The 269163-nt window shown below is 42.0% G+C and overlaps 2 protein-coding genes and 3 pseudogenes across 7 annotated transcripts; 2 read left to right on the forward strand and 3 right to left on the reverse strand.

Annotated features, from left to right (window-relative positions):
• Window positions 1-2750: 2750 nt before the first annotated feature.
• On the reverse strand, window positions 2751-4473 carry LOC147885339 (putative L-type lectin-domain containing receptor kinase S.7; annotated as a pseudogene).
• Window positions 4474-16453: 11980 nt separating this feature from the next.
• On the reverse strand, window positions 16454-213577 carry LOC147885340 (deoxyhypusine hydroxylase-B-like). 5 transcript variants are annotated; one of them, XM_087396491.1, is made up of 9 exons: window positions 83654-83888; window positions 83410-83471; window positions 83095-83303; window positions 69004-69140; window positions 67687-67904; window positions 67450-67588; window positions 45736-45862; window positions 38881-38999; window positions 16461-16843 (listed from the first exon to the last, which is right to left on the reverse strand). In XM_087396491.1, exons 3-9 carry the CDS (start codon window positions 83264-83266, stop codon window positions 16811-16813), a joined length of 945 nt encoding a protein of 314 aa, XP_087252617.1. In that variant the 5' UTR covers window positions 83267-83303; window positions 83410-83471; window positions 83654-83888; the 3' UTR covers window positions 16461-16810. The 5 variants fall into 5 exon arrangements, with proteins under 5 accessions (XP_087252621.1, XP_087252620.1, XP_087252619.1 ...); XM_087396495.1 differs by lacking the exon at window positions 38881-38999 and having other exon boundaries at window positions 16454-16843; window positions 83654-83890; XM_087396494.1 differs by lacking the exons at window positions 83410-83471; window positions 83654-83888 and adding an exon at window positions 213546-213577 and having other exon boundaries at window positions 16460-16843.
• On the reverse strand, window positions 61791-64078 carry LOC147885341 (uncharacterized; annotated as a pseudogene).
• Window positions 188200-190533, forward strand: LOC147885342 (putative L-type lectin-domain containing receptor kinase S.7). 2 transcript variants are annotated; one of them, XM_087396341.1, is made up of 2 exons: window positions 188200-188487; window positions 188857-190533. In XM_087396341.1, the coding sequence occupies exons 1-2, from the start codon at window positions 188279-188281 to the stop codon at window positions 190352-190354; spliced, it is 1707 nt and encodes a 568-aa protein (XP_087252467.1). In that variant the 5' UTR covers window positions 188200-188278; the 3' UTR covers window positions 190355-190533. The 2 variants fall into 2 exon arrangements, with proteins under 2 accessions (XP_087252467.1, XP_087252466.1); XM_087396340.1 differs by having other exon boundaries at window positions 188200-190533.
• Window positions 213578-229000: 15423 nt separating the features above from the next.
• Window positions 229001-231326, forward strand: LOC147885343 (putative L-type lectin-domain containing receptor kinase S.7; annotated as a pseudogene).
• The last annotated feature ends 37837 nt before the right edge of the window (window positions 231327-269163 follow it).

Here is a 269163-nt window from a genome sequence, read left to right on the forward strand (position 1 = left end):
TGATTTGAATACAAAAAGCACAACTCGATGGCAGACCCATAGCCATGAGGGATGTTAAGAATTAACCAATTCTAGACTTGCTCCTGAAATTAGATATTAGTTATTAAGAGCTTGAAAACGTTAGAATTTCTTCACATTATTTGCAAAAAAGGTATTTGCAATGGTCTGACAATTGGGTCCTCTGGCCTTGTTTGTAACCAAGGAGAGTAATTGGGTAGCCTTGCTAGATGCATTAAAAAAACTACACAATTCTCAATAAGGTTCTAATGTGGATGGTATCCTAGTGCATCAGCTGTCAGTGATGATCTTGTCACCTCTGTGCACTCTATTACAATCATGGTATAAAGGGACTAAGAAAGCTCTTAAAGGTAGATAGGATATTTTTTGGGCAAGTCAAGGACTACTACTTTGCAATTAACTTTCAAAATTGAGGAAATGAACATGACCATGCTTTGCTATGGATTGGAAGAGCTCCTGTGTTTGGCATAGAAACAAACTAAGCAATAACAAATTTTATTCATGAATACATTTCTTGTGAAGGCACACTACTTTCTAAGCCATTGCAAATAGCATAGCACCATAAACATACTTGCACGTGTTAGAAAGCATTACGTAGATTTCAATTCCCCTTGCCTCGAATGGATGAACAGCTACTTTGGAGCCACTACTAGTGAAGGCTAAAAAAAGTAAAGCCACCTTGACAAATGTATACCTAGAGCTAAATGATTTGACTTGCAGTCTAGCATAAAGCTTGCAAGATTTCTTAGGCTCATGCCAAAAGCCAAAGTTCCCATTACAAATTATGGGCGTCTCAAACAAGATAGCAGAGATCACCTGAAAAGTGGGTTCTTCATAAACAACAATCGATGAGGCTTTAACTACCTGGCGACCCTCTTTTGCAAGCTGCAGCATCCATATTATAGAGAACAAAGACTTTCCAATCTCGGTAGTACCAAGGATAATGAACCTTGTATAGCCATTCTTCATCTCATCTGCAATAAGCCCCAAAAAGTCATCATATACAATCCGATTCCAAATCAATCCTCGTGTCGAAAAACTATTCAATGTCCATCGCTGCATGATCGCAAAAGAGATAAATCAAGCTTCTCTTCAATGAAGTTCTCTGATTAGAGGAAGCTTGATTGATTGATCAAAGATTCAAGGAACTTTAACCGAGAAGCTTGATTGATTGATCAAAGAAGGTTTGAATAATTGAGTGAAATGCAGACATACGACATAATTTCTTTAATACAAAAAACTAATTGCAATAGTGTGGATTTTGATTGGGCAGTTCTGTGTTTATGCATTGAGATTAGACAAGGTGAGGGCATACTGCGCTCTATGTGATCTATAAGACATTGAGTTAGAGAAGCACTTCGCTTTCAAATACCTGTGTACTATGAGATCCAAGGTCACCACCACTATCTTTTCAAGATAGATTTGGACCCCTCTCTAGCCTCTTGGTTCACCGGCCCCGCCTTGAGCAGGGAGAATCATCATGAGTAGGGAGGATCACCGTGATAGAGAGGAATGCCTTTCTCACAATGTGGAATTCGATGTTGATCCTGTCTGCTTCTCTTTCATTGTCATCAAAGGGGATGCATCTTGGCATTACGAGGAAACAACCTTGAATGTTTTGGTAACCCACGTTCCCTCACGAACCTCCTACAACATAACGCTTAGATCGCAAGAAATGTTTTAAGATTCGCCAGTTAAATCTTCAGATCTATGAGCTCATTGGGTGTGACCTCTGTTCTTTAGGTGGACGGCCCTGGTGATCATCTCGAGTTGCTGAATACGCCTGTAGACAAGCATGAATTTGTAGCGCACACATGAGGCCTGTATAGATTCTGCTTCAAAAATAGGTTGCCATATCATGAAACTGTCGATTTTGACATCCACGTTGGCCATATGACACCGTTTCCTCCAATTTAGAATATTGTTTCTACCTTGCTTGAGAGGCATTTATAGAAGAATTTGAGCTGTCTTTCGATTGCAAAGCAATTCGACCCTCTAATGACACACATCGCTAGGCTAGAAGGTGCCATTTATACCATGCAATTTGAGCAAGACTGGCTGCAAGCGCAGATTGATCATCAAGCCTTCACCGGCCCCGCCTTGAGAAGAGAGGATCACCGTGAAGTCAGAAACGAATCTGGAAGACAGAGCACTTCTGCCAACCTTTCACTGACTGCGAGTGAAGGACCTACTACTGAAGGTGGTGACTCGGAGTTCTTCCTAGATGTGATTCAGTAGAGTACCCCACAGTCCTGCATGCAACATGCTAAAACAGCTTGCATCTCTCGCCACATGTAGAGGACTTCCCTCGTGGATCTGCGTCGCCTTTCGGTGGAGAGTTGGTTCCAAAAACGGAACCCTTCTTTGAATGAAGGGCCCAAGGCAAGGCGCATGTATTTTTGGACGAAGAAGTTATCGGCTTCCTTAAAGATGATCTGGAGAAAAGAAAAGAAGCTCGCAAAGGAGACTATGAAGTCGCACGAAAGTTAGGGCATGTGCTTGAGCTCCCGCTTGGAGTGGTTAAAGATTATTGGGTTCGACTGGACTCCAGAGCATTGTATCTCTTCTTCCCCTTCAAGGTCCCGTCCAGATGGGAATTCGAGAGCTGGTTCAAAACAATCTGGGTTTTAAGTGACGCTCCATTGTTTCAGCGCTTGGGCGATGGGTTCTTTTTGGTGGAGATGGAGTTTGAAGTTGCCGAGAGAACGAGATCCTTTCGAGGTAACTGATTCTCAGAGGCAAAGTGGGCTTGGCTGTCCTGTGGACTCCCAAGTTAAGCGCAATTCCACAAGCCCGGAGGTTGAATCTAGTTTCACAAACGATGAAGAACGTCCTAAGGCAGAGCGATCAGACCAGTCGGTAGAAGAGGAAGAACCTTGCACTGTAGAGATGGTGGACGTGTGCGTGAAAGCCCCAGAACGAGAAGTGCCTATTGCAGACGAAGATACTGGATTTGTATAAGAAAAACTGGGGCGAGTCGTGGCTATTGGTAAGATCCTTGATTCGGTCAGTACCTCGTGTACTACTCGCATTCTAGGTCGAGCTTCAGGCATCGGATGGCAGCATAAAAGTCCTACATGGAATACAGATCTCCACCTGCATTCTTGCATCGTATCTGTGGCTATGGCTTCCTGCATCTTTGGAATATCTATGGCGTCCAGTAACCTGTTGCTCTGATGGAGCCGCCATACCCATTCCAAAAGATTCATCTCCTGAGGTTGTGGATCATAATCGAGTATCCGTCGCCCGCACACGTACCGGGCACTCGACCTCAAGGTCGCGCACGATTTCGTCGAACGAATGATGCCACCTCTAGTGCTAGAATTCCGAAACTGTAGACATCTGCTCGATGTGTGGCTTTTCCGGTGAAGAAAACCTCCGGAGCAACATACCCCGGCGTCCCTGCAACCGTCATCGTGACAATTTGTCGTGGGCGATGAAGCGTGCCAGCCCGAAATCGCCCAACAGTGACTCCAGATCTGCGTTCAGTAATACGTTAGCTGCTTTCACGTCCCTGTGTAGCACGCACTCCCCCAACCCTTCGTGCAAATAGTCCAGCGCAGCCGCTACCCCCAAGAGGATGTTCAACCTCGTGTTGCTTGACAGATCCATGGCGCCTTCTTTGTGGCCGAAGATATGCCTGTCTAGGCTGCCGTTGGGCATATAATCATGCACCAGCAGCGCTTTACCCCTCTTATAGCACCATCCTCGCAGCCGTAGCAAATTGCGATGGCTGATGCTGCTGATGATTCTGATCTCGGCAGGGAAGGCAGGATCTTTTCCAAAGTCGTCCTTCAATCTCTTCACTGCCACGGTGGATCTGTCGGAGCCGAGCAACGTACCTTTGTAAACATCGCTGAATGCGCCGGAACCCAGCAGGCGGTCTTTAATAAACCCATGAGTGGCTCTGCGTAATTCTCGGTAGGAATAGCGAGGAACAGAAGAATCAATGTCGGGCTCGTTACTTCGACTGCGCCGTTTGACCTTGCGATACCAAATTATTATGTAGACCATCATGATGCAAGCAGCCACGGAAAATATGCCAACACTAAGAACCACCCCCAATTTCCAGCCGCAAAAAACGCACGAATTCGATGACGTAGAGAAACTCCAAGCGTAGAGAACGTGCCATTCCCTATATCCATCCCGATCTGTGGCCGCCGAGATGCCAACATACATATACTTCTCAAAAACTGCGCACAGATTACATGTCTTCGACAGAAGTGATGACGCGGGACGCTCTTGTGAGGTGGAGTACTTGGTCATCCAAACCTGGATGAAGCTAGCGGAGGCGTCGTAATTGATCCAAGCCGTGAAAGTGCTGTTGTTATACAAGTAAAGCGGATCAGACCATCGATTTGTGTCGGCAACAGCTATGGAAACCAAGCTATTGACATCGATTCCGATATGGCTAGCGCTTGAATCATTGAGATTGGGAGAGATATGGGTATCCATAAGGAATTAAAGGTTAATATACAAAATGGTGTTTTATACTTAAAAAGTTTCATAAGCTCCTAATATGCAACATGAAACATGGGCATTTGGGTTGAGTGATTTATGTTTTGGGACCTACAATTCCACTAGCTTTCAGCATAAGTTTGACTACCTAGTGATACTAACCATAGTTTTTCATCTTTCTAATTTGTCTGTTAAGGTCGATACTTCTTAGAAGATGATGGAAAAACTATTATACTCTACTACTCAAATGTATTAAGAGTCCTTGTCCATAAGTATGAGAACTTGGTGGCATGCAAAGTATTCCACACTACTAAAATCTATCATGCTAGGTGTGATTGTGGCTTGGCAAATAATAACGATAATTCTAGTAATTATAATAACAATAATTCAAGGTTTATTTTTGCAAGTTGAGGCACCCTTATTAAGCTCATTTGCCTTTCAAGAGAATTGAAAGAAAAATTAGGGCCTTCTATAGAAGGCCAGTTTTAACATTTGCCCTTCTCACAAAAAGATAGGCTTCTAGAGAAGTGTAACTTTTTGGGAATTTTTTTTGTAATATGAATATTGCTTATACTATATTAATATGCCCAATAACACAAGATGATAGGATCCTAGGAGATATGAACATCCTAAAGACTAAGTCACTAGTGACCATTGAAGTCTAACTTCTAAAGACCAAAGGTATGGGGTTCACCTTGGGAAATGTATGTATACCATGAGAGTTCAAAATGAGGGATATTTTTATTCTTCAAACTTATAAAAATATATTTACAAGAGGGATAACTTTATGCACTATTTTAAAATTAACAAGTAGGGTGCATTTATTGCCGAAATCCTACGTCTTCAAAACACCCACATAAGCCAAACTTTTGATCAAATAGAGAAGGGGTACCTAGTAAATCTTAATTTCTACATTAGCACCAAAGACATTGAACTCTTGGTTTTCAAGTTGTTGATGTCATGTAATTCTAACCATGTCAAGGGTGACACTTGGATGTTATTTTCCTTAGAAACTTTGCCCAAAATTCTTTGACTCTTCTTGGGCATCTAAGTGAGAGAAAAAATTGAGCACCAACATCATTTTGGGCCTATTATACTATGTTTGCATCAATAGAAGATGAAAAAGTACAACTAGTACACTAGGCATGTTTGAAAGACCTCTTGATGAAAGATTCAAGCCTACTCATTTCTTGCCTACAAATCCAAAGCCGTAAAGATACCTTATATTGCAAGATAGAGAGAATGAGAGAAGTTGCATGCATAAAGCACTATAGAGGCAAGAAAATGTTGCATATCACTACAAGAAGAAACTCCAAAAATGGCAAATGTAGGGTTTATGGATCCCTTGCAAGATTTTCTTTTCACAAGCTCTCATTTGAGTTTCCCCCTCGCCCATTCCTCACATAAACCCTCACTTCTGTCATTCTTTAAGTTCTTCGCCCATGATTACCAAAGCACCTAATTTAATAAAATTTTCAATGCTATGCACGTGTCACACACGATAATATGCTTTTTGCCAAATGCACATATACAAAAATTAAGTGAGGTGAGGAGAATGAGACAATATATAAAATAGTTTTGCCAATATGTAAGAAATTTGGATGATACAATGATGGTTGATCTCATCCTCAATGAGATCAATCGTTGCCAAGCAGCTCAATCATAACAAAGAAATGATGTACTATTGTTGAGCTTTAGCCTCCTATTCATATGTGTATTCTTTTTAATCTTGTATTTCTATAAAGAAATTTTTGCATTGTTGGATCTGGTTTTTTCCTTTTATACAATCTCCATATGATGATTGCATCTTGCCTTGTCATGCATTTAATGTGATTAATAACTTTCACATTAATAATTCTTGATTGTCCATATGTCATTGATTTGTTGATGTTTGTAATGATACTTGGCCTCTTCCTTTAATTGTTATACTTGTTACAATAATGATTGTAACAAATACTTTGTTTTGTGTTCTTTTTCATATGTTTGTATCTTTGGTGAACATTGCACTACCCATATGATGATATTCTTAACATGTTCCTTCTGTGTGATTTGATCTGAAGTTCCTTTACTTGAACAACATCCTTGGTTGTTTGGCATTGTTCTTGAACTATGGCAATGATATAGATTCTCCTAGGTGATGATTAGATATATTTCATTCGATCCCCATGGGACTTAATTGTTTAACAAACAACAATTGGGACACTCAATTTATTTAATGTTCCATGCAATAAAGTATAAGGATAATGATTCAATAATTCAAGGACTAGTGCTTTTGTCAAGGTCTCAGCTTCAATTTTGAATATGCCACCACAGTTAAATAACGTACATTATTGACACTTCAGGTTGGCAAGAAAGGTCTCGCCAAAGCTCGCCATCTGCCAAAGGACGTGAAAGTTCTCCCTCCCCTTCTCTTAGCTTGAGAGGTGAAAGTACGAAGCATTAGGAGGAGAAAAAGAAATAGAGGGGTACGATGAAAATGTTATAAAAGAAAGTGGTTCGACCCTCAGGAATGGCCATATCATTTTCTGTAAACAAATTTCCAATGGGCTTTAAATCCCTATGTACATGCTATGTCAATCACATTTTTGAAAAAAAACTTGCTCTCAAAGATCATATTTACCCTTCTTTCTTTTGAACATAAAGGTTTTTAAAAACTATGAGTTTTGTATTTTTGAGAGAACATGAGCATTGTGTATGGTAAGTACTACCCGATAGGAATAATAGTGTACCATAAGTATGGTACATTGTGTATGGTAAGTACTACCCAATAGGAATAATAGCGTACCATAAGTACTACCTAATAGGGAATGATACTTGACAATTTGAGGCAAGAGTATTAAAGATTTTGTAACACATATCATGGTTAGTCAGAAAATAATCACTTAGAGTTGCACACATCCAAAGCACCAATTGTTGAGATCACCATCAATAACAACAAGCGTACCAGTAGCAATAAAAGCTACAATAGAGTACATACATGTAGTGTGACGAGAGTGTGATGTCAATCTTGTGATAGTGACTATTATGTGGCATATGTATTTTACAAGGCTAAAAATATCTTGGGATACCTAGGGGTCGTGTGATGGTTGTGAATCCCTTTTCGGCTGGAAATGGGCCACATGCATTACAAATAGTAGAAATTCTAATATAGGGTCACCCTTTGAACTATAGGGCTAAGTTAAATGTTTTCTTTAAAATATGTCTACCCTTAGCCATTTTATGCTTTTATTTGGAGATTTCCATAGTTGCAAATTTTTCCATAGTACGTATTTTGGCTCACAAAATATGGGTGATTATTTTTCCTACTTAATCATGGAGTTTTTGAAGTAGAATGTTAGTTTGTCATCTCTCGTTTGTAACATAGAAAAAATTTATTGAGTCATGTGGATTTCTTTGGATATGTGTTTATTTTCATGATTGATACCTTTATGCCTGTAGAGTTTCCTCACATTTCATTGAGCTATATGGTTTTCTTTGCATATGTGTTTCTTTTCATGATTGATACCTTTATGCTTGTAGCGTTTCCTCACATTTCATGGAGACACAAGGAATATCGAAAGCACGGGAACTATGGAGTTGTCACTGTATTATGAGGCTTGCATGACGTAAGATCGGAAGTCAAGAAGAAATCCATAATAGTGAAGATGATGGCAAGAGACTGACATGTAAGAGAACCTCATGGCAAGGATGTTTGCATCTAATTGATGTTCATACCAAGGAGGTGCTATGAGGCCTCAACTCAATGCATGCTATTTTGTTTCAATGTCTTGTTGTTATCACATTCTTTGCCATTTTGTCATTCTAAAATTGATATTGGACCTTTTTGAGAGGAAAATATGTATGGGAAGTCAATTCATTTTGGAAAAATTCTATATGAGAAAGTTTTTGACTTTTCAATAGGCTACATACATTGCACTTTTCATGGCTCAATTGCTTAGATAAGGAAATAATGGTCAAAAGATCATGGAAAAATAGGCTTTTTCTTTTGGAGTTCTGTTTTGAATTTTAAATTATAGATTTGAAAACCAAAATGGAAAATTTTGGAAGATTGAGATGGACAAAAGTTATATAGAGTCAAGAGATGGTTTGAAGTCATTTTATGAATTATTTCCACATTTTGCGCCATTTGGGAGGTGTGAGTCCATAAAGCAAACTGATTTTGGAAGATTGAGATGGACAAAAGCTAGATAGAGTTGAGAGACAATTCAAAGTCATCTTATGGATTATTTCCACATTTTGTGCCATTTGCGAGATACAAGTCCCTAAAGTGGACTGATTTTCTCGTGGCTTTTTTTTTTGCACACTTGCTAAATCAAGACCATGGGTCTATTTTGAAAAAACTAGTCTAGATTGGGAAAAGTGGATTCAAACTTGAGTCTTTGAGGAGAATAGCTTCCTCTACATAGATTCTTGAGAAAAATCATGAGTGGATTTTGAGGCAAATTGAAAGAGATTTAGATTGAAGAGCCTGATTGAAATTGAGATTATGATTCTAGATGAAAATTTTGAGATTGAGATTGACACTAAGATTCACTAGATAAATTTGAGATTGAGATTGAGATAGCAAAGGTAAAGCACAAGGGAGGCGGGGTAGTACTTCTCTCTTCCTAGGGGAAGTGTTTGCCTTATAAAGAAATATTTTTAGAATCAATTCTTTTCCAAATTTTAGACTTTTATTTTATGTGAAATCTCAAATTGTGTGATTGGGTGCCATGGTAGTGAGGCCCATGGCACGGAGAATGCAATGGCACAATCAAGAACACTATGTGCCATGGTAGTCAAGTCCATGGTAAAGAGAATGATGTTATAGTAAAGCCCATAACAACAAAAATTTTAATGAAGTCGAGTCCACCATCGCAAGTAGGTGCAGGGCGCAGAAGCCCATGGTATGAAAAAAGCCATGGTCTTGAGGCCCATGGCCAAGAGAATGCATCCTATGACAAGGAGGACACCATATTTAGAGAAGCCTATTGTAAGGAGAATGCCAAGAAATGAATTCCATGGCAACATGGTAGAGAGGCCCATGACAAGGGGTGGGCATGACCATGAAGGCCATTGTAGTAGAATGCCACCAAGTCCTTGGCAAGGAGATGCCACCATGGCCATCAAACAAAAATCATATGGACAAGGAACAAACGTGAAGGATAATTATGAGAAAGAATATGTGATTACAGTAGGAGAATTGCAAACTGCCGACGCAAATTTAGGAGACAAAGGATAGCTCAATGCTAAATTCAAGGAGGTATAATCATAAACTATGTTATTCAATGCAAAATATGTAGTGGAGTACAAGAAGGCTAACATGAAACGCTAAATCATTGACCTCTATCTACACTAACAACAAAGTTTAGCATAGTCCATAATAGTACGAATCATTTGAATTAAAATGTTATTTACAAGGAGCACAAGTTTGCCACATCAACCTAATGATCCTATTGCAAAAGTAATGGAAGATGTCAAGTTAGCCCACTCAATCAGAATCTTCTGGCATTGAGGTGCACTTTTCAGAGCCTCTTGTTGGTCTCTTGATAAGCCAATACAGGTGTTGCATTAAATTAGCCCAAAAATACTTTGTGAGGTCAATATTTACATAGTAGTGTAAAGCTTAAGGGCCAAGAAAATCAGGGTGAGTAAATGAACATCCCAAAAGAAATAAAGAAACATCCTATGCTTTCTATTCCATTAGGTTTGGGATAAACCATTAGGGATTGCAATATTATTATTAGCACTTAGTAATTAGTTGTTGTTCAACCGATACTTTTTACATAAGCTAAAATTTGCCTTTATAAAAAAAACCATACTTTCAAGCTGAATTATTAAACTCCTTAGCAACAGGTCCAACCATATGTTTGAATGTCACATAGTAGTTTTAGTATTGATAAAAGAAGTATCAGTGCTACCACTTTGTATAAGACACTCATATGTGAATGAAAGCAATTCTATGAGCCACTACTTCCAATCATTGAATATATTATATTTTCATTAAACTTTCCATGTGTAGATAAAAAGTTTATGGAATTATTAGCTTTCATAGGGTTACATTCTAAAAATGCAACTCATTCAATCTCTAGAACAGGATGAATTAAAAAACTAATCTCGACTAAAATACTTCCCTATGTAAGGGTATAACAATTCAAACTTAAACTTAATACCTCCCATTTATGTGAATGATTAATAGCAAAACTTATGTCAAGAAGAAACTACTCTAAGTAGGTGCAACAGACTCTAAGTCAGTTCCTAGCAAGTGTGTTAGTGTGTTAGTGTATTATGATCCTTGGTACACCAAAGTACTTTGATATTAAATAGGAGATATCTATGTATAAGTATCACAAAACTAGAAAAAGAAAAACCAGCAACAAGTCACTAAGCCATGCATTTTCTCTATGTAACATCCTATTATGAAGGCAATCATGATAAATACACTAGGTAGTAAAGGAAGAAATCCAAAAACTGATTAATGTAGCATTCATCTACGAGATTGAACATACAAACAAGGTATAGTCTATAGTGAGCATAACCAAGAAGAATGCCAAAATTAGAGTTGTGAGCATCTTAATCAAGAAGAATGCCAAAATTAGAGTTTGTGTGGATCTTAAGAAATTAAACACTACTGCTCATCGTGATCACTACCCACTCCCCTTTACAAACCATGTTCTGGAAAGAGTGGCTAGAAAGGAAGCATATAGCTTCCTTGATAGATTTTCTCACTACAACCAGGTATTCATTACTTTTCTTGATGATTTGTCTGTTGGGATGAGCATCTTTGATACCTTAGGTTGGTTTTTACAAGGTGTGAGTATACGTATAGGATATAGCTTAACCCCCTCAATTGCCAATTCTGGGTGAAACATGGAGTGATTCTTCCTCTCACGAGTCCGAAGTGCATACAATTCTTTATAGGGCATATGGGCTATTACAGGAGATTTATACTTTTACAGCAACATTGCTAGCCCTTTGTACAAGCGCATTCATCTAGACAGAAGAATGCCAGACTGCCTTTAACACTCAAAATTGCACGAGTAACCTCACAACTTGGACTACTTGATCTATTTGGCAAATCGCCAACTTAATGACACAAAAATGAACTATACAACCACAGAAAGAGAAGGACTTGCGATGGTTTACATTGTTAAGACAATCTTCATCAACGAGAGATGAGGTCACCTGGAACTGCTTCCTAGACCTAGTGGTAGCAGCACCCATGTGACCCTGGTCTCCTTGTCGGTCTACAGAGTTCACTAGAGATGAAAGATCAACCTATTGCTCGTGCCCTTTGGCTTGTGGTGATTGCCTATCTAGAAAAGTGCAAGAAAAAAACTTAAAAGAGACTCCACAATCAACTAGGACAATAGAGGCAACATGTTAAACCCCATCGTGTAAATTAAGGAAAAATGCAATATCATGGGTACAGATTTAAAGAAAGACATGTGAACCTTTGGCTCTAGGTCTATCGCTAGTAACCTATCATCTCGAACTTCTACCACTTGGAGCATAGATGTCAAAATCATCCTATTGAGATATAGTAGAGAGTTGTCGCTTTTCTTTTGAGGTGTTTTGGGTAGAGTTCGAAAATACGACAAGTATCTTAGCACCCCAAAATCCCAATCCTCGTGGAAGTCCTAGAAATCGGATCAAGAGAAAAATGAAAATTTTGTATTTTTCCACATTGTCAAACCCCAAAGGAAACATGGTGGGGATCCCACTAAGGCCCTGCAATGCAATTTCACACAAATTGCAGAACAAGCAAGCAAACAACCGAGGAATCAAAATGAATGGAGCAATACCTTTTGCAGTGCTTTCTGAAGACAAGGAGAATGCACACAAAAGCAAGAGGGACGAAATAAATCTAGCCAAAACAAAGACAAACAAACGATCGAAAGGAAAAATTCTCCGCTTACGATGCAAAAAGACGGAGAATGATAATATTCAAGCAAAATCAATTGATGGATGAAGTGACGAGAAATATTACGGATTGATTGAAGGAATGTTGCATCGAGAAGGTCGACGGAGATCAAGAGATCCAATGATGGATGGAAACCTTAACCACATAGACCCAAATCAAAACAAAAACTAAGAACTAAGCTGATCTCTAACCCTTCCTCTTTCATCTTCTCGACGGTTTCTAGGCCCGTTTGTGCATTGTGAGTTGTCAAAACCATGGTATAAGTCCCTCCTTGCAAGCATCTCCATAGTGGCAAAGGCGTTTCCTTTGTTGTTCATGTTACTACAGCAACCGTGTCTTTAGTCCACCACCTGATTTGCAAACTACTTCAGGAAGCAACTAGAGGAAAAAGTGCCTTACTCTCGAAGATGCTTTTGTTGTTGATCAATGGTTATGAGCCTCCGAATATACATATTATGTTGCTTTGAGCCACGAGGATTATTACTATAGAGATCTATGATTCGATCGTAGCCTTAGCTTCGATGTGGAGAATGTGGAGAATGTCGTTTGTATTTTGAACACCAAATTCAAAGCGACGGAATGGTAAAAACTCTAGAGTCCACGCCATCGTTATCTATCGATCAACAATTTAATCCAATTGTTCATTCCTCTCCTTGCACATACGTACACGGGCTTTCTTCCTTTCTTATCACCATTTACCGACAATCCGAATTGAGGAGATTTAGATAGATGAGCATTCAAAGGAATATCTTGACTATGAGTCTATTCCAGAACTAAGTGTTTAATTTTTAGCTTTTCCTTCGTCTCTCTTGTCCTTCTTTCTCTCAATATTGCAGCACTTCCAAATTTGTGCCTCATTTCCCTCGATCAAGCTTCCTCTTCTTCTGCTCTTTGATTTAGGCTATTGTTGCATCGCATACTGCTTCCGTTAAATATAAGAATCAAGGAGTTCAGACAAAAGGTTATGTAGGAAACTTGCTACTAATAGGTGCGCTATGAGACTAATGAAAATCATTCATAAGGCTTACCCAAGCTCCAAAATAGGAAAGAAGAAAACAAAATTAGATACACACCATGGAAAAGAGGACGGAAAGCTCACTTTGTGTGTGTGTGTGTAAAAGACAAGACTACCCCTTTTGCATAATGAAGCGACAAAAGAGTAAGTGAAAAGGATAGAAAGAGAACATTATGAAATTAAGGAAGAGCTTGAGTATGTAGGTAAAGCACCCACAAAATTGCATAAAAAGTATATAAGAGCTTTTATAAGAAATGACAATAATGTTTTAGCAAAAACCATTTTTGCAAAAGAATGGGAGCTTGGTGAAGTCCTAATAAGCATCTCTTTTATTGAAGAGGAGAGTCTGCATACCTGTCACCATCCAACCAAAAAAACGGTAAGAACCAACTTTAGCTTTAGTTAAGAAGATAGGTGTCATAAATACTCCTCCCTTGTTATCGGGATCACAATAAAAACTTAACGCTTAACCTCGGACTAATAAAGGAGGTGAGAAAAGATCGATGTGAAGTTTTTAATAAATAACCATTAGGAAAAATACAAGGAGTTAATGCAAAAAGGAGTTCCATGTGACCATTTTTCTACTAATTAAAGAGCACTTTTAAAAAATTCAATGCGTAGCACATGAAAAATTTAAAGGAAAATTAAGAGGATGAATTACTTGAGAAAGGTTAGGGTTAAAACTAACGGTAGATTATAAAGGAATCCTAGAAAAAAACTAGGGGATAGAGACGATTAGAGGTAAAATAAAGGTAATCTTTAAAGGAATTTTTTAAAATTAATAAAAAAAGAAAGAGGAGCGAGGTAATATATAAAGGATTTTAAGAAATTAATGAAAAAAAGAAACAGGGGAAAGGGAAAGAGACAATATATAAAGGGTTTTAAGATATTAATGAAAAAAAAGGAACCGAGAAGTGTGGGGCAAGTGACTTCAATGCATGGAGAGCTAAGAGAGAGAGAGAGAGAGAGAGAGAGAGAGAGAGGAGGGGGTTTAATACATGAAGAAAGAAGGACTAATAAATGAAGAGAAAGGAGAAGGGGGACTTGGAAGTCCATCTAATGAAAGGCAGAGTACGTTGATGGCAACGCCCGGATCATCCAAAACCATAGGTATGGTGCGCATACGCACCCGTATGGTGGTGCCGACTTGCAATCAACCTTTCAGAGGCAACATAGTACTAGATAGTAGACTCACAAGGCAATGAGTGCAACATTTGACCAGTGCAACATGTGTGTGTGTGTGTGTGACTCTCTGTGTGTGTGTGTGTGTGTGTGTGTGTGAGAGAGAGAGAGAGAGAGAGAGGATTTCAAGGGACTAAAATAGCAAGAGAAACTTGGACCAATCATAAAAAGACAACAAATAAACCTGAAAAATTACCAAATTTTCCCTTTGCTAATGAAACGATCACTCTACTAAAGCCTACCCCCAAAAATAGAAAGTTTCTCTAGAGGAAAGTTGCTGTATAGGAAAAACTCCTATAGGAAAGTCCTTGGATAGGAAAAATGCTATATAGGAAAAGCTCCTACATTGAAAACACCACTAATCACCCACCTAACCCTCGACCAACCCTAGGGGTTCCACTAACTAGTCAAACTTGACCAATAGCAAAGAAATCCTCATTTTCCCAACCCAAGCCCAAAAACTCCACCCTTTCCTAAGACCCTTGCAAGCCAAAAAAGAAAAATCCCTTGAGAGTTAGGGGCTAGAGGGCTATCCCATAGCACTACTTAGGCAACATTGAGAGAATCAAAAACCACATTAGAAAGCATCCTCCCAAAAGATGAACATCTATCAAATGCGTTGAAAGGTCTGGAAGGAAGGAGCCAGCAACCAGTCTCTAGCCTAACTCTTAGAAGCATGGGAACCATGAATGTCTGCAAAGAGGGTGGTTGTACTCTCTCCTACACCAATCTTGAGCTATTTCAACTCATCTTCAAAGAATTACATATTCTCATGGCTGGCGGCAGAGTGCAAGTATGACTGACCAAATATGAAGCGGTCGCTCGCCAATCTAGAGATGAGAGTAGGAAGTTCCTTTCATGCTGCAAATACTCGAGAGAGGCTAAAGGACCAAGATGAGGTGAGAGGGATGAAGAGAGGGATAAAGGACCAAGATAAGGCAGGAGGGATAGAGGGGGGGTTGGAAAGGAAAGGAGATCGTACAGCCAAGGCAGGCAAGTGGAGGAGGAAGAGGCCGTACAGCTTCCACAGAATGCCATATAGGTCCTACAGAGGAAATGGTGGGCCAGTTGAGAAGGGAGTTGGGTGTGAGGATGAGAGGAGGGGATGATGCTGTATAGAGGGGGGTGGCGCAAGATGGAGAGAGACAGAGTTATACAGGATAGTACAGCCTGCCATACAGCCCTGTATGGGAATAGAGAGGTGGAAGGACGCACGGTAGGTAGAGGACATCAGGGCAGTGTATAGTGAGTGGAAGGAGTCTCCAAGGAAGCCAGTGCCTGTTTGAGTTCACAAGCCTGCAATATTGACATCAAGTTGAGTATTCCCAATTCTCATGGGGTTTGGGTTACGTTCCATTTATAAACAAGTGATTAGCAGCTCAAATAAGGTGTGAGAATTCATTTCTATCAGGGGGAAGAAAGAAGTCGCCTAAAAACGTGGGAAAAGAAATAAACTCTATTAATACCGGATACCAGTCTGCAATATCTTACAAAAATGCAAAGACAATTATCTTGGAGGAAAATCAAGGCCATCATCCAGTGGAGCACAAATAAATCTCCCAATTTAAAACTTCTGGAGGCCTCAACTTCATGAGGTACAGGATCGCCACATTAGCTCACTCTTCAAATTGTCTCCAAAATCTTCACAACAGCACGTATATTTGAAAAGGGACAAGCTGCAATTTAAAATTAGGACAACAAGAGGGCCCATAGAAAAAACTGGCAAGTTAAGAAAAACGAGCATCAAATTGAATATTGAAAATTGCCAGCTCCCATAAACAAGATTATATTCGTGGATATGCCAACCATGAGAATTTCAGCTATTTGCATCCTTGTTCTTGCTTTTAAGAGATTCCTGTATTCTCAATAAACCTTTGTAAGACTAGAATAAGTCCAATCATACAAATTTAGAATTTTTGTTGTTCTAAAGATCAAAAATCTACAAAGAGATTTTCTCAATACCATGATCTGTAGATCTTCAATGTATAAACCATTCATTAGTTTTAGTTTTATGTGCTTCCAGACACAACACAAAGTCCATGATGTACCTTTCTGAATCAATAGAGATTTTACAGTCTGTCGATGTTTTCAAATGAGGTACTACTACAGAGTATATTAAACAGTCATCAAGATATCAAAATTATAACTGATAGGCATGAAAAACACGTAATAAACAATGGTTGCAGAATGTTGATGCCTTAGCATCCTGTGCTTCTCTGCCAGCAGCCTTGATGCTAAAATGCACTTGGGGACTCAAGGTACAGATACTGCAAAACATGAAGACAACCACAATTTAGTTCAGGGTCAGACACACCAGGAAGATAAAGGCCACATCACACATGCATATACTCATTAGACCCTGCTTTATCTGCCATACACACTGACCACTGCCTATTCGACAGTTGGTCAGGATCAGACGGAATATAATCTTGAAGAAAGAGAGGAGTAATATCACACGTGCATATCCTCATTAGAACCTGCTTTATGTCCCTAACACACTGACCAATGCATATTCATCCTTTTTCTCTTGCAATTTTCTAGGGCCCTATCTGAGTCTTCTCTATAATAAAGGCCAGATTTTGCTAGATTGTTTGGACCTACAGAGGGCTAAAAACGATTAGAGAGGAGGGAACTCTCTAGATCCACCTCCCACTCATTGTATAGAATATTTTGATGGGATGCCTCTACTCAAGTTCAAGCTTGCAAACAGCCAAGCACTGACAACCTTGCTCTAGGAACCTTGACAGAGCATGATGATACTACATCTGTACTCGTGGGGTTCTAGAGTACACTCATGAACGGTGATTTTACAGTAGATGCACATGACTAGCAGCATGCAACATATACATTGAGCAACCAGACAAATCCAGCCCACCAGAGCTTGTCCATGGGTGCCTTCAATTAGACAGACCCACCAATGGCATTGTCACTAATGACATTAGTGTTGGATAAATAGGGTCAACGCCCCACCTGTTAGCCCCTACATGAGTGCAAAGGGGCTTGATACCTGTAGCAATATGGGTAATTATTGTGCCACTGAGCATGTGAAGAGGGAGCGGGGAAGACTGCCCCGTGGGCAGTCTTCGGTTAAGTTTAGGGCAGCCAATGAGGCCACCCTGGTCAAAAGACTGGCTGACAGTATGCACAGTGTGCAGGCTGGATGTGGGGCTGTAGCTAAGTATCTATTGGGCTGGGTAAGGATAGCAGCACAAGGCTCTGCAGAGATGGAACTGTGAGGCAGTTCGAGTCTGCTAGTGAGAGGATCAGTAAGCTTACTCCTGGAGAGTTTGAATCAGCCACCTGGAGACTGATCTAGCTTCCTGAGTTGCTGTTCTGTCTTACCTAATGATTTGTTCCACATCATCTTGAATATTGGGCTGATCATTGACCTGATCTAACGCATCCACATGCTTCTGTTCATGCTGCATTTGCTGATTTTCCACTGGCTGTTCTGGACTGCTAACCACTGTCAGTGGGAGCAAACCATCAAACACATCATGTGAACCTATGTGTAGCTGTTTTTCAAAGTAAATTATGGATTGATCTGAGCTTTCACATCCTACTAACAGAGGCGGTAACTTTAAAATGCACTTGACAGATTTATCTGTTGGAGATAAGTGCACACTAAGTGTACTATTTCCTAGTCTACAATAGTCTAAGTCTAAGTCTAAGTCTAAGTCTAGTCTTTATGTCTTGAGTATGTGCCATGTGGCACTTCTACAATTATCCCATAAGCACTCTTGCTTTATGTTTTGTACTTTGGCCCATATATTCAATGGGTCACATCACTGTAATCTATCAGTCTAGCTTGTGTCTTGTCTACACTCTTCTCAAGGTATTTCTTGTCTTTTAGTCTTGTCATTTCATTTCTAGTTTCTAGTTCTAGTTCTTTCTTCCATATTCCAACATGGTATCAGAGCATGTAGATCCCCTCTCCTCTCCTCTCACTCTGCTGCAGCCATAGCTTCGTCTTCTCCTTTCAGCTTACCTCTCTCTCCGCCTGCTGCCCCTGTTGGCCGTTACATCTGGACCGTGCCCCCTTCTACACATCTGCCTCTTCATCTCAGCCTCAGGCCGCTGTCCATGCTGCACCTGTCTGCCCCGCCAATGCTGCGCACACCTCTCCATTCTCTGCGCCTTTTTGCTGGAGCTGCTCCTGTTTACTCCAGATCTGGCGACCCTGCTGCATGTACGCCTGCTCCAAATCTCTGCGCCAGATCTGCGCAGCTCAGCCACAGATCTGAGCGCCAGATCTGCGCAACATCTGCTGTCACCGACAGATCTGCGCAGTCTAGCACCCGCTCCTACTATCCGTACAACGTCATCCGTACACCGCCATCCGTATGCCGCCGTACGCCGCCAGCTGTCCGTACAGTCCGTACGACTGTACGGAATCCGTACAGACCGACTTCTCCAACTTCTCCGTACCTGCACAGGCTGACTTCTCCAGCTCCATCTTCACTGAGATCTGCATCATTTTACACCTCTACCTCTGCCCGGGATTAAGGAATAGACACTGTCCTTGCACCCATTGTGGCAAAACTAATCATACGGAGAAGTACTGTTTCAAGGCTCATCCATGCACCATTTGTGGCCGTGATAATCACCGGGAGAGGGACTGCTACTCCAAAACCTCTACATCAGCTCCTGTATCTACCTCAGCCCATGTTGCTGCAACATCTCCATCAGCTGATCCTGCTCTTCCTTCCTCACATGATGAGAAGTGGGCTTTCTGATTACTTTTATGTCTTGTGTACCACCTTGACCACCGATGATGTAGGTCAAGGGGTTCTAGTGTCTTGGTCTTTCTATTTGTCTACAGTCAGTCTTCTGTCTATCTAGTCTTGTCTGTCTGTCTATTTGTCTATCAATCTGACTGTGTTTTAGATCCATCTTGTCCCTACCCTTGTGGACCCATACGAGGATATCACTTGAGGAGGGGTGTCTCTGGATTTTTTGTCTGTCATGTCTTCTATCTTGTCTCTCAGTCTATCAGTCTTTATGTCTGTCTTCTAGTCTTGTCTTTCTGTCTTACTCCTAGTGTCCACTTAAGGAGGGTGTTGGAGATAAGTGCACACTAAGTGTACTATTTCCTAGTCTACAATAGTCTAAGTCTAAGTCTAGTCTTTATGTCTTGAGTATGTGCCATGTGGCACTTCTATAATTATCCCATAAGCACTCTTGCTTTATGTCTTGTACTTTGGCCCATATATTCAATGGGTCACATCATTGTAATCTATCAGTCTAGCTTGTGTCTTGTCTACACTCTTCTCAAGGTATTTCTTGTCTTTCAGTCTTGTCATTTCATTTCTAGTTTCTAGTTCTAGTTCTTTCTTCCATATTCCAACATTATCATCCAATTTGCCTCTCATCTGCTGAGGCACATGTGCAAAGACTAAGCATCCAAACACCCTAAAGTAGTCCAATTTGGGTTTCCTGTCATACCATGCCTCAAAAATGAGTAATGGTCTTTGAAGCTTTCGTGGGGCATCTGTTCAGAACGTGTGCAGCACACATGATTGCCTCCATTCAAAACTTCTGTGGCAACAACTTTGATTTGATCATGCACCTGGCCAACTCCATCAGAGACCTATTCTTTCTCTTAGCAACACCACTTTACTGAGGTGTATATGGTATTGTGCACTGATGCTTAATGCCTTTCTCATTCAAGTAAGCTTTGAAGCATCAGACATATATTCCCCCCCCTTTATCTGTACGGAGGGTTTGCACTTTGCAACTATTTCACTTTCAACCCTTGCAAAATTTGTTGATAACACATGAATACCTCAGATTTTGCTTTCAAGCAATACACCCAAACAAATCTGGAGTAATCATTAAAAAAGGTCCCAAAATAAAGATCCCTACCAAGTGATAGTGTCCTCATGGGATCACACACATCACTGTGAATGAGCTGTAGGTTCCTATCAGCTTTGACTGATCTATCCTTGGGGAAAGCATTCCGATGCATTTTTCCAAAAATACATCCCTTACATGTTTGGGAGGTGATTCTAGCAAAGGCATATTTAGTACCATTTTTTCTCCCTCATAGCTATAAACTTGCATGGTTTACATGCCCAAATCTAGCATGCCATAACTCTGCCTCTTTCAAAGCAGAAGTAGAGATGGTTGCCAAACAACTATTATGCTTGTTGCTGTCAAATCTGTCTAGCCGGTATAACCCCTAGTACAAGTGCCAATACCATATTATAATCCATTTCATGGTCCATGACTATACACCTGTCATCGTCAAAAGTGACAGGCATAATCTCGTTTACATAAAGAGGGAACTGAAAGAAGTACATCTAGAAGACACAAGGTTCATCAACTAATGATGGCATTATATCCTCTAATGGGATAAGAAGAATTGTTGGCACTTGCTTTTGGATTAATGACCAGGACACTCTAGATTAGGGAGCTGATTTTGGTTTCACGTGGATTCAGAGGGGTGGTTTCGTAAGATAGTTGGCTGCCATGTCAGTGTGGGCATCTCTCCTTTGTAACAATTTGCACTTGGGTTGAAGAGTATCATGAGAAAACTCCTCTTTTGGAGCTCAGCCAAACTTAACTTTGCTTCTAGGATGGTGGTGGTCAACTAGGTATTGCTGGCCACAGCATGGTTTGTTTCCTCTTGTTGGTGCCATTCTAGTGATTGTATCACTCAGCTCAAAAGGCCGATATGGGCCTTTCTTTGAGTGGACTAGATGGTTCAGCAGATACCAGAGCAAGGGTGGCTTGGGAGACTTTGATCCTCCCCACGCGGGAAGGAGGCCTCAATACCATAGATCCAAACTTGCAGAGCACAACCGTAATATGCAAGGTGGTGGTCAAAGGACTTTTGCCAGGACGGGAACCTTGTAGAGCAGATCCTTATTCGCAAGGTGGTGTTCAAAGGATTTTACCCAAGATAAGAACCTAATGCATACAGCTCTACACTCCTTCCACAAGTGGAGATTGGATGGATAGTACCAGGAGGATCTTTACCTCAGCCATCTCAGGGCTCCCTCCCCCCTTTTATGGCTGCTATAATAAAATCTTGAGCCAACTTCAGGAGTACTCTTAGGAGAGTTCCCTTCCTCTCGGTAAGAGATTGATAGGCAGCTTGTCATGTGGAATGATAGTATACTAGATGAACATGGCAAACCACTTGGTACTTCTCAATATATGTAGTGGTCTAGATGGGAGAGAAGGAATGCTTCCCTATGGATTCTTGGAAGGTTTTCAAAAACCTTACACATAATTGGAACTCCAATTAGTAAGTCACCTCAGAGGAAGTGAAAGGAGAATTCAGCAGGTCGATGCAGCCATACTCTTGAATTGGGTTCTAGCAAGTGGCAAGCCTCTCTCTTGTTTCAAGTACTTGGTCACGCGAACCGCCTCCTAGACTCTTGTTAGGCTCCATTGCGCTTAGGAAAATCACTCTTTCTAGTACCTGCAACAATTAATTAAAGCGCACCACCATGATACCCATTAATTGTTAGTGCTTTGAATGCAAATAACACATTGTGGACTAATTCTAGTCACGGTGGGCGTCCCACTGAACACATGTGCACACATAACAAATATAAAAATATATATTTATTCTCTGGTTGACCGAAGTCAGCACTCTTGATTATTATTAAGAGGCTTTGACCAAGGGTTGAGGCGCCTTAATTATAGTCAAGTCTCTCCAACCGAAGTTGGCACATCTTGGTTAACCGTAGTTAACCCTCTTAGCGCATGCCAAGTCTCGTTGACCGAAGTCAACAGTTTGACCGTAGTCAACTCTGTGGTTCTCCGGTTAATCGCAGTTAACCCTCTTGGTAATAAACCAAGTCTCCCGACCGAAACCAGATTTACTTGACCAGAGTCAAGTATCTTTGAACGTAGTCAATTCTTTGACCATAATTAACACATATAAAAACTCTTTAATTATGGTCAGATAAATGGTCAACTGTACTTTGACTTAGGATATTTACATTATGGTGACAGTCTTTGTCCTTCTAGACGACATTCTGACATTCTCAAAGAATCCAGCGCAGCATGTGAAGCACGTTCAGCAAGTTCTTCAACTTATGAAGGACAACCAGTCGTACATCAACACTAAGAAAAGAAGTTTATTCTTGGAAGAGGTGCATTACTTGGGATACATCATCAATCTGACAAGTGTTCGCCTGGACCCAGCGAAGGTGAAAGATATAGTGGAGTGGGAGCTGCCTACCATAGCTCAAGAGGTTCGGATGTTTATGGGCATTTGCGAGGCATACAATCAAGGACTTCTTTAAGACAACACTTCCCATCACTGACCTTTTACAGGGAGTAAAAGCCAGAAAGCAGCCTATCACCTTTACTCTAGCAGCTCTTTTAGCTTTCGACCAGCTGAAGGAGATAGTCACCACAGCACCATGCCTAGCATTGGCACAATGGGATCAACCCTTCGATGTACGGACCAATGCCAACGATTAAGCATGGAGCAATGGTCACCCAATCGCATTCGAGGGATGCAAGTTCATTCCAATAGAGACCAAATACTCAGTCTATGACAAGGAGTTATGTGTAGTTATCCATGCCCTCAAGACATGGAAACATTTTCTCTATGGTCAGGATTTCACAGTCTGCACAGATCATCAAGCCTTGCGATGGCTTCAGATCATGCCCTTTGCTCAGTGGTCCATTCGCCAAACCAAATGGAGCCAGACTTTTTAGCAGTTTGGCGGCATGATCAAGTATCAACCAGGATCAGAGAATGTTGTGGCGGATGCTCTTAGTAGACGAGGAATGGTCACCTCTATTTCCATAGTACAGGAGACCTCTATAGCAGATATGCACAACCAGTACCATTCAGATTCACATTTTCAAACGCCTTGGTACAAAGTCATGTTGGACGCACGCCCATGCAACTGTGCTATGCGTGACACGTGGTGGCTCTTCAAAGGATGCCTTTGTGTGTTGCCCCCATAACGTGCTACCATCCTGTATGACATGCACTTCTCTAGCAGGTGGACACAGAGCAGTTGCATGCATTCTAGAGAGCAAATTTTTCTGGCCTTATTTACACAATGGTGTTCATTAGTGTGTATCTCAATTGCCACATGTGCCAGCAAGTGAAGGTATCCCACGAGAAGCTACCAAGATTACTCCAACCCCTGATATGCCTTTTGAGCAGCTCAGCTACGGACCTTCCACCAGCTATTGATACCAGGAACACCATGTGCCTGACCATTATGGACAAGTTTAGCAAGTTTGTCATGCTTATTCCATACAAGGATGCATAGGACACAGCTCGTCTTTTTCTCAGATGGTGGGATGTGTAGCATGCCCCATATCATTGTACCCAACAAGGATTCTAAATTCACAAGTCCTTTTTTGAGAGCCCTATACAACAACTTTGATACCAAACTCAGTTTCTCCAGCAGTTTTCATCTGCAATCACATGGCAAGACACAAGTCTATGACCAGTCATCATTGAAGTGCGATGTTGCAGATGCTTAGTCCCGCTAGGAACAGTGTTTACCCCTAGTTCAAGGGATCTTGAACAACACCCATTCTTTCAGTGTGGGTCGGACTCCCTATGAAGCAACCCTCAGCACGAAATTCAAGTCCCTTTTCACCAAGACAACCGAGAAGGTAGACGAGGCCGATAGTATCATAGAGACCTATGGGCAGATCATGGAGTCAATAAAGGACAGCATTGCCAAAGCCCATGAGACCTACCGAACGCAAGCCAACAAGCACAAGCGTGATGTGAGTTACAAGGAAGGGCAATGGGTCTATCTTCGGATCATGAAAAAGCGTCTCAAGCAGATCGGAAGGAAGTGCTTGAAGCTTTCTCATCGGAGTTTTGGACCCTTTCCAATCATCAAGGTTGTGAATGATGTGGCCATGAAGTTGCAGTTATCTTCAACATGGACCATGCTCATGTGTCATGGCTCAAACCATATGTGGGTCCAGCACTTAGCACAGTACTAGACGTGGAGCAGCCTGAAATTGTTGATGAGACCAAGGTTGTTGAACCTAAGCAGATTTTACTTCATCGGTTCAAAACAGGGACAGGTAATCGACAACGCTTGTATGCAGTCAAGTTCAAGCATAGGAGCTCCCACGAAGCACGAGATTATCCAGACCTCCTTGCAGCGTACAAGACAGCCTTTTTCTTACCCTAGTCCGAGTTTCAACAGAAGGGGATGTCACGGGCATCCACAAGGCCGTGGCCATGCTGGACTGCCACTAAGACAGCCAGTGCAGCCCTTGCCACACAAGCAGCCACGTCAGCAGGCTGCCACACATTTAGCAGACAGTTGTAGGCAGTGCAGGAGCAGTTGCAGGCATGCAGGAGCTGACACGTGGCAACAATGACATCAGCACAGATGCAGCAGTCAGCGCTGACTGCCACATCAGCCTTACAAGGTCAGTGCAGCAGAGCAGGGGTCGATCCAGGCAGTCGGCGACCCAAGGGAGCCTATAAAAGCTTGATCCCTCAGTTCTCATCCACCTTTGGGCCTTCAGTGCTCAGCTCAACAGCCAGGACTCCCAGCAGCAGACCAGCAAGGTTCGCAGGGATCATCCAGTGAATATTCGCCTCATCTCTACAGTTCTAGTTCCATTGCAGTTTTGTAGTGAGGGTTTCATCCCTTCATACAGTTGTATTCAGCCCTTTGGGCATTCATTGATAGTTATATATTCCCTCTTCGGAGGCCCTCTATTCGCTCCCTCTGATTCTCTCACTCACATCTACAGCATACTTGTGTATGGAGTTCTTCCTTCTCACAGTTCAGTTAGTAGTGAGCAGGAGAGAGTGTGAATTAGTCTATCTCCTGATACAGTTTGCCTGCATTTTCTGATTTTTTATTTGATAACTGAGCTGAATCATTCCTAGATTGATAATGATGAGCATAAAGTTTTCCCCTGCCTTTGGCAATAAGGGCTTGATCAACTCCACATGAGCCAATTGCCATGTTTTTTTGTGACCACTCTTCATGCAACAATTCCTAGAATGTGAGCGGGTTGGGATTACCCCTCATAGACAGGTTGAGTGACTTTAGCAAAGAGTTCAAAGTGATGGAAATGACCTGATTGTCTGGAATCACTTCATCAATATTGAGTAGGTGCTGACAAAGTTACTGGATCTTTGTTTAAGAGTTCTGATATCAAATCACCTTCATGCATCTTAATGCCATCAAGTTGTCTCTTGCATGGTTATAAGACATGTTAAGAGACAGCATGTTAGACACGCTTCAAACTCAGGTGTCTAAAGCATCTTAAAGATAAGATACTTAAGACACATCATTTTATTTATAATTATAATTATTTAATTTAAAAATCCATATAAAAGTATACAAGTATATAGCTTTGGACTTTGGTTACAACTTACTAGCATAGCTAACTGCTGCTAGTACACTTAGCATTGTAGCTAAGAGTCAAGACTCAAGACTTAAAAGTTAAGAGTCTAGTTTTGCTAGTTAGCGACTAGCGTGGTGTCGGGTTTGGAGGGGACTAGCACTAAGGCGCGCCATGCATGTACGAAAGATGGCATCGTCAGCTCAAAGTCCAATTTCCAAAGTGTTTTATTGCAAAAGTGTCTAAAGGTGTCTTCTAGGAGAGTAGATGTCTAAATTGTCTAAAGTGTCTTAACATTAGATACCCATCTCTTGAAACGATACCCTAGCCTCGTTTTTGTCTTGGAACATGCTCTCTAGAGTGTCCCATGCTTACATGGCGGTTTTAGATGACCTCTTCCCCCAACACAACACTCACAGACACAGCTGAGCATCTCTGGTGCTCCTAAGTGTTGTGCCTAGACAATTTGAGCTTGTTGTCCACCACCTCATCCAACATCTCCTTGAGGTGTCTTCTGAACATCAACTCGATGAGTGCTATTCCCTTTGACATAACTCCACAAGCACATTCTTGACCATTAAGATCCACAAAGAGTAGTTGGAAACACCCAACCTACCAACTTGGGCAAAAACCCCAAATGCATCCCCTTCTTGCTGAACCATTATGTTCAGAAAATGCTTGCAAGCTGTCCTAAAACTTTGACTCACACCAAGTCCAGAGATCCAAAAAATGGCCTTGAGTCTCTACACTAGACTCAAAAAGGGGCAAACCCAAAAATTGCAATGCGAACTAAGCACAATACAACACATGCACAAGTGTGTTGCCTCACTAGGCTTGCAAATATGCAAATTTTATAGCAAGCAGTACGAGAAGCAATACAATGAATCTATATGGACAGATTCACATGGAAGATGACGTAAATTTGCAACAACTACATAGATGCTAGTTCAAAACGAGCAACAGCTTTGGTAGCAATATCTCGTACGACATTGTCCAGAGCAGGCTACGTGCTAGGTAACAAGCATCAATGAAGGGGGGATTGTGAGCTGAAAGTAGCAAAATTTTTTGTAGGTGGCACGCATGCCATGAATATGAACGGAGTGCCAAGGAATGGCTCTCAAATGACGAATAGAGGGAGATGCTTTGAGCTCGAATAGGGGGCTACGGCTCCTCGTCTTTTGTATTATCTCCCAAACCTGAGCGAATAGAGCAAGTCAACGCCCGCTTGTAATCCGGCGGGTCGAAGTTCTAAATGGTATAATGGATGTTGGTGTCCAATCCTCGAATGAATTGTTTCATCTTGGCGCTCTCCGTCACACCCAACTGCTGCGCCAGCGTGATGACCTTGTTACTGTATGTCAACACAGGCAAACCATTCTGAGAGAGACGAGAAAACTCATCCTCCAAGTTAAGCATATATTGGGGTGGGAGAAAATGAGCTTTGAGGTCGGCCACAAACATTGCCCAAACGAAATTCGTCTTAAACGTTGTTGGGTCAGTATGCTTACTAGCCCAATATTGCCACCAAGTCACCGCCTCACCCGTAAGATGAGGTGCTGCGAGGTGGACTTTGTCTTGCTCATCTTAAATCCACGCTAACGGAAAATGACAAAACATGTATGCCTCAGGATCTATGGAGCACTCTAAGGTGGATGGAACCTATGTGGAGACGTGATGAAGAGAGTGCTCATGACATGTACCTCAAGTCAATTAGGTTCCAAGATAGATTAGCTTGGACTCATAAAGAGAATCTTGAGATAGTGCAAAGTGCTTGATTGATATTACTTCAAATGAACCTCCCTTTTATAGGTGAGGGTACTTACATCCATTTGCTTGCTCACATGTGAGATATCTCCTCCATGCCATGTGGCAGCTTACCCTTTACTCATACCTTTGCTCTACATGGGCTCATGGCGCCACAACTCTCAACACCTCCCCTTGGTGCCATGATCCTTTGGCTACTGCAAGGTGGTCAAATGTGAGTTACAAGATCAAATCCTCCCCTAGGTGCTTTCATATAGCTACTCTCAGGTGGTCAAGTTTGATTTACAAAATATAGGCAAGGTTGGCAAGGTTTTTGTTTCTCAATACATTCCATTGATGTCACCTTTTGGCTCATGGCTTGATGACGATGCTGTGTAGTTGACCTGCTTGTTCTTCAATCTGCAATCTTCTTCCTTGTGTAGCTTCATGCATGATGCTTTGTTCTTCCATGTGCCTTGATGCTTTATGTGTGGATGCCATGCTTCGTGCTATGGTCATCTCATACACTTGCGCTTTTGGCATGCTTATGACAATGATGTGTGCATTCATGCTTTGATTTGTCATTTGTTGCAAAGGTCTTACCAATTGATTTCTTTCAATATTGGCAGTGTCTAATTGCATACAATGATTCTGACTTGACAGGCACGTAGAGCTAAAAAAGACGATCACTTTTTCTTTTTGGAGCATGTCCAAATTCTTCCTGGATTTCAAGTTACGGCTTCTCGAAGTTTCTGTGAAGAAGAGGGCCTTTAATGATGTGGCACAGGGATTCACATGCAGAATTCAAACTGTGCTTAGCAAGGGCTACTGTGTGCTTAGGTGGCACTATGCCACGCGGCAATTTCTGAACTTCAGTTAATTAACCCACGTCTAAGCAAACTTAATCATTGTTAATAAAAATCTAACCATAGTGAATTTTTACCACAATTACTCAACCACACCTTATCTGCCATGTGGCCTAAGGTTATAAAATCTTTGGCTTCTGATAGCTACTCAGAGACGGAGTCACGAACGGAACGGCGACGGAGCACAGACGTTGGAGGTGTCTTCATCGAAGCGTTTTGGAGTCGGGCTATGGAGAAGCCTACTGGCTATGAGAACAGATGCTCTAAGGCGACCGTGAGGTATTCAAGACCATCTATGCCGCTAAGAGCCACTAGTAGAGGAGCCTTCGTCACTTGCTCCGTCTTCAAGAATTCGTTGGAGGCACACAGCTTTGGAGCTGGCCCGTGGGTTTTGTAGAGCTGCTCGTTGCAGTGTTGGAGCGCTGGTCGGGTCATTGCAGAGGAGCGTCGGTAAGCTGATTCCGTCGGCTGAGCATTGAAGGAGAAGGTTGTCCGATGTGGTCTTGGCTATTGCTTGCAGGGGCTTTGGAGTGCAAGAGTCGCAGCTCGTCTCGGCCTGCTTGCATCAACCTCGTCGTCACGTAGAGTCTTCTGTAGAATCGGCCGTGAGGAGCTTCGACTGCTAGAGAGACGCAGCAGGATAGGAGTCGGCCGTCTCTGAGTTTGTTGGAATGGAGGAGTCGCCTGCTGTGTGGATGTCGAGCCCGGGGCTCTGTGTGCTCCTTCGATGGGCCTATGCTAAGTCCTCACAGCTTCTGAGGACTGCTAAGAAGACTGGGGCTCACAAGAGGTTGCTGGCTGTCAAGAGCCGCTCTTGCTGCTTCATAGTTGTAGTTGGCGGTGCTCGATCAGGTTGCAAAAGCTGCGGGCGCCAACATAGGAGATTGATTCGCAGATGAAAGGCGCATTGTGTAGCTACTGGCTCTATGGCTGCTTGCTGTGAGCATGGAACTTTGAGGAATCGGCTCTGACTCCGTCGCTACACAAAGCTTGGCGAGGAGCTTGGTGAGGATTTTCTTTCCTCATGGAAGCCCAGCAAATTGGCCACAATAGGATTGGATTTTGATAATGAACCAGCCCCAAAAAATCACAAGACGTCCTTCTCTCTCTCTCATAAATCTTTCAAGAGAAGAATGTTATCTCTCACAAACACTCAAGAAGAGTCCCTCAATGAACGGAAATGCATGACGGAAATTTCTTTCAAAGAACTCTCAATCCAAACTAAAACTAATCTAGGAGAAAAAAACATGTGCTCCTAAGGCAAGCCTACAACTAATCTAGGAGACTTGACCTAAGCTCTGATACCATGACAAAACATGTGTGCCTTAGGATCTATGGAGCACTCTAAGGTGGATGGAACCTATGTGGAGACATGATGAAGAGAGTGCTCATGACATGTACCTCAAGTCAATTAGGTTCCAAGATAAATTAGCTTGGACTCATAAAGAGAATCTTGAGATAGTGCAAAGTGCTTGATTGATATTACTTCAAATGAACCTCCCTTTTATAGGTGAGGGTACTTAGATTATGTCTTTTCTCTCGAACCCAAATGAATGGTTGCATCAATAACTAGGGCCACTCCCACCCTTACTTCAGCGTGCATCTGGTGGCTCGTCTTCACCTATCAAGCCTTTAGGACTAGCTTGAGCTAGTAGAGGAGTAAGCTATGACTGTGTGGAGCTTCTTGCTGGATGGACACCTACACAACCCAACAAGTGCTACAGCAGAGAAATGATTCTTGTTGAAGTCACATGGTGAGAGGGAGAGAAAGTGAGAAGTGGGACTGTTAGAATGATAAAGACGTCTGAGGCAATAGCTGAAAGTGATTGATGTTGATAGCAAGTACAAGAGCCTCTTTTATAGGCTAGAGGTAAACTTATCTTCGCCATGCACAAACCTCACTGACGATGTCAGTGAGAGAATCTCACTGAGATCATAGATGATGTCAACACACAAATCAAGTCAAATCCCCAAAGGTCACTTCACCCTTCAAGATCACGAGACAAACTACAAGCCTTTTCACACTATCACTAGAACTAGAATCTTGTTCACGCTGCATACAAAACCTAATAACTAATCGCCAACTCCACTGCAATACTGCAACGAAAAGGCCTAGTAACAAACACCTCATATGTCACAATTATCCCCTCAATCAGCTTGCGACTAATCGCTGATGTCACCCCCTGACTTGGGTACAATATGTCTCAAGAGCCTTTTAAACAACCAAGGCTCGCACAAAAAAGACAAATACAATCATATCTTAAAGGGACTACGCACACAAGAGAACCTTTATTAACACTAACACATAAGAATTTTTATTCATTTTATGCAAAGCACCTACTCACACAAAGAAAACATAAATATGTAGAGAGAGAAATCTCCCAAGTTGGGAGTTGGTCCCTGCACAGTTGTTGCACACGTGTGCACACTACTGCTCTTTTGTGAAGTTGTCAATGAAGCCCTTGGCAAGAATGTCTTGGGAACATAATGTTGATGTAGCTCATGGGAATAGCGTTGTATATAGCAATTAGTCTATGACTCTCAAACTGCAAGTTTGGAGTCTTCAATGTTGGTTTGAAAAAGTCAAATTGGGTAAGAAACCCCAATTTGTGGGCTATAGCAGCTTCAGTTTGTTGTTGGAGGCTTCGATATGACCAATTTTTCCCTATTTGGCCAAACCCCCAAAATTAGGAGTATACAAAACGGTGTCAATAAAAAGGGGCAGAATGGCTTTATAGGATACGTTAGCCCTTACGTTGTATTAGAGCCTCCAAGCTGCATGGGAGCTAGGAAGTAAACAGACAGCAATCACAACAACCAAGCATCAAGGAAAATAAGGAGAAGCGCCAAGAACCAAACCGAATCGCAGATATGCATTATGCTTAGCGTCCGACTGGAGTAAGGGTTTGCTATAGCACAACAACAAAAACATTGTAAGCGGCCATAAAGTAGAGTAGAATGTCATAGACAATGGACTATGGTGATCTTCGAATTGCCACCTGAACAATATTGACAATATGAACACTTGCAACAATATTTCACTATCAATGCAATGCCTTTGATTGGGAGCAAGTACATCAACACAAGGCACCATCTAGTATCGAGGCAACCTGAAAAGGCTCACCCATAGTGTTACACTATTTCTCTCTTGCTCGCTCTGATGCTCCTGGCTGACACTGAATCTGTGCGCTATTCTGTTCGCACTCACGGGCGATGGCAATATTACAATCCTCCCAGCCACTCTCAAGGACTTCATACGTATTTTTTTCTTCATGTTTATCCTTGAGACCCACATCTCCCTAGATAGTTCCTGGCCACATGTCTGCATTTTTGGCCCTTACTTAGATGCATCCTATTTCACCCCTTTCTTGGAGTTCCTTTAAAACAAATTGCCCCTTGGCAATTTTCACATTTAGATGCACCTAGGCCCAAGCCCTATTAGAACTATCTAGTCAATGCCATTACGCCCTCACCTAGGACCTTGGCAGTTACTTCTCTTGACCATTTAATTACGCACATTAATTATTACAAAAGTTGGTCATCTAAGAGAAAATGCCCACCGATCTATCCGAGGTCATGCTATCTCGACTAGAGCATAACATTCCTTCCCTCTTCAAGCATCAGCGTCCTCGATGATGAAATCTGGGAATGCTCTCCGCAACTGGTATACAGATTCCCAGGTGGCTTCCGATAGAGGCTGACCATGCCATGCAACCAACACCGTGGGTATCTTCCGATTTCGTATTTGCATTGTTCCTCGGTCCAGGATCCTTGTTGGTTTGCGCCTTGCAATATCCTCTATCTCCTGAAACAAAACCACACCTTCGATTAGTGAGTCACCTGTATGTAAAAATTTCTTTAAGCGCGAAACATGAAAAACCGGGTGCACCTTACACCCCGGTGGCAATTCTAATTTATAGGCTACACTGCCTATTCTCTTTAGAATTAACCACAGCCCACAGTATCGAGGTGATAACTTAGCACACTCTCCTGAAGTCAACGACTTCAAGTGCGAAGGAATTCTGAGAAAAACTTTTTCTCCTTCTTCAAATACTCTTATAGACCGATTTTCATCCGCATACACCTTGGCTCTATCCATAGCCTGACGGATATTAGCTCTCGCAAGTGCTAGCATCTCCCGCATTTGAACTACAAAGTTCGCGGCACTAGGCACTTTCTGAGGTACTCCAACTATAGTCGGATTGGCTGGTCTATAACCATAGTTCAGCTCAAACGGACTGAACCCAGTAGACGAATGTTTCCTATCATTGTAGGCAAACTCCAACAATGGCAACCACTTGTCCCATGTATGTTGCCTCAATGACACATATGCCCTCAGCATATCCTCTAAAGTCTGGTTGACTCTCTCCGTCTGACCATCCGTCTCAGGATGATCCCCACTACTCATTCCCAACTCAGTCCTTAGTGTCTCAAATACCGCTGTCCAAAAGTGACCGGTAAACCTGACATCTCTGTCTGACACTATGGATCTAGGCAATCCATGCAGACGAAATATATGTCTAATAAACAACTCCGCTACTTGCGGTGCACTAATAGACTCTCTAGTCGGAATGAAGTGAGCCATCTTGGTTAGACGATCAACCACCACAAGGATAGAATTATACCCTCCTTGTGTTACAGGTAGCCCTACAATAAAATCCATGGAAATGCTCTCCCACTTACTAAGTGGTATTTCCAAGGGCTGTAAAAGTCCGGGTGGCTTCACCCGCTCGGCCTTACTTACCTGACACGAGAAACACCGTGTCACATATTCATGAATATGCTTTTTCATCTTTGGCCAAAAGAAATCTCACTTCACGAGATCATATGTCTTCTCGACTCCTGGGTGTCCCGCACACGGGCTATCATGGCACTGTCGAATGACTCTCTGCCTGAGATCATTCTGACCAGGTACTACAACCTTGCCATTTCTAACTAGCATACCATCCCTTATAGTATATCTTGCATAAGTTTAGCCTTTTCTGGATGCCAGGTCATCCTTTTCACTTTCCCCGGGTTTTAACATATGAGCCTTAGGCCATAAGCTCTGGACAAACTCGTCCACCTTCTGAGTTTCTCTGATCTCGGTCATTAGAGCACTCTCTAATACCGTGAAACTCAGGTTGTGCATAATGCGAGACAACGCATCAGCTACCTTATTGTCTTTTCCTCTTCGGTACCGAATCGTTAAATTAAACTCCTGCATGAGCTCTGCCCACCTAGCTTGGCGGCCCCTCAAGTCAGGTTGTTTACAAAAATGTTTCAGAGTATCATGATCTACATCCACATAAAACTCTGAACCATACAGATAATGCCTCCATGTTTTCAAAGCATGGATAACAGCATACAACTCCAATTCATGAGTTGGCCAATTCCTTTGAGAGGGAGAAAGCTTCTTGCTTTCAAAGGCTACTGGCCTTCCCTCTTGAAGGAGAACTGCTCCTACCGCAATGCCACTTGCATCGGTTTCTAGGAACAACGGTTTCTGGGGATCAACTATTTTTAACACCGGTCCTGAGACCACAGCTTGTTTTATGGTGTTAAAACTTTCCTGTTGATTCTGTCCCCAAATAAAAGGTACTTTATCTGAGGTCAGATCAGTCAATGGCGATACTATTCCGGAATATCCTTTGATATGCCTTCTATAAAACTGGACAAATCCCAAGAATGATCGCAACGCGGTCAGACTCTGAGGGATTGGCCAAGTTAGTATCGCAGCCACTTTCTTCGGATCCATTTCTACCCCCTGTGGAGTAATTATGAACCCCAAATACTCAAGCCTAACCATACACAGTATAGTTTTCTTTTTATTCACGTAAAGACTGGCTTTCCTCAAAGTACTGAACACTATCCTTAAGTGTTCACAATGCTCAGTAATACTTTTACTGAATATCAAGATATCGTCAATAAAATGTACTACGAACTTTCCGATATACGGGCGTAGTAAATCGTTCATAAGCATGACGAAGGTCGCTGGAGCATTGGTAAGTCCGAAGGGCATTACCAAAAACTCATAATGACCAAACCTGCTCCTGAAAGCTCGGCTCTAATCCGGATTTGATGGTAGCCGCACTTAAGATCTATCTTGCTGAAAATCACGGCTCCATGTAATGCATCTAGCAAATCATCAATCCGAGCCATCGGATACCTGTGCTTAACAGTGATATTATTCAATGCTCTGTAATCTATACAGAGGCGAAACGTATCATCCTTTTTCCTCTTTAATATCACTGGCGAAGCAAAAGGTGAGAAACTTGGTTGAATCTGCCCCAACTTGAGGTATTCTTCCAGTTGCCTACGCACCTCTGCTTCTTCAGTAAAACTCATTCTATAGGGAGGTCTATTTACAGGTTCTGCCCCCGGGATCAGTTCAATCTTATGCTGAACTTTCCGCTCTGGAGGTAACCCATAAGGTAGTTCATCCCTAAAGCATTCAGAGAACTCCTCTGTTATAAGATTAGCCAGCTTGGCCATCTCACCACTTTGTGTAACATCAGTGCTAGCCGACGACTCATCCACCGACTCTACCGATGCGGTGCAAAGGTACAAAGACTCTACTTGAGCCTTTTTGATTTCCATCACGGAAACCAACGGTCCCTGAGGTATATCTTTTTCACCTCGCAAGACATAAAGCACATCATTCATCTTGAATTGATATACGTGCTTTTTCCAATCAATGGCTGGATTCTTCCTAGAATGCCACGCCATTCCCAGGGCTATATCTGCATGAGCAAGCTTGGTCATTTCAAAATCAAGCTTCTCAGCATAGTCCTGAATCCGAAGCTCCAACTGGGTAACCCTTTGGTCCCATACTTCAGTTGAACTTCCATCTGCCATCCTGACTGTATACGCATAGTCAGATGGACTTGTCTTTAATTTCAGCCTCTTCACGAGCTTGGAGTTAATCACATTGTGAGTTGACGCTGAGTCAAACAACACAATGACATCATGACTGGCCACTTGCCCTTTCATTTTGATTAACTCTGTATCGTTGAAGACTGTATACCCCGTTGCTGCGGGCTTAGATAGGATGTTATCAGGTGCACTCGTCACTAACTTAGCAACAGATACACATAACAAACAAGGTACTAACCTCTAAGAAGGTCCCGCCAGTTGCATCTGCATATGCTCCGCACTGGGACTCTCCTGCATTTCTACGTCGCATTCAGATATTATCATACTAGCCGTGCGACGATCTTTATTCAGTGGACAATCCTTCCACTGATGTCGCTGAAGGCAGCCGAAGCACAATCCTTCTTTTCTAGCTTTCTCTTTTTGTTCAGGGGTCAGCGAGGACTTTGACCAAGCCCGGGCTGCCATTGGAGTCATTTTCCTTTTCACCCCAACGGTGGTACTTGTCTTTACTGGTCCCTCAACCGGCTTCACCTGCTTGGTTTGGCCACTTGGCTGCGAGACACTTGTCTTTGAAACCCATTTCCTCGGAAATCCCCCTTTCCTCGGGTGCTCATACTGAGTCCCTGCCTGCACGAATCCACCAGATCTGCCTCTGGCATCCTCATAGTTCAGGGCTACTGCTATAGATTCATCTAGTGTAGTCACATATTTAGCCCGAACTTCCATCTTGATCTTGTCGTTCAGTCCATAGATATAATCTTTTAACTGAACCGACATAGGGAGAGGGTCTGTTATCTTCATAACACATTCCCTGAATTTGTCAGTGTACTCTGCCACTGACAAGCTCCTCTAACGAAGATTTCTATAAGCATCCCAAGCTCGGGATTCTTCATCAGGTGGAAGAAAGTGTTTCTTGAATTCAGCTTTGAACCCTTCCCAGGTGGTTGAAGCAACTTGATCCTTCTGTTGCTTTATCCACCATCTGTCCGCTGCCTCAATAAACAGGTATGTGGCCTCGCGGATTTTCTTTAGATCGGATTTAATCTCACAAATGGCGAAGGCTTCTTCCCACTTGTGCAACCAAACCTCGATCACATCAGAGCTGCGCTCGGTCATCCGACCAGCGTACTTCTCCGGTCTATAATTAGCGATATTAGGTACTTTGACCCTTGCGCGCTCTAAGGAATGTACACTGGGCTCTGGCTCTGCTAGAGCTTTGCCCTTATCAATCCTAGACGGTCTAGCCGACAAGGCTTGCACCATCTCTCTAATCTCATTTTGACCAGCATTCGCCTGAAGTTGCTGGTTCATAATCTGCTGTAAAGCATCCTCTAATATTGAAATCCTACCAACCAATGTAGGTGCTGCCTGATGTGACATTGGTTGTGTTGACTGTACTCTAGACTCGCTAGGATTTTTTCTTGAAGTTTGTCCTTCTGCTTCCATAGGTTCACAGTGGAAGAGGGGTTTTTTTTTTTTGTTTTTTGTTTTGTTTTTTTTTTTTTTGGATGGATTTCCCCCTTTTCTTATACACAGAAATAAATAGATGATAGCCTCTGCTGTAACAGACAACTTCGACTGAAAACTCAGATTTTGATTTTTTAAAAAAAGAGAAGGACTGCTCCCTGGAATCTCAACCACACTATCACAGTTCCTGCGTTCCGCTCGTCGAAGGCCTATGTCTCCAATTATGCTTTATTCTGGCCCTTCGCAAGCGGCCTTTAATTTTCCCACAGCCACAGCGTCTGGTTTTGCACCACTTCTGTGTGTCTGGTTTTGCGACTACGGAAGGTCCTGCTACCCAATTATCCTAATTCGTCGCAGATTATGTTCGTCGCTCAATCACGTCTCTGATCTCCTTCGACGCTGGTCTATTCTAGAAGCTGCGCCTGGTTCTTTCCCATCGCTCCAAACTGCTGCTCTCCGTCGTCACGGCGACCCTCTAGGTCCAACCACCATTTGAGAAGTCCCGACTGACCGGCAAACCACCACGCTGCGAGATCGCCAATTCGTAAACCCCCTACGTTCCTGCGCTCCACTACGCTCAGACTTCTCGATATCAATCGTCACCTGCTATGATCGACGACGTGCCTTCCCACTAGAATTCTGCTGTTCGTCCGTAGCTTCCGTCAAAGCTCACGAACCTCTTCCTGTTCCTTGCGCTCTGATACCAAGTGTTACACTATTTCTCTCTTGCTCGCTCTGATGCTCCTGGCTGACACTAAATCTGTGCGCTATTCTGTTCGCACTCACGGGCGATGGCAATATTACAATCCTCCCAGCCACTCTCAAGGACTTCATACGTATTTTTTTCTTCATGTTTATCCTTGAGACCCACATCTCCCTAGATAGTTCCTGGCCACATGTCTGCATTTTTGGCCCTTACTTAGATGCATCCTATTTCACCCCTTTCTTGGAGTTCCTTTAAAACAAATTGCCCCTTGGCAATTTTCACATTTAGATGCACCTAGGCCCAAGCCCTATTAGAACTATCTAGTCAATGCCATTACGCCCTCACCTAGGACCTTGGCAGTTACTTCTCTTGACCATTTAATTACGCACATTAATTATTACAAAAGTTGGTCATCTAAGAGAAAATGCCCACCGATCTATCCGAGGTCATGCTATCTCGACTAGAGCATAACACCTAGCAAACCAACAGGAGCGCATTTCCCAAAACCAAAATCGAAATACCATTCATGTAGGCGGCTTCCCGTCTCAATACTTGCAAAGGGCAAGCAAGGAGGATGGGAGTATCTATAAGGAGGGAGCAAGAAAAGGGAGGGGGAGGCAAGAGGGGAGCAAGGGTGCTCAAGCTCTCAACAATGCCAACGCAAGCGTAAACCTCAGGTAAGGAGACATTGTATGCGGGAGACTTGAACTTGGGATGAAAAACCAGAATTCAATAATATTTTTCTTTTCATGCATAGTTGAACCAACCCTCAACAATGGCGAATGGCATTGGCATAAGGTTACCCTTCTTATTCAATTCCACTAGGAGAAGCATCCACAACTAGATTCAATGACTACATAGTACAAATGGGATGACATTGCATGCCGAGCATTAAAAGAAAATCCATATCCCTACTTCTTTCAGAATTCTAAGTGAATACTTTCCCAACATACCTATATACCTACACCCATATGACAATATAACTTCTCAATATCCTTTTTTCTCCCAGTCAAATCTTCGTTAAGAAACTATGAAGAAAAGAAACTAGAAACCATCATGGCATTACATGGGGAGTTATTCCTATTATTTCCACTTCCATGCGAAGGATATTGAAGAGAAATCTCCACTTTCCTTTCAATCCATAATTATAAGACCTTAAAATTGCAGTAGTTTCATTGTTGTCTAAAAATATGTGATAAAAACAAGTTAGAGAAAGAATTTACGCCAAAGTCGCTTCTATATTAAATATTATAGAGCATGCAACTAAATGATAGGTCATACATTGGTTCTATGAGCAACAATTTCTAATTAAACTTGTCTTTTCAAAGGTCATGGTGTGAACTCCAGCACGTACCTCGAATGATTTTCCATTTCGTTCATATTCAAGCATGCTCAAAGCTACCTCACAACTTTGAGCCACAATGGGCTCTGCATCTCTTTCGAACTCGCTTAAAAGTTCCATGCTTTTGCCATCTACAACACAACAGTACATTACCTTAAAAACTTGCACCTTAAAGTGCCTCTCTCTCTCTCTCTCTCTCTACATGGCTATCTACATGGCTTGCTAGGCACAGTATCCAAACGGATAGGCTTCCCCCCTTTCAGTACAACATGGATGGACCTCCTGAGTTGATCCTGCAAGATGAGATCAACCGTATCATGCAATTAGACCTCCTCAAGGTTCACATATCCCGGACTTGGGGGGAGGACCAAGAGCTCCCCACCACGACCCAGTTTTATCGCGACCACTTCCTGAGAGTATCAGAGGAGGAATTCATTATCAGACCCCAGTATCACGAGGATAGAGGAGTCTCCCATGCACTGAGGATTGCCATTGGTCAGATGCGGGTTTCGTCCCACCAGCCGAGGATTGAGGCAGGGAGAACAACAGGTATACCCAGAGAGCAGCAAGTCTACACGCTATGTACGCAGGGGGCAGTTGAGACAGAGGAGCATTTTCTTTGTGTTTGCCCAACCTACTACGAGGTTCGAGGACGCTACCACTATCTCTACCTAGAGGGGAGTGGCTTTGGTCCTTTGTCACGACTGATCCATTTCCATGACCAAGTCTGTATCGGGCTTTTATCTGATGGAGATGCGGCGACACAGGGAGACGCTTCTACGACAGATCACAGAGCAGCCAAGATGGTCAGACCACTACAGGACATAGAGGGTGACCGTGCACAGCGACACGTCACAAACTTCTATACATTTGAGTCAGCCCCAGGACACAGTGCAGTGGAGGAGGAGAAGCTAGCCGATATGAGAGCAATCTGGATGAGCAGTCGGCACAGTACCACAGACAGAGGAGCGCAGAGGCCACATGTGCGACAGAGAGCCCCCAGAGTACACTCTATTGAGGTCCGACCTATCACAGCTTTTCTCAAGGAAGACCGACAAAGACGAGTAGTCACCCTAGACATAGCCCAGAAAGAAAGAAAGAATGAAAGTTTATTAAAGTCTTTGGAAGACCGATGAGTCTATGAGACTGTGAAAATCCTGATACAACAAGCTGTGATAGTGGAGCTACTAAACGATCGTCCATACCAATGCAAAATGCAAAAATGCAGAATGGCAGTACTAAGTCCTAAGTACAACATAGTCATGTCGATGGTCAACTATATATCAATCTCAGCATCGTCATCAATATCATCATCCTCATCGGCAACAACAAGATATCAGGATGGATGAGGCAATGGAGGCATGAAGTCGGCAATAGAGTGATGTCGGCCACTCAAAGGTGCCGTCCTGGCACGTCTCCTAGTCGTAGCTCTGTGTCCAACCAAGGCTACTGTGACCCCCGTGGGTCGGGCTCCGACTCTAAACAAGGAGGAGATGTCCCCAAGTGTGATCTGTGTGTCGTGAGCTGTCGTGTCACAAGCTTTGGGTCACGATCATGTCGAGGCCTCGTCTCGTGGGGGTCCATGTGATCTAGCTGAAAGAACTCCGTGATAGAGCTCTGAGAGGGATCAGCTGAGGAAGAAGTCTGCTCCTATCTCCGTGCTCGGAGTATCCTCTCGCAGTGTCTAAGTGCCTCATGAATGAAACCTGCCAAACACTGCTGGTCTAGGTAGGAGAGAAAACAGGCCAAAATCCCATAACTATCCCTGAAAGGCAATGGAAACGCCCTGAAGATGAAATGCTCCTCTGTCTCAACCTCATGCATGTCACACAGTGTGCATATGCGCCTCTCCCTAGGTAGTCGCTCTACTCTGCCCCTCTCGATGCGAAGTCTGTGTGAAGAGACCCAAAACTGCCCAAGAGAGATCCTCAGCGAGGGGTAGGTGAATCTGCGTGTATCCAGGTGCGTCAATGAAACCCTCCGCTGTGATATGTCAGAAGTGATCTCTGTAGAAGCTAAGCTTCGTTGGGATTAACTCGGCTAACCTAGTTGACCTCGTGTGATAGGAGGGGAGAAAACGGAGCATCCATGCTGTACTAGAAGGGAGGTAGTCTATCCATGTGGAGCACTAGTCGCTCAAACCATCTCTCTGTACGTGCATACCAGCACCTCTCGCCTCCTCCTGCTGCAAGCGCCATAGAAGAGGATAGAGCTATCCATGGTAGCCTGCTACGCCCCGAGGTATAATCCCCATATTTCCTAACTCCGTAGTCCATACAGATACGTGATGGCCTAAAATGCAACATCTAGCTGTAAAGGGGGTGACCCAAACTCAGCCTGGATGATCTGGTGAGGAACGGATGACTTACCACAAATCATCCGTGATAACATGAAAACCTGTAGCCGCTCCACACACGCCCACTCTGTATTCGACAAGTCTAGCCCCCAACAAGGGCTGCCGTACATCCCCGCTGGACGAACCAAGGAGTCAAAAAGCAACCCCTTGGTGCGTGGATCCTAAAAGTGCGAGCGAAAGCACTGCCTCTCTAGTCTGGCCAATGAAGCATACCCTCTACTCAAGCGTGCTTGCATCGCGGGTCTCATAATGAAGTTGAGTCCGGAGAAGATAACCCCAAGATAAGTGTATGATGAAACTATCTCAACAGATGACCCCTCAAATGTGAACTGCCCCTGACGCATGATGGCTCAAGATGTATTGAAGATCATGACCTTGGTTTTACCCAAGTTGACCTTCAAATCAAAGGACTCACAAAAGGACTGTAGTGCATCTAGGTGTCTCTGAAGCCCCTCTACTGAGAAAGACAAGACACCCACGTCATCTGCGTAGAGCAAAATCTGGATCAGCGTGCCCGCAAGAGAGCAACCTACACCCCCCTGTGTCTGCATCACTGTCTCAAGCTCGTCAATGTAGAGGCCAAACAAGGTAGGCGACAAAGGACACCCTTGTTTGACCCCGATGGTGCTCATGATCTCGTCTGTCCACCCGGATCTTGCCCAAACTCTACCTGAAACTCTCTCGTAAAGTGCCATGACAGCCCAAATGATCTCCCGGTCATAACCCAAGTCTTGTAGGAGCCGTATGAGGCAGGCTCTCAAAACCGTGTCAAATGCCTTGCGGAAATCCACAAAGCAATAATAAACCCTCTGCTTCCGTGACCTCGCCTCCTCGATGATACATCTGAGCGTGAGAATGTGGTCCATGGTTTCATGATCACGCCGAAATCTGGCCTGTCCTACTGCTCTAAGTCCTCGACACTCTGCACGTCTGCTAACCTTGGAGTCAAGTACTGATGCATAAATCTTCGACATGACATGTCCAATCATAATGGTCATGTAGTTCTCCAGGCTCATGGGATCTCCTACCTTGTGGATGGGTGAGATAGTGTTAATGATCCAAGTGTGTGGAAACCCCAAACAAATAGCTTCATTAAAAAGCTTTGCTAAGATCAGGGCTAGGAGGTTAATCCCATATGCAATGAACTCAGTGCATAGCCCCTCATGATCCTTCGCTCGGCCATTATGAAGTTTCATTACGGCATCCTTTATCCCTCCTCTAGTGAAGAGGGTGTAGGATGTGGGGCGAGGTATGTGTGAGAAATTAGGAACGGCTAATTTGGGATGTCATAAAGTGTGCGTGCATAATCAAACCAATCTGAGTGTTAGTGAGTGGCGGAGGGGACCGTCCTAGAAATCTCCACCAAAAGTCCTTAGAGTTGTTACTAAACAAAAAATTCAGTAGCTCCTGCTCGTTCCGACGAAAGAAGTCTAGTTTCTTCCACCGTACCAGTCTACGATATTTGTGTACCGTATCTGGTGCGCTCCGAAGATTGTTTTTGGTTTTGAATCTGAGTTGACGGCGTAAAGCCTTACACTCATCATCGTACCGACTATTGCAGGGTACGGTTCTAGGGGGTGGTGGGCGGGTGGAGCGGGTGGTGTGGAGAAAAGCGTGAATGGCAGCCTCGTGTAGTGAGCGGGTGACAAGGGCAGCACGATCCTCTAAAAGGGGTATGAAGTCAATCTAAGTGAGAAGTATGTACAGACGGCTAGAGTAATTGTTGATGTCATTATATACATCCTATCATCCCTTATTGTGTCTTATGACCATTGACATGTGTGATGTCATACACTCGTTGACAAATCTACTATACCTGCATTTATGACTTAAACAAGTTTGTAATGTGTTCGTGGCAATCACTGTGGATAGTTTTGGGGTTTAAATCTTAAAATTTGCAGCTTTCTTGATTCTTTGTTGTCGCGATTTTAGTTTAAATGCTAGCTGAAGGATGAATTTAAAAGACAAATGCATATGAATTATGTCGCGCACTCTCAAAGTTTGTATGTTATAAGCGGTGATACTTTGAAATTTTTTTCTTCAATAATTTTATATGCATGCTTGCTGATATTTTAAATAATAAATATTATACAAAGTACAATTAGGCATCCCAGTCAGCTCCTACAGCACAAAAGCAGTGCCCACTGGTAGCCAGATGCCCCACGACCAGATCTGCTCTAGATGCCTCTTTTGGATGCTGTTGCTCATACCTGCAAGTCTACCTCGACATGCTCCTGGAAATCCCTCAAAGATGTGCCTTCATTACATACTGATCTCAGCACTGGATCCAACCCAAACTGCTCTGTACTCCTCCATGTACTGTCGCAATCTTTTGGTGCTGATGTCGGCTTTGTTTTCTTCCAGATGCTGCTCACATGGCAGCCCATGTGCTGCCCATGTGGCAGCCTCTCTTCTCCTGTTAGACCTGCCTATGTAGCAGACTTGCCTATGTAGCAGACTCTATTACTGCCGATATGCTATCTAACCTATGCTTGTACACTTCCCCCATGCACTCCTCATTTGGGAGATCACAAATGGGAAGATGACCACCTAAACTCCAACAAACTTGCTTCCCAGGCACCATGTCCACTTCATAGACATGGTCACTCGGCTGTTCCTTTTTGGCACACTGCATCCATTGGCTCCAATTTTTGCCTATCAACAACTGTAATCCATTTCATATGGATATTGCCATCTAATCGCTTCATTTTTTGGCCATCTCATTTTTTTGTAATAGTAATGTTTACGGAGATGCACACTCCACGACGCGAATATAAATCTTGTAACTTAAAACGTATAACAAGTGTTGATGCTCATAACAACGCATTTTGTCAAATTATTGTTGAGCAGAGTTTACCTACATCAACTAATCCTTCCCCAGGAGCTGCATACGCTCAAAGAAGTTCAGTTTACAATCAACACTACCATCAACTGTCAAAGCAGTTCATAGTCAAACCTCAGATACCTTCTGCGAATCACCTCATCTACCAAGCAATTAACACATTGACTTCTCTCAATCAAAGGAGTTCAAAGAAAAAGATTTCAGCACATTGACTCATCATGCAAGCTGTTCACCAATGTTTCACATCAGTTCGAACCGAATCCAACAAAGTCCTCTATTTGGTTATGGGTTTATACAAGAACCATAGGTACAGTGTGCACCCAAAGAGTATGTTTGAGGGGGTGAGAAGGTTGAATGAACTACCACCCACTTTGGTCTTTAGATTGATGAGTTAGCTTCTTTTACAGAGGGATCATCATTGCACACATTATTGTCCTTATCTTGATTCATGCAGATGATCTTGTGACAGTTGCGAAATGAAGGACAACCTTGGTAAAACCAAGGTTATGATCTTCAAGACAAATTAGAGGCAACTTCACCGTAAGTCATTCACTATTGCCAGAGAGCCAGGTGAGATTATCAAATCATAAAACATATTCACAAAACCCACGTTGACACTAAAAGTAGCACTCCAGGGGTCCATGCATGATTGACTAGAGCACATGTTTCTCCAATGAGGTTGGAGAGACGGTGCTTTCAAGCCCATTTTTCAGCAAGTGAACACAAAAATCAGTCTTACTTCATTACTAGTCAAAGCAACTGTGAATTGGAATCATTGCTAGGAAGACGTGTGAAGAGAATTGCAAGGAATGCCATTATCCTACGAAAGCATAAGGCCACAAAGTTCTATGATCCATCCTCTAAGCATGTGATGATCCTATGATTTGTTAACTAGTTCCACCAGTTAGCTTGTGCAATATGAAGCCTTTAATATGAATCTTTTATTGTGATCTTTTCTACATTGTACGTCGAAGTAGCTCAAGTACAATTGAGAAGATATAAGCATCCCTAAGATGCACTGCATTGGGTTGTGAGCTCAATTACCTCATTTTGAATGCACACAAATGCCTTCAGTTCAATTTGGTACCAACATCATTAGCAACATTTGGTTCACACCTTTATAGAGGACAATTCTTTTCAGCATTTACACACCCATGTGAAAGAGACTATATTTCTATAAAACCTCTCCCATTCCAATGGTTTTGGTAGCCAAGAACAAATGCTTACTTAATGCTCTTGCAGCCATAAGAAAGGAGGAAAACTAATAGACATGCCTCATGTCATACAACTCATAGAGTCGGAACAACAAATATATAATATAAATGCCCTCTCCCCACTTTTGGTGTAGCAAAATCTCAATCCTTTCCTCATTTCAGAAAAGAAGTATGGCATGCACACTTAACCAATAACAACCACAAAACTGCCTCCTATAAACGTCTATCAAGCAAAGTCCAAGACATTGCAAGAGTCCCTTACAATAACCATAATGTGCCCACTCAATTTGAAACCATCTGAAATCCAGTTTTTGGATGATAGTGATCCTATAAGAAAGTAAGGCATATTTAGGTTCCTTTATTTCAAACAACATTCATAGTAACTACTACTCTCAAGATGGACATGCATTGACAATGATTTTAAGATAATATAAATTAAAGAAAATAAAATTCACCAGCAATGGAGCCAAGAGCTTCAGCTGCTTCATGCCGAACCATAGGATGTTCATGGATATTCTTCAAAATCTCTACAAGCGCATTCATAGCACCTTTATCTTGAAGTTGTCCCAACACATACGCTACCTGCAATAATATTACTTATCTTTAATTTTGCAATGGCAAACACCACCTCACACATTATAATCATCCATAGCAATAGGCTAAGCTACCACTCATTAATTTTCCATCTTTGCCCTAGCATGCAAATTTTCTTTTTTCTACACATTTTTTAGAAGAACTTCATCCTCACAACTATATAAATACATCAAATGTATACCTTTACAAGCCTAGAATATACCCAATGTTGCAAGATTTTTTATTTCCAAAAAAATTTGAGGATAAGTTAGAGAAATGAGAGAAAGAAACATGAGAAAAGAAAGTTTTACTGAAAGTCTTCAAAAGACCAAAGGGTCTATGAGATTGAAAAAACCAAATACAATGAGCTAACTGGGTGGAGCCTCTAAGCAGGCATCTACACCCAAGACAAGTGCAACATAAACATAGAAACGCTATGGAGAGGACCAGTAGTGGTGTGGCATCACTGCGGTGGTCCTCTAGATGCTAGCAAGCCCACGAGAGGCCCAGGTGTATAGGGCCGTTGTGGTATAAAATCCATGATAGAGCGTTGATTCAACAATCGTCGGACAAGTGCCACTGTCACACCTATCGGTCGTGCCTCGAGTTTGGTGAACATGAAGCCTGTGCATCGACATGTTGACGGGTCTGTTGTGTCTCATGTACTAGGCCTCGGCTACACCATCTCCCGAGGACCTACTAGTCCATTCTATATAGCAAGAAAAACTCAATAATCACACTCTGTGTGGAATCTGACGGAGCACTCGTGGACAGCTCCTTGATCGATTTCAGTTTAAGGATTACAAGCCAATCTCTACTCCAGTGGACCTTGGCTTCAAATTTTCAGCTCATGATGGGAGCCCATCGTGTGATATCACTCTTTACCAGCAGGCTGTTGGATGTCTCATTTACTTGTGCCACATCAGACCTAACTTACAGTATGCAGTATCCTAGCTCACAAGGTTCATGCACATGCCCAGTTCACACCATTGGCAGGCAGTGAAGAGAGTCTTCACATATCTCAGAGGCACTCAAGATTTAGCCCTCTTCTATGGTGATCAAGGTTCACTTACCTGCATGCTTACACGGATAGTGACTAGGCAGGTTGTTCCGACACCAGAGTGTCACATACCGGCAACTGTTTTTTGCTTAGCAGTTCATGTATCTCTTGGCTCAGCAAGAAGCAACCAACAGTTGCCACATCCAACTGTGAGGCTGAGTACAGGGCAGCCTTCACCGCTACAGTAGAGTGTGTCTGGCTTCGACAATTACTTACAAATCTTGGTATCCACCCGACATCCTCCACTATGGTATGCATTGACAGCCAGAGTGCTTTGGCCATTGCGCGTAATCCAGTGTTTCATGCGCGTACCAAGTACATTGAGGTTCATTATCATTATGTTCGAGAGCGGTTGTCAGCAGGAGACATAGAGTTGTCCTACCTTCCCACAGAGGACAACATAGCAGATCTGTTTACAAACACACTTCCTCGTCCCAAGTTTGAAGGCTTTCCCTTTGTTACATTATCTGGCTACCTTGTACATTCATAGGTGGCTATATCCCTTGGGATGAACATGTGCCACCATGACCAGAAAATACCAAGTATTCTGAGACGTTTTCAGAATACTTCAGCCCATACGGGTTTGTAGGCCATCATTTCCCAGTCGTATTGATGCCCTCTGGGCCCTAGTATGTGCCATGTAGCTTTAGTTATTGGCAATTAGGTCACCTAGTACTTTTAGTGTCTTATGACACCTAGTACTAGTGGTGCCACTAGGACACTGTCCTAGGATTCCCCTTTATTTTGTACTTGGTATTCATTTGTGTTGATGTGACAGCTTTCAATGTTCTACTTCACGTTTGTACCTCCTTCCGCTTCCTTGAGCCTACAAGAAAAAGGGCTAATTGTAGGCCATTCTATAGGCTATCCATAGGTGCCACTTATTCCTTGGTATGTGCCTTGTAGGCCTAGTTACAGTCAATTAGGTCTGTTGGTACAATTGGTACATGTACCACCTAGGTCAGTTAGGACACTTAGTCCAGTTAGGGCCTTTAGTCCTAGGGTTTTGTTATGTTGGCTCTCTCTTGAGCCTCCACTCGCAGTTTTGCAGCAATTCATTACAACATCTCGTTTTTCTCCTTCTCACCTCCATTTTTGAGCTTCCATTGCTTGCCATAGCCTACAGTGGTATCAGAACAGGTCAGGAATCCATTCCCTCAGCCATTGACAACTTTCCCAAGCTGTTTGGCAGCCTTCTAGGCCCTCATTAGGTTTGAGGCCTCTCCAAGCTTTCCCATCGCGAGAACTTCACATTTGGCGCGTGGAGTTTGCATTTTGTAGCACTTGCTGCAAAGTAGGAGCTTTTTCGACTCATTTCCAGCCTGCTGCAGCAATTTCGCCTCATACGTGTGGATTATTGCTGTTGTACGGAATCCGTACAGCTGTGCAAACCTGCACAGAAAGCATTTATGAACTGTACGGCCCTGTACATAAGCATTTAATGCCAGCGCAGGACTCTACGGACCAGTCAAAGCTCATGATTGCAGTACATACCTGTCAGACCTGCATTTAATGCAGTACGGGATCAGTATGGACCTGACAGCATGCATTTATTGCAGTGTGGGTCTACCTCGGAGTGTGTGCCAACAAGTTTGAAGTTTTTCCCGCACTTTGGAGCTGCTTTGTGAAGCGTGTTTTGGAGTTGTCTCATGCTGCGTGCTGGCTGTTGAAGACTTTTCGAGGTTTTTGAAGCGATCCGGAGGCCTCTCCTTGACCCCATTTCTTCTCTTTTGGCTTCTCTTTGCCTCGGGCTGCAAGTACCCCTCCGTTGGATCACTCTCTTCTCATTTCCAAGTGCTCTCCTCCTCATGGGAGCAATTTCTTTTGAATGTAATTCTCAATTCCAGCCCTCTATTGGCATTTCACATTGCCATTTGCTCTCATTTTCACCTCTCCTTCAAGGGTGAATCTCTCTACTCACATTCAGAACATTTTCACAGCTAACCTTTTGGGCTACATCATTGGGTAAGCCGTTGTTGCATTGGTTCTTTCCAATTTCTCCTTCATTCGCATTTTGGAAAGGCCCCATGTTGCCTTGGAAAGCCTCGTGTTGCCTTTTGGGGATTTTTCTTGCAACAGGTACACCTTGGGACAGCAGAGTCTTTTGCAGAAATAAGCTTTGAACCTTGAGCAGAATTTTGCCACTTGATTTTGAGAGGTTGCCTTCCTCTCATTTACGTTGTCAGCTTGGTGCTTTTGCCTTGCATTTTTGGCACAATGGCTGGCAATAAGGATTATTTGTTTGGGATGCTTGGGGCTGATGACAAGCTTGATGGCACCAATTACCCCATGTGGTCATACATGATGGGGGATGTATTGGTTGTCAAGAATCTATGGCACATTGTTTCGGCTCTAAGGCCAGGCCTACACGTAATGCAGTTGCTAGTGCTCCACCTTCTACCTCCGGTACTACTTCAGGTGATGGGTCTAATGCTAGTTCTAAAGCAGGCTGCAGCTGCATCTACTACCACAGGTACTTTGCCTCCTACACAGGAGCAAAATCCAGGGGAAAGTCGTGATGCCAAAGCACATGCCTTGATTGCTCTATCAGTGAAAAGAGTCATTATCCCTCATATCCGGTCTTGCAAGAAATCTAAGCAAGCATGGGATCAGCTTGCAACTTTATATCAGGTGCGGAATGAGGCGAGGGTTGCCTATCTCAGCAAGCAATTTAAGGACTTGAAGCTTGAAGAGGGTGTAACATGGATGCCTATGTTACTAATGTGAAGGATTTGAAAGAGCAATTGGCCAATATTGATGAGGTGATGCCTGATTCTCAGCTTGTTTCTAATACCCTTGATGGGTTGCCTGATTTTTATCAGGGCTTTGCTACTACATTGAGGTTGGTTACAGGTGGCAATGCCAACCATTATTCTTTTGACCAGCTGGTTGCTCTTCTCCTTCAAGAGTAGCAAACTCGTGCAAATCGCAATGCTTCTATGGCTAGTGATCAAGCCTTTGCTGCCCAGCATAAAAACAAAGACAAAGGCAAGGTTTCAGCTAGTAAACCCCCTCATTCACATGCTGGTCATTCTCATGGTACCTCTTCTTCAGGGGATAACAAAAAGAAGAGGAGATGTAACTATTGTAGGAAACCTGGGCATGATATCTCTGAATGCAGGAAGAGAATTGCATCAGAAAAGAAGAAGAAAGAGTCTGGTCTTGCAGTATCTGGTTCTCCTAGTGCAAAATATCGACATGAGTCAACTAATTTTGCAGAGGACCAGCATTGGGCTTTCTTGGTTACATGTTAGTACAATCCTGATGTTCATGATGTTCATGATGCCTGCATGACAGTTTCTAATGATGCCTCGTTCTTTCATAGTGGTGCTAGCAAGCACATTACTTCCTGCAGGAAGTTATCCAGCACACTAGAGCATACATCTAAGGGGGAGAGTGTCACATGTCCCAATAATGCATCATATACAGTAGAAGGTGTTGGGCATTGTTTCTGGTTGTCTTGTCACTCGAGAGAATGTGCTTTATGTTCCAAGCATTCGCAAGAACCTCATCTCTATTTCAGCCATGGCTACATGTGGCTATCAAGTTCTTTTTTATGGTGTTCAATGTGCAGTGTATGATGCTACACATGCCTTTACCATGGTCTTGACTAGCACATTGACTAGAGGTCTCTATAGACTTGATGCTTATGACAGATGTTTGGATGATGATGCACTTGCAAATGCACATGCCTTTGCTCTTGCTTACTCTACCATGGCAAATACCCATTTGTGGCACGAGAGGTTTGCAAGACAACTTTTCTTCATGGGCATTTGCAGGAAGAGGTCTATGTTTCCCAACCTCCTGGCTTTGAGGTTGAATGTTCTGAAAGCAAGGTTTGCCACTTAAAGAAATCCCTATGTGGATTGAAGCACGAACCGCGGGCTTGGTATTCTTGATATTTAAAAAATCAATGAAGTGCCTACCACTTGTGTTCACATAATGGTGTTCAAATACACCCAGCCTTTCATGTCAGTAAATTGAAAGAGAATGCACGAGATAATTTAGTGTCTAAATGATAAACTTTTAGGACTTTAAGATCTAACCATTTATGTGGTCCATGAACCCAAATGTCTTCTCGATTATATGGAAAGATCACTCAAAAGAGTGAAACCGGCCTTCGATAAACAAAAGGGCAGTGATCTTCTTCTACTCAGTCATAAACTTCATAAATAGCCACAATGCAAGCTTCAGTCACTTAAATCACTTAGCACAACTTAGAAACAAGCTTCAACAACAACAAAGGTGAGGCTAGAATGCCCCTACTCAATGAAAATAGTACTCAGTGCACCCACTGGCCCCAAATGCCTTGGCACCCCTTACGGTATTTATTTAATGCTTCTGAATGGAAATGCTTTACAACAAGGGTTCAACCTTGCACTGTTCCTCTCTGCAAATCCTCTACTTGTCTTCAAGGCATCTAATCCCAGTGCACCACTAGAATTCCCACTGGCAAGGCATACTCAAGCATTCACTTCTGATTTGACACAACTTAGAGGCATTCAAGCATCCAAACCACTGGCAAACTGAACTCAAGACAGCCTCAAGGCTATCACATGCACATACACTGTCCTTAGTGTGAGTGCTAAAGGAGAGAGAGCAGAGTGTGTGAGCAGGAGAGCAAGAGAGTAGGAGAGTGAGAGCTGAAAGCAATAGTTACAATAGAAGAGTGTGATACAGCTGAAGAGTGGGATAGGTTTTGTCTAAGTGACAAAACCTTATCCTTCACTAACCGTAGTTAGTGAACTAACTGTGGTTAGGGGAAAAAACCTCTAAAATGAGAAAAAAGTGTCCCTAACCTACTTATTACATTACATTAGTCACTGCTAAATTATAACAATAATTCTAACACCCCCCTACAGTGCCAATGTCATGTACAAGGAAATGATCAATCACCAAAAGGAGATAAGTTCAGGGCACTGCGAAATGCCTCAAACTTTTCACGTGGAAGTGCTTTGGTGAAAATGTCTGCAACATTGTCATGTGTTGACACATAGATCATACTGATCTCTCCTGCATGCAACTTCTCTTTGATGTAGTGATAGTGAACCTCAATGTGCTTCGTGCGAGCATGAAACATAGGATTCTTTGCCACTGCAATAGCACTTTGACTATCAGTGAGAATTGGAGAAGGACCCTCCAATGAAACATGAAGATCAGCAAATAAATGACGCAGCCAAACACATTCAACTGTCATTGTGAAGCTGCCCTGTACTCAGCTTCACAGGAGGAGGTAACCACTGTAGACTGTTTCTTGCTCAACCAAGAAATACAAGCTTTGCCCAAAAAGAAACAATTGCCACTTATGGACTGCCTAGTGTCATAGTCTCCAGCCCAATCTGAGTCACTGTAGGCATGCATCTGCAAGTCACCCCCCCTGGAAAACATCAAGCCAAAAGACTTGGTACCTTGCAAGTAACAGAAGATGCGTTTTACAGCCTGCCAATGCATAGTCTTTGGGCTGTGCATATACCTGCTCACCTGAGAAACTGCAAACTAAATATCAGGTCATGTATTGCAGAGATAAATGAGGCATCCAACAGCCTGACTGTAGAGTGTGACATCAATTGATTCACCTGCATCATGCATTGTAAGCTTCAGCCCCGACTCCATGGGAGTAGCTATGGGCTTACAATCCTGCATGTTGAATCTGTCCACGAGTTTCTGCACATACTTGGATTGAGAAATAACGATGCCACTTTTCTCTTGAGTGAACTGGATCCCCAAATAAAAGTGTAGCAGCCCCAAATCTGACATGTCAAAAGTGGGTGTAGGACATCTATTACCACTCATAAACGACGGAATTTATGCTTTCAAAAGCTCTCCCTCTCTCTGAAGATGCACTAGGGCCCAGGACAAATCGTCGGGCTGGACCCCCCCGAAGGTCTTTATTCATGAGAGAAAATCTGTTACAGAAATTCAGCACGCTGTCTGGAAACCTCTCTCTCCACCACAAAACGTGAAAAATCCACTTTATTACAAGAGCTTCAAGCTCAATCCAAATTGGCAACATGCCACTTGTCTAAAATCTAGACTAAATCCTATTACATGCCACTAAGGGCCATTCTGGAGTCTTCAAAGCTCTCGGTCACACGAACCGCCTCCTAGATGCTTGTCAGGCTCTCCCTTTACGCTTAGGAAAAATAATCCTTCCTAGTACCTGCAACAATTAATTAAAGCGCACCACCATGGCACCCATTAATTGTTAGCGCTTTGCATGCAAATAACACACTGTGGACTAATCCTAGTCACGGTGGGCGTCCCCACTGAACATATGTGCACATCTAAACAAATATATATAAATATATATATTCTCTGGTTGACCGGAGTCAACACTCTTGATTATAATTAAAGAGCTTTGACCAAGATGTGCCAACTTCGGTTGGAGAGACTTGGCTATAATTAAAGAGCTTTGACCAAGGGTCAAGGCGCCTTAATTATAGCCAAGTCTCTCCAACCGAAGTTGGCACATCTTGGTTAACCGGGGTTAACCCTCTTGGCGCATGCCAAGTCTTATTGACTGAAGTCAACACTCTCTGACCGTAGTCAGCTCTATGGTTCTCTGGTTAACCGCAGTTAACCCTCTTGGTAATAAACCAAGTCTCCTTGACCGAAGTCAGGTATCTTTGACCATATTTAACACATATAAAACTCTTTAATTATGATCAAATAAATAATCAACTGTACTTTGACTTAGGATATTTACATTGTGGTGACATCCCCTCGGCTTCTATTCAGTTGACCTCAACTGAAAAGCTTCCTTGTAAACATCCAAAAGCTGTGGATGATCGGATAACATGTCTTCGTCCATCCACTTGGCATCTAATGCTGTATAATTCTTGAATTTTACAAGATACCTGTAAAACTCCTTACTCTGAGGGCCTTTACGTACAATATGGTACACAATTTGCTCTGGCTGAAGGACTTCCTCCAGCTCATCCACTTCTGGTGGATCTTCTGATACTGGTTCTGTAGGCTCTGGTCCCTGAAATTTCTTTAGAAGACTCACATGGAATGCATTGTGAATCCTCCAATGCTCTGGCAATGCTAATCTGTATGTAACCTCATTTATTCTTTCTGTAACCCTGAAAGGGCCATAGTATCTGGGAGATAACTTTGCATACACTTTATGTTTTCCTTTAAACTTGCGGAGCCTAGCTTTTTCAAACCTCAAAAGTACCCAATCCCCTTCCTTGAGATCTAATTGTCTCCTATGCTTATCTGCAGCTCTTTTATGTTTCTCTTGAGACCTTTCAATTGCTGTCCGGACTGGCTGTAAGCTGTCTGGAGGTCTCTCACAAACTGATCAGCTGCAAATATTTCATCTCTGGTCCTCAATATAAGGGGCAAAATCACCTTCCCATATATGACTTCAAAAGGGGCTTTCCCTGTAGAGCTATGTACTGTATTATTGTAAGCAAACTCTACTAACGGTAGGTACTTTTCCCAGTCTGAACTTTGGTCACCCACGTAGCATTTCAGCATATCCAAAATTGTAGAATTTGCTACTTCACTTTGACCATCTGTCTGGGGATGGAAAGAAGAAGAAAAATTCAGATTCGTCCCCATGTTATCAAATAAAGCTCTCCAGAATAGACTGGTCATTCTGGGATCTCGATCACTAACAATGGACTTAGGCATACCGTGATGTTTAAAAATTTTTGCCATGAAAAGCTTAGCCATATGATCTGCCTTTATGGTTTTGCGAACCAGAATGAAATGAGCTTGCTTGTTGAATCTATCAATGATAGTCCAAATCCCATCATTCCCTGACTTTGATCTCGGCAAATCAAAAATAAAGTCCATTGTAATACTTTCCCATGGTGCCTGTCATCAAGCTGCCATAATGCATGTATCCATCTCTGGCATGCCATAACTCCGCATTCTGCATAGCAGCAGTAGGAGTGAAAACTGCAAGAGCATGTGCTGGTCTTTTCTCATACATGTTAAGCTGAAAAAGACCACGTAACAAAGTGCCAGACAATCTCAAGGCATAGTCATTCTCTCTATCATGGACTGCACACTTGTCATCTTCAAAAATGACCTGAAATCCAGCTCTGTTAAGAGTGGACACTGAAAGTAGATTTTTTGTGATACCAGGCACATACAAGACATCAGAAATTTTGAATGTTAAGCCATCAATGGCTGTAAGTTCAACTTCTCCAGTACCACGAACTGAATAGGAGGAGTTGTTGGCACATGTGACCGTTTTACCAACGGGAGGTGGATGCAGAGATGTGAAAAGACACTTCCTGGAAGAGATATGCTTTGAGGCACCGCTATCAAAATACCATGTATTTTGAGTCTCATTGACACTGAAAGCTGATGCATCCTTGGAAGATTCATAACTGCATGTCAGAAAAGCATAAGAGTCATCATTACAAGTGGCTGTAATATCCGGAGCAGCCAACTGAGAGTCAAAAATGCAAGACAAGATGGCATAGTCATGCTCCACAAAGTTGGTTGTAGCTTGCTCATTGTCAAATGCATGAGGAGCTGAATCTGAAACAGCCATACCGGAGCTGTTTTTCTTTTCTTTTGCAAGCCTCTTCTTGCACTCTCCAATGTAGTGACCTGGCTTTTTGCAATAATGGCATATTCCCTTCTTCTTGGGCTTACCTGCATCACCCTTAGCCTTTTGAGAAGGCTCTCCTGAACCACTGGAAGGCTGATTTGCTGATGTCTTTGCTTGTCCCTGTCCTTTAGGCTTGAATTTTGAAAGCATGGCATGTTCATCTGCTCGTGAAGCCATGTTTTTCCTGGTCTGCTCTTCCTGCAACAGAAGTCCTATCAATTCGTGAAATTAAGAGGATTTGTACCCCCCCTCAATGACAAATTCAGCGAGGTATGAAAGCTGAGATAAGACTCAGGAAGAGAATTCAGAGTAGTGGTAATCATCTCTGAATCAGGAATGATCTCATCAATATTCAGCAATTGCTCTCGTAAATCCTATAGCTTTGTGAGGTGCACCGACATGGAGTCACCCTCTTCCATATGTATATGAGACAATTCTCTTTTCAAAAAAGACACCCTGGCATCATTCCGAGCTGCATACATGCTCTCCAAAATATCCCATGCTGCCTTTGAGGTCTTACACGACCGGATATGCGGAATGATGAATCTTTTCACTGAAAGAGAAATACACGACAAAGCTAAAGCATCACGTGAATCCCATCTCTTTTGCTCTGGAGTGGTAGGTATAACTGCACCAATAACTTGTCCTGCAGCTGTATACATGCTCTCCAAAATATCCCATGCTGCCTTTGAGGTCTTACACGACCGGATATGCGGAATGATGAATCTTTTCACTGAAAGAGAAATACACGACAAAGCTAAAGCATCACGTGAATCCCATCTCTTTTGCTCTGGAGTGGTAGGTATAACTGCACCAATAACTTGTCCTTGCAGCTGTACCCTATGCACAACCTCTGCCTCCTCCTCGCTGGGGAGGGGTATTAGGTGCCACATTTGCTAGCCGGATCTCATCCCCATTTACATAGTCCCACAAATTACGGGAAATCAGAATGTTGCGTACCATAAAACTCCAAAGGGAGTAGTTGGTACCATCCAGCTTATCATCTTGTGAGAGACCACTGAACTGGAAATCATTCTGATTTTGATGGGCCATGTCTGAGAAAGAAAATACAGCAAATGCAAATCTGAATTCCCTTGCTGGGAATGGAGTGCACAATTCCCAAAAAAATACAGCCAAACACTGGCTGAAAATGCAACTCAAATCTCTGTAATGTCTCTGTCAGAAATCTACCAGAGCATCCAATCTCTCCCAAAACCTACCAAAAGTGCTTCAAAACACTTACAGAAAGGCACTGTGAAATGAAACCTGCAAAATTGCTCTCCCAACACAAAAGCCCCAATTTGTGGCTTGAAATTGCAACCAGAAAGGGGCAAATGGTCTAAAAGCCCTAAATGTTGCACAAATTGCTCTCTGCCTGCAAAATCCCCAAATTTCACTGCAAAATTGCAATGTAATTGCAAAAGCCCCAATTTTCTGTAAGAAATTAGCCAAACAATGGCTCTCTGCGCAAATGCCTATCACGAAACACCTTCCAGAGGCCACCTGCAAAGATAAAATCTGCAGAAAGTACGGCCTCTTCATATTGTACGGAACTGACAGTACGAAATCCGTACAATGTACGAACTGTACGGATTTCTGTACGGATGTACGGATCTTGAGCTCCGTGAGCTTGTACGGCTGTACGGATGGAAGCTGCATGGTGCAGGAGCTGGTACGGCGGTGCAGGAGCTGGTACGTACAGATTGTACGGACGACGGGCTTGTACGAACGAAATCTGCAAGCAGGTACGGACGGGGAGCGATGGTACGTGCAAGTCATACGGAGCAGAGAGCTGTTGAGCTTGGAGCAGGGAGAGCTTTCGGGCAAGGAGCAGGGTCAACCTGCTCTGATACCAAATGTGAGTGCTAAAGGAGAGAGAGCAGAGTGTGTGAGTAGGAGAGCAAGAGAGTAGGAGAGTGAGAGCTGAAAGCAATAGTTGCAATAGAAGAGTGTGATACAACTGAAGAGTGGGATAGGTTTTGTCTAAGTGACAAAACCTTATCCTTCATTAACCGTAGTTAGTGAACTAACTGTGGTTAGGGGAAAAAACCTCTAAAATGAGGGAAAAGTGCCCCTAACCTACTTATTACATTACATTGGTCACTGCTAAATTATAACAATAATTCTAACACTTAGGCCTTCCACAGGATCACCCTGGCCTTTGGGTGCTTACTAGAACCTGTTGGAGTCCTGAAAGGACTGCACACAACACGCATGCACTGCAAAAAGCTACAAAGCAAGAAAGAACAAGGAAAAACCGAACCTGGAACCAACTCCCGCTATCTGTGGCAGAGGGGCGACCTCCTTCCTCGCACCTATCCTCTGTACAAGCTCCCCGCAGGGTGCACGTGTCTTCCAACAATCAGGAGAAGAGAGAAATGAAGGTAGAGAGCGAAGGGTGAACAAGAAAGAGCTGTAGAGGAAAGATGGTTCACAGATCTGCCCCGAAATGATTGCCTCGGGATCTGTGCCTGAGTCCTCCTAAGAGAAGGTGCCAAAAGCAACAGGGAAAGTTCCTCCTGCAGCCTGTACTGCTCCAGAACAGCTCCAGAAGCCACCACGCAGCCAAACACATGTGCACAAAGGTCCAGCACAGCAAAAGACAACCCTGGGCACCTGCTGGAGGCATCTGAACATGTCTGTACGGACGTCCGTACAGTCCGTACGAAAATTTTCTGGAAGTCCAAAAATGAGTTCTGGTACTTCTAAGAAGTGCATACTAGCCTTGGAACAGTTAAAATAGTGTTAAAACGGCTGAAAACAGGCTTGAAACAGCTCAAACAACTCAAAAATTGCACACAACTGAAAACGTCCTACACCTCTGGGAGAGTGAGGGGAGAGAGATGAAAGGTGGGGGAAGGGCATGCATACACATGTGTAACATCCTTGCCATTTGCCCCTTCATTAAAGTCCTAACCCCCATACCAAGGACAACGTTGGTTGTCCTTGGGCCCAACTTTTAGACCCCTCTTTTAAAGCCTTTGCCTTGCCCCTAGGACCTAGTGGTGCACCTAGACTTTGCCCTTAGGAACTTCTAGGAAGTGTGCACTTCCTCTAGCCAGTCCCTCACGGCCAAACCATTACAACACTTAACCATAATTAACCCCGGGTTAAGAGTAGGTTGAGTTACGAAGATACTTTACATCACTTTTCACGTCCTCGTGACATACCCTCCTCTTAAAACAACAAACTACCTAGGTTGCTATTGAAAAAGTACAAATAGGCAGAAATAGCCCATACCAGAATATACATCATTTGTAAGATACAACCTGCAATGATAGTATGGGCTAGGAGAGCTCGAGAGTCCATCCATACATCAATGCATCCTCTATGTCGAGTGTCGCGAACACCCATCATGGAGACCTCATGGCAAAAATACTGTCAACAAGCACCATCTCGGGTGAGACAATCGGTGCCACCAAGCGATCTCCACATATATGAGCAGTGTAAATCAAGGAAGGGAAGGTGCTACCCCCCTCTTGAGCACCAGGCAATGCTCCAGATCTCTGCTCTGCTGAACATGTAGGAGCCTATACCGTAGTTGGCGCAAGCTGAAACGCGTCAAGGTAGAGCTGCAAAATCTGAGGTGAGTCTGCCAGGTCACCCTCCTCCATCCACCTCGCATCCAGAGCGGGATAATTCCTGAACTTCACCAGATAGCAACGGGAAACTCTACCTTTTACTTTTCTTTCCATATGTGCCAAAATCTATTCCAAAACCAAGATTTCATCCAACTCTTCCACCTCGGGCTGATCCTCATGCAGCAAGTCAACAGGCACATCACCCTGGAAAGGCTTCAATAAACTCACATGAAAGGCATTGTGTATGGTCCAAGTGGCAGGTAGCTTCAGCCTGTAAGCTACGTCATTAATGCGTTCAAAAATCTGAAAAGGACCATAATACCGCATCTTCAACTTTGTGTACACTTTTGTCTTGCCTTTCATCTTCCTGAGTCGTGCTTTTTAAAAACGCAGCAGCACCCAATCACCCTCTTTCAAGAGCAACTCGCAGCGATGCTTATCGGCTGCTCATTTGTGCTTCTCTTGGCTTTTCTGAAGGGCTGTTTTGACCTTCTGGTAAGCAACATCCAAACTTTCCACAAATCTGTCCGCTTCAAAAATCTTCTCTTTCGTATGCAGAATGGGAGGTACCTTCCGTTCTCCTGCCACAATTAAGGGGGCTTTCCCCGTGGATGAGTGTATAGTGTTGTTGTACGCGAACTCAACAAGTGGCAGAAATTGCTCCCATTTCAATTGCTGATCCGAAACATAGCATTTGAGAAGATCAAGGGCAGTGGAATTGGCTTCTTCGGACTGCCCATCAGATTCAGGATGAAAAGAGGATGAGAAATTCAGCGTGGTTCGGGGGCTCAACAAGTGGCAGAAATTGCTCCCATTTCGATTGCTGATCCGAAACATAGCATTTGAGAAGATCAAGGGCAGTGGAATTGGCTTCTTCGGACTGCCCATCAGATTCAGGATGGAAAGAGGATGAGAAATTCAGCGTGGTTCCCATATTCTCAAAGATACCTCTCCAGAAAAGACTTGTCATCCGCAGGTCTCTATCACTGACAATTGATTGAGGCATCCCGTGATGTTTAAACACGAGACATAAAGAGTCTCGCCATCTAGTCTGCTGTAATTTTCTTTCTGACGGGAATGAAGTGGGCCTGCTTGCTGAATCTGCAAATAATTGTCCATATCCCATCATGTCCAGATGGTGTACGAGGAAGATCAAAGATAAAATCCATGGCAATGCTCTACCAAGGTCGATCCGGAATAGGTAGAGGCTGCAGCAGTCCAGCCGGCTTCTGCCTGTCATATTTCACCTTTTTGCAGGTGATGCATGTCCTGACATATGCCTCGACATCTTTCCTCAATGATGGCCAAAAGAAATAGTGCTCCACAGCTTTGATGGTGGCATCAATGCCTCTATGTCCTGCATAGGGTGGAGCATGACTCTCTGTCAACACTTTGGGCCTCAACTGTTTTGTGACACACAATCTGCCATGCATCATCAGAAATCCGTCTTTGAGAGTATAGTGCTCATGCCTCTATCCATCAACCAACTGATCATAAATCCGTGAAAAATCAGCATCATTGGCATATTAATCCTTCATGGCATCAAGCTCATCATGATATGCAATGGTCACTGCTGAAACTTGTGGCTTAACAGACACTGCATTTGGAGTGGGCTTGTGTGAGAGTGCATCTGCCACAACATTCTCTTCCCATGCACATGCACAATCTGAAAATGAAACATAATAAGAAAATTTGCCCACCTCATATGCTTCTCAGACAACTTTCTCTGAGTGAGAAAGTACCGCAGTGATTAATGATCGGTCCATAGTCACAAGAAATGTTTCGTCTGTTTTGCCGTTTCGCTGTTCCGACAGGTTTTGTTTCATTTCGTTTCGTGATGCCAGACGAAACGGATAGGTTTCGAATTGATACTTAATATATACCCTTATAGGTACAAAAAGATATGTTATATTTAAGTTAGAGTGAACAAAGAGAAATATAAAGTCAAGATACTAAAAGGAAATTCAAAACATAAACACCTTAGATTCTAGAAAAAACGGGGCAAAAATGTTTATTTTGATTTGGGCGAAACAAAGGTTTCGGTGAGAGCGTTTCGTCCTATTTTGAAATGTTTCGTCTGTTTCGCATTTCAAGGTTTCGAAGAGGACGAAGCGCGTTTTCATGTGACTATGGATCGGTCTGAACATGAAAATCAGCACCCAAAAGATAATGCTTCCAGGTCGAAAGAGCATGTATGACAGCCAACATCTCTTTCTCATAGATGCCAAGATTCATTTCAGCATCGTGGAGCACTCTACTCTCGTATGCCACGACTCTTCCATCCAGCATAAGTACCCCTCCTATGCTGTTCCCACATGCATCTGCTTGGACAGCGAACGGTTTGCGAAGATCTGGCAAATTAATCACACGATCTAAGCAGAGTCGCTCCTTTAGTAGGTCAAAAGCTGCAATTTCTTTGGGTCCCCATCTGAAGTGACCCCTTTCTTCTGTAAGGCATGTAAAGGAGATGCAATCTCTGCAAAATACCGAATGAACCTCCTGCAGTACGAGCACAAGCCCAGAAAGCTACGTACGTCATGGATGTTCTTCAGGTATGGCCAATTCCTGATGGCCTCTACCTTGGCAGGGTCCATCCTAACTCCATCCTTCGAAACAATGTGCCCGAGAAAATGGATCTCATGCATGAAGAATTCACTTTTCTTGGCATTGAAAAGCAGTTTATGCTTCCGTAGCTCCTCGAGAACAATTGCCAGGTGCTTTCTATGCAGCCTCATCCTGAGAGAACACGATGATATCATCGAAGAAAGTGCCAACAAAGGTTCGGTGCTCTCTAAAAATCCTGTCCATCATTCTCTTGAAGGTGGCAGGTGCATTAGTTAACCCAAATGGCATGACAAGAAACTCGTACAGACCAAATGTGGTACGAAATGCTGTTTTGTGAACATCCTCTGGCTGAATTCTGATCTGGTGATAACCACTCTTCATATCAATGCGGCTGAACATTCCAGACCCCTGTAACCTATCCAAAATATCATCTATCCAAGGTATAGGGAATCTGTTCTTAATGGTAATCTTATTGAGGGCTCTACAGTCAATGCACATCCGCCAGGATCCATCCTTCTTCTGGACCAAGAGCATGGGTGAGCAGTAAGGTGAAGAGCTGGGCTGAATCAGCCCCTTCTCCAGCAGGTCCTTGACCTGGTTCATAATTTCCTCTTGCTGGGCTGCACCGACCCTCTAAGGAGGTCGGTTAGGAGGACTGCTACCAGGGATTATATCTATCGTGTGGTCTTCTGGCCTTTTAGGGGGCAACTCCAGTGGAAGTGAGTCAGAAAAACAGTCCCTAAACTGAAAAAGAAAATCTGTCCGCTGTTTTTCCAGCTTAGAAAAATGAGACTCTTCTTCTACTGACTTCTTTTCAGATGCAAACACTAAGTACGCTGAAAGATGCTTTTTCAGTACGTTGCCAATGGCAGAAGCAGATACAACACGGATGGATTCTCCCTTCAATTTAGCATCCAGAACGTGGGTCTTGCCACGGTGAGTGATTGTGATTGTTTTATTCTTTGTATCCAAAACAGCCCCAACACGAAAGTGCCAAGGTATCCCCAGTAACACATCACAACCATTCAACGGCATAATATAGAACTCTTCTGTGTCCACGTAGCTCTGAATATGCATCCGCAGCTTGCCTATCACCGGAGTAACTGACTGGCTGAGTCCCGGACACGCCATATTTGCATCACACAAAGGTCTCTTCTGCCCTTATTCCTAACTTTCCAGCCAGCTCTGGAGAGGTGAAATTGGCCTTGGCTCCTGGATCGAAAAACATCAGGGCTGTCTGGTCTCTTATCTTGCCCCATGCCCGGCATAACTCTGTAGCATCTGTATTCTGAACAACCCCAATCAAGTCTGGCAAAAGACCAGCAGTGGGCTTGGGCTTTTTATTCTTCTGATCAGTCCTCTTTTCCTCCTTGCAAATATAACACTTGTTGGCATCATAGAGAATTTGCTTTTCCTCATCACACATGCGGGTCGGTACTCGCCTCTGTCCTCCAACAAACTTTGCCTTCATGGGCTGCGAAAACTTTCTGAACTTCTTAGGGGATTCCGTCTTGCTGCCCTTTGGCCTTGATGTCTCCTATGAGCTTCCTTTGAACCCAGAAACTTTCCCTTGCATTAGTGCATAAGCTGTAGTGGCATTCTCAACCAACTGAGACATATTGGAAACCCTTGTCTTCGTGCAATAGTCCCGAATCTCCTTTGGCAACCCGCAGCAATATCTTTCAATTTGCTCGGACAGCGGCACATGTCTGTAAGAATTCACTGGCAGTAGGGCTTCCCAAAACTTCTTATTGTAGGGATTCCGTCTTGCTGCCCTTTGGCCTTGATGTCTCCTATGAGCTTCCTTTGAACCCAGAAACTTTCCCTTGCATTAGCGCATAAGCTGTAGTGGCATTCTCAACCAACTGAGACATATTGGAAACCCTTGTCTTCGTGCAATGGTCCCGAATCTCCTTTGGCAACCCGCAGCAATATCTTTCAATTTGCTCGGACAGCGGCACATGTCTGTAAGAATTCACTGGCAGTAGGGCTTCCCAAAACTTCTTATTGTAGTCCTCCAAATTTCTGCAATTTGCAGCATCCAACCTCTACCAGGCGGTCATGATATCCACCTCAAAAGTGGTAGTGAGCCATGCTGCTGAGAAGACCTGCTTGAATTCGACCCAAGTGGTAGGTGCTCTGCCTTGCAAGACGAGGTTGGTCCACCATTGGAGCGCATTGCCCTTCAAAAAGGTGGCTGCCTTTCAGACTTTGGAGGATTCTGTGAAGTGTCCACCTAAGTAGGCAGCATCAAACTGTTGCACGAATGTCAAAGCCTTCAATCTGTCCTGCATCCCATTGAAAGTCTCAAACTTGAGAGTTGCCCCTCCCTCCTTGTAATCTTTCAATTTGCCTTTAGGGGTGAGATTGTCATAAACGGGGGCCTGTAAAAACGGTGGGGGCATCACTGCTCCCGCATTCTGAGCCATTCCCACCATATCCATGGTGGGGTTTGGCATCCCAGGTCCCACTCCTTGCATCTGTGGCATATTCCAAGTATTGCCCATTGTCCTAGGCATTCCTGTCTGCATTCCAGGCTGCATCCCAATGTTTGAGTACATCATATTGGCATTTGCAAGGGGCATTCCACCCATCATAGGTTGCTGGAAATTCTGCATTCCCAGCTGCGTGCTGCCCATAAAGCTACCTCGCATTCCGGGTGCCTTTGCAGATGGTGCCACCATTGCCTGAAAATTTGATCCCCCTCCGAAACATCCTGGATGCATCGTGGGCTGAGGAAGGGCTTGCTGTCCCTGATTGACTGAATGGAAGTTATTGGCATCACCTGCTACAGGGGTGATCGAGGGCATCTCTGACGGCTGTCCACTGAAAGAAACATGCCTAGGGGTCTTCTTATGCTTCTTATGTTTCTTTTGAGATGACTTTTTGCTTCCAGGGGAAGCAACCATAGGGGAGGAGCTTGCATAATCTCCGTGACAGCATGTTGCAACTACGACAGGGCTCCCGCTACACTTTACATTCGTAGCTGAAAAAGTGCATTGGGATCAAGCTCCTCTGCCTCATCTACCTCATCCTGTGAGTCCTCCGTGGCATGCTCAGGAGAGACTGGATGAGTCCCATTGTCTTGCTGGTCATCACCCTCGCTGGTACTGTGCTCCTCTTCAAAGCTCTCTGATGCTTTGTCTTCGTCCTGCCCCTCCTGCTCTAAAATGGTCAATGACCTCTCACGGTGTGACATGCTTGCTAAGATTGATGGCTATAGCAACAATTGCACTGAATGTGTCCTTCACCCAACACTACCAGGGCCCACCTCTGTAGGAAGATGGTGACGATCCCGGCAATGGAGCCACTGAAACCGGCCTTCGATAAACAAAAGGGTAGTGATCTTCTTCTACTCAGTCATGAACTTCATAAATAGCCACAATGCAAGCTTCAGTCACTTAAATCACTTAGCACAACTTAGAAACAAGCTTCAACAACAACAAAGGTGAGGCTAGAATGCCCCTGCTCAATGAAAATAGTACACAGTGCACCCACTAGCCCCAAATGCCTTGGCGCCCCTTACGGTATTTATTTAATGCTTCTAAATGGAAATGCTTTACAACAAGGGTTCAACCTTGCACTGTTCCTCTCTGCAAATCCTCTACTTGTCTTCAAGGCATCTAATCCCAGTGCACCACTAGAATTCCCACTGGCAAGGCATACTCAGGCATTCACTTCTGATCTGACACAACTTAGAGGCATTCAGGCATCCAAACCACTGGCAAACTGAGCTCAAGGCAGCCTCAAGGCTATCACATGCATCCACACTGTCCTTACGCCTTCCACAGGATCACCCTGGCCTTTGGGTGCTTACTAGAACCTGTTGGAGTCCTAAAAGGACTGCACACAACACGCATGCACTGCAAAAAGCTGCAAAGCAAGAAAGAACAAGGAAAAACCGAACCTGGAACCAACTCCCATTGTCTGTGGCAGAGGGGCGACCTTCCTCGCACCTATCCTCTGTCCAAGCTCCCCGCAGGGTGCAGGTGTCTTCCAACAATCGGGAGAAGAGAGAAATGAAGGTAGAGAGCAGAGGGTGAACAAGAAAGAGCTGTAGAAGAAAGATGATTCACAGATCTGCCCCGAAATGATTGCCTCGGGATCTATGCCTGAGTCCTCCTAAGAGAAGGTGCCAAAAGCAACAGGGAAAGTTCCTCCTGCAGCCTGCACTGGTCCAAAACAGCTCCAAAACAGCTCCAGAAGCCACCACGCAGCCAAAAACATGTGCACAAAGGTCCAGCACAGCAAAAGACAACCCCGGGCACCTGCTGGAGGCAGCTGAACATGTCTGTACGGACGTCCGTACAGTCTGTACGAAAATTTTCTGTAAGTCCAAAAATGAGTTCTGGCACTTCTTAGAAGTGCGTACTAGCCTTGGAACAGTCAAAACAGTGTTAAAACGGCTGAAAACAGGCTTGAAACAGCTGAAACAGCTCAAAAACTGCACAAGAACAACTAAAAATGTCCTACACCTCTGGGAGAGTGAGGGGAGAGAGACGGAAGGTGGGGGAAGGGCATGCATACACATGCTTGACAAATGGCACCTCCTCCTTGCCATTTGCCCCTTCATTAAAGTCCTAACCCCCATACCAAGGACAACGTTGGTTGTCCTTGGGCCCAACTTTTAGACCACTCTGTTAAAGCCTTTGCCTTGCCCCTAGGACCTAGTGTTGCACCTAGACTTTGCCCTTAGGAACTTCTAGGAAGTGTGCACTTCCTCTAGCCAGTCCCTCACGGCCAAACCATTACAACACATAACCATGGTTAACCCCGGGTTAAGCGTAGGTTGAGTTACGAAGATACTTTACATCACTTTTCACGTCCTCTTTTCACGTCCTCGTGACAGAAAGTGTTGATTATCTCTGATGCCCATTCCCAGAGTTTAGGTCCCAATCCTTCTCTAAATAATGGGGGGAGAATGTTATGTCCACGTTTGGACTTAACATAGCTAGTGTTAATGAGGTCAAGAACCCATGCCTATGTAAGTGTAAGCCTTGGCTCATATGGGACATTCTAAGGAGTGGAACCTCCTAAGAATACCCAACTAGGATGGAGCCCGTCCATGCCTGTCTCCCTAAAGACGTGTGCAAGGAGAGAGGAGTCGTATGAGCGTGGGTCCGGGTTTGTTTCACATCTAGCTCAAAGGTGGTCCTTGCAAGGATCTAAGTTGGGTGCTAACACGCTAGCTAACACCATGCACATACCTGTCATCGTGTCCTGACATGAATGGTCTTGCAGGAGGCTAAAGGATAGAGATCAGCACCATACTGCCATAATTGCTGAGGCTATCCTAGTATGGGCTCTTGCATCAAAATCAACACTCATTCACTTGCAATTGGCCAAAGTCTTCAAAATTTGATTTCTTGATGTGTCTATTTTACTTCTAGATTCCACCATGTTAGGCTCTTTTTGAGGTCATATATCACTCAAGCTCTTCAAATTGAATGTTAAAAGAAGGTAGTCCAAAGCCTCATGAGGTCCGTCACACCAATACATGTTTTGCTTCTCCAATTGACAACTGTAGAAAGATAATAAAATAAATATATGAGCCTACTTCCTCTCTCTTCTCTTAGAGTCTAGTTCCGCATAGGCATTATTTTCGCTAAAAGAAAGGAAGATGAGGAATCGCAGATCCAAGCAACAGAAGCGGAATTCCTTCTTAATCTTTTCCTGGACCCCCTACTCGTCACACCGTAGCCTTCATTGTAATTGGAAAGTTGTTATGCAATAACAACAAATATCACTAGCATATTGCACGAGCATCAAAGGACCCTTCCTCAAACCACAAAAAGGAGGAGTGGCTGCAATTTACCTCATGTTTTAGAAGTGCACTTTCAGATCCCAACGCAGCAATTATGGCATCAACAGCTTTTCGTCCACCTTGATTTCGTAGGGCAAATAAGGCAGCATATCTTTCGTACATCTCTTGGTTCTCATCCAGGAGCACCTTCCTTGCAATATACAAAGCATAAGCATAAAGTGTGATCTTCTCAATTAGTTCTCTGAAAAAATGACATGGAAATAAAGGGTTAGATGAAATGAATCTCACCTAAGGTCAGCTATACTTAAAGTCATAGGAGCAGGCACAGCAGGATCGATTGTGAAGAAGGGTGATTCAAGTGTATCAGCTATTTTCCTCCCTTGCTCAAATCGCCTAAGAGCCAATGCACATGTCTCTTTAACTTCTTGAGCAGGGTCTGCCTCTAGAGTTTTCCTCAACACATCCACACAATCAGCTTGACCAATTGCACCTAGAGCTTCAGCAGCCTGTTATCAAAAACATTATGCACCTTACTTTTCAAACCCAAAAAGCCTAGACATTGACAACATTAGCAAATCTATACCTAGATGAATCCAGGAACATTCCCAAACTCATCCTCTACAAACACAACATAGTGCAGTTTCAATCTCACGATAGTCACTCATAAGATTGAAAACCATAAACTCCATCACGCATAGCAGGGACTAGCTACTATGACATCCCCACCGACGTCTCAGCCCCCAACAGTGGGTGTAGACCATAGTATAAAAATATGCTCTCACACATACAAATCCACACACCCACACATACTTGAGCATCCATTTATACAAAGTCTTCATACTGAGTTTCTGTTGGTACTCCGGAGGTGAAGGGCAGACTCAGCCATGACGAAGGCTACCACTTAAGAAGAAGGCTAATCAAAAAGTAGCCCAAAATCTCTTCATTCAAGCTACGACTGCTTGTGAAGTCTAAACAATTTCATTTTAGTCTCTCCCAAACAAGCATATAAATCTAGCTGATAGGACAACACACCATTTAACATTAGCAAATATATAAGTGTTAGAAGTCTGGCCGATGCTGCTGCCCACATGGCTGCCTTCTATTCATAGCAAGGTGCTGCACACTCTCTTCTGCCCATGTGGCCCCTACTCCTTTGCCCAAATGGCAGTCCCAGCTATTCCATGCTTGTTGCAGGTGTTCCTGCCCCCATGTCCTCCTCACTTGGGCGCTCACAAGGGGGTAGTGACCCATATATCCCAACAACTTCAGCTAAAAACTCAGAGGCGTTAAGAGTTCTCAATTTTGACTCGGCCACAAATGAGTCTATAGATATGTTCCCGATGCAGCTAAAGAAATTGACAGAAATGACACGACAATTTGTCAACTCACAATTGCTTTTTGAAATTCAGATGTTGTGAAAACTATCCATGGAGGCTCAAAAACTCCACCATAAAGAAAAACATTAAAAAATTCATTCAAAGCAGCAATCCTCTATAAAAGGGTAAAAAGACAATAGCCAGCAGCTGGGTGACTCACATTGTAACAGATGAAACAAAAATCTATTATAAAACAGAGGGAAAAACCATAAAAGAACTAAAGAATTACCTCGTGACGAACTATGGGGTGGAATGAAATGGTGTCTTCCAAAACATGCTTTAATGCTGGAATTGCCTCAGCATCCTGCATTTGCCCTAACGCAAATGCAGCCTCATGTGCCAACAGATTGGAGGAATCCCTTATCGCTGTGTTAAACCAAAATAAGAAAAAATAACTCCCGTGAATAAAATAGATGACTGCCACAGACACAAAAAATAGAGGTGTGCAATGTTCTTCGAAGCTGAACGTCAATGCAACAGTCATGGTCATCAAAACGGATAAAATTATGCCTTGATATTTTCAGCAGAAAGCCAAATGCAGCTCCTGTAAAAATATTTATGTTCAAACAGTGTAATATTAAAAAAAGAATGCTTAAACCATTCAGATTGTCGAGCTATATAAGCTACCATCAAACAATGCAAAATTCCAATGGCTATGACCTTTGAAACTATCAGTAATAAAGTACTTCACTCCTGTCAGCCTCTCTCCATCAAGAAGGATGCCTTCAATCAATGGCTGGCAGGAAAAAAACCAACTCGCAAAAAATCAATACTTTGAGAGAGTTGCAACACCTGTGAACCCCCATATGAGGAGAACATGGCAGTACACCTAAATATAACATGGCCATGAGAAAGGCTTCCATGAGGGCAAATTGTATTGTTGCCACACGGGCAGATCTAAGAGAAGGAAATCCCCCACATGGGCTGTCACGTGGACCGCAGTATGGCTGCCACATAGGCAGCACATCATGCAGTCACATTGCCTCTCTAGAAGGCTGCAGGCATGCAACAGCAAAAGAGGCCATATACAGCTGATTGGAGCCAACCCTAGTGATCTAAACAGGCCCATAGCTGGGGTTATGGAAGAGTGCAGCAAAGCGCAGCAAGAGAATTCTGAATCATGAGACAATGGCGTCCCACATGCCGATTCTAAATGTCAGTCAAGCGGATGTGTTGAGTGGGACCAATATTCGATCTGAAAAATCAAGATTCAGAGCCACTTGGTTGTGCGCTGTAAATGAAAGATTACGGGAAGAGTGGAGATTAATCCCATGGTTCACATGGAACCCAAAGATAAAGTCATAAAAGTTGCAAATCCTGCAGATGTCAAAGACTAGGTGCTGCACACAACGCTTAGACACCATCTCTGATCATTGGGAACTCAATGTTCCTAGACATTCAATTGGTAGTGATATCATTGAGAGACATGCACAATAGCACGAAGGTGAACTTGTCGAGACTTGCTTGGTGAAGATGAAGATTTTGCAAGGTCAACTAGTGGCAGTCGGTTAGAAGGTGGATGATAACCAATTACCAAATGCACATTATGTAACGTGGAGAAATGCCTCAAGTGCATACTGGAGGATTCTGAGCGAACGCTCCTGCGAGCCCCCCTCCCTCCCTCCCGCAGCCTCTTACCTCCCTACCCTCCTTCGCCTCTCTCCCTCGCCCTCGCCCCCCTCGCTCTCGCCTACCCCCCTCGCCCTCGCCGCACCCCCCGCCTCAGCCCGCCTCCACGCCCTCACCCCCTCGCCCCTCGCCTCACCTCTCGCCTCACCCCCCCGCCCCTCGTCTCGCCCCTCGCCGCGCCCTCCGCCTGCCCCCTGCCTCGCCCCTCGCTGCGCCCCCACCCCCTCGCCTCGCTCTCCGCCCGCCCGCCCCTCGCCCTTCCGCCCCGCCCCCTCGCCTTCCACCCCACCCCGCCCTCCACCCTCGCCCTTCACCCCCCTCCGCCCCTCCGACCTCCGCCCCCGCCCCTCGCCCCCGCCCCTCCCCCTCCGCCCCCCGGCCTCGCTTCCACCGCCTTCCCTCCCCCTCGCCTTTGACCTCCGCCTCCATCCTCCCTTCTGCCTTCCACCTCCGCCCTCGCCTTCGCCTCCGCTTCCCCCACCCGCCTCGTTTCATTTCGTCTCGCCTCACCCTTCTTCGTCACACCCAGGCTCCACCTCTCGTCTATCTCCCCCCCCTTTTTTGGTGGCAGCCTCTTCTTCATCGGAGGTCTCGCAGTTTGTCTTGGCGGTATGGCGGCTCCCTGCCCGGAACCGGAGGCCCAGCCGGACCCTCCCTCTCCAGATGCCTACCGCGTTATCTTGATAGAGCAACAGTCGTCTCGGGTACAAGAGGTTGCCAATGACTTTGCCCTTACTTCCGTCTATGGCAGAGTCATTGGACACTCTCCCTCCAGATCAGCCATCAGGGACTGGCTCCAGTCCACTCTCATGCTAGAGGACAGCCACATCGAGGAGGTGGCCCTTATGGGAAGGGGCATCTTCTGGCTTAAACTCTCCACTGCGAAAGCTGCGAGCAACCTGATTGCTGGTTCCCCCACATTTGTGGATGGAAAGATCATCATGATAGTCCCTTGGTACCGTGGATTCAGTGCAGCGAATTTTGATGCTCGTTTCCGCATACCTCGCCACCCAGTGACGCTAGTTTTTCCAGGCCTTGCTGCTGAGTTGCGGCCGATAGTCAAGGACCTGGGCTCCCACTTTGGCTGGGTAATGCATGACACTTTCGTCGACGCGGTTACTGCGGCACAATCCCCCCGAGTCCATGTGGCTGTGGCAAACCGTGCGACTCTCCCTGCAGTGATTGAGATTGTGACAGACGCTGGCAGCATTACCCAGAGCATGGTAGTCACAGGACAGCCAGGCCAGTGCCTGAGGTGTCACGGCTTTGGGCACCTGGCTGCTAATTGTCCTCGATTCTCCAGCTCCTCTCGGCCCCCCCCGCCGTGCAGCCACGTCAGGAGGAGCAGAGGCAGCCGGAGTCCGGTCCAGAGATGGCTGGCGGCTGGACCGAGGTCGGAAGGAAAAGAGGAAAGAATAAGAAGATTTCTGAAAAAGGCAAGGAGGCAGAGGTTACCCAACCTGCAGCAGCGCCTCAGAGACCTGGCAGGCAACCGCCCCAGGGTCCTGGGAGAGCTTCTTCTTCGACTGTAGCCCGCCCTCCGCAGCCTCAGGTCCCCCTCTCTTCCGCTCCCCAACCCCCTTCCACTCAGCCCCAGCCCCTTCCCCAGTCGCACCCCCCTCTTCCCGACCGGCAACATCAGCCCCCGCCTCTTCCTCTTCAGCCCCCTCCTCTTCCTACTCAGCCCCAGTCCCAGTTTCAGCCCCATCCCCCTCCCCCCGCCCCTCTCAGCTCTCCTGCTGTGTCAGCTGCACCGATGATTCCTCAGCCGCGGGCAGCCCCCACTCCCCCTCCTCCGCCCCCCCCGCTAGTCGCTTCCGTGGAGTCTGAGTTGCCTACCCCTCAGCCTCCTCCCCCTTCCCTACCCCAAGCAGGACACCCCGAGTCTACACCACCCCTGGAGCAGTCTTCCCTGTCTGCTAGCCCGACCCCCTCAGTTGCAGACTCTAGCGGGCCTCAGCTTCAGGAGAGAGAGCTTCCTCGCGACTTCTACAGATCTGGCCCCTGGGACTACTTGGATGTGGCCGACCTTGGGACCTTCCCTGCTTGTCTCGACATCAGTATCTTCCTGCTCCGTAAAGGGGCGGATGGGAAGATCGCAGCCTTGGCCCCGAGGGATGGCCCTAGCTTTGCTTTCACATTTCTCAGCGACGGCACCGAGACTTGGACAGACGACTCGGTCTGGGAGGCTCTCAGAGAGCAGACGCACGCTCAGGTTTGCTCCTGGATAGGCCCGTCGGGTGGACAACTTCTCGAGACTCAGTAGTCCGAGGGTGACGTGCGCCTGCGGTGGCGTTGCGCCGCCAAGCGCTTCAGATTGATTGTGATCCTCAGGCCCCCTCTGTCGTGGCCTCTTCCCCAGGATGTCAGAGCCTAAACTCCTCAGAAACTCCGAGCCTTCTACGGGATGACTACCTCAGAGATCTCGAGTTGGCTCGAGAAAGCGTTTGTCCATGGCACTAAAGGCCTCACGCCTTTGCTAAAGGTTTTGAAGAACGGGCAGGACGACCCCGCCTCCCCCTCCAAACCCTCTCAAAAGCGTCAGCGCCTCCATTCCGAAATGTCAGCTTCTTCATCGACATCAGCCGCGAGCAGATAGTCGTTCGCAGCCTACCAGTCCTCACCATGAGCTTACACCTTGTCTCCTGGAACGTGAACGAGTTCCATTCTTCTGGCACCTGTGGTCCTAGGAAGCTCATCTTGAGACAGGAACTTCAGCCAGCAGTGATTGGTCGCTTGGATATACTTCTGCTCCAGGAGCATAAGTTTTCAGTGGCTCATTCCCGTAGATGCGGGAAGATCCTCCCTGGACGCTCTCACACTTATTGGGAGCCCTCGATTGGTGCACAGGGGAGGAGTGGCGGTGTCTGTACTTCCGTGTGCGAGTTGTTTGCCCAAGGAGTTTTTGGTCATGGTACGTTGATTCCAGGCCGTGCACTTTGGGTTGGCCTAGAGTTGGAGGGTTCCAAAATAGGAATCCTCAACATCTATGCTCCCACTGACCTCCGATGCAGAGCCACTTTCTGGAGGACACTCACAGGGATTCTCCCAGACATGGACTCCTGGATTGTTGGAGGTGACTTCAACAATCTAGAGACTTTGGAGGACCAGCAGGGCAGAGAACCAGAGTTTACAAGTATGCCTCAGGCAGAGCAGTCCGCTTGGGACTCCTTTATCTTCGCGACAAGAGGTAGGGACCGCTGGAGAGACCCGTCCTTCCGCCGTTGGCACAGGAGCTTGGACTTCTCATGGGGCTTCCGCAGGGAAGGAGGCAGACTCCTGGAGAGACTGGATAGATTTTATGTCAGTGATTGGGCCATCAGCAGAGGTGGTCAGGCGGGTATAGTGCCAGGGACGACACTCTCCGACCACGCGCCTGTGCTCTTATCATTAGACTCGGCAGCTCAGTCCCTTCCTCCCCGTTCGTGCCGGATTCCCGATTCCATCTTCTCGAGGGAGGAGGTGCGCAGTAAGTATCGGTAGCCTCTGGGACAGAGATTGGGGCGAGTGCGTGGATCTGGTAGATTCGGTGGCGCAGGCTTTGCAGGAGTCCAGCCAGATTTGCCAACTCGCAGCCCTTCAGGTTCGCCAGGAGTGGTGGGGCAGAGAGAGAGCTCTTCGTAGGGACCTCGCCTCCATTCAGCGACTACAGCAGGCAGCCCCGGGCTCAGAGGAGCTTCGGATCCAGGCCCTTCGAGCCATAGCCCTTCTTGAGGAGACTCTCCAGCGCCGCTCAGAGTTTTCCTATCACGCCTCCCTCTCATACTGGGCTCGGAAGGGCAACCGGATGAGCAGGGAGTTCTTCAGGACGCATGGCCAGAGAGCAGCAGGTGATCAGCTCCGGAGTCTTAGGACAGCGGAGGGGCACATCGTTACTGATCCGGGTGAGGTCTTGGGGTTGGCTACCGACTTCTACAGGACTCTTTTCCAGCAGGAGCACCTTGCCTCTCGTACTCGACGTGCCCGCGAGGAGGTGTGGAGGCACATTCCAGGCCTTGTTCAGCCCAGCATGCAGGCGACGTTGATGGCACCGTTCACTACTGACGAGATGCTGGAGGCCTTGATGGCCATCGATGGGCAGAAATGCCCTGGCGAGGATGGGCTCTCTCGCGCTTTCTTCACCTCCTTCTGGGATCAGATCCATCAGCCCCTCCTAGCAGCCCTTCAGAGGATTTTCAGCAGCGGATATATGCCAGAGAGCCTCTCCTCGGGACTAATTTGCCTCATCCCGAAGGGAGGAGATTGACAGGAGATCCGTCAGTGGCGCCCGATCACTCTCCTCACCACTGCCTACAAAATCCTAGCCAAGATGATCAGCGCCAGAGTTCGGCCTCTACTTCCTGACCTCATTCATGACACTCAGACAGGCTTTGTCCAGAATCGCAGTATCTTGGATAATGTCTTCACCTTCTCAAAGGCGACGGAGTGGGCTCAGCATAGTGGGTCACACTTAGCCATCCTACTTCTCGACTTTGAGAAGGCCTACGATCGAGTAGACTGGTCCTTCCTGGAGGGTACTCTGGAGAGACTAGGATTCCCAGTAGGATGGATTCAGGGTATTTCAGCGTTATACAGGACAGCTTCCAGCAGGGTCATCATCGGCAGCAGGATGGGAGAGCGATTTCGTTTGGAGAGATCAGTGCGTCAGGGTTGCCCCCTCGCTCCTTACCTGTTTCTCTTCTTCGCCGAGGCCATGACATACTACCTTCGAGCGAGGTCGACCGGGATCCGGGGTGTTCGCCTTCCCATCAGCGAGGACACGGAGCTCTTGGACTCGGAGTATGCAGATGACACAGCGCTGTACGTTCAGGATGATGAGATGATGCTGGAGAGGGTGAGGCTAGCCTTAGAGGTCTTTTGTTCGGCAGCCGGTGCGAAAATCAACTGGCACAAATCAGTTGGTTTTCTCACAAACCCAGGGGCGTGCTCAAAGTGGGGGAGGTTTTTGGGTTTCAGATGGATCCCGCGGGGACAGACAGCTAGATATCTCGGCTTTCAGGTCGGCCTGGACATCACGCCAGCTCAGCAGTTTCTCCCGAAGCTAGATTCCATTCGACGGAAGCTGGCTTTCTGGAGCACTGCTAAGCTCTCTTGCAGGACGTGCTCTTGTAGTCAACCAGGTTCTCCTGGCCACGACATGGTATGTGGCCTCTTGTTGGTGTTTCTCGAGATCCAGCATGGCACAACTCAGGAGGTTGGTCCGGAATTTCCTGTGGTCTGGGGGGGATGGTCTCAGAGATACCAAAGCCAGGGTAGCTTGGCAGACAGTCATTCTTCCGCAGGCTGAGGGTGGCTTGGGGGTCATCGATCCTGAGCTTCAGAGTCAGGCCCTGCTGGGCAAGCTGGTTATCCGCGGTTTGACCCCGGGGGGGCAAACGTGGAAGATGTTACTTCAGCAGGGGATCGGTTCTTGCGTCCCGCGCCGAGGTGGAGAGTGGCTACCGTCCCTCAGGTGGATCTTCACTTCTGCACCGCTCACTCACCCCCGCTCCCCGCTCATTCGTAGCCTTCTCATGGTTTGGAGGCGGCTCCGCCTCAGTCTCACACAGTCCCCTCCTAGCTGTCAGGAGGAGATCGACCGCCAACCGCTCATCTGGAACGATCAGGTCAAAGATGCCTTGGGCCTTCAACTGGGGGAGAGATCACATATCATGTGGGACGGTTGGATGCGGGGGCCAGCCCGGTCCCTTCGAGTTTGGAGGGACACGTACAGACACTTGGAGACCGTTGCTCTAGCAGCCGCAGCTGGAGGTGCCCGTGGAGCTCAGGCGAGACGCACAGAGATAGACGGAGCGATTCCAACCGGTTGGTTAGTTCCACCCGAGATTCAGATCCTCATGCCTGGTGATGACCATTGGCTGGGACAATTCACCCCCCGTGGCATCCCACTGGTGGTTGCAGGCTGGATGGACGACACCTCTGTCTCCTTCTTCGCGGTTTTGGGGGACGGCCGACTCAGGAGAGAGAATGTGCTCATCGACCCCCTCCTCCCGTGGCAGAGGGTTCGGGTCGTAGGCCTCGCGGGGAAGGTTTGGCGGACCGATCCTAGTATAGAGCAGGATCAGCTGCAGTTATGGCGACTCTGGCTCTGGGAGGGGCGGGCCTTGTCAGAGCTTGATTGGGACCCAGGTGAGTGGAGATGGCCAGAGGTTGTGACAGGCCAGGGGCCGACCTCTTTCTTCGCTTACAGCACGACATTGGGCAAGAGAGTTCTCGGGAGGATGCAGAGCCGCCCGCCCACCCAGCGGCTCAATTGGTATGCTCAGGGTATCTCCAGGCTATTTTTGCAAGCCTTCTGGAAGGCCTTGTGGGAGAGCTGGCAGCCACGGAAGATCTCCTACTTCCTTTGGCTCCTCGCCCACAAGGGTCTTCCAGTGGGGAGCTGGTTGCGGCAGGTTGGTCAGGATGGACGTTGTCAGATCTGTCATGAGGATGAGGAGTCACCAAAACACTGCCTGTGGAGCTGCACTCGCGCCCATGAAGTGTGGAGGTGGACCTTCGGGATCCTTACTCGCGCAGCACCGGAGCTAGGTTTGATCACTTGGGGCGCGTTTTGTTGGTGCAGCACCGCACCTGGCTTTCATCAGTTGTTCGAGGCAGGCCCGCGGGACCCCACATTCCTTATCACACAGGGGACTTGGGGGCCGCTCGAGGGCATTCCGCCGCACCTGGCAGAGGCTGACACAGGATCTCAGGAGAGGCAGCCAGTCTGGGAGATTATTAGCAGCATCGCTGGATGGCACATTTGGACCTCGCGCTGCGCACAGATCCTCGGTGGCACCTCTCTTTCGACTGCCCAGGTCATGGCCGACATCTAGAGTGAGATTATACATACACTCGGACGCCAGTGGGACCAGATACAGGGAGATTCCCGGGCTGGCCGAGAGAAGCGGCGACGTTTCCTCCGTGATTGGGATACGCAGGGCCTCTTCTTCGAGCATACTTCGCAGGGCCTTCAGTGGCGCTATTCACCACCTCTCTGGCTGTTCATTCACACTCGCCTGATCCCTCCGTGAGAGGGAGCTTTATATTTTTGTTTCCTTTTAGGGCTGCGTACGATTTGTGAACACAGCCCCATCAGTTGCAAAGCTGACCTCATGTATCTTGTTTTCGAAGTAATATAATCAGCACTGTTTTTTCGGCAAAAAAAAAAATTACCAAATGCGCATGCTCATGGTCAGCAAATTGCCAAGATGTTGGGTCAGTGACAACCTTACAACTAGAGAAAGACTGTAACCACTCGAGTTAAAGAGCACACACCCTCTTTCTTCTTCCTTGACCATCTGTTGTTTGTTTCTACCGGAGGGTCTATCTTGGGATATTCTACTGCCATTAATGCGTGAAGGATGACCAAGTCATTATCAAAGATTTGACCTTCTAATGTGGCATTCTAAGATTTGTCGATCCTTGGGGTAGATCTGGAATGGTGAATTGTATGGTGAACTTAACTCCCGGCAATTTTTGTTGGCACATAGTCAACAATTCCCAATGGCTTCATTTTAGTGTGGTCGGCGAGGTGTATGTTGAATGTGGCATTCCTCATTGGTGGGAGGCCCCATTCTTCGTAGAGATTATTTGCAAGAATGTTGACACCTACCCCACCATCCACTATTGCAAGGTATTGGCCAAAGGCTTTATGCTCAAGGTTACATATCTTCAAGTATTTTTCTCAAGAAATCAAGTAACACTTGAATCCACAAAGTCAGTTTCTTCGACATATCTGTACACAAGCATGGTAAAATCTTGGTACCTAAAGGTTAATGATTCTGTCAACCCCAATTATTGAATTCTGCCTTGGCATACGCGGAAAACTCTTCATCGTGTTGAATACCCTTGAATCCAAAATCTGGGGTTGGTATAAGGGAATCATTGTTCTAACAACCCCATCAATTGAACTCCTCGAGGTCAATTTTTGGGTTGCAATTTTTGTCAATCCTAATTCCTGAATTACTTGGTATTCATAAAGAAAATCCAGCAACTAACAATTCTGGGGTTGAAATACCTGGCATATACCCATCACAAAACTATCAAGGATCCATCCGTCCAATTATCTTGCTTCAAAAAAAGAAAATTCTCAATCTATGAAAAATAATCCGTGTCCAAGCTCAAACACCTAGAGAGAACAATCAGGAAAAACTGGTATACCATAAGTTCTTTACACGTGATGGAAGAATCTTCATGTAACTATCAATGGGCAAAATCTTGATCAAAGATATGGTCCCATGATCCATCCTATGATTGCCCATACTTGAGGATAATCAATAAAAATTCAGTTGGCCATATTTAGTCAATGGTACCCTTCAGACATGCATATAGTCAACTATCTTAGGAATAACAGCCTATGTGATCCAGAGATTATGGAAATATGCAATCCAAGATCTCTCAAAACAAGATCCATTATTGGATATCTTGTAGAAAACTTGTGCACAATAAAGTTGTGCCTATCACGGGATCATCAGTACTTAGGATCTCTAATCTTGGAACTTTATGTCCCAATCAAGGCACTGGCAAACCATCATCATAATAGATGTGGTAGCCCCCCTGAGATTGTGTCTACTAAGGAGCTCTAGGGTTAAACCCAATGTTACATGGTGTCGTTCAGGGTAAAGAAGAATCTAAGTCAACCCTTGTAAAGTGTCTAGTCACCGTGCCCCTTCAATTCATCCTACTTGTGCTTCACCCTAGTGGCCCTTGGGAGAGAATCTTAGATGTGACATACCTTAGTGTCCCATACCACCAAGATATATTGCAAATAAAAAATCTCAGTGGACAGTAAGAGTGAATTAGGGTAGCCAACCCCTCTTCAATTCAGATCATCCCAGATTGAGTCAGGGTGGCTAATCCGTTCTCAATCCTTTTCTTGATGTGATTATATCACCCCTTGTGGCACAATACCCATACCAATAGGTCTATGAGAAAACAAGCAAGCACTATCCCTTAAAGACTCCTGAAAACTGTCTATCCATGACCTCAGTCTAAAAAAGTGAGAATCTCAATGACCTCCCCTTTTGACATGACTGAAAGAAGGTATCCAAACAAGACTCATCCTAGTCTAATCAACGAGAACCTTTAAATGTCCAAAGGGTAACTCAAAGAATATCAAAGTTCACAATCACATCAAGATCAAATTCCAAATATATACCAAACAGGAATCTGTAGGAAGGGATATCCAACTGTCTTATTAATTCTGGTTTCATAAAACATATGTAACGAATACTCAAGCATCATCAATGTACCATATATCGAAAACTTTCAAGATATATGGAAAAAAGGTGCATGTTATATAATTCAAAAAAAGTATCAAATTAAATGCCAACTTCGTTACAAATCAGAAACCAAACCAACCAAAATCTAGTCAATTTAATAACAAGACAATTCCCTACACAAAGCATAATAATTGGGGAAAGTGCTGAACCAAAAGTGGTTCAAAGATTCAGTCGAGCCAAAAAACATTGGGTGACAGCCAAAAACTTAGGATCCCAGACTATTCATCGCTTCTCAATAACTCAGAAGTGATACAAAGAGTCTAGAACATGCTGTCTACGTTTAGAACAGCACGAGCCTTCTGCAATATACTTTTGGTACTACGGGTTCTCATAATAGTGAAGAGCTTCCCAAAGCTCATCCTTGAGGGAATCCATCTCCTAAGTAGCACTCAGCACGACGGGGTACAATCTTGGATGTAACTTCGTCCTCAAGCTCAATAATCAAGAGAAGATGTCTTATTGCTGTGGTAGTGTTCAATCGCTAAATACCCACGACTAAAAGAGATGGCGAACTGCAAACTGCCAACTCTGCCCACCACGTACGCAGGAGCCCATTTACTGGAAGAGAGGAGGTGATGGCTGCATGGGGAGAGAGATTTGGGCAATGGAGATGCTAGAGATCAGCCACTTAGGGGGGAATCTGAGGGTAAAAAGGCCCGATTCAGCAATTCCAAGTAGGATCATTGGAAAGGGGAGCATGAGGAGGCTGGGCTGTGGTATGCATGAGTGTATGAGCGTCTCATGGTGTCTTAAATAAGGCACAATCGAGGAAAGCGCTTCAAAAGCAAACAGTTTGCTTTTCTTCTAGGAGGCCCTTTCAAAATTAGTCGAGAGCGATTATGGCTCTACTATTCCAGAACCTCCTAAATCCCTGCTTTTTTTAGAAATCGGCTCAGGCTTTTATTTTTTAAGCATAACAAAAAGCAAGCGCCCCCATTCGTGAGTCCTAGTGCCTTATTTTTGCTGCACCCAAGGAAGATAATCAACCAGCCTCAGTTTAAGACAAGTCTACGTACCATGAACCACATAGCCACAATCTCGGAAAGAATCTTGAGATCGTCACACTTCCCTACTACAGCTCCCTCCCAACAGCGTTCTAGACGGTCTTTCACATCGTCATGCTGAACAAGTAATTCTTGATTCATTAACTATGAATCCCTACGTAGCAACCCTGAAATCCTGATTGCTATCTGAACTCAAACGCTATTTCCTCCTCTAGACCAAACCCTGAACTAGCCGCCCCTTGCTGAAATTTTGTCGCTTTCTTCCCAGGAAGAACAATAAGAAAACCCCAAAAAATGGCACTCTTACCTTCTGGCCGAGTGTACCTGACCCGATATCCATCCTCACTTGCTAGCTATCATCGCTCCAAATATGCATCCCACACATAAGCGAAATTTCAAACTTGCAAAAGTGCCTTTGGGAAGTGTACCTGGAGTTCTGAATACCTGCATACCTTGCAATCGAGTAATCTGTGATAGAGTGGCTCTGATACCAAATGGCATGAACCCGCAGGATCTAACCCTAACACTAACCTAGGCATTCGTCCTAAATCCAACCTGAATCATGCACAGGCATCTCAATCCTCCCGACCACCCCTGAGTGCATGGGCTACAACTCGACTCACCATAGGCCCATTTTTAACCCAGGTGTCCCATACCACTTGAGCCTGTCCAGAAGACCCTTGATACACCACCTATGACCCGCCACACAGATGGCCAGAGTCCTAGCCAAGGTCCAAGCCCATCTGTCAATTGAACTGCCACAATAGCACTGGCCCTCCTTCTATATAAAAGGAAACCTCGCTATAAATAGTATGATGCTATGAATAGCTCCCTCCATTTAAAGCAAGCACTATATATGAAGCAATCTCTATATATAGCAATCTCAGCTAAAAATAGCCATCCAGTCCTTTGCTATACCAAATGACACGACCTAGCAAGATCTAACCCTATCACTAACCTAGAAACTCATCCTCAATCCAACCAGAATCATGCGCAACCATCTCACTCCTCTTGACCCCCCCGAGCACGTGTGCTACAGCTCGACTCATCCACAGGCCCGTATCTAACCTAAGTGTCCCATACCACCTGTTGTCCAGAAGACCTTCAATACGCCACCTATGATAGGTGCAAGAGTGCGGGAGATTGGACATATTTCAACACTGCTTTTAACTTGTCCTTGAGAGCTTCTTCATGACATACGAGCAAGTCAATGCGCGCCTATGGTGAGTCATTGACAGGGTGTTGCTTGCTGCCCCACCTGTGAGCCCCCATATGAGGAGAACAATGTGGCAAGACACCTAACATGTACTATGGACATAGGAGAGGCTACTATGAGGGTAGGTTGTATTGGTGCCACTTGCGCAGATCAAGGGACAAGGTGGGGATCCCACTAAGGCCCTTCCTTTTGGAGTGTCATTATAAGTCTAAGTGTAAAGTAGCTCCATAAATATTTCCAATAACTTGTAAAAGGGAAACGATAGGTGTAAGGCAAGTAAAGGTGAAGGAATATGGGGAAAGGTCGATGAGTGAAAGAGAGGAGAGAGAAGAGGTGTGTGGTGGATGGACCATTGGGACGTGCCTATTTTGGCAAGAGTAATATAAAGGTGGTGTCATACAAGAGACCAAGAGAGCCTCTATCTTTAGAGAGAAATACCGAACAAAAGGCAAAACGATTTAGGATCTCCACAATGAAAGACAAGAACCTCCACAAGCAAACAAAAACCTTAAACCCTAAAAACATTAGAAGCTCTTAAACTACTCATACTAACCACAATTTGCATGGTCGAATTGACCAAATGAACTAACTTCAAAACTATGGACCTAATTAGCAACTCACTAACCAAAACATCCCTTAGGACCCTTGCTAGGGCCCAAAAAGCCTCCACTTGAAATATACCACTGCTCACATGGTAGCACATCATGCAGCCACCTTGGCTGTCTAGAGGGCTGCAGACATGGAACAGCCAGGGAGGCTGTGGAGCTGATTGGAGAAAGCCCTAGTGGCACAAACAGGGCCATGGCTGGGGCTATGGAAGAGCCCGTCAAAGGACAACGAGTGACTAGACCAGACCAGGTCGTCCATGTCAGCAAGTGGGATCAACCACCTCAGCAGGCCTGCCCTTTGTGAATAGACCAGAATGTCAGCAAGTCAGCAGGGTCGGCCCGATTGGACAGATCCAGTCATTTACAGACTTATTGATCCAGATCTGAAGGCGGAGGACAGACCAGCTCCCCTCACTTATAAAAAGGTCCTTGTGCTCATTACCTCATTCTAATTTAATTAACTCAAATAGAGAGACCAGTGAAAAGAAAGACACATTCCACGCAAAACAAACAGCGTCATGAGTATGAGAGGCTTCCAAAAGCAAACTATTTCTAAAATGTGCTACTGAGAAGAACGATCGAAAACAACAGACTTACCACAAATCAAAGCTTCTCGAGGACCCTGACCCTTCAAGTTCCGTAAGGAAAAAAGTGCCCTGAACCGCTGAGAAATTGGTAGTGTGGAGTCCAATAACTGCTCTACTAAAAAGTCTTTCGTCACCAATGATGGAGTAAACACGTGAGTGGAGCACGTAGAGTTATTGTCCATAAGGAACAATAAGACTTGCCGCACAGAAGGGCTTCCACTGTATGAAACGCAGACAAGGTTTCAACTTCGATTCCCCTTTATACTGAAATAAAGACTAATGTGTAATATATAGTAGGATACTTCTTTAAGGTTACAATGCTTACCACAGATGCAAGCAATACCAAGAATTAGCCGAGCACTCGCTATTTGAAATCTGAACCAATTGCTACAATAGTAAACGCACATCAGTCTTCAACAATTCAGTCACAAGAGAGTCATTTAGCTCCCTGTATGAGACTTGACTGAATATACTCAAGAGTAGACGACACATTTAGCGAGAGATATCTAGCTGCCTATATGAGACTTGTATGCATATACTCAAGAGCTATACAATTGTGATGCGAATACCTGCTAATTACGACTGCCTCTGGTGCTGTCGAATTATTCTGCTGCTAATCGGTGCACCGCCGCTGTATCCAGGGCCTCGTGTAGTAAGAGTACCCTTCTCAGCAAGGTCTAAGAACTTGGCGCTCTTTTTTTTTCCCCTAATTAACAAGGGTGCACAAAGCAAGTCATAAAGAAAGTGCCAAAGGCAAACTAAGCATTTGTTTTCCGTTTCTCTATCTATGGGGATTGTGCAACGGCCTCAAATGAATGCTATCATGGAGGATAACTTCAAGGGAGATTTAAAGGTTGTCCTAATCTAAGGGTGAGGTTGTCCTTAAATGAATGCTATCAGGGATTTAAATCTAAGAGTGAGGTTTTCCCATCTCCTTTGGCACACCGAGTGAAATTTAACCCTTGTTGTCTTTTGGGCCTGCCTATAGGTAGGCTACTCACTCCTTTATTGAAAGAGAAAATTCCATTTTCATGAATTTTTTTGCACATTTTTTATGATTGGGCTAAGTTGCACTTGCTCTTGTCTTGCTATGTGTATCCTCCATCTTTGTCTCCCCTCCTTTCTCTCTCTTCTTCTTCTTCTTCTCCTCCTCTCACGGCAAGTCACACGAATGAAATTCATCTTGTTCTTCTTCCATGAGTTATTGGCATCATGAGGGAATCCCCCTTGCTCACCTTGCTAGGGTGGGCCATTGGTACTATTCATAAGCTTGAGCCGTACCAAAGCGCAAAGAATTTGGCTTTGCCTATTGGGACTAGTGCCGAAAGATGCAATGAACTAGGGATCTGTTTCATTAAATCGGCCAACCTTTTTTTGTAGCTGTAATAAAAGTAGCGCAAGCAAGTAAATGTCTTTTGACATCAGCGGCGGCCAACAAAAAACACTCACGATGGCGAATCACTGGGTGATAGCTGTTGTTGTGGCTTAGAGAGTTGAAAGAGCTACTTTAACTAAGAGCAATTTCTCTGAGGAGTAAAATACAACACAAATTGCTTTTATTTTTTTATTTTTTATTTTTATAATTGCTTTTATTTTGCTTTGAAAGATGGCAATTTTGATGCGAATTGATAAGCAATATAAATAGGAATGTGATAGTCTAGTATGCTTCAGTTGTTCCAAAGTAACCACTTGTTATAGGAGCATTTGTCCAAATATGGCCAAGCTAAGATACATAAATTGTTGCTGTTTTATTAGCCTGCCCCGGGGGAGGTAGGGTATAGTGACTGGTGCTTGTTTGGAGAAAGCCAAAATTCGTTTTAACTTTTTAAATTCCCAAACTGATGTCATATTTGATGAACCTCGCTTTGGCATTGGTGAAGAAGACCACTTGCATGCATGCATGCCAACTACATGGCACTCTTCAAAGCATTATCCAACTTGGACTTCGAAAGGTCTACGCGAATTTCTCATGCAACTAGAGAAGTTATGCACGTGCTACTCTTCCGTTGGTTCTTGCACGCAACCCGCCAATGCAGTGTAGACCTTACAATTTCATATGATCTAGCTCTCCAAATTCTTTGGAGGTGTTTGCATAGATTTCGCAAGTATTCGTTTATGCCCCGAGGACGATGCTCAATGGAATGAGTGTGTTGGAGGTAAAATGAACGTCGCTCATCATCACAATCAAAGTGTTGCCGCCTGTTGTTATTCTTTCATAGCTATTGGAGTCCCACAAAGGTCGCGCACTAGCACTGCACCACCCCGACATGCTTGGGGAGCAAATCGCTCACACATCGCACCCATTTGTTTTCATGTCATGGTTTTACTGTGGCGAAGCATTCAGGTAGCTTATTCGACATTCACTGTTCCAGCTTCGGCCTTGGAGGAGGACAACGGCCGAGAAATCACAAGCCACCAGTGGAAACCTCCAGCATGGGCTCCGAAATGTATTCCCTGATGTCTAGTCTCCTTGTTGTCTACACATCTTTCTTTTTCTGTGGTGGTTCATGCTTCCAACAAGGCGGTGAGTGGGTGGTGCAACACTGCCTTCCTGTCGTTATATATAAGACGTTCGATCTTTTGCCAGCACATGTTGTTCAACCATTGCCATATTTTGATTTTCATCATTTGCTTCTACAGTCAGTTCCATCCATGCCTTCTCTCCTAGAGCTCTCAGTTGAATCAATGGAGACTGGAAGCCAAACTTTTCAAAGAGGCTCGGGTCCCTCCATGATCAACACATTTCTATGTTACTTCATGCATTTTCTGAACTTCAATACATTTATTCCTTCAACTTCTGACTTCATCTTTCCTCATTCAATTCTTTCATGGTTGGCTTCGCTTCATTTACATGGTCGTCACCCTGCAGAATTAGAGTGTAAGTTTGGGAGGAAGTGGGATGCGAGTGCTGTTGTAACCACCCCTAGACAAGGTACTGAGAGCAGTATCCCTACTGTGCATAATCCTTTATTTTTTATCTCAGAACACACTAATCTAATAATGTGAACTTGTTGTGGATTGTACAATTCACAGGGACGTGGAGTCTGTGAAACAAGAAGTTGAAGAGTAGGATTGCTCCATGTATGATGCAACAAAGCCCTTAGTGCATGCTGCAGTCATAAAGGTCAAAGATATTGTGTTTGAGCATGGCCAGTGTTCAGCGCATGCGCCTCCCACCATTGGAAATGATGTTGTGATTGACCTTGCTACTGAGCTATACCCTGAGATAGTTCATGACAACCTAGGCGAGAGTGGATTATAGACTTCAACAGACGTTGCTCCTTTCATAGAGCATCGATCTGTGCATTGTATTTCAATTTGCGGAGGGGTGAGTCATCAATTTGTGGGGGGTATGAAGAACAAATTGATGTAATCGGGTGTACCAAGGGGTACAAGGTTTGTGTGAGTTTGTGTGTAACCACATGGTGGTTAGTGTGACCAGGTTAGGTGGTAGAAGGTTCTTAGTAGATGTGATTGAGAGAATCATGGACTTGATTGAGAGATACTGGGAGAAATTTGTGGATCTAGATGCTCTCTTGTGCTCACATATGATGTCACTCTTGGATGTAACTTGTGCCTATATATTGGGCATATCTCTCGTGAATAATCAATCTTTTTCATCATCTTGGTATCTCCATCTTGTCTCCATGCTACTCCAACACACATGCATTATAGTTTCCTTCCTTTTGAAAGAGTAGTTATTGTCATAATGTCTTCCATGTGCATTGATTTGGGACATTTTTCAAATGTTTATTGGCTTATGGAATTTTTGTATTGGAATACAAGCTTTTTCTTGCATCACGAAGTTTCCATGTACACTTTCAATGAAAACAGTTCATGATATCATGTTACATTGAAATGCTTTAAAATGTCTTCTTCACGAGCTTAAAATTCACATATTTCTCCATAGCCAGTTATCAATTTTATGAAAATGGAAAAAAGTTGATACAAGTGCCTAAACATAAAATGGGGTGTCCACTTCATCCAGTTTTTGCTTGCACATTTACTTTAAAATGGTTCTTCATATTGGGGCACATCACGACCCATTTCAAATGACTCGACAACTTACAAACAACAACACATTTGTTTGACATGCATGTTATTTCTTGAATTCATTAGTTTTTCTAGACACTTTTGTTTGACATGCGTGTTAATTCTTGAATTCGTTAGTTTTATTGGACACGTTGTAGTTGATGAGAACACAAAGCAAGTATACAACAAACATAGACCTGACTTTGAAGTTGGATGAGTACAATACTGAAGTAATGGAGTTCAATGAGAGCAACCCACACAATACTAACATCATTAGGTGCATCTTATGAGTCATTGGTAAAGCAATTGCACAACTGATTCCTTCAACAACTTATGAGTCATTGGTAAAGCAATTAAACAACTCCATACAAAGGTCATTAAACATATCCACAACACCATGGCTTTTGATTGCAAAAGTGCTAAATAGACAAGCCAACTCCCACATCATGTTTGAACAAGTGAAAAAATATGTCACTTGTTGAGATATGGTGCCATGTGCACATAGATTAAAGGCTAAGGTATGGTATAGGAAATAATTAAAGTAGCCACCCTAGGATGTGAACTACATGATATGAGGATGTGGATCAAGGATATCCACACGAGGAGATGTGGATCAGAGGATCCCACAAGTGTCGACTATTCAAAGGGCACTCTCTATATAAGAGGCCTATCATGTATTGTTGAGTACAAGGAAGAAATGCACATTCACTCAAGATTTTGTTTATGAGTCCAAGCTAATCTATGTTGGAACCTAATTGACTTGAGGTACATGTCATGAGCACTCTCTTCATCATGTCTCCACATAGGTTCCATCCACCTTAGAGCGCTCCATCAATCCTGAGGCACTCCAGTTTTGTCATCACTACGATTGCATCCTCGAGGCTGATGGTCCTTGATTGCTTGATCAAGTTCTCTAGTGAGTGGGTTGTTCGTTTCATTCTCTGGAAAAAAGATAGAGAGAAGTTGTGTGAGGTAGAATGCATAGGCGAAGACAGAGAAATGCCACTGCACACAATCCTTCTATCTAAAACCACAAACCCCCCAAATACGTCCATTATGCTGAAATGTCAACAATGAAGAACAAGGTGTGTATGTAAGCAATACCCAACCAAATGAAAAGAATTACATTGAGAGCTTTGATGGCTATGACATGGAAAGAACAAAGAGGTTCAATGAACAACATGGACACAACAAGGACATCATCACCTGCTTGATCTCATTAACTCCAATAAAAACATATGAGTCATTATTGAGTATCCTATTTGACTCCATAAGATCATCAAAGGGGTCATGTGCAAGCCCGTGGCTATTATTTGCAAGAGTGGATCATATCCATACTGAAGGAGACATTACAAGAGACCATGTCTCAACATAAGTTGCAATTGCCTCTACCTCCCAAGCAATCCTTTATGACTCTCTTACAAGATTCTCAAATTCCTTACAAGTCGATTATAGCATACTTTGATATGACAGCTCACATTTGGTAATAGAAAAACATATTTCCACTATGAGAAAGAGGGAAACACATGCTATACTTATAGATGATACATGCCAGCTGCCAACTTTGATGCCACTTTTCAAAAGAAGAAATAATAAAACCTACAATATATGGAGTGGAAATGAACAAGCAGAGCTAGATTGATATGACTCAAGATTCCATTTTGCCAAATACGAGAGCTAACATATGATGGACAATATGGAATGCATGGAAGTGTAGTTAATGTCCTCGCAGATGTTGAGAGAGCTCAGTGTGTCCTTCCACGATTCATTAGCAATAGCACAACTATAATGGTAGCTATATCAAAAGGAAGCTACAATGAAATCATAACTACATGAGTAGACTTGTCCGACCAACATTGACATTGCAAGCACTTCAAGAGTTAATGAGTTGCCCTTTGTACAATGTGAAACTCAACAATAGCTCGGCCAAACACATAAAGAACATGCAAAAGCAAGAAAATGCAATGAATGAAGACAACAAAACGTTACTTGCAATGACAGCAGAGGATGACTGATAGGTTAGTGCACTGCATATATAGTAGTCAACAAGTTGTGGACTTTGAGGACAAAACCATTGTCATTGCACCATCTAAAGGATTCACTCCTCTAAGCATATTCAAAGATACCCATTGTGAGCAGTTCGCATTCACAAGTATCTTCTATGGTTAAGCAAGAGCATATAATATCCTAGCATCTACACCTTATCAGACCATAGCACAATGGGAATTAACAAATAGAGACAGAAGGTTTGCATTAAGCATTGAGAACATGTTCTTTAAACTGATGAAGATATTAGTTCAATAGGTTCTATCTTCGACATGAGTACAGATAAGGAAAGCAAAACTTAATGGAAGAGAAGTCCATGTAAGAGAAGTAATAGCAGACATAAACATTGAGAGACTACTAGAATCCAACATTGTACGAGATCTATTGTGCCTTCAAACTTCCCTAGACTATAAGCATAACTAAAGAAAGGTGTGACAACTAGGATCTCCCACATACCTCATAACCTTCACTGTAGTGGAGAGATTGTGGGAACCTCTAATTTTGTGCTTAGAAGAACTCAGAGGCAACAAATCGCAAGCTATAAAGTCAACAACACCATTAGAGGTATGCAACATGATTCAGCCAGACCCTGTCACTACTACTCAATACTATATGCACAGATTCAATGCGACGAAACATTTGCTGCAGAAGGACTCGTTGACAACAATTGTGAGAAAAGAACTTGACTCTTTCTTCATGATTGAATTCCAGAACCATGGTAGTGTTGAGAGATCACGCTCAACATCATGTGATCATATGTGCATAGCACTAACCCAATAGAGTGCTATAAAGGAAAGGGTTAGATGCCCTAACCCTAACCCTAAATGGGTTTGTATATATTCTACATTTTCAACTAAATCTAGTGTACAATTAGTCATTTGTGGTGTGCTCTCTAGTTGTGCCCTCTCTCCTCTTCTCCTCTCCCCTCTTCATATTTTGTCATGGTATCAGAGCATGGTTATGCCTTCCACTAAGGTGCCATCTTTGTGAGAGTGTGATTGATTGAGAGATCAAGAAATTGAGTGTTCTTTCACTTCCATTGAATGATAGAGAAAATTCCATCCATTGGTGAGAGAATTCCCTCCATGAGAGTTTGAGAGATTTCCATTAATCTCCTTCCATTTTGTTAATCTCCTTCCATTCGATTCCGTCATTCCATTAGGGAGAAATTCTTCCATTGCAAAAGGAATTCCGTCCATCGAAAGATTATGTGTGAGAGATTTGATTGTGGGAGGGAGGTTTCAAATTTCGAACTTGTGAGAAAGTTACTCTTTTAAGAGACAATGAGCTTTGAGGGAGAGGGAGAGCACCATAGTTTCTCCTATCTTGTAAGCCAAGGAGACTCAAGGCTTATGCACTCCAAAGGAAAGGCTTCATCACAGCTCTCTAGCCAACAAGTACGAAGCTCCAAACGACCTCTACTGCAGTGGCTACAAGGTGGCCCTTTCATCCTGCGAGCTCTCAACCAACACAAGCTCCTTGGATTTGGGTGACTCGGAGACGTCTTCGCTACTCCACGACCTACCAATAGGAGATCTCTCACTCATCTCCTTCTCTATAGTAGCCAAGGCTCAAAGCCCCATCAACGCTCCTTCACGGTGGTGGTGACTCCAACTTGACCTCTCCACCACGAGCCTCTACGAGGCAGCTCAAGCTTTTGCCTACCTATGCACCTCCATGCTAACCCCAACACTCCATAGAGCGGCTCTACCCCTACAATAGCCGCTCTATAAGCTACTCCATACACAACTCCAGTGCCAACGACGTTGCATGCATCTCCATCGATAAGGCTAGCCAACTAAGGTGGCCTCCCATAGCCGCCATAGCTCCTCTCCAAACAACTTGCACATGCCTTCAACGTAGTTCTCTAGTGCAAGATCACGGGTAGCCACTCACCATTGCCTGCTAGCCAGCTGGTTAGCCAACTAAGACGGCCTCCCAAAATCGCCATAGCTCCTCTCCAAATGACCTGCACACGCCTTCAATGCAGTCCTCCAGTGCAAGCTCACGGGTAGCCACTCACCATTCCAACCAATCGGGTTGAGACCACGCTAAGCACATAGGCACCTCCTATGACACAACACACGCTGCTGCCTCTGCAACTCTCCTAAAATGGCTGATATCCTCTCCATCTCCTTAAGCCCAAAGGTCTTCAATGCACCGACGAGCAATGCCTCCTTCAACGACGAACTGCCTCCTCTAGGGTTCTTCTCCAGCCGCACGAAAGCTACCCAGCATCTCCAAATGGGCAGCTCCAGCATTCGCAAAGAGCATCCTTCCAAGCCGCCTCGACCCTCAACTGGCTCATCTCTTCAAGACTCCGTCGACGAACTCCTTCAACACCAAAGCTCTAGCGACAGCCTCCTCCAAGCGCACCCGATGTGGCTCACCTGCAGAAACACCTCGAGCAGAGCCACCAAAACTCAGATGGTCTACTAGGGAAAGTAGACCACCAGCTAGATTGACATATGCTAAGAAAGGTAAAGCAATTCAGGTTGAAACCACCAACTATGCTCTTATGACTACCATCATGGCTACAGAAGAGCGGGTGTACTTCAAAGATGCAATTGTCAAGCCAGAATGGCAAACTGCTATGAGTGAAGAAATGGATGCTTTGTATAAGAATAATACTTGGGAATTATGTGACCTTCCACCAAGAAATAATTACAAAGTGAAGTACAATCCTGATGGAAGTATTCAAAGATACAAAGCCAGACTAGTTGCAAAAGGATTTGCACAGCAATATGGTCAGGATTATGATGAGAATGCTCTAGTAGCAAAGATGGATTCCATACGGTTCTTGATATCACTAGCGACACTCAGTAGATGTAATATGTATCAGCTCGATGTCAAGAATGCATTTCTCAATGGTTACCTATATGAGAAAGTCTACATGCAACAACTAGCAGGTTATGTTGAACCAAGAAAGGAGAATAAGGTTTGCCATCTTAAGAAAAGTCTCTATGGCTTAAAGCAAGCACCCAGAAGTTGGTATAATAGAATTGACAAATATTTTGCTGATCTGGGATACATAAAGTCCAATGCAGATCATACTCTCTACTACAAAGTTCAAGGGGAAGACATTACTATTGCACTTTTGTACGTAGATGATTTGATTGTGACCGCTACTACAAAGTTCAAGGGGAAGACATTACTCTTGCACTTTTGTACGTAGATGATCTGATTGTGACCAAAAGCAAGGATAGCTTCATCAAGAAATTGAAACAATGCTTATCTGCAGAGTTTGACATGAAAGATCTTGGACTTATGCACTATTGTCTTGGTATTGAGTTCTGGAGAGATTCAGACAGCACCTTCATGAGTCAGCTCAAGTACGTTGATAGTCTACTGAAGAAGTTTCATATGGTAGATTGCAAGATTGCAGCAACTCCCATGGAATAGAGTTTGAAACTTATAAAAGATTCAGAAAAGCCTATAGTCAATGATAGATACTATAGGTAGCTCATCGAATCTCTTATATATATCTGACTATCACACGGCCAGATATTTGTTATTTAGTAAGTTCACTTGCACAGTATGGCAAATCCAAAACATTCTCATTGGAATATAGCCAAAAGAGTCTTGAGATACATCAGAGGTACAAGCTAGTTTGAAATAGAATACAAAGGAAGTCATCCACAGTTGCATGGATACTGTGATAGTGACTATGTTGGAGATCATGAGACCAGGAGATCCACATAGGGATATGCATTTTTCCTTGGTCAAGGTGCTATATCATGGTTGTCAAACAAACAACCAACTGTTTCATTGTCTTCGATTGAAGTATAATATAGAGCACTCACTACATGTTATTACATAACCATGCGGGTTAGCAGCACTGACTAAGAGTGGTGTGCAAGGGTAGGTTAGCTGTAAGGGTTGGCGGTTGGGTCTTCAACAGCTATTTCCCTAACTATCAGACGGTTCTGTGCGCATACTATTACTAGCATTCCGATGTCATTTTGTACACAGTTGTTGTGCGAGCTATTGCTCCAGAATATAGTGATCTTTGGTGTTCTGTCTCTTTTGCATTATCTGTATTTTGTTCTCGTGGATGTTATGCATATCATTTGTCTTTGTTTCTCATAGCATCTGCACCTGGCAATCATGATGCACATTTGTGTCATCACGCAAGGAATTTGCGATCTAGCGATTGATTTTTTTTTCAGCAAAGTCTTTTGGGGCGTGTTGATGTCATCTGCTCCTTGCCGGTCATTGCGGAGGCACTTCACATGGAGGGTTACACATAGTTGTCCTCACTTTGGAGGAGATTCGGGAGGAGATTGCTCTACGATAAGAAGGCACATCCAGGGATTTCAAGATGAAATCCATTGGATGTGATCTGATACCCATCACCCTGCTTACAGTTGAGCGAGTGTGGAAATCCCAGTGAAGAACCTCATTTGGTGGTCATGGCAGCGAATTCTACGGTTGTTATCTTCCTAGTAGGCATGCATGCGCACACGCTCACAAGAACCTCCCGATCCCTTAACACCAATGATCCCAAGCATGAAGACGTCAGTCCACAAGAAGCTCTAGGAGGGGTCGATTGGTGTTAGAGTCCTCCTGCCTAATCAATTTCACCACCAAGGTTGCGGGTGCAGGTTTGATTGCCGGGTGCTGAGTGCATCTTCATCCCTAACTGTGGTTTCGATGACTTCTCGCGATCTCTTCCATCAAGGAAGGCCCATCTGGAGGAGCACCAAACATTGGAGGCACTGTGATGGCTGTGGCGGGCCACGTCAAGTATGCCAAGTTTGTGGGGCAAAAGTCAAATGACCCCGATGCACATGTCCGATAATTTGAGAAGGTGTATGAAATCAACAATCTGGGAGTTGTGGTACTGCTCTGATAGGAGGTGATTTTTTAGTTAACTTTAGTGGTCAAGGCGGCACGTTGGGTGGTAGAGTACACAGTGAACCATTTCGCCACATATGACGCGGCCTGCAACGCATTCTTGAGACGATTTCATCGAGAAAAAATGATTCCGCAAACTCTGGATAGATTGCACCACTTGGAGCAGGGAGATCAAGATGTGGAAGGTTATGTGTCCAAATTCAACTTATCTTGCAACGTGTGCCTATAGGGCAATGGCCTGGTTAGGAGGTACTCAGTGACTACTTCATTTTGAGGCTATCATGGGATCTGTGGACAGTGTGGGCCACAGTGGATTAGACACATACAACACTCATGGCGGTCATGGCGCAAGCAATGCGAGCAAGGGATTTGCTGCACAGGAGGACATCCAAGACAAGAACTGCAAATCCGCGAAGAATAAAACCAAGAAGAAAATGCCAAAATCCAAGAAGTCAGATGATAGTGATGAAGATTTAGGTGCGATTAATTTGGACGGAAGCTCTAAAGGTACCAATTTGGAGGAATCCGACTTGGAAGCGAAGATGAAGACCCGAAGAGCCTCTAAAGGGGGTGAGGGCATGCCGGTGGCTTCTGGAGAAGGATTAGTACCTAAAGGCTTGAAGGGTATATGGTGCACTCACTGCCGCAATCCTGGTCACTCGGTGGGTGTGCTCTTAATGCGAATTGGTGCACGATTTGCTTGACTAATACACACAACATAGTGGGATGCCACTATAATGGGCATGGACAGAGAGCAGTTGGTCCACAGCAAGGTGCAGCTGCATCTTTTGTGCAAGAAAAGCCACAGTAGCAATTGTTTCTACCGTAGCACAACAAACGTTCCAATGAGGCAAAGGCGATGGTGGCCGCAGAGGCAGGGGTCATGGTCAAAATTGACCGAAAACGTGTATGTTTTGCTTGGGCAAAGGCCATTGGTGAAACGAATGCTTGGAGGCTCAAGAATGGGATCGACAATGCACGGAGCGGCAAAAGCTATCTGGGAAAATACCCAGCACTTCGATGATACACATTGTTGATGATGATCTGCTGGTGTGCTCAGAGATTAGTATAATCACCCATGCTGGTACCAAGCTATGAGGACCGTCTCCTAAGAACGGTGACAAGCTATTGGATTGGCCAACCCAGGAACATGTCTGACGCCAAGTCTACGAGTTGATGATGAAGGAGCCACCATTGATGTCACTTGCAGAGTCCACAACAACACCTAGTGAAGCATGTAAAGTGTAGTTTGCAGAACTAGTTGTCCAATCAGAGGCGGAGACTCAAGCCTAGTTCAAGCTACACTTACCAGGGAATGGTCCAAAAGGAATGGTCCAAAGGCGGTCGAAGCAACTCCGTTGTTGGTCGCAAACCAAGCCAAGAGGTGGGCAAATTCTCCGCAAAGGGAGCCAGGGTTGGAGTGCATTTTGGAGGAACCTATCCAGATTTCATTAGGCAGATTGCTTAACCTGCTTTCGGGATTCCACCAGCAATTGTTGCATTCCCTGCATACGGAGTCTAAACTAGAAGAGGTGGAGCTATGTCAAGCTAATTCATGCCCAGTTTCAGCAATCCCTTTGACTGACATGAGAATTTAGGTTATATCCGCAAAGGCACAAGGACGGACTTTTGCTCAGGTGCTGGGGTAGATGGTGATTCAGGGGTCAATATCATCCTTTTAAAGACATGTTAAGAAATGGGATGGATGTCTTGTTGGGAGTTGGCACCATTCTTAGTCCACATGGTTGATCAACGTCGAGCTCACTCGGAATCCTACGGGCGGTTGTTCTAGAGGTGGCGGGCATGTCATTCGTGGTGTCCTTTGTGGTGCTCAACATGGAAGTCGCGACACCAACGTATAGTGTCCTCTTGGGCAGGCCTTGGTTGCGGCAAGCAAAAGTCAAGCAAAACTCGGAGCAGAACGTCATTTCAGTGCAGAGAGGAAAGAAGAAAGTGCAGGTCACAATGGGAGTGGTGGCACCTTTGGTGGATGCGGTATGACCTGTGTTGGTCGAGATGGTGAACATGGTAGACAGATTGGAGGATGATGAGGAGGTAGGCTTTCTCAAAGCAAATCTAGAGTTAGTTCCTATCTTCACCATTGATGTGGAAGGCATTACAAAAAGTTACATGCATCAAAGTTTTCTGATGGATGCGGCCAACACAGTTTCGGAGGAGGCGACTGAGCCCCAACAAGTAGCAATGGATTTGGATCTACAGGATCTCCTGCAGTAGGAGAGAGAATTTGAAGAACGGATGAGCCGCATCACACGAGTTTAGGAAGATGCTCTAGATACGGGTTATCTTGGAGAGGATGGAGCATCTAAACCAGTCAAAATCAGCACACTGTTGACGGGGTTGATTTCCGTAGTTAATTGATTGCCTCTTACAGGAATTTTCCGATGTGTTTGCCTGGGATTATGCAGATATGAAGGGTCTGGATCCAAAATTTTACAAACATCGGGTCAACCTCAAGCCAGATGTGACACCGACAAAGATATAGAGGTATTGTATGAATTCGCACGTGGCCAAGCAAGTGCATAAAGAATTGGAGCACCTGCTGCGAGTGGGATTCATCGCACTGATTAAGAATCCGGAGTGGATTTCCCCGATTGTCATTGTGCCAAAGAAAAATAAGAAATTGTGTCGACTAGCGCAAGCTAAATGGGGCCACTGTACCTGATCCATTTCCCTTATCATACATGGAATCTATGCTGGATGAAGTGGCGGGGCATGAGGTGTCTCTTTCTTGGATGGATATAGTTGGTACAACCAAATCCGAATGGCTCCAGAGGACCAGTCCAAAACAGCGTTCATCACATCATGGGGGGCCTATGTCTGCACAGTCATGTGGTTCGGATTGCAGAATGCTCCTTCAACTTTTCAACGAGCAATGCAGGAGATTTTCAGCTCCTATTTGACAAATATCATGCGGATTTTCATGGATGACATCAGTGTGTTCAGCACATTCGCTGAGCACTTGAAGCATTTGTGAAAGTGCTTCCAAAAATGCATGGAAGTCTCCTTCAGTCTGAATCCTATGAAATGTGCGTTTGCAATCTGCAGCGGCCAACTCCTAGGGCATGTGATCTTAGCAGAAGGTATTGCGGTAGATCCAGACAAAGTGGTAGTAATTATGCAAGCCCCAGCTTCAACAACCCCTAAGGAGTGCTTGCGATTCTTGGGCCAAATTCGATGGCATGGCAGACATCTGTGGTTCCTAGCTCAATGGCGATTCCGTTGAATGCATTGGCTCATGTGGAACCAAAGGCATTTGTGTGGATCGTAGAGTGCGACCAAGCATACTGGTAACTAAAGATTCAGCTTTCCAGAGCATTGGTGCTACTGTCTCCGGATTGGGAGGAGAATTTTCATGTGTTCGTGGTGCCTCAAATAGAGCTATTGGGAGTGTCTGGATGCAAGAAGATGCGAATAAATGGTATTTCCCAGTCTACTACACAAGTCAATGGCTCTCAATGACCAAAAAGAATTATTCTATCACGGAGCGAGAAGGACTAGGCATGATCTATTCCATCAAGAAATTTTGGCATTATTTGCTGGCCGACCTTTTGTATTCCATGTTGATCATTCCGCATTGTTGTATTTGGTAAAACAGTAAAGTCTTATGGGCCGATTGGCATGCTGGGTTTTGCTATTGCAAGAATATGATTTTGATGTGATTCATTGGTCGGGCTCGTAGCATGTGGTTGCAGATTACCTATCCCGACTAGAGTCTAGAGAATTGCCAACGAGAGTAGAGGACAAGTTTCTTGATGTGGAGCTAGCATCGATTTTTTGGGTAGAGCTGATCACGATGGCAGCTAAAGTCATTCCAGTAGGACCATGGTAATGGTATGATGAGATGCTCTTGTTCCTAACTACTGGCATCATGCCCAAGTACATGAATAGAGACCAGAGGAAACACTTGGCATTGTGGAGCTGATCCTTTGAAGTAGTCCTGGGACAGTTGCACCGGCGACACATGACAGAGGCACTATTGTGGTGTGTTCCACCTCACGAGTAGGAGGCAGTGCTAATGGAAGCTCATTGCAAGGTTTTGGGGTGGCCGCGATTCACAACAAAGAAAGTTTTGCAGGTAGGTTTATGGTGGCCAACCATGCAGAAGGATGCCAAATGGTTTGCAAAAAGTTGTGACCTTTGCCAACGGGTTGGGCCAGCCCACTGATCGAGATCGCATGCCACTTAACCCCATATTACCTCTGGAGCTGCTTCAAAAGTGGGGTCTAGATTTCATGGGTCCATTCAAACCCGCAGCTGCCCACACAAGGGATTGCTATGCTTTGGTAGCCATGAATTATTGTACCAAATGGGTGGAAGCTTGGGCTTTGCGAGACAATACCACAATGCAAAATGCCTATACCATGATGTGTTCACTCGGTTTGGGTGCCCAATTGAGATTGTCAGCAATAAGGGGACTCACTTTGTCAATAATATCATCAAGTGGATGAATTCTTTTTATATGGTGATTCACAAGAAGTCTTCGCCCTATTATTTACAGGCTAATGGATTGGCATAGTCTACAAATCATACTTTCAAGTGGATTATGTCGCTGTTGGTGAATGAGCACCACAGGATTGGGATGAGAAGTTACTAGTAGCAATATGGGCTTACCGCACATCATTCAAGGTGGCCACGGGGTTGACTCCTTTCAAATTGGCATTTGGGCTAGAAGCAATTACACTGATCGAGCATATTGTTTCGAGTCTGAGGATTGCAGTGGACAGGCTTCTTCCACATGACTCTATGGTATTTTGGTTGGATGTTCTAGATCAATTGGATGATCTATGGCTGGAGAGCTTTTATCTCACCCTGGAGGTTCAAGCATGGCACAAGCGAAGGATGGATTTGGCTTTCAAGAAGAAATCTTTTGAGCACGGCCAACTGGTTCTTCTATTGAACACTCACTTTGGAAGGATGTTGGGGAAGTTGAAATTGCGATGGTTGGGTCCATTCTGGATTTTTCATGATTGCAAATCGACATCGTTTTATCTTGCAAATTTGTAAGGGCACGTACTTCCACATCTAGTTAATGGTTTTTGGCTTCATCCATACCATCATGATGGCAGTCTTCAGTGCCCATTTCCCATCACTAATGAGGCACAGATTTCCCGAGTTGAGGTGGAGGTGATAGAGCTATCGCATGAGGACATGTGGCAAAAGGGTTCACAACATGATGACAACAGTCTTCTGTGAGGTCCTAGCCTAGCTGCCATGCAACTACCTATCATAAGGGCGGGGTATTGGCAATGTGGATTGCAGTTCTTGAGCATTTGTTTGCATGTACCAATTGCTTGCTGCTTTCTCTTCATTGCACTTACAGTTCTCTTGAGCTCATTCGCCTTCCACCTTTCATCTGCATTCAATGCTCTCTCTTTCATTCTCCTCCACATACCTATGGAGTGGCTCATGCCCAATTTCTTCCTCTTCTGCCACTAGTTTACATTGATTCCCAGTCGATCAATGCTCGCCTTAGGCTATTATGTATTTAAAGTTTCAGCAGCATTGATTGGCACAGGGTACCTATTTATCCAGCAGTGTTGGCGCTTTACCAGTAGTTGTCAGTAAGATCTGTAGTGGAGTTTTTGGGGGAGCATCGGGAGCTAATGGTGCAATTGATTTATGAGCGCTTGTTCTTGCCTATGGATGGAGGAATGATCGTGCAACCGTGTTCCACAGAGGCGATGGAGGAAGAGTTTGGAGTTCATGCTTGGGGAGAGTACAAGCTAAGTGGGTGCCCAGATGCTCAGATGAGGGATCTCTATCGGTGGATACTTGAATCGGTGTTCTTGTAGGCTAAAACTTATACAATTACTCCTAGGACTCGAGGGATGATCGCAGTGGTTGAGCAGCAGGTGGTGCCATTGGGGCGGATTTTGATGGAGCGGATTTATGCGGAAGCACTCAAGCATTGGCCAAGAATCTAGTATATCACTCCAGGACAAAGCACATTGATGTTAGAGAGCACGTCATCAGAGAAACAATGTTACTCCGGTGACATCACATTGCAGCATTGTGATAGCAACATTGTGATAGCAAAGAGAATGTTGCATACATCTTTACCAAACCACTTGATAAAGAGCTTTTCGAGAAACACCGACAAGCTCTTGGTTTGACACAGAGGAAGGACATTCCCATTAAAGGGGTGTGATGGAATGTAACGTTTAGTCCTTCTTTGATTCCCTAGAATCATCATCTTGAGGGAAGGCCTATTTCATGATGTTAATCTTGAGGGAAGGTTTTGAGAGATCACGCTCAACATCATGTGATCATATGTGCATAACACGAACCCAATAGAGTGCTATAAAGGAAAGAGTTAGATGCCCTATCCCTAACCCTAACCCTAATCCTAAATGGGTTTGTATATATTCTGCATTTTAAACTAAATCTAGTGTACAATTAGTCATTTTTGGTGTGCTCTCTAGCTGTGCCCTCTCTCCTCATCTCCACTCTTCTCCTCTCCCCTCTTCATATTTTGTTAGGTAGCCAACATGACCATGGCCTATTGTGGATTAAAGATGCACCAACAATGCAGCCATCAACCAACCAAAACATTGTTGCATTCATAGATCAATATATTACATTGCTGGACACAACAAACAAGGACATTCAAACACACAAGCGTAGGAGAACATGTAAGAAAGGAAGAAGGGCATGTAAATTTGTATTCCTACAGCCACCAATGCGTACAACACAAATTCTATTGCCACTTAATGTGAAAGAAAGCAATGTAAAACACAAGAAAACACTCAAGAAAATAGAATCCATACTAAATGACTCCACAATCATGTCAATAGACTTTGACACATTTGTGGGGGTTAAAGGTCATTGTGCCTTTACCCCACTTATGTACAATACTCAAACACATATATAAATGAATGAAAAAGAAGATTAGGGTGTTCTACACCCACTAAAAACTTGTGTGGCTCTCTATTTCTCTCTCTCTCCCTCTTCTGTTCTGCTTCCATTGAGAGCACTCTCAACTGGTATCAGAGCTCGGGTGATCTAGCTGAGCGTGCGTGAATGCTTGGAAGCTCAGCAACTCTATGGGAGGAAGGAGAACCTCTGTGGGAAGCTTTGTGGGTGATTTTACTTGCATCCGAGTGTGTAGAGACCTTGAAGGAACCTTTGGAAAAATCACTTTGGTTTTGCGAAGTGGTTTTGAGAGCCCGTTAAGTGTTTTCAAAGAAAAAGTCATTTTTTAAGCTTTTTCCTATTCGGTTCGACAATAGAGACTCCATATTAACTTGTAGAGGCAACCATTGCCTGATTTTGGTGTCCATTTCACTTCAAGAGCTTGGAAAAACCTTCATTCTTGAATTTGGGATCATTTCATTGGATTTTTGACTCACTGTGTCAGTTTCAACGTTTTTCTGCCCGGGTGTTAAAACTCAAGTTTTGGAGCAACCATTTGCAGATCTATCAGTTCCAGTGGACTCAGGAGGTTCTAAAACTTCTATGTTGCTCATCATTTGCACTCCACTGGAGTTTACACAGTTTAGTTTCCAAAAACATTTTTTAGTCCGTGTGTTGGACCCAATGATTGGGACCACGGTTTCCAAAACCGTCTGTCCCATTGCGTTTCGAATGCCTAAAAACCCCTACCTGTCAGTTCTTGCATGATTCAATGGAGTATTTTCAGAGTTATAGATCTCTATGTATTTGATTTCATCTCTTTATTATGCATTTTTCATTCTAAGGTTTTGAAACCTTATATTTATGCCACATAGCAGTGGATAAGTGTTGATTCCCATTTCTCACCCATCGGTTGGGATTTTGGAGTTCAAGCAGAAGAGAGATATTTTCAGATTGTCTTGCTGAGTTCGATTATGCAATGGCACCCATGTTTTGAGGCATCTCAGATTCTATTTTTAGTAGCGGTCATTGCCGTGGGACCATGATTTCTTGAGCATACCTTATGTAGATCACTCTGGTTGTAGTTTGAGCCATGTGTGCTCATTCATGGTGTGCATTGGGTTGCAGTGGATGATTTATAGGCCATTTGGATGCATTGCGATCCTTATTGGATGCACTGATAGGCCCAAATTGCCTTGTGGGATGCTATTTTTTATGGACGCTTTGCACATGGATGCTATTTTATGCCGAGGGATAGCTTTGACACATTGTAGTTGATGCACTGATAGTGTTATGCTCTCTTGGATGAAATATTGTTGATGCATATGCCCATGGACGGTGTTTATGCTTGAGCCATTTGGCACTTATTGGCATTTTGGATTGCCATTGCAGTTGGCATTTTCTTTTGGGCTAGATTTGCTCATATGGATGCATAGTACATGCACATGAGTCAGCTGTATCTTTTTGATGCTTTGAGCTTTAAGTTTTGGTGATATTTCACTCTATTGTGGCATACACATTTGGGTGCACCTAGTATTGTCTGAAAATGAGTTTTTTAGCATTAAAAATTTTGATGGGACAAAATTTTCTTTGTGGAAAGAATAGATAAGGGATGTGCTTATTCAAAAGAAGCTAATAAAACCCTTGCAAGGGATTGCAGCTAAGCCTGCAGCTATGTCCACAGATGAATGGAATGAGTTGGATGCATTGGCAAAGTCTACCATTAGACTTTATCTTGGGGAGATAGTTTATTTCACAGTAGTCACTGAAAAGACTACAGAAGCTTTATGGAAAAAGCTGTGTGCTACATATGAAAGAGATTGTCTCAAACAAAGTCTATCTCATGAAGAGATTGTTTGAGCTACACATGGAGGGAGTATCCATAGCTTTGCACTTGAATGAATTTAATATCATTTTCAGCTTCAAGCTCAAAAGCTGAATTTCGATGCGGAAATAAGGGCAATATTTCTCTTACGCTCATTACCATCCTCATGGGATACTTTCTGTAGTGCTATCAGTAACTCTGCAAGTGGTGGAGTATTGAACTTTGATGATGTGGTTGGTAGCCTGTCGGTCAAGGAGATTAGACGGAAGTCAATGGAAGGCAACAAGCAGGATGCAGCCTTAAATGTGCAAAGGGGCAAATCACAGTCTAGGGGTTTCAAGAAAGAGGGAAGTCTCGTAGCAAGTCCAGGGCATGGAACATTGAATGTCACTATTGTGGCAAGAAGGGCCACATGAAAAAGGATTGCTACAAGCTTAAAAGAGAGCAAAAGGATAAGAAAAAGAATGCAAATTAGGGTGCAAATCAGAAGGAAGAGAGTCCAAGGGAGGATAAAGGAAAAGTGAAGATCGAGGAGATCAATGCAGTCACACATGATATTGACAATGACATTCTCTTCATGTCTAGTTTATCTGTAGAGTTGCTTACCACTTCAGATGATGCATATTCCTAGGATTGGATTTTGGATTTTGGTGCTTCATTCCATGTTACTCCCCAAAGGGAATGGTTCTCCACTTATGATAGTGGAAAGACAGATTGTGTGCATCTTGGAAATGACTATGCATGTGACATAGTGGGAGTAGGTGACATAAAGTTTTCTTTTGCAAATGGGTCTGCATTTATTTTGAAAAATGCGAGACATATGCCTAAGTTGACCAAGAGTCTCATTTCAATGGGTCAGCTAGATGATGCTGGTTTTCAGACCATCTTTGGTTCTGGGAGTTGGAAAATTCAGAAGGGCTCTATGCTTTTGGCTAGGGGTGCCAAGTGAAAGAGTTTGAAAAGCTTGATTGGGTGCATTCAGACGTATATGGTCCCATGCCTACACGGTCATTAGGCAGGGATGAATACTATGTGACGTTCATTGATGATGCAACTAGGAAAGTGTGGGCTTATGCTATAGCTCAAAAGAGTGATGTGTTCTAGGTATTTCAAAAATGGTTGGCCTTGGTTGAGAATTAGTCAGGTAGAATGCTTAAATGCCTATGGACTGACAATGGTGGAGAGTATCTCTCTCATGACTTTCAACATTTCTGTGATACACATGGGATTAAACGGAAGCTCACATCCCCTCGTACTCCAGAGCAAAATCCAATTGTAGAAAAGATGAACTGTACCATTCAAGAAAGGTTGCAATGCATGCTTTCCAATGCAAGTCTTTCTAGTGGTTTTTGGGCTAAGGCAATGAAGACTGCAGTGCATGTGATCAATAGATCACCTAGGAAGAGTTTGGATGGTGGTATTCCTGAAGAGGCATGGAGTGGCAAGAAGCCCTCTTACTCTCATTTGTGTATTTTTGGGTGTGAGGCATATGCACATGTGCCAAAAGAGCTTCGAAAGAAGCTAGATCCTAAGTCTAGGAAATGCATCTTTTTGGGTTATGGTAAAAGTGGAGAGATGGGCTATCATCTCTGGGATCCAGAAGCAAAGAAGATCATATGCAGCCATGATGTAGCCTTCAATGAGAAGAAGATGCATAAGGCACCCATGAGGGATGTGGAAATGAGAAGAATCACTTTCTAGGACATGAATCCACCTGCATATGTTGATAGACAGCAAGTTGTCCATGCACCAAATGTGCAAGAACTGGTACCACCAAGTACTCCCACAGGTATACAATTAAGGGTAGATGATGGATCATCTATTGGTGGAAATGATGAGCCAAATGTGGCTGATATGTAGGTGGGACAGCAAGCTGAAATGCCCTTGAGAAGATCATCTAGAGTGTCTAGACCGCCTGATAGGTTTGTTCCATGGGTAGACTATGTGATGCTTACTGATTGCGAGGAGCCTTCTTACTACAGAGAGGCTATGATGCGTGAGGATCAACGCAAGTGGGAGTATGCTATGCAATCAGAGATGAGTTCACTTATGAAGAATAAGACTTGGGACTTGGTTTCTTTGCCACATGGAAAGAAAGCATTGCCATGTAAATGGGTCTACAAGATGAAGGTCACAGGTGATGATGTGCCTAGGTACAAGGCCCATTTGGTTACTAAAGGATTCAAGCAAGAGAAGGGTGTGGACTTTGATGAGATATTCTCTCCGGTTGTGAAGATGACCAAACTTAGATGCATGCTTGGACTAGTGGCAGTAGAGGATATGGAGCTTATGCAGATGGATGTCAAGACAGCTTTCTTACATGGGGATCTGCATGAGGAAATTTACATGGTGCAGCCGAAAGGCTTTGAAGAAAAGGGCAAAGAGCATTTAGTTTACAAGCTAAAGAAGAGTCTCTATGGTCTTAAGCAAGTGCCTAGAGAATGGTATCAGAAGTTTGATGCTTTCATTCGGTCCCAGGGTTTTAGAAGGAGTGAAATTAATCACTACCTCTACACTAAAAGGGCTAAGGATAATAGCCTGATACTCCTGGCACTATATGTGGATGATATGCTATTGGCTAGCATGAATACTTATAAGCTAGATGCATTAAAGGCCAAGCTACATGAGGCCTATGAAAGGATTTGGGACTTGTAGGTCATATTCTTGGTATGCATATCATGCATGATCGGAGTAGGAAACTCCTTTGGCTTTTACAGAAGGAGTATGTTACAAAAATACTGCAGCGTTTCAATATGGAGGGGGGGAAGGCAGTGAGTAATCCATTGCCTCCATATGTGAAATTGAGTCATACAGATAGTCCCAAATTAGATGAGGAGAGGGCCATGATGGCCAAGGTTCCTTATGCATCAGCGGTTGGGAGTCTTATGTATGCTATGATAGCTACTAGACCAGACATTGCATTTGCAGTGGGAGTTGTTAGCCGGTATATGGCTAATCCAAGAAAGAGGCATTGGGAGGCAGTTAAGTGCATAATGAGGTACATGAAGGGTACCAAGGAGATGTGCATTTACTTTGATAGAGGAGTCATGCGTGTACTTGGGTACATAGATTTAGACTATGCAGGACATGTGGATAGTAGGAGATCCACTTCTGGTTATGTGTTCACCTTTGTAGGTGGTGCAGTGTCATGGATGTTTCACACACAGAAGTGCATTGCTTTGTCTACCACAAAGGCTGAGTATGTTGCAGCTACAGAGGGTTGCAAGGAGGCTATATGGCTTGATCGGCTAGTGGGAGACTTGGGGATTCATATAGGTGTACCGACATTGGATAGTGATTCCATGAGTGCTATTCAGCTAGCATGGAATCCGGTCTTTCATGCAAAGACCAAACACATTGAGGCCAGGTACCATTTCATCAGGGAGGTACTTGAGGACAAGCGCATAGAGCTTGTCAAGGTTCATACAAATGATAACCCTGCAGATATGCTAACAAAGAGTCTACCTAGTCAGCAGTTTGAGTATTGTCGTGTATTGATGGGCATTGGATAGTATACTCATTGGTTGTTCTCCCTTAAAGGCACATTGTCCTTTAAGTGGGAGGTTGTGGGGGTTAAAGGTCACTGTGCCTTTACCCCAGTTATGTACAATACTCAAACACATATATAAATGAATGAAAAAGAAGATTAGGGTATTCTGCACCCACCAAAAACTTGTGTGGCTCTCTATTTCTCTCTCTCTCCCTCTTTCGTTTTGCTTTTATTGAGAGCACTCTCAATATTGTTACATCATCTCCACATATCTGAACATGAATATAATACCACATCCAAAAGACTTTTTAATAAACAACTTCAATGGCATGATAACACTACTTTGGGGAGCAAACAGGGACACATAATTCATTCTAAACCCCCATGTTGCACTTCATACACTGTAAAGGAAGATAGAGCAACCAAAGAAGCAGTTCAATATGCATTAAATGAGAGTCTAGTGTCCAAGGCAGTAGCTAATGAAAGTGTACGTAAAATAGGAAATGCAATACTAAACACTCAACACAAAAGTGCACAACAGGCTGTCTACCTTTCCTTATCTCTACCTCTAACAAGCAGTACTAGAAGGCATGCTTACATAAACACTAGCCCACCCGATGAGTGCATACTATTGCTAAAGCAAAGGTGGGAACTAGAGAAGATGGACCCAAAAAGTAGAGACATCTTCTTTGAAGACATTATCACTAAGTATCAAAGAAGACCACTACACCACCACATTTTCCTTGCACAATTTGCAAGCGAGTACTCACACGACAAAAAGTTAGCAAGAAAGATAAGAAGAGCAAAGATCATAAGATTTGATAAATACAATAAGAAAAGGACTTTGATGACCACTACAAAGAGCAATACCTTCTATACTTACCTTTCATCGAAAGGGAACTCTCTCTAACAAAAGAGTTGGCATGACTTATACGATGAGACCAAAAAAACCATCGAACATAATAGAGTCATGTTTAATAAAGTGTTACTACCAATAATAAAATTGCCATCAAGTAGTAACACAACATTAAGCTCATCCAAAACGACAAGACGAAATGAGCATCAAGAAAAATATGATATTGTTATAGAAATGGAAGACTTAATTAAGAAGAGAAACATTGAGCAAAGTCAACCCAAGACACAAGGCATGATGCAAAATAAAAAACATCATGACCTGTTTAGGAACTTAAACAACAAACAACATATAATAGTACATGAGATTATGTTGAAAAAAAGAAAACATGGAAACAAGCAATTTATTCTTTTCCTATTTGGTAATGCGAGAATAGGCAAAACTTACACTTTGCATGTGATATTACAAGCATTGCTACAACATTACTCACATAAAGAGAATGCAAATGTTGAACTCCCATGAGTACTTCTATTGGCATACACCGGTAAAGCAACTTTCACAATGGTGGAACAACAATTCACTCTGCATTGCACCTACCTCTTCTCATGTCCAACTACACATGCCTTTCAGCAGAGACATTCCAATACCTTTCAAACAATATACCCAAATTTGGAATTACTAGTTCTAGATGAACTTTCACTGATTGGATTGAACACCTTCATTGAAATTGACATGTGTATGAGAGAGATTAAGCATAACCACTCAAACCATTTGGAGGAGTGGATGTGCTATTGTGTGAGATATTTTCTAGACAAGACTACACAATCTCTCAAACATAGTACCTAGTTTAATTAGCATTAGTGAGAATAGTACATCATGCTCAAGGCTTAATAGTGGAAGCATTGTGTTTTGACCCTATTAATTGACCACAACATGGCATCACATACACAACACTTTCAAGTGTGCAAACCAAAAGAAAAACTTTACCTTTTGAAGCCATTGAGCACCATACATTTCCATGTAGATCCAATTGTGGTAAATGAAATGGATAAGCTCTTTACTACAATGATTTGGGAGTTTGATGTGCCATGCTTACAAAAATGGGCTTGGATGCATATCACCATCCAATCACTAAACACACATTCTCTATAGTTGCATCATCTAGATTACAATTTCCAAGCGTCGAATTTACTTGTCTTCATGAAACTTGAACACCAAACCCCTCAAAATACATCAATTCACAAAGAGATTTACTGCTATTAGGGCATTTGATAAGATGGGAACATTGTCTAGTATAAGCACAAGCTTTTGCTAACCTCAAGTGCAATAATCAAGGCAGTTGGGTTTGTAATTGACCAAATCCAAGCAATCAATGTTTGTAGTAGCGATGACCAAACTGAAGCATGTGTCGGCATCTTCTTGCAATACTTGACACAAATACTTAATCAAAAGCCACTCGATTATCCAACATTTGTGTAGAGGGATTTAAACATTGACATGCTTGTCAAAGCTTCAAAGAAAGAGCAATTGGTAAAACTTATGGAAAAACATAATCAAGCATTTAATAAACAAGATGAATTCCATTCATGGGGCCTGATTATTTTGAATGTTATTGTCATTTTATTTCTTGTTCCACGTCGATGGTAGTATAGAGAAGCAAATGATCAGACCAATAGATGAAGTTAGTTCCTATGTCTCTGTTGTTGCTCGATTCATTTGTCCAAATATGGTTGATTCTAGAATGGTGGATTGTAGTATTTGTGTGGATGATTTGACGCATGTTGTTTGTTGCCATCAATTGGTGTAATTGTGATGACTCAAGATTTTGTTTGTTTAAGTCGATGTTGAAGTCTCCAACAACGTAAGTACAGCTTCCATATATAGTAAATGGCATGAATGATTGTAGTTCTTAAATGAGTATTGCAGCTTTTGTTTTCGAATGTTTGTAGACGTTGGCTACAATTATTTCATTTGTTTCGAATAGTGTAAGCAGGCACTGAACCCCTTCTTGGATGTAATATTCTTGTTTTGTAACTGTTAGGTTTGGTTTGTAGTATGTTGCGATGCCTGCTCCATCTTCATTTTCAATGTGTTTAAAACCTCGTAAGCCATGCACATTTCTATTTTGCATGTGTGTCTCTTCAAGACAGAGTATTGTTGTAGACATGATTCTTGGGCAACCTTTGAATATCTTCTTTGTAGCTATAAATCAATCTTGTGCTAAGTGATTGAATGACATGTTGTTGGAGAAGTCAATTTGTTCTAGTTTCCATGGTGAGTCTTTTCATATTGCCAGTTTATCTCATTCAATACTAGTGTGTCAACCTTGATATGCTTTTCCTTCTATATTATCTAGTAGGAAAAGGTTTTGTGGATCTTCGACTCTTGATAGTGCTGTGTAAATTAGGCCATGTGACTTTATGCCATATGAGTCAAATGCTAGTGAGTCCATCAAAAGTCCTTGCAAACGATGTATTTTTCTTGCTCATGTGGGTTGAATTGGAAAGTGTGTTCATGTGAATTGTGTTCAAGTTGTGTTTTCCTATTTGGAATTCACGTGGGATCTGACTCAATGGGGTCCATGTTTTTTATGTGTTGTTGTCATTGAGGTTTGTGTGCCTTAGTCTTACCTACTTTCCAATCTTGATGTCATTGAATTGTATCTAGACTATTGGTTGTGTCTTTTTTTTAAGTATAATGCATGAATAATCAGCCCTTTTGATGAGGCTGTCCTTTATGTCTAGATTCCTAGAACAAATTTCCACAATCATGCCCACCTTTAGTTGTAGTTTTGAATGTAAGCCAGTTGTGTTTTTTGGGTCATCTAACATGCGTATTAACTTGCTACAAGTTTTATGCCTCTTGTCTATCGCATGTAGAATGTCTTCTTTGCCTTGAAGAATGTTGAAGACCTTGTTTTTGTGTTTATCCTTTAAGTGCGTTTGTGTAAAATAAGTGTGGTACTTTTGTGACATCTATGGGTTTGTGTCTATATTTGATGTTCAGATGAAAGAGGTTTTCTTTTGTTTGTTGTCCTAATCTGATTCTATTGATCATATCAATATATTCTATGTTTTTGTGTCTCATTGGTTTAATCAATTCATAGTATATGACCTTATCTTGCCATATGGATGGCATTATTGCGAAGGATGTGTTTTTTGGTAAGAAAATCCAGTTGTCCATTTCGATGAGCACATGAGTAGCACAAGTAGTACTGGGTTGAATGTATTTGTAGATCTAAACACTTGTTTGGATTAGATGAGTCCATTAACATAGCACTATTGAAAGCCTCAGCTTAGACATTGTCATCTGCATTTGTAGCCATCTCATCAGCTTGTTGCTCAAATTTTTGCCAAGCTTTTGCATTTTGATCATTTGAACTTATGCTAAAGTTGACTTTTTTGTGCACCCCAATACTTTGATCCAGATTCATGAGATATGCTAATTGCTACATTTTAGTTGCTTGTTTTAAGTTCTTCTATTTCTCAAAATGGAACATAAAGTAGTAGCTGCTCCATGTAATAGTCTTCTGGATCGCGATGTTGATCAAAGTGCGAGAATTGGATTACTTGTGATTTCCTTTTTTGTTGTGAGTCTTCTTGTTATACTTAGGCACAAAATCGACATAATATATTAGGTCGATAATATTTGGTTGTGCTATCTAACAGTAAGTACTTGAAGACACATAATATCAATTGAGTCATCTAGTAGCATATGCGATATCTTGTTAAGTTTTCAATACTGACGTGCATTGCCTCATGGGTGATGTATTTTTAAATTGTATTTTCCTGGACGCATGGTGCACTGGCAATGAAAGTATGATGTAGACTGCTTGCTACATTGACATCTGCTACAAGTTTAGAAATGCAGCCGCCATCTATTTTTATACAAAATTGCATCGTTGTTTTCATTAGTGGATTTTTTGATTATGTCATGGAATGCTTTTGTTATTGTACCATCCAATTTTACAAGATATGACGTACAATATGCAGATGTAGCATATGGACCAATATGAATTGTGCTTTCATGTTTGCATCCCATTATGATATCACTGATTTAGAAAGTGGATTTGTCCAAGCATCAAATGGCTCTCTTTTCAAAAACAATGTGGGCCATCTTATATTTGCTCACAAACATTCAATGTATTTGTCCTTGCTGAGCTGCAATCTTGATCTTGTAGAAAATATTAAACAAAAGAGAAAGTAGATATGTAGAGAAAAACAAGGCCCTTTCCTCCTCTTGTAAATTTCAAGGGACATGGAACGCTTGCATAGTTTGGAGTGTTTCCACATGTACATCAAACCATGGAATAGAGTGGAGACTCGAGACAAATTAGTTCATATCAGAATTGGATTTTGATTGAGAGACACATATGTTTATGACCTTGGCTCGGAAATGTCGTTTACATTCCAACACTACATCTAGCAATTTATATATATAATTTTGATAAAAGGTAGACTAGTCATTTGTTGTTCAATAATACCGTATTTTAATATTGTTTCCATTTCAGTCGTGTTTTTTGTATCTTTTCAAAAAGTGAAGCAGACATACATACTTGGTGCATACACGAATTTGGATGTTCAACTTGGAATACAAACACGCCCATTGAGATTTAGGTAACGTGTCAGTCTCTTACATATTTATGATACTCAATCTCTGTGCTAATATTCCAATCTCGATGCATGGGGATGGGCCTTTTCCCTTGGATTATAACTCTTTGGGGAAGGAAGAATGCCGCCTCCTCGCCCACACTATGTGGTTATATAAAGTTTATTATATATATGTTTTCAATTTCACCTTGTTTGTTGACTTTTGCTTCTGCATATTCTAAATTCTTATCTGTTTCTGTGTTGAGGTAGTCGTAAGAAAGAATGCTTACTCACACATGACGTTTGCTCAAACCTACTATTGCCTGCTTAGTTTATAGTAAGGTATTTCCCTTTCTTGACTTTCAAAACTTACAGAAATCATATTGTTCGGTTTTCTACCATCTCCTTGAGTCACCTATAATGAATATGAGCCCCTAGATTGATTTTAGCTCTTACAAATATGAGCCTTTAGATTGATTTTAATTAATATCAATCATGAAGGTTTTATTCAAATAGCATAAAACTCGTGGGTAAAAGCATATCTTTGCATTTTAGGTGCAAAAAAACAAAAAGCATACAATTTTGATATTCTCAGCTTACTTTTTTCATTTCAATTTAAAACATTATTAGTTTAAATCAACTTATTATAAACTTCGTAATTCATTCCATCGTTCCCCTTAGGCAGCCTACTGCACCTTAGTTTTATTTTAAGGTGATTGGTCCAAGTATCCTCCTTGTAAGAGGATTTCAATGCATTTAGTCATTTCGTCTTCCTCTTCCTCCCCCCTGCCCCCCCCCTCTCTCTCTCTCTCTCTCTCTCTCTCTCTCTCTCTCTCTCTCTCTCTCTCTCTCTCTCTCTCTTTCTTCTCTCCCCCTCTCCCCTTTTTCTTTTCCTTCTTTTCTCCTTTATCTTCTCCTTCTTTTCCCTCCCCCCCCCCTCTCTCTCTCTCTCTCTCTCTCTCGACAGGCCACATGAATGAAATTCATCTTGTATAGTATGAGTCATATGACTCATTCACACAAGATTGCCTCCCTCAAATCTCAAGTTTGGGATCTTAGGTTGCCTCTAATTTCAAGAAAGAGTATTTTAGGTTTTATTTATAAATATAAATATCTGAGTGCTTTTTAGGGAATTATTAGATGTCAATTAAATGTCAATTAAGCCTTAGCATTGCTTATAGTTGGGAAAAACATTTTTTGTACATTGTATACATTTATGCATGTGTGTGTGTGTGTGTGTGTGCAAATATTTACATTTGTATGATTCAAAGCAAATTCTTTAATCAAGCATGACACATGAGGGTAAAAAAAAAAGCATCAAAGTGTGTTATTTAAACAGTGTTATTTAAACATAGGAGCCTATCATAGATGCCCAACTTCGTACGGGGGCATCAATATCACCACTTTGAGGCCTGTATAAAGTATCATGCCCATTGGATCTTATTTTCATGGTCAGGATCCCATTTTTCCTTGTTTTTCACCAAGATGACACATGAGGGTCAAAACAGGAGCATTGGGTTGTGTTATTCGAACCTGCGTGTCTCTGTTGGATGCACCACATTGCATGGGCCTCAATATGACCTACTTAGAGTATTGTGCAAAGTAGCATGCCCATCGGATCTCATTTGTATGGCCACGATCTCATTTTCCCTTGTTTTAACAAAGCATGACACATTAGGGTCAAAAAAGATGCATCGGGGTGTGTTATAACTTATGCGAACATGCAAGTCTCCGATGGATGTGCTACTTGGCTCAGGCCTCAATCTCACCTACTATAAGGCACAACTTTCCCTGGGCCTCAATCTCACCTACTATGAGGCCCATGCAAAGTATTGTGCCCATCGGATCTCATTTGCACAATCAGGATCCCATTTTCCCTCATTTCTCACCATGCATGACACATGGGGATAAAAAAAGATGCATCAAAGTGTGTTATTTGAAAATAGCAGGTTGTGATGCATGCATAACATTGCACACGCCTCAATATCAATGACTTTATGGACTGTGAAAAGTATTATGCCCATTAGATCTCATTTGCACGGTCAGGATCACATTTTTCCTTGTTCTTCACCAAGCATGACACGTGAGGGTAAAAAAAGATGCATTGGAGTGTGTTATTTGAACCTCCAAGTCTCCGATGGATGCACAACTTTTGATTGGCCTCAATCTCACCTACTATGAGGCCCATGGAAAATATTATGCCCATCTCATTTGCACGATCAGGATTCCGTTTTCTCTTGTTTTTCTCCATGTGTGACACATGAGGGTCAACAAAGATACAACAAGGTGTGATGTTTGAATGTACGAGTCCCCAATGGATGCATCGCTATGCATGGGCCTCAATATGACCTTCTTTGAGGAAGGTGCAAGGTATCGTGCCCACCGTATCTCATTTGTATGGTCAAGATTCCATTTTTCCTTGTTTTCCTCCATGCCTGACACATCACAACAACACAATGCATCCATAGATGCATTTATTGAATTTTTAAAAAAAGTGATGGGTGCATCTATTAGCACGTCCACAGACCTGCGTCTAAGTGTGCATCTATATAACAGAGGGACACACTTATAGACGTGCTAGTAGATGCTCTAATAGATGCTCTATGGAAATTCTAAAAATAATAGCAAGACACGCTTATAACAGGGCTAATAGTTGCACTTATAGACGGTCTACAGAATTAAAAAAAAATAGAATGGCATGTGGTTGAATAGAATGTTGTGTGGTTGCAGGAATCCCATTTGTACATTGTGCAATGGAATTTCTACAGCCAACAACATTTTGATTTGCACGATTCCATGCACGTCTATAGCTATTGGTAGTTCATTATATATTATTAAATGAGTTAAGGGACAAAGTACTAGAATTTAAAGTGCATATATTATTAAATGATTGTATACAAGCCGACAATTACAATTCCAAATAAAACATTACAATTCCAAAACATTTACATCACAAAGCATTCATTGAAAAAACATTGCACAAGGAAATTGAATGCCAAAAAAAAAAGAGGAGTGTATATTAATTCATAGCCCAAAAAGTGCTTGTATCATACACATAGCACGAAGCCAAGCCACCTATGGCTTCAAGTACAAAAAACCTTGGCCCAATCCAAGGCATCCTAGGCCCTTGATCCATCCTACATCCAAGGGCCAAGATGACCCATGTCAGCTTAGTAAATGCCAGGGGTCCCTTATACCCTTGGGTTACCATAGTAGGTCACTTTTTCTTAACTTAATCTCTTCCTTAATCTACTCCTTATGAGTCCCTTTTGATACGTCAAACCTCCCCTAATGTAAATATCTTTTTGACTATTTGCTTCTTCTTTTTTGGAACAATTCGTGCCCAACATCAACTGACAAGTTTTTATGTGACCTCACTGGACGTGGAGCATCGGTGAGACGACTGATGAGCTCTTCATGACCATCAAAGAGGACATTGGAGAGGGACAACAAGGAGCATGCGTTGAGCGAGACCTCACATTTCCTCTTGAGACTCTGCGAGATGCAGTTATGGAGCATCGATGGGTGCTGCAAGAGAATGAGCAGCCATTAAGTGACAATCAACGGTTGCATGCACTGTTATCTCAAACCGGAGGCTTGATATTGACAATGCATATGTGGAGATGTGCATGATAGCTACTAATTATTCCCAACAAGCACATGACGGCGGTTTACCCGCCTTGCAACATATCGAACAAGGAGGCATAGTCTCGGCAATCAACCACAATATTACACTCTCCCTTATGATCACCTTGCTTGCCTCATGAATACTCTAGAGGTGACAAGTGCATGTGCGGTGTGCAATGATCCTATGGCATGTGAGTTGTATGACATGCTTGGCATCGAAGCAACGTACTCTTTTGATCCGAGACTACATACTAGAATTTAAATGATAAGAAGAGTAAAATATTGTATATAGGTTGGCATATAATATTAAGCCCTTGTTTTTTGCATGTCTAATCAATTTGCAAGAATTGTATTAACGGGTTGTCTCAATGGTGTATTGAATCAATATTTGTTTTGTTTTCAATTCACATTAATTTTATTTATGGTGGTATATTGAAAGAATTCTCATTCAATTTATATTAAATGGAGTATTGAATCAATTCTTATAAAGCATAATAGTTTGTTTTAGTAGCTTACATACAATGTCGATCATCCTCACCATCCTATTAACCATCTCCAGCATGCTGCTGGGAGTGACCATCGTCTGCGGATGCTTCATTGTACTATATCAACATGGCCTACATATCTTGCTAGGGGATCAAGGCATCCACCAGCCTCCTCCCATTGCTACACGAGTCACTATGTGTGATAAGCTTCTATAGACTCCTTTTTGGCACACCGCACCCGTTGGCTTCAATGTTTGCGTGTCAACAATTGTAATCCATTTCATATGGATATTGCCATCTATTGGCTTTATTTTTTGCCCATCTAATTTTTTTCTAATAGTAATGTTTCCGGAGATGCAAACTCCCCAATGCAAATATGAACATCTTTTAACTTGAAATAACAGCTATTATTGATGCTTATAACAATGCATTTTGTCAAATTATTATTGTGCAAAGGTTGAAGTAATTGACATGGAATTGTAAATAATGCAATGCTATTATCATGTGACATATGTTTTGCACATTATGTCAAATAATTATTGTGCAATTGTTGAAGTAATTAACGTGGATGTGTTGAAATAATAGTTACACGATTGTCATATTATGAAGTGGAATTGTAAATAATGCAATGCTATTATCACAATTAACCCATGGGCGTTTTAAAGTGGTCTAGTAGTAGCGAATTATTGTGCCCATTGGATTCAATGGGTACAATAATTTGGAATGTTTTAATACCGCCGCAAATCCTTGATACCATTTTCCCTTGTTTTTCGCCAAGCGGGACACATGGGGGTAAAAAAAGATGCATCGGGGTTTGTTATTCAAACCTGCGAGTCTCTAATGGTTTGCCACTTTGCATAGGCCTTAATCTCACCTACTTTGAGACACATGAAAAGTATCATGCCCATTGGATCTCATTTTCACGCTCAAAATCCCATTTCCCCTTGTTTTTCACACGAAGCATGATACATGAGGGTAAAAAAAGACACATCGACGTGTGTTATTCGATCGTGCAAGTCTCCTATGGATGTGCCACTTTGCAAGGGCCTCAATATCACCTTATTTGAGGCCCATTCAAAGTATCATGTCCATCAAATCTCATTTTCACAGAAATGATTTCATTTTCCCTTGTTTTTCGCTGAAGCATGACACATGAGGGTCAAAAAAGATGCACCGGGGTGTGTTATTCGAATATGTGTGTATTTGATGGATATGCCACTCTACACAAGCCTCAATATCATCCTCCTTTTTTCTTGTCTAAGGTATCATGCCCACCGGATCTCATTTGTACGATCAGGATCCCATTTTCCCTTGTTTTTCACTAGTCATGACACATGAGGGTTAAAAAAGATGCATCGGGGTGTGTTATTCAAATGTGTGAGTCTTCAATGGGTGTGCCACTTTGTAAAGCCTCAATATAACCTACTCCAAGGCCCATGAAAGCTATCATGTCTAGTTAATATCATTTGCACAGTCGGGATCCCATTTTTCCTTGTTTTTCTCCATGCATGCTGATGAGGGTCAAAAAAGAGGCATCGAGGTTTCTTATTCGAGTGTGCAAGTCTTTGATGGATCACTTTGAAAAGGCATCAATATCACCTACTTTGATACCCATGTAAATTATTGTGCCCATTGGATCTCATTTTCATGGTCAAGATCCTAATTTCCCTAGTTTTTCACTGTGCATGAAGCATAAGGGTAAAAAAAGGTGCATCGGGGTGTGTTATTCGAATGTGCAAGTCCTTGATGGATGCACTGCCTTTTACAAGACTCAATATCACCTAATTTAAGGCCCATGCAAAGTATTGTTCCCATCATATCTCAATCACACGATAAAAATCCCAATTTTCCTTGTTTTTCACACCAAGCATGACACATGAGGGTCAAAAAAGACATAGGAGCCTATGAAGGATGCAAAACTTTTCCCATGCCTAAATATCACCTACTTTGAGTCCTATGCAAAGTATCGTGTTCACAAAATCTCATTTTGATGGTTGGGATCCCAATTTTCATTGTTTTTCACCAAGCATGACACGAGGGTCAAAAAAGATGCATTGGGGTGTGTTATTTGTGTAAGAAAACAATACAATGTCTATGCTCTACCAGGATCTCGTATGCAAGAGAGAAAAGCATATTGTATGGAGAATAAAAAATTTGATTACTATAAAATTGATACAATAGATGGCGCTGCCTCCCACCCGTGCGCTCCTATGTGAGAAGCTTCGATGGCATGTTGGAAACAATAGAGGATGGAGGTTGGATGCTAAGGAATCAGGGTTGCTGTAGCCAGTGATAATGATGGGCTTCATGCGCTTGCTCTTATATAGCCACCAGTCATAGTCGGTTAGACACAATTGGGAGACCGACCTAGTCCACCCAAAATGGCTGATTGAGGTCAGTCCCAAAATAGGCCACCGACCACACGATAGAATCGTGGTGCAAAATAGAGCAACTAACCTATGGTCATCATTCAGCCCTCATTCGGGATCATCTGTAGCTCTAAATGGGCCTCGCAACCCGAGAGTGGGCTGCCTCGGGAAATGCTCCGTCTACCCTCAGTGCGGTCAGTCATGGGATGCCTTCCCACACTTGCATGTAGCCTAGTTGGCAGTGTGCCAACTCTATTTGAAGCCATCCAGCCATCAGGCCACACATGGCCCCCATCTGGTGTCCAAACTAGGACCTACTAGATAACTGAGCTACTCAAATGCCTTCTCCTCATATGGGGGGATTACAAGTAGAGTTAGCTAGTTCCCGCGTAGTTACACAAGAGTGGAGCATTGATATCTAACAATTTGAACATGCAAGTCTTTGATGGATGCAAAACTTTTCATGAGACTCAATATTACCCACTTTGAGGCTTGTACAAAGTAATGTGCCCATCAGATCTCATTTGCATGGTCAAGATCCCATTTTCCCTTGTATTCCACCATGCATGATACATGAGGGTTAAAAAAGTTGCATCTCAATGTGTTATTTGAACGTGCAAGTCAACGATGGATGCATCACTTTTCTTAGGACTCAATATCAACTAATTTGAAGCCCATGCAAAGTATTATTCCCATTGAAACTCATTTGCACAGTCAAGATCCCATTTCTCCTTGTTTTTCATGATGCAGGCTAAAAAAAGATTCATTTGTGTTTGTTATGCAAATGTACAAGTATCTGATTGTTGCACCACTTTGAACATGCTTCAATCTCACAAAAAATGAAGCCTGTGCAAAGTATCATGCCCACACTGCCAAGATTCCATTTTTTTTTGTTTTTCTCCATGCATGACATGACAAGGTGTGTTATTCAAATGTGCCAGTGTCTAATGGATGCACCCCTTGAACAAGCCTCAATCTCACCTACCTTAATTCCTATACAAAGCATCATGCCAATCAAATATCATTTGCATGGTCAACATCCCATTTTCCCTTGTTTCTCCCCATGCGTGACACATGAGGCTCAAAAAAGACACATCGTGGTTTTGCTATTCAAAAGTTCGAGTATTGGATGTATGTGCCACTTTGAATGAGCCTCAACATGACCTACTTTGAGGCCCATCCAAAGTATTATGCCCATCAAATCTCATTTGCACGGTTAAGATCCCATCTTTTTTTTTCACCAAACATGACACACGAGGGTTAAAAAAGATGCATCGAGGGTGTATTATTCAAATGTGTATATCTTCGATGGATACGACACTTTGCACAAGCCTATATATCACATTGAGTCCTTTCCAAAGTATCGTGCCCATCGGATCTCATGAGAATGGTCAAGATCCCATTTTACCTTGTTGTTTTCATGCATGACACATGAGGGTCAAAAAAGGCACATCGGGGTGTTTCATTTGAATTTGCGAGTCTCCAATGGATGCACACTTTGTATGGGCCTCAATATCATCTACTTTTAGGCGTGTGAAAAGTATCACACCCATCGGATCTCATTTGTATGGTCAGCTCCCATTTTCCCTTGTTTTCCACCAAGCATAACACATGAGGGTCAAAAAAGACGCTTCGGGGTGTGTATTTTAAATGTGCAAGTCTTAAATTTATGCTCCACTTTACATTGGCCTAACTATTACCTGCTTTGAGGCTTGTGCAAAGTATCATGCCTAGCCAAGCTCATTTGTAGGGTCAGGATCCCATTCTCCCTTGTTTTTCACACTGCATGACACCAAGGTCAAAAAAGATGCGAGCCTCTGATGGGTGTGCATCTTTGCATAGGCCTCACCCATTTTAAGGCCCATACAAAATATTAGGTCCATTAGATCTCATTTGCAAGGTTAGGATCCCATTTTCACTTGTTTTTCTCCATGTGTGATAGATGACATTCGAAAAATTTTCAAACCTTATTAGGTGGTCGTATGTGTAATTAAAAGGATAGGACTCAATGGAAAATGAGGAGGAGGATTGAGGACCTACATGAGGAGAAGGAAGGTTAGGATTGATAGGTTCAAGAGCATCCTTGCAAGGAGGAGGAGAAAAAAAATCTAGAGGAAAAATTATAATGTTTTTTAAAATTTGTGAAAAGCAAAAGAATCCAAGAAATGGCCCCTATCTTTCTTGGGTGCCAATTGTACTACATTGGAGTCGCCTCTCCCATCTTGCCTTTGCATCTCTCCAAACTTGCAAGCACGTCTTGCATCTCTCCAAACTCCTAGAAACCAAGCATGGATGTGGATATCAAGTGTCTCCTTCTAAGTATAAAAATTCAAATTCGTGATTCGAAAAAATCGGGAAAATTGCTCAAATGTTTTGAATGGAATTGGTTTAAAAAGCGATGACACGTCACGTTTTTAATATAAATCACCACGTCATCCCCACATATTCATACAAATAAATTTTATTTGTACGAATAAACCTATATTAGGATGAATATGTTACTGCATTTCTGCATATACACACACTGTTTGCCAATGTCTCTTGTCTCACGCTTGTTTCCCCAACCGAGCATAAGAGATCAAACAAGGAAAAGAAGAAAAAGTTCCTCAAAGTTTTAAAAGTTATTAAAAGAGTTGTCTCATTCTTACACTTTCTTTTGAATGAATATTTAATATTCTTTCAATAGAATGTGAATGAATGATTTTCAATTTGAGTGTATTCTTAAAAAAAAAAGAATCCATATCTCTTTTTATTACTTAATTCTTTCACTTTCTTTTGAATGAATATATAATATTCTTTCAATAGAATGTGAATGAATAATTTTCAATTTGAGTATATTCTTTCAATAGAAATGAATTAATGTCTTAATTTTTATCACTTATTCTTACAGTTTCTTTTAAATGAATATTTTATATTCTTTTAATAGAGTGTGATTGAAACAATTAATATATTGCATGCTTGAATGTGTTTTTCAAAGGATATGAGTTGTTTTTTATAAAATGTGTATTGCAGTATATATACTCAAATTAGTTTTTTTGCATTTTGTTTTTGGCAACTTCAAAAGCATGGTGCACGACAAGATTTGGTCATACGTGATGGAGATATGAAAAGTACATGCCTCGGTTTCTTTCTTGTAGTGTAAATATTGTGGACACAAGTTCACAGGTGATTCTACTCGCATCAAGCAACATTTTCTCGAAATAGGCAGTGACTTTGGAGCACACTCCATCTGATGTTCTTCCATTATGCAAATTATATTTAGAGAAAGTGAAGAAAGTGGTTAATCCGACCCTAATAAGAAATTGTACAAATCAACAAGATGTGAGCACTGAGGTTGATGAGACGGTTAAAGGAGAAGCACCAATAAATGCGAGGAGTGTATCCATACATGAAGGTGATGTAAATATACTAGCAAGCAGGTCGCAGCTGAGTTTTGATGCGACTAATGCCTGTTAGGTAAAGAAGAGAAAAAAGGGAGAACAATCTTCTATGGAGGATGGATTTCTTCGACAACAAGTGCATGAAGAGCACTTAAGATGGACAGAAGCATCTGTTAAAAATGGTATACCATTCAATGTCATGAGAGATGACACATTTCATAATGCCTTGAAATCATGTGCTAAACCAGGATTTATTTTGCCAGATTATAATAAAATGCGTATGGATCATCTTAATAGAGTCAAACAAACTATGGCAGATTGCTTGAAAAAAAAGATATTAAACTTTATTCCTACATATGGGTGCACTCTTGCTTTTGATGGATGGACTAGCAAGCAGGCCAAACCCTTGATAAATGTAATGTGCATTACTCCCAAGGGAACTATGTTTTTGGAGAGTATTGATACGTTTCTAAAAGAAAAAACTTCAGCATATATTGTAAAAATATACGAAAGAGCAATTCGTAAAGTTGGTGGCAGTGAGAATGTTACTACATTAGTAACAGATAATGCATCGAATTACAAGACTGCATGTGAGACGGTCATGGCAAAGTATCCCACTCTGACATGGGTGCCATGTGGCGCTCATATTCTCAACTTATTATTGAAGGATATTGGACAATTGCCATTTGTGCAACCAGTACTACAAGATGCTAATGCCGTAGTGAGTTTTATAAAGAGTCATCAATACTTGCATGCAATATTCAGAGCACTCTATGAAGCAACTCAGGAAATTTTGTCAAACTAGATTTGCCACTTCTTTTCTAGTTCTTGCTAGATTGTTGGAAGTGCATCAAGCTTTAGTCGAGACTGTTGCTAATAGACGATAGGTGAATTGGCTTGAGAAAAAGACACAGTACGCAATACTAGGCTCTAAATGTGTGCATCTTGTACAATCATCTCTATTCTGGAAAAATGTTGAAAGAATAAAAGAAGGTGTAGAGCCATTTGTAACAGTATTGAGGATGGTCGATGCTGATGCCTTTGTTATGGGTAAAGTGTATTGGAAGATGTTAGAAGCAATACGACAAGTTAAAGAATTTGTGCACTTTGCACCTAGGGAGAAGAAATGCACACCCCTTTGCATGGAGCTGCATTTGCAGTACATCCACAATATCAAATGCATGCTCAATCATAGAATCCGAAGTCATAAGTAACTTTCGAGAGGTTTGTAAAAACTTACTTTCGGGAGATCAAGGAAAACTGGCCTACCAGCAACGAGTGAGGTATATGAATAGCAAAGGCTCTTTTGGAGATCCTTGGAATCTTGATGCTATTAAGACGACTATTGCACCTACTTGGTGGAAGGAATATGGTGGAGAGACATTGGAGTTGCAACATGTTGCAACTCGTGTGGTCTCTGTTGCTGCATCATCGGGTGCATGTGAGCAAAATTGGAGCGCATACAATTTTATTCATTCTAAGAGACACAATCGCTTAAAGCCATCAAGAGCTACAGATTTGGTATTTTTCTTTGGAAATCTATGATTGTTGAAAGAATTCAATGTTGCGGCTAGGGCAACAAGCGAAGCTGCTGTAATGAGAATTGCACGACAACGATTGACTACAGAATTAGTTGCTGAGGGTGCATTCAACGAAGAGGAAGACGAGCTTGAGCTATTTAGTGACAACAGTGAAGTTGAAGAGATAGACGATATTGTACTTGCATTGAATGCAATATAGAGTGATAGAAGAATATGGATGATGGTGATGCTGATTCTGACTTTGTTGCTAATGATGATGACCACTTTGCTGAAACAATCCACCTCTGCCTCTGCTTCTGTTTGAAGCTGTGAATGCCTGATCATTAGAATGACCTTTGCAGGCATGAATGGCCTAAGTCCTGAGTTCTTCATCAAGTAAGATTGACTGAAGTTCTTCCAGTGTCGAAATTCGGGGTTGGTAGGCTATACTCTGGACTAGATTCTTGTATCCCTCTCCTAGTCCATTCGAGATGACTTGAATCATTTCTGTTGGATTCATAGTCTCTCTTGCTGCTGCGAGTTGATTGTTGTAATCTTTGATTCAGAGTACAGACCGGTTTTGTTGCTATTGCAAAAACTCTGGGTGATTTGGTTTCTTAGTGTGAGAATCCTAGAGGTGCTCTTGGACTCATAGAGAGTTGCAAACATATCCCATGCTTCTTTCGATGTCTTGATAGTGTTGAGCTATCCTAGCATGACATCTTGCACATTCTGCTTGATCAAATGATAAGCATACTTATCTTTCTTATCCCATTCTTCCTATGCTTGGGCAATGGCAGGATCAGCTATAGGTGCGGAAACTATTTGTATAACTGGAGATCCTGTTGTAGATCCCATTGCTAGTGCTATGACAACAAGTGGAGTAGAGCTACTACTAGTTGGATCGTCCAACGGTCTAGGTGTAGATCCATCGACATACTCCCATTTGTCCTGAAGTACAAGAATGGTCTCCATTCGATATTTCCATGTGCCGTAATTGGAGTTGTCTAGCTTAGCAGATGCCTCCAGATTGACGTTGCTAGATGTAGACATGGTGCAAGAAATGTACTCAAAGTGTCGTGAAAATAAATGTCTGAATCAACTGTAAAACATTAACTGTGGTAAGTGAAATCTCAATTGTCACTGAAGGTAGAACTGCAATATATATAATCTGATTTGAACTACAAGGCTTGTAGCAAATGATGTCGGGAATATCCAAGAGGCTTTACAAGGCTGAAATAAAGTACACAATGTCGTGAAATAGCCAAATAGGCTTTATAATGATGGCATGTGTGTGTGAAATAAAATCATGTGCTATCTGCCCACTGATCAATCAGCAATGCCTTTGACCACTCTGAAGTCTGCTCACTGAACTGATGAATATCAGGTTTCAAGTAATGTGATGATGTGAAACCATATGTGAACATAGGGACTGACTCTAGTAGGAACTAGTCGAGAATTTGGGGCATGGCTTAGATTGGCAACTTAGAGAAATTTAAAGCATCCCCTCTATGGCGATCTAGTTTAATCTGATCTAGATCTATACCAACCATTAATTGATGAAAGAATAGCAAATATTTCTTTTCTTTGGTTCTTTTTATGTGCTGGGTTAGATGCAACGATGTAGAGGCTGATGTGCATGTAGGAAGTGGATTTGTTGACGAGGCTCATGATAAGGTATGCTTTAAAAAACATAATGTATTTAATTATGTTCTTTAAAAAATATTGTCTAATATTGTGAGTGCCTTTTCTATTGTCACCTTTTTTAACATTGAGTTTAAATTTAAGTTGATATCATGTGTTATCTTTTTGTTGTGTAGAGTATTTATACTCACACTACCTTTCGAGATGTACAAAATGCTAGAAAAGAAACTGGACAACTCTCTCTCTCTCTCTCTCTATATATATATATATATATATAAAATAGAAATTGTAGCTTATGATAGTCTGAAGGGTACAATGGAGACAGAAGATGATGGAGATAGTGAAAGAGGTTTTGAGGGTGATGCTTAATTCCTACACCTCTACTCTTCTCCCATCAATCCAATAGTATATCCTTTGACTTACCTCAACGCCTTTTCGAGCCTGACTTTTTGTCGAACTTCTCCAGTGACATCGACGCTCGCTTTCCTCAGTTACCATACCACCTCAACATATCTGCCAAACGTTGCTTCCTTGCTCTTGTACCAAACCAAGTTAAGGAACGTGAATCGCCACCCTTACGCTATGGAGCTCACCCCGTTTCCTGTGATGGAAGATGAGGACAAGGAGGAGGAGCTGTGCGCCCCACTTATGCGCATGCAATTAGCCCCCCCCAGGATCACGTTCTTTTGCTAGCTCTCCCAATGCAGACGGGACCATGGTGGCCAGAGACCTACACAAAGCCCACATTACTCAATCTCTCCAGTGCAAAGACGTAGCTGGCAGTAGTGAAGGAAGAACCTTAGGTACTGGAGCTAGCCCTACCTCCAAGCACCCACTCAGCCAAAGTGTTGAAGGAGGAACCATGCGAAGTGATCAAGCAAGAGACAATGGAGGTAGACCAACTACAACCTGCGACAGTATTCCCTTAACCAATGGAGGCTCTGCCAGACTCAAGAGGAGATAGAAGAGATTCTAGGCCGACTCTAGGACAGTCGAGGCTACCCTCAATTGGCGAGGAAGAAGCTGAGGACCTCCCGCCATCGGGCATTACAGAACCCTAGTATGCTGCACAACTAGATGAGAATGGAGCACAACACCCTATTGGAGCGAATCCAATAGATGGAGTAGGCAAGTCAGTAAAGGCTTTTTTGGATGAAAAATTGCTTCAAGAATCTCTGTTAAGAATGGTAAGAGTTCTAGGCATCTCTTCTACTATGTCCATTTTGATGCAAATTTGAGGCTTACCTCTAGAATTGATAAAATTTTATTGCTCTACTCTAAGGACTTCTCCCAGCCCACTACATAAAAAGGGAAGTTGGTTGCATATATAAAGAGGTAAGTCTGGGAGCTCCAATGCAAAAGGCTAATTTCAACATATGCTTTACCGATCATTCATGGGCTAAACCCTTGGGAATAGTAAATGGCCTACCAAACAAGTAGCCCTCTCCCAGTAAGAGCCAGCCTACTGCTCTTTATGCTCTTTCCTAGGAAGCAACATCTTACTTAGAGCAAAGGGGTCTAGATAGTTTGTATGAGAGCCTAAAATCCTTGGAGGACAGTCGTACAATGACCACATACATCAAGGACTTTCTCCATTCTTACCACTCCAGCAATGCAAAGGTTGGCAAGTACGGTACAATCACTGTACATCAGAGCCCACTAAACATTATCATCGACAGTACAGTTATTCAAAGGGCTTTCTCACTGCCAACACAAGGTACCAAATACCCTAAACGGCCTACCGATGCAAAGTTTCTCGAAGTACAGTCTCTCCTCACCAAGGGCACACTGATCCATAGAGATGGCATATTGCTTTGTACAATCCTTGACCATTGCCTCAAGGAAGTAGCACAATTCCTATCCACAACCCTGGGGGTTAAGTGCGACAAGAATCAATCCCTTCCACCCTACACATTTGTTTTGCTGAGTAGGAAGCTAAAACAAGACTGGGTCCAGCACTTAGTCATCTTCTTTACAAAGAAACTAGATGGTTCTTTAGAGTAGATCGAGCATTAGAACACAGTGTGGTTGGATCAGTTAGTGTTGAGATATCAAGCTCTACCCCCGATATATCTCCTGGATGACTATCATTTATGTCACCGCCTATGTTAGTTGTACTCGTGGTGTAGTTAGACTACCACGTATGTTTTTGGTTTGGGTTCACATATGAACCACGTATTCTAGGTTTTGACATATAGGGTATTTCCCTCTTCTATTATATTGTTGTTGTGTGCAAAAGTGAAGAAAGGCTTCACCCTCCAACCTTGTGTCCTCTCTCTTTTGTGTGTTGTGAAGAAAGCTGGAACTTGAGTCTCCTACCTCTCTCCCTTATTCTTTACATGGTATCAGAGCCTTGTTCGTGGTAAGGAGCTCAAGAAAGCAAGCCAAGTTTGTGGTGTCCTGGTAAGAGGACCAGTGTTGCTTTCCTATTTCGAGTTTGGGAGCAAATCTCTGCAGGTAGCACAGCCAGAAGTGCAGGAGTGCACTATTTCAGATTGAGAGGCCCTTCGCGGTGTGGCGAGAGCGTAGTTTAAGGCCGTTTGAGGCCCGTTTTGAAGGCGGAAGTTTATTTTTTTGATTTGAGGCCGTTTCGGGGCCCGTTTTGAAGGCGGAAGTTCTTCGCAGGCACTCAGAAAAAGGCCCTGTTTTTCACTGTGCGACCACTGCGCGGCTAGTTGCTGGAAAGGTGCCACAGAAATTGCATCGTATGCCTGTGTGCAGAGATATTGGGAGTTGCAGATTCATGCCTGTTGCCTGTTGATGCAAAATCATCACTAGGAAGTGACTGTGTGGTGAAATACCACTTTCGTCAGTGTTGCAGATCTGCCCCTGTGAGGCTTTTTGCAGAAGTTTTGCTATTTGCCCTTGTGAGGCATTTGCTGTGTTTATAGGTTGCTGTTGCAATTCGTGATTTGTAAAATGTCTGAGAATCTATCTACCATTGTCAGTGAGAAGCTTGACAAGAACAACTTCCAAGCATGGAAGTTCAGGATGACAAACTTCCTTATGGGAAAGGGAGTTTGGGAGTACATCAGTGGTGAAACTGCAGAACCAGTGTTGGGTGCTGCTCCCACTCCTGCTGAATTGAAGGCCTTTAAAGAATGGCATGAAAAAGCCAGAAAATGCCTGTATTGGCTGTCTGTTAGCATTTCAGATTCTATGATTGTGCATATACAGGATCTAGAGACGCCTAAGGAGGCATGGGATACATTGGTGAAGCTGTATAGCACAAATACCAAAGCACGAAAGATGCAGCTAAAGCAGGAGTTGCACAATGTGCAAAGGAAAAATCTGAATATAAATGAGTATTCCTTGAAGGTGAAAGGCCTTGCAGATTCTCTTGCCTCCATTGGAGCACCTGTTGATGATGAGGACTTAGTGTCCGTGACCTTGAATGGTCTTGGGAAAGATTATGCACAGTTTCGGACATCCATTGGAGTCCGTGAAACATTTCCTGATTTTCAGGAACTTATTGCTCTCTTGCTGAGTGAAGAGCAAAGGAATGGTGGTTCAGCCACCTCAACTTCTCAAGAGACTGCTTTCTACTCGAATACAGGTAGAGGCAGGGGTAGACGAAGAGGCCGTTTTGGTGGCCATGCAGGAAATCAGAATCAGCAGCAACAACAGGAAAACCAGTCCTATGGAGGAGGACGTGGTAGTTCTAGAGGCAGGGGGAGCCAAAGAGGCCGTGGTTCATGGCAAAGGAACCAGCAAGTAAATAGCAGCACAGAATGCTATTATTGTGGAAAGCCTGGACACAAGGAGAATACATGCTATAAAAAGCAGAATGACATCAAAAGTGGGAAGTTGCAGCAAAGCAACTATGCATCATCAAGTGGGCATGGTGATGACAGAAATGAGCACCTTTTTGTGATGCAACATATGGTTAACTCCATGTCAGGAGATGCTGCAGCTTGCAATGATGTTTGGTATGTTGATTCAGGTGCCTCTAACCACATGACCAGTCATGGTGAGTGGTTTCATGATGTTAGAAATTTGGATAAGCCAGGTTATGTTGAAACAGGTGATGATACTGCGCACCCAATTACACAAGTTGGTAAAGTCCCATTGGCTATGCAGGATGGCAAAACGAAGTACTTGGCAGATGTACTTCATGTTCCAAAAATCACTAAGAACCTGGTTTCAGTTGGCCAGATGGTTGAGCAAGGTCTGCAGGTTAGATTTAATCCTGATGGATGCTTTGTTGAGGACTTGAAAAATAAGTGCCGCTTGGTTGCGAAAGGCAACAAAAATGGTAGAATGTTCACCTTGGATGTTGATATGCCTGAGGTGAAAGCTGCTATGTTTGCGCATGGGAGAGGTGTCATTGTAGATATTGAGATATGGCACAAGCGCATTGGGCACGTGAATATACAAAGGCTGAAATCTATGCAAACGAAAAACATTGTTGCAGGTTTGCCTAAATTCAGAGTTGAGGGAATGCAAAAGGTATGTGAAGCATGCCAAATGGGTAAGCAGGCCAGACATGCATTTCCCAAAAATGCTAAGGTGAGCAGAAGACCTTTGGAAGTGATCCATTCAGATGTTTGGACAACCAAAACTGCTTCTATAGGTGGATGCCATTATTATGTGACGTTTATTGATGACTACACTAGGAAGGTGTGGATTTATTTTATGAAGCACAAAAGTGAAGTGTTCAGCCATTTCAAGGCTTTTAAGGCCATGGTTGAAAAAGAGAAAGGTGTGCATATTAAAGTGCTAAGATCTGATGGAGGGGGAGAGTACTTTTCAGAAGAATTTTGTGAATATCTGAAAGAACAGGGAATTCAAAGGAAGTACTCATGCAGGTCTACCCCTCAGCAGAATGGGGTTGCAGAAAGGAAGAATAGGCATATTGCAGAAGTAGGACGGGCGATCCTAAATGAGAAAAACATGCCTGATTATTTTTGGGCTGAAGCAGTAGCAACTGCTGTTTATATTATGAACAGAACCCCCACTGCAGTTGTCCATGGCATGATGCCTGAAGAAATGTATACAGGCCAAAAACCAGATATTTCTCACTTGAAGGTATTTGGTTGCATAGCTTATGTTCATGTCCCTGATGAGAAGAGAACAAAGCTGGATCCAAAGGTAGAAAAATGCATCTTTATTGGATATGCTCAGCACCAGAAAGGGTATCGCTGTTATAACCCTTCCACCCGCAAAATGCAAGTGAGCAGAGATGTTGTTTTTGATGAAATGAGCAGCTGGTATGCACCAACTGTTATGGTAGGAGATGCAGATGCAGGAAATGGGAATGCTGCAATAAATGCAGAGCATCAATCTCAAGTCTTGAGTGGACCCAGAGAGTCCTCTACTAGTGGATCTAATGCATGGACAGGGAGATTGAGATCTAGTGAATCATCACATGGCAGCCCTGATAGTGTTGTGCAGGTATCACATAAGGGAAAAGAAAAAGTAGACCATGCTCCAGTGTTTGATGTGTCTACTGGTAGCTCTCATGTTGATGGAGAGTCAAGCGGCTCTGAAATGAGCCTTGATGAGGAACTTGGGATTCCTTCTGTTGTTACACTTGGTGCAAGGAAAAGCAGGCATGATTTAAAGACTCCTACAACTGATCCAGTTGTATGGAGGTCCACTCGTATTAAGTATCCAGTTGACAGGCTGAGATATGATGGGTATACACCACATCACTATGCTTATATGGTCAAGGTTCTAGAGGAGCCAGAGCCCACATGTTTTGAGGATGCAGCAGGGCATAAAAATTGGGAAGCAGCTATGGATGAAGAGATGGCTGCCTTGGATGCAAACCACACTTGGGATTTGATGCCTTTACCTCATGATAAGAAGGCTATTGGCTGCAAGTGGGTTTACAAAGTAAAGCACAATGCTGATGGGTCTGTTAGCAGGTACAAGGCAAGATTGGTTGCCAAAGGTTTTGCACAGACATATGGAATTGACTATGAGGAAACTTTCAGCCCAGTTGCAAGGATGGCAACCATGAGAGCAGTAATTGCTATGGCTGCTGCAAAGGGATGGTCTTTGCATCAGATGGATGTGAAAAATGCCTTCTTGCATGGTGATTTGCAGAAAGAGGTTTATATGATGCAGCCAAAAGGTTATGAGGATAATTCCCACCCCGATTTTGTATGCAGGTTGCGCAAAGCCTTGTATGGCTTAAAACAGGCGCCGAGGGCATGGTCAGACAAGATAGGGCAATATCTTGTCACTATTGGATTTCAGATTTCCAATTCAGATTTTTCACTTTATGTGAAAAGGACAAATAGAGGGATTGTACTTATAGTCATCTATGTTGATGACTTGATTATTACAGGTGATAGTGATGCAGATATTAATGAAGTGAAGCTGCTATTGAAGCAGAAATTTGAGATGAAGGATTTGGGAGAGCTGCGTTACTTCTTGGGCATTGAGGTTATTAGATCCCCGAGTGGGATATGGCTGTTGCAAAGGCAATACGGTTTGGACATGCTGTCCAAATATGGGATGACAGGCTGTAAGCCTATCTCTGTTCCATTGGAGCAGAATGTGAAGCTCAATGCAGAGACAGGTGAGCTTCTTGAAGATATTACTATGTACAGGCGCATAGTAGGTAGCTTGATTTACATGACTATAACCAGACCAGATTTGAGCTATGCTGTGGGGCTGGTGAGTCAGTTTATGCAGGCACTGAGGAAGCCACATTTGGATGCGGCTAGGCGCATACTGTGGTATGTGAAGTCCACATTGCATTATGGACTGTTTTATGAAGCTGGGTGTGCATTACAGGTACATGGATACACAGATGCTGACTGGGCTGGTAGTGTCTCAGACAGGAGATCTACTAGTGGTTTTATGTTTTCCCTTGGGAGTGGTGCCATCAGTTGGAGCAGTAAGAAGCAGCCAACAGTTGCCTTGTCGAGCACAGAGGCTGAGTACAGGGGTGCAGCAATGGCTGCATGTGAGGTAGCTTGGTTACGGAAGCTACTTGTAGATATGGGACAGTCCCTCCCTCTCTCTCCCTCCCCCCCCTCGCATTGTGTCTCCCCCCCCTCTCTCTCTCTCTCCCCACTCTCTCTCCCCCCCTCTCTCTCCCTCCCCACTCTCTCTCTCCCCCCCCTCGCACTGCGCCTCCCCCCCTCTCTCTCTCTCCCCACTCTCTCTCTCCCCCCTCTCTCTCTCGCACACTGCCGCGGCAGCTCGCCCCACTCTCTCCCTCCCTCTCTCTCCCTCCCCACTCTCTCTCTCTCTCCTTCGCATTGCGCCTCCCCCCCCTCTCTCTCCCCCTCTCTCTCTCGTGGTCTCTCTCTCTCCCTCTCGGTACTCCTTTCTCTCTCTCTCTCTCTCTCTCTCTCTCTCCCCCTCTCGACAGTCCTTTCTCTCTCTCTCCCCCTCCCTCTCTCGCGCTCTCTCTCCTTTCCCTCTCTCCCTTTCTCTCTCTTGCCTCTCTCTCCCTCTCGTCTCTCCCATCTCCCTCAGCCCTCTACCACTTTCTCTCCCTTTATCTCTCTCTCACATCTCTCTCGTCTTGCACTGTCTCTCTCTCTCTCTCTCTCTGTCTCGTGAATCTCTCCCTCCCTCTCTCTCTCTCTCCTCTCGTGGCCCCCCTCTCTCTCTCTCTCCTCTCGCGCGGCCCTCCTCTCTCTCTCTCTCTTTTACCTCTCACCCTCTCTCTCTCTCTCTAAACGTCTCTCCTCTTTCTTTCTCTCTCTCTCTAAAGTCTCTCCTCTCTCTCCCTCTCTCTCTCTTTTGCTACCGAGGCAACAAGACTCTCTCTCTCTCTTCTTATAATCTCTGTCTAAAAGTCTTTCCTTCACTTTTCTCTCTCTCTAAGTTCTCTCTCTATAATAAAATTTCAAAGAATACAAATTTAAAAAAAAGTACTTGGAAAAAAGTTGAGATCTATGCTTGTGCTTGCTTTTGCTCTTCCTCCTCTTTTTGCTTCTCCTCTTGCTCTTCCTTGTTGAAATGAGAGAAACAATGAGAGAAGGAGAGTATATATAAGAAAAACTAGGGTTTTAAGTGCTTCTCTCTCATTGGTCCTTCTATATCATTATCTCCTCTCCCATTGGCCTCTCCATTAGATTATCTTCTCTCCCTCTCCCACCCACTCCCATCCTCCCACCCCATTCCCACTCCCACCCCCATCCTCCCACCCCACCTCCCCCATTCCCACTCCCTCTCCCACTCCCACACCCACGCCCATTCTCCCACCTTCCCCATTCCCACTCCCTCTCCCACTCCCATCCTCCCACCCCACCGCTCCCACTCCCACTCCCATCCTCCCACCCTCACCCCACCCCCACCTCCCCCATTCCCACTCCCTCTCCCACTCCCACTCCCATTCTCCCACCCACTCCCATCCTCCCACCTCCACCTCTCACTCCCACTCCCATCCTCCCACCCCCACCCCTCCCCCCCCCAATTCCCACTCCCACTCCCATTCTCCCACCCCTATCCTCCCACCCCACCCGTCCCACTCCCCATCCTCCCACTCCCTCTCCCACTCCCACGCCCATTTTCCCACCCCCACCTCCCCCATTCCCACTCCCTCTCCCACTCCCTTCCTCCCACCCCACCCCTCCCACTCCCATCCCCACCTCCCCCATTCCCACTCCCTCTCCCACTCCCATCCTCCCACTCCCACTCCCCACCCCTCCCACTCCCACTCCCATCCTCCCACCCTCACCCCACCCCCACCTCCCCCATTCCCACTCCCTCTCCCACTCCCACTCCCATCCTCCCACTCCCACCCCCACCTCCCCCATTCCCACTCCCTCTCCTACTCCCACTCCCATCCTCCCACCCCCACCCCCACTGCCCCCATTCCCACTCCCTCTCCCACTCTCCCTTTCTCCCACTGCCACCCTCCCACACTCCCTTTCTCCACACTCCCACTCTCCCTTTCTCCCACTACCACCCTCCCAACTCCTACTCCCATTCCCACATTCCTACTATCAATTCCACTACTACTTATGAATTCTAATTAAAACTATTACTTAAATAAATGATATTACTGAAAACACTCATAGGATTTAATGTTTAGGATTTGGTGGTTTGGGTTTAGGGTTTGGGGTTTGGTGAGTTAGGGTTTAGGGTTTAGGTTTGTGAGTTAGGGTTTAGGGTTTGTGAATTAGGGCTAGGGTTTAGGGTTTGTGAGTTAGGGTTTAGGGTTTGGTGGTTTGGATTTAGGGTTTGGGGGGTAGGGTTTAGGCTTTAGGGTTTAAGGTTTGGGAAGTAGGGTTTAGGGTTCATGGTTTGAGGGTTAGGGTTTAGGGTTCAAGTTTTGGGGGTTAGGATTTAGGGTTTAGTGGTTTGGGTTTAGGGTTTAGGGGGTAGGGTTTAGGGTTTAGGCTTTGGGGCGTAGGGTTTAGGATTTAGGGTATAGGGTTTAGGGTTTGGGGGTTAGGGTTTAGGGTTTGGGGGTTAGGGTTTAGGGTTTAGGGTTTGGGAGTTAGGGTTTAGGGTTTAGGGTTTAGGGGTTAGGATTTAGGGTTTAGGGTTTGGGGTTTGGGAGTTAAGGTTTAGCGTTTAGGGTTAGAGTTTAGGGTTTAGGGTTTAGGGCTTAGGGTTTTGGGAGTTAGGGTTTAGGGTTTAATGTTTAGGATTTAGGGTTTTTATTGGTTAGGGTTGAGGGTTTAAAGAGTCAAGATTACCATTTACTGTTTAGGGATTAGGGATTATGAGTTATGATTTAGGGATTAGGGTTTATGAATTTAGGTTTAGGTATTAGGGTTTAGGGTTTAAGGGTTAGGGTTTAAGGGTTAGGGTTTAGGAATTAGAGTTTTGGGATTAGGATTTTGGGATTAGGGATTAGGGGTTAGGGTTTACGGATTAGGATTTAGGGGTTTAGGATTTAGATTTAGGAATTAGGGTTTAGGATCTAGGGCTTAGGGTTTAAGGGTTTAGGGATTAGGGTATAGAATTTAGGGTTTAGAAATTAGGGTTTAGGGTTTAGGGTTTAGGAATTAGGGTTTATGGTTTCAAGGATCGAATTAGGGTTTAGGGTTTAGGGTTTGGGGGTTAGGATTTAGGGTTTAGGGTTTAGGGTTTGATTAAATTTTTAAACAAGATCTAGATTTTTAAATCATTAATAAATTAGATTATTGAGAAGATACTAATGTTCTTTATAATGGTTGTTACAGCTTGTTTGCAAAGGAAACTCACAAAGGAGATGGCTACAAAATTTATTCCAGGGATGGAGGTGATTCTATGTTACAAAAGAGAAGTAGTTGCATTTGCTACAATCCATGAAAGTGATCCAAATTCTATTTGTCACTTTAGAAGACTTGGCGAAGATAAGGTGGCAGTTATTGTATCAAGGATTCTTAGTGCACATGTTGAGCTAAAGCATAAGTGTGGGGATATGGAAATCCTTGGAGATGTTATGCCCTATAATACTTCCAACAAAGCATTTATTGCATGGGACAGAGATGAGACTTATCCAACACATGTCATCAGGAATACAAAGTGCATATCTTTGGATTTTAGAGTGGGAGATATTTTACAAATGTTATCATTTACAAATAAGAATGTAGCAGAAGGTCAAGTCTTGGGATTTGAACAAGTGGAACACTGGACATTTTCGCAGACGAGAATTCAAAAAGTTATTGATGATGGTATGGATGATAACTCAATGTCATTGGATGGTCCCTACTATGAGGTAGGTAAGGATTTGAGATGGAGCATGCAATTTTCAAAGATTGGAAAGACTCGGCATGTGGTTTTTAATTATGAACATAATGTATACTACAACATCAAAGAATTGAAAGAATATGCCAATGTACCAAGCTCTATTCCTTCAGAGATGGATGATTCCAATGCACTCAACTATAGTACTGACGTCTTATCAGAAGTCGATGAGTTCATTGGTACTGAGAAAGAAAAATATTTCATAGGTGATGCCTTATTGGATGAGTTCATGCACATTGAGAACTTGGGCAAAGATGTTAAAAGTGATATATTTTCAAGCATGGATGGCTTCAAGGATACTGATAAAGTTCTTGGAGTCAAACCAAGTAACTATGGAATCATGGAAATCATGCACATACTATAATGAGTGATGTTCTCTCTAGAGTAGAGGAGTTTCAAGACTATGGAGTTATGAAGTCCATAGAAAGTGCATCAATGAGTGATGTTCTCTCAGGAATAGATGAGTTTGAAGATCATTCTGGACACTCTATCACCACTGACTATGGAGTTATGAAATCCATAGAAAGTGCATCAATGAGTGATGTTCTCTCAGGAATAGATGAGTTTGAAGATCATTCGGGACACTCTAATGCCATTGTGACAAGTGGTTCTATGATTGTATCAAAAGTAGGGATGAGATCAGCAAAGGACTATTCAGTATTTGACTTTGATTATGAAATAGTTAATGTTACAAATGGTTTGACAAATGTATCAAAAGCAAGGATGACATCAACAAAGGAATATTCAGTATTTGACTGTCAGAGTGATAAGATCAAGGATGCAACATCTCATGAAAACAATGTGACAAATAAATCTTACAAGGAGAACTACACAAATCCAAATAAGAATGTACAGAAGGTCCCAAAACAGACATACAGATGCATGAAAAGACAACGAGTCTAGGCAGATCCAGAAAAGCAACCAAAGAGAATAAGAGTAATGAATGAAGATGTTATGCTAAAAGCAATGCGATCTACATGCAATAAGCGTACATGTATGTGATCCATTAACTTACATAACATCAAGGGTTGTAGAGAACATGTCTGGCAAAGGAAAGGACGCAGAAGAAATGAATACCTACTCACGAGATTGTCTTGCTTTCTTGTAAATGATAAGAGAAGGTGAAGTTCAGGACAACAGCTAAGGCCTCTTATAAATGGAAAAAGTATTTGCAATAATGCATATTGCATTATTACAGGATTATCACATGGCACATATTGGAATTTGGCTAATAAAGCAAAGTATGGAGTTAAATTTAACATTCATGGAAACATAGGAAGGCCCAAAACAAGAGCCTCAACGGTTGCGGCAACAGTAATTTTGAAAGATTACATTTATGAAAATGCTTTACCACAACCCCATCTATCAAAAATGCATCTTCTGATAGGTTTGACCAAAAAAGAAGTATTTAACTCTATTGGAGAAACACATAGGCAAAGAAGGCATGCACCGGCATATTTTCATACTTTGTATACTCTTTGGAAAAAAAGCTTTGGACATGTTAAAGTCCTAAAGAGGCAAAAAATGTCAAAGTGCAACAACTGTGATGATCTAAAGTGAGCACTTGAGAGTACAACATCTCCAGAACAAAAAGAAGCTTACAAAAAAAAGAGAGAATTTCATCATGGACTTGTTCGACATTCTAGAATAAAATATGCATTTTGGAAGGAGCAAGCTATTTCTCACCCAAATGAGTACATGTGCATTATTGTAGATGGTATGGATCAAAATACAACAACATTACCTCGATTTGTTAACACTCCACCTAAGCTACAATGCAAATACTTTTTAAAGACACATCTATGTGGAGTGTAAGTGCATGGATTTAAGTTTTTTGCAGACATATGGATTGATTCCTTGCATCTCATGATAGCAATCAAGTTGTAACATCCGTTATGAAGGCAATTCACAATGTACATGCAGAAAAAGGTCGCCTACCAGCAACTTTGAGAGTACAAGCAGACAATTGTAGACGAGAGAATAAGAATGTACTCTTCTTTGCATTTTGCTCAATGCTAATCGCTCATAGAATCTTCAATGAGATTGAAGTTGGGTTTTTGTTGGTTGGGCACACACATGAGGATATCGATCAGGTATTTAGCATAGTTTCAAGAGAACTAAAACACAAGGACATGGAGACGATGGATGACTTGATAAGAAAATGTGGGAGGCAAGTTGGTGGCCGTAAGGAAGGAACAATATGCTCAATGGTTGAGAGGATGTATGATTGGAAGAACTTTATTCTACCTTTCATACAAAAAGGTGGTGATGCCCTAATAGGTCATAGCGCTCCACACTATTTTTGCTTTTTCTTAAAGGATGAAGAACCAGTGATGCAATGGCAACACTATTCTCTTGATACAAAATGGGAACCTGAAGAACCTTACTCTCTCTTAACTTCAATCTCGAGCAAAGAAATGCATCCAACATGGGCTCCTATAAAAGAATTCAGCGAGAAATCTAAAGGTGAAATAGAAGGCTTAAAAGCTTTTATTACATACAAAGAGGAAATGCTCTGGAGATTTCCTGATTGGAAGCCCTCTTGGAAGGAACACACTACTGTTGTAATTAGCAAGACCTACCAATTGATAAAGGACCTTGCAAAAATGCGAGAAGATGATATTAAGGCAGAACGGCCTTTATTTTGGCCAAATATTTGGTCTCTTTGAAAATGATTTTGAATCATTGCTCCCACGTCCATATTGTGGACCCAAGAAGAGAGAGTTTATGCCACAAATAGACATAGATGTCCATTGTTTTGTTGCAGTTCGACCATCAAATGTTGAACATGAGAATGTGAAGTTTTGGGTTGCAAAAGTAGTTAACGTGAGCATGGATGACCGGGGGAGAGCTACAACATTTACAACGGTATGGTATGAGCCAAGGGGTAGGAAGGAGAACCAAGATAACAGTACATTGTATAGTAGTTGTCTGAAAAAGGAATGGGTCCCAAACCATGATGAAATTTCAAGACTTTCCACAGAGACGTTCATAGTATCCTAGAAATCAAGGTCAAAGAAAACAAAGAAGCACATGGGGTATGATGTAGAAGACAAAATAAAATTACTGCAACCAATTATTACGCACATTACAGAGTTCATAAAGATGCTCGCCCAGGAGGAAGTAGAAGGAGATAGCGTAAATGAAGAATGCCCATGATAACACCATTCAAATATCGAGAAAGAGTGAAGGTGGTGGTGGTAGTCAGATGAGAGTGAATGAAGATGGCACCCAAGCGACAAGTGCCGACAGAAAGGACATTCTGAACAAGCAAATGTTTGGATCACTCATTTCTGTGATCATGATAGAAAAGGACATTCAAACAAGCAAATGTTTGGATCGCCCATTTGTACTAAACTCATTGTAAAGGAAAAATTAAATTATTGAAAAGGCCACAGGAGATCCTTTGTACAAAGACTCATCCAGAGCAATATTTGTTGTAAAACTTATGATATGATAATGTAAAATTGCAAGCATAGCTATTGCTATTTTTTGGAGTACAAAAGAGGCTTCCATCATGTCTCATGTCTATATAAACCTTTTAATTTCTTGAATATTCAAGAGTGTTATAGTTTTCTGCATTGAAAGTAAAAAGAGTCTTATAGGTCTCTTATGTATACATTTTTCAAATGTTGTGAATCCTCAATAGCATGGTTTTTCATGGATTTAAACTAATAACTCAGATTTTTTATTTTAAGAATATGATTCTTATAAACAAGAAATACAAATTTAGGATTTAATAGTAGTTTTTGCATTATTTGTAAAACATTGTAGAGAGATATTTTGAAATGTATTATGTGAAAATGACAGTGCCAGAAAGTAAACTTTTGATTCTCAAATGACAGTTTCATAAAGTAAACTTTTCATTTGGGAAGGATTTTAAGGAATAGTCCAAAAGTAGACATATGAGTCCAAAATTAATTAAAGAAGTGTTAGAACCGAATTAATAGGAACTGGAAGAGAGTGCTGGAAGAGAGGGATGATAGTCAAGTGATTAAGGGAGGAGGGCATACCATAGGCCCCAAGATATCCTAGAGCCCCTAAGACCCTATCTACCTCTTCATGTATACCTGCGCAGGACTACTGAGAGATATAGAAGGGAAAATGACCCCATACAAACTAATTGGGATAGTTAATAAGGAGGTCCTTCTTCTCTAGTTAGTCCATACATTAGTATGGCATAGTATATGTTGATGCTACCATGAAGAGAGCCCTTCAGATTTACTTAGACTCAGGTATAAATGTATGAAGAACAGAGAAATGTATCAATCACATTTCATTAATAGTCAAACTAGATATGCAGCAGCCCTCTCCTCAAATAAACAGTATGAAAAAGGCTTGGAAAATAATGGTTCTAATATTGAGCATGGATAGATGGATTTGATGCAAGGGACTACACAGGAACCACTCTTACTTCTAGTTTGTAGTACCATGAATATTTACTACCACTCAATGAATATAATTACTACCAGTTATTGATTATTTTTGGGTGTTAAAGTGTCATAATATGATTATGCAAAAATCATTGTTGTTTATTCTCTTGATAGCCAGGAGTTTGTATTGTCATTTGCTAAAGATTTTTATTGTCATTTACAGAATATCTTTACTACCATTTAATGAATATTTGTACTTTCATCTACTAAATACTTTTGGAATTTATGTGCCATGATGGGAATAAATGCAAATCGAGTTGGGTGACATGGATAGCCTGTGTGTCAGCATGGAGGCCTACACTCCCACATTAAAAGGTCTTAGTTCTAACTTGTCCTTTTTGTGGATGGATGCAAGTGAGTTGACATGCTTCTCAACCAGATTTGCAGATGAATGGGTTTGATTATCACACTGGCACACTAGTTACCACTGGCGGATTGGAAAACTATAGTATTAGTGGGACTTTTTTGTGTGTAATCCCCAACTATAGGTGATTTTATGCATATTTTTGGAAGACATATATAACCTTTTTCTCAAATGTATGGCCCTAAACTGACTGCTTGAGGGTTTTGAATATGATAGAGGAAGTTAATTAAATTGGAACACGTTCATTGCCAATTGGTATATGGGTTCTTTTTCCACTTTGAAGTACATTTAGGCTCTTCAATGTTGGGATAGATAGTGAATTTGTAATACGAGTTTCATGTAAGAAGCTACATATAAGAGAAAAAGATGACTATTGGAGATATGAAGGATGGACTTAAAGTGATTAAATAACTTGGAATGAAGGAATATCTGAGGGCACCTAGGGATTGGAAATAAAAGGATTTTGAAAATCTTTCAAATGTAAATTGATGGGAATGAGAATGGTAGTAGCAATATAGGTTGAACATACACTAGCCTAAATATTGTGAGGTAAGAAAAATCTCATGACTAATGGTTATGCTTGGCATTGATTAATAGGCCTCTTTGTGGCACAAAGATCTACTAATGACCCTCGGGTATGTGGATGTGCTGCTTGTTCCATCACTTGGTTGCCAGGCCATAATGACTATGCCAAATAAAAGAGTCCATGACAGAATCGTTGCTTTAGACATGCAGGAAATCAAGGAACACCCTGAATCCAATAAGTTACTAGTTATGCAACTTTCCATCAATGATTGGTGCAGAATTCTAGTTATCAGCGGAAAGCAAAATATAGAGAAAATTCTGGAGGTTATCAACAAATTGTCTATGTCTTTAGACTAATTAATGGAGGAAGATAATGTTGCCTTAGGGGAATTTGTTGAGAAATCTCCCGATACTATGAGGAACCTCTTTATATATTCAAACCTTTCTCCCCCAGCACGGCCTTTGTCTCTGGAAAGTCTGGGTTTGAAATGATTTTCCCTCCAAAAGGGTCTACCTCCAGTACTACACATCATAGTTTTTGTGACCTTGAAGGGCTGTCAGAGGATGTCCAAGAAACAATTTTCTCATATCAACTTATGTCGACAGCAGTTACTCTGACGAAGAGTCCTACACACACATATACTAATCCTTTTTTTCCCCTATGAGTGTTGGAAGTTGAATTATTAGCATATGATAATAAAGTTTGGGAACTCCATGATATGAACTTGCTGGCACCATTTGCACTAAATATATGGCAGATCTTGTAGATTCATCAAAAACACTAAAAACAGAAGCAAAAAGGTAGGCACAAAGCTGTAATATCAACATCACACATGACCACCCCCTCTCCAACTTTTGCCCAATGTCAGCCTTTGCTACAGGCAGATGCTCTTCCCCTATGGGAGTGTTTGGAAGATGTAAGAGTTGGATATCAAAAACAGAAAGGAGGACTCCCATGCACCTGAATGATATCTTTAATGTGGGCAGACCATACATAAAATGTAGATGTTTGGAAGAAAAGATTGACTGCAAAGCACAACCACTATGGTTTGATCATGGGATTTGGTATATGCTGCATAATTTGCTAGCATTCTTTCCCAATAGGCCATTGAAAGTTGCTTTCAATTCTTTCCTTTTATTCATGAAGGCAACCTTATTATTTATTATTTTTTATCCATTGTTATATTTGATGTAAGATCATCCATGAGATTGATGGGACCAATGAGTTTGACCATTTGGTGTATGAAGGCTAATGATATGGTCATATTTTGCAAGGCTTTCCCTCACATTCTATTATATGAGGGAGTTGGTCTTGTTAGCAGTTAAGAATTTGGAGAAGAATCCTCTTGTTGCAGTACTCCCCCAACCATCACCTATGTAATGTCATATGGAGAACTCATGCTACGATCCCCCAAAATGTTACCTTCTAGAGCATTTGGATCTAGAGCAAGGGGGAGATCAAATAGGATGCATCAGTTACACACGAGGCAGAGGACACACGTCCTATTACTCACCTAGAGACCATTATTCTAGTAAGATGATCGAATGGCTACCGCCTTCAAAGAGCTCATTACACTTGGATAGTACGAAATCCTAGGTATGACTGTCAAAAATCTTGAGAGGTGGTAAGACCATGTCATACACTGATCCAAAGAGCAAAAACCTACTTGTTCGACATCTGCTTTATGATGACAAGGATTGATTGATGGTAGGTATGTAAAGTTCACTTGAGAAGTATCAAGATGTAACCACATAACAGAAAAACTTTGATGTCAAAAGAGAAGAATTCGAACCTCTTCATTCATGCACTTTTTGATAACCCATTCCTTGAGATGTTTTCAATTAAGAAATTATTTTTGGATTTTCTTTTCAAGTATGAAATGTATGATCTAATTGACACCATAAAAGAGATTAGCATTGCATGAAAGTTCTCTGAAAACTTAGCATTTATACTTTGTAAACCCGGCACACTGTTCAAAGATGGATCAGGAATTACATGCCAATGCATGATGGGTGCTTTTAGAAGGTTCATAAAAGAGGATTGGGAATATGTATGTACTATTGATAATGATATTGTGATTGATAATACATTAAAAGAGTATATGAAGAAAGGGTTAGGACATAACCCTAGGAAACATTTGAGCATTGAGGGGACCCTTAATGCATTATCTATGATATGGAGCGAGTTATTGACATGGAATTCCTTATTTTTGGAAAGGCGTAACCCAATAGAAGGGCACCAAATTGGGATGTAATATTTCATGTCTATATTATGCCTTCAAATTTGCATAGGGTGCCTTTTGGCACAACTAGGTGAGTATAGATTACCCTATATATTTTGCAAGTCCCCAACTTAATAATACAGAGATAAACTACATGACCACAAAAGGGAAGGCTTGGCAATGGTTTACATAGTCAAGAAGTTTTTCCACTACTTATTGGTAAACAAATTTGCTTTTTGCCACTACTTGTTGAAAAAAATATTTGTATTTTTGGTAGACCATCAAACACTTCTCTATCTAGTAAACGGCCATCATGACTGAACACATTTTGCAGTGGATGTTGATACTATTAGAATTTGATTTCACCACTATTGTCTGAAAGGGAAGAAATCATTTCATGGTGGATCATATGTCTTAGATTCCTAATGGAGAGCCACAAATTGGTGTCGATGATGATCTGCTAGATGCCCCATTATTCCTCATTGATTTGATACTCATATGGGTGGAGGCAATTAGTGAATATTTGATATTTGAAGATATTTTTACATCTTTTCACATCAAGAGACACAAAGTTGAGGTTTATGAAACGAATGACAGGACAATAACAAGCTTGTTTTAAAGTCTTTTACAAAACCTGACATTGAAAGATGCAATGTTTTGGATTATTAATAATAAGAGGTCACATTCTGAAAAGTATGAGTGCCTTAATTTAATTTTTTTAAAATCGTGTGACCCTTCTGCAAGCCTATCTCTAACCACTATTTGAAGAGTTGGCACTACAAATTCCATGTGCATCACGGCATCCACCGCAAAGGCTAGGCTAAAGGGAGTGCATTTTGTAGCTACTTTATAGGCTGTGTCGTAGGCCCATAGTGCTACAATAGGTTCGTGCTCCCAATCAGTGCAACTGGCTTCAATTGTTTTTGCCATGGTCATGCATAGTGTTTTAATGGAGCTTTCTGCTAAGCCATCGATGGTCGGCCAGCACATAAGTCTTCCCCTTGTAAATTGGGACGATGAAGTAGAATTCGAGAAGAATTAACATCCACCTTGTTATGCACCTGGTCATGCATGGCTTATTTATTAGGTACAAGTGTGCCTGATGGGGTTTTAAAAAAACACAAACTTGATACACTATAATACTCTTCAGTCATTGTATTAAATGCCTGCAAGGAAAACTAGCTCTCAATGGTATAAATCAAGTTTGGAAAATAGTATTAAAAATTTGTCTCATAGAGTACTGCTATTAAAAACGTATCACACAAGGCAACCTTAAATCTTACAAGGATGCACTTGGAAAGAGTTAGCACATATTTCAAGATCATTTTACAAAATTGTGTCCCACAAGGCAACCCATAAATCTTACAAGGATGCACTTGGAAAAGAGTCGGTGTATTTCAAGATTATGTTTACAAAATTGCATAAGATGACATATGTTTGCAATAAGAAAGTAAATATCACACTATAATTGTTTTCAAGATGATGTTTATCTCAAAAAGATGAAGAACTAGGTCCCATGTTTGTAGTCCTGTGCTTCATGGTGCATCTTGCCTATTTAAATTAGTCAATTTTGTAAAATTGAATGGGTCAAACATCTCATCTATGTCTACTTCCCCAAACATGGTTTTGTATTGGGTGAGCTCATCCTTATCCTTTGATTGCGCACTTGTAGAGGTTCAATCTCTTCTACTTGGGATGCAATTCAAGCTTGCAATTCTTATGCGATAACACCCTATCGACGGAGGGGTAGGGCGGATGTGGCTAGGTCAACCAAGTCACTATGTGCTTGTGGAGTTAGCACGTTAGGCCTTTGAGACACTGGCTCTCGATTCTTAGTCCTTGCTCTCTTGCACTTAGGTAGATGTTCCCTTCTGGTTCCTGATAGGTGATGTTTGTTCATCCAATCAACACTCTGCTATAATATATCATGGAAGTACACCTATTGAATGAAGAATATGGGAATTTGTTGATTATTCAGCATATTTCCTTCCAACTCTATGAACCATTGGAGTAGGATATGAGTTAACATTTTGTGTCTCAAGCCTACAAGCTTTAGTTGCGAGTTCTTGTTCCTCCATGGCTTTTAGTTGCATATCCTTGGGTGTCTTTCGATCCTTCAACACCTTGCAAGCATAAATATTTGTAGGGTGGAATGTGTAAATATGGATATTGCATAAGCTAATGTTTCCACTCGTGCCTATGTCCACAATTGCTTAGGGTGTGAATTGCACATGTTGTTGTTGGAGACTCATAGGCCGAGGCTGATCTCGCATTGCAGGTTAAGCAAGATGTGTATACATTGTACTTTTAGTAGGTTCTAATGGTTATATTGGTGCTAAAGGCAAGGATAGGTGTAAGTGTGGACAAGTATGAGGGGAAGGGAAAATAGGGAAGAGGGTAGGGGAGCCCCACTTGTTGCAGATCTTCTTTGAAGAAAGGGGGGTAATTTGGCATGATCATCTGAAATAAAACAAGAGCACTTGTGTCTGGAGATATCTGCACTTAACCTCTAGTGTTCAAGGTTGTATGTACAAATAAAGAAGTCAAGTCTCCTTTTTTCCTATCCCACCATGCAGCAAACATAGCATCAGTACAAATATCTTTATGATCAAATTGGAAATTATTTCTAGATACCCAAATGAACTAGCATGCATGGGCCTTGATGAGAAACCAAGGCTCATGCCTTATTCTGCAAGCATCTCCTAGAAGAATAGCTTTCTAGTTAATAGGATCACCACATTCTATCTCAATAAATTTCCATATTTTTTTGGCATGAGGGCAAGAAACAAAAAGATGGAAGACATCTTCAATAGAATTTAAACATCTCATACACTTGCCATCCCCTTTACCAATGTTGAGTCCTCGAGTTAGACCATATTGCCTTATGAAGGATTAGCCAAGCAAGACAAGACATTTTCTTAGGCACATTCCTAATCAAATTCAGTGGAATCTGAGGTACCAATTTCCACCTACTGTTAAGAGTTCTAAATAAATCCTCCATATCAATAGTGGGAGTTGGGATGGGTAATAAAGAGGAGCACCCCACCCTGCTAAACTCCTTGTTCATGCATAGTAATGAACCTCCCTTCCAACTCACATCCCCTTGCCATAATTTCAGTCTTCCCATAATCAGTCTCTGATGTTGATTGGTTAAGGAGAACTCTCTTTTGATTTCAAGCCATGATTTCCATTTGATATGCCCTCTATTCCAAAGCCGACCCCAAGTTTGAAGCCCTCTTGAATAAGCTAGGTGCAACTGTGAACTAATCATCTAGTAGAGTGGTAGATCAAAATATAGAAGACATCCAAATAGAATCAATTAACATAAAGTTACCTTAGCCAGAGAAAATGAGATAAGCTTTTATCTCTTCAAAAGCTCCCTAGATAGACTTCTATAGGGGACTCCCCTTGGATTTACAAGGTTCAGGGTTAAAAAGAGTAGAGATACTTTTTCCAGTTAGGTGCCCAGCATGGTCTAATATAATTCATGTTTCTCAATAGTAGCAACTGGTCCCAATCCTCCTCTGGATGGCGAGCAGCTTTGATAATCCAAGTGGCAGAAAGTTTTGTGGCAGCAGAGGAAATGTCAATCACCCCTAGATCCCCTTCCTCTTTGGGTTTGACACAATATTCCCATCTTACCTTAGAGATCTTGTTAGATTCTTCCCATAAAAAGGATTTACATAATCTGATAAATATGTCTAAAGTAGTTTTGGATGGAAATCAACAAGAGAGATAGAAAATAACAATAGGATAGAGGCAATGATTGAGGACCAGTTTCCTACCAGCCCTGTTGGATTTCTCCATTTGTCCAGCTTTTTTTGGAATCTGTCCAATACCCAATCCCACCTCTGTTTCATTGTCACATCAAACCCCATTGGTATCCCCAAGAATCTAAAAATTGTGCCTTTTTGTATCTTCATGCAACCTAGCTGTTGGAGAACCACCTAATCTTTCCCACTGAGAGTATCATAGCCTGTTTTGGGGTGATTAATACATGAACATGAGGCTTGATAGAAAACTTCTAGGAAGTCCATTACACACCTAACATCCTGATCAGTGTTCCTTGGAGTGAGGCAGTCGATAGAGCGAGTGAGGAAAAGCGAGCGGGCCCAAAAAAGCGAGCGAGCTTTTCCACAATTTCCTTATCGAGGTTCTCAACATAGCTTTGTGGAAACCACTATTTGGGAAGGTTTTCAAAAATAAAACTTATGTTACTATGTGTAACTATACCAACATTGCGAATTATAGTCTACCTTAACTTCCAATTGGAGCCATTCTCACATTATGCAACAATAGTATGTGGGTTTGAAAGAAACCGAATTTCCACTCCAAAGCGGATTCCATTACTGATACAACAATTCTTTTGCATTTGAAATGGGTCTTATTATCAAACTCCTTCAATGATCAAAACAAATGCGTTGCTTGATATGTTGAGCTTAGTAATGTAAACATCACTTCACCCATATGTGGGGAAAAAAAATTGTCTGTAGACTTCATAGCATGGGTTTGCATCAACACTTATGACATTCAAAATGGTTCTTCTTATTAAAAGTGCTATCAACCATGAAAGAAGTGAATGTTTAAAAATAGTTCACTCGTATGTTGAAAAACCCGTGTCATTAATGACATTCATAATTGTTATTGCAACCATCTTGTAGTTCCTAGAGATTTTGCCCATACTTCCAACCCCTTCCCTTCAACCACTAAGAGGTATCTAATAGTTTTATAGAACACTTGAGATATCATCACCTCCTAATACAAAACCATTATTTCTATTTGTAGAACACTTGAGACATCATCACTTCTTAATACAAGACCATTCTTACTATTTGTAGAACACTTGAGATATCATCATTCCTTCCCTTCAGCCACTAAGGGGTACCTAATACTTTTGTAGAACACTTGAACCATTCTTACTATTTGTAGAACACTTGAGATATCATCACCTCTTAATACAAAACCATTTTTACGATTTGTATAACACTTGAGATATTATCACCTCTTAATATAAGACCATTCTTAGTATTTGTAGATCACTTTAGATATCATCGCCTCTTAATACAAGACCATTCTTACTATTTGAGATATTAATGGATTAAAGGTTTGAAGCTCATAGGAGACGAAGGAAGAGAAAGTCAATTTCAACATGAGGACAATAAAACTAATTTGAATATTTTGACTTATGTATTATACCTTTTTGAAGACTATGAATTTAAATCAGTTTCAACAATAGGATGATAAAACTAATTATAATATTTTGACTTATGTATTATATATTTTTGAAGACTATGAATTTTAATGAGGAGAGGCACGCACACTACTTAGTAAATACACTAGTACTACTACTAGCCTACGACTATTAAGCCTAGTAGCACCAATGTGATTTTGAGCCTTGTATCAGCCTTTCAATAAATTTCTTTCATCGTTTGTGGAATAAAAATTATTCCATCTATCAGAAGAATCTTGCCAAATTTATTCAAAGTGATGATTTTGTAGTCTACAGCCACTATCCTCTGACTCTAAAAATATATTAAATGTGAGCACCCATTTATCTTGTATGATCAATCCTAGACTATGCTGTGATAGGACATTACTAGAACAAAAAAAATATGAATTGATATGGCGATGTTCGGTGTGAAATAACCAAATTAAGGATTTAATAAGAAAGAAAACAATCAGAATCAATAGGCTATTCAATGGCTCAAATCTACACATAAATTATAATGTGCCTCCCAACTCTTATGCATTCCAGCTCCTCATGTTTGATAAGAATGAAAACAATAATGAAATCACATTATCTTTAGATTCAAAGTAAGCAAAGCACCAAAAATAAATGCAAATGTATTGGATGAGGAATAAGTAGGTATAGATATAGATATGCCTATATATATGCATTCATAGATATGATGATGATTAAAGTTGGATGGTCGTAATAATATTATGTGTACTATCATTGGGATTAGGACTACTATTGGTAATATTGTAGGTAGTAGTAGGAGAACTACCATTAAGGAACACTCTAATAAAATTACTAATGGTAGTGACAAAACTACCACTAGTAGTTTGGTAATTACCCTTAACATCTACAACAAATATTTGATGGGTAGCTAGTATTAGGTCAAAAGGCCCCAATTGTGCTATAATAATGGACCAAAAAAGGGAGTGCTATAGCATCACCTAAGAGTCACTTTTTATCCATGAAAGAAACAAGTCAGTGCAACCTAGGTCATACAGATCTAGGTCATGTGGAGTGGTTCATGTCTCTTTCCTTGATAAAAAAGTTACACTACCTTTGATAGTAACTACAAAGACTTGCTCTATTTGTCTAGTTGTTTCTCTCCACAAAAATCAGAGTGGGGCCTATTTTCCCCATCTAGTAAAACTATATGCATCAATATGTATGTATGTATGCATGCATGCATGCATGCATCCCACACACACACACATATGTATGTGTGTATGTATGTGTACTAAAACTACTAAAACTATATGCATCAAATAATGTTGTTGATCAATTTTTGGCATACCCCACCAAAATCAAGACCCCCATTGCAAAGAAAGGTAAGGAAAACAAGTGCTTGTTCTTATGCTCATGAGACGACAAAATGCATGACATAGGCAACCAATGGGGTCTTACTTTTGATGTTTGTGTGTATGTATATATGTATGTACATACATACATACATACATATATATATATGTATGTATGTATGTATGTATGTAAATGTATGTACGTATATGTATATATATATGTATGTATGTATGTATATATGTGTGTGTGTGTGTGTGTGTGTGTGTGTGTGTGTGTGTGTGTATGTATGTATGTATGTATGTATGTATGTATGTATGTATATGTTGATGCATATATGTATATATTGATGTATATATTGATGCATACAATTTTGATATATGGAGAAAATGGACATGAAAACCATCTTAATCGGCTCTTGTCGTTTGATTTGATATATGACATGATCCCATTTGGATTTGTAAGTCCAAAGATATGGGGTCCTACTTTTAGGGCCTGAATGCCTAAAATAGGCAGCGCATTAACGCGCTACCTATTTCATGCATTTAGGCCTCAAAAGTAGGACCCCATTGGCAACACAATGGGGTCCTAGTTTTGAGGCCTAAATGCATGAAATAGACAGTGTGTTAACGCGCTACCTATTTCAGGCATTCAACCCTAAAAGTAGTACCCTGTATCTTTGGACTTGCATATCCAAATGGGGTCATGTCATATATCAAATCAAATGGCAAGATCCAATTTAGATGGTTTTCATGTCCATTTTCTCCATCAACTAAAACTATATTCATCAAATAATGTTGTTGATCAATTTTTGGCATAGCCCCCCAAAATCAAGACCCCCATTGCAAAGAAAGGTAAAGAACACAAGTGCTTGTTCTTATGCTCATGAGACAACAAAACGCATGACATGGGAAACCAATGGGGTCTTACTTTTAATGTTTGTATGTATGTATGTATGTATATATATGCATGTACATGCATACATACATATATATAATGGACATGAAAATCATCTAAATTGGCTCTTGCCATTTGATTTGATATATGACATGACCCCATTTGGATTTGCAAGTCCAAAGATACGGGGTCCTACTTTTGAGGCCTAAATGCATGAAATAGGCAGCGCGTTAACACGTTGCCTATTTGAGGCATTCAGGCCCTAAAAGTAGTACCCCGTATCTTTGGAGTTGCATATCTGAATGGGGTCATGTCATATATCAAATCAAATGGCAAGATCCAATTTAGATGGTTTCATGTCCATTTTCTCCATCAACTAAAACTATATTCATCAAATAATGTTGTTTATCAATTTTTGGCATACCGCCCAAAAAATCAAGACCCCCATTGCAAAGAAAGGTAAGAAAACAAGTGCCTGTTCTTATGCTCATGAGCATGAAATAGGCAACCAATGGGGTCCTAATTTTGCTGTATGTATGTAAGTATGTATATATGTATGTATATACATACATACATATCTATATATGTGTATGTGTGTGTGTGTGTGTGTGTGTGTGTGTGTGTATAGTGTGTGTGTGTGTGTGTATGTGTATACACACACACACACACACACACACACACATATGTATGTATGTATATATGTATCTATATATATATATATATATATATATATATATATACACATACATACATATGTATATATTGATGCATATCTTGATGTATATATTCATGCATACAATTTTGATTAATGGAGAAAATAGGCATGAAAGCCATCTAAATTGGCTCTTGCTGTTTGATTTAATATAGGACATGATCCCATTGGGATTTGTAAGTCCAAAGATACGAGGTCCTACTTTTAGGGCCTGAATTCCTTAAATAGGTAGCTTGTTAATGTGCTGCCTATTTCATGCATTTAGGCCTCAAAATTAGGACCTCATTTGGTCCTACATGGGGTCCTACTTTTGAGGCCTAAATGTATGAAATAGGCAGCGCATTGATGTGCTGTCTATTTCAAGCATTCAAGCCCTAAAAGTAAGACCCCGTATCTTTGGAATTACAAATCCAAATGGGATCATGTCATACATCAAATCGAATGGCAAGAGCCAATTTAGATGTTTTCATGTCTATTTTATCTATTTAATAAAACTATATGCATCAAATAATGTTGTGTATCAATTTTTAGCATACACCCCCAAAATCAAGACCCCCATTGGAAAGAAAGGTAAGGAACACAAGTGCTTGTTCTTATGTTCAGGAGACATTAAAAAAGAGGCCTAGTATCCCAAAAATGGCAGTGCATCAATGCGCTTTCATTTTTGGGTTGCCAGGTCTCTTTTTTGTTGTCTCACGAGCATACATATGGAGGTTATTATACAATATAACTAAGAAGTAGTATTGAAGTAGTTCTACAATTTGGATGCATTAAGAGCATTCATATAGCAAGGAAAAATATAATAATTGAATATATTTTTTTTTCAATACATATTGCAAGTGAGACTACCAAAAAGAGGCTCTAATCCTCATGATGTCTCTGGATACAGAATATGAGATTGCTTGATGCTTGGATTATAGCTGGAAATGTTGCGTGGGCAAAGCCACTATATGCCTCAAGTGTTGGAAATTGATGTATGGCTCAAGTGCTAGAATGTGCAAATCATGGCCAAAGTCAAGACCCCTTAGAGATTCCATGAGGGCTATCCTTTTACTACTACACACGTCACCTTTAGTCGAGGGCAGAACCATTCGTCATCATAGGCAGTAGGTTCATGGGACCCCATCCCATGATCCAAGGCATTATTCAAAGACAAAGTATGTTGGCATAATAGTTGTTTACCATTACTCACTTCTATTTCTTTCAGATATCCCTCTTGTACTTGGCTTCTAAGAAGCCATCCTAGAGAATCTGTAGCAATTGCAAATAAAAGAGGAGCTAGAGGGCAACCTTGTGTAATTGATCTCTTGAGAAAGAAGGGGTCACTCATAATACAATTGACTTGACCCTAGATGTAGCATTAGTGAGCAAAAGCTTAATACTTGAAACAAAAAAGGAGCCCATTCCCATATCCTGCAAAGATTGGATTATAAAATCCCACTCCAGCCTGTCATAGGCTTTATCAAAATCAACCTTAAGAAAACAAATATCCTATTTGGTTTCCTTAGCATACTCACACCCTTCCCAAATATTGATGATTGCTTTTGAAAGCTGATGTCCTTTGATAAAACCTTTTTGCTCTAGAAGAATCCAATCCTTCATTTTGCCTTGAATCCTTAGAGAAAAAGCTTTGGCAACAAATATCTTGTAGCTATAGCTTAACATTGTAAGAGGTCTCTAATTTTTTAACTCATCCTTAGGGCCGTCCTTAGGAATCAGTTTTAAAATTCCTCCATTTATGTGAAGGGGAAGAAAATCTTTCATAACACTTTTTTGCCATAGCAGTAAAAGGTGTAGTCCAATTAGCTCCCACAAAAATTTGTAGAACTCAATGGGTAGACCATATTCCCCTGGAGTCTTCCCACCTGCCATGATAGTCACAGCTTCTTTCAACTCCTCTAGGCTGAAGGGTCTTTCGAGGTAGGGGAGGTCAAAAGATTTGGTAGCCTTATCCCTTATTATTTTGAGAGCTATCTTACTCTTTGAGTGTCCTCATTAGAAAGGGCAAGTGCTGGAGAGTAGATCCTTGAAGTGGTTTTGGATGTATTCAATAATGTCCTCAAAGTTGTTTAAGTGAGGGCCATTTGGTCTTTTAAGAGGGGAATCTCCTCTTGACACCTTTTCCTTCTGATAATTCTAAAGGATTCCTAAGTGGGCCTGTCAATCTTTCCAACCCACCAATCTCTATAGTACACTTTGGAGTCATTTAGTCTGAGTTGTTTTTTGCTTTCTGAGCTCTCTTTTTGCCTTGTTTAAGTCTGCATGGGCCTCTTCATCACCCTCTCTGGCTTTTTGCTCTAAAGTGCTGATATTATCTTGAATGCAATCCATCCTTTGAGCCCTGATTTGAGCCCTTTTCTTTCTGGCTGTTCTTAGAATATTTCGAGTCTCCTTGATAGCTAGTTCCCAAGCATGTGAGGCTGAAGTGTGCTTTGAGAAAGCACTATGCTAGGCCATCTTTATAAGGTTCTGCACACTCTTAAACTGGAAAAGTTTGGGGTCAGCTTTGAACCAAGAGGGACTCCTCTCTCCAGATCCAAAATCACATCTCAACAAGATAGGTTTGTGATCTGACAAGCTTAAGGAAGAGTATGCTACCACTCTTAAAGAAAGATGTTTGTTCAACATTTTTTGAGAAACATAGAATCTGTCTAGTCTAGCCTCCCTTCTGTTTTCCCCTACTTAACTATTGCATCAAGTGAACTCTCTACTGTTACTGACATCAACTAGCTGCCAGTGTTCTTTACACTCTTCTTCCCAAGAAAGTAGTTGAGATTCTCTAATGCATGTATCCATCTATCTATTTTGTTCTCTACCATATTGAAGTCACCCATTATTATGCAATTGTCATCTGAACATTGTAGAGATTCTCATTAACCCCTCCTTTATGAAGCTGAGTTAGGAGCGTAAACTGAAATGATGGAGATATCAACTTCTTTCACACAACACTACAGTATTAACCAGTTATTATGGACATCTGTGATAACTTGAGAAATACAATCCTTGTAGTGGGACACGATCCCTAAAGCTATGCCTCCTTTGCCATCCTCATGAGTAGTGTAATACCAAATTCTTCTTTTATCTATTACTTTTAGTCTATCCTCAAGGGTATACCTACTTTCCTTGACCTCTTGCAATGCTAAGAAGAGAGGTGATAGCAATTAGCTCTTAGCCAGAAGGCTAATTATTCACTTCTACCAGGATCCATTAGTCCTCTAACATTGAGAGTCAAGAAAGTCATTGTTTTTATTAACATTCTTCTTCTATCCCTTTTAGCCTTGGCATTAGGGCTATTCACTTGCACTATGGCTGCTTTGAATTGCCTTCTCTTATGTTGAACTTTTGTGAATGCCTTGCCTTGACTAGTGTCTTCCTGATAAGGTATAGTGTTTTGAGTGGCCTTTCCTTGATCATCCTCTGAGTCTTCCTCACTAGCTTCTGCCTCTTCCATTACATCTTCCCTATTGACATCCTCCTCAAATTCTTTGAACCAACCATCCTCTATAACCATGTTGTCATCTTGATTGGAAGTGTCCCTCTTCTCTAAACTCTCCTCTAAATGATTGTGCCAATGCAAAGATTCCTTTTGCCCATCAGATCTACTCCAAACAAAGCATCCAATGGCATCCAAATATTTTCCTATGTGCTACCCACATGTCAGTCAATGTGTTGTCCATATGGCATCCCCATGCTGTTGCTTTTATCTATGATTATGATGCCCACATGATAGCCACTGTTCTATCCATGTGGCATCCCATACAAAGATTCAAATGACTATACAACCACTATACATGCCAAACTTTGATCCACTTATTCCGTGACCCGAATCTGATCCACATGTCCTGAGTTTGATCCAAGCATCCCACACTGCCTTTTGATCCTCCATATGCCCTAGATATAACATGTAGGTAGACAAAACTACTCTGGGGTTGTCCAGGCAGCTTCCCTAGGCTATGCGTGTGCTCCAGATCATTGTGCCGATGTAGAGATTCTTCTTGCCCATTAGGTTTGCTCCAAACCCAACATCTAATGGCATCCACATACCTTCCCATGTGCTTTCGACATGGCATATAGATAGATAGAAGCACCCTGGGATATTTTGCCATTAGGAAAAAAGGGAGCTCATTTTGGGGCCCTGAGAGAAATTCACAATTTCTTCATTTTTCCTTCCTCTAAAACAATAAAATATGACATAACCCCACTGATATACAGTGAAGAATTTGTTATTTTTGACTTCACCAATGCGTTTAGAGTGGGCCAAAACCCTCAAAATGACTTTTAAAAGGCTGAAAATAGACCCTCGGAGGCTCGAAAAAAGCTAAAAAGGCTCGAAAAACCGGTTGTACAAATGAAAGCGATTTGACAAGCTGGCCCCTTGGCCAACCTATCAAATCGCTTTCATTTGTATAGTTGAAGTCATTCTAGGGTTTTGGCACACTCCAGAGGCATCCACGATGTCAAAAATACCAAATTATGCACCATATGTCAAGTAGAATAAAGTAACTCAAGTATCCTCATTGAATGCAAACTCGGAGGTATTTCTTTTTCTTTTCTTTTTGTGATTTTTTCAAATGTTACTTTGTCCCTCCTCTTACTAGAGGGAGTTGGTGCCCCAAGGCCAAAAGGCCAAAGTCTAATCCACTTGTCTTGAGTCCTGACCCGGGTCTCTGATCACCTATGTCGAGTCTGACCAAGCATCCCACACTGCCTTTTGATGCTCCATCTACTCTAGACATGCTAGGTAGATAGATAGAACTACCTTCGGCTGTTCTGGCTCCTTCCCTAGACTATGTATGTGCTGAAGATCGTCTAGATGATTGTGCCAATGTAGAGATTCTTTTTGCCCATCAAATATCCTCCAAACCCAGCATCTAATGGCATCAACGTATCATCCTGTGTGCTACACACTAGCCATACAAATATGCAAAAGCACACTAGAGCTATTCTGGCTTCTCCCATCCACTAATGGTATCTAGATGTGTTCCTATGTGCTACCACATTGCAGTCGATGTGCTACCCATATGGCATTTCCTTGCTCTTGCTTTTGTCTGTGATTATGCTACCCACATGACAACCACTATTCCATCCATGTGGCATCCCATACAAAGATTCAAATGACTATGGAACCAATGTACATACTAGATCCGATCCAATTGTTCGAAGTCTAACCTACGTCTATCCACCTAACTGTAAAGAATAAGGGAGAGAGGTAGGAGACTCAAGTTCCAGCTTTCTTCACAACACACAAAAGAGAGAGGACACAAGTTTGGAGGGTGAAGCCTTTCTTCACTTTTGCACACAACAACAATACAATAGAAGAGGGAAATACCCTATATGTCAAAACCTAGAATACGTGGTTCATATGTGAACCCAAACCAAAAACATACGTGGTAGTCTAACTACACCACGAGTACAACTAACATAGGCGGTGACATAAATGATAGTCATCCAGGAGATATATCGGGGGTAGAGCTTGATATCTCAACACTCCCCCTCAAGCTCAAATCCATCTCACGTACACCAAGCAAGCTCCTAAATCTGCGAAGCTTCTCGGTACCCAATGCCTTCATAAAAATATCAGCCACCTGCTCCTCAGTGCTGACATAGACAAGATCAATCTCACCAGCTAGAACCTTCTCTCTCACAAAGTGATAATGCACCTCAATGTGCTTCGTTCTAGCATGATAAACTGGGTTATTAGCAAGCATGATGCTGCTAATGTTGTCACAATGAATGACAACTGCTGCATGAGAGAGGGGCGCACTGCCGCAGTACGCGAGAGAGAGAGGGGGCAGAGAGAGAGTGGGGAGAGAGAGAGAGGGGGGGAGGTGCAGCGCGAGGGGGGGGAGAGAGTGGGGAGGGAGAGAGGGGCGTGCTGTCGCGACAACGCACGAGAGAGAGAGGGGGGAGAGAGAGAGTGGGGAGAGAGAGAGAGGGGGGAGGCGTAGCGCGAGGGGGCGAGGGAGAGAGGGGGGGAGAGAGAGGGGGGGAGGCACAGCGCGAGGGGGGAGGGAGAGAGAGGGAGGGAGAGAGGGGCACGCTGCTGCGACAGCGTGAGAGAGAGGGGGGAGAGAGAGTGGGGAGAGAGAGAGAGAGAGGGGGGGAGGCGCAACACGAGGGGGGGAGAGAGAGTGTGGGGAGGGAGAGAGAGAGAGGGAGGGAGAGAGGCGCACTGCTACGATAGCGCGAGAGAGAGAGAGAGGGGGGAGAGAGGGAGTGGGGGGAGAGAGAGAGAGAGGGGGGAGGCGCAACACGAGGGGGGGAGAGAGAGAGAGGGGGAGGGAGAGAGGGGCGCGCTGCTGCGGCAGTACACGAGAGAGAGAGGGGGGAGAGAGAGTGGGGAGAGAGAGAGAGAGAGGGGGGGAGGCGTAGCATGAGGGGGGGGAGGGAGAGAGTGGGGAGGGAGAGGGGTGCACTGTCACAGCAGCACGTGAGAGAGAGAGGGGGAGGAGAGAGAGAGAGAGAGGGGGGGAGGCACAGCACGAGGGGGGGAGAGAGAGAGGGGGAGGCAGAGACGGGCGCATTGCCACAACAGCATGCGAGAGAGAGAGAGGGGGGGAGAGAGAGAGAGTGGGGAGAGAGAGAGAGGGGGGGAGGCACAGCACGAGGGGGGGGAGAGAGAGAGGGGGAGGGAGAGAGGGGCGCGCTGCAGCTGCCGCAGCAACACGAGAGAGAGAGAGGAGGGAGAGAGAGAGTAGGGAGAGAGAGAGAGGGGGGGGAGGCATAGTGCGAGGGGGGGAAGGGAGAGAGTGGGGACAGAGAGAGGGGCGCGCTACCATGGTAGCACACGAGAGAGAGAGGGGGGAGAGAGAGAGAGTGGGGAGAGAGAGAGAGGGGGGGAGGCACAACACGAGGGGAGGGAGAGAGAGAGAGAGGGGGAGGGAGAGAGGGGCGTGCTATCGCGACAGCACGCAAGAGAGAGAGGGAGGGAGAGAGAGAGAGGGGGAAAGGCACAGCGCAAGGGGGGGAGGGAGAGAGTGGGGAGGGAGAGAGAGAGGGAGGGAGAGAGGGGCACGAGAGAGTGGGAGGAGTGGGAGAGAGAGGAGAGCAAGCGAGCGAGAGAGAGAGAGAGAGAGAGAGAGAGAGAGAGAGAGAGAGAGAGAGAGAGAGAGTGGGAGGGAGAGAGAGGGGCATGGGCACCACGAGAGAGGGAGTGGGAGAGAGAGGAGAGAAAGAGTAGGAGAGCGAGAGAGAGTGGGAGGGAGAGAGAGGGGCACGCTACCGCAGCAGCGAGAGAGAGAGAGAGAGAGAGAGAGAGAGAGAGAGAGAGAGAGAGAGAGAGAGAGAGGGGAGTGGGAGAGAGAGTAGAGAAAGATAGAGTGGGAGAGTATAGGAGAGCGAGAGAGAAGAGAGAGAGGCACAACGCACAAGTGAGAGAGAGAGAGAGAGAGAGAGAGAGAGAGAGAGAGAGAGAGAGAGAGAGAGAGAGAAAGAGGAGGGGAGAGAGTAAATAAAGATGAGAGGAAACATAGACTAGAGGGGAGAGGAAATAAAAAGGAGAGGAAAGAGAGAGAGAGAGAAGAGAAAAAGAGAGGGAGAGGAGAGACGAGAGAGAGAGAAGCGTACTAGAGTAAGAGAGAGAGAGAGACAAGAAGAAGAGAGAAGCGTACTAGCGTGAGAGAGAGAGAAGAAGAAGAAGAGAGGAGATGAGAGAGATTGATGAGAGATGGATGAGAGATGAAAATTTAGAGAGGGAGCATGCAAGAGAAAGTATGATTAGAGATAGAAAATCTTACCAATAAGGAGGAGAAATGAGTGGGCGATGATGGAGAGATAAAGGAGAGATGTTTTGATGGAAGAATTTGGGAGCTACGATCAATGAGGCATATTAGAGGAGATTGGTGTGTGATTTAGTCGAAACTTAAACAAACAAAACTATAAACCTTGGTGTTTGAAAAGAGAAACGTGTGGAAACTTGAATTTCAAATTTCCCACCTTTTTTTAAGCTATGAATCCTTGTGTTTGAAAAGATAAACGTGTGGAAACTTGAATTTTAAAATTTCCTTTTTTTTAAATTTAAAATGAGTTTCACTTCCATTTTCAATTTACTAGTTTAATTTCTCAATTAAATTTTTTGAAATATAGTTTACAAAAATGCATTTTGTTTTGGAATATAGAAAGTATAATTTTAATTTTATTTTATTTTTAAAAATTTTAAAAGAGTTTAACTTACATTCGTTATTATTACTTTAATTTATTTCTTTTTAGGGAGAATTAATATATTCTTCTAGGTAAATATTAAAATTTTAATTTTAAGTCTTATTTTCTTAATTTTACCTTATTTTTTCATAAACTTTAAGTTAAATTGAATTTATTTATATTTCAAATTATGTGGTTTCAAAAATTTAAGTCTTATTTTCTTAATTTTACATTATTTTTTCATAAACTTTAAGTTAAATTGAATTTATTTATATTTCAAAATTTGTGATTTCAAACTAATAAGAATTTACTTTGTCAAAGTTTAAACTTCTTATGATTGTGAATTTTAAATTCTTATTAGTTTTAAGTTAAATTAATTTGAATTAAAAAAGAGTTTGGGGGTTTGGGTTTAAGGTTTAGGGATGAGGGTTTAGGGTTTCAGAGTCGGGGCTTAGGGTTTGGGGTTAGAGGTTAGGGGTTTACGATTTAGGGTTTGGGTTTGGGGTTAGTGTTTAGGGCATTAGTATTTGGGGGTTAGGGTTTAGGGTTTAGGTTTTGGGATTTAGGGTTTAGGGATTCAAGGTTTAAGGATTAGGGTTTAGGATTTGGGGGTCAGGGTTTAGGGTCTGGGGGTCTGGGTTTAGGGTTTAGGGTTTAGGTTTTGAGATTTGGGTTTAGGGTTTAGGGTTTTGGGGTCAAGTTTTAGGGTTTTAACGTTTGGGGGTTAGGGTTTAGGGTTTGGGAGTTTAGGGTTTAGTGTTTGGGGATTTGGGTTTAGGGTTTAGGGTTCAGGGTTTGGGTTTAGGGTTCAAGATTTGGGGTTAGGTTTTAAGATTTAAGGGTTTGGGTTTCGCATTTAGGGTTTAGGGTTTAGGGTTTAGGATTTGGAGTCAAATTAAATTTGTAGTTTTTATTATTTAAATTCAAATCTATTAAGATTTTAACTTCTTATTAATGTGAACAATTCTTATGAGTTGTAAGTAAATTAGTTTTTGAAAATATAAATTTTATCTTTTTTAAACTCGCAACTTGAGTATATTAAAAAGAATAATGGAAAATAGATTATTTCTTGCTTTTAATTCGCAACCTAAGCATATTAAAAAGAACAATGGAAAATAAATTATTTCTTGCTTTTCTTTGCTTCGACGGTTGGTGTAGTCTAGATTAGCATAGATTAGTTTGTCCTTAGAGGAGAGAACTCCAAAAAAACCAATCAAAGCCATGCTCAAAATTTCCCGACTAGTTCCTAATCAGAGTCAGTCCATTCGTTCACATTCAGTTTCACGAGGGTTTCATACTCACATCAACCCTACCATTTAAGCAACGATCAAGGTTTTTAAACGTTCAAGATGATTGAAAGTTGTATCAGTGGACATGATAGATTACAGTTGAATCAGTTAAGGGACTAGACAGAGCAGATTATATTTGTACTAGTTGTGGGAGTTGACAGAGCATTTTACACTTATATCAATTGCGGGAGTTGACAGAGCATTTTGCACTTATATCTGACAGACTTCAAATTTGTATTCGATTGTACTTTATTTCATTTTACACTATCCACGAGTTCATTGTAAATCCTTATTTTTTTTCACATTTATGCATGTATCTAAGCCTTGTAAAGCCTTTTAGGCTATTCCCAAAGCATGAAATTGACACTTATATGATTGGGACATCCACTCCAGACGCGAGTGCAGACTGCGGATATTGGGCCAACGATCCTTCGCTGCTTTGTTATAGGTGCTCTTCGTGCAAGGCTGGAGTGGTTGAAGCAACCAAGGACTGGTGGAGGAAAGCCGAGGTAACTTTGTTTGTAATTTTAGTAATTCTGATCACAGCCTATGTGCTTGCGGGCTTTGTTGCTTTCCACCACCACTCCGAAAGGTCTTAGCCGGGAGCCTACTAGGCCAACAGAGGGGCTTTCCCTAATGTCAAGGGCAATGGCGAGTAAGATGGCGATTCAGAATGATAGGGGTCGCATTCTCGGAGTGGTAATAGCTATCAATCTGTCATCTCTTCTAGCTTGATGATGAAGACATGGAAACACAATTCTAGATTAATAAATTGGTAATTTTGTGACCAATTCTAAGACGTTTCAATCTCAGGATAGTCACTCATAAGATTGAAACCATAAACTCCATCACACATAGCAGGGACTAGCTACTATGACATCCCCATAGACGTCATCAGCGCCCAACAATGGGTGTAGACCATAGCATAAAAATATGCTCTCACATACAAATCCACACACCCACACATACTTGAGCATCCATTTATACAAAGTCTTCGTACTGAGTTTGTGTCAGCACTTCGGAGCTAAAGAGCAGACTCAGCCATGACGAAGGCTACACTAAAAGAGAAGGCTAATCAAAAAGTAGTCCAAAATCTCTTCATTCAAGCTACAACTGCTTGTGAAGTCTAAACGATTTCATTTTAGTCTCTCCCAAACGAGCATCTAAATCTAGCTGATAAGACAACACACCATTCATGGACTAGACCTATTACTTGGATGATGCCTAGATGTACGACATCACCCAAGCACGTGGCTTCTTCCAATAACCTGGCCTTTAATGCATCAGTTGGCACAGAAACCCTCAGCACCTTACATGCATAAATCTTGTGCGGATCAAAGGGAGCAACAATAATATTGCACATGTTGACTGTTCCTTTCGTGCTTGTGCCCATAGCTGCACTAGGCATGAATCGAATGTCTCGTCGTTGAAGCAATATGGGCTGCATGGGTCTTGGCATTGCTACATGATCACGTAAGCCATGTGATGTGCGTGGTGCTTGTGTAGATGAGAATGAAGGAGATGGGAATGTATCTGCTTGTGCAAATAGATTGTGCATTTGTGGTGCAGGCGAGTATGCGGGAGATGGAAACTGGCTTGTGCATGAGGTAGGAGGCACAAAAGATGTGAAATGTGATCGTGCATGTGGTGGGAGATGTGGACCAAGAGGAGGAACTTCTTCCGGGTATGGAAGGTCTTGGAAAAAAAGGGATACAGGGAAAGACACATTGTGGTTGATGCACTAGTGCATACGCATGGCGTGGCTGCAGTGGTGCTTACGGCGGCTATGTTGGGTGGAATGCGACGTGTGACTGGGAACGTGGGTGCATTGGTGCTTGTGGTTGTGGTGGATGCCATCCAGCATTTGATTGGGGGTGTGGGTGCATTGATGCTTGTGGTTGCGGTTGTGCTTGGGGGTGTGGGTGCATTGATGGAAGGAAAGTCGAGGCAGATCCTTTGCCTTTGTAACCTCACCATGCATTCTTGATATACGTGACCCTGGCATCTATAGCAGGACCCTCCCACTTTGTGTCACATGAGTTTATGTCTCGATCTATTTGACCGAGGCATCGTTGACCCTCCATCGCTAGGTGGTACAAATATTGGTCTATAGACTCTATTGTGAAAACATTTGGAAATCGATCACGCAAGGTCCTCCCTCCATGCTTTGCAATTGTCCTCACCAAATTTTGTACACCGCTTTCACCACTTTGGAAAGCTATCTCAATGATGTCCTGATCGGCATTCATTAAGAAGTATACATTCTCATTTTTCAGCACCTTCCTCTGAAACTTAGTGAGATCAGGTTGTTGACACTTCCTCTTCTCACCTGTGTGAGCCATCTCATATGCAATAAGCTGCAACACAGAATTCAAAAAATAATTCAGTGCCAGGTGCAATAAGAAACTCATTAAGCCATAACATTTAACAATGCAAGCAATCTAAGAAATTACCTAGGTATAACCTCTCAACTCAAGCTCAAATCATGTAACAGACTATTGAAAATCAAAACACAAAAAATAAGCGTGTAACTTGCACAAAAAATGACCTAGTTATAATCTAATCGTGGACTTCACCATCTAACACTAGGCTTTAACTACAACACACAACTATCAAGGGATGAGGGCCAGACTAAGTGTCTAAGAGCACATCGCATGATATCTAACTTAGGCTGCAATGCACAACTATCAAGGGACAATTGAGTGCTAGACTAAGTGTCTAAGAGCACGTCGCATGATATCTAACTTAGAATGCAACACACAACTATCAAGGGATAGTTGAGTGCCAGACTAAGTGCTTGAAAACATCTCTAAACTTAGACTGTAACACACAACTCTCAAGGGAGAGATGAGTGTCAGAATAAGCATCTATGAAAACATCACTAAGCTTGGACTGCAACACACAACTCTCTTAAGAGAGATGAGTGCCAACCTAAGAGTTCCTACAAACAAACATTTTTATACAAACTGAGACTGCAACACACAACTCTCGCAAGAGAGACGAGTGCCAGCCTATCTACACACTTAAATACAATACAAAATAAATATTAAACAATGTAAAAAGATTGCAACACACAACTGTCCTAAGAGAGATGAGTGCTAGTCTTAAAAAAATAAAACAAAAGAAACATTAATTACTAATGAAAGAGTGTAACACAAGCAAGGGTGTAGTAAGGTACCTATGATGAGAGCTGGTAGGTATGGAAGTAAGCAGGAGGTAGTAGGTAGGCAAGCAAGAGGTGGCAAGGCTGGCAAGCAAGTGGCTGAGGTGGCAAAGGATAGAGGTGGATGTATTTGTACGAATACCAAAAATGGCAGTGACTTTAAGTTTATACTATGTATATTCGTACGAATAAACTGACCTATTCATATGAATAACTTTATTCGTACGAATAGGGGTTTATTTGTACGAATAGGTTATTCATACGAATAAAATATCAAAAAATGTTTGAAACGTTTTAAATTGCAAAAAATTGCGTATTTGAGTGTTTTTTTTAATTAAAAAAAAACACCCGAATTAATGCAACTTAGTCTCTAACTACCTGCTCATGCTCTGTGGCACCACCAAAGGAATGTGCTCCTAGATTGTCTCCTTGGCAGCGATCACATGTGGGGACTACTCCTCTGCCTGGAACAGACCACTACAAAACTTGGTGGTCATCCTTAGAATCTCCTAGAGATCCGAATGTATGTAGCCATCCTAGCCTCTCACTCTCTGTAGCTATGTCCCTGGTGATCTGGATCTTGCACTTTGAAAAAACTACCTGGTCATCCTTGTTCCCTACTACACCCACTGAGATCTAGAGGAGTGATAGGAGAACTTTGCTGCCCAATGTAACTCCATGTCCTAGAGGTCCATCTGCGTGCACTCATACCTATCTGCTAGCCATTGTGACCCGGTGTCATGCTCCCTGAAATGATCAATGGAGGCCGTCATAGCTCAGAGCCCGCTCTCATGCTTGGAGATGTCGGCATCGGTAGAGCCTAAGATTGTAGCTCCTCATTGCTCCTCTGAATTGCCTACCAATCCTCATTGTAGCCAAGCTTCATCAATGAGTTGTCCACTCTCCAATAGTCTCTCTACTACTTTTGAGGGTGTATTGAGGCAATATTCCCTTGTTGATGTATTTACCAACTTTTAGTAATCTATTATAGCATATATTTTGCCCTACTTTTAGCTATGTTTCATGTAGTCCTAGGAGTGTCATAGCTACCTAGTGCATGAAGATCTTGGGTATTGTTGATCCAAGCTTTCTCTTTGTCCATTAATGTTTTGCACATCAGCTAGAGTAGAGCCCTTACCACCTATGTGAGTCAATGAGATGTACAAGTTAGTATATATATAGCCCAATTAGCATGGAAACAGCCCAGTTAATTTTGGTCATGTTGTGTACTAACTTTGATAGCTTCTTTAAAACCAAAGATATTGCCATATAGTGTGTAGTTTTAGCAAATGACGTTGCTCTCTACACTTCTTTGTCTCAACTATATGACTGTCTTCTCTTGGAACAGTATAGGCCTTCCAAAAGTGTGCAAAGCAATAAGTATAGTTTGTATGGTTGAACGAAACTTTTGTAGCTCATTGTGGAGCTCTCAACAAGAGCAATACAACATGGTGAGCAGCCAGCCAAGATGCATGAACCCATATCTGCCACTTGCTAGCATCTCCAAGAAGAAGTACACCGCACCCTGCTTGTCCTCTCCATACTCTCGATCATTGAAGTCACCTCCAATGAACCAAGAGTCAATGGGAAAGGAAAAGTGGACATGTTCAACAATCATAGTTGCCCAAGGCAAGGCTTTGGGCCTAGAATCTTAGATGAGGTGTCTCTGAACAAGCCTTCTACAAAGAGGCCATGCCCTATAGATGGGTGGAAGACTGATGCTGTGATGAAGAAGCCACTGCCTAAGAAGAGGGGGGGGCTCTACTGTGCTCTTGCTCGGAGGCTTAGGGTTCAGGGCAAGGGGGAGACAAGAAGAAGAGGAAGAAGCTGCCAACCCTGCATTCCATATATCCCTTATGTATGTATATTTTTTGTAACTCTACAATAAAATAAAACCTCTTTTGTTGAAATCACATGCTACCTTACATACTAGTTAGTGAACTCCTCGGGTGTATTGGAGGTGTGAGAGCCCTCCCATGCAGACATAGTTTTATTTATATATTTATTTATTTGATGTAGACATGGCTAATTACCTCTTATGTGGACATTATTTGGAAGTGTCTAACAAGGAGCCAAGTGCACTATAATTGCATGCAAGAATTTTTTAAACAGAATGGGAAGTGGATTGTAAGAGGTGCACCCCCTTACAAGAAGCTAGCACTCCATCTACTCTGAGTTCTCGATGGAGAAGGTCCTAGGGAAGTTGGTGAGTGAAGGTCACCAACTTCTACTCTGAGTTCTCGATGGAGAAGGTCAAACCTGAGCTAGGGAAGTTGATGAGTGAAGTAGGAGAAGGGGGGATGGGGGGAACTGACAACGGGAGGCAAGTGGTGAGGGTGACAACAACTGAAAGGGGAAGGGGGGGAGGAGAGAAGAAGAAGGGGGTGGGCTACGGAGGGGTCGAAAGAACTAGAGAGGGTGTTATTAATGTCATTTGAGGAGCGGGGGAAGTAGCCATTGGACCATTGAGGCTACTGACCCCCCTTGGTCCTACTGTCGGGTCAGCTCCTTTATCCTGGGTCCCATTGTCACCTGTGGAACTGGCTAAGCTTTGGAGGAAGTCCCATCCTCCTATAGACGGGGTGGTCCTCTGGGGCATCCTCTACCTATTTCCCCTGAAGCTAGGGGGGTATTTACTTCCCCTAAGATTGGGCAGTTGTCTCCCGCTCTGTCCTCCTCCACTAACTGCCTAGTGTGTCATTGGCATTGCTTCAAGTCATTTTTACTGGGCTTCTTCCACTTCACATACCTCCACAAGGCTCTACTTAGGGTGGGTGTGTGGGACTCCATCCTCTGACCTATCCCATGTTGGTCCTTTGCTGAGGGCGTGACTAAGGGGGGTCCCTGCCTTGACCTCTCCTACAGCCAAGTGTTCCATCTGCCTGCACCATAAGAATTGCCCTAGTAGATATGAGATCTATATGCGCTATCTGAGCTTGCCACCATCCAAAGTCTCCAAGAAGATCTCAATAGAGTCCGCAGCCTCAGCAACAAGATCCCCTCCAAAATTCATAGTCGTCTACCTCTCCTCAAGAGGAGTTAAGTTTCCTAACTACAGACCACAAATTGTATGGTGCAAAAGCATTACAGCAGGAGCAACTGACATGCCACAAGCTCAACAGCCACTGGGTTATGCGCATGGTGCCCATCCCAACTGCAAAATCAAAATAATCCATAACCCGAAAACAGGTAATAAAATGGACTCTGGAGTATGTTGTCTATATGCCAACATGGCCTTAGGTATTACAGAATGTGTGTGTAGAGTGGCAGCAATGCTCCGCTTGAACTTGCATAAGGCTAGGAATAATTCTTCTTAGGAATCCAACTTCTACATACAATTCTACATGCAAGTTCTACATATAATTCCTACATGCATGTTGTCTCTGTGCCAACATGGACTTAGGTAGCATAGAATGTGTGTGTAGAGTAGCGGCAAAGCTCCTCTTGTGCTTGCATAAGGCTAGGAATAATCCCTCTTAGGAATCCAACTTGCATGTTCTACATGCAAGTTCTACATACTATTCCTACATGCAACTCCTACATGCAACATGCAACTCCTACATGCAGAGAGAGAAGCTCCCCAATTTGTATAAATACCCGATAATGGAAGCCCACACTCTTTGGGGCATTGTGTTGAGTTCTACATTGGTATTCCAAGCAATTGTCTCCAAGTGTCCATGCTTCCTTGCACTCCACATCGAAAAGCATGTCCTAACCTTGCAACTCCTCCTCCCCTCTCCTCCAACCTTGCAACCCATCATATCCCTCTCCTCCTCCCTTCTCCTCCCACCTTCTCCTCCCTTCTCCTTTTCCTCCTCCTCCTCCTCCTCCCTCCTCCCTCTTCCTCCCTCCTCCTCCTCTCTTCTCCTCTCTCTCCTCCTCCCTTCTCCTCCCACCTCCTCCTCCCTCCTCCTCCCTCCTCCTCCCTCCTCCTCCTCCCTTCTACTCTTACACCTTCTTCCTCTCCCACTCCTATGCTCCCCCTAAACCCTTAGTCACTCAACCCTTAACCTCCATGATCTACGAGGGAACGAGTTCTTCGCCATGTACTCTACCCTGAACCTTGGATCCTCCTTCTGAACCCTGAATATCTTCTAAACCTTAGAACCTCCTTCTAGACCTTGGAACCTTCCTCCCTATGCTTGCTTACCACACTAAAGCTTACGTCTCTCATCGAAATACGACTTGAGGTCCTAAACTACACTTATACTACAAATGACGACACCAATATATCTGTAGGTGACAAAAAGCCTTGGAACTTGCATACTAAGAATACCTTGCTCTTCTTATAAAAGCCGTGGGAAAGAGCCAACACTAGTTTGACATCAATTGGGCATCCACTTTCCAATGCATTTCATGGTATAGTTCTATGCTATGACTTGACCATGCTAGAAGGCACAGCCATTCATGTCTTGAATCCTTTCTGTCTTAGATAGGGGTGGAAATCCTTTAATTCAAATTCTTCTGAAGATTCTGGAGCTAGATTATAAAAAGGAAGCAAATCCTAAACTAGATGCTGCAATGGTGGAATATCGAAAGCCAAAACACTCAAAATTGATAGATGACATGGTAGCCAATTTGTTGAATGATGGATGGATGGTAGCACTATGCTAAACTTTGGGCCATTGAATAAAGAAATAGGAAAGTCATCCCTCCACTATCTAATATTTTACCCCTATTTTACTCATTTTTATTCACCTCATCCTTACATGTCGCCAGCCCAAGGGCTCTCTTACAGGGCCTCTTTTTTTAGTCCTTTTTTTTCGTAATTGTAGGCATGAGTTTCCACATATCATGATTGTAATTGTAGGCATGAGTTTCCACATATCATGATTGAGAGAATCAAGGGATTTCGTTGATGTTTCCATGATCACATATATGATGTATGAAATGCCACTTTCTTAGCTTATTTAAGAGCCTTCCCTAATATACCTTCCACATGAATAAAATGAACCTCATTGTTGCCTACTACTCTTGCCATGTTCTCCTACCTTCAATATAGCTATATCCAACACATGGTATCATAGTAAGGTTATAGCTTGTAATGCCATTCTTCTAGATTTTGTTTCACCTCATAATTAAACCTAAAGCTACTACCCCTCTTCATTTAGCAACCATTATACTTCATGTAGCTCATATATGTTGTTCTTGAGCTAGGAGGCTATCTGCCACAACTACTGCTTCATCCACAAATTTTTATTCAGCTCAAGCTAGTCTAAGATTGCATATATTCACCCTATTGTGTGCTCATGTAAAGCTCAATTGTAGATAAAAATTAAGTTGGAGGTGTTTCCCAGCTTATGAGAGGAGGTATACAAGTTTTGGGCTACATTTTAACATCCATTACTATTTTATCTATGCAAAGTGTCTCCTAGATACTGTAGGCTACTATTTCATAGTTCCCACATAGCTTGCCTTCCAAAAATTTAGTCTTTCTTACTTCCATTGAGGTCTCTACTTGCTAGAGAGATGCTATATTATTCATGTTGTTGATAGTCTATTCAACTTCCTTAGGATTAATTGTTGCCCTATCATACCTTTGAGCAATTGTAACCTAAGTGTAAGCATAGTTACTGAGGAGCATTGCGCATTTTTTTAAACCATTACTTACACAAATCCTTCCTCAAGTTGCTCTTGAAATGCAAAGCACTTGAGCATAAAAAGGAAGACTAAAATTTTATAAGCTCACTAAAAGCATTAAGACTAAACCATATTACTATGAGAGAGCTAGAAAGATGCGATTTTTCAATTTTCTTGATTGCCAATATGGATCTTTATGGATGGACTTGTATGGGAATAGACACTTCCCTTGTATCCTAAATATTAAGTGGTAAGACCTTTCCAAATGTCCTCAAATATGCACATTGAAAAGCCTAATGAACAAGGATTTCACACTTGACAAATGAAAATAAAATTCCATTTAATGAGAAAGGATTTATGGGGTTTGATTAAATGAAGTGAAGGAAGGATTTATGGGGTTTATTTAAATCAAGTGAAGCAAGCTCTTTGAGAGTATCTCAGAAAGGGGATTCTAGATCTAAAGAAAAAGCACCAGCACAAGATAGTACAAAAGAGAGGGCAAGAGAGGAAATGGTCTATGCAACTATTGCCCTTGATCTAAGTAATAACTATTTTCCGAGTCACCTTTTTAAGCATGGTTCAAACTTGATAAACTGTTTGGTGCTAGTTCATGAAATTCAAATTTATCTCAAAAGATCACCTCTTTTGAGTTTCACATGAAGTACGGGGAATCTCTAGCAACATTAAAAAAAGAGAAGAGTATTACGAATTAGTTGGCTTCATTTCATTCACATGTAGTTAATGATGACGCTATAAAAATGCTCCTTAAGAGTATACCTAAAGGATATGCTAATCTTGTCACCACTTTAAAGAGTGTTCTTGCACGTCGTCATGAAATTTAGTGAAATCGATAAGAAATGAGCTTCACTCCATACTCCTGCACAGTGTCATGAAGGACTTCAGCAATGGTGGTAGTGGATGAAGGAAAAGGAATGCAAAGGAAGGCTTCCCTTCGTAGTGGTCGTAGTGAAGGCCATATTTGCGTAATAAATAATGATTTTTGCACAATCAAGGTATTATTAGTGCAATATGAGAAGGATACAAGGAGAGTTGATATTGAGCAAGCCGTTGGTACTAAATACAAAAGCTTCAAAGGATCAAAGTATAAAGCATGTAAGCTTGTGGTAAGGGGAATCATCTTGAAAAATATTGCTTTGGTATAAGGGCTCGTGGAATTTGGTATAAGGGCTCTTGAAAATATTGCTTTGGTATAAGGGCTCGTGGGATTTGGGGATAGAATGACCATATGGAGAAGATTAATGAGAAATTAACATTAAATGTTATGTAAGATGGAGAGCTATCCAAGAGGAAGCTAGTTTCATTGAGGATGATTGGGATTTCTAGAGCCAAGAGTTGTTTTTTGTGTGCTGTCTTATGTGTTTTGGTTAGGTGCCCTACCCAAAAATGAATTCCAACATGGATGTATTGGTCGTGTAACTTATCCCTTTTCTTCTCCAATCTACTCCCAGTTTTCTCTTCAAATGGATGGAATGAGTGAGCCCAACTTTAATAGGGCCCAAGCCCAAAATGGACCAACCCAGGCAGCCCCAAACGAGCTGACTTTGCTAGTCTATGGGGGTTGACCTAGTTGGCTCCTAGTGGCCCTATTTGGTTGGCTTTGACCAGCCCAAATAGGCCTCTTTGTAACCTCTTGGCCATGTGGCATGCTGCCAGTGGCCCAAGCCCATAACAGCCCCAAGCAAGTGGTAGAGACCAACTGTCGATACCCCACCATCATTTTGAGATCAGTTTTTTGGCGAAGGTAGCATAGCACTGCCTATATGATTGAAGTGTGTTTTTCACTTGTCTCTAACAAAATGATATTCTTAAAGTCATCCTCAAAATAATACATTTACAGAAAGGGAATTTATAATTTCATGAAAATCTACATAGGGGAAATAATAATTACCAGAAAGTGGTTACATAGGGTTTTATAAAAGAGGCCTTGAACGCACGTGATATAGGCATCTTATGAGCCCCCCGAGTTTCATGGTCAAACTACTCTTCAAAATACAAATGTGGAGGAAAATTAGGCATCTATCTTTGTGAGATGACATTCTTCTTTTCCCGTTTCTATATCACCATCAAATGTCTGCTTGAGCACGCTTGCACTCACCAATCACGTCTCCATCATTGTCTCTAAGGAGTAGCCCTTTTCATGGTCCCATCACTATTTATTTCGTCACCCTTAGATGTCCCTTCTCTCAAACCACATGAGCATAGCTTCTCTCTACCTATACTTCATATCAGCCTCAAACCACCAAGAATTAAACAATCCCTGCTATTTTTTGACAAGATAGCCATCATGGCTCTATCTCCTCTTCATCAGCAAGAGTCAGATCTCTTCCACGTTTGATCTCTCACATTTCACCTTCTCACTCACTTTCGTCTTTGAATTGACATATGCATGTTCTAGTAAGCCAGCTCTCCCCCTTGACCACAAGCCTCTATGTTGTCTCCCCTTGCATTACCTCAACCATCCAAGGTTCAAGCTTTACATTATTTTTCCTTCCCTCCATGACCTCGAGCTTACCCAGCGTCTCCACCAAAAATAAAAGCAAGATTATTTAATCACGTGCTGCATGTGCTTCTTGCTTCTTGGGATGCAAGCAATTGTGAAGGAGGGAGAGATACACAAGCTTTGGCAATGGTGATGTTGAGGTCAGGGGGGTGTATCTTTCTCCATTGAATACCTGTGTAGAGCAAGGTTCAAAACTAGTTTTAAAAAATCAACATCCACTTCGGTGGCTGGTAATTAACTGCCCGTTGGAATCTTAATCGTCACCACCACATATGTGGCTAGTGATCTTAGATGCCACCACCAACGGCTTGTTTGTCAAGGCAAGCATTCTTGACATAAAGCTTTTCAAGCTCTACTTTGACTAAGTCTTACACATTTATAATAGTGACCTTTGAAAAGCTTCACATGTCCCTCTTTGGATTAAATGCTATTTCAATCACCATGAAGTAACTATAAGGCTACCAAGATACTATGCACATGATAGATGAGACCTCAACATACTTTTTTCTTTTAAATTTTCTTTTTTTGTAAGATTAGTTGCGCTTTGAAATGTAAGATGCACAAAGAATTCTATAAGTCATCAAATTTAGCCCAAGGTTGAAGAGAAGGCCACACTTAATGCACCAAATTTGCATCAATATGAATTCATAATAAAATCCTATCCTTCTTCATTCATAGAACATACATATGTACATTTTCACATTTATGATCACTCTACTTTGTCATCTAAACTTAGTTACCTTTATGCCATATTATGGACCCAAAATAACATATGAGCAAAAAAATTTATTGCACTAATATATCAATGGGATGAACCCATGATGTGAATTGATGGCATACCCATGCCCAAATGAGGAGAGCATGGGGGAGGGAGACCTAGCATCTACCCAGAGAAGAGAAAAGTGAGGGGGATGTCACATGGGCAACACCTCACGGCTACTATATGTGTCTGTGGAGCAACATGTACAGAGCTAATGGAGCTAGAAAGATGGCGCAGACATGGTGGGGGAAGTAGGAGCTTGGTAGGCTATTGGATGGGGCTGGTAGGGCTGGTTGGAGCTAGCCAACCAAGCCACCAAGTGGCCAGACCAAGGGGCTAGGCCCCTGCATGGAATGAAGGGCCAGAGGCCCGGCTTTATAGAACCCCATAGGTTATGGTCCCTCATTTATATGTAAGCACAATTTGGCCAGCAAGGGGGTCAGTTCATCCCCATGTTGGGTCAGTTGTTTTGGGGGCAGCTTTTCTTTTTAAAAGTAAGGTGCGGAGCATTAGACACACGGAGACTAAGGTCTACATAGGTCTATTAGGGAGCACGCAAACTCAGGGATCTAGGAGTGTCTCAAAACTAGTAGGACAACATCCTTTGTTGAGGACAAAGGAGCACGGTTTGGTGAGACTTTGGCCCTCCGTTGTATTGTGTTCGTTGGATGGAAATATTTTGTTGGTCCTATATCTCTTACGAGCATTGTTTATTTGTTGTTTTACACATCTATGTGAAGCACATTAAGTAAAGAAGTAGGTGATTACACCTACACCACACACTGTTCAGCTCTTGGGTTATTCTATCAATCTTTTGGTGTGCGTACCCTTCTGTTGGTTGATTTCTAATAGATAGCTTGAAGGTGTGTTTGTAGGGCATGGTAACAAGGCCCACCTAAGCTCATAGCAAGCAAACAAGCTAAGTGTTTTGAGAGTGTCTTTCACTGTGCATACTCTCTATTGGATTTTCTTATAGCCTAGGAGGAGGACAAGACAAGGCATCAGACATTAAAGAATGATGCCTCTCCTCTCGAGACATAAAAGAAGATAATTGTTGAAATTTTTCGGTATGGCTTAACCGGGAATTTTGTAGAGGTGCCTACTTTTATGGACAATTGCCCAACAAAGGAGCAATTAATTGCATAGCTACAAGTCTTACCCTATGATTAAATAGACTCCTTGGGAAGAGTGGACATGCCATGAATCTATTCAAAATAGCTCAATTGTTGGAACATGAGGGTCACCTCCCCACTTGTGATTCCCCATATGGGGACATGGGGAAGGATGGCATACCTTAAGAGAATGATAGAAGAGAAGAGGGTAAAGAGAGCTGCCATGTGGGTAGCACAGAAGCTTCCTTCGTACTTCAGCTTTGGGGCAGCCCAAAAGGCCATCGAAGATTTCCTTCATGGGCTGGTTGTGGGGCTGGAAAGAGCCCAAACATGAGACCATATAGAGGACACAACTTCTACAAGAGTATGCGATAGCAATAATAAGAGAATGGCTACAAGAAAGGGAGATTACTTGGTCAACAATAGGCGCGGGATGAGGGACAGTAGTACAACAAATATAGTAAGCAAATTGCTTTTGAAGGCTATCCACACTCTCCTAAGATCATCATCTGTAGACATTGGATCAAGTAATTGGTTCCGAGACATCTTATACTTTAATCAAGAACCATTTCCCAAATATAAGCAGTCAAATCTTTGGACAAGCTCCTCATCAGACACCAATAAATACACCCACATGACATCAGACACCAATAAATACACCCACATGCCATCCTATAATGAGGTGATTTTCCGACAAATGGCATAGAATCTGGTAGTCTTATGAGCACTATGCATACTATCCTTTTCCTGCTATATAATATTTTCCATACCATGCAAACAAATCAACAGCTACTTTCACATTGACCAAACTTGACACTAGCTGCTATGGGTGACCTCAACTTACAACATACATAAGCATAGAGGGGCTGAACCCTAAGTCTAAATTCTTATTGCTTTTATATGTGGACTCGAGAACATTTTAAAGCCAGAAACATGCTGCTAAAACTTGAGATTTTGTGTGGAAATTGTTAAAAGTATTTCATGGATTTTGTTGTGGGTTTACCATAGACCTAGAAAGGTCATTAGTTCTAGTTGGCATACAAATGAAATTAGTGTCCAACAAGGTCTTATATAAGCAATTTTGAAGTATTTGTGGAGGATTTATTCAACCTCAATGGGTTGCATGGAGATGTTGTGAAGGACCATGACTCTTTAAGTTCGATATTTTGAATGACCATGACTCTTTTAAGTTCACTACACAATTTTGGAGTCAATTTTTTGAAAGCTTGAAACCACATCAAGTCTAGGTGAGTTGAAGCAGCCAAGGCAAAACACTAGGAAGCAGCTCAAGCCTCCATCCATGCATAATCATTCATGGTAAGGATAATGTTGCTCATTCAATGCTTGTGATGTAACAAGCAAACCAATGCCCCCGAGGCATTTGTGGGATGCAAAGGGGGAAAGGAGCACCTTGTATTACTAGGTTGTCTAAGTAATGCCATCCTTAGGAGTCTACCACCACCATTGACTAGATCCAAGGAGTCCAAATCAGTCCCATGCTTCCAAATAATGGAAACTCATCACCTCATGCTTTTAGGATTGAGTCAGGTGCAGTAGGATACTATAGGTAGGTCAGGGACATAACCTTTTCTAGACCCCTGTCTAATACCTCTCTATCACCGTGCAACTTATAATGTATCATGGATTGCATGTCAAAGATGAAACTGTCCATGTATTTCATTGAACTTGTTGAGCTTGTCCTTGCAGAGGGCTCATGGTCTTCAAGACTCATGATGTTTGTGGTATTCAAGACTCATGATGTCTATGGCAAGAACTCCAAAGGGAAGATTAGCATGACCCAGTTTAAATAAGAGGTGGAACTCCTCATGAGCGAATGGCTCAGAAAGCTAGAAGATGATCCAAGTTTATCTAAAGATGACAAAAGAGAAGACCAAGCATCGAATTTTGCACTTAGACTTTTATGCCCTCACATGGTGGAAGATGCAGATAAACGTGAACAGACCAAACCCATTGTTCCTTCCCTCATCTTGGATGACTTCAATTGCCAGTGTTATGCTACTAGGGGATTTTGAAGAGGCAAGAAGGTTTGGGAGCTAGAATGCCTACGAGGGAGAGAGCTGCCAAATGAGAGAGGCAAAATTTTCTTGCATCATCGGCAATTTGAAGGTGTGCCTTCTACTAGGTGCCTATGCAAAGCCTTTCAAATGCTATGCCTTGGGTCTTGAAACTTGATTAAAAGATACCATAGTATAAGGATCTAGGGATTATTGATGTGTTTGAGCTGTCATGAAATCAGAGCTAGATAGAGCCTTGGAACAGAATACCAAAGTGACAATTCTCAGTCATTTGAGCCTCCCAATCTAGCAAAAGGAGAACTTGGGCCTCGATCTTCTATGAGGTAGTAGCCTATACAGTTCAAGAGATCTACAGCAACTCCATCTTCCTCATGGGTAGTTGTCATAAGTACAGGGTGGGATAGCAGTAGAGACTTTCGACAAAGGCAAGGAAAACAGCATAAATTTGAGTTCAATCAGTACTTAAGTGCAAAGATCCTTTCTAGATCCATTGGGAAGGTGCCTTCCACATCCAATGATAGAAAGATAGCACATCAGAGTCCTTTCCATCCGGTAGCCAACCAGTAGTTGAATGTATGTTATGATGGGCTAGTGCAAGAGTAGTTTAGGTCACGTGCCTCACAAGAATTGTTGGGAGTACCTTGAAATTTCCTAGAGTTGATTGGTTCATGCAAGGTGTCCAGAAACAACTCCCCAAAATATGGTAAAATTTTACCAAAGGAAAACTTTCAAAATAAGGGCAAATTCTACTTTTCCCAATTCCAATTGAATTTCACTGAGACAACCTAGATCCAAATGCTCAGATTCTTCATTAGGAAAAAAGGGAGCTCATTTTGGGGCCTTTTAGAAGAGAGAGAAAATAGGCTCTCAACCAATTAGGAGTGGGCCAACGTAACGTTGAAAATTCAACAAAAGAAGATGAAAATAAGAAAAAGAAATAGTACTATATGTTCGTAGAAGCATGTCACATTAATGAGGTGATCTGATTTGAATCTTTAAAATTTTTTTTTCTGTGTAGAATTTGGTGATTCTGACACTGCAGGCGCGTCCGGAACGGCCCAAAACCCCAAGAACGGCACTGGAAACGCTGGAATCGGACATCCGGAGGCCCGAAAACGTTAAAAAAAGGCCGAAAAACGCGATTCGTAGCAAAATGCAATATGGCACTTTTGAAATTTCAAAAGGTGCCAGATCGCATTTTTCTGCAAATCCCACTCTTCGGCCTTTTTTGGCCGTTTCTGGGCCTCCGGATGTCCGATTCCAGCGTTTCCAGTGCCTTTTTTGGGGTTTTGGGCCGTTTCGGACGCGTCTACGGTGTCAGAATCACCACTGCACAGAAAAGTGTTGCTCTTATATGAACATTGAATGTAAAGCATGTGAAAGAATATATTTATTCCTTTTCACACTGACATTTCTCACGCAAGTATCCATATTTTCTTGCTTTTGTAGAGAGAGAAAAGAGAAAATAGTGAATTTCTTACAGGGCCCCAAAATGAGCTCCCTTTTTTCCTAATGGGAGGTTGTGACACTGCCAATGATTGTATACAATCTTGGAGGTTGCAACACTGCCAATGTCTCTAATATTCAATGCACAAATCATCCATCTGCATAGCTTGCAGCTGGAAATGCCTTTTGTTCAAGCATATTTCAAACCAAAATCAGAACACCATACAATGTACCACCATAAAACCAAAAAAGACAAAATGTATGCCTCAAACTTTGATCAAGATTGACACCTGCATTAGTTTGAGCATTCAGGTCAATTGGTCTCGCTAATGGTTCAACTATTACACATGTCCCAATCTGTGCAACCTACCTTGCACATTCCCATAGCTGCAGCTATAACAACAAATGCGTTTTGATAAAAACAAGCAGAGGAAGGTAGGAGGTAAAGGCATACAAGACTTATTAAGACCACCTTTTTGGAGGAAATGGACAGAAGAAGGGAGATCAGCTGATCTATCATGGCCACCATGCAGGCTGCGCTATCCAGTCCAGCACCTTGCCTCTCCTCATCGCATTGCCTCCATGATTCAATTTGTCCCATTATACCACCTTGCATGCCTACCCACCACCTTCATCGACACCCACTTCCTGTATTTGCACGGCAATTGGCTTGCTACAGAAGGATAGCCAGCCCCTTACTGCTCAGCAGGACGAGAACCTACTATGCACTCGATTTCGAGCGGAGCTGAGCTCCCCTGAGATCTTGCAGAGCAGCCATGCCCCCCCTAGCTGCCCCGCTGCCTCGCCCCGTCTGCTTTGCCCCACTGTGGAAGGGTGTTTGCTCTCCTATGTCTACCAATAAAATATGAAATATGGGTAGCAACAGATCGCTTGTAGCCCATCACCATTTGGATGGGGTTGGAGAGAGGAGGAGAAGGGAGAGAGCAAAATTGCTAGTGATCTTAGGGTAGAAGTAGTAGGAGGGAGGTAGGGATGAAGAGGCAGGCAAAGGGTGAGAGGGGTCAAGAATCAGGATGGTAGGTGGGAAGGAAACAAGTCAAAATTTAAAATCTTTCCTTTTATTTTAAGGATTTTCATGCAAGAGGTCATGTATTTTTCTAGCTTTTTTGTTGCTAATATATGTGAGAATGGCCTTGTGATCCTTTTGTATAGAATTGCGTGCCATTGATTGTGTAATTGTACATCTTGCTTGCTCTTTTTGCCATTGCCCTTCAAGTCATTTCGTAGTACATGCAAGGAGACATGTGGTGATCTAAGGTTGCTTACTTGATTTTTATTGTTTCTACTTGTTAGAATGATTGTGTGGTCATGACGAAATGGTGAAAGCGGTGTACAGAATTTGGTCAGGACAATGGCAGAGTGTGGAGGGAGGACCTTGCGTGATCGGTTTTCAGATGTTTTCATAGTAGAGTCTATAGACCAACATTTGTATCACTTAGCGATGGAGGGTCGATGATGCCTCGGTCAAATAGATGAGGCATAAACTCATGTGACACAAAGTGGGAGGATCTTGTTGTAGATGCTAGGGTCACGTACATCCCTTCCATTAATGCACCCACGCCCCCAAGCACAACCACAACCACAACCACAAGCACCAATGCACCCATGCCCCCAGTCAGATGTTGCATTGCATCCAATGTAACCACAAGCACCAATGCACCCACATCCCAAGTCACAAGCCGCATTTCACCCAATGCAGCCGCACGTACCACTGCAACCATGCTATGTGTATGCATCAGTGCATCGACCACAACATGTCTTTCCCCGTATCCCTTTTTTCCAAGATCTTCCATACCCAGAAGAAGTTTCTCCTCCTGGTCCACATCTCCCACCACATGCCACGATCGGGTTTCGCCACATCTTTTGCTTCTCCATTTGTGCCTCCCACCACATGTGCAAACCAGTTTCCATCTCCTGCATACTCGCCTACACCACAAATGCACAATCTATCTGCACAAGCAGATACATTCCTCAGGGGGGTCACTATGTATAAACCCTCTATATCACGTGCGTTCAAGGCCTATATTTCAAATCCCTTATCTATAAATTTTTTCATTAATAAAATGTATCGCTTTTCTATACAAATCTGTAAATTTTTTCCAAAACTATTTTAAATAGTCCCTTATGTATATTTATTTCTGTAAATTTTAGAAATAAAAAATATCCTTCTGTTGAACTCACGTGATAGGGTTACATATGATGAGTGACCCCCCCATCTCCTTCATTCTCACCTGCATAAGCACCATGAACATCACATGGCTTGCATGATCATGTAGTAGTGCCAAGACCCATGCGGCCCATACTGCTTCAGCGAGGAGACATCCGATTCACGTCTAGTGCATCTGTGGGCACATGCACGAAAGGAACAATCAACATGTGCAATATTCTTGTCGCTTCCTTTGATCCGCACAAGATTTATGCATGTAAGGTGCTGAGGGTTTCCATGCCAACTGATGCATTGAAGGCTAGAGCATTTGAAGAAGCTACGTGCTTGAGCTATGTTGTACATCCGGGCATCATTTGAACAATAGGTCTAGTCCATGATGATAACCCAATAATACTATTTCTGTTTTGGGATGGAAATCATTTGGAAAGATGGCTAACCTACCTCGGACATGATGGAAAGTGACCATCTCCCACAGAGATGATGCAGAAATGCCTGCTAGAGCTCCACGGGTTCGTTAGCATGTATTTGATATTTTAAGTGCACTAGTTCGCACTATTCATTACATGCACTAACATAATGTCCTGCATAATGATTTGCATGCGCAAAACATTATGCTACACTTCTCGGAGTCATCCGAGGAGGTGTATCTGGGCATTTGTGATTGGGGAATGATGACCCCATGTAGCACTAGGAAGCACTATCCCGCATTACTTAGTGACAGCCCCAACACTGTGCGGAGTTTCATTGCTAGGTCTCATCACGTTGCTCCAGAGTGCCTCTGCACCAATCCACCACCTTTCGATGTTGCACAAGATGTGTATGCGATGTCTCATCACATCCTGAAGATCTTGGACATTTGTGCACCATCGCCAAGTACGGGACCTGTAGAAGCTCTAATCGGGTGTCTACAACGATTTGCGGTTCAGGGAAAGTCAATCGAACTGAATAGATGTCCAAGTACTGCAAAATTTTGTGGGTTTTTTGACATTGTTCCAAGATGTGGTATACAGCTCCAGTCCAAACCAAGGACTTAGACCAGCAAATGACTGAGTCTTTCTTGGAAGGCATGTAACATGAGTGACCGATCATGAATACTTGTAACATTGTTATTTTTATATATCATCCAAGTCTCGATCCACTCCATTGTTCAAGTTTGTATACTTAACAATGACATGACAAATGATGCGATAAGTAATGTTTAAATATTGTTTGCATAAGCAAATGATGCGATAAAAATGATGATCCAATTGTCAAATATGATAAATGATGCAATAATTAATGTTTAAATATTATTTGTATAAGTGAATGATGCAATAAAAATGATGGTCCAATTTTAAAATATGATAAATGATGCGACAATAAATATTTAAATAGTGTTTGTATAGGTTTAATATTTTTTAATTGTTTAATATTGTTTAATTGTTTAATATTATTTGTGGTTACAAATTGATTCTATCTTGTTATCATTTTTTAGGCTAAGTATTTGCATGGAGGGAGAGAACTTAGAGAACATTCTCCCACAGGATCCTCCCCAACTAGAGTAACCTCTAGTCCAAGAGGGCCCACAAGATGCTTTTGTGCCTCAAGAGGTTGATTTAGCAAACCAGCTAAACTGTTTCTTAAGATGAAACATATTTTTACCTTTTGTAAAGGGCCTTGTTTTCAAAGCAATAGATGTGATCTTTGCGTTGGCAAATATGACAAGGCTGTGCATATGGCCCTTTTGTTTGAAATCTTGGGGAGCTCATATCCACATTGTGCTACTTCTTAACGCTTATGCTCAAGCTATCTTACAAGTGCAAAGAGAGATGCTGGGTAGAGAGGGGCTAGGTATTTTCGCTGCTGGTCTAGTGGATGACGATACCATGCAAGGCGACCCAGTCTCTCTTCGACAAGTATAGAGAGTGTCCATTAGAGTTCGTAAGAAACACCTTGTTTGTTCGTTCAGGAAATGCTAGGAATAAATATGCATATCCCAAGTTGTCAAACTTGTGGCACAAAACCCTAGCCCACATCCTTCTCCAATGATTCATGGAGGTGGAAGGAAGCATCCCCAACAACCAGCAAATACCCATGTATTTCATTCAGCAGGTGTATGTCTATGACGTCTTGCATCGACGTGTAGATTAGAATGACAAGCATCACTTGTCAGAAACAAGAAAGGGACATCCTATAGAGCACAAGCGAGCAAGGACAGATAACAGAGAGCCTGTGTCTCAGAGACCTCACGTGCTAACTCCCCAGGCACACAATGATCTTGTTGACTTGGCCACATCTGCCATACCTCTCCGTCAACAAGGTGTTACTGCTGAGGAGTTACAAGATCATGTTATATCACAAGCCAAAGAGATTGAGGACTTGCAAGCACGCGTACAGACGTTGGAGTGTGAGCTTACATGCTATAGACAGGGCTTTGGAGATTTGGATGCAGCTAAGGATACCGACATTTTTTATTTTGAGGACCTCACTAATATAGATTCGTAGGGTGCAGGACCAAGCACTTAGGGAACGGCAGATGTGGATTCTACTGCATAATTATGTACATTGTAAACTTCATATTTAACTTTATAATACTCTTCTTCGAATATAATGATCTGGGTTAAGTGCATTTGTTTCATTGTACAATTTTTATCACTCTCCAACTTCTTATGCAATGATGGTTCAAGTGATATAAGTAAGTTAAGTGATTCAAGTGGACTAAGTAATATAAGTGACTTAAGTGATTTCAGTGGACTAAGTGATTTAAGTGATTTAAGTGACTTAACCGATTTAAGTGGACTAGGTGATTTAAGTGGACTAGGTGATTTAAGTGGACTAAGTGATTTAAGTGACTTAAGTGATTTAAGTGGACTAAATGATTTAAGTGATCTAAGTGAACTAAGTGGTATAAGTGATTTAAGTCGTTTTCAGTGGATTAGGTGGACTTGTAAAGTTAACGCATAAATATTAAATATATCGACGTGAATTAGTGCACATAATAGCTAGATCAACCCTTGAGACTTAAAAATATAAACTTCAATTACGCATATTCGATTATTCTTTCCAACTTTTCGATGTTGCCTTCCATGTTGCCTTGAAAGTATTTGCAAGTCACAAGGTTGTCTCTAACTATTATGTATACCAAAATCATCCACAATCTCAATAATTACAACACAACATCGCTTGTAGCCCAAAAGGTTCTAGCTTTCAAGTACAAAAGGAGACGAGATGGATACGAGCATATGCGCTCTTCCATCGTTTGACATATTCTCCCATCCATCCCCTCACATACAACATTATATCCGATATAACTAGAGCTTCATCCATCGCTTCTATCACCTATCATATTCTTCTATCACTCTATATTACATTCAATAGAGGTACAATATCATCTATCTCTTCGACTTCGCTGTTGTCACTAAGTAGCTCAAGCTCATCTTCCTCTTCGCTGAATGCACCCTCAGCAACTAATTCTATAGTCAATCATTGTCTAGAAATTCTCATTACAGCGGCTTCGCTTGTTGCCCTAGCCGCAACATTGAATCCTTCCAACAATCATAGATTTCCAAAGAAAAATACCAAATCTGCGATTGCGTCTCTTAGAATGAATAAAATCGTATGCACTCCAATTTCACTCACATGCACCCAATGATGTAGCAACAGAGAGCACACGAGTTACAACATGTTGCAACTCCAATGTCTCTCCATCATATTCCTTCCACCAAGTAGGTGTAATAGTCATCTTAATAGCATCAAGATTCCAAGGATCTCCAAAAGAGCCTTCGCGATTCATATACCTCACTCGTTGCTGGAAGGCCAGTTTTCCTTGATCTCCCGAAAGTAAGTTTTTACAAACCTCTCGAAAGTTACTTATGACTTTAGGATTCTGTGATTGAGCATGCATTTGATATTGTGGATGTACTGCAAATGCAGCCTCAACACAGCTCCATGCAAAGGGGGGTGCATTTGCTTCCATCTCTTATCAGCCAAATATACCACTTGTTGCTTCTCCCTCGGTGCACAGTGCACAAATTCTTTAACTTGTCATATTGCTTCTGGCATCTTCCAATACACTTTACCCATAACAAGGGCATCAGCGTTGACCATCCTCAATACTGTTACAAATGGCTCTACACCTTCTTTTATTCTTTTGACATTTTTCCAGAATAGAGATGATTGTACAAGATGCACACATTTAGAGCCTGGTATTGCGTACTGTGTCTTTTTCTCAAACCAATTTGCCCATCATCTATTAGCAATAGTCTCGACTAAAGGTTGATGCACTTCCAATAATCTAGCAAGAACTATAAAAGAAGTGGCAAATCTAGTTTGACAAAATTGCTTGAGTTGCTTCACAGAGTGCTCTCTGAATACTACATGCAAGTATTGATGAATCTTTATAAAACTCACTACGGCATTAGCATCTTGCAGTATTGGTTGCACAAATGGCAATTGTCCAATATCCTTCAACAATAAGTTGAGATTATGAGTGCCACATGGCACCCATGTCAGAGTGGGATACTTTGCCATGACCATCTCACCCACAGTCTTGTAATTCGATGCATTATCTATTACTAATGCAGTAACATTCTCATTGTCACCAACTTTATGAATTGCTCTTTTGTATATTTTTATACTATATGTTAAAGTTTTTTCTTTTAGAGACGTATCAATACTCTCTAAAAACATAGTTCCCTTGGGAGTAATGCACATTACATTTATCAAGGGTCTAGCCTACTTGCTAGTCCATCCATCAAAAGCAAGAGTGCAAGTGTATGTAGGAATAAAGTCCAATATCTTTTTTTTCAAGCAATCCGCCATAGTTTGTTTGACTCTATCAAGGTGATCCGTATGCATTTTATTATAATAAATCCTGGTTTAGCACATGATTTCAAGGCATTACAAAATGTGTCATCTACCATGACATTGAATGGTATACCATTTTTAACAAATGCTTCTGTCCATCTTAAGTGCTCTTCATGCACTTGTTGTCGAAGAAATCCATCCTCCATAGAAGATTGTTCTCCCTTTTTTCTCTTCTTTACCTGACAGGCATTTTACCTGACAGGCATTAGTCGCATCAAAACTCACCTGCAACCCACTTGCTAGCATATCTACATCACCTTCATGTATGGATACACTCCTCGCATTTATTGGTGCTTCTCCTTCAACCGTCTCATCAACCTCAGCGCTCACATATTGTTGATTTGAACAATTTCTTATTAGGGTTAGATTAACCACTTTCTTCACTTTCTCTAAATATGATTTGCATAACAAAAGAACATCAGATGGAGTGCGCTCCAACATCACTGCCTATTCTGAGAAAATGTTGCTTGATGCGAGTAGAACCACCTGTGAACTTGTGTCCACAATATTTACATTGCAAGAAAGAAACCGAGGCATGTACTTTTCGTATCTCCGTCACGTATGACCAAATCTTGCCGTGCACCATGCTTTTGAAGTTGCCAAAAACAAAATGCAAAAAAACTAATTTGAGTATACAATAGAAACATACTGTAATACACATTTTATAAAAAAGAACACATATCCTTTGAAAAACACATTTAAGCATGCAATATATTAATTGTCATTCAATCATGCTCTATTAAAAGAATATAAAATATTCATTTAAAAGAAACTGTAACAATAAATGATAAAAATTAAGGCATTGATTCATTTCTATTGAAAGAATATACTCAAATTAAAAATTATTCATTCAGATTCTATTGAAAGAATATTATATATTCATTCAAAAGAAAGTGAAAGAATTGAGTAATAAAAAAAGATATGGATTCTTTTTTTAAAAAAGAATACACTCAAATTGAAAATCATTCATTCACATTCTATTGGAAGAATATTAAATATTCATTCAAAAGAAAGTGTAAGAATGAGACAACTCTTTTAATAACTTTTAAAACTTTGAGGACCTTTCTTCTTCTTTTCCTTGTTTGATCTCTTATGCTCGGCATGTGCTTGGCTAAGGAACCAAGCGTGAGATAAGAGACATTGGCAAACAGTGGGCTTATATGTAGAAATGCAGTAATATATTCATCTTAATATAGGTTTATTCGTACGAATAAAATTTATTCATACGAATATGTGGGGATGACATGGTGATTTATCTAAAAAATGTGACGTGTCATCACTTTTTAAACCAATTTTTTCTTCCATTCGAATCATTCGAGCGATTTTTTTGATTTTTTTGAATCACGAATTCGAATTTTTCTACTTAGAAGGAGACACTTGATATCCACATCCATGCTTGGTTTCTAGGAGTTTGGAGAGATGCAAGACATGCTTGCAAGTTTGGAGAGATGCAGAGGCAAGATGGGAGAGGCGACTCCAATGTAGTACAATTGGCACCCAAGAAAGATAGGGGCCATTTCTTGGATTCTTTTGCTTTTCACAAATTTTAAAAAGCATTATAATTTTTCCTCCTCTTTTTTTTCCCTCTCCTTCTTGCAAGGATGCTCTTGGACCTATCAATCCTAACCTTCCTTCTCCTCGTGTAGGTCCTCACGCCTCCTCCTCATTTTCCACAGAGTCCTATCCTTTTACTTACACATATGACCACCTAGTAAGGTTTGAAAATCATGTTGTGAAGAACTTAAAGAATGAGAGAAGTGAGGGTTTATGTGAGGAAGGGGCAAGGGGGAAACTCAAATGAGAGCTTGTGAAAAGAAGATCTTGCAAGGGATCCAAAAACCCTACATTTGCCATTTTTGGAGTTTCTTCTTGTAGTGATATGCAACATTTTCTTAACTCTATAGTGCTTAATGCATGCAACTTCTCTCATTCTCTCTATCTTGCAATATGGGGTATCTTTACAGCTTTGGATTTGGAGGCAAGAAGTGAGCAGGCTTGAATCTTTCATCAAGAGGTCCTTCAAACATGCCTAGAGTACTAGTTGTACTTTTTCATCTTCTATTGATGCAAACATAATATTATAGGCCCAAAATGATGATGGTGCTCAATTTTTTCTATCACTAGATGACCAAGAAGAGTCAAAGAATTTTGGGCAAACTTTCTAAGGAAAACAACATCCAAGTGTCACCCTTGACATGGTTAGAATTGCACGCCATCAACAACTTAAAAACAAAGAGTTCAATGTCTTTGGTGCTAATGTAGAAATTAAGATTTACTAGGTACCCCTTCTCTATTTGATCAAAAGTTTGGCTTATGTAGGTGTTTTGAAGACTTGTAGGATTTCGGGAATAAATGCACCCTACCTGTTAATTTTAAAATAGTGCATAAAGTTATCCCTCTTGTAAATATATATCTATAAGTTTGAAGAATAAAAATATCCCTCATTTTGAACTCTCATGGTATACATACATTTCCCAAGGTGAACCCCATACCTTTGGTCTTTAGAAGTTAGACTTCAATGGTCACTAGTGACTTAGTCTTTAGGATGTTCATATTTCCCAGGATCCTATCATCTTGTGTTATTGGGCATATTAATATAGTATAAACAATATTCATATTACAAAAAAAATTCCCAAAAAGTTACACTTCTCTAGAAGCCTATCTTTTTTTGAGAAGGGCAAATGTTAAAACTGGCCTTCTATAGAAGGCCCTAATTTTTCAGGTATCTCTCTCTCTCTCTCTCTCTCTCTCTCTCTCTCTCTCTCTTATTGTGGTCAGAGTTTCACATGTGAGTTTTTCCCCTTCCATGCATTGGCCCCATTACCATCTCTCAAACGAGTCATGTGGCAATCTATATGCGCCACATGGCTTAGTCTGCCTCCCTTCTGCAGTAGCTCACTCTGTCATTGAACCTCCCTACTCTCATCCGGAGCCTCTAAATCACTGCCATGTGGCAAGTTCATGAAACTTCTTTTTTATATATAGAGAGAACAGAAGAGAAGCTTTACTTGTTTGAGACTAACAATTGCCTTGACTAGGTGTGTATGTGCCTCCTCTCCCCATCCATTCCGATTTAGAAAGATGCGGAAGCTTAGGATCTTCCCTCAGAAAGATAAAGTGGAACTTGTGAAGCTTTTCAAAGGTCACTATTATACATGTGTAGAGCTTGAAAAGATCTATGTCAAGAATACTCTGCTGCCCTAACAAATCTATAGTTACTTCATGTGGTTGAAATAGCGCACAAAGGTTACTATTATAAATGTGTAAGTCAAGTATGCTGGCCCCCATACATTGATAAATGTTTGTCCCTCTAGTTAATTAGTTGTGGAGAAAAGAAAAGGGGAGAAAAGAAAGAGGGCAAGGGTATGAAGGGATAAAGGGGGGAGGAGAGGAATTTCAAAGGATAATGTAGGGTAGGGGACGTAATGCATTGAAGAGTCACGCATGTGACATTTGGGAAAGGGGGGGGGGAAGGGCCACCTATGAAGGGGATGGGGGAGTACTTATTAAGGGGATCACTTATGGGGGAAGGACAATATTATGGTTTAGGAAGGACAATATTATGGTTTGGCAATAGGCATGCTCTACAACTCTATAGCTTAATGGTAGGGCTCTTGTGTGAGATTGTGGGTTAGAATCCTTTGGGGATATCTACCAAAAGATTAGCATATGGCCATAAAATAATGTGCACCTCTTAGACTTAGGCTTAAAAGATATAGTTCAGCTTAAAATAAATTAAGCTTAAATTAACCTCTAAGCAATTATGTCCCCTTTGAGAACTTTTCTAAAGCTTGTGGAGTTTTTTTTTTCTGAGATATTTGTAGGCACAGGAAACACACACATCCAAGTGTTTTAGATGGTTTTCCAATGTACTTCGTACGTATTTCACAACGTAGAGCTTCTTGAAAAGCTTATGTCAAGAACACTCTGCATTGACATGCAAGGAAGTGGATGTTGATTCTTTTTAGTGACGACTCAGCCAAAGAAAGAGACCTAGGAGACCTTTGTCATTTCTCAGTGTAGGTGGAATGTGCACATCTAAAGTAAAGAGCCTCTCTCTTTTATTAGATTGCTTCTCTTATTATTGTGGGAGGGCAAGGTGTGTGGAGGGTGTGTGGTCTCCAGCTCTCCATCTTGCCTTCACATCTTTCATCTTGCCTTGAGTCTTGCCTTGAGTAAAGGCAACAGCAATGTGGCTCCTCTTATTGCTCCTCCTTGTGCTTCCTCTAGCTGTCCATGCACTAGAAAGGTTCAACTTCCCGAGCACTAGTACTGACCTATTAAATGACTTCAAGATGAATAGCACCCAAGAATTTGCATGGTTAAGCCAAGGCGAAGTGTGGCTAACTCCTGATCCAACCAGTTCTGGGGAGACCTTTGCAACCGCATTTGCAAGCAGGTTTGTCTATGCTCATCCTATTCAATTCATCATGAACGATGGAAGCTGTTCTTCTTTCAGCACCCAATTCACTTTCAACATCACCACTTACCATGGCTACAATCAGAGTGGATCTGGATTGGCCTTCTTCATAGCTCCGGATATGCCACTTCCTGCCAACAGCGTTGGTCGTTGGCTCGGCCTCACCACCCCGGATGCATCTTCCCAGCCTAGCCGCCATCTTTTCGCTGTGGAATTCGATACCCATATCTCTCCCAATCTCAATGATTCAAGCGCTAGCCATATCGGAATCGATGTCAATAGCTTGGTTTCCATAGCTGTTGCCGACACAAATCGATCGTCTGATCCGCTTTACTTGTATAACAACAGCACTTTCACGGCTTGGATCAATTACGACGCCTCCGCTAGCTTCATCCAGGTTTGGATGACCAAGCACTCCACCTCACAAGAGCGTCCCGCGTCACCACTTCTGTCGAAGACATATAATCTGTGCACAGTTTTTGAGAAGTATATGTATGCTGGCATCTCGGCGGCCACAGGTCGGGATGGATATAGGGAATGGCACGTTCTCTACGCTTGGAGTTTCTCTACGTCATCGAATTCGTGCGTTTTTTGCGGCTGGAAATTGGGGGTGGTTCTTAGTGTTGGCATATTTTCCGTTTCTGCTTGCATCATGATGGTCTACATAATAATTTGGTATCGCAAGGTCAAACGGCGCAGTCGAAGTAACGAGCCCGACATTGATTCTTCTGTTCCTCGCTATTCCTACCGAGAATTACGCAGAGCCACTCATGGGTTTATTGAAGACCGCCTGCTGGGTTCCGGCGCATTCAGCGATGTTTACAAAGGTACGTTGCTCGGCTCCGACAGATCCACCGTAGCAGTGAAGAGACTGAAGGACGACTTTGGAAAAGATCCTGCCTTCCCTGCCGAGATCAGAATCATCAGCAGCATCCGCCATCGCAATTTGCTACGGCTGCGAGGATGGTGCTACGAGAGGGGTAAAGCGCTGCTGGTGTATGATTATATGCCCAACGGCGGCCTAGACAGGCATATCTTCGGCCACAAAGAAGGCGCCATGGATCTGTCAAGCGACACGAGGTTGAACATCCTCTTGGGGGTAGCGGCTGCGCTGGACTATTTGCACGAAGGGTTGGGGGAGTGCGTGCTACACAGGGACGTGAAAGCAGCTAACGTATTACTGAACGCAGATCTGGAGCCACTGTTGGGCGATTTCGGGCTGGCACGCTTCATCGCCCACGACAAGATTGTCACGATGACGGCTGCAGGGACGCCGGGGTATGTTGCTCCGGAGGTTTTCTTCACCGGAAAAGTCACACATCGAACAGATGTCTACAGTTTCGGAATTCTAGCACTAGAGGTGGCATGCGGGCGACGGATACTCGATTATGATCTACAACCTCAGGAGATGAATCTTTTGGAATGGGTATGGCTGCTCCATCAGAGCAACAGGTTACTGGACGCCATAGATCCAAGGATGCAGGAAGCCATAGCCACAGATACGATGCAAGAATCCAGGTGGAGATCTGTATTGCATGTAGGACTTTTATGCTGCCATCCGATGCCTGAAGCTCGACCTAGAATGCGAGTAGTACACGAGGTACTGACCGAATCAAGGATCTTACCAATAGCCACGACTCGCCCCAGTTTTTCTTATCCAAATCCAGTATCTTCGTCTGCAATAGGCACTTCTCGTTCTGAGACTTTCACGCACACGTCCACCACCTCTACAGTGCAAGCTTCTTCCTCTTCTACCAACTGGTCTCATCGCTCTGCCTTAGGACCTTCTTCATCGTTTGTGAAACTAGATTCAACCTCCGGGCTTGTGGAATTGCAGGCGTTATGAAGCACTTGGGATTCATGCTCCGTCAGGCATGTGTATTTCTCTAATCTTCAAGCTTTACTGATCAGTGACTGGGTAAATATTTACTTGGGATTCATGCTCCGTCAGGCATGTGTGTTTCTCTAATCTTCAAGCTTTGACTGGGTAGATATTTTAGATTCATGCTCCGTAAGAATGGAGCATTTTTTTTTTAAATTCCAAAAAAATGGAGCAGTGACAGCGAACTTTTTTGGCCTTCATGGCACAAGTGTGGGACCAAACCGTGTGTTGCTCGGTACATGTGTTTTCATGAATAGTGCAAAGTTACTAAGGATCATGCAAATTGTTTAAACTTCATTTTTTAGAGCTTTATGTGTAGAGAGAAAACAATTGAAATTATTGGCCTGCCATAGGAAGGCCTTAGTGAATATGTGTGATAAGAAAAGAAAAATAGGTATTTTTAAAGACATTTCTTTACGGTAGGCAGCCTAAAGAGATGTTTTGATTTTCTTCCACTCCTTGAGCCACATGTAACGAATGTGGTTTGTTGATGTAGATTGATTTTTGCTTTAAGTACATTGACATTGTAGATTGATCTTTGCTTTAAGTACATTGACATTGTTCTCAAATAGGGGTATTTTTTCTTGCTGGGTTTAGGAGACAACTAGACTCCCCTAAGCCCTTCCCTTTTCCCATTGTCCTGGTCATGGAGGATTTCGAAGGGATCTATGAACGAAGGTTGAGAAGGCGAGTCTATCGCTACCGTCAAAGCCATTGGATAAACTCCATATAATAAGCAAAAGATGGTGCATGGAGAAAACTTCTTGCCACGTCCATCAAATCACCTCCTGCATCAGGTCAATCTGGAGCTCCCCTTTTTTGGCAATGAAACTCTCAATATCTAATCCTACATGAAGCATGTCCAATAACCACCTTCTGATTCCATGTAGTCTCCCTCCCAATTTTGATGTCGAAGTTGTCAAGTTGATCCTCCAACCGGTTCCGCATAATCCAAGCATACTTCATTTCTCTGCTTTGTTGAGGAGCATGGATATGAAGCAAGGTAGAAACAATATTCTGAATTTGAGAAAACAGTGTCATACCATCTCTCCCGTGTTCTTCCTGATAAGGAATATGGCAAATGTGGATGTCAAAATTGACAGTTTCATGATATGGTAACCTATTTTTGAAGCAGAATCTATACAGGTCTCATGCGTGCGCTACCAGAACATCCAAGGTTGTTTCCTCGTAATGCCAAGATGCGTCCCTTTTGATGACAATGAAAGAGAAGCGGACGGGATCAACATCGAATTCCACATTGTGAGAAAGGCATTCCTCTCTATCACAGTGATCCTCCTTGCTCACGGTGATCCTCCCTGCTCAAGAATAGTTTTTCGACACGAGGATTGATTTGGAATCAGATTGTATATGATGACTTTTTGGGGCTTATTGCGGATGAGATGAAGAATGGCTATACAAGGTTCATTATCCTTGGTACTACTAGGATTGGAAAGTCTTTGTTCTCTATAATACGGATGCTACAACTTGCAAAAGAGGGTCGCCAGGTAGTTAAAGCCTCATCAATTGTTGTTTATGAAGAACCCACTTTTTAAGTGATCTCCGCTATCTTGTTTGAGATGCCCATAATTTGCAATGGGAACTTTGGCTTTTGGCATGAGCCATGATCTTCTAGAAAAGATTAAACAAAAGAGAAAGTAGATATGTAGAGAAAAAAAAGTCCCTTTCCTCTTGTAAATTTCAAGGGGCATGGAAGACTTGCATAGTTTGGAGTGTTCCACATGTACATCAAACCATGGAATAGAGTGGAGACTCGAGACAGATTAGTTCATACAAGAATTGGTGATTTTGATTGAGAGACACATATGTTTATGACCTTGGCTCGAAAATGTCGTTTACATTCCAACACTACATGTAGCAATTTACGTATATAATTTTGATAAAAGCTAGACTAGTCATTTGTTGTTCAATAATATCATATTTTAATACTGTTTACTTTTCAAACGTGTTTTTTGTATCCTTTTAGAAAGTGAAGCAGACGACATACTTGGTGCGTACATGAATTTGGATGTTCAACTTGGAATACAAACACGCCCATTGAGATTTAGGTAATGTGTCAGTCTCTTACATATTTGCGATACTCAATCTCTCCAATCTCGATGCATGGGGAAGGGCCTTTTCCCTCGGATTATAACTCTTTGGAGAAGGAAGCATGCCACCTCCCCGCCCACACTATGTGTGGTTATATAAAGTATATTATATATATGTATATATATGTTTTCAATTTCACCTTGTTTGTTGACTTTTGCTTTTGCATATTCTAAATTCTTATCTGTTTTTGTGTTGAGGTAGTTGCAAGAAAAGAATGCTTACTCACACACAACATTTGCTTGGACCTACTATTGCCTGCTTACTTTATAGTAAGGTATTTTCCTTTCTTGACTTTCAAAACTTACAAAAATCATATTCTTCGGTTTTCTTCCATCTCCTTGAGTCACCTATAACGAATATGAGCCCCTAGATTGATTGTATCCCTTACGAGTATGATCCTTTAGATTGATTTTAATTAATGTCAATCACGAAGGTTTTAATTTTCCCTTATTTTAAAAAAGCATGACACATTAGGGTCAAAAAAGATGCATCGGGGTGTGTTATAACTTATTCAAACATGCAAGTCTCCAATGGATGTGCTACTTGGCTCAAGCCTCAATCTCACCTACTATGAGGCACAACTTTCCATGGGCCTCAATCTCACCTACTATGAGGTCCATGCAAAGTATCATGCCCATCGGATCTCATTTGCACAATTAGGATCCCATTTTCCCTCGTTTCTCATCATGCATGACACATGGGGATAAAAGAAGATGCATCAAAGTGTGTTATTTGAAAATAGCAGGCTACGATGCATGCATAACATTGCACAGGCCTCAATATCAATGACTTTGTGGACTACGAAAAGTAATATGCCCATTGGATCTCATTTGCACGGTTAGGATCACATTTTTCCTTGTTCTTCACCAAGCATGACACATGAGGGTCAAAAAAGATGCATTGGGGTGTGTTATTTGAAAATCCAAGTCTCCCATGGATGCACAACTTTTGATTGGCCTCAATCTCACCTACTATGAGGCCCATGGAAAGTAGTATGCCCATTGTATCTCATTTGCATGGTCAAGATTCCATTTTCTCTTGTTTTTCTCCATGCATGACACATGATGGTCAACAAAGATACAACAAGGTGTGCTGTTCGAATGTACGAGTCCCCAATGGATGCATTGCTTTGCATGGGCCTCAACATCACCTTCTTTGAGGAAGGTGCAAAGTATCGTGCCCATCGTATCATCTCATTTGCATGGTCAAGATTCCATTTTTCCTTATTTTTCTCCATTGACACCACAACACAATGCATCCATAGATGCATTTATTGATTTTTCAAAAAGTGATAGGCGCATCTATTAGCACGTCCACAGACCCGTGTCTGAATGTGCGTCTATATAATAGAGGGACATGCATATAGAAATGCTTGTAGATGCTCTAATAGACGCTCTGTGGAAATTCTAAAAACAATAGCAAGACATGCTTATAACAGTGCTAATAGACGTGCTTATAGACAGTTTGTAGAATTAAAAAAAAAATAGAATGGCATGTGGTTGAACAAAATGTTGTGTGGTTGCAGGAATGCCATTTGTACATTGTGCAATGGGATTCTATAGCCAACAACATTTTAATTTGCACGATTTCATGCACGTCTATAGCTATTGGTAATTCGTTATATATTATTAAATGAGTTAAGGGACAAAGACTGGAATTTGAAGTGCATATATTATTAAACGATCATATACAAGCCGACAATTACAATTCCAAATAAAACATTACAACTCCAAAACATTTACATCACAAAGCATTCATTGATAAAACATTGCATAACGAAATTGAATGCCAAAAAAATAAGAGGCGTGTATATTAATTCATAGCCCAAAAAGTGTTTGTATATACACATAGCACAAAGCCAAGCCACCTGTGGCTTTAAGTACAAAAAACCTTGGCCCAATCCAAGACGTCCTAGGCCCTTGATCCATCCTACATCCAAGGGCCAAGATGACCCATGTTAGCTTAGTAAATGCTAGGGGTCCCTTATACCCTTGGGTCACCATAGTAGGTCACTTTTTCTTAACTCAATCTCTTCCTTAATCTATTCCTTATGATGCCCTTTTGATACATCAAACCTCCCCTAATGTAAATATTCTTTTGACTATTTGCTGCTTCTTTTTTGGAACAATTCAAGCCCAACATCAATTGACAAGTTTTTATGTGACCTCACTGGACGTGGACCATCGGTGAGACGACTGATGAGCTCTTCAAGACCATCAAAGAGACGTTGGAGAGGGACAACAGGGAGCACGCATTGAGCGAGACCTCACATTTCCTCTCGAGACTCTGCAAGATGCAGTTATGGAGCATCAATGGGTGCTGCAAGAGAATGAGTGGCCACTATGTGACAATCAACAGCATGCACTATTATCTCAAACCGGAGGCCTCGAGGGGGTCACTATGTTTAAACCCTCTATATCACGTGTGTTCAATTCCCTTATCTATAAAAAATTTCATGAATAAAATGTACCCGTTTTCTATAGGGTTACATATGATGAGTGACCCCCTTGAGCCGGAGGCTTGATATTGACAATGCATATGTGGAGATGTGCATGATAGCTGCTAATTATTCCCAACAGACGCGTGACAGATAAGCCACCTTGCAACATATCAAACAAGGAGGCATAGTCTCAGCAATCAACCGCAATTTTATTGGCCTCGTTGTGCACAAATCGTCCACAATACCTGCACAATTATAGATCATCATGGGCGGGCCATGTTGTCCAATCTGCCAAGATTTCTTTGAAAGGCCACAAGATATTACGCTCTCCCTTGTGATCATCACTTTCACCTTGCTTGCCTTATGAATACTCTAGAGGTGAGAAGTACATGTGCGACGTGCATCGCTCTTGTGGCACGTGAGTTGTATGACATGCTTGGCATCGGAGCAAGGTACTCTTTTGATCCAAGACTACATACTATTAGAATTTAAATGATTAGTAGAGTAAAATATTGTGTACAGCTTGGTATATAATATTAATCCGTTTTTTTCGCATGTGTAATCAATTTGCAAGAATTGTATTAACGGGTTGTCTCAATAGTGTATTAAATCAATATTTGTTTCGTTTTCAATTCACATTAATTTTATTTACGATGGTATATTGAAAGAATTCCATTCAATTTATATTAAATGGAGTATTGAATCGATTCTCATAAAGCATAACACTTGTTTTAGTAGCTTACACACAATGTCGATCATCCTCGCCATCCTATTGATCATCTCCAGCATGCTCCTGGGAGTGACCATCGTCTGCGGATGCTTCATCGTAGTGTATCAACACAACCTACATATCTTTCTAGGGGATCAAGGCATCCACCAGCCTCCTCTAGTTGCTGCACGAGTTGCTATGTGATAAGCTTCTACATGATCCTTTTTGGCACACCGTTGGCTTCAATTTTTGCTTGTCAAAAACTGTAATCTATTTCATATGGATATTGCCATCTATTGGCTTTATTTTTTGCCCATCTCATTTTTTTGTAATAGTAATGTTTTCGGAGAGGCAAACTCCCCAACGCGAATATGAACATCTTGTAACTTAAAATGTATAACAAATGTTGTTGATGCTTATAACAATGCATTTTATCAAATTATTATTGTGCAAAGGTTGAAGTAATTGATGTGGAATTGTAAATAATGCAATGCTATTATCATGCGACATATGTTTTGTGCATTATGTCAAATTATTATTGTGCAATTGTTGAAGTAATTAACGTGGATGTGTTGAAATAATAGCTACACGATTGTCATACTATGAAGTGGAATTCTAAATAATTCAATGCTATTATCACACGATTCACAAGACATGTGCAATTGAAGTAATGCGACACATGTTTACCGCATTATATCAAATTATTATTTTCCAATTGTTGAAGTAATCAATGTGGATGTGTTGAAATATGGGTTGCACAATTGTCATACTATGAAGTGGAATTGTAAACAATGCAATGTTATTATCACACAATTCACAAAACATGTGCAGTAGCACTCGGAGTGCAAAATAATTTTCACCATATGCAAATATGAATGGCAACATATACTTCGAAGACTATCCTCAATTAAAAAGAAGATTTACAATGCCACAAAACAATACTATTGGTCAATAGACCCAAAATGGAAGCAATAGTGACCTCAGCTCCTGGTCCCTTGCATTTTGCAATTCCCCTACGCACATCAACCAAGAAATGTAACCTCATTCTCGAGCGAGAGCCACTATATTCTTGATGGCATACACCACATCTCCACCATGTGCCACCTAGCATCGTAAGATTATTCTCCACATTTGTGACAACTTCAACCACATCTATAGACTATGCTGTTGTCTCAACATCAGTATTAGTAGATGCTCGCAAGATGGCGGCCACTCTCTCTGCACTATTGCCTCTACACAGTGGCATTGTTCTATTGGGATCTCCCACAAAGTGCCATAACATCTAGCTGCCGCTGAGCCTCAAAATTCTTGACATCACATCTCCAACGGTTGCCAACTAACATGTAATGTAGTTGTGTGCTATTGTTGATCCTCCGATCCTCTCTGGAGCCATCGAGTTCTACCAAATTAGGGATTACAATTAATTCAATATCTTTCATAATCATAAAAAACTTTTGAACTCATTGTAGCATTTTAGTCCTAACTTCCAACATGTGAGTACTTCATGCAAGCTTGCTAGACCTCAAGAGAGAGAAATCATCTAACTGTCTTGCCCCTCTCGACGTAATTGGATGATTATGAACGTGGTAGTTTGCCTATTAAAATAGGCGTGGGATGGTAGATCGCCTTTTCCCATGTTCTTCTCTCTCTTCAGTAAGCATCTATCTGCACCATGATCATCTGCAACATTATGCTCTATTGACAGATGTCAGTATTTCAAACACACTACTGTAGTAGCTAGCATCACTTATAGAAGCCCTTATAGGTTGCAAGCCATTTTAATGCTTTCCAAGTTCCAACATGGAAACAATACATTTCTAATACCATCTAAATGATTTAACATAACTTCCAAGTGGCATGACATTTGAACGTTTTTTAATTAACCCATGGGCATTTTAAAGTGGTCTAGTAGTGAATTATTATGCCCATTGGATACAATTGGTACAATAATTTGAAATATTTTAATACTGCCGCAAATCCCTGATACCATTTTTCCTTGTTTTTCACCAAGCAGGAACATGAGGGTAAAAAAAGATTCATCGGGGTTTGTTATTCAAACCTACGAGTCTCTAATGGTGTGCCACTTTGCATGGGCCTTAATCTCACCTACTTTGAGACACATGAAAAGTATCATGCCCATTGGATCTCATTTTCACGCGTAAGATCCCATTTCCCCTTGTTTTTCACACAAAGCATGACACATGAGGGTCAAAAAAGACACATCGAGGTGTGTTATTTGATCGTGCAAGTCTCCTATGGATGTGCCACTATGCAAGGGCCTCAATATCACCTTATTTGAGGCCCATTTAAAGTATCATGTCCATCAAATCTCATTTTCATGGTCATGATTTCATTTTCCCTTGTTTTTCATCAAGCATGACATATGAGGGTCAAAAAAGATGCACCGGGGTGTGTTATTCAAATATGTGTGCCTTTGATGGATGTGCCACTCTATGCAAGCCTCAATATCATCCTCTTTTTGTCTTTTCTAAGGTATCATGCCCACTAGATTTTATTTGTATGATCAAGATCCCATTTCCCCTTGTTTTGCACTAGGCATGACACATGAGGGTTAAAAAAGATGCATCGGGGTGTGTTATTCAAACGTGTGAGTCTCCAATGGGTGTGCCACTTTGTAAAGCCTCAATATAACCTACTCTAAGGCCCATGAAAGCTATCATGTCTAGTTAATATCATTTGCATAGTCAGGATCCCATTTTTCCTTATTTTTCTCCATGCGTGCTGATGAGGGTCAAAAAAGAGGCATCAAGGTTTCTTATTCGAGCATGCAAGTCTTTGATGGATCACTTTGAAAAGGCATCAATATCACCTACTTTGATACCCATGTAAGTTATTGTGCCCATTGGATCTCATTTTCATGGTCAAGATCCCGATTTCCCTAGTTTTTCACCACCTTGCATGAAGCATAAGGGTAAAAGATGGTGCATTGGGGTGTGTTATTCGAATGTGCAAGTCTTTGATGGATGCACCGCCTTTTGCAAGACTCAATATCACCTAGTCTGAGGCCCATGCAAAGTATTGCTCCCATCATATCTCAATTGCACACGGTAAAAATCCCATTTTTTCTTGCTTTTCACCAAGCATGACACACGAGGGTCAAAAAAGACGTAGGAGCCTCTAAAGGATGCAAAACTTTTCCCATGAATAAATATCACCTACTTTGAGTCTTGTGGAAAGTGTCGTGCTCACAAAATCTCATTTTGATGGTCGGGATCCCAATTTTCACTATTTTTCACCAAGCATGACACATGAGGGTCAAAAAAAGATGCATTGGGGTGTTTTATTTGAACACATGCATGACACATGAGGGTCAAAAAAGGCATATCGGGGTGTTTCATTCGAATTTAAAATGGATGCACACTTTGTATGGGCCTAAATATCATCTACTTTTAGGCATGTGCATAGTATCATGCCCATTAGATCCCATTTGTATGGTCAGCATCCCATTTTCCCTTTTTTTCCATGAAGCATGACACATGAGGGTCGAAAAAGATGCTTCGGGGTGTGTTATTCGAATGTGAAACACTCTAATTTATGCTCCACTCTACATTGGCCTAAATATTACCTGTTTTGAGGCTTGTGCAAAGTATCATGCCTAGCCAATCTCATTTGTAGGGTCAAGATCCCATTCTCCCTTGTTTTTCACAATGCATGACACCAAGGTCAAAAAAGATGTGAGCCTCTGATGGGTGTGCATCTTTGTGCAGGCCTCACCCATTTTAAGGCCCATACAAAATATCAGGCCCATTAGATCTCATTTGCAAGGTTAGGATCCCATTTTCACTTGTTTTTCTCCATGTGTGATAGATGACATTCAAAAAAGATTTAGGGTGTCTTATTCTAACATGCGAGTCTCCAATGGATGTGTGACTTTGAACAAGGATCACTTTAATATACTTTTAGGCCTGTGCAATGTATCATGTCCATTGGATCTCATTTTCATGGACAGGATTCCATTTTCCCTTGTTTTTCACCAAGCATGAAGCATGAGGGTCAAAATAGACGCATCAAGGTGTGCTATTCGAACATTCGAGTATCCGATGGGTATGCCACTTTGTATGCACATAAATATCATCTACTTTGAGACCCATTGAAATTATCATGCGCATCGTATCTCATTCGCATGGTTAGAATCCCATTTCCCTTGTTTTCTCCATGCATGATAGATGACGGTAAAAAAAGATGCATCAAGGTGTGCTATTCGAACATAGGAGTCCCCGATGGATGCGCCACTTTGCAAAATCCTCAATATCACCTACTTTGAGGCATGTGCAAAGTATGGTGCCCATCGAATCTCATTTGCATGGTCAAGATTTGATTTTCCCTTGTTTTTCTCCATGTGTGACACATGAGGGTAAAAAAAGATGCAACGGGTTGTCTTATTCAAATGTGCGAGTCTCTAATGGATGCACCACTTTTAATGGGCCTAAATATTACCTACTTTGAGGCCATGAAAATTATCATGCGCATAGGATCTCATTTGCATGATTAGGATCCCATTTCCCCTTGTTTTTCTCCATGCATGGCACATGAGGGTAAAAAAAGATGCATCGGGGTGTATTATTCAAACATGCGAGTCTCTGATGGATGTGCCACTTCTCATGGGAATCAATATCACCTAATTTGAGGCTTGTGCAAAATTTTGTGTCCATAGGAACTCACTTGCACGGTCAGGATCTGATTTTTTAATCTTGTTTTTCACCAAGCATGAAACATGGGGGTAAAAAAGGATGCATCGGAGTGTGTTATTCAAACATGCGACTGTTTGATGGATGTGACACTTTTCATGGGCCTCAATGTCACTTACTTTGAGGCCAGTGCAAAGTATTATTCCCATTGGCAATTTTCCATTGTTTTCCACCATGCATTGTCAACACATGAGGGAAAAAAATGACACATCTACAGTGTTATTCAAATGTGTGAATCTCTGACGGATGAGCCACTTTGTACAAGACTAAATATAACCTAATTTTATGTTTCTACTAAGTATCATGCCCATTGGATCTCATTTGCATGGTTAGGATCTGATTTTCCCTTGTTTATGTTGAGTTTTTCTCCATGCATGAGACACGAGCATCAAAAAGATGCATCATGGTGTGTTATTCAAATATGTGTTACTTTGCATGGGACTTAATCTCAGCTACAATGAGCACAATGCAAAGTATTGTGCCCATATGATCTCATTTGCACGGTTGGGATCCCATTTTTCCTTGGCTTTCTCCATGCATGACAAATGAGGGTAAAAAAAGACGCATCAGGGTGTGTTATTCAAATGTGCGAGTCTTTGATGGGTGCACCACTTATTACAAGCCTCAACATCACCTAATTTTAATCCCATGCAAAGTATTGTGCCCACCATATCTCATTTGCACGGTCAATATCCCATTTTTCATGTTTTTCACCAAGCATGACACATGAGGTAAAAAAAGATACATCCGGGTGTGTTATTCGAACATACGAGCATCCGATGGATGTGCCACTTTGCATGGGACTCATTCTCAATACTTTAAGTATCGTGCAAAGACTTGTGCCCATGGATATCATTTGCATGGTTAGGATCCATTTTTCCTTGTTTTCCGCCAAGCATGACACATGAGGGTTAAAAAAGACGTATCAGACGGTGTGTTATGCAAAACTGCTAGTCTTCGATGGATGAGCTAGTTTGCACGGGCCTCAATATCAAAACTACAATGAGTCCTATGAAAATTATCATGCACATCGTATGCCATTTGCATAGTTAGGTTCCCAGTTTTTGTTGTTTTCCACCAAGCATGACCATGAGCATTAAAAAAATGCATCGAGGGGTGCATCACTTTGCAAAAGCCTAAGTATCACCTACAATGAGGCTCATGCAAAGTGTCATGACCATAAGATCTCATTTCTGGGTTCAAGATCTCATTTTCCCTTGTTTTCACCATGCATGACACATGAGGGTCAAAAAAGATGCATTAGGGTGTGTTATTCGAATGTGCGACTCTCCGATGGGTGTGCCACTTTGCATGAGACTCAATATCACCTAATTTGAGGCCTATGAAAAGTATCATTCCCATCAGGTCTCATTTGCATGGTCAAGATCCCACTTTCCATCATTTTTCACCAAGATGATATTGAGTCCCCTGAAAAGTGGTGATTCACTAGAGACTCGCACGTTTGAATAACACACCCCAATGCATCTTTTTTTACCTCATGTGTCACACATGGAGAAAAACAAGGGAAAATGGGATACTAACGATGCAAAAGAGATTTGATGGGCATGATACTTTACATGGGCCTCACTATTGGTGGGATTGAGGCCCATGAAAATTGGCACACCCATCTAAGGCTTGTTATATGTTGTAATAAAAAACCCCGATGCGTCTTTTTTGACCCTCGTGTGTCATGTATGGAGTGATCATGACCATGCAAATGAGATCTGATGGGCACGATACTTTGCAAGGCACCCAAAGTAAGAGAGATCGAGTCCCATGCAAAGTGGTATCAAAGACTCACACGTTCAAATAACACACTTAGATGCGTCTTTTTGTACCCTCATGTGTCATGCATGGTGAAAAACAAGGGAACATGGGATCTTGACCTTGCAAATGAGATCCTATGGGCACGATACTTTGGACAGGCCTTAAAGTAGGTGAGATTGCAGCTTTTGCAGAGTGCCACATCCATCAAATACTCAAAGTTTTGAATAACAGACCTCGACATGTCTTTTTTGACCCTCATTTGTCATGCTTGGTGAAAAAGAAGGAAAAATGAGATCCTGATCGTGCAAATGAGATTTGATGGACAATACTTTGCACGGGCTTCAAAGTAGGTGATATTGAGGTGAGTAGAAAGTGACACATCCATGGGGGACTTGCAATTTTAATAACATTATACACACCCTGATGCATCTTTTTTGATCCTCATGTGTCACGCATGGAGGAAAACAAGGGAAAATGGGATCCTCACCATACAAATGAGATCCAACAGGCATGATACTTTGCATGGGACTCAAAGTAGGTGAGATTGAGGCTTGTGCAAGTGGTGCATCCATTGGAGATTCATACATTTGAATAACATGCCCTATCCCTTGCAGAGGTATTTAAAGTACTTTAAAAATGTCAATGTTGTAAATAAAGATTTGATTTTTCATACATTGATACATGTTGTCCCTCATTTACACGCTCCTGGGGGTATAGAGGAGGAACATGGCGAGGATATTGAGGAGGAAGAAGGTGACAAAGAAGGCTCTAAGGGGTGGTGGGAGTGATGATGGGATCAAGGACAAGGATGCCTCCGATTAGTCATAGAAGGAGTGCTAGCTAGCTCGTATTCCTTAGTGGCCTCTAAATCTGACAAGGGGAAGGCCTAATAAAGAGGGATAAGGTGCTTCATTGTAGGCCATTAGATCTATTCAAGATCTATGGTGGAGATGGAGATGCTTCATGAAGGGCTAGGATTGAGGCATGTCATGGAGGGTGGAGATCAAAAGATGAAGATGGATGGACTAGATTGAAGCATCATATTGGATGGCCGGATTGAAGCACCATTTTCTCTCACCTCCTCCCTTGGATCCATGCTTGATTTATGGCCCATATTGAAGCACCTTTTGCACTCATCCCCTCTCTTGGATCCATCCCCTGATCTATGGCTTAGATTGTAGCACTTTTTTCTCTCATCGCCTCCCTTGGATCCACCCCTTGTTCTATGGCCTAGGTTGAAGCACATTTTCCTCTCATCCTCTCCCTTGGATCTACCCCTCCCTTGGATCTACCCCTTGATCTATGTCCTCAATTGAAGCACATTATCCTCTCATCCCCTCCCTTGGATCTACCCCTTGATCTAATGGTTGGGAGTGATCTACCATAAATTTGAATGTGACCCTTGGATTGGAGACTAGGTCAATGGCTGGGAGTGAGGACCATGGGTCTAGAACATGGGTGAGACATCTCCCCACCCATAAATGCACAACATGTCCTTTTGTACACCTCAATGTACCACTGCCCTGCACAAAGGAACACTCTCATTGGTACACCTCAAATCCCTATCTAATCCCTTGAAATTAGTAAACACTAATTGGAGACCCCAAATCTCCCCTAATGACTATTATAGTCACCTGACATTGGACTATCAACATGTGCAAGAGGTTCTGCTACCATGGGTCTGAGGGTTGTTACTCGTGGTTGCTCACGTACTCAAGCACCTAAGGGAAAGTCCACTTCAGGGCCAAGAATGAACTTTTCATATCGCATCTTTGCAAAGTATAGGGAAAGTTTTTCTCAGAGTTCCTTCGCACTCTAAGTCTTTGTTGACTGTAGGAGAGTGTGCTAAGTTATCACCTCAATATTGTGGGCCATGGTGAATTCTAAAAACAATAGGCAAGGTAGCCTATAAATTAGAATTACCACAGGGGTCTAAGGTGCACCCAGTGTTTCATGTTTCTCGTTTAAAGAAATTTTTGCATACAGGTGACTCACTAATCGAAGGTGTTGTTTTGTTTCAGGAGATAGAGGATAATGCAAGACGCAAACCAACAGGAATCCTAGACCGAGGAACAATGCAAGTGCGCAATCGGAAGATACCCACGGTGTTGGTTGCATGGCATGGTCTACCTCTATCAGAAGCTACCTGGGAATCTGTATACTAGTTACGGAGAGTATTCCCAGATTTCATCATCGAGGATGCTGATGCTTGAAGAGGGAAGGAATGTTATGCTCTAGCCGAGATAGCATGACCTCGGAAAGATCAGTGGGCATTTTCCCTTAGATGACCGACTTCTGTAATATTTTATGTGCGTAAATAAAATGGTCAAGGGAAGTAACTGCCAAGGTCCTAGGTGAGGGTGTATTGGCATCGACTAGGTGGTTCTGAATGCTCAGGCCTAGGTGCACCTAATATGTGTAAGAATGCCAAGGGGAAAATGTTTTAATTGTGCCCCAAGAGAGGGCTAAATGGTGTACCAAGCTAAAGGTATGAAATGATGACATGTGGCAAGGGGGAACCATCTAGGGAATTGTGGGCTTGTGGATAGGCATGAAGAATAAGAAATTACGTATCTTGTGTGCATGCAATCCATGAGATAGGCTGGGAGGATAATTGGATGCCATCGCCTGTGATTGTGAGCTTGAATCAACGTGAAGGAGTTTCCTGAGTTGGTTTGGGTCGTTTACACAACCCTACCTGGCATCCCATATATCTAACAAGAACACCCCTCTAAATCCAAGAAAAGCCAAGGTCAGCTCCCTAGTTTCTGCCATAGGCTTTCTCAAAGTCCAGGAGTAGAACTGCCAGCCTCTGCCCGCTCCTGCATAGCCCACTCACTGGCTTCCCAAAAGGAAAAGATATTGTCAAATATGCTCTTGCCATGCACAAAGCATGTCTGAGTATCATGGATGAGGTCTGGAAGAAGGGGTTGCAATCGAATGCTGATCGCCCTGGCAAGGATTTTATATAAAGTGCCCAACAGAGTGATGGGTCTCCAATGGGATACAAAATTCATGTTGCCACCTTTCGGGATAAGGTGTATGAGTCCCTCGGTCAGTGAGTCAGGCATCTCACCCGAGTCCCAAATGCCCTGCAGGGCTGAAGTAATAGGATCACCTATCATATCCTAAAAGGCTATAAAGAAAGAAGGAGTAATACCATGGGAACCAGGGCATTTCCCCTTATGAAGGGCGGAGAGGGCAGACTTGAATTCTGTGTTAGTAAAGCGTGCATCAAGTAAGCATATCATCTCTAGTGAGACCAACACAGGTAAACTCTACCAAACTTCCTCTCTAGCCACATCTCTGACCTGTGTGTCAGGATCTGCGGAAAGGAGGGAGGCATAGAAAGCTATCGCTAAGTGCAAGACTGTATTATGAGACTGCAAAACGCCGTCAGAGTCAATAAGCTGCCTGACCCTCTCTCTACTATGTATGGGACCAAGTGTAGAGGAAAAGTGTTTATTGACTCTCCCTCCCATCTGTATCCAAAATGACTCCCATGCATGGAAGGCATACTCTGCTCTCTGATCAAGCAATGTCTGCAAGTGAGCCCTTGCCGTAGCAAGGCGCTCCTGTATCCAAGCATCTGATGGTCGTCTCTGCTCCTCCCGCTGCAAGGCTGCCAACTGCCGGTGCCGTACCAACCTCCCGCCTGAGTACCTCACCTCGCCGAGCACTAGCAATGGAGTGATAAAAGTCACTGATACTGGAAAGTGCTGTGGCCACATGTGAAGGACCGGCCACCCCCCTGCATGTGAGAAACCCAAATCTCCAAGACTGCCTCTGTGAGAGTCTCATCTGTGTAAAAGGCATCGGGGATCCTGATATTGTGAGACCGTCCTCTCAAATGGGCCTCTAAGATGGACAGAACTACTACAAAATGGTCAAAAGTGGAAACACCAGGTGCAATGCAAACTGTCCCCCCTCTATCAAGAGCCTAATCATCCACATGGAATCTATCAATCCGAGCATGGATAGGCATATGCACCCTATGGTTCGACCATGAAAACAAAAGTGACTGAGACTGAATATGAAATGCATCATCTGACCAAACATCTCTACCACTGAACCTGAATAAGAAGGCATCCCAAGCTGCTCTCTCGAGGGAATGAATACCACCCTCTCTGCCCCCTTGCTTATAAGAAGGTGCCTCAACCATGTTGAAGTCACCTCCAATAATCCACGAATCTGCAATGTCAGCCCACGAGAGAAACTCTTTCCAGAACATAACATGGTCCCCTCTGTTGTTCGGGGCATAGAGGTTGAGGAAACCAACCTTACGTCCGTCAATCAGAAGTAAAACCCATTGGGCCTTGGAGGGGGTTATGATGCCATGTCCAATGATCATAGGGAGAATAGAATCTGAAACAAATATGCATGTACCTCCTCTAGTTCCCAAGGCAGGAAGCCAAAAAGTCCAGCCTGAAAGCAGCTTACCTGACTTGGAGCAATCTCTGACATCCAATTTGTGTTCCTAAAGAAAAAGAATGTCTAGGGAACCACCTGAAACACCTAGATGGAGCTGATTCCTGATCAACTATCTGCGACGGCGATGAGGGATGCCACCCAATCCCTGTATATTTCAACTGGCTATCCTCATCGGCGGGAGGAGGCCTGTTGGAATACCTTACCCGACCTGGTGGCAAAAAAAGAGCAAAAAAAGAACCCTCCGCCGGAGCTGACCTCCTACCATACACACGAGGTCCAAGGGGAGGAAAGTCCACAGGTGAAAGAGAGAAGGATCTCTCACAAGGGATGCCGATAACTAGCTCTCCGAAAGTAGAAGGTACAAAATCATCATTTGGGAGTTCAGAGAGGTCCTCCAAAGCGGAAAAGGAGTTCCACTGAGCCAGTCTTGGGAAGGGTGTACGAAGGAATCCTACTGACGCAGGGATAGAATGTAAGACCCCCTTCCCTCTATCCAAAGAAGGAGGCACCTGTACTGGATCCTGATCAAGAAGTACTGCGAACGAAGTGCCAACAACCTGGGCTGCTGAGGAAGGTACAGCCTGATCTAGGGATGGGGCTGAACAAGGCTCCTGAACACTAGTCTCCTCCCGAGGCTCCAAGGGGGTAGCCTTCGAAGCGGTGGATGTGTGATTTGAAGTAGAGGGTCTAACCGCAGCCGGAACCCACCGTGGGCTAGAGAAGGGGGTAGCCTTCGAAGCGGTGGATGTGTGATTTGAAGTAGAGGGTCTAACCACAGTCGGAACCCACCGTGGGCTAGAGAAGGTGCGAGGTGTAGGAGGGACTTAGGTAGCCCTAGGAGGGGGGGGAGCCTGTGTTTGAGGCGGTGCCTGTGGAGCAGTAGGTCCTGCTCCAGCTCTCTGTCTGGGCCTCTTTTTCTTCTTTGGGCAATCTCTAGCGAAGTGCCCCGAGGATCTGCAAATCCTGTATTGGTCTTGCCGACCTGCAACCTCAAATCTTTGGCGAAAGAAGGACCCATCGGGTCGCTGTAGCATGATGTGGTCATCTAAAATATTGGGGTCCTTGACAATGACCCTAACCCTAGGTACCCCATCCATCCTGACCGCCTCAGTAGCCGAAGAGGGTTCGCCAGGAAGAGGGGGGATCTCTGCTACCACACCAAACCTCTCGCCAATAACTGAAAGTAGCCGGTGATAAACTGAGGGAAGACCAGGGAATCTAATGAAAACATAAACTCCCTGCTTGTCCTCTTCAACTGGGTCAAAGCCCAGTTGAAAGGGAAACAAAAAAATCCTCCTGAAGCCTAGAAAAAGAAAACCGGCCTGTAGTAGGTCTCTCGTGACGTCCCGGGAATCTAAGCACACCTGAAAGAAACCTCGTCCCAACAAATGAACATCCTTAAGGTGGGGGGCGAGCTCCTGGGGAAGTGCGGCAAGCATCCAATCTCTAGCTTGTGACCTGGAGGGGTGGGAGCCATTGATGCATGTGAAGAGAGTAGTGGAACACTCATGCTCCAAATCCTTTTGCAGCTGCTGCAGCTCATCTTTTGAGAAAGTGACGGTTCTCGCGGCCGGTGTGGGCGGTAACGGATTGACTGAATGGGAACCCATTCATCAATCGAGGTGGTAAAGGCCGATTCAAAACCAAAAAAAGAACTCCGTCCGCTTTCCTAAAGCCCAAGAGACCCCTAACAAAAATAGGGGTACTCCAGATGAGGGGAGAGGGTGAAAGGAAGGAGAGAGAGAGAGGAATGAGCAAGGAGAGGAGGAGTCAGCAAGTAGAGGAGAGGAAGAAGAGGGGGCAGCAAGGGGAGAGGAAGAAGGAAGAGGAGGGGAGGAAAGAGGAGAGGAGGAGTGGAGGAGAGGGAGGGGGAGGGGCTGGCAGCAGCGAGGGGGGGCTAAAGCAGCGCAGGGGGGAGAAGCAGCACAGGGGGGAGCAGCAGGCAAGGGGAAGGGGAGGGAGGAGGTAGCGCGTAGGGGGGAGGTAGCACACAGAGGGGGGGAGGTAGCACGCAAGGGGGAGGCAACGAGGGGGGTGCTACAGCAGCGCAGGGGGGAGCAAAAGGGGGAGGGGAGGGAGGAGGCAGCACGCAGGGAGGAGGCAACGCACAGAGGGGAGGAGGTAGCACACAAGGGGGTGGCAGCATGCAAGGGGGAGGAGGCAGCGCACAGGGGGGGCTGCAGCAGCAGAAGAGAAGGAGGGGAGTCGAGGGTAGGGGGGAGGGAGGAAGCAGCAAGGAGGGGAGGGGGGGAGCAGCGAGGAGGGCAGCAGGAGGGAGCGGGGAGCAGCAGCTATCAACCCCTTCTGCCTTGGTATTCGCAGAAAACTCTTCATCGTGCTGAATACCTTGAATCCAAAATCTGGGGTTGGTATAAGGGAATCGTTGTTCTAACAACCCCATCAATTGAACTCCTCGAGGTCAATTTTTTGGTTGCAATTTTTGTCAATCCTAATTCCTAAATTACTTGGTATTCATAAAGAAAATCTAGTAACTAACAATTCTGGGGTTGAAATACTTGGAATATTCCCATCACAGAACTATCAAGGATCCATCCGTCCAATTATCTTGCTTCAAAAAAAGAAAAATCTCAATCTATGAAAAATAATGCGTGTCCAAGCTCGAACACCTAGAGAGAACAATCAGGAAAAATTGGTATACCATGAGTTTTTTACATGTGATGGAAGAATCTTCATGTAGCTATCAATGAGCAAAATCTTGATCAAAGATATGGTCCCATGATCCATCCTATGATTGCCCATACTTGAGGATAATCAATAAAAATTCAGTTAGCCATATTTAGTCAATGGTACCCTTCTGACATGCATATAGTCAAAATCTATCTTAGGAATAACAGCCTATGTGATCCAGAGATAATGGAAATATGCAATCCGAGATCTCTCAAAACAAGATCCATTATTGGATATCTTGTAGAAAACTTGTGCACAATAAAGTCGTGCCTATCACGGGATCATCCGCCGATACTTAGGATCTCTAATCTTGGAACTTTATGTCCCAATCAAGGCACTGGCAAACCATCATCATAATAGATGTGGTAGCCCCCCTAAGATTGTGTCTACTAAGGAGCTCAAGGGTTCAACCCAATGTTACATGGTGTCGTTCAGGGTAAAGAAGAATCTAAGTCAGCCCTTGTAAAGTGTCTAGTCACCGTGCCCCCCAATTCAATTCATCCTACTTGTGCTTCACCCCAGTGGCCCTTGGGAGAGAATCTTCGATGTGACATACCTTAGTGTCCCATATCACCAAGATATATTGCAAATAAAAAATCTCGGTGGATAGTAAGAGTGAATTAGGGTAGCCAACCCCTCTTCAACTCAGACCTGAGTCAGGGTGGCTAAGCCGTTCTCAATCCTTTTCTTGATGTGATTATATCACCCCTTGTGGCACAATACCCATACCAATTAGGTCTATGAGAAAACAAGCAAGTACTATCCCTTAAAGACTCTTGAAACCTGTCTATCCATGACCTCAGTCTAAAAAAGTGAGAATCTCAATGACCTCCCCTTTTGACATGACTCAAAGAAGGTATCCAAACAACACTCATCCTAGTCTAATCAACGAGAACCTTCAAATGTCCAAAGGGTAACTCAAAGAATATCAAAGTTCACAATCACATCAAGATCAAATTCCAAATATATACCAAACAAGAATCTATCCATCAAAATTCTAGGAAGGGATATCCAACTATCTTGTTAATTCTGGTTTCATAAAACATATGTAACAAATACTCAAGCATAATCAATGTACCATATATCTAAAACCTTCAAGATATATGAAAAAAAAGTACATGTTATATAATTCAAAAAAAGTATCAAACTAAATGCCAACTTAGTTACAAATCAGAAACCAAACCAACCAAAATATGGTCAATTTAATAACAAGACAATTCTGTACACAAGGCATAATAATTGGAGAAAGTGATGAACCAAAAGTGGTTCAAAGATTCAGTCGAGCCAAAAAACATTGGGTGATAGCCAAAAACTTAGGATCCTAGACTATTCATCGCTTCTCAATAACTCAGAAGTGATACAAAGAGTCTAGAACATGCTGTCTACATTTAGAACAACACGAGCCTTCTGCAATATACTTTTGGTACTACGGGTTCTCATAAAAGTGAAGAGCTTCCCAAAGCTCATCCTTGAGGGAATCCATCTCCTAAGTAGCACTCGGCACGACGGGGTACAATCTTGGATGTAACTTCGTCCTCAAGCTCAATAATCAAGAGAAGATGTCTTATTGCTGTAGTGGTGTTCAATCGCTAAATACCCACAACTAAAAGAGATGGCAAACTGCAAACTGCCAACTCTGCCCACCACGTACGTAGGAGCCCATTTACTGGAAGAGAGGAGGTGATGGCTGCATGGGAATCTGAGGGTAAAAAGGGTTTACGATTCATCAATTCCAAGTAGGATCATTGGAAAGGGGAGCATGAGCAGGCTGGGCTGTGGTATGCATGAGCGTATGAGTGTCTCACGGTGTCTTAAATAAGGCACAATCGAGGAAAGCGCTTCAAAAGCAAACAATTTTGCTCTTCTTCTAGGAGGCCCTTTCAAAATTAGTCTAGAGCGATTATGGCTCTACTATTCCAGAACCTCCTAAATCCCTTCTTTTTTTAGAAATCGGCTTGGGCTTTTATTTTTTAAGCATAACAAAAAGCAAGCGCCCCCCATTCATGAGTCCTAGTGCCTTATTTTTGCTGCACCCAAGGAAGATAATCAACCCAGTTTAAGACAAGTCTACGTACCATGAACCACATAGCCACAATCTCGGAAAGAATCTTGAGATCGTCACACTTGCCTACTACAGCTCCCTCTCAACAGCGTTCTAGATGGTCTTTCATGCTGAACAAGTAATTCTTGATTCATTAACTATGAATCCCTACGTAGCAACCCTAAAATCCTGATTGCTATTTGAACTCAAATGTTATTTCCTCCTCTAGACCAAACCCTGAACTAGCCGCCCCTTGCTGAAATTACATCGCTTTCTTCCCAGGAAGAACAATAAGAAAACCCCAAAAAATGGCGCTCTTACCTTTTGGCCGAGCGTACCTATCCCAAAATCCATCCTCAATTGTTAGCTATCATCGCTCCACATATGCATCCCACACATAAGCGAAATTTCAAACTTGCAGAAGTGGCTCTTGGAGTGTATTTGAAGTTCTTAATACCTGCATATCTTGCAATCGAGTAATCTGTCATAGAGTGGCTCTGATACCAAATGGCACGAACCCGCAGGCATAAACCCTAACACTAACCTAGGCACTCGTCCTCAATCCAACCTGAATCATGTGCAGGCATCTCGATCCTCCGACCAACCCTAAGTGCATGGGCTACAACTCGACTCACCATAGGCCCATTTCTAACCCAGGTGTCCCATACCACTTGAGCCTGTCCAGAAGACCCTTGATACACCTCCATACAGATGGCTAGAGTCCTAGCCAGGGCCCAAGCCCCATCCGTCAATTGAGCTGCCACAATAGCACTAGCCCTCCTTCTATATAAAAGGAAACCTCACTATAAATAGTATGATACTATGAATAGCTCCCTCCATATAAAGTAAGCACTATATATGAAGCAATCTCTATTTATAGCAATCTCAGCTAAAAAAAGCCATCCAGCCCTTTGCTATACCAAATGACACGACCTAGCAAGATCTAACCCTATCACTAACCTAGAAACTCGTCCTCAATCCAACCAGAATCACACGCGACCATCTCACTCCTCTTGAACCCCCGCGAGCACATGTGCTATAGCTTGACTCAACCGTAGGCCCGTATCTAATGCAGGTGTCCCATACCACTTGTTGTCCAGAAGACCTTCAATACGCCACCTATGATCTACCATGCACATGGCTAGAGTCTCGGCCAAGCCCCATCTATCAGGTGAGGAGCGCTCAACTGAACTGCCATAATAGCACTTGCCCTCCCTCTATATAGAAGGAAACCTCACTATAAATAGCATGACTCTATGAATAGCTCCCTCCATATAAAGAAAGCCCTATATATGAAGCAATCTCTATATATAGCAATCTCGGCTAAAAATAGCCATCTGTCGCTTTGCTATCCCTTGATCCACATTAGCCTGTTATCCAACCCTAGGTACACCATGCACATGACAGTGGGTGAGGTGGAAGGCCATCTCAGCAAAATGTGTGACATGTGGCAATACAAACTAATGTTTAAGCTAAGAGGTTTATGGTGAAGTGAATACTTCAAAGGGGTACCTAGATTACTGCAACAGCAAGCAATGAGAACTAGAGTTTGTTTTCTCTCCATATATTATGTCGAATTCAACTGCATGCTTTGGTCGCAATGCTTGTGCAAGGCCTTTCGGACACACAGAGAAGGAATTCCTATGGTAAAGACATGCACAACCTTCTCCTTTTTGGTTGAAGATGTTTGTATAATAGACTCAGTGAGGTGGTGATGTGGTAGATTTTCCAAGGTGGTTCAAGTGCATTTTGCTGGACAGATGCATTGGTGACTTGGTTGAAAAGTTTGCGTCAAAGTTCAAGAGTCACAAGAACAACAAGATTGCAGGTACCTTGGTGGACTTAGGAGTCAAACTTGAGTGGAGCTCGATGAGAGCTTAATTCTGGGAGCAACTCCAAAGTTCTGGAAGGTTCCGCATTCTGTTGTAAACACATGAGTGGAGCACGTAGAGTTATTGTCCATAAGGAACAATAAGACTTGCCGCACAGAAGGGCTTCCACTGTATGAAACACAGACAAGGTTTCAACTTCGATTCCCCTTTATACTGAAATAAAGACTAATGTGTAATATATAGTAGGATACTTCTTTAAGGTTACAATGCTTACCACAGATGCAAGCAATACCAAGAATTAGCCGAGCATTCGCTATTTGAAATTTGAACCAATTGCTACAATAGTAAACGCACATCAGTCTTCAACAATTGAGTCACAAGAGAGTCATTTAGCTCCTTGTATGAGACTTACAATTGTGATGCGAATACCTGCTAATTACGACTTCCTTTGGTGCTGTCGAATTATTCTACTGCTAATTGATGCACCGCCACTGTATCCAGGGCCTCATGTAGTAGGAGTACCCTTCTCAGCAAGGTCTAATAACTTGGCACTCTTCTTTTTTTTTTTCCCTACCCAATTAACAAGGGTGCACAAAGCCAGTGGCTCAAAAGCACAAAGAAAGTGCCAAAGGCAAACTAAGCATTTGCTTTCAGTTTCTCTACTATCTATGGGGATTGTGCAAGGGCCTTAAATGAATGCTATCATGGAGGATAACTTCAGAGGGGATTTAAAGGTTGTCCTAATCTAAGGGTGAGGTTGTCCTTAAATGAATGCTATCAGGAAGAAATGTTCACCTTGTTGTCTTTTGGGCCTACCTATAGGTAGGCTACTCACTCCTTTACTGAAAGAGAAAATTCCATTTTCATGAATTTTTGTGCACATTTTTATGATTGGGCTAAGTTGCACTTGCTCTTGTCTTGCTATTTGTATCCTCCATCTTTGTCTCCTGTCCTTTCTCTCTCTTCTTCGTCTTCTTCTTCTCCTCTCACGATAGGTCGCGCGAATGAAATTCATATTGTTGTTCTTCCATGAGTTATTGGCATCATGCAGGAGATTGAGCCATAGCAACGTGTGGGAATCCCCCTTGCTCACCTTGCTAGGGTGGGCCATTGGTACTATTCATAAGCTTGAGCCATATCAAAGCACAAAGAATTTGGCTTTGCCTATTGGGACTAGTGCCGAAAGATGCAATGAACTAGGGATCTGTTTCATTAAATCAGCCAATCTTTTTTTGTAGTTGTAATAAAAGTAGCGCAAGCAAGTAAATGTCTTTTGACATCAGTAGCGGCCAACAAAAAACACTCACCATGGTGAATCACTGGGTGATAGCTGTTGTTGTGGCTTAGAGAGTTGAAAGAGCTACTTTAACTAAGAGCAATTTTTCTGAGGAGTAAAATACAACACAAATTGCTTTTATTTTTTTATTTTTTATTTTAATAATTGCTTTCAATTTTCTTTGAAAGATGGCAATTTTTATGTGAATTGATAAGCAATATAAATAGGAATGTGATAATCTAGTATGCTTCAGTTGTTCCAAAGTAACCACTTGTTATAGGAGCATTTGTCCAAATATGGCCAAGCTGAGATACATAAATTGTTGCTGTTTTATTAGCTTGCCCTGGGGGAGGTAGGGTATAGTGACTGGTTCTTGTTTGGAGAAAGCCGAAATTCATTTTAACTTTTTAAATTCCCAAACTGATGTCATATTTGATGAACCTCACTTCAGCATTGGTGAAGAAGACCACTTGCATGCATGCATGCCAACTACATGGCACTCTTCAAAGCATTATCCAACTTGGACTTCGGAAGGTCTACGTGAATTTCTCATGCAACTAGAAAAGTTACGCACGTGCTACTCTTCCATTGGTTCTCACACACAACTCGCCTATGTAGTGTAGACCTTGCAATTTCATATGATCTAGCTCTCCAAATTCTTTGGAGGTGTCTGCATAGATTTCACAAGTATTCGTTTATGCCCCGAGGACGATGCTCAATGGAACGAGCACGTTGGAGGTAAAATGAATGTCGCTCATCATCACAATCAAAGTGTTGCCACCTATTGTTATTCTTTCATAGCTGTTGGAGTCCCACAAAGGTCGCGCACTAGCACTGCACCACCCCGACATGCTTGGAGAGCAAATCACTCATGCATCGCACCCATTGGTTTCCATGTCATGGTTTTACTATGGCGAAGCATTCAGGTAGCTTATTCGACATTCACATATCTAGCTTCGGCCTTGGAGGAGGACAACGTGCGAGAAATCACAAGCCACCAGTGGAAACCTCCAGCATGGGCTCCGAAATGTATTCCCTGCTGCCTAGTCTTCTTGTTGTCTACACATCTTTCTTTTTCTGTGGTGGTTCGTGCTTCCAACGAGGCGGTGAGTGGATGGTGCAACACTGCCTTCCTGTCGTTATATAAGACGTTCGATCTTTTTCCAGCACATGTTGTTCAACCATTGCCATATTTTGATTTTCATCATTTGCTTCTACAGTCAGTTCCATCCATGCCTTCTCTCCTAGAGCTCTCAGTTGAATCAATGGAGACTAGAAGCCAAACTTTTCAAAGAGGCTCAGGTCCCTCCATGATCAACACATTTCTATGTTACTTCATGCATTTTTTGAACTTCAATACGTTTATTCCTTCACCTTCTGACTTCATCTTTCCTCATTCAATTCTTTCGTGGTTGGCTTCGCTTCATTTACATGGTCGTCACCCTGCAGAATTGGAGCATAAGTTCGGGAAGAAGTGGGATGCGAGTGCTGTTGTAACTACCCCTGGATAAGGTACTGAGAGCCGTACCCCTACTATGCATAATCCTTTATTTTCGATCTCTAAACACACTAATCTAATCATGTGAACCTGTTGTGGATTGTACAGTTTATAGGGACGTGGAGTCTGTGAAACAAGAAGTTGAAGAGCAGGATTGCTCCATGTATGACGCAACAAAGCCCTTAGTGCATGCTACAGTCATAAAGGTCAAAGATATTGTGTTTGAGCATGGCCAGTGTTCAGCGCATGTGCTTCCCACCATTGGAAATGCTATTGTGATTGACCTTGCTACTGAGCTATACCCTAAGATAGTTCATGAGAACCTAGGCGAGAGTGGATTATGGACTTCAACAGACGTTGCTCCTTTCATAGAGCATCGATCTGTGCATTGTATTTCAATTTATTTTTCTTTGTGCATTCAGATACTAGGAATGCGAATGGCATCAAGTGGTGCGCGAAAAGATTTGTAGAGAAAGGAAAGGATATATTGATGGATAGCCCCCCAATGAAAAGACCTCAAAAGTCCTTAAAGCACGCATTCCACGAAATAGGTAAGGAGGCATATGTGGAAGGTTAGCAAGCTTTACTTAAACTTACCTCTGGGCATAGCAGGATACCATGGCTAGCACTCTCCTCTTCTATTGCAGTGAAAGCAGGGGGAGACCAGAGGTGCTGGTATGCATGCACAGAGAGATGGTTTGAGGGACTCGGGCTCCACATGGACAGACCACCTCCATTCCAGTATAGCATGGCCCACATGTGGATGTTGTCTGCTCATTGCAAATAAAATTCTTGGACCTATACAAGGACAATGTTCTTATGGTTTGCTCGATGCAACTCGAGTTGAAGCTCAGTAGTAGTTTTACCATTAACAGTTCGGGCTATGTGATTTCTTTCAACCCTTAATGAGATCCAACAGCTTAGTTCTAGTGAAGACAGCTAGATGCCTTCCATATAGATTGGTTTTCATGCATGCATTAGTTGTAATGATGATGGCTACATGCCTTCCACAAAGATTGGTTCGTTAGTTATTTCCTGTTGTGATTGCTTCTAGTCATGAGAGCATCTTGCCTTAAAGATGCATTTTGACATGTCACACTGAAGGACAAATTAATGTAATGGGGTGTACCAAGGGGTACAAGGTTTGTGTGAGTTTGTGTAACAACATGGTGGTTAGTGTGACCAGGTTAGGTGGTAGCCCATGTACTACTGTGGAGGGGTGAGGTCATCAATTTGCGGGGGGTATGAAGAACAAATTGATGTAATGTACCAAGGGGTACAAGGTTTGTGTGAGTTTGTGTGTAACCACATGGTGGTTAGTGTGACTAGGTTAGGTGGTAGAAGGTTCTAGTAGGTGTGATTGAGAGAATCATGGACTTGATTGAGAGATACTGGGAGAAATTTGTGGATCTTGATGCTCTCTTGTGCTCACATATGATGTCACTCTTGGATGTAACTTGTGCCTATATATTGGGCATACCTCTCATGAATAATCAATCTTTTTCATCATCTTGGTATCTCCATCTTGTCTCCATGCTACTCCAACACACATGCATTATAGTTTCCTTCCTTTTGAAAGAGTAGTTATTGTCATGGATTTTACATGTCTTCCATGTGCATTGATTTGGGACATTTTTCAAATGTTTATTGGCTTATGGAATTTTTGGATTGGAATACAAGCTTTTTCTTGCATCATGAAGTTTCCATGTACACTTTCAATGAAAACAGTTCATTATATCGTGTTACATTGAAATGCTTTAAAATGTCTTCTTCACGAGCTTAAAATTCACATATTTCTCCACAGCTAGTTAACAATTTTATGAAAATGGAAAAAAGTTGATACAAGTGCTTAAACATAAAATGGGGTGTCCACTTCATCCAGTTTTTGCTTGCACATTTACTTAAAATCAGTTCTTCATATTGGGGCACATCACGACCCATTTCAAATGACTCGACAACTTACAAAAAAAACACATTTGTTTGACATGCATGTTATTTCTTGAATTCATTAGTTTTTCTAGACACTTTTGTTTGACATGCATGTTAATTCTTGATTTCATTAGTTTTATTGGACACGTTGTAGTTGATGAGAACAAAAAGCAAGTATACAACAAACATGGACCTGATGTTGAAGTTGGATGAGTACAATACTGAAGTAATGGAGTTCAATGAGAGCAACCCACACAATACTAACATCATTAGGTGCATCTTATGAGTCATTGGTAAAGAAATTGCACAACTGATTCCTTCAACAACTTATGAGTCATTGGTAATGCAATTGCACAACTCCATACAAAGGTCATTAAACATATCCACGACACCATGGATTTTGATTGCGAAAGTGCTAAATAGACAAGCCAACTCCCACATCATGTTTGAACAAGTGAAAGAATATGTCACTTGTTCAGATATGGTGCCATGTGCACATAGATTAAAGGCTAAGGTATGGTATAGGAAAGAATTAAAGTAGCCACCCTAGGATGTGAACTACATATGAGGATGTGGATCAAGGATATCCACAAGGGGAGATGTGGATCAGAGGATCCCACAAGTGTTGACTATTCAAAGGGCACTCTCTATATAAGAGGCCTATCATGTATTGTTGAGTACAAGGAAGAAATGCACATTCACTCAATATTTTGTTTATGAGTCGAAGCTAATCTATGTTGGAACCTAATTGACTTGAGGTACATGTCATGAGCACTCTCTTCATCATGTCTCCACATAGGTTCCATCCACCTGAGAGCGCTCCATCAATCCTGAGGCACTCCAGTTTTGTCATCACTATGACTGCATCCTCAAGGCTGATGATCCTTGATTACTTGATTAGGTTCTCTAGTGAGTTGGTTGTTCGTTTCATTCTCTAGAAAAAAGACAGAGAGAAGTTGTGTGAGGTAGAAAGCATAGGCAAAGACAGAGAAATGCCACTGCACACAATCCTTCCGTCTGAAACCACAAACCCCCCAAATACATCCATTATGTTGAAATGTCAACAATGAAGAACAAGGTGTGTATGTAAGCAATACCAAACCAAATGAAAAGAATTACATTGAGAGCTTTGATGGCTATGACATGGAAAGAACAAAGAGGTTCAATGAACAACATGGACACAACAAGGACATCATCACCTGCTTGATCTCATTAACTCCAATATATGAGTCATTATTGAGTATCCTATTTGACGATCCTCAAAGGGGTCATGTGCAAGCCCATGGTTATTATTTGCAAGAGTGGATCATATCCATACTGAAGGAGACATTACAAGAGACCATGTCTCAATATAAGTTGCAACTGCCTCTACCTCCCAAGCAATCCTTTATGACTCTTACAAGATTCTCAAATTCCTTACAAGTCGATTATAGCATACTTTGATATAACAGCTCACATTTGGTAATAGAAAAACATATTACCAATATGAGAAAGAGGGAAACACATGCTATACTTATAGATGATACATGCCAACTGCCAACTTTGATGCCACTTTTCAAAAGAAGAAATAATAAATCCTACAATATATGGAGAGGAAATGAACAAGTGGAATTACCAAACTTGATTAATGCACACCCAGATCTTGGCAAAGGATATTGCATGTTCTTTCATTGATGGAATGAAGGAATCAACACATTCTATGGCAGGTGTGGTGAACAAAATATATAAATTGCAAAATAAGGACACCATAACAGAAGGGCCACATCCCCCTTCTAAGGACATCACGACCAATATGATGACATAATCTATATTGAAAATTACAAACATTGTTCAGCCAAGTGTGATGGCCAGTCAATGGCACAAGCAAGACAAAAAAGAGCACATGCCATCGTGATGTCTACCCAAAAAAAAAAAACGAGACTCTCTTAAGTTTACATGCATTTGTTGCCGAACATTGACATTTAACAATGCTTGAGAAGGTAAGTCCATCCATAGCCAAATTTCTACAAGAGCATAAATTGCTACCACCACCTTTTCTCTCAGTAGAAAGGTATATTTGCGCACCCTGCAGAAACCAAGCATGGAAGAAGAGGGTTCTGACACTCACTGTGAATAACATGACTATGGAAACAAAGACAACATATGTGCCCATGTTAAACAACATAGAAGCTAGATTGATATAAGTCAAGATTCCATTTTGCCAAATAAGAGAGCTAACATATGATGGACAATATGGAATGCATAGAACTGTAGTTAATGTCCTCACAGATGTTGAGAGAGCTCAGTGTGTCCTTCCACGATTCATTAGTAATAGCACAACTATAATGGTAGCTATATCAAAAGGAAGCTACAATGTAATCATAACTACATGAGCAGACTTGTCCGACCAACATTGACATTGCGAACACTTCAAGAGTTGATGAGTTGCCCTTTGTACAAAATATACAATGTGAGACTCAACAATAGCTCGGCCAAACACATAAAGAACATCCAAAAGCAAGAAAATGCAATGAATGAAGACAACAAAACATTACCTAGAATGACAGCAGAGGATGACTGATAGGTTAGTGCATAGTATATATAGTAGTCAACAAGTTGTGGACTTTGAGGACAAAACCATTGTTGTCGCACCATCTAAAGGATTCACTCCTCTAAGCATATTCAAAGATACCCATTGTGAGCAGTTCGCATTCCCAAGTATCTTCTATGGTTAAGCAAGGGCATATAATATCCTAGCATCTACACCTTATTAGACCATAGCACAATGGGAATTAACAAATAGAGACAGAAAGTTTGCATTAAGCATTGAGAACACGTCCTTTAAACTGATGAAGATATTAGTTCAATAGGTTCTATCTTCAACATGAGTACAGATGAGGAAAGCAAAACTTAATGGAAGATAAGTCCATGTAAGAGAAGCAATATTAGACACAAACATTGAGAGACTACTAAAATACAACATTGGATTATGACATCTATTGTGCCTTCAAACTTCCCTAGACTATAAGCATAACTAAAGAAAAAACTATTTGCAATGGTGTGACAACTAGGATCTCCCACGTACCTCATAACCTTCACTGTAGTGGAGAGATTGTGGGAACCTCTAATTTTATGCTTAGAAGAACTCAGAGGCAACAAATCACAAGCTATAAGTTCAACATGCCTCAAAACATGGGTGCCATTGCATAATTGGACTCAGCAAGAAAATCTGAAAATATCTTTCTTCTGTCGAAACTCCAAAATCCCAACCAATGAGTGAGAAATGGGAGTCAACACTTATCCACTGCCATGTGGCATAGATCTAAGGTTTTAAAACCTTAGAATGAAAAATGCATAACAGAGAGACGAAATCGAATACACAGAGATCTATAACTCTGAAAATCCTCCACTGATGAATCGCGTAAGAACTGATAGGTAGATTTTTTGGGCATCCGAAAACAATGGGACAGACGGTTTTGGAAACCGTGGTCTCAGTCACTGGGTCCAACACATGGACCAAAAAACATTTGTCGAAATAGAGCTGTTTGTAAACTCCACCAGAGTGTGAATGATGAGCAACATAGAAGTTTTAGAACCTCCTGAGTCCACCGGAACTGACAGATCTACAAATGGTTGCTCCAAACTTGAGTTCCAACACCCGGGTAGAAAAAAGGAGAAACTGACACAGTGAATCAGAAATCCAATGAAATGATCCTAGATTCAAGAATGAAGGTGTTTCCAAGCTCCTGAAGTGAAGTGGACACCAAAAGCAAGCAATAGTTGCCTCTACAAGTCAATACGGAGTCTCTGTCATCGAACTAAATAGGAAAAATCTCAAAAAATGACTTTTTCTTTGAAAACACTTCTCTCAAAACCACTTCGCAAAACCAAAGTGACTTTTCCAAAGGCTCCTCCAAGGTCTCTACACACTCAGATGCAAGTAAAGTCACCCACAAGGCTTCCCACAGAGCTTCTCCTTCCTCCCTCAGAGCTGCTGAGCTTCAGGCATTCATGCACACTCAGCTAGATCACCCGGGCTCTGATACCAGTTGAGAGTGCTCTCAACGGAAGCAAGAACGGAAGAGGGAGAGAGAGAAACAGAGAGCCACACAAGTTTTGGTGGGTGCAGAACACCCTAATATTCTTTTTCATTCATTTATATATGTGTTTGAGTATTGTACATCATGAGGGCAAAGGCACAGTGACCTTTAACCCCACAACTACCTCACAAGAAGCAAAACATGCTGATTTGTACTCAGCCTCGGTAGAAGAAAGAGTAACCTGTCATTGATCTCCTATTGTCCATGTCTCCTACCCAATCCGAGTCACATAATTCAATCAAGGTTTTTCCCTTGGTATAGGTGATGCCATAATCAAGTGTGCCTTTGATGTATTTCAACACCCGCATCCTTGCCCTCCAATGGTTCTCCTGGGGCTTATTGGAAAACCTATTTAGTACACCAGTCGCAAAATTGATGTCTGACCACATGTTGCACAAGTAAATCAAACTGCCCACAAGCCTTCTGTCCTTTGCTTCGTCCACCAGTGGTGATGAATCCTCATTTGAGAGCTTCACGTCAACCTCCATAGGGGTGCCAACTGTCTTGCACTCAGCCATGCCAAATGCCTTCAGTATCTCTCCAGAGCATACTTCAGCTCTGTGAGATGAAGATCTGTTTTGGCTCTTGCCAAACTTCAATCCCCAAACAAAAATGCATTAGGCCGAGGTCTATATCATTTCAAACTCTCTTCCTAGCAACTGCTTTGCCTACGAGATCTTCTCTTCATGGTTCCCTGTTATGACAAGGTCATCCACATAAAGGACCATGATCATACACCTGCCTCCTTCTCTATAGATATACAAATTTGCATCAGATGGGCTCCTCCTAAACCCGTTTTGTAGAAAGTATAGTAGGAACCACCCAAAGCTTTTGTCTCCATCTTTCCATAGAGGTCCATGTGAACGAGCTCTAGAGGAGCCTTTGCCCTACTGGCCTCTTTAGGAAAGGGCTGCCGATGCTGCTTGCCCATCATGCAAGCTTCGCATACATCGGGCAGATCTGTAATTTCTAGTAGGTCTGCAATCATTCCAGTTTTATGCATCTCCTTTAAAGAACTAAGGTTTAGATAACCAAACCCTCATGCCACATCTTAGTGTTGCTCACATTGGCTCGAGCACTAAAGGCTGAGAGTTCATAAATGTTGTTGTGCCTTTGTACCTTTACCAATGACCTTCCCTTGAAGATCCAAAGTTTGTGCACCATTCTTATTGAATTGAACTTTGAGGTCCCGATTTGTGATCGCAGAAAAGGACAACAAGTTCCTCTTGATATCTGGCACATAAAGAACATCGGACAACTATTTCACAAATCCTTCCGACTGGTCATGTGGTGCGATGCACCACTATCAATAATCCAAGGTTCATCCATAGGTACATGAACTGCCTCCATGCAAATCTCCTCAATTGCTATGAATAGCTGTACTGGTACTGCCTGCACTGTTGCTGGACTCTTTCTTTACTCTATTCTCATCTGCAATCTTCCTTCAGCACTCATTCTGCTTGTTCCCTGCCTTGTTGCAATAGAAGAACTTGATCTTCTTCTTTCTCTTTTTATCATCAGAAGAAGATGGGTTACCAGAGTCCTTACCCTTACCTTTCTTTGATCCAGCCGAGAAAGCCAAATCTTCTCTAGTCCTCATCTTTTGACGCATCTCCTCCTCCACTAGCATCGCACTGAAATCCTCAAAGTTGAGGGGCAGATTTCTATTCTACGTATTCAACACCATAACAAGACCATCGTACTTTGGTGGGAGAATCCGTATGCACCTTCGTGCTACATTCTCACTGGTGATGGTGATGCCAATCGCAGTCATCTGATCGCGCAGATTCTTCACCCTGGTGATGAACTTCTCTGCCATTTCAGGCTCAGACAGTTTCTCGTTCGTGAGTTGAGTCTCCAGATTCTGAATCCACATCTGATTCGTGGTCTCGTACTAATTTTTCAAGACCGTCCATGCCTCCTTCGCTGTGGTGACATGTTGAATTAATGTCATGACAGAATCACTTACACTGCAGACAATAGAATGTTGAGAGTTGTGGTGCCATGAGCACATGTAGAGCAAAGGTATAAGCAAAGGGAAAGCTGCCACATGGCATGGAGGAGATATCCCACATGTGAGCAAGCAACTGATGCAAGTACCCTCATCTATAAAAGGGAGGTTCATTTGAAGTAATAAAAAATCAAGCACTTTGCACTATCTCAAGATTCTCTTTATGAGTCCAAGCTAATCTATCTTGGAACCTAATTGACTTGAGATACATGTCATGAGCACTCTCTTCATCATGTTTCCACATAGGTTCCATCCACTTTAGAGCGCTCCATAGATCCTGAGGCACACATGTTTTGTCATGGTATCAGAGCCTAGGTCTAGTCTCCTAGATTAGTTGTAGGCATGTCTTAGGAGCTCATGTTTTTTTCCTAGGTTAGTTTTAGTTTTTAGATTGTAAGAAAATTTCCTTCCATTCCATTCATCTCTATGACATAGAGAGATCTTGTTTCTTTATTGTGAGTGAGTTGCTCATTCTTCCAAAGAGATAGATAGACTGAAAGATTTGTGAAATAGAGTAACGGATAGATCTAAGTTTGAGAGAGCTCACAGAAAGATCAGTTTTTTGAGAGAGACAGAGGATTGGAGAGTTTATTTTGGCTGCAAGCTCCATCAACGCCTTGCACACGGCCTTCCCTAGCGGCTTCTACGACCATCAACTGAGGTTGGAGTGGCTCAACGACTCTTCCCTGCAGCAAGAAGCCTCGCCAATGAAAGAGGTCCTCTTGCAAGGCTCCACGACAGCTCCAGGCCCCTATCTACAAGAATCCTTGACCAACAGTAGCGCATCTAGCTCCTCGACTCTGTAATGGACGAGCTCCATGCAACTGTGCCCAGCAACTAAGCTCTCCCTACACAACCTTTCTACTCCAGCATACGCTAGCTCCACGGCAGATGCCATGCACAGCGCAACTTCCTCATGGGTGACCTCCTAAGGTGCAACATAGTTTAGAGACAAGGCTTCATCTATAAGAGCGCTCTGCCCAAGCTTTGCAGCAGCAGCAAATTAAGTAGCACAGAAGCAAACAGCCAACCGCACGGCTCACTGGCCTGCTCCAGCAAACAACGCGCTACCGGCCAGCCATCCTCGACGCCTCTCCAAATTCGGAGACTGCCAGCTCCAAACACTATCCACGATAACAACAGAAGCCAGGGCCGCTATGAACTCCAACCATTGACGACGAGCCAGCCTCCTGAGATGAGCAACCGCATCAGCAACCTACATGAGAGCTCGAAGATCTCCTCTTGCATGCGCAGCTAACCTGCCATCACGGTCGACAGAAGCTCCGTCGTCACCACCGCATCGCCATCGTCATTGCAAATTCTCTGCAGCCTCAAAGCTTCTCTAAGGTTCACAAAAGAGACACGTGGCAGATAGCATCTAACCAAGGTTAGGTGAGGTTAACCTGTGGTTTAGAGGCTAGGTCATCTTCTGGCCACGTGGCAGATAAGGTTCGTCAAACTAACCCCAATCAGGTCAACCCAATATGCCATGCTTAAGTTAGAGTGAGGGTTAATTAAGCCACATCACCATACAGTCAGCAGTGCCTTCTAAGCACACAGCCTCTTGTTAAGCACAGTATGGAATTCAACATGTGAATCCCTGTGCCACATCATCAAAGGCCCTCTTCTGCATAGAATCTTTGACAAGCCATAACTTGCAATCCAGGAAGAATTTGGACATGCTCCAAAAGGGAAAAGTGATCGTCTTTTCGAGCTCTACGTGCCTGTTAAGTCAGAATCATTGTATGCAATTAGACACTGCCAATATTGAAAGAAATCAATTGGTAAGACCTTTGCAACAAATGAAAAAGCAACGCATGAATGTAGAAAGCATGCCAAAAGCAGAAGTGCATGAGATGACCATAGCACGAAGCATGGCATCCACACATAAAGCATAAAGGCACATGGAAGAACAAAGCATCATGCATGAAGCTACACCAAGCAAAGAAGCAAACGACATCGTCATCAAGCCATGAGCCAAAAGGTGACATCAATGGAATGTATTGAGAAACCAAAACCTTGCCAACCTTGCCTATATTTTGTAAATCAAACCTAACCACCTGAGAGTAGCTACGAAAGCATCCAGGGGAGGTATTGACATGTAAAAGCCACACTTGACCACCTTAAGTAGCAGCACTAAGGGGAGCTTGAAAGGCCAATGAGCTTAATAAGGGTGTCTCAACTTGCAAAAATAAACCTTGAATTATTGTTATTATAATTACTATAATTATCATTATTATTTGCCAAGCCACAATCACACCTAGCATGATAGATTTTAGTAGTGTGGAATACTTTGCATGCCATCAAGTTCTCATACTTATGGACAAGGACTCTTAATACATTTGAGTAGTAGAGTATAATAGTTTTTCCATCATCTCCTAAGAAGTATCGACCTTAACAGACAAAGAAAGATGAAAAACTATGGTCAGTATCACTAGGTAGTCAAACTTATGCTGAAAGCTAGTGGAATTGTAGGTCCCAAAACATAAATCACTCAACCCAAATGCCCATGTTTCATGTTGCATGTTAGGAGTTTCTGAAACTTTTTAAATATAAAACACCCTTTTGTATATTAACGTTTGGGCATTTATTTAATTCCTTATGTATACATATATATGTAAGTAATGGAATTAATAAAAACCCATCTGTTGAACTCACGTGATAGGGTTACATATGATGAGTGACCCCCCCGAGCCATGAAATTAGAAGGATTTGGGAGGAGAAAGAGACGAGAGTTCCTTGCGTCAATAGGATGTTGCAAGCAGTCTACAAAATGTTCTTTACACCAAAGGCTTCTTATGCCATATATTACTTATCCCCACCTCCCTAGCATTCTTTGTTTGTTCTTCTACTAAGTGAGTTTGAGATCCCAGTGGCAATTTTTGTTGGCCATATATAAGCACCCATGCAAGAGACAATCAAGATAATAAATGAAGGTCCTTAATGAATAATACAGCTATGGGGCCATCCACCACTACCAGCCAGCTTGAAAAAAATGTAGAGAAGATGATGGCAGAGTTCAATGAGCTCAAGTTACAAAATTTGGTGCAAGCTCCACCGGTTAATATGCCTAGGATGGAGCCAACCTAATTCCATGTGATAGTTACTATCATTTGCTTTAAATTCCATGAAAAAGGGCATGTGAGATATGATTGCCCATGGTTAATGGGAAAGTGGGAGAATGATAAGCTCCTGTCTCCTTGTTGGATGTAGAGCAAGAGGCTAATGAGAAGGAGATTCAGGTGTTTGCAGGTGCACATGGACATGAGGATGAGATGGGTGATGGCATTGATGAAGCATGTGGGGGAAAAGGGGATGAAATAAGGAGAAAGAAAAAACCTTTCAAGAGGAAGATTGGTCTAAAAGATTTTCCATTGGGCTAAGGGGTGCAAGATTATGAGTTAATCACAGTTTTGCATGAAGCGAAGGAAAACATTACTATTCCTCAGTTACTTGCAATTGGTCATGCCCTAAGATAACAATTTATGAGGGCAGCCAACTCGCATAAGTCGAGGAATTCAAACAAGGGAGACATCAAATGCTAAGGATGTAAGCAATGATCCGAGTGATCAAATTGTTATAGTGACAACAACAATAAATGGACTGCCTATAAAGAATGTATATATTGATGGTGTGGCTATAATCAATGTCATCAATGAGCAAATTATATGTGAAGTGGGTTTGAAGAGTATTCAAATAGTAATGCTGCCTCTTTGTATACGATAAAGTGTGACAGATAACTCTAGGGCCTCAGCGTGCAAGCTCTCTCTCTCTCTCTCTCTCTCTCTCTCTCTCTCTCTCTCTCTTATTGTGGTCAGAGTTTCACATGCGAGTTTTTCCCCTTCCATGCATTGGCCCCATGTACCATCTCTCAAACGAGTCATGTGGTAGTCTATATGCGCCACATGGCTTAATCTGCCTCCCTTCTGCAGCAGCTCACTCTGTCATTGAACCTCCCTCATCTCATCCCGAGCCTCCAAATCACTGCCATGTGGCAAGTTCATGAAACTTCTTTTTTATATATAGAGAGAATAGAAGAGAAGCTTTACTTGTTTGAGACTAGCAATTGCCTTGACTAGGTGTGTATGTGAAAAAAGGAGAGAGGAAAAGTGATGATAATTAATTGAAAGTGGAACTTGTGAAGCTTTAATTCAAAGGTCACTATTATAAATGTGTAGGGCTTGAAAAGATCTATGTCAAGAATACTCTGCCACCCTAACAAATCTATAGTTACTTCATGTGGTTGAAATAGTGCACAAAGGTCACTATTATAAATGTGTAAGTCAAGTATGTTGGCCCCCATACATTGATAAATGTATGTCCCTCTAGTTAATTAGTTGTGGAGAAAAGAAAAGGGGAGAAAAGAAAGAGGGCAACGGTATGAAGGGATAAAGGGGGGAGGAGAGGAATTTCAAAGGATAATGTAGGGTAGGGGACGTAATGCATTGAAGAGTCACGCATGTGACATTGGGGAAGGGGGGGGGGAAGGGCCACCTATGAAGGGGATGGGGGAGTACTTATTAAGGGGATCACTTATGGGGGAAGGACAATATTATGGTTTAGCAATAGACATGCTCTACAACTCTATAGCTTAGTGGTAGGGCTCTTGTGTGAGATTGTGGGTTAGAATCCTTTGGGGATATCTACCAAAAGATTAGCATATGGCCATAAAATAATGTGCACATCTTAGACTTAGGCTTAAAAGATTGAGTTCAGCTTAAAATAAATTAAGCTTAAATTAACCTATAAGCAATTATGTCCCCTTTGAGAACTTTTCTAAAGCTTGTGGAGTTTTTTTTTTCTGAGATATTTGTAGGCATTGACATGAAACACACACATCCAAGTGCTTTAGATGGTTTTCCAATGTACTTCTTATGTATTTCACAAGGTAGAGCTTCTTGAAAAGCTTATGTCAAGAACGCTCTACATTGACACGCAAGGAAGTGGATGTTGATTCTTTTTAGTGACGACTCAGCCAAAGAAAGAGACCTAGGAGGCCTTGACATTTCTCCCTACAGGGGCAGTGTAGGTGGCCAAGGTGCTCGTTCTCAATGTGCACATTAATTAAGTCAAGAACCTCTCTCTTTTACTAGATTGCTTCTCTTATTATTGTGGGAGGGCAAGGTGTGTGGTCTCCATCTCTCCATCTTGCCTTTACATCTTTCATCTTGCCTTGAGTAATGTGGCTCCTCTTATTGCTCCTCCTTGTGCTTCCTCTAGCTGTCCATGCACTAGAAAGGTTCAACTTCCCGAGCACTAGTACTGACCTATTAAATGACTTCAAGATGAATAGCACCCAAGAATTTGCATGGTTAAGCCAAGGCGAAGTGTGGCTAACTCCTGATCCAACCAGTTCTGGGGAGACCTTTGCAACCGCATTTGCAAGCAGGTTTGTCTATGCTCATCCTATTCAATTCATCATGAACGATGGAAGCTGTTCTTCTTTCAGCACCCAATTCACTTTCAACATCACCACCTACCATGGCTACAATCAGAGTGGATCTGGATTGGCCTTCTTCATAGCTCCGGATATGCCACTTCCTACCAACAGCGTTGGTCGTTGGCTCGGCCTCACCACGCCGGATGCATCTTCCCAGCCTAGCCGCCATCTTTTCGCTGTGGAATTCGATACCCATATCTCTCTCAATCTCAATGATTCAAGCGCTAGCCATATCGGAATCGATGTCAATAGCTTGGTTTCCATAGCTGTTGCCGACACAAATCGATCGTCTGATCCGCTTTACTTGTATAACAACAGCACTTTCACGGCTTGGATCAATTACGACGCCTCCGCTAGCTTCATCCAGGTTTGGATGACCAAGTACTCCACCTCACAAGAGCGTCCCGCGTCACCACTTCTGTCGAAGACATATAATCTGTGCACAGTTTTTGAGAAGCATATGTATGTTGGCATCTCGGCGGCCACAGGTCGGGATGGATATAGGGAATGGCACGTTCTTTTTCTCTACGTCATCGAATTCGTGCGTTTTTTGCGGCTGGAAATTGGGGGTGGTTCTTAGTGTTGGCATATTTTCCGTTTCTGCTTGCATCATGATGGTCTACATAATAATTTGGTATCGCAAGGTCAAACGGCGCAGTCGAAGTAACGAGCCCGACATTGATTCTTCTGTTCCTCACTATTCCTACCGAGAATTACGCAGAGCCACTCATGGGTTTATTGAAGACCGCCTCCTGGGTCCCGGCGGATTCAGCGATGTTTACAAAGGTACGTTGCTCGGCTCCGACAGATCCACCGTAGCAATGAAGAGACTGAAGGACGACTTTGGAAAAGATCCTGCCTTCCCTGCCGAGATCAGAATCATCAGCAGCATCCGCCATCGCAATTTGCTACGGCTGCGAGGATGGTGCTACGAGAGGGGTAAAGCGCTGCTGGTGTATGATTATATGCCCAACGGCGGCCTAGACAGGCATATCTTCGGCCACAAAGAAGGCGCCATGGATCTGTCAAGCGACACGAGGTTGAACATCCTCTTGGGGGTAGCGGCTGCGCTGGACTATTTGCACGAAGGGTTGGGGGAGTGCGTGCTACACAGGGACGTGAAAGCAGCTAACGTATTACTGAACGCAAATCTGGAGCCACTGTTGGGCGATTTCGGGCTGGCACGCTTCATCGCCCACGACAAGATTGTCACGATGACGGCTGCAGGGACGCCGGGGTATGTTGCTCCGGAGGTTTTCTTCACCGGAAAAGCCACACATCGAGCAGATGTCTACAGTTTCGGAATTCTAGCACTAGAGGTGGCATGCGGGCGACGGATACTCGATTATGATCTACAACCTCAGGAGATGAATCTTTTGGAATGTGTATGGCTACTCCATCAGAGCAACAGGTTACTGGACGCCATAGATCCAAGGATGCAGGAAGCCATAGCCACAGATACAATGCAAGAATCCAGGTGGAGATCTGTATTGCATGTAGGACTTTTATGCTGCCATCCGATGCCTGAAGCTCGACCTAGAATGCGAGTAGTACACGAGGTACTGACCGAATCAAGGATCTTACCAATAGCCACGACTCGCCCCAGTTTTTCTTATCCAAATCCAGTATATTCGTCTGCAATAGGCACTTCTCGTTCTGAGACTTTCACGCACACGTCCACCACCTCTACAGGGCAAGCTTCTTCCTCTTCTACCAACTGGTCTCATCGCTCTGCCTTAGGACCTTCTTCATCGTTTGTGAAACTAGATTCAACCTCCGGGCTTGTGGAATTGCAGGCGTTATGAATTACTTGGGATTCATGCTCCGTCAGGCATGTGTATTTCTCTAATCTTCAAGCTTTACTGATCAGTGACTGGGTAAATATTTACTTGGGATTCATGCTCCGTCAGGCATGTGTGTTTCTCTAATCTTCAAGCTTTGACTGGGTAGATATTTTAGATTCATGCTCCGTAAGAATGGAGCTTTTTTTTTTTTAATTAAAAAAAAATGGAGCATGACAGCGAACTTTTTTGGCCTCATGGCACAAGAGTGGGACCAAACCGTGTGTTGCTGGGTACATGTGTTTTCATGAATAGTGCAAAGTTACTAAGGATCATGCAAATTGTTTAAACTTCATTTTTTAGAGCTTTATGTATAGAGAGAAAACAATTGAAATTATTGGCCTGCCATAGGAAGGCCTTAGTGAATATGTGTGATAAGAAAAGAAAAATAGGTATTTTTAAAGACATTTCTTTACGGTAGGCATCCTAAAGAGATGTTTTGATTTTCTTCCACCTCCTTGAGCCACGTATAACGAATGTGGTTTGTTGATGTAGATTGATTTTTGCTTTTAGTACATTGACATTGTAGATTAATCTTTGCTTTAAGTACATTAACATTGTTCTCAAATTGGGGTATTTTTTCTTGTTGGGTTTAGGAGACAACCAGGCTCCCCTAAGCCCTTCCCTTTTCCCGTTGTCCAGGTCACGGAGGATTTCGAAGGGATCTGTGAACAAAGGCTGAGAAGGCGAGTCTATCGCTACTGTCAAAACCATTGGATAAACTCCATATAATAAGCAAAAGATGGTGCATGGAGAAAACTTCTTGCCACGTCCATCAAATCACCTCCTGCATCAGGTCAATCTGGAGCTCTCCTTTTTTGGCAATGAAACTCTCAATATCTAATCCTACATGAAGCATCTCCGATAACCACCTTCTGGTTCCATGTAGTCTCTCTCCCAATTTTGATGTCGAAGTTATTAAGTTGATCCTCCAACCGGTTTCGCATAATCCAAGCATACCTCATTTCTCTGCTTTGTTGAGGAGCATGGATATGAAGCAAGGTAGAAACAATATTCTGAATTTGAGGAAACGGTGTCATACCATCTCTCCCGTGTTCTTCCTGATAAGGAATATGGCCAATGTGGATGTCAAAATCGACGGTTTCATGATATGGTAACCTATTTTTAAAGCAAAATCTTTACAGGTCTCATGCGTGCACTACCAAAACATCCAAGGTTGTTTCCTCGTAATGCCAAGATGCGTCCCCTTTGATGACAATGAAAGAGAAGCGGACGGGATCAACATCAAATTCCACATTATGAGAAAGGCATTCCTCTCTGTCACAGTGATCCTCCTTGCTCACGGTGATCCTCCCTGCTTAAGAACAGTTTTTCAACACGAGGATTGATTTGGAATCAGATTGTATATGATGACTTTTTGGGGCTTATTGCGGATGAGATGAAGAATGGCTATACAAGGTTCAATATCCTTGGTACTACCAAGATTCGAAAGTCTTTGTTCTCTATAATACGGATGTTGCAACTTGCAAAAGAGGGTCGCCAGGTAGTTAAAGCCTCATCAATTGTTGTTTATGAAGAACCCGCTTTTTAAGTGATCTCTGCTATCTTGTTTGAGACACCCATAATTTGTAATGGGAACTTTGGCTTTTGGCATGAGCCATGATCTTGTAGAAAAGATTAAACAAAAGAGAAAGTAGATATGTAGAGGAAAAAAAGGCCCTTTCCTCTTGTAAATTTCAAGGGGCATGGAACACTTGCATAGTTTGGAGTGTTCCACATGTACATCAAACCATGGAATAGAGTGGAGACTCGAGACAAATTAGTTCATACAAGAATTGGTGATTTTGATTGAGAGACACATATGTATATGACCTTGGCTCGAAAATGTCGTTTACATTCCAACATTACATGTAGCAATTTACATATATAATTTTGATAAAAGCTAGACTAGTCATTTGTTGCTCAATAATATCGTATTTTAATACTATTTCCATTTCAAACGTGTTTTTTGTATCTTTTTAGAAAGTGAAGCAGACGTACATACTTGGTGCGTACATGAATTTGGATGTTCAACTTGGAATACAAACATGCCCATTGAGATTTAGGTAATGTGTCAGTCTCTTACATATTTGCGATACTCAATTTCGACGCTAATATTCTCAACGATTCCAATCTCGGTGCATGGGGAAGGGCCTTTTCTCTCGGATTATAACTCTTTGGGGAAGGAAGCATGCCACCTCCTCGCCCACACTATGTGTGGTTATATAAAGTATATTATATATATGTATATATATGTTTTCAATTTCACCTTATTTGTTGACTTTTGCTTTTGCATATTCTAAATTCTTATCTGTTTCTGTGTTGAGGTAGTCGCAAGAAAAGAATGCTTACTCACACACAACATTTGCTCAGACCTACTATTGCCTGCTTACTTTATAGTAAGGTATTTTTCTTTCTTGACTTTCAAAACTTACAAAAATCATACTCCTCGGTTTTCTTCCATCTCCTTGAGTCACCTATAACGAATATGAGCCCCTAGATTGATTTTATCCCTTACGAATATGATCCTTTAGATTGATTTTAATTAATGTCAATCACGAAGGTTTTATTCAAATAGCGTAAAACTCATGGATAAAAGCATATCTTTGCTTTTTAAGTACAAAAAAGTGAAAAGCATACAATTTTGATATTCTCAGCTTACTTTTTTCATTTCAATTTAAAACATTGTTAGTATAAATCAACTTATTATAAATTTCGTAATTCATTCCATCGAACGTTCCCCTTAGGCGGCCTACCGCACCTTAGTTTTATTTTAAGGTGATTGGTCCAAGTATCCTCCTTGTTAGGGGATTTCAATGCATTTAGTGATTTCGTCCCCCCCCCTCCCCTCGCCCCTCTCTCTCTCTCTCTCTCTCTCTCTCTCTCTCTCTCTCTCTCTCTCTCTCTCTCCCCTCTCCCCTTTTTCTTCTCCTTCTTTTCTCCTTTCTCTTCTCCTTCTTGTCCCTCTGCCCCCCCCAAGCCTCCCCACCCCTCTCTCTCTCTCTCTCTCTCTCTCTCTCTCTCTCTCTCTCTCTCTCTCTCTCTCTCCCCCTCCCTCCCTCCCTCCCTCCCTCCCTCCCTCCCTCTGCATGTGTGAGTGTGTGAGTGTGTGTGTGTGTGTGTGTGTGTGTGTGTGCACTTGCCACATGAATGAAATTCATCTTGTATAGTATGAGTCGCATGACTCGTTTACAATAGATTGCCTCCCTCAAATCTCAAGGTTGGGATCTTAGGTTGCCTCTAATTTCAAAAAAGAGTATTTTATGTTTTATTTATAAATATAAATATTTGAGTGCTTTCTAGGGAATTATTGGATGTCAATTAAGCCTTAGCATTGCTTATAGTTGGGAAAAACATTTTTTATACATTGTATACATTTATGTATGTGTGTGTGTGTGTGTAAGCGAATATTGTATTTACAAATCTTTACATTTGTATGATTTAAAGCAAATTCTCTAATCAAGAATGACACATGAGGGTCAAAAAGAAGCATCAAAGTGTGTTATTTGAACATAGGAGCCTACCATGGATGCCCAACTTTGTACGTGCCTCAATATCACCTACTTTGAGGCCTGTATAAAGTATCATTCCCATTGGATCTTATTTGCATTGTCAAGATTCCATTTTTCCTTGTTTTTCACCAAGATGACACATGAGGGTCAAAACAGGTGCATTGGGTTGTGTTATTTGAACCTACGTGTCTCTAATAGATGCACCACATTGCATGGGCCTCAGTATGACCTACTTAGAGTCTTGTGCAAAGTAGCATGCCCATCAGATCTCATTTGTACGGTCACGATCCCATTTTTCCTTATTTCAACAAAGCATGACACATTAGGGTCAAAAAAGATGCATTCGGGTGTGTTATAACTTATTCAAACATGCAAGTCTCAAATGGATGTGCTACTTGGCTCAGGCCTCAATCTCACCTACTATGAGGCACAACTTTCCACGGGCCTCAATCTCACCTACTATGAGGTCCATGCAAAGTATCATGCCCATCGGATCTCATTTGCACAATTAGGATCCTTTTTTCCCTCGTTTCTCTCCATGCATGACACATGGGGATAAAAAAAGATACATCAAAGTGTCTTATTTGAAAATAGCAGGCTACGATGCATGCATAACATTGCACAGGCCTCAATATCAATGACTTTGTGGACTATGAAAAGTAATATGACCATTGGATCTCATTTGCACGGTTAGGATCACATTTTTCCTTGTTCTGCACCAAGCATGACACGTGAGGGTCAAAAAGATGCATCGGGGTGTGTTATTTGAAAATCCAAGTCTCCAATGGATGCACAACTTTTGATTGGCCTCAATCTCACCTACTATGAGGCCGTGGAAAGTAGTATGCCCATTGTATCTCATTTGCACGGTCAAGATTCCATTTTCTCTTGTTTTTCTCCATGCATGACACATGAGGGTCAACAAAGATACAGCAAGGTGTGCTGTTTGAATGTACGAGTCCCCAATGATGCATCGTTTTGCATGGGCCTCAACATCACCTTCTTTGAGGAAGGTGCAAAGTATCGTGCCCATCGTATCTCATTTGCATGGTCAAGATTCCATTTTTCCTTATTTTTCTCCATGCTTGACACCACAACACAATGCATCCATAGATGCATTTATTGATTTTTCAAAAAGTGATGGGCGCATCTATTAGTGCGTCCACAGACCCATGTCTGAACGTGCATCTATATAATAGAGGGACACATATATAAACATGCTAGTAGATACTCTAATAGATGCTCTGTGGAAATTCTAAAAACAATAGCAAGACATGCTTATAACAGTGCTAATAGACGTGCTTATAGATAGTTTGCAGAATTTAAAAAAAATAGAATGGCGTGTGGTTGAACAGAATGTTGTGTGGTTGCAGGAATCCCATTTGTACATTGTGCAATGGAATTCTATAGCCAACAACATTTTAATTTGCACGATTCCATACACGTCTATAGCTATTGGTAATTCGTTATATATTATTAAATGAGTTAAGGGACAAAGTACTAGAATTTGAAGTGCATATATTATTAAACGATCATATACAAGCCAATAATTACAATTCCAAATAAAACATTTACATCACAAAGCATTCATTGATAAAACATTGCACAACGAAATTGAATGCCAAAAAAATAAGAGGCGTGTATATTAATTCATAGCCCAAAAAGTGTTTGTATATACACATAGCACAAAGCCAAGCCACCTGTGGCTTTAAGTACAAAAAACCTTGGCCCAATCCAAGGCATCCTAGGCCCTTGATCCATCCTACATCCAAGGGCCAAGATGACCCATGTCAGCTTAGTAAATGCTAGGGGTCCCTTATACCCTTGGCTTACCATAGTAGATCACTTTTTCTTAATCTCTTCCTTAATCTATTCCTTATGAGGCCCTTTTGATACCTCAAACCTCCCCTAATATAAATATTCTTTTGACTATTTGATTCTTCTTTTTTGGAACAATTCAAGCCCAACATCAACTGACAAGTTTTTATGTGACCTCACTGGACGTGGAGAGGACGTGGAGCATCGGTGAGACAACTGATGAGCTCTTCATGACCATCAAAGAGATGTTGGAGAGGGACAACAGGGAGCACGCATTGAGTGAGACCTCACATTTCCTCTCGAGACTTTGCAAGATGTAGTTATGGAGCATCAATGGGTGCTGCAAGAGAATGAGTGGCCATTAAGTGACAATCAACAGCATGCATTGTTATCTCAAACCGGAGGCTTGATATTGACAATGCATATGTGGAGATGTGCATGATAGCTGCTAATTATTCCCAACAGGCGCATGATAGATAAGCCACCTTGCAACATATCAAACAAGGAGGCATAGTCTCGGAAATCAACCGTAATTTTGTTGGCCTCGTTGTGTGCAAATCGTCCACAATACTCGCACAATTATAGATCATCATGGGCGGGCCATGTTGTCCAACCTGCCAAGATTTCTTTGACAGGCCACAAGATATTATGCTCTCCCTTGTGATCATCGCTTTCACCTTGCTGAGACCTTGCTTGCCTCATGAATACTCTAGAGGTGAGAAGTACATGTGCGATGTGCAATGCTCTTGTGGCACGTGAGTTGTATGACATGCTTGGCATCGGAGCAACGTACTCTATTGATCCAAGGCTACATACTATTAGAATTTAAATGATCAGGAGAGTAAAATATTGTGTACAGCTTGGTATATAATATTAAACCCTTTTTTTTGCATGTGTAATCAATTTGCAAGAATTGTATTAACAGGTTGTCTCAATGGTGTATTGAATCAATATTTGTTTTGTTTTCAATTCACATTAATTTTATTTACGATGGTATATTGAAAGAATTCCATTGAATTTATATTAAATGGAGTATTGAATCGATTCTCATAAAGCATAACACTTGTTTTAGTAGCTTACACACAATGTCGATCATCCTCACCGTCCTATTGATCATCTCCAACATGCTCCTGGGAGTGACCATCATCTGCGGATGCTTCATCGTAGTGTATCAAAACGGCCTACATATCTTGCTGGGGGATCAAGGCATCCACCAACCTCCTCTAGTTGCTGCATGAGTCGCTATGTGATAAGCTTCTACAGAATCCATTTTGGCACACTGTTGGCTTCAATTTTTGGCTGTCAACAACTGTAATCCATTTCATATGGATATTACCATCTATTGGCTTTATTTTTTGCCCATCTCATTTTTTTATAATAGTAATGTTTCCGGAGAGGCAAACTCCCCAATGCAAATATGAACATCTTGTAACTTAAAATGTATAACAAATGTTGTTGTTGATGCTTATAACAATGCATTTTGTCAAATTATTATTGTGCAAAGGTTGAAGTAATTGATGTGGAATTGTAAATAATGCAATGCTATTATCATGCAACATATATTTTGCACATTATGTCAAATTATTATTGTGCAATTGTTGAAGTAATTAACGTGGATGTGTTGAAATAATAGCTACATGATTGTCATACTATGAAGTGGAATTGTAAATAATGCAATGCTATTATCACACGATTCACAAGACATGTGCTATTGAAGTAATTAACGTGAATGTGTAATTAATGCAATGCTATTATCATGCAACATATGTTTACCGCATTATGTCAAATTATTATTTTCCAATTGTTGAAGTAATCAATGTGGATGTGTTGAAATATGGGTTGCACAATTGTCATACTATGAAGTGGAATTGTAAACAATGCAATGTTATTATCACACAATTCACAAAACATGTGCAGTAGCACTCGGAGTGCAAAATAATTTTCACCATATGCAAATATGAATGGCAACATATACTTCGAAGACTATAAAGAAGATTTACAATGCCACAAAACAATACTATTGGTCAACAGACCCAAAATGGAAGCAATAGTGGCCTCAGCTCCTAGTCCCTTGCATTTTGCAATTCCCCTATGCACATCAACCAAGAAATGTAACCTCATTCTTGAGCGAGAGCCACTATATTCTTGATGGCATACACCACATCTCCACCATTTGCCACCTAGCATCGTAAGATTATTCTCCACATTTGTGACAACTTCAACCACGTCTATAGACTATGCTATTGTCTCAACATCAGTATTAGCAGATGCTCGCAAGATGGCGGCCACTCTCTCTGCACTATTTCCTCCACATAGTGGCATTGTTCTATTGGGATCTCCCACAAAGTGCCATAACATCTAGCTGCCGCTGAGCCTCAAAATTCTTAACATCACATCTCCAACGGTTGCCAACTAACATGTAACGTAGTTGCATGCTATTGTTGATCCTCCGATCCTCTCTGGAGCCATCGAGTTCTACCAAATTAGGGATTACAATTAATTCAATATCTTTCATAATCATAAAAAACTTTTGAACTCGTTGTAGCATTTTAGTCCTAACTTCCAACATGTGAGTACTTCATGCAGGATTGCTAGACCTCAAGAGAGAGAAATCATCTAACTGTCTTGCCCCTCTCGACATAATTGGATGATTATGAACGTGATAATTTGCCTATGAAAATAGGCGTGGGATGGTAGATTGCCTTTTCCCATGTTCTTCTCTCTCCTGAGTAACACCATGATCATCTGCAACATTATGCTCTATTGATAGATGTTAGTATTTCAAACACACTACTACAGTAGCTAGTATCACTTATAGAAGCCCTTATAGGTTGCAAGCCATTTTAATGCTTTCCAAGTTCCAACATGGAAAAAATACATTTCTAATACCATCTAAATGATTTAACATAACTTCCAAGTGGCATGACATTTAAACATTTTTTAATTAACCCATGGGCATTTTAAAGTGGTCTAGTAGTGAATTATTCTGCCCATTGGATACAATTGGTACAATAATTTGGAATATTTTAATACTGCCGCAAATCCCTGATACCATTTTTCCTTGTTTTTCACCAAGCAGGACACATGAGGGTAAAAAGGGATGCATCGGGGTTTATTATTCAAACCTACAAGTCTCTAATGGTGTGCCACTTTGCATGGGCCTTAATCTCACCTACTTTGAGACACATGAAAAGTATCATGCCCATTGCATCTCATTTTCACGCTTAAGATCCCATTTCCCCTTGTTTTTCACACAAAGCATGACACATGAGGGTCAAAAAAGACACATCGAGGTGTGTTATTTGATCGTGCAAGTCTCTTATGGATGTGCCACTATGCAAGGGCCTCAATATCACCTTATTTGAGGCCCATTTAAAGTATCATGTCCATCAAATCTCATTTTCATGGTCATGATTTCATTTTCCCTTGTTTTTCCTCAAGCATGACACATGAGGGTAAAAAAAGATGCACTGGGGTGTGTTATTCAAATATGTGTGTCTTTGATGGATGTGCCACTCTACACAAGCCTCAATATCATCCTCTTTTTGTCTTTTCTAAGGTATCATGCCCACTGGATCTCATTTGTATGATCAGGATCCCATTTCCCCTTGTTTTGCACTAGGGATGACACATGAGGGTTAAAAAAGATGCATCGGGGTGTGTTATTCAAACGTGTGAATCTCCAATGGGTGCTCAATGGGTGTGCCACTTTGTAAAGCCTCAATATAACCTACTCTAAGGCCCATGAAAGCTATCGTGTCTAGTAATATCATTTGCATAGTCAGGATCCCATTTTTCCTTATTTTTCTCCATGCGTGCTGATGAGGGTCAAAAAAGAGGCATCAAGGTTTCTTAATCGAGCGTGCAAGTCTTTGATGGATCACTTTGAAAAGGCATCAATATCACCTACTTTGATACCCATGTAAGTTATTGTGCCATTGGATCTCATTTTCATGGTCAAGATCCCAATTTCTCTAGTTTTTCACCACCATGCATGAAGCATAAGGGTAAAAGAAGGTGCATTGAGGTGTGTTATTCGAATGTGCAAGTCTTTGATGGATGCACCACCTTTTGCAAGACTCAATATCACCTAGTTTGAGGCCCATGCAAAGTATTGCTCCCATCATATCTCAATTGCATGGTAAAAATCCCATTTTTTCTTGCTTTTCACCAAGCATGACACACGAGGGTCAAAAAAGACGTAGGAGCCTCTGAAGGATGCAAAAATTTTCCCATGCCTAAATATCACCTACTTTGAGTCTTGTGCAAAGTATCGTGCTCACAAAATCTCATTTTGATGGTCGAGATCCCAATTTTCACTGTTTTTCACCAAGCATGACACATGAGGGTCAAAAGAAGATGCATTGGGGTGTGTTATTTGAACATGCGAGTCTCCAATGGATGAAAAACTTTTCATGAGACTCAATATCACCCACTTTGAGGCTTGTACGAAGTAACATGCCCGCCAGATCTCATTTGCATGGTCAAGATCCCATTTTCCCTTGTATTCCACCATGCATGATACATGATGCATCTTAGTGTGTTATTTGAACGTGTGAGTCAATGATGGATGCATCACTTTTCTTAGGACTCAATATCACCTAATTTGAAGCCCATGCAAAGTATTATTCCCATTGAAACTCATTTGCATGGTCAAGATCCCATTTCTCCTTGTTTTTCATGATGCAGGGTAAAAAAAGATCCATTGGGGTAAATGTTATTCAAATGTATAAGTATCCGATTGTTGCACCACTTTGAACATGCTTTAATCTCACCAAAAATGATGCTTGTGCAAAGTATCATGCTCATAGGCTCTCATTTACGCTATCAGGATTCCATTTTCGCTTGTTATTCTCCATGCATGACACAACAGGGTGTGTTATTCAAATGTGCCAGTGTCTAATGGATGCACCCCTTGAACAAGCCTCAATATCACCTACTTTAATTCCTATACAAATTATCATGCCAATCAAATCTCATTTGCATGGGCAGGATCCCATTTTCCCTTGTTTCTCCACATGCATGACACATGAGGCTCAAAAAAGACACATTGTGGTCTGTTATTCAAAAGTTCGAGTATTGGATGTATGTGCCACTTTGAATGAGCCTCAACATGACCTACTTTGAGGCCCATCCAAAGTATTATGCCCATCAGATCTCATTTGCACGGTTAAGATCACATCTTTTTTTTCACCAAACATGACACACGAGGGTTAGAAAAGATGCATCGAGGGTGTATTATTCGAATGTGTATATCTCTGATGGATACGACACTTTGCACAAGCCTATATATCACATTATTTGAGTCCTATCCAAAGTATCATTCCCATCGGATCTCACTCGGATCTCATGAGAAGGGTCAAGATCCCATTTTACCTTGTTTTTCTCCATGCATGACATATGAGGGTCAAAAAAGGCATTTCGGGGTGTTTCATTCGAATTTGCAAATCTCCAATGGATGCACACTTTGTATGGGCCTAAATATCATCTACTTTTAGGCATGTGCAAAGTATCATGCCCATTGGATCTCATTTGTATGGTCAGCATCCCATTTTCCCTTGTTTTCCACGAAGCATGACACATGAGGGTCGAAAAAGATGCTTCGGGTGTGTTATTCGAATGTGCAACTCTCTAATTTATGCTCCACTTTACATTAGCCTAAATATTACCTATTTTAAGGCTTGTGCAAAGTATCATGCCTAGCCAAGCTCATTTGTAGGGTCAGGATCCCATTCTCCCTTGTTTTTCACAATGCATGACACCAAGGTCAAAAAAGATGTGAGCCTCTGATGGGTGTGCATCTTTGTGCAGGCCTCACCCATTTTAAGGCCCATACAAAATATCAGGCCCATTAGATCTCATTTGCAAGGTTAGGATCCCATTTTCACTTGTTTTTCTCCATGTGCGATAGATGACATTCAAAAAAGATTCGGGGTGTCTTATTCTAACATGCGAGTCTCCAATGGATGTGTGACTGTGAACAAGTATCACTTTAATATAATTTTAGGCCTGTGCAATGTATCATGTCCATTGGATCTCATTTGCATGGACAGGATTCCATTTTCCCTTGTTTTTCTCCAAGCATGAAGCATGAGGGTCAAAATAGACGCATCAGGGTGTGCTATTCGAACATGCGAGTATCCGATGGGTATGTCACTTTGTATGCACATAAATATCATCTACTTTGAGACGCATTGAAATTATCATGCCCATCGTATCTCATTCGCATGGTCAGAATCCCATTTCCCTTGTTTTCTCCATGCATGATAGATGACGGTAAAAAAAAGATGCATCAAGGTGTGCTATTCGAACATAGGAGTCCCCGACGGATGCGCCACTTTGCAAAATCCTCAATATCACCTACTTTGAGGCATGTGCAAAGTATGGTGCCCATCGAATCTCATTTGCATGGTCAAGATTCCGTTTTCCCTTGTTTTTCTCCATGCGTGACACATGAGGGTAAAAAAAGATGCAATGGGGTGTCTTATTCAAATGTGCGAGTCTCTGATGGATGCACCACTTTTAATGGGCCTAAATATTACTTACTTTGAGGCCATGAAAATTATCATGCGCCTAGGATCTCATTTGCATGGTTAGGATCCCATTTCCCCTTGTTTTTCTCCATGCGTGGCACATGAGGGTAAAAAAAGATGCATCGGGGTGTATTATTCAAACATGCGAGTCTCTGATGGATGTGCCAATTCTCATGGGAATAAATATCACCTAATTTGAGGCTTGTGCAAAATTTTGTGTCCATAGGAACTCACTTGCACGGTCAGGATCTGATTTTTTTTTGTTTTTCTCCAAGCATGAATCATGAGGGTAAAAAAAGATGCATCGGAGTGTGTTATTCAAACATGCGATCATTTGATGGATGTGCCACTTTTCATGAGCTTTTCATGAGCCTCAATGTCACTTACTTTGAGGCCAGTGCAAAGTATTGTTCCCATTGGCAATTTTCCATTGTTTTCCACCATGCATTGTCAATACATGAGGGAAAAAAACGACGCATCTACGGTGTTATTCAAATGTGTGAATCTCTGATGGATGAGCCACTTTGTACAAGACTGTTGAGTTTTTCTCCATGCATGAGACATGAGCATCAAAAAAGATGCATCATGGTGTGTTATTCAAACATGTGTTACTTTGCATGGGACTTAATCTCAGCTACAATGAGCACAATGCAAAGTGTTGTGCCCATATGATCTCATTTGGATGGTTGGGATCCCATTTTTCCTTGGCTTTCTCCATGCATGACAAATGAGGGTAAAAAAAGATGCATCGGGGTGTGTTATTCAAATGTGCAAGTCTTTGATGGGTGCACCACTTCTTACAAGCCTCAACATTACCTAATTTTAATCCCATGCAAAGTATTGTGCCCACCATATCTCATTTGCACGGTCAATATCCCATTTTTCATGTTTTTCACCAAGCATGACACATGAGGGTAAAAAAAGATGCATCCGGGTGTGTTATTTGAACATACGAGCATCCGATGGATGTGCCACTTTGCATGGGACTCCATCACTCCAAATCGCTTTCTTAAGCACAAATCATAAGTTTCTTTTGAAAGATCACAAATAACACATATGTTTGAAATCTGGTATGCAAATTGGAAATGTGCTCAAGAAAGCGATTTGATCTGTTGGTCCTTTTAACAACTCTACAAATTGGTTTCATAGGCACAACTCTACAGAGGGTTTTCATTTTGGATTCTTGATGGTGCTATTTCGAGCTTCTGAATGTATTTGGAAATTGCAACAGTTTGTGAAAATTTGAACACAGTTGTAGCATGTACAAGAAAGAGATTTGGGATCTTGAGCATCCCCTCAACCCTCAAAATTGCTTTCTTAGGCACATGTATGAAGTTTGGTCTAAGTATAGTTTGTTTAAATTTAAAGTAGGAGCATCAGTTGCTTTCTATGTTAGAATTTTGGAGATGCTATTCTCTTCAAGCTTCTAGAAGGTGGTTGGACAATTGAAACAGTAGGTGGCAATCTGGATCAATAGGTGTAATGTGCTCAAGAAAGAGATTTGGGATGTTGGGCATCCCCCCAATCCTCCGAATCACTTTCTTAGGCACGTGTATAAAGTATGTTATGAAGGTGGTTTCTGCTGAAGTGGGGGCATTAATTTCTTCCTATTTATTTATGTTGGAAGCATATATTTATTTATTTGTGTTGGAAGCATATATGATTATGTTAATCAGTGTTTTGAAATATGCTTGGATTCTATTGATTTTCTACATTGCTGGGTTATATCATCTTATCCATTTAGTGGAATTGAGAGATAAACACATTGTGTGCGATAGTTTTTCAATAATGTGCTTAAGAAAGCGATTTGGCCTATTGTGGACATATCCCAACCCTCAAAATCTCTTTCTTAAGCACACTTTTGCATATGTTTCTTGTTGCATTCTTCCTCTATAGGGCCAATGAGAGGCCAATAGGGAATACTATTGATTTTCCACATTACTGGTTGTGTAACCTTTCAGCTGTGCTAGACTTATGACCAATTTAGTGGAATGTTAGAGATAAAGAAACTTTTTTAAATATTTTTTTAATAATGTGCTTTTAAGAAAGAGATTTGGCATGTTGGACAACTCCCAACCCTCCAAATCACTTTCTTTAGCACACTTTTGCATATGTTTCTTGTTGCATGTTTTTTCTTGCTCTTCTTCCTCTATAGGGTGAATAGGGACTACTTTTCTAATTAATCTCTTGCTTGCAGGTTGGAAGACTATCATGGCAAGGACAAAGCAGATAGCTAGGGTGGTTGGTAAGGGGCCTCCCATTGCTCAAGCTGCCACTGCCCCTGATGCTAGTGCCAGTGTCAAAGGTTCTCATAAGAGGAAAGGGAAGTCAGTGCATATCCTCAAACAAGCAAAGAAGAGTAGGATTTCCCAAAAGGTATCAGCGCTTAGGGAGATCAGGAAGTCACAAAAGTCTATACGATATGCAATACCAAAGTCTCCCTTTCAAAGTCTTGTGAGGGAGATCTGTGATGGGAATCAATTGTGAAAGTGAGGGATGGTGCTAAGCCTACTCTAATGCATGAAGAGCAAGATGATCAAGGAGGATCAAAGCACCATGAGAGAGACATAAGATGGACAATACTCAATCGATTGAAAATGTGTTATTGCAATACAAGAGATAGGCTTCTTATATAGAGAGAGCCTTTTGAATAGTCAACCCATGTGGATCCTCAGATCCACATCTCTCCTAGTGGATGTCCTTGCTCCACATCTTCACATCATGTAGTCTACATCCTTGGGTCACTTGACTACCTTAAGTACCAATTTATGCACTAAGGGGAGGTGATGGATTTGTAACTCACATCTAACCAATATATCATGGCACCAAGGGGAGGTGTTGAGATATGGTGCCATGAGCACATAAATCAGAGGCTAAGGTATGGTGTAGGAATTATGTATACCTCCCCTGAGTTCTTGCATGGATACTTGTAAGTGCTCAAGTTTGATTAAGAATATAGTCTAAAGATGGAAAGGCATTTGCTTCTCAATGCATGTTGTTCTTGACATTTTGCTCAGGGCTTGATGATGACTCCACATACTTGACCTACTAGTTCTTCAATCTAAAGTCTTCTTCTTTGTTTCTAGCTTCTTGCAATGGTGACACTTTGGTTTATTCTTTAGTCTATAGTCACTTTGATAGTGACCCATCCTTCTGTAATGGTAACACTTCGTTGATGCTTTATCGATGAACAATGCTTGTTCTTCATGATTGCTGATGCGTGTTGATGTAGATGTAGATGTTGATGTTGATGCCTTCAACTCTCTTTCTTTCTCAAGAAGAGATGATATACATTCCTCAAACTTTGGATCTAGAACATTCTTCAAGGTGGTTGTCAGTGCATTGTACTCTTTAGGCATGCTTTTAAGGAGGATTGCAAGTGCATCCTTTTCTCCTACTTTTGCATTTTCCCCTACTAGTTGGGTCATAATGCTTTTGATCTTGTTGACAAATTGTGCCATGGATTCATTGAAGCTCATGTGCAAACCATAGAACTCAATCTTAAGGTGAATTTCTTGGTTTTTTGCTTTTGCACCAAACACTGTGTTCAACTCATCCCATGCATCCTTAGCATGATCCTTAGAGTCTATGTGATTAATGATGCTTGGACCCAAGTGTAAGCCAATCAGTGAGATAGTGCTACTTTGTCTTTTTCTTTCCAGGCTTCATTTTGTGCAGTGGGTATGTCTTCTTTTATAGTCTTCCAAAGCATTTGATGCATCAGGACATACCTCATTTGTGTAGACCAGGTGTGAATTTCGTCCCCAGTGAACTTCTCAATAGTTGGGGTGCATATTGCCATTGCAAAGGTCTTACTAGCTAAAGAAACACTAGAATCTAGCTTGTTTCTCTCATCTTTATGCGCATGAACAAATGCTTTAGAACCGAATACTTTCAAAGGCGAAATGATAGGTTTCTTACCATAGTAGGCTTCATGGGGAGCCATACCTTGAAATCTTATTGTTACTAGCTAGAGAGTTTTGGACATCACTAAAGCTTGATTAAGTCACGTGTATGGCAATTCAAGAAGAGGTTGAATGACTATTTGTGTTAAGACAAACATGCCCATTCTAGTTTTCAAAGGGCTTAGCCTTATCTAAGGTCTTAAATCATGTGAGAAAATAGGATGGGGACAGGAAAAAGGGTCCTCATCTACATTCAAATGTATCTTCTATCCCATTCCCATCCCACCATCTGCGAACACTCAAGGGTAGGTGGGAGAGGACACAAAATTATTTCATATGTTTAGGAATTGTGAATAAGGACACATGTAATCATTCATGCTTTTGGATCCCTAAAAAAGGCGAGTCCATTTTGGTTCCCAAGGTCTTGGGAGCAATGAATCATGATGGTAGAAGATTCATCTCCTAAACTTGATTGGATTTGGTAATCTACGATCTCTAGGTGGTGTCTAAGCCTTTCTTTAGTAGGTATCCTAGGTTGCTTATTATGCTGACAACTTCTATTGATTTTTGGCGATTATAGGATGGTCATGAGTCAACACTAGGGTCACAAGTCAACAGAAAGTAGTGTCTAATTTCATATCGCAAATCTGACTAGACAAGTGTGTAGAGCTCCGAAAATTGGTTATTTTTCCTTTTTGGAGTGTATGCAAATTCTTTCCAAAGTGAAAGTTACGCTTTGTCAAAGTTTTAATCAAGAAGAGGGGCAATTGATGATGTGGTAGAGGTTGTTCACATGCAGCTTACAAATTGTGCTTAATAAGGGACTGTGCTTGGGTGGCACTATGTGGATAGCTTGCCATGTGTAGACCATTAACTAGAATAAGCCAGCTACAATTTGACCAACCCAACCTTATGGGAGTTAATATCCTATCTACCACGTGTCAATTTGTTGAGAACCTTACAAGACCTTTGGAATTCTGATGATGGTGACACTGAGGAGGCAATGACAATGGAGGTAAGCATTGGAGTTTGTGTTGCTACAAGGCAAACTACGTGTCTAATACGTGTTCTGAGTTGGCTACTACTTCAAGGCTCTTTGTTGAGTCTTTGAGGCATGTTGTTTAGTTGGTCATTGCTCATAGGAGGAGCTTGCATTGTCATTGATGGAGTGTCTTATGTGTGTGGTGCTGAATCTTTGTCTTTGTGGGACCTGGATGTTGCCTTCATTGTTATCCTATGCTGAATCATGGAGGTGTTTCACCACCTGAGGTTTGTAGTGATGCAGGTCGTGTTGCTATTGCTTTTTGGCCTGTGAGCTATGTAGATGAATACTGTGATTGCTGAGCCGCTTGTTTGGTCAAGCCGACTGCTTCAACATGCTACAGTCAATGGTTGATTTGATTGTGCTACATGAAGTCCATCCGAGCGTCTGCTATTGCATCTCCAATGGCAAGGATGTCGTTGTAGTGCCGCCTTTACTTCTTTGCTTAGTGTTTTCCTTTTTTGCCACTGCTAGAGTTGGGCAGCTAGCAGTTGGGGGACGTTGCTGCCGTCGAGCTACCAATTCTTCTATCATCTGTGTAGAAGTCAGTTGGATGTGTTGGTCATTGAGTGCGTCCTTGCTTTATGTCGTGGCTGAAACCTTCAGTTTTCATCTTTCCTTACTCCTCATCTACAAACAGATCTCCTCTCTCTTGAAGAAGTCACTCAAATCTCCCTCATTCCCTTATAAGAACTCTCATACACAAGTACATAACAACAAAAATCTCTCTACTCTCTTAAGAGAAAGTGAATGGCAAAGAGTGGATGAAAATTTCAACAAGATCACTCAAGAGAAAGCATGAGAAAACATGCCTATAACTAATCAAGGAGAGCTAGACCTAAGCTCTGATACTAATGCATGAAGAGCAAGATGATCAAGGAGGATTGAAGCACCATGAGAGAGACATAAAATTGACAATACTCAATCTATTGAAAATGTGTTATTGCAATGGAAGAGATAGGCTTCATATATAGAGAGAGCCTTTTGAATAGTCCGCCCATGTGGGATTGTCAGATCCACATCTCTCCTAGTGGATGTCCTTGCTCCACATCTTCACATCATGTAGTCCACATCCTTGGGTGGCTACTTTAATACATTTCTACACCATACCTTAGCCTTAGCCTCTGATTTATATGCTCACTTCTGTGAGAGATATAACATTAACCCAAGACTGTGTGCGAGCTTTGAGATCACTTATGATGTACGTCGTTGAGAAGCAACTCTCACCTCTATGTATTGGTCTTCTGCATTCTAAGTTACACACTGCTTTGCATTGGGATGACTTGGGTTGCATGTTGCCATGGATGATTTGTGAAAGAGAACCAAACTTGCAAATGGGTGAAATGCAAGCGAGAGAACTAGGAGAAAAAGTAGGAATGCAAGCAACAAAGCCGCCATTTAACAAAATGCCCCAGGGTGCCTATTGCCATGGATGGAAAGTGCAAGCAAGAGAACCGGGGGGGGAAATAGGCCCAATCCTAGACTCAAGAAAGCACATTCAAGAATCTTTGATTTGCACGAACAGGAAAACTAGAATCATATTTGAGTCCATGATCTTTTTTGAAAATGACTCCTTGTCAGGTTTATGCAGTTGTACATCCGTCAAGATTTGTTTCTTTCTCTTATTATATGAAACTATTTTGTATTTTCTCAACGTTACGTTGGCCCTCTTGTGATTGGTGGAGAGGGATTTTTCATTTTGTCCAAAAGGTCCCAAAATGAGTTCCCTTTTTTCCTAATGGTTTCCAGACAAGATCGCCGGAGATGAAGAGGGGTGTTGGATATGAGGTTGGTTTCATTTGTCCTTTCAAGAGTGACTAGCCCCTTGATGGAAGCCTAGAGATTCAATGAGACGGCAAAAGTCTTTCAAGCTCTTTAGCAAATTTTCTTAAGCCACTGAAATTTTTATATACTTTTGTATCTAACTGCCATGGACTCTACTTTTGTATATATACATTTGGTGTGATATAAAAAAAGAGCTTATACATAGTTCAGAAAATGTATATGTACACATACATTTTGGACATATACAAAAGAACAATACCTTGGAAAGATCCAAAGTGCATCAATAGAATGGTTCTGTTAGAAACCACGCAGGATTTGAACCCGATGCACGAATGCACCTTTTCGTTTTCGTAAGCGTAAGTGTTAAATTCTTTTTGTCCCGGCGAATCTCGGCGGTAGTGGAGTCCCCTACCGAGACAAAGCAAATTGGCCTCTAGATATCCGCACGCAGCTGCAAACGGCAAGAAGCAGCAGCATAGAAATCACCTCAACCCTGTTCTGATTTGGCCTGGTGAAGTCTGTCATGTTTTCTGGCATCGCCGTCATGCTTTCTGGTATCTTGTGAGCTCCACGTTATTCGGCGATAAATTCTTTGGCCTCATGAAGTCCGTGCCGTCCGTCTAGAACATGGGCTCTTCTAGAACTTGGCCTAGTGGTAAAGTCCGTCATGTGTGTCGCGGCCTTATGCCACCATTAAACGTCCATCATTAGACGTCTATCATGTTGTCTGGATTTGTGTGGGCTCTTCTACACCGCTGTCTGTTTTCTTGGCATCGTGTGTGCTCTGGGACAGAATTATTTGGGCTCCTTATTTAGCCTCGTGATTAAGTCCGTCATTTTTTCTGGCATGGTGTGAGCTAGCTCGACTGGGACACCTGTAAGGTCTGGCTGATCGGACATCTATATAAATGACCTCACATACATATCATCTTACGATACATTCTGTTTCAAAATAGATCTCACGATATATTGTCTTCTGTTTTGTCGAAGTTAGAAACCAAGCTTTAAAACGGACGGTGCTTGATGGCCGGCGTGATGAAGATGCATCTGATGATAATCAACATCTTGATCATGGTAGCTCCGTTAGCAGTGGAGTGTCTTGACAGCATAGGCGACCGACCTGGAGACTTTGCCGACGGTAATGCCCAGAATACAGCGGTGAGACTGATGGAAAACAACTTTGACGAGGAGGGACTGGAGATGGACGGGGACGAGTACTACACCGTGGGCTTCAATCGCCAATTTACAGTTTGGCCGAGTCGCAACATCCGCATGCACATGGGCATGATGGTGTTCGACGTGGCACGTTGCGCTGGGCAAAGCCGGGCTGGTCTCGTTTTTGGTTGGGACATTCTCGACCCTCTCCCCCACCTCATCGATACCCTCACCGCGTACATCCGGAGTGGCTTCGGTGCTGCCATGGTGGCCACGGACAATGATGTTCCGGGGATCTTTCGCCAGGGTGCGACACTTTTTACGTGGTACTGGATCGAACTGGTGAACAATCCTCGAGGCACCATAGGAGGATCCACGCCCGACACAAGCACGGCCGATGGTGATTCCGACGACAGCGATGTCCGCAGTCATGACGAATTACTAGGTGACTTCTCGCATAGAAACCATTAGCTTCCAGACACAGATTGCCAAGTAGTCTTGCACGTATATGATGATTCGTGAAGATAGAAAAACATTATAAAAGTGCAATTAGGTTGTTTAAAGACTACCCTCATTGGATTTCTCTTTTGCATCCCTTGATGCTCATCATTATCCATTGATTGCTAGGTATACCAAATATGGATAACACCCACATCCTCAATGCTTCATCAACTAAACTAGCTTCCAACAAGATGCGATCCAATGCCACAACTCGTGCTTTCAATCGTCGATTCAAGAAATTTCTTCATAATCGCAAGGCAACAAATAAATCCTTGAGTCTTGGGGCTCCCCTCCATTGCCCTCCCTATCACTTTGCCCTCTTCACGTCCAATTATGACACAAACGTCTTGGCTTCACAGAGTTCCCCTAACAATTTTCCCTATTTCATAACTTCCCCAAGTGGAAGGTTTTACTTGATCATGCAATCTGATTGTAATTTGGTACTGTATGACCTTGGACCATCACGCAATCAGATGCGTCCTACCTGGGCTTGTGGTACACAATGCTTTAACAAAGGCACCAATTGTTATGCTCGCATCAACTTAGATGGCACCTTCGCTGTCTATGATGGAGTAGGAAACGTCCTTTGGTTTACACCCACACGATGTGACAGCGGCCCAAGTTGTTGGACTAGTACATATCTCAAAGTTCAAGATGACGGAAACTTGGTCCTTTATATCTTTAATACAGGAATTTCCATTTGGCAATCTAACACTGTTGTATGTCCAAACTTTGATTGCTAGGTGTGAATGGCAATGTGCAAGGTTGTAAAGGTTTATGCATTCTCTTTCTGATAAAGATGATCAACTACAATATACAAGGACTATGTGATTACTGTACTTGTTATCCGCGCTCTTCCCAATAAAGATGAGCTACAATATAGAAGGAACCATTTCTTAAACTTTTTGACTACTGTTTTCTTCTTTAGCTGCACTAAGTCTTGCCTTTTAAAAGAATGTATGTTTATAATTCCCTTTGACATTCAGAATGTGATTGATTATGTCTTGTCCTTTCCAAATTTAATTCTATATTTTCTTATGCTCATTCATTATGCCCTCATGCTTGATGAAACATTAAATATAATAATTTAACAATGAAATTACTTATGAATTGTCTCCATCTCCCTTGAACGCCATATGTTTCAAATTGTTATTATTCTTATTAATGTAGGAGTGCATACTTTGGAAGTAATCAAAGTTTTATGGAGTGTTCTAAATGAGTTGATTGTGTCATAATGGAAGCATAGGACTTGAGAGTTTCAAGTATTACTTTCATATTAAAAATGTTCTATTTTTTGATAAGGTTGTTTCCAAAGGAAATGATTGTATGATAATGGAAACCTTTCAAATACTAGTTTTCATATAAATAGTTTTTTATTTTTTGATAATTTATACTTAAGGGGACTTAAGCTAAGAAATATAATGGAGCTAGAACAAGACATGTTTGCGAAAACCAAAGTCAAACCGTTCCACTACCTATGGGAGAGTCATTTGACTTTAACGATATGGGCAAGGCCCAATCTATCACCTAAGATTTTAAAATTAAATTGCAAACATTTATTCTTCATTGCACTTTGATAAGGAGGCATTTCGTTACATTTTTGTGTACTACTCATAAATGAGTAAATATGAGAACATAAAATTTGTATCCCTTAAGTCATGCTCCAAACAAACGTAAAATTTGATGTTATTATGTCAATTATGTAAGAGTACATTAGACAAGGTTTTTACAACTCTAACTACTCGAAAACCACACGTTGCCTTTTTTGCTCTTGTAAAGGTTGAAGACTCATTGCAATAATATGAGGATGTCAATAGCCAAGCTGTTTCACTTTTACAATTGCTTTATTTGAGGTATTTTTGCATTTATCGATAATCAAAGGTAAAAACCAATGGCCAAGATTGCTTCCACACCAAGCTTGTTACATCTAAAGAGCAACGGTTTTTTTTTCATGTAGCAGTCTTCTCATCCCCACACCATGAACAATGGGGATCCTTTTTATGACTTGTTGAAGTAATTCAATTCAGGTCCTTACATGATGTTGTCTTCCACATGACCATAATGTCATATTAAAGCACATATAAAGACTATCTAAGGATTCAATGCATTCGTTTTAGGTGGGTGCATTATTAGATGGCCTAATGGTGGTGTCCCAAATAGACCAATATTAGGACCACTATTAGGTTAGCTATAACATAAGTTGACACAAATAATATCATATTATCCAATCAGTCCAACATGCATATTTTTGCGAATTGATAAAACAATATTGCGGATTGTTTGGGTAATTGCAAATGTTTCTCCTTAAAGATTCCCTTGAAAATATTGAAAAAATGGATTATTTTTTAAAATGTGCTAAAAAGCAAAATTGTCCTATGTAAAAGATTCATATTTCCACATTTTTTCACATTTAAAAAAACAGAGCACATAAAATTAAAAAAAAGGCTCTAAAAGTAGCCACTTAAACATATCACTCTTGGATGTGAGAAATATATGATTAAAAAATCACTATTTTTTGGGGTTTTAGCAAATAAGAGCACTCAATACAAAGAGAGTTTTTCACTTATTCTTGAGAAAAATGTCTTGTTGCCTTATTTGTACAACCAAAATGGTGCAATGCACTTTGTACAAGGGCACTGGATATTGATATAAGGCAACTACATTGTATGTTTTGAGCTCTTGATGAAGGCATAGAAAGCATGAGGTCTACCAACCAAAAGTAACTTAAGGGGGAACATAAAAATGAAAAAGGTGATATGATAGTGAGAAAACAATATGAGAGAGAGAGAGAGAGAGAGAGAGAGAGAGAAAGAGAGAGAGAGAGATCTTACAAGGGTAGCTTCATGCCAAAGAAATGTGCCTAAAGACCTTGCAGTCAGTTGTGAACTCACTGTGTTCAAAGTCAATGATATCGTTGGTGTTTTGCATTAAGTACATGGATTCTAGGTTCTACAACATGTGGAGCATTGCAACTTATTACCATCGAAAAAGAGACACATCTAGACATTGCAAAAAGATGTACATCCGGACACATTTTTCAAGTTGATGCAGTTCCTGTTGTGGATGGTGTAAATTGCACCATACCTATAGGGCACTAGGGTCCTAACCTAAAGGGGTTCACGTGTATATCATGTTCATGTTCATTTAAACTTAATTTGTAGGTAGCTATATGATGTGCAGTCCTCTCTCTCTCTCTCTCTCTCTCTCTCTCTCTCTCTCTCTCTCTCTCTCTCTCTCTCTCTCTCTCTCACACACACACACACACACACACACACACACTCCCCGTTGCATGGTGTCAGAGCCTCTCTCAATCACTAGTCTTTGATCCAAGTGGACTTTACTTTTTGTGCATATTTACTTCCTCTCCCTTTCGGCCTATCTTCTGAGTTTTATTCCCAAAGGTGAAGGATGACCCACAACTTAAGAGAGGGAAATGCACATCATGTACATGATCGTAAGTTGTACTCATTGTAGAGGCTTCCACTACGTAGTCACTGTGCTCAAACGTGCACATACTACTCTGATTCTATTTAGTTTTGGATGCTATAATATGCATTAAACAAAATCCACAAAAAGGCCTTATACGTGCACCCTCTACTTACCCAGTGCAATTTAAGAGGATTTGTTGAGGGTGAATTGCACCATACCTCTAGGGAATTAAGGGGTTCACATGTATATATTGATGTTCATGCTCAATACAACTTAGTGTACAAGTAGTTATATCATGTGTATCTCTCTCTCTCTCTCTCTCTCTCTCTCTCTCTCTCTCTCTCTCTCTCTCCCCCCCTCCTGCTTCCTACCTCCCTCCCTCCCTCCCCCCCCCCCCCTCTCTCTCTCTCTCTCTCTCTCTCTCTCTCTCTCTCTCTCGCTCTCGCTCTCTCGCTCTCCCTCTCCCTCTCCCACTCTCCCGATCTCTCTTTGTCTCTTTGTCTCTCTATCTCTATGTTTGTCTATCTCTCTCTCTCTCTCTCTCTCTCTCACACACACACACACACACACACACACACACACACACACACTATCATCTCCTGCAACAATTTCTAATTCATTTAACTAGAAGATTTCAAGGCTGTTCGCATTAAGACCTCTTCTTCTTTAGCCATCGGCCCACTCTTGCCACTCTTGTCAAGGACCTTGCTTCTCTAGAAGCTCCCACTACCTCCTAGCCAGTGAGTCATGGTACCCAAGTGAGGTGGCTAGAGTGATGGATGGGGAATCATGCCGATGTGAGCTACTTATTTAAGGGAAGGGGATCTTGTCTTGGGGATGGCAAAAGCATGAAAGCCTACACAAGCTTGCCTATGATCAACGCATCCCATAGAACCCCATGAAACCACTCTTTGACCCAACCAGAATGGAAGAATCCTGTATTTATATAAAAGCTTTAGGCTAACTTACTATAAGTATCATATCCAAATAGCTTACAATCTGTATGCAAACAGATCTAAGCTATTTCTCTGAAGGACCTTATTTGGTCATGCAGTGATTCATTCAATACTCATCATTATACATATAAAGAAATTATAGATGCTTATGTTCAAACCCACCCACAACCATAGCCAGCAATAGAGACCTTGGGATTTGAATCTTGAAGTCATAAAAAGAAAGACAACTAATGCAAACAAGTCCAATCAAATGCAACTAGAATCAAGGTAACATAATGCAAAGGAACACGAGGGAACACATTTTTAAAGACACATGGTTGAACTCTAGGGGCAAGCTCAACCATAATCACTTCAAGGGTGGTCTTAAAATAAATAACGGGGAGACCAAGCTGACTCAATCTATCCTCTACACACATCCAACTATGATAAAAACAAGATGTAACTAAAAGAGGAATCTCCCTCTTCTTGGGATCCTTTTATACTGAAAAGGTTAGTGCCACTATCACTGAATTCATACATACAATGTTAAAAAACAAGATTACTAAGATTAACGAGTATAAGGAGGTATTGCCAGGCTCTCCCAATAAGAAAGGGCCAGTGACAACCCAACTGCTAATGAGTAACAGAACCGAAAAATCATTTGTGGAAGTCTATTTCCTAAAAACTAAACAACTAACTCATGCTACTTGACAAATATGTCCAAAAGTACAGTTGAGTAACTAATGAATGAAACAAGGACCTAGCTGAAAGCCCTGTCAAGGGTGACACTTGGATGTTGTTTTCCTTAGAAAGTTTGCCCAAAATTCTTTAACTCTTCTTGGTCATCAATGATAGAAAAAATTGAGCACCATCATCATTCTGGGCCTATAATATTATGTTTGCATCAATAGAAGATGAAAAAGTACAACTAGTACTCTAGGCATGTTTGAAAGACCTCTTGATGAAAGATTCAAGCCTGCTCAGTTCTTGCCTCCAAATCCAAAGTTGTAAAGATACCCCATATTGCAAGATAGAAAGAATGAGTGAAGTTGCATACATAAAGCACTATAGAGGCAAGAAAATGTTGCATATCACTACAAGAAGAAACTTCCAAAAATGGCAAATGTAGGGATTATGGATCCCTTGCAAGATCTTCTTTTCACAAGCTCTCATTTGAGTTTCCCCCTTGCCCCTTCCTCACATAAACCCTCACTTCTCTCATTCTTTAAGTTCTTCACAACATGATTTTCAAACCTTATTAGGTGGTCATATGTGTAAGTTAAAGGATAGGACTCAGTGGAAAATGAGGAGGAGCTTGAGGACCTACACGAGGAGAAGGAAGGTTAGGATTGATAGGTCCAAGAGCATCCTTGCAAGGAGGAGAGGGATAAAAAAGAGGAAAAAGTATAATGTTTTTAAATTTTGTGAAAAGTAAAAGAATCCAAGAAATGGCCCCTATCTTTCTTGGGTGCCAATTGTACTACATTGGAGTCGCCTCTCCCATCTTGCCTCTGCATCTCTCAAAACTTGCAAGCACGTCTTGCATCTCTTCAAACTCCTAGAAACCAAGCATGGATGTGGATATCAAGTGTCTCCTTCTAAGTAGAAAAATTCAAATTCGTGATTCGAAAAAATAAAAAAAATCGCTCGAATGATTCAAATGGAAGAAAAAATTGGTTTAAAAAGTGATGACGCGTCACATTTTTTAGATAAATCACTGTCATCCCCACATATTCGTATGAATAAATTTTATTCGTACGAATAAACCTATATTAAGACGAATATGTTACTGCATTTCTACATATAAGCCCATTGTTTGCCAATGTCTCTTATCTCATGCTTGGTTCCTTAGCCGAGCACACGGGGGATTCACTGGTAGTAATAAGGAGACGTCACCTGCGTGCAATAAATATATGAAAATTCCCCTGATCTACCCCCTATTTACAGGACCTTACCTTATAAAATGTACCTTCCTTCCCTTATATAACCCCCCTCCCTTACACTCACATGGTACCATATGACAAACCCTAGTGGACCCCCCCAGGGCCGAGCATAAGAGATCAAACAAGGAAAAGAAGAAGAAAGGTCCTCAAAGTTTTAAAAGTTATTAAAAGAGTCGTCTCATTCTTACACTTTCTTTTGAATGAATATTTAATATTCTTTTAATAGAATGTGAATGAATGATTTTCAATTTGAGTGTATTCTTTAAAAAAAAAGAATCCGTATCTCTTTTTATTACTCAATTCTTTCACTTTCTTTTGAATGAATATATAATATTCTTTCAATAGAATTTGGATGAATAATTTTTAATTTGAGTATATTCTTTCAATAGAAATGAATCAATGCCTTAATTTTTATCATTTATTGTTACAGTTTCTTTTAAATGAATATTTTATATTCTTTTAATAGAGCATGATTGAATGACAATTAATATATTGCATGCTTGAATGTGTTTTTCAAAGGACATGTGTTGTTTTTTATAAAATGTGTATTACAATATGTATTACAATATGTTTCTCTTGTATACTCAAATTAGTTTTTTTGCATTTTGTTTTTGGCAACTTTAAAAGCATGGTGCACGGCAAGATTTGGTCATACGTGACGGAGATACAGAAAGTACATGCCTCGGTTTCTTTCTTGCAGTGTAAATATTGTGGACACAAGTTCACAGGTGGTTCTACTCGCATCAAGCAACATTTTCTCAGAATAGGTAGTGATGTTGGAGTGCACTCCATCTGATGTTCTTCTGTTATGCAAATCATATTTAGAGAAAGTGAAGAAAGTGCTTAATATGACCCTAATAAGAAATTGTTCAAATCAACAAGATGTGAGTGCTGAGGTTGATGAGACGGTTGAAGGAGAAGCACCAATAAATGCCAGGAGTGTATCCACACATGAAGGTGATGTAGATATGCTAGCAAGTGGGTTGCACGTGAGTTTTGATGCGACTAATGCCTGTCAGGTAAAGAAGAGAAAAAAGGGAGAACAATCTTCTATGGAGGATGGATTTCTTCGACAACAAGTGCATGAAGAGCACTTAAGATGGACAGAAGCATTTGTTAAAAATGGTATACCATTCAATGTCATGGTAGATGACACATTCCGTAATGCCTTGAAATCATGTGCTAGACCAAGATTTATTTTGTAAAATTATAATAAAATGCATACGGATCACCTTGATAGAGTCAAACAAACTGTGGCGGATTGCTTGAAAAAAAAGATCTTGGACTTTATTCTTACATTCGGGTGCACTCTTGCTTTTGATGGATGGACTAGCAAGTAGGCTAGACCCTTGATAAATGTAATGTGCATTACTCCCAAGGAAACTATTTGAGATGGTCATGGCAAAGTATCCCACTCTGACATGGGTGCCATGTGGCACTCATACTCTCAACTTATTGTTGAAGGATATTGGACAATTGCCATTTGTGCAACCAGTACTGCAAGATGCTAACGCCATAGTGAGTTTTATAAAGAGTCATCAATACTTGCATGTAGTATTCAGAGAGCACTCTGTGAAGCAACTCAGGCAATTTTGTCAAACTAGATTTACCACTTCTTTTCTAGTTCTTGCTGGATTGTTGGAAGTGCGTCAAGCTTTAGTCGAGATTGTTGATAGATGATGGGCAAATTGGCTTGAGAAAAAGACACAGTACACAATACCAGGCTCTAAATGTGTGCATCTTGTACAATCATTTCTATTCTAGAAAAATGTCGAAAGAATAAAACAAGGTGTAGAGCCATTTGTAACAGTATTGAGGATGGTCAACGCTGATGCCTTTGTTATGGGTAAAGTGTATTGGAAGATGCCAGAAGCAATATGACAAGTTAAAGAATTTATGCACTTTGCACCTAGGGAGAAGAAACAAGTGGTATATTTGGCTGATAAGATATGGAAGCAAATGCACCCCCCTTTGCATGGAGCTGCGTTTGCAGTACATCCACAATATCAAATGCATGCTCAATCGCAGAATCCTAAAGTCATAAGTAACTTTCGAGAGGTTTGTAAAAACTTACTTTCGGGAGATCAAGGAAAACTGGCCTACCAGCAATGAGTGAGGTATATGAATCGCGAAGGCTCTTTGGAGATCCTTGGAATCTTGATACTATTAAGATGACTATTACACCTACTTGGTGGAAGGAATATGATGGAGAGACATTGGAGTTGCAACATGTTGCAACTCGTGTGCTTTCTGTTGCTACATCATTGGGTGCATGTGAGTGAAATTGGAGTGCATATGTTTTTATTCATTCTAAGAGACGCAATCGCTTAAAGCCATCAAGAGCTGCAGATTTGGTATTTTGCTTTGGAAATCTACGATTGTTGAAAGGATTCAATGTTGCAGCTAGGGCAGCAAGCGAAGCTGCTGTAATGAGAATTGCTAGACAATGATTGACTATATAATTAGTTGCTGAGGGTGCATTCGCGACGAAGAGGAAGACGAGCTTGAGCTACTTAGTGACAATAGCGAAGTCAAAGAGATAGATGATATTGTACCTCTGTTGAATGTAATATAGAGTGATAGAAGAATATGATAGGTGATAGAAGCGATGGATGAAGCTCTAGTTATATCGGATATAATGTTGTATGTGAGGGGATGGATGGGAGAATATGTCAAACGATGGAAGAGCACATATGCTCGTATCCATCTCGTCTCCTTTTGTAATTGAAAGCTAGAACCTTGTGGGCTACAAGCGATGTTGTGTTGTAATTATTGAGATTGTGGATGATTTTGTTATACATAATAGTTAGAGACAACCTTGTGACTTGCAAATACTTTCAAGGCAACATGGAAGGCAACATCGGAAAGTTGGAAAGAATAATCGAATATGCACAATTGAAGTTTATATTTTTAAGTCTCAAGGGTTGATCTAGCTATTATGTGCACTAATTCACGTCGATATATTTAATATTTCTGCGTTAACTTTACAAGTCCACCTAATCCACTGAAAACGACTTAAATCACTTATACCACTTAGTTCACTTAGATCACTTAAATCACTTAGTCCACTTAAATCACTTAAGTCACTTAAATCACTTAGTCCACTTAAATCAGCTAGTCCACTTAAATCACCTAGTCCACTTAAATCGGTTAAGTCACTTAAATCACTTAAATCACTTAAGTCACTTATATTACTTAGTCCACTTGAATCACTTAACTTACTTATATCACTTGAACTATCATTGCATAAGAAGTTGGAGAATGATAAAAATTGTACAATGAAACAAATGCACTTAACCCAAATCATTATATTCGAAGAAGAGTATTATAAAGTTAAATATGAAGTTTACAATGTACATAATTATGTAGTAGAATCCACATCTGCCGTTCCCTGAGTACTTGGTCCTACACCCTACGAATCTATATTAGTGAGGTCCCCAAATAAAAAATGAAAGTATCCTTAGCTGCATCCAAATCTCCAAAGCCCTGTCTATAGCGTGTAAGCTCACACTCCAATGTTTGTACACGTGCTTGTAGGTCCTCGATCTCTTTCGCTTGTGATATAACACGATCTTGTAATTCCTCAGCAGTAACACCTTGTTGACGGAGAGGTATGGCAGATGTAGCCAAGTCAACAAGATCATTGTGTGCCTGGGAAGTTAGCACGTGAGGTCTCTGAGACACGAGCTCTCTGTTATCTGTCCTTGCTCGCTTGCACTCTATAGGATGTCCCTTTCTTGTTTTTGACAAGTGATGCTTGTCATTCCAATCTACGCGTCGATGCAAGACATCGTAGACGTACACCTGCTGAATGAAATACATGGGTATTTGCTAGTTGTTGGGGATGCTTCCTTCCACCTCTATGAATCGTTGGAGAAGAATGTGGGCTAGGGTTTTGCGCCACAAGTTTGACAACTTGGGATATGCATATTTATTCCTACATTTCCTGAAAAACAAACAAGGTGTTTCTTACGAACTTTGATGGACAGCAGTCTCTGTACTTGTCGAAGAGAGACCAGGTCGCCTTGCATGGTATCGTCATCCACTGGACCAACAGTGAAAATACCTAGCCCCTCTCTACCTAGCATCTCTCTTTGCACTTGTAAGATAGCTTGAGACTTGGCATGATTTAGCCAGTTTGCTAAATCAACCTCTTGAGGCACAAAAGCATCTTGTGGGCCCTCTTGGACTAGAGCTTACTCTGGTTGGAGAGGATCCTGTGGTTGAATGTTCTCTAAGTTCTCTCCCTCCATGCAAATACTTAGCCTAAAAAATGACAACAAGATAGAATTAATTTGTAACCACAAATAATATTAAACAATTAAACAATATTAAACAATTAAAAAATATTAAACCTATACAAACAATATTTAAATATTTATTGTCGCGTCATTTATCATATTTTAAAATTGGACCATCATTTTTATTGCATCATTCACTTATACAAATAATATTTAAACATTAATTATTGCATCATTTATCATATTTGACAATTGGATCATCATTTTTATCGCATCATTTGCTTATACAAACAATATTTAAACATTACTTATCGCATCATTTGTCATGTCATTGTTAAGTATACAAACTTGAACAATGGAGTGGATCGAGACTTGGATGATATATAAAAATAACAATGTTACAAGTATTCATGATCGGTCACTCATGTTACATGCCTTCCAAGAAAGACTCAGTCATTTGCTGGTCTAAGTCCTAAGTTTGGACTGAGTTGTATACCACATCCTGGAACAATGTCAAAAAACCCATAAAAATTTACAGTACTTGGACATCTATTCGGTTCGGTTGACTTTCCCTAAACCGCAAATCATCGTAGACACCCGATTAGAGCTTCTACGGGTCCCGTACTTGGCGATGGTGCACAAATGTCCAAGATCTTCAGGATGTGATGAGACATGGCATACACATCTCGTGCAACATCGAAAGGTGGTGGATTGCTGTATTAGAGGCACCCTGGAGCAACGTGATGAAACCTAGCAATGGAACTCTGCACAATGTTGGGGCTGTCACTAAGTAATGCGGGATAGTGCTTCCTAGTACTGCATGGGGTCATCATTCCCCAATCACAAATGCCCAGATACACCTCCTCAGATGACTCCAAGAAGTGTAGCATAATGTTTTGCTCATGTATTTAATCATTATATAGGACATTGTGTTGATGCATGTAATGAATAGTGCAAACTAGTGCACTTAAAATATCAAATACATGCTAATAGACCCATGGAGCTCTAGCAGGCATTTCCACATCATCTCTGTGAAACACCGGAGATGGTCACGTTCCATCATGTCCGAGGTAGGTTAGCCATCTTTCCAAATGATTTCCATTCCAAACGGAAATAGTAGTATTAGGTTATCGTCATGGACTAGACCTATTGTTCGGATGAGCTCGGATGTACAACATAGCTCAAGCACGTAGCTTCTTCCAATGCTCTGGCCTTCAATGCATCAGTTGGCACAGAAACCCTCAGCACCTTACATGCATAAATCTTGTGTGGATCAAAGGAAGCGACAAGAATATTGCACATGTTACCTGTTCCTTTCGTGCCTGTGCCCACAGATGCACTAGGCGTGAATCGGATGTCTCGTCGCTGAAGCAATATGGGCCGCATGGGTCTTGGCACTGCTACATGATCATGCAAGCCATGTGATGTTCGTGGTGCTTGTGTAGGCGAGAATGAAGGAGATGGGAATGTATCTACTTATGCAGATAGATTGTGCATTTGTGGTGCAAGCGAGTATGCGGGGGATGGAAACTGGTTTGCACATGCGGTAGGAGGCACAAATGGAGAAGCAAAAGATGTGGCAAAATGTGATCGTGGCATGTGGTGGGAGATGTGGACCAGGAGGAGAAACTTCTTCTAGGTATGGAAGATCTTGGAAAAAAGGGATACGGGGAAAGACATGTTGTGGTCGATGCACTGATGCATACGCATGGCATGGTTGCAGTGGTGCTTGCGGCTGCATTGGGTGAAATGCGGCATGTGACTTGGGACATGGATGCATTGGTGCTTGTGGTTGCATTGGATGCAATGCAGCATCTGACTGGGGGCATGGGTGCATTGGTGCTTGTAATTGCAGTTGTGCTTGGGGACGTGGGCGCATTGATGGAAGGGATGTACGTGACCCTGGCATCTACAGCAAGACCCTCCCACTTTGTGTCACATGAGTTTATGTCTCGATCTATTTGACTAAGGCATCATCGACCCTCCATCGCTAAGATACAAATATTGGTCTATAGAGTCTACTATGAAAACATCTGGAAATCGATCATGCAAGGTCCTCCCTCCACACTCTGCCATTGTCCTGACCAAATTCTGTACACCGCTTTCACCATTTTGGAAAGCTGTCTCAATGATGTCTTGATTGACATTCATTAAGAAGCGTACATTCTCATTTTTCAGCACCTTCCTCTAAAAGTTAGTGAGATCAAGTTGCTGACACTTCCTCTTCTCACCTACGTGAGCCATCTCATATGCAGTAAGTTGCAACACAAAATTCAAAAAAGAATTCAGTGCTAGGTGCAATAAGAAACTCATTAAGCCATAATAATTAACAATGCAAGTAGTCTAAGAAATTACCTAGATATAACCTCTCAACTCAAGCTTACATCATGTAACAAACTATAGAAAATCAAAACACAAAAAATAAGCATGTAACCTGCACAAAAAATGACCTAGGTATAACCTAATCATGGACTTCACCATGTAACACTAGGCTTCAACTGCAACACACAACTATCAAGGGACAGTTGAGTGCCAGACTAAGTGTCTAAGAGCACATCGCATGATATCTAACTTAGATTGCAACACACAACTATCAAGGGACAATTGAGTGCCAAACTAAGTGTGTCTAAGAGCACATCACATGATATCTAACTAACTGCAACACACAACTATCAAGGGACAGCTGAGTGCTAGACTAAGTGTCTAAGAGCACATTGCATGGTATCTAACTTAGGCTGCAACACACAACTATCAAGGGACAGTTGAGTGCTAGACTAAGTGTCTAAGAGCACGTCACATAATATCTAACTTAGACTGCAACACACAACTATCAAGGGATAGTTGAGTGCTAGACTAAGTGCAAGAAAACATCTCTAAACTGAGACTGTAACACACAACTCTCAAGGAAGAGATGAGTGCCATAATAAGCATCTATGAAAATATCACTAAGCTTGGACTGCAACACTCAACTCTCTTAACAGAGATGCGTGTTAGTCCAAGAGTTTCTACAAACAAATATTTTTATACAAACTGAGACTGCAACACACAACTCTCTTAAGAGAGATGAGTGCCAGCCTCAGGTAAAAAACAATTATTTATATTATAATTAAAATTTGCAACACACGACAAAAACAAACTGCAACACACGACTCTCACAAGAGAGATGAGTGCCACCCTGTCTACACACTTAAATACAATACAAAATAAATATTAAACAATTTAAGAAGACTACAACACACAACTCTCCTAAGAGAGATGAGTGCCAGTCCTAAACAAAATAAAAAAAAAGAAACATTAATTACTAACAAAAGACTGTAACACAAGCAAGGGTGCAGTAAAGTACCTATGATGAGAGCTGGTAGGTATGGAAGCAAGTAGGAGGTAGCAGGTAGGCAAGCAGGAGGTGGCAAGGCTGGCAAGCAAGTGACTGAGGTGGCAAGGAAGATAGGTGGATGTATTCGTATGAATACCAAAAATGGCAGTGGCTACAAGTTTATACTATGTATATTCGTATGAATAAACTGAGCTATTCGTACGAATAACTTTATTTGTACGAATAGCTGTTTATTTGTACGAATAATCTATTCGTACGAATAAATATCAAAAAATGTTTGAAACATTTTAAATTGCAAAAAATGCATATTTGGGAATTTTTTCAATTAAAAAAAAACCCTCGAATTAATGCAACTTAGGTCTCCTTCACAAGTCTTTGAATCCATCTCCAAGTGAGATTTTTTGCATAGTGTTTATGTATATATTCTCACAGGATTCATTCGGGTGGTTGATTTATGGAGGAATGGTCATGTCATGGTCATGGTCATTCATCATGATGGTCTCTTGTGCGTAGCTCTAAAACAACACAAGAATTAGAAAAATGACACAGTGGAGGACTCTCCTTCACAATTTTCCCACTTTAAGCCATATTACTAGCTCATTCATTGCTCTCATCTCCAGTAGAAATGCAATTTTTCCTTCATACTACTTGGTTCACAATTTACCCAACTTAATGGCTCCTCCATTGCTAAGGATATTCTTGCTGAAGCACGTACCTTTTCCAAGATTTTGATTTCATCCATACAGATGAAGAACTAAATCAATTGTCTCTTACCTTGCCAAGAGAAAGTTCTAAATCTTGAATTATTAGATGATAAAGTCTATTGAATGAGTGCAATCCTAGTATGCAAATTTATTGTGGGGAAAGTATAGATTCTTTTTGTATCTTTAGTCCCAACAGTCGCCTCAATACCTTGATAATCAATTTTGGAGCATTTACATTACATATGTCGGGTATCTTTCTTGTCTCAACATTCAATTGTGGACAGGACTAATTGTTTATTGATACCAACACATTTCTTGGAAATGGCTCTAAACCTATTCATATTAATCATGGTATCTTCAAGATGCATGCTATTTCCACATGGTTGATTTAAAACTCAAGTACCGTGCGGATGGAAGGGACCTTTGCTTGGCAATAAGATTTACTAGTAGATCTTATTTGCTTTGAAGGTGTGATTGCCAAGATACTTCCTCATATTTGTAGCAAGGGTTGGACAAGACATTTAGGACACTTCCAACAAGCACAACTACATTCCTAGTATAAACAGCATTGTAAACATATATACCATATGTTAAAAAGTAGCGAAAGTAGTTGACTACTACTTGGCATGCATGCAAATAATAAATCATGACCACACAATCATTCTAACAAGTAGAAACAATAAAAAGCAAGTAAGCAATCTTAGATCACCACATGTCTCCTTGCATGTACTACGAAATGACCTGAAGGGCAATGGCAAAAGAGCAAGCAAGATGTACAATTACACAATCAAATGGCACGCAATTCTATACAAAAGGATCACAAGGCCATTCTCACATATATTAGCAACAAAGAAGCTAGAAAAATACATGACCTCTTGCATGAAAATCCTTACAATAAAAGGAAAGCTTTTAAATTTTGACTTGTTTCCTTCCTATCTACCATCCCGATTCTTGACCCCTCTCACCCTTTGCCTGCCTCTTCATCCTTGCCTCCCTCCTACTACTTCTACCCTAAGATCACTAGCAATTTTGCACTCTCCCTTCTCCTCCTCTCTCCAACCCCATCCAAATGGCAAATGGTGATGGGCTACAAGCGATCTGTTGCTACCCATATTTCATAATTTATTGGTAGACATAGGAGAGCAAACACCCTTCCACAGTAGGGCAAGGCGGACGGGGTGAGGTAGCAGGATGGATACTTAGTAAGAGCTCATGGGGAGCTCAGCTCTGCTCGAAATCGAGTGCGTAGTAGGTTCTCATCCTGCTGAGTAGTAAGGGGCTGGCTATCCTTCTGTAGCAAGCCAATTACCATGCCAATACAGGAAGTGGGTGTCGATGAAGGTGGTGGGTAGGCGTGCAAGGTGGTATAATGGGACAAATTGAACGATGGAGGCAATACGATGAGGAGAGGCAAGGTGCTAGACCAGGTAACGCAGCCTACATGGTGGCCATGATAGATCAGCCGATCTCCCTTCTTGTGTCCATTTCCTCCAAAAAGGTGAGCTTAATAAGTCTTGTATCATTTACCTTCTACCTTCCTCTGCTTCTTTTTATCAGAACGCATTTGTTGTTGTAGCTGCAGCTATGGGAATGTGCAAGGTAGGTTGCACAGATTGGGACATGTGTAATAGTTAAACCATTAGTGGGACCAATTGACTTGAATGCTCAAACTAATGCAGGTGTCAATCTTGATCAGAGTTTGAGGCATACATTTTGTCTTTTTTGGTTTTATGGTGGTACATTGTATGGTGTTTTGATTTTGGTTTGAAATATGCTTGAACATAAGGCATTTCCAGCTGCAAGCTATGGAAATGGATGATTTGTGCATTGAATGTTAGAGACATTGGCAGTGTTGCAACCTCCAAGATTGTATACAATCATTGGTAGTGTCACAACCTCCAAGAATTTGAGCATTTAGATCTAGGTTGTATCAGTGAAATTCAATTGGAATTGGGAAAAGTAGGATTTGCCCTTATTTTGAAAGTTTTCCTTTGGTAAAATTTTACCATATTTTGGGGAGTTGTTTCTGGTTACCTTGCATGAACCAATCAACTCTAGGAAATTTCAAGGTACTCCCAACAATTCTTATGAGGCACGTGACCTAAACTACTCTTGCACTAGCCCATCATAACATACATTCAACTACTGGTTGGGTACCAGGTGGAAAGGACTCTGATGTGCTATCTTTCTATCATTGGATGTGGAAGGCACCTTCCCAATGGATCTAGAAAGGGTCTTTGCACTTAAGTACTAGTTAAACTCAAATTTAGGCTGTTGTCCTTGCCTTTGTCGAAAGTCTCTACTGCTGTCCCACCCTGTACTTATGATGGCTACCCATGAGGAAGATGGAGTTGCTGTAGATCTCTTGAATTGTGTAGGCTACTACCTCATAGAAGATTGAGGCCCAAGTTCTCCTTTTGCTAGATTGGGAGGCTCAAATGACTGAGAATTATCACTTTGGTATTCTGTTCCAAGGCTCTATCTAGCTCTGATTTCATGACAGCTCAAACACATCAATAATCCCTAGATCCTTATACTATGGTATCTTTTAATCAAGTTTCAAGACCCAAGGCATAGCATTTGAAAGGCTTTGCATAGGCACCTAGTAGAAGGCACACCTTTGAATTGCCACTGATGCAAGAAAATTTTGCCTCTCTCATTTGGCAGCTCTCTCCCTCGTAGGCATTCTAGCTCCCAAGCCTTCTTGCCTCTTCAAAGTCCCCTAGTACCATAACACTAGCAATTGAAGTCATCCAAGATGAGGGAAGGAACAATGGGTTTGGTCTGTTCACGTTTATCTACATCTTCCACCATGTGAGGGCATAAAAGTCTAAGTGCAAAATTCGATGCTTGGTCTTCTCTTTGTCATCTTTAGATAAACTTGGATCATCTTCTAGCTTTCTGAGCCATTCGTTCATGAGGAGTTCCACCTCTTGTTTAAACTGGGTCATGCTAATCTTCCCTTTGGAGTTCTTGCCATAGACATTGTGAGTCTTGAATACCACAAACATCATGAGTCTTGAAGACCACGAGCCCTCTACAAGGACAAGCTCAACAAGTTCAATGAAATACATGGACAGTTTCATCTTTGACATGCAATCCATGATACATTATAAGTTGCATGGTGATAGAGAGG

Source organism: Dipteris shenzhenensis, chromosome 25 (assembly GCF_047967505.1).
Source record: "Dipteris shenzhenensis isolate YYH24624 ecotype China chromosome 25, Dip_SZ_1.0, whole genome shotgun sequence".
Lineage (NCBI taxonomy): Eukaryota > Viridiplantae > Streptophyta > Polypodiopsida > Gleicheniales > Dipteridaceae > Dipteris > Dipteris shenzhenensis.

Coding starts and splice junctions, on each gene's coding strand:
- LOC147885340 (XM_087396494.1), bottom strand. CDS start 83,266: ATGGACAATAACTCTACGTGCTCCACTCACGTGTTTACTCCATCATTG. Junction 67,589..67,686: donor TTAAGTATAGCTGACCTTAG/GTGAGATTCATT, acceptor GTATATTGCAAG/GAAGGTGCTCCTGGATGAGA. Junction 45,863..67,449: donor GTGCACTTCTAAAACATGAG/GTAAATTGCAGC, acceptor ATATTATTGCAG/GTAGCGTATGTGTTGGGACA.
- LOC147885342 (XM_087396340.1), top strand. CDS start 188,279: ATGTGGCTCCTCTTATTGCTCCTCCTTGTGCTTCCTCTAGCTGTCCAT.